General features: G+C 42.0%; 3 protein-coding genes across 4 annotated transcripts; 1 reads left to right on the forward strand and 2 right to left on the reverse strand.

Moving 5' to 3' along the window:
- Positions 1-28,001: 28,001 nt before the first annotated feature.
- lrguk (leucine-rich repeats and guanylate kinase domain containing) lies at positions 28,002-40,474 on the reverse strand (the record flags this gene model as incomplete). The annotated part of the gene is made up of 20 exons (XM_083999401.1): positions 28,002-28,216; positions 28,530-28,648; positions 29,897-29,965; positions 30,375-30,463; positions 30,778-30,941; positions 31,342-31,458; positions 32,184-32,385; positions 32,474-32,587; positions 34,351-34,447; positions 35,592-35,714; positions 36,229-36,335; positions 36,434-36,520; positions 36,796-36,876; positions 37,296-37,439; positions 38,547-38,671; positions 38,836-38,917; positions 39,206-39,306; positions 39,458-39,539; positions 39,704-39,805; positions 40,346-40,474. 20 exons carry the CDS (start codon positions 40,472-40,474, stop codon positions 28,002-28,004), a joined length of 2,349 nt encoding a protein of 782 aa, XP_083855527.1.
- A 1,179-nt stretch (positions 40,475-41,653) lies between these two features.
- On the reverse strand, positions 41,654-154,758 carry exoc4 (exocyst complex component 4). 2 transcript variants are annotated; one of them, XM_083999114.1, is made up of 20 exons: positions 154,653-154,758; positions 153,377-153,566; positions 152,487-152,681; positions 148,383-148,576; positions 146,628-146,731; positions 143,301-143,401; positions 142,984-143,138; positions 138,486-138,666; positions 126,690-126,835; positions 126,430-126,518; positions 110,478-110,574; positions 81,387-81,489; positions 80,238-80,354; positions 68,492-68,628; positions 66,907-67,062; positions 64,991-65,169; positions 56,674-56,797; positions 54,268-54,446; positions 53,889-54,048; positions 41,654-43,708 (listed from the first exon to the last, which is right to left on the reverse strand). In XM_083999114.1, the coding sequence occupies exons 1-20, from the start codon at positions 154,730-154,732 to the stop codon at positions 43,471-43,473; spliced, it is 2,925 nt and encodes a 974-aa protein (XP_083855240.1). In that variant the 5' UTR covers positions 154,733-154,758; the 3' UTR covers positions 41,654-43,470. The 2 variants fall into 2 exon arrangements, with proteins under 2 accessions (XP_083855240.1, XP_083855239.1); XM_083999113.1 differs by having other exon boundaries at positions 56,674-56,818.
- Positions 154,759-159,228: 4,470 nt separating this feature from the next.
- Positions 159,229-222,983, forward strand: chchd3a (coiled-coil-helix-coiled-coil-helix domain containing 3a). Its single transcript, XM_083999220.1, has 9 exons — positions 159,229-159,463; positions 160,360-160,641; positions 161,248-161,341; positions 168,022-168,115; positions 177,659-177,839; positions 197,161-197,244; positions 205,990-206,060; positions 218,199-218,334; positions 222,227-222,983. The coding sequence occupies exons 1-9, from the start codon at positions 159,383-159,385 to the stop codon at positions 222,248-222,250; spliced, it is 1,047 nt and encodes a 348-aa protein (XP_083855346.1). The 5' UTR covers positions 159,229-159,382; the 3' UTR covers positions 222,251-222,983.
- The last annotated feature ends 19,701 nt before the right edge of the window (positions 222,984-242,684 follow it).

Raw genomic sequence — 242,684 nt, forward strand, 5'->3', positions numbered from 1 at the left:
CAGTGTTAAATCAATTATTATGCAAACGCAGTTATCTGCAAAGTTCTGCAGACAGGTTACAGGACCTTGACATATTTGTCCAAATTAGCAACTTTCATAGTGCATGAAACATTATAAAGCTTGCGTGGATGCAACCGAGGCGCATACAGCTGTATCACTTATTATCCACCACAAGTAAATAATAAAGTACATGTTTTTTGTTTTGTAGGTCCATTTGGCCTGATGAAGTTAGTATAATTTTGGATTAGCTTCCATCACAATGGCCCTCATTTATGAAACTTGCGTACACCAAAAAAATGGGTGTACACCAAATTCACCGCAAGGATCGGCATTTATTAATCTGAGCGTGAGCGTACGGTACGCACAAATCTCACGCCAGCTCTGACCAGGTGTACGCACATTTGGAACCAGCGTAGAACATGCAGGAAGGAGTGCTGCTGTGTCAAAATGATTATTAAACCACAGTCTAATAACGCAGCGATGTGGAGCACATGTTGTTGTTGTTTATATTGATAAAAAGATTTTTAAAAAGTAGCCCAAAAAAAATGATACCACCGGTCCGTGTTGAAAATTTAACTCGACTTTTATTTTGAGCAACTGAGATGAATTAAAAACCATGATGTGACAGATGCTCGTTAATCAGCTGTGTCAACAGAAACAGTCAATGACAGACAGACCTGTTATTGTAGATCACACACACAAACTTCCAACATCTCCTGCACCAGAGCATGACCGGACGGCTCCTCAGTCTCTCTCTCTGCTGGACACCGGAGCGGGGGGGGCTCCGCTACCTGTCCAGGTGCAGCTGATCTCCGCGGCGGAGTGTTTTTTTTTTTTCCCCCGTCACCGGGACCTGTCAGCGGGAGATCGAGCCGGTGTTTCACATCCCTCCATCAGCCGAACCATGCCAGCGGTGCTGATGGTCATAAAGTCGCGTTCGCAGCAGTAATATGATATGATTCCTCCTCAATCACTTGTGTTTAGTAAACTGCAGGAGCATTTCATGAGATCGCTGGGTTTCCTGACGTGGTCGGTGACACGTGCGTCTGCAGCCTCTATCCACCGGGATGACGCTTATCAATCACAAAATCTATCAATCTATCAATGTCCAGATATTTAATGTTGCCGCCCTCTCCCTGTTCAACGCGGTAATGTTGGTTTAAGTCCCTCTTCTTGGCCGTCTTCCGTGTCTCCATGTCGTAAAAGGGGCAGGGCGACGCCTCTAAAGCAGGAATATATCGGGGCGTGACATTTAAATTACGCTCGTTTTCAGCCGCCGGATTTATCACCACCACGCCGGTTCTACGCCGAAATCAGCAGCGTACACACTTTTAGTGAATCACACGTGACACTTGGCGTACACTGATATTTACACCAGAATCTACACCAGATCCTGCGCAAGTTTGATAAATGAGGGCCTATATGTGTACACTTGCAGACAGGCGTGCTCCCTGTTAACAGTTTTACAACACATTCCCATGACACCTTGGAAATAAAAGCATCAAAGGGCCTTTAAAACGTCCCACTATGAGCTCAGCTATTAAAAACTGTTATTGGCAAGTGTAAACAAGTATGAGTATTACAGTTACCCCCACGATCTAATGAAGCTCAGAGTTTTGGCTTGTTTTAATTGCGAGGGACATTTGTGCAGTAAAAGGCTGCCTTCAAAGATCGATGAAACTCATGTGTGGGAAAACAAATCCAAGCTTACATAGGCAAGGACGGGATACACTCTGGACAGGTCTCAAGTCTGTCACAGGGAATGCATGCAGAGGAAAACGGCCACACACATTCACCCTTGATAAGAACATGTCCATTTAACAGGGGATCAAACCTGAAGATTTATCTTTCAAATCCCAAGGCCAAAAAGAAACAAACAAACTGCAGCCTTGCTTTTCCAGACACAGCTTAAGTTGTGAATTAAGAAATACCCTTTATAAGTTCAAAGAAGTGCTATGCTTTGATTTAGGCTATATTTAAATGGGTAATTTGTAGTTTTCCCCTGCAAAGAGTGCGGTTTCTTGGGGGAGTCGGTGGCACTGATTATCACTTGACAGAGCTTTGGCCATTGAGGAGTTTATAAGAGGTTATAATACAGCCTCTGAGCAGTGCTACATCTTCAGGGCAGTCGACAGTGAGTCACTATACTGTAGGCCCAGGCTGGCTGTTTAGCATGCTAACTTCAGTAGAAGAAGAGACATGAGAGTAGACATAGACATAACATTCGTGTTCTTCTTTAGCTGTTGCTGATATTGGCACAGCAAGACAAATAGCAACATGGGGGCAAACTTGGTAAACATTATGACAAAAAATGTAAAAAAAAATGACTCACTATGGAGTGAAAATCAAAACAGTAGCTGCTGGAAATCTCTCAGTTGAAGTTAAAAGAGAAGAGAGCCAGTAAAATATTCATTAAATTCAAGAAAAGTGACAGGTACAAAGGAACTCTTGCAGAATTCCACAGGTGCACAGGAGATTTTGGACTGGTCAGACAAACCTGTGAGCCGTGTGCACCTGTCCTCGACTGCAATGTCCTGGAACTCACACAGCAGAGGTGATAATCTACAGAGATAAGGCCAAGACAGCATGGCTAATCGCTTCCGGTGTGTGTGTGTGTGTGTGTGTGTGTGTGTGTGTGTGTGTGTGTGTGTGTGTGTGTGTGTGTGTGTGTGTGTGTGTGTGTGTGTGTGTGTGCGTGCACGCAAATTATGCTGCACTTGGTCAAAGAAAAAAAAAATCTCTAGCACCATGGCAAATTTGCAATAATGGCCACCAAGTGTGTCTAATTACAGCCTCCACCTGTCCTCTGTTATGTTTTGTGTGTGTGTTTGTGCGTTTGTTCTGGTCTGTCTTTGACCATGGATGGGACTATGACAACATTGTGGGGGGAAAAAGCAAATTTCACACCAACTTACACATGGAAACATACTGACACATACAAATACCTAACATTGTTTCATCTCATACTCCACCTAAATAACAACATTTACACCCCCCATCGTTTTGTTTTTACTCTCTCATGCGATAATATGAGTGTTTCCTCAGCACCAGCCATAATGGACCCCGGTTGCCATGGTTACCATACTGAATAACGGTCTAGGCTTCATTACATTTAGGGCACATAAAATACTCCCCGAGGTTCAGGCACAAAAACTGCTGGTTATAGGTTTAGGTAGTAAAGTTACATACTGTAGGGTTACATGATTTAAGTTAATACCCCTGCATAAGTATGACTCGTGTAAGAATTAAACCTTGCATGATGATGTCGCCCTAAAAAAATGAAACTAAGGGACAGAAAATGCTGCTGAACAAACAACTTATGCACTCGATTTTTTTTTTTTACTGGAGGACAGTGCATTTTATCTGTAAAGCAAAAATATAGTGAGTTTGAATTCCTGCTTCACTGATGGATGGTTTCTTTTGTTTCTAAGCTGTACACAAAGCACAAGGCCATAACACTGTAGTTAAGCTGAAAAAAGTCCAGCTGTGGATGTGTAGGAGACAGGTAAATGGAGATAGTCTTTGGCAGTGCTTCTGTGAAATGACAGCAGAATGGGGACATTTAGACAGATGAGCCTCACTATTGTTCTTCACAGCAAATCTAGATGGAAGGAGAGTAATAGCTGTGCATGAGGGTACCTGGGCTGGAGGTACAGTAATGCTTTGTGATGCAGCAAATCCTCTTTTTCCTCCCTCACCTCAACGGACAGAGGAAACTTCAGGTTAGCATGGAAAAGATTAGCCCTGAGGCTGCAGCTTTTTGACTTGGCATAATATGAGTGAAGGCAATTCAGTCCCATTGAGATGTTGCAGTTGCTTTACTGGCACATTATCTGCCCTGAGACATGCACCTGAGAGGGTGCTATTTAAAAGCAAGCATGGAAGTATACTCCAATCATAGTCACATGAATGTATCAAGAGAAAGAGCTGCAGTAACAGTCAGCTAAGTGTGCATAATCAATGTCTAAGTAGAGTAAATCCAACACTTAAATCGGCACACGACGCAGTGGCAAAGGAGTCATGCAGCAGTAAAGGATTATCCCATTTGAAATGAATGAACTTCCATCAGAGAGCAACACGTTCAAGGCATTAACCGTGATCTAGGGAAATGGTTTGTGCTGTTATGTTTTACATTAACTTGCTAACCCCCATGTTTCCACATAAGTGTGCATGCGTGCCTAAGTGTCTGTGTGTAGTGTACTGTATAGGCATGTGCTTTTACAAATTCATACGCATAACATCAAAGACAGATCTGCCTTCACTCAACTCGTCTACATGAGAGGAAAAAACAGCAGATTTCTTTTTGCCCTTCTTGTTCCATTCATCCAGCTATCAACCAATACATCATCTGCAGTCTTTCACCATGAAGTCATAATTCAACTATACATTTAATATTATAATGCCATAAAAATAAATGCAAACCAATCTGACTTCCCGAAAAATTCCTCACTGTGATGTGACCACCTGGTCTGGATAAGTCAGAATGGCTGAAGGCTGACTAGTTTACAGCCTCTGCAGATGGAAGTTAGACCTGGCAGGGCTTGAACTATATTGTAACACTGCCAAAAAATTACATTCTCCTCCTCACATACCAATGCAGATCTAAGATCTGTCTCTGCATGTATCATCTTATTACTGAAGTGCAGGAGAGGAACTCAAAGCGTGTTTTCATGACTGACAGCCAGGGCAGATTATACAGTTTGTATCTTGTATCTATCCTACAGCGGGATTTTCAAATAGGTTTCCATGGGTGTTGAGAGAAGCAGCTGCTATGCAGAACCTAAGAGTTTTTCACTGGCTTGAATTTGATGAAATCACTTAATAAGCCTTTTTTCTTTTCATGTTATCATGACGAAAGGTGAGAGAAGTTTCTCCCAGCAAGCAGGGAATCTTAAGGAGCCCCCCTGGGTCATTTGAGCCTTATGTAAATCTGCACTGTCGGTTTACACAGTGAGTGTGCATTTGTAATCTTTGCTGTCAGATTTGCAATCTGTGCTCGTGGTTTTGTTTTTGCTGGGTAAGGATTACAAATTTGCAAATGACTCTCTTCTGAGGACAAGCAAAGTAACATTTTGATAGTCACAGCGATTTATCAAAATCCCCGGGTAGATTAAGAATATTTAGTGTTTTTGCAATGGATGATTCACAGCTTTCATGATGCAACAGTGAGTTTCTTTCAACTAACCCAAGAGCACTTCACAATTTGTAAACTGAGTTCAAATTTACATGTCACACTTTTTCTTAGATGACCGTTGCATGTGATTCCAACATTCAGCAATGCAAAAAATACATAGCAAAATAACCCGCATGACCCACTTGCAATAAACTTTCATTACTCCATTACAGAGGAGGCTCTGTAAAACAATTCTTCAGTAAAGTAGTGTTTTAAGATAAATGCTAATGTCAGCAATATAAGTGCTACTCAAAGACCAACTAAGGATGATGGAAATGACTTTTGCAATCAATGGACGAATTAAGAAAATGTGACTTGTGATGCTGCTAGTAGCAAAGTCAAATGATTGCTCCAATTCATCCACTGGAGATCATGAATCTGCACATTCTAATTCATGGCAATCCCATCCATCACCTCAAGACATTCGTGTGGCTACAGTACTGTTTGCATCCATGAGGCCAAGTCACATACTCAGATAAAGTGCTTGAGAGTATCCAGTATCAAACAACACTTGCACAAGCCCGCATCCATCACTCACACCACGCTGGGATCATAAACACTTTGTCCAGCCCTCTCCACTGAGAAAGTGTGCGCATTGTGTCCGAGGGCTTTAGTTTATCAGCGCCCCGAGAGGATTAAATAATGCAACAAAATGAAGTTTACTGTCTCTGGCCCTCACATTCCCTCTCTGTTCCCTATCTCCTCTCCTCACACACATTCACACACACTCATTCACACATCTTTTGCCCTCCAAGTCCAGCACGTCAGCTATTTCTACATAAGGGTATTTTCCACCTCACCACTTCATAGGGAGGATTATCCCTATAGGTGGGGAACTGGTAACAGTGAAAAGACGCACAGCTCAGAGCGACAATGTACGATATCTTCATTGACACACATCAAATCTACAGTGAAAACGCACACTGACAAATAAAAGCAAATACGCTAACGCACAGCCCATAAACTGCAGCTTACTGCCTTCATATCACTTTGCATTTGCACTCAACCAACTCAGACAAGTCTATGCATATGAGGGAGAATTCATTATACATAGTTTCATCTCCTGACAATGCTCTCACAAACAACCTGGTATGCTCTTCTTATTATTCATGAATACACTAGAGCTGACATGACTGTAAAATGCATGACAACTTGTTTTTATGCTCCTATTAAGTTTGGAGGTGAAAAAAAATCTTTGCATTGACTCCTACTGGGAAGGCAAGTGCTCACACAAAGATAAACACACACATACTTATGCACAGTGCACACAATGCAATTGCACTGCACTGACTGTGTATTTGGAAGTGCATGGAATTGTACATCTGTAGCAATTATCACACAAAAGCAATCGAGACAACAAGAAAGTAAAGACAGTGCTAATATCAAACGAGTAATGCTGTTTAACCCTCAGATGACCCCTAGACATTTATGTCCACCTGGCACTCTATCCTACCCCCCCACGGTCAAAGGAAAGGTCACTGGGGGCTGATTTTTGGCAAGGAGGTGTATTTTTGGGTCACCTCTGAATGTCCCAAATTTCAGAATGATAGTCAAATTTTTGGGCTCGTAATGAAAAATAAACACGTTAAGGATCCTTCGTTGGACATAAATGTCCACCTCCGCCTATGGGATTTTCAATGTATTTTTGAAAAAAAAATTTAACTAACAGGTATCACCATGTAACGTTCCAATTTTATTACTCACATTTAGACAAACATTTTTTGTATTACAAGTTTTCTGAAATTTTATGTTTAAATATGTAAATGAGGCAATATCTAATGAAATATTCACTGATTTATTTACATTTACATTTACAGAACTGAAATGGATGAAGCTATTTTCAAAATTCTTTTTTTATTTTGTTGACATATTTGTGTCTAAAGTTTTCCCCGAAGGAATTTTGGATATCTCTTTTTATCACTCTGTAAATGAGAAAATACTGTCAATACCGTTCAAAAAATCATATTTCGCCATATGCGTATGAATAAAATGTTGTATGAATGATATATCAACAATCCACTTAGAAAAAAAACCTTCAGAATATAATACAGACTGGAATAAAGAATAAAAAAATTAAAAAAAATTTTTTCTAAAAATAAATGAAAATAGAGAACTCATGTGTTGTTGCTGCAACAACAACAGGCCGGGAAGGGGTTAAAAAAATTTGTAACCCATGTCAAAAGTGGTTTTTATGATAGGTCAAGATCCAGCCTTATATGTATCACAAAAATTTTTGGAGTAACTGATGTCTAAATGTCTCTTACTACAAGTTGAAAATTGTGTCAAGGGGTAAAAATTGAAAAAGGCTGAAGGAGCACCTGAGGGTTAAGGAGAATTTGCACTGTAAAGAGCTGCAGTAAAGGCTCAGTATTTAAAAAAAGTGTTGGCCTTGGTCCAGACACTTAGGCTATAACAAGGGTATCTGGGCAGTTAAGAATTCAAAACTACTCTATAAAGAACCATATTAAAGTGCAGTTAAAGTAATGGGTTTTGACTGTGGCACTAAAATGGGCCCACACATTTTCACTTACCACTGCAGACAAGTGAATCATCATTAACTTCCCAATCCAGGTGATCTTTTGAGTGCAGAGAGAGGAAAAATATCTTCTAAGTTTCACACAAAAAAGTTTCAAGCGTGAGCAAAAAAAAAAAATCATAAAAAAAGTCAGGTTGTTGTCAGAGAGAATAAACTGAGAAGAAAATGAGAATCAATGTGTATATCCAGGTGTCTGCATGTGAGTGAAGGAGGTGGAGGAGGTCGAGTGTGTTTGCATGTGTGTGTAAGAGTGGTTGAATGACATAGACTTTCTTTTCTGGGCTTTGCTTGAAGTGCAGAAACGTTTGAGGGGCGGGGAGGGGTGAGGTAGGGTGGGGTGTGTGTGTGGGGGGGGGGGGGTGAAGCTGCTGTGCTGCAACCTGTTGGAGAGAGACAGACAGAGAAATAGACAACGAGAGAGACAGACAGACACAGAGGTGGGGGTGACGCGTGAGCTTTGACCATGCAAAGGAATGCACTACTACTGTGCTACAGTGTAGAGTGTGTATGTGTGTGTGTGTGTGTGTGTGTGTATAGGTGGAGATACAGTACAAAAAGCCACCAAACAATGACTTGGCTGCAGACACTTGAAGACATGAGTCAAGGGGAGCGACCTCTGCATGTTGGTGCAAATGATATTTAAGATGTGACATGTTGCTGGCCCAGTCTTTTACAGCTTGTATCATTTTTCTTTCACATGCTCGTAAAGCATTTGATTATAGAAAATGATCCCTGATGTGATGTAAACTGCATTTCCAAATCTGACTGCGTCTCAATATTCCCATTCATGCAGCTGCAGATTACGTAACATACATACAAAGAAAAATAGAACACGATAAAAGCACCAAACGCAGCCAAGGTCAATTTGTTGAAACACGAGCTGTTGTATTCCCCACATACCTTTGTATTCAGGGTTTGTATACACACACGTAAACCCGGCTAAAACAGCTTGTAGAGCAAACATCCTCTCAAAACAGAACGGCGAGGAAAGAGGATAAATCTGTCACCTTTTACAAGCCCCTCTCAGTTGGTGTGTGTGCACTGGGTCACCTTTTCATGGTGGACCCCAGGAATGTGGTGACCAGTTTAATAGGGTTTAGCCAGCTGTCAGTCTTGACATGCTGTAATTCAACACACACACACACACACACACACACACACACGCACACACACAAAATGTAGTAGGACCTTGCTGATTCAGATGATAGTGTAGTAGAAACTGCAGAGGGTACAACAATATACAGTATACATGTAATTATGCCATAGTAACACATCTGAAACCATTCATTACTGCCTCACACACACACAATTACAGCTAAAGCAGTCTTTTATATCTGTTGTCTACACACACCTTGTGCATCAGCGCTGCTATTGAACATTCAGGCAAATCCTCTTGGAATTGGTTGTGACAGAGTAGCAGAAAGTCTGCAAACAGCTACATAATGAGCCATCTGATGTGACTGCATCTGTATCTGCATCTGCATCAGCATCTGTATACACCTATTTGCATATTTGGAGCGTACGAGTCGAGTGCACCGAGGAAATTACAAAAAATTAAAGCTTACACAGACCTCTGCAGTACCAACACACATGGAAACTAATGTGTAAGAGATTTACAGATACGGTGAAACATAATAAGAGCATCACCCAGTACAGTACATCATTCAAGGGATACTTGCGTTTTCAAAAGGTGCTGGTCAAATGGTCTTTATATGAAATGCACACTTTATTTCCCTTATCTGTCCAGTTTTATACTTTGATAATTGTCTGTGAACATGAGTGAGTGCAGAACAGCTCAAAAGCACAAGGTTGTTAATTCAGACTACAAGTCACTACAGTGTGAGTGAGTGGCAGATATCATTGTGGAGCACCTCCGCAGTAAAACGAAGGATCTCTATGGAGAATCCATCAGTGTGAGGGATGTACTCCAACCTGTGGAGTAAAAAAAAAAAAAAAAAAAAGGTGGTACAGTATATTCCAGTTTGGCCTGAGGGCTGTCTGAGCTACATGCTGCCCCGCAACTGACCCGTAGCACATGCTAAGGAAGTTCAGGACGGCGCATCAATCAGGACCACTCTCACTAGACGGTCAAAGGTCAGTGCATATATCGCTGTACATCACTGTGTTCTCCCGCTGCTGTAAAATGGGCCTCAATGTCAAGAGAACCCTCCACTACTGGTGTCAAAGCTGATTTCACCTCACAGATTGCGAGGAACGTAACCTTAACTAACATTCACCTCTTTGCACTATCAAGCCCAACTGTCTTGCAGCAATAGCAGCAGTAGCAGCAGCAGCAGGTGTGATTAGATATAAAAGGTGTTGTGGATCTGTTGGGGGTATTCAGATGGGGAATATTAACTAGCCTTGTCTCAGCTAATTGCACTCCAATTCCAAGTGGGGCCTAATTCCCCCTTAGTCACAAGAGGTGCCGGCTCGAAAGTGAGCTTTGATTAAATTCACGCTGTAGGCTAACCAGAAAAGAATTGTGTGCTTTGGGAGCCGAGAGAAGAAGATGAAGAAGGAAGAGGAGGAGGAGGCAGGCAAAACTAGCAAAAGTGAAGTAAATTAGCAATGCTGTTAAAATTTTAGAGGGAAGGTGTCTGTCTTTGGTTATTATGGCTGAACTGGGAGTAAATAGGAGAAGTGGGAGTAAAGCAAAAAAAAGTGTTAGTAATTATGTGCGTGTCATTCATTAGGAATCCAACGGGCTGGCGAGCTTCACTGAGAGCCCAATAAAAATATCAATCACAGGTAATAACATCCTTAGTTATACAATGGCTTCACTTAAGTGGGAGTTCAAGTCTTCTCCTTATCTTTTCTCCTCCCACAATGCACATGCCAAAAAAATGAGAAAAAAAAAAAAAACCTGTGCAGACTGTTCCTGCTTCTTAAAAGCCGTATCAGTTCCATAACTACTGTGTTAAGCACAGAGGCCACTGATGATTTATAAAATGGAGGTACAAGTGAACATAATTACCTATTAATATTCTGTTTGGAACAGCCTTGGTCATTCACCATTCATGCCTCGTGGCAGCTTTTCAAGGAGCTTCTACTTCTAATTTGATGAAATACAGATTTAATGCATTTCTGAAATCTTCATTTCTCCACCTCCTTTTTTCGCTCCACTGGCTCCATCACGGAGGTTATGAGAATCAAACATTACTTTAGCCGCCGGTTCCACGGCACTCCGTTAATTGTGCGATTTCTCACATGGCACTTTAATTATGTAAAGTTGAGTACGAGTTGAAATTCTGAAGTGATTATTTCTTTATACAGTGTCCCATATAATTGGTGGGTATATTGGTGTAATGTCATTAGCTCGAGCTCAAAATGGAGGAGGTAGAGTGTGTGTGTGTGTGTGTGCGTGTGTGTTTTTTCAAAAAATGTGTTGGCAACTCATCGCTGAACTTTGACCACCTACAATTTGGAACATTTTACAATTAAATTTTCAGAATCAAGACACGTCACCTGCTGCTGTGGTGTGAAATCAGCCTTGCGGGCTTGTTTTTTCTTCCCCCCCCATGCTGCTATTTCATTTGCCCGTCCTGCCTCCTTTTGTGTGGAGTTAATGTAACTATTGATGGACCGACAGCATGAGATACGTGTCAGACAGATTTGATGCTTGTATCAGTTTCAGTTTAATGCTGTCAGCTCTGGCACATTTGTTGCTTTCACACCAGGAAGATGGGCAGTCTTTCTCTGGCCTGAGGCTAATGCAATCCTGACTCACATCCATAAACCATACAAGCTGGGCAGAGTGCCCATTGCTGCCAAGTACAAAAGGTCTGCTCTGTGCCAAGCCTTTTAGCCAAACAAACATACGTACAAACACACACACACACACACAGCAATGATGCACATAGACAGGATAAGCCACAGTGTGTACAAGACGAGCAGAAACACATCTATACCCTTGATGTATACACACTGGGCGCTCACTTCTTGCAGACAATTTTTTTGTCACGTGAAATTAATTTCATAAACCATGCGACTTCCTGTCTTCCGACTGAGATATGAGCTGTCATGGCAACAGAGGAAAACAGCGGTGGCAACATGAGGGCTGGTTTGTCGGGACAAGCTGTACCAGAGCGGAGAATTGAGATGCAGCAGAAGTCTGGGGCTTGTAAAAAAATTAGTCATGAGCGTGTGTCCAATTACCGCTCTGAAGGCGACAAAGGATATCAAAACAATGAACAAAACCAGTTCTCTTCACTTATGTTTAAGAAGACACGGTGTCACAGTAAATCCAATATTCGGCACGAGCAGAAAACCAGAGATACCAGTGTAGGAATGTGAGTCAGAGGCATCACAGACATGACCGGCTTTTGGTAGCAGAGCTGGTTTCAGCCTCTAATCGAGTCCTCCCTGTTTGCAAATTGAAGAGCAGAGATTAAAATCGGTGGATGATTACAAGCATCAGATTGTACAGATTGCGTTATTTAGCCACGGTACAAGATGCCATGATTATACAGATTAGACTTAAATTTAAAGCCACAATTACGTTCATTAGAATCACATAAAATTATGACTGCATGACTTAAAAACACATCCAGCCAGTTAAGATGCTGTGACTGTACATAATATAGCTCTACAGTATAAACTATGTTAACACACAGACTGATCTAAGAGATTCGGTTCATCGTTGACAGCCCATCATATCGCAGGATTGATGAGAGTGTGTCTGACCTGGAGAGATGGCTTACAAGCACGTGGGACTTTTAGGAACTAGACAAGGCCAGAAGGTCAAAGGTCAGCAGCTGTCCACACTTAACTTTTGAACCTTTAAGAGACAGAGCTAGAAGGAGATTTGGAACGGGGTGTGTAATCTGTCAAAAAAAAAAAAAAACTGAGACAAGGCAGTAAGCTATGTTTTTTTTTTCTCAATGCATCAGCGGTAGACACGTGTTTCCGCCTGTTTACTACTGATGGAAATGTTGTAATCACCTTCTGTATCACAGCCCAGTGCGGAGCAGGAATCCTCACTTCCAAATATCCCTTCTCTCTCTCTCTCTCTCTGTTTGTGTCTATGTTACTCACTCGCTCACTCTCACACAGGATTTGACTGAACTTGTTTAAACAGAGTCTACAGAGAATTTTAACTGTGCATATATGATGATGATGCTTTGCTCAAGGGGGGTAAAGAAAAAAAAACTTCAGTAGTTCAAAAAAGACAGATTAGTTGTGCGTGTGTGTGTGCACGCTCATTTATCTGAGTGTTTAGTTATTTTTGCATGATTTATCAGGGAGCCAGGGGTCCCTGCCTGCCTGCTACACTTCATCCTACAGAGTCTGCAGGCTCCTCTCACTTGGCAGCCCAAGCGTTTGGCTGCGGAGCACAAACAACAGCGAGGTTAAGCTACTGATGTGTAAATCCAGGTGTTCTGTGAAATCACACTGCTTTACAAAAAGCATGGGAATTTGGACTAAAACTTTCGCTAATTAAACTTGACCTCATCTCAGAGAGTTGACTAGAGAAGGTAGGCAACGCTGACAGTCTGTTGAGGGGAGCGCACTTCAACACAAGCCACCTCTGTACCACCCATCTGGAAGTGATGAGCACAAAATGATTTTATGGTAATTGTTGAATACTCAGTGTTTAAATTTGGCATTTATGTTTACGTTGATGAGGATGGTGTAACGGTTTAGGAAGCTGTTGCACATCAACTAGTGTGCCACAATTTTGCACTGATTCCATGTTGAAAAAACACAGTAGCTATCTATTGAAACCAAAAAGAGTCCAGGTATATGTGCTATTTTGTTGAAGGAGTTATGATTTTCTACTTTTTCTGCACAGCTAAACCTAATCCAGCTTTAGTGAGTGGAGCAGAACTGACTTTCACTGAGCTCACAGAGCAGGACTGTGAAGGACAGTCTACTCAGGTATGCAGTAACGGTACAATGTTACGATGAAATAATCAACAGTGAAGCATTTAGAGTGTGTTTTTGTTGACTGGCAAGAAAAGCAACATTGTTTTATACATTAAAAACGGAATAATAATAATAACAGCGTGGTGGTGGTAGTGCTGGAGAATGTTCTTTGTTCAAACCCTGAAGAGCTGGGACTGGCTCCAACACATACAGTAGACAAGATAAGTGGATGTGCTGGGGACTGTTTTCAGCTGGGGATTACTGTAATACACATTCGGTAGATTCAAATATACAGCACATACAGTATGTGACCGTATCAAGATAAACAGTGTCCGTGTTGATTATATTAAAGGCTATTTGAAGGTCCAGTAGTTCACAGAGTAACAAGCTCACTGACCTCTAACAGCGTTCCACCTAATCCCATCTTTGTTGACATGAGCCATCATTGTGTGTTGTGTTATTTTTTCGGTCTGTTATTGAGAATATTCTGTTACTTCATGGCTGTGACTTTCCATTACGCTCATCCAATCCTGACTTTGACCTTAACCGGGGGAAATGAGCTCATACCTGAGAACTCTGTGCAACCAGTATAAATATAAATACACTCCCTCCACTAGTCAGTCGGTGAACTCAGTGGAATGTGTCTTCTTGTTTTGTACAATATTGCATGTTGGCTACGGCTGAGAGATGACACACTCACCAACAACAGGCAGAAACAAGTCTGCTGTACGTCTGTTGAGAGGAGGTCACTGGAGCTTTGTGGCAGCACTCGGCAAAACGGAAAATGTCCGGGGGGAAGGTGATCGCTGCTGCTTTGTGTGCATTATACAAAAGTAAGTTGTTTGCATAAAAATTCAGGAGAGTCTGTTTTTGCATATAAACATGACAACCAACGGAGACATGGAGAGGTAGCAAGAAGATAGGAGCATAAATCCCTGAATTATCTATGACCTCGTGTGTTGCAGCCGTTTGGTGACTTTCGAATTAATCTGATTTTATAAATGCAAAAACAAATGCACACACAGCAACGTGGATACACAAAAGTCGTGCTCTCAAACACAAACTCTCACTAGCAGGGAGTAAATAGATCACAAAGTCGTTAAGGCCTGAGTGAGCATATGGCGGTGTGAAGGGGATTTCAAAGTGGGGACACCTGGGGGATTTTCACAACCGTCACATAACCTTTGTCCTCGTAATACACCTCTGCCTCTCCTCTCTCCTCTGTGATCGTCCCTCTTGACTCCTCTCCCTTGTCGCATGCCCTTTGAAATGCCCCTCTTTGGTCTAATTCAGCATGCATGGCACAGTAATTTGTTGGATGTAGTTGGGAGTCTTTTCCTCCTCAGGATGCTATGTTGAGCAAATATTCAGCAAATCACTCGATTTCATGGGAAGTGGACTGTGGGCGTACAAGGCAACAACTTTTTAGGGGAAAATGAGAAGCTGGGAAAAAGAGGCAGGAACAGTGACAGACAGCGAGGAGAAAGTAATGAGAATACCTTCAGAGGCTGCAGTGATACAGAAATGGAAGAGGCTTGAGTGAAACAGCTGAAAAGTAATGATTTCTGACTGACAGCATGAAATGCAAAGCTCCTGAACGGAGAGGAAAAGGAGCATGAAAGACTGAAAAAAAAGGGAAAAAAAGAAGGTTATTGCGAACACATGGTGCATTTGTGGCAGAGGTCCATCCTTTCTGGCTGTTACAGTATGGTTCAGCACTTTTCTCAGGAGAGGAAAGAGTGGGAAACGGAGAGATGGAAGTGATGGAGACAACATGTAAGAGGAGGTGGAGAGGCAGACTGAGGAGAGGAACATCTGCAGAAGGAGAGAAACACATGGAGGTGGAGAGAGAAAGAGGTGAGACAGATGGAGAGATGACAGGAAAAGGCAAAGAGAGAGAGAGAAAATGGGGGGGATGTGGCGGAGAGGAGATAAAAGGTTTATGAAAACTGCTGTTGTCATCCCTTGGAGAGCCGCTGTCGAAGCAAAGGTCAACACCGTGATCAAAGGTCAAAACCCTTAAAAATCAAAGAAAAGATTGGATAAGTGAGCATGGAGTCTCACACATCCACACATCCACACACACTCTCAGACTGTGAAATCTCACCTGACTATCATAGAAACCCACCGATGCAATCACACCATCCCATTTTTTTTTTCCTTCCACCGCTCGGCACAGCTGGAGCCTCGCTCCCCTCAGGCTGCCATTCTCTGGATCCCATCTGAGGTCAGCCCACCCTGGAGGGGGCAGTGTTGTTCCAGTAAGGGTATTTGTCTGGGCATGTCCACCTCCACCTACTGAGATCTCCCTCCACCTGACCCACAGCCTGAGGGGCGCAGCCAGATGGGGATGAGATAGAGAAAGATAGACAGTGGTGTATGTGTGTGTGTGTGTGTGTGTGTGTATATGTTTTCTTCCTCTGTCGAGTTTAGTCTTCTGTCCGTTGACTTTTTTGACATTATTGCTGCGCTAGCTTGTCACCTCTTATGTTTGCAAGCTAGCTGAAAGAAGTTTAACGTTTTACAACAAATGCTGTTACATAATTTTGCTGAACAACGGTATCTTACATAAGAACCAGTCTGGAAAGTTTGCTTTATATTCTTAGCCAAAATAAACACAGTACACATCAGGCCAGGTCATTTTAGATTGGATTAGGAGAGATACAGTACGTCAATCAAGAGATGCCAATCAAGACAGAGATGAACCAGCATAATAATAATACACAAACATCTGTAACAGAATAGAGTCGCACCAGTGCATTACATAAGAGACTATTTGAAATGCTTTGTTAGAATGAAATGTATGGGTTGGATGTATAAAATGATGGACAGATAAGGTTATGAGAGAACAAGGTGATATGATTCATCAGAACAGCAATTGAGAGTAACTAAATGAAGATGACAGCTGTTTATGTGGGTGTATGTAATATATATATATGAATGTAAGTATAGAAGAAAAAGACACAAAATGAAAAGTGGCAAGCAAGAATGAAGTCAACTCACATAGGCTACTGGATGTGCATGCGTCTGTCAAAACACGCAACCGCAAATAAATACATACAAAACATTAATTGTCTACAGTTTGCTCATCACGATGGCACCCAGGAGGAAGCTTCAGCCCAACAATGTCAGACATTTACAAAGCAACATGCAAATCAAATGAACAGCCTGAGATGACAATGTGCCACTTTAAACCTGCAGTCAAACAATCTGCCTACCTGCATCTACTGTATAAGGCTGATGCAGGCTAGCTGTTTCCCTCTCTTTCCAGTCTTTATGCTAAGCTAAGCTAACTGGCTTCTGGCTGTTGCCTTATATGCACCATACAGTCATATCAATCCTCTCAGCTAACACTAGTAAAGCACGGAGAAAAAAAACCTATAATGTTTGTATGTGTGTATGGATTAGCAGGGTGAGACATCCTCCCACCTCAGCCTCCCACTGCGTGTATGTGTATTGATGAATGGTGACTTCCTTAGTATGCACTCTGTATTGATTATTGCAATTACACACTATTACGGTTCTATTATCCGCGCTGACTGTCTTTAATTACACAAGAGAGCAAGAGGAAGAGTGAAGGAGGAGAGAGAGGGGAGGAGAGAGAGAGAGACTACAGATAGATAGATGAAGCGAGACACTGCACCGAACTAATTAAAACAGAAACTTTTTGTTTCAGCAAGTTGACAGGGAATGAATCTGGCAGGGAATTAATCTGTCCGCAGGGAACACAGTGAGGAGTTATACACACACACACACACACACACAGACACACAGGGAGGTGCAGTGCAGAGTGCCGTTGCCATAGTTACTGAGTGTGGCGCCACATCATGCGGCAGAGTTAATGCAGAGGTGTGTGTTGTGTGTATGTGTGTGTGTGTGTCTTATTTAGGCTTTCATTATATCACCACTCTGACCTATTCCAGCATCCTCTACACAAGCACACAAAGGTTGCAGCGATAAATCGACACTGTTCCTGTTAAAATAACTACAGCTTCACCAGTGGTAACAACCTCCTAACTGTGGCTCTTACCCCTGAAGTAAAGCATCATTTATGCTTATTTAGTCGGTGAGCACACACTGGAAGAAAATATTCAGCCAGTGAGATAAGCACTTTAAAATTGAAGCTGTAAGGAAGACTGTTGTGTATTAGCTGGTTTAAATGAGAACATACAGTATGTATATGCGGTATTCTTTTAGATGCTGTTAGCCTGGTGTGTGTGTACAGTATGTGATTAATAATGTGTGTGATGTGAGAGCTGTGGTTGTGAAGGATTGAGATCCTTTACTTAAGCAGAGGCGGTAATAACACCATGCTACACTCAAGCCCTGCAGTCCCCATTAACTTAAGTGAATGTGCAGACGCATCATCAGCAGAATTTACAGAGGTATCAAATGTAAAAGTTTTCATTACAGAGTGGTCTCTGTTCTGTTGTGTTACTGAAAGACACATTTTTCTCGTTTGATCTTTGTAACAAATTGTATTGTCGGAGACAGAGCTGACTACGACGGTGGCACTGAGAGCTTGACGCACTGGAGCAACTGGAGAAAACACATGCAAAGACGCAAACGTGCTACAAATTCAAAAAAACAACTTCATCAATTTGACAATATGTGCAGCAGAAACCTTTCAACATCCAATGCACTGCAAAAACTTGTACGTTAAAAGTGACATAATCGCCTCTCGCAGGCCAAAGGCGGCCAAAGGGGCGGGACTTTCAATCAGTGTCGCAGCTCATTTGCATAAAGTTGAGCCTCTCTCAACTTTAACTCGCCACTGAAGTCTCTCATATCGTGCTGCTCACCGCCCTGGTCGCCCATCAACGCCAACGTTCGTTGAAAATTAATGGCAGCTGGTCGCCGAGGTCACCTTTGGTGTGAACTAGCCGAGTCCGTCCCTTCCCTCTTGTGTCTTTGCATGTGTTATGTTACTATAAGTTGCAGTGATTACATTACTACAATCTTGATTTGTAGAGCAACCAGTAAGTGAAATCAATTTGGAGTTCATAATATTTTACTATTCTGGAAGTGAATGTGCTGCTGGAAGAATGAAACAGAGGGGTAAAGTTCAGTACGAGCAGGATGGCGAGTATATCGCATGTCAGTGGTCAGCGCTACAGTAAGTCTTTCCTGCTGTTCCAACATACGGTACAGTGCTTCCAGCAGTAATCAAAACAGCAAGTTCAGCAGAAATCCAAAACACGTGGGACCTGTCCGTCCTCATCCTCCTTCACCTTCACCAATCTCTCATTTCAAGAAACTGTCAAGTGCGATCTATACGAAAAAGAATTACCGATGCAAGTGTACAAATAATACCAGCTCTCAGTGTCAAGCGCTATCAATTCACCGTCCGATCTTCAAACCACCTGCGCTTTCTTCAAACACACAAAAAAAGAGGTTTTCAAACGAAGACACAAAGAAAGCAGAAGAGTAATGATATGAGCACTGGAGATGGAGAATATGAATTCATCTCTGAAGGTAGGACGTGGGTGTCTGAGCTTGAAATGAGCAGGTGGGACCCTGCGTCACTCCGTGCACTCTCCATGCATGAGGGGAGTGACCATGTTAACAGCTGCGCCTGTAACATATTATTGCACTTTCACAGACTATTTTCCAAGTCCATTCTCAGCCTCATAACCCTCCCTCTCTCCTCCTGTCTTTTCACAAGATACTGTAAAAAAGGAAAACCCACAGGAAAACTAGCTGCCCCTTCTCTAATAACAAATCACTGTCACTGTAAAAACAGGGTATAATTGAAAGCCGTGCTGTGGCAGCTCGTGATGGTCGGGTCCACCTGGTCGGAGAGCCAGGTATCTGAGAAAGACTGAGGGAACGGGAAACAGGGATCTCATCTGTCATTGGATGAATGGACAAGTGAAGCTCTAAGTTTGACTAAGACAGTACTATATTTGAACAGCACACCTGTGAGCGCAGTGTGGTTTAGCCCCAGCCTTGACTATTCTGATTAGGTTAACAAGAAAAAAAAAATCAACAATCCAACATCATTTCTTGAACTGTCTAAAAATGATGGCAGGTTGAGCCAGAGCTTTATCCTGTGTTGGCACAGTGAAATAGAGTGTGGAAATAACTCTGACAATGCGAGACAATCATTCTATTAAACTAAAGTTGATGACTGAACAAAACTGAATACATGACTGAATAGCTGTCTAAAGACCATCGCTTTCAGTGCACACTGGTAACATGATGGAACAGCTCATTTAATCTACATTACTAAAATTTAAGGGCACTATTGGTATAGCTCACTGTATAGTCCACAGAATTCACACACTGAATTTGGACATATAAGCTGAACAGAAACATACTAAAATTGTATAATACAGAACAGTCCATAGTATAATGTAATAGTAGTATGACAAGGTATAGTCTGGTATACCACAAAGAGCTGGTGTTGCTGCAGGTATTCTTTCCAACCAAGCAGCAGCACACCAGACTTGACTCTTCTAATCAATTGATGATCTCAGTCTTCAGGCAGTTGATTGGTCAAACTGTGTGCTCTTGGTTGGTTGGAACAAAAACATGCAGCCCGTACCTGCTATAGTACATCATAGTACAGTCTAGCACGGTGTTGTACAGAACTGCAGAAAAATAGTGCAGTCTAGTCAAGTATTATAGTATAGCGCAGTACCATTTGTATAGTATAGTAGTACAGTACAGTGCAGTGCAGCATAGCATAACACAGCTGGACATAGCATAGCATACAGTACACAGCATAGTTATAGGCCGGGAGCCAGGTCCACCCCTCAGGATGTTTTTTGCTACCTTTTTTTCACTATTATTTATTGTTATCCCATACATTGGGCCATCACAAGTTGATAACCTCCACCCCCAGCGAGGGGCCGTTTGGCCCCAGGGGCCAAAAAACCCCCTTTTGGGGAAAAGCTTCTGGCGAAATGATGTAATGGCATATATTAGGGTACAGCAACTGCATACATGGTCAGATAACTCTGAAATTTTGCATGGTGTATCCTGACACATAGGGGAAACTATCAGAATAATATTCTGGGGCTTACTGCCTTTCTATTTTCAAATATAACCCTCAGTTTATCCCAAAAGACAAAAAAATGTGTTTCCGCCTGACAAATTGTCATCAAATGTGATCATTTTCAAGCATTTTATTATACATATCGCTGCCTTAGATGGATATGAAAAACTTCCCACATTTGTAAGCCTCAATTTAAGCCCAAGATGACCTTTCTATCTAGAAGATTACACCTGCTATGACCAAATCTTCTTCCAGTGTCCTACCTCAAATCAGAGAAAACGGAACTTTCAGCATTACCATTCCAAATGGGATTAAGCATGATTTCTTGCACATAAACTGTATCTTAAACAAGATTGGAGGCTTTAGTTATAGGCTACTACTATACTATCTTAAGTTAATTACATGAAAAGTGAATAATGTTACACCCCCAGGTGGACCAGGGTATCAGGGTACAATATAAAAATAAATGCTAACCGATTTACACACACCAACACACTTACCAACCAACACACTTGAACCAAACAACTAGTCTATGGGCCAGACCAGATTTTGGTACCACTCAGGGTGGCAAAATCTAGTAACATTTTTGAAAAGGTACATGTCCATAGATTATATTTTGGTATGATAACCCATCCTAAGTGGTAGCTTTATGACAGTTATCAGCTCATAAAGTTATCAACCCCATGCAATAAATAGGCCTCTAAACGCAGGGGGCATATCTTGTTTTGTGCTCATTTTCAGACCTTTACTCATGTTATGAGGGCATGTTTGGTAGCATTTTAAAGTGTACAATCCTAGCTTTCATTTAGACCTAGTTTTGAGCCTATCTAAAAAAAATATATAAAGGTCACATGGTCAAAGGTCAATCTATCTCAACAACTATTTTTCCACTATTTTCGCCTAAACTGTAGTCTTTTTTATATAGCACTGTGAAATGTAGGAACAGCACTGACACAAATAACAAAAACTGAAATACTCACAGGACTGTAACAATTCAGGAAATGTATAATCTTCCCATAATTTCCTACTATAAGGGATGATTGTGGGTCTTAAAGTGGAACATGGGCCCAGGCGAGAATTGTCAATAACTGCTTATTCCTCTGTATTTCTCAAAGAGTTTTTAAGTTTTCTATATATCTTTGCCCCAATTATCATCATAATCATGATTATAGTCCAGAGTTAAGGCAACTTCTTCATCCTCCTCCAACCTCTGATTTGTGCATGTTTGCATATTTCTGCATCTACTCCTCCCAATATTTTGCACGTTCTGGCAGAAACGCCCATATTTGCATATTCATTAAGGCAAACACGCTAAATGGATTGCACGTGCAATTTTGACCGTTTGAGTGATGCAATCCTCGGTGCACCCGATTAGTAGATCAGCTTCAGCATCTGTTTGCGCGTGTAATCAAGTTTGCACGCACAAACATGTTTTTATACACACAAACCTTTAGTAGATCCGGCCCATAGTCAGAAGTTAGTGCTTATACAGTAGCTCTGTACACTGAACATAGGAGTGGTTAAGAGCTTTTCACAGTGATTGACCACAGGTCATTGACCATTGGGGGGGGCACACAGGGTGGCCAATCAGATTTTAGGGGGGGCAGGTGCCCCTCCATGCCACCATGGCAGACCCGCCCCTGGGTGAGGCAGGGGAAGTCTGGAAGCCTACAGGTCTTTGTATGTGGTTGAAGGGTCTGACGACGCTGAGTCCAGGCCAAATTTACCCCCAGGGGACAGTAAAGTATATAGTATCTATCTAACTATCTATCTATCAACCAGGAGTTGTTGAAGGTCAACCAGTTTGGTTGTGTCACTGTAGCATGTACAGCAACTCCCAAGCTGATCCCACAAGAGTTCAATGGGCTCTTTGCACAACTCCACTACTTCCTGAACTTAATGCTGCTCCTTCATTTCCTGTCTTACATTATTGGATTCATCCAGGTGTGTCTGACCATTGTGACTCCTCAGACACACCTGGATTAATCCGTTTGTCCAATAATGTAAGACAGGAAATGAAGGAGCAGCATTAAGTTCAGGAAGTAGTGGAGTTGTGCAAAGAGCCCATTGGGTTGAGGTCTGGACGCCAATCAGGTACCAGTCATACACCTGTGACTGACACACACATGGCATCACTTGGAGCTCAGTACAAGAGTGAATACCCACAGGAGGATATTGCAGGGGATTTTGGCGTTTTTGGGGGGCGCTACCCACTCATCCTGACATCCCAACTCTTCTTAAAGAATTAACCTCAACCTGCGTGCTTGATCCCATCCCAACTGTCTCTCCATCATCACTCCTCTCATCACTTCAGTTATCAACACCTCCCTCACCTCAGGCTTTGTCCCTCCTTCAATGAAGCTGTTGTCACCCCCATCCTGAAGAAACCTTGCCTCAGTCCCAACATCATGAACAATTTCAATTTCAAACCCATCTCAGCTAACAACCTATTTGAACCATTTCAATTTGGATTCCATAGACAACATACAGGTAGCTCTTAAATCACCAATGACATCCTCCTCGCCTCAGACTCCGACCACCTCACCATCCTCATCCTTCTAGACCTCACTGCAGCCTTCGACACCATCAGTCACTCCATCCTCCTCTCCAATCTTTCCTCCACCCTAAACATCACTGGAACTGCACTCTCTTGAATTCCTCCCCAGGTGTCCCAAGGTGTCCCCCAGAGTTCAGGGCTTGGTCCCCTCCTCTTCATCCTGTACTTGCTAACATCATCCATCGTCAAGGTCTCCAGTTTCACTGTTGCGCCAATGACATCCAGCTTTACATTTCTACAAAATCCATCACTACTACCAGCCACACCACTCCTATCTCCTGCCTCAACAATATGAAATCATGGATGCAACACAACTTTCTGAAACTTAACTATGACAAATCAGATATTCTTCATTGATCCCAAATCTCTCACTAAATGTACGAACAACTTCACCCTTTCCATTGTCAACATCAAAACCTTCACTGGCTTCCTGTTTCTTAACGTACTGTATACAGTTTAAAATCCTTCTTCTCACATTGAAAGCACTCCATAACCTGGCCTCCTCGACCCCCACTCTCCTAACCGCTGCCTCCACTCTTTCGATGCCAACCTCCTGTACTACCCCCCATGACCAAGTGTAGCCAATGTCAATCTGGCCCTCTGCGTTGTGTTTCTCGGTATCCGCTTCGAATCCTGGTCTCCTGCACGGCAGGCGACGATGCAAACCGTTTTACCGAGAGCTCAATGAGCACTTGGCAGTTGGGTCTGTGGGAGGAAGCCGGAGTACCCGGAGAGAACCCACGCATGCACGGGGAGAACATGCAAACTTCACACAGAAGGGCCGCAGCTGGCCGGCAGGTTCGAACCCAGAACCCTCTTGCTGTGAGGCGACAGTGCTAACCACTGCACCACCGTGCCGCTATATAACTAATTTATCAATTATTATTTAAAGAGCTAGGACACTCAAACCTACAAAGCTACATTCTTTGGACTGATGATGATTATGATTCGGGTAAAGATGTAAAGAGAGTGCACGGAAATGTGCAAACTGCAAACATGCACAAATCAGATGGTGGAGGAGGATGAAGAAGTTGCCTTAACTCTGGACTATAATCATGATTATGATGATAATTGGGGCAAAGATATATAGAAAACGTAAAAACTCTTTGAGAAATACAGAGGAATAAGCAGTTATTGACAATTCTCGCCTGGGCCCATGTTCCACTTTAAGACCCACAATCATCCCTTATAGTAGGAAATTATGGGAAGATTATACATTTCCTGAATGTTACAGTCCTGTGAGTATTTCAGTTTTTGTTATTTGTGTCAGTGCTGTTCCTACATTTCACAGTGCTATAAAAAAGACTACAGTTTAGGCGAAAATAGTGGAAAAATAGTTGTTGAGATAGATTGACCTTTGACCATGTGACCTTTATATTTTTTTAGATAGGCTCAAAACTAGGTCTAAATGAAAGCTAGGATTGTACACTTTAAAATGCTACCAAACATGCCCTCATAACATGAGTAAAGGTCTGAAAATGAGCACAAAACAAGATATGCCCCCTGCGTTTAGAGGCCTATTTATTGCAGGGGGTTGATAACTTTATGAGCTGATAACTGTCATAAAGCTACCACTTAGGATGGGTTATCATACCAAAATATAATCTATGGACATGTACCTTTTCAAAAATGTTACTAGATTTTGCCACCCTGAGTGGTACCAAAATCTGGTCTGGCCCATAGACTAGTTGTTTGGTTCAAGTGTGTTGGTTGGTAAGTGTGTTGGTGTGTGTAAATCGGTTAGCATTTATTTTTATATTGTACCCTGATACCCTGGTCCACCTGGGGGTGTAACATTATTCACTTTTCATGTAATTAACTTAAGATAGTATAGTAGTAGCCTATAACTAAAGCCTCCAATCTTGTTTAAGATACAGTTTATGTGCAAGAAATCATGCTTAATCCCATTTGGAATGGTAATGCTGAAAGTTCCGTTTTCTCTGATTTGAGGTAGGACACTGGAAGAAGATTTGGTCATAGCAGGTGTAATCTTCTAGATAGAAAGGTCATCTTGGGCTTAAATTGAGGCTTACAAATGTGGGAAGTTTTTCATATCCATCTAAGGCAGCGATATGTATAATAAAATGCTTGAAAATGATCACATTTGATGACAATTTGTCAGGCGGAAACACATTTTTTTGTCTTTTGGGATAAACTGAGGGTTAAATTTGAAAATAGAAAGGCAGTAAGCCCCAGAATATTATTCTGATAGTTTCCCCTATGTGTCAGGATACACCATGCAAAATTTCAGAGTTATCTGACCATGTATGCAGTTGCTGTACCCTAATATATGCCATTACATCATTTCGCCAGAAGCTTTTCCCCAAAAGGGGGTTTTTTGGCCCCTGGGGCCAAACGGCCCCTCGCTGGGGGTGGAGGTTATCAACTTGTGATGGCCCAATGTATGGGATAACAATAAATAATAGTGAAAAAAAGGTAGCAAAAAACATCCTGAGGGGTGGACCTGGCTCCCGGCCTATTAGAGTAGTCTTAAAATCACACACTAATTGTTGATACAGACTGACAGATGATTTAGTCCTGCATTTCCTTAATGGGAATTGAACCTCAGACTAATGTATTGTTCTCTCTATCAAACACATTCACACAGGAGCATTACAGTTGAAGACAGTTGTGCAGTATTAGACCTAAGGATGATATGTAGGCTACTCAGTCAAACTGATGTACTACATCCCCTGACTCCTGTTATTTCTTACCATTTCAATTTTATCACAACGCCCTCTCAAGAATGAAACTATAGATTAATTTTCTTTCCTTCAGCTGTTCAAGTCATAGAAACATCATAAAAAATGAATGAATTTGTAACATCAGGCACTTCAGCTACGCGGAAATTGATAATGTGCGTCTGCATATCTATGCTGTAACAACAACAATGTCCTGCAGACATAAATCTCAGATGCAAGCAACTCTTTTGTTTCTCCCAGAAACTGCCTCCTTCTCTCTGTAGTGAAAAGTGTCGCTGTCTTCAGGAGTTATGTCTAGATGAAAGTGTGTGACATGTTTATTTTTCAGTAGCTGGTGAAGTGAGGGGAGACAAGTGGTTCAGTAGACAGAGTGGTGCATAATACACACAAAAACACACACACTATGCTGTTTCAAGTTTTGGTTGTTGCTGTTGTGGACAATGTTTTGAAGAGGGTTCATGATGCAGAGACTCCAGCAGAGAGAAACACTTACAAATATCTACCTTTACCTCTGCCAGATGAAAAGTCTTTGCATGCGTTACCTCACAAGCAGAAAGCCCCAAAATAATGAACTATGAATGTCACTACATACATTTTTTATCTAGAGCACCTGTGAGCTAATATGCTGCAGTAGCTTCTGTAGTTAGGTTTACATGCAGTAAAAACTTAACTACATGCGGTAAACCTGAATACAGATAAGCACAAAGATGGACAGGTTGGAACAGATGCTGTGAAAAAGAGATTGACAATCAAAGACAAAGGGTAAATATGATTACACATCCAAAACGACAAGAAGCAAAGTTCTTTTCTTCTAATTTCAATGTAATATCTCTGCATCTCTTTAAATTGAAGGCTTGAGGACTGCACATAGCTCCAATCAATCTAATTCACACTCCAAATACGGCGTGTTGGTAGATGGGGAGCTATAGAAAGGATTGAAGACTGTGGTGTAAGTAGGTTAGACCCCAGGGGCCCTAAAGACACTGTCTGGTTTCAAACTGCAAAAGAATTATGACAGGGTTGCAACATCTGCTGCCTGAAAGACAAGACAGTGATGGATGGCCAGGTGTGTTTTGTGTGTGTGTGTCGCAGTGTTGCACACACAGACACACACACGTACAGTCCAGGAGACAGATCATGCATACTGTATGTGCACAGTCACACACGCCCACGAGCAGACTGTGCTGAGGCACCGGTTAAATAAGCAATGCACACATTTGTGACAGATGGCAATTTCAATTTACTATGAACCCACCCAATGAACGGTGTTTGCCAAACATACGGATGCACATGCGTGGTTGTGCACAACACACACACAAAAATACACACACATGCACAAAGTGACAAAAACAGGCAAACTTTGTGATGGCTCACTGTTTAATACCTGTCAACAACTTCCATATGAATGCATTTCCAGTTGAATAAATAATCCCATCAGAGGAGATAGAGATTAATGATGTATTTATCATCCAATGACAAGAGCTCTATGCTACACATAAAGGATCACTATATACATGTCAATGACAAAGTCTGTTTGATGAGATTACTGAACAGTAGGAAGCATAATACCACTTCAGTGCCAGGAAAACGAAGGCTACATTCACAGAACATGACGTGAACCACATACTTTGTTGACATGAACTTTCCCAAGATGAAAGATACTGTACTTCCTAGAGCCATGAATCTGTACATATTAATGTAAAAAGACAGAAAGACCAGTTTTCATCAACACACTACTTAACATACTTGTCAGTCCTAGTGTGAGCAAGAATCATAATGTTATGTCAACACTGTGTACCTTAAGGCCTATAAACCAGTAACCCTACGAGGAGGAATAGCATAACTATGCCTGTAATTATACTGTAGTTACCTTATGCATCATTACAGGCATCACTTATCATGTATTCAGTATATAGCAAGTGCAAAAGCTCCTGACATGTTGTGGCACGAGAGACGGAGCACAGGAAAAGACAAGTGCTGACAGTGAAACCTAATCTCAAGTATCACCTGGGTGTAACACGTCAGTGTTTGTGTACTAATGTGTGGTTTTGTGGTTCACTGTCAATTTCATTTCATTTTCTTCCAGTGTACAAATTTTATTCTTACAAAAAGCTGTTCAATATTTACAACTTTCTTAGATGTCAGATACCCCAAAAACCTAAAAGCTATTGCTCCGTGTTTGCATCACCCCCCTCTGTGACTGCTGCATTTGGGCCAGGTCTTGGAGAAGGAGCCGGGCTGGGGGCTGCGGGAGTCTTGCGTCCAGCGGGGATCGGTGGCAGGATGGGTTTGATGTTGGATCCAGGACGTCTATCAGAAGACGGGGACACGACTGCAGCTAGTCCGTCTGTGTCTGGATGGGAGACATCATGGTTTTGGTCTGAGGAGGAAAGGATTTCTTTAATATAGGACAGGAAACACTGCAACAAATCTTTAGAACCTCACAGTCAGCTCCATTATCTGCACCATTTTGGGGATTTACAGCGTTTCTTATGAATGACTAGTACACATGAAAAATTCAAAACTTAAAAAGATTTTAGTGTTAAGCATAAGCATTAAACTTTTTTTCCTTGTGTCCTTTTACAGATCAAAAATCTTCCCTCTCTTTGATTTCATACATATACACACATATTATATATATCAATGCAGAATTGCCATAAATGATAAAAAGCAAACAAACAAGCAATAATAACCTCTGAGTGTTTCCAAGGCCTGTCCCAGGACAGAGATATCTAATGGTTCCACTATGCCAGACAAGGCCCCAGCTGAACTGGGAAGAGACAGTGCGGAGCTGGCGCGAGACTCATCCGAGCTGCTTGTCAAAAGAGGACAAAGAAGAGGATGAAGGGAGAGATAAACCACATATACAAAGTGGAGCAAAAAAGAGGGATGAAGAGAGAAAAGGGAGGAAGACTTTGACACGATGAGAGGTGTAACGCTGTCCAGGTAAATGTTGACATGATGGTACAAACCAGACCGGGAGATACAGTAATGACAGAGCATTTTGCGTGAATGCCACAATATCAGTTTTGTTTTTATAATTCGGTTATGATCATTGGTGCTCGATATAAAAACTGTTCATTTTGATTTTTTTTTCTCAACAACAACACACATAAGACTACACAAAGGTCCCATCACACAAACAGGATCTTATGTGATGAGATAGAGGCACGCAAGTAAAGACACATTCCTGTTGAGTAGACAGGTGTCTGGAATCCTCTAGAGAAATACTGAAGTGCTGAGTAATGCTACAGTAACTGTAAACACTGGGGGCATGTATCGCTCAAACTGCGTTGACAGAACTTGAAGATTTCTAACAAGTTTAGTGAAACTCGCCCTCTCCGAACATGATCCCACAGGCAACAAATTAATTTGAGTGAATGCTCACAGTATCTCCGCGTGTATCTTCAATGTCTCCTTTTGAGGGAAAGCACTGGAGTAAAGTGTTGCTAATTTGTGCAGGCGAGAGAAATCTGTGTGCTGCTGCATGCACCACACACCCACATGACCACATACATTATGTCCATGTAAAACTAATTCAATATACTGTATATTTGTGCAGAAAGCCTGTTTTACTGAGTGGAAGTGTACAGCAAAAGATGGAAAATCTGAAAGCTTGGGTTGGCGTCTTTTTGCGTAGGCAAGTGTGTGTCCTGTGCAGGTGTGTAGGATGTGTGCTCAAATGTGTTCCCCCATGGCGTGTACCAGTAAAAGGCACTAAAAGTGAACATATGTTGGAAAAATGCTACCACGAAGCAGTTTTCTGCTTCTACATTTTCAGCATGAGATTATGTATTATAGAAACCACAAGACTTCCACTGGATTCTCAGCCCTCATCATAAATCAAAAAAGCTATTATTACGGATTTAGAAACCATGTAGTATGTGAAATCTCACACAGCTTTGAAGTTCATCTATATGCATCTGTTTTTCTTGTACAGTGACATCTGGCTTTAAATGTGAATTTTAACTGCATTGGGTTGAATGTATGAGCACCTGCAAGGTGTAAAGGGTATATACATCACACATTTGTGTTTGTGTGTATGTGTATGTGTTCTTACCTGCTGTCCTCACTAAAATGTGTCCCAGGATCATGATGCTGCTGTAATGATGGTGCTGTTTGAGGAGAGCTGTGATAAACAAAAAAATAAGACTAAATTCAATAATTCTTCTTCAGCAGTATAAATCATAGGGAAAAGCAATTTCACACACATTAAAACACAGTCCGCTGGAATAAAATATGCAATCATTCACTCTTGTTTTCATGCATATTCGGCGTAGCTCGGAGAGGTAAGAGGTACATTTTAGGACAACTGAGTGGAGAGCAGGACTAAATGAGCCCATCATATTAAAAAACGGTTAGATTCAAATTATTTGGGCACCTGCCACTTCACCCTCAAGGTCAAACACTAACCCAAAACAAACCATCAAAACGCAGTTAGGACAAGTGCTGCAATTAAACCAATTTGGCCCAACTCAGAGTGCCCACTCGAAATTAAGCACTGGAGTGCAGTGAAGTGCGCGCTACTTATACTGAACCTTTTGAAGAGCTGGCTGTAGACCCCTGGACTCTTCCCCACTATAGCCTCTCTCACCAGCTGCTCACGCCTCCTGATGGAAGCTAGCTCCTGCAGAGAGGAGAGGAAGAGAGGAAGAAGTTTAGATGAAGTGGAAGGTGAGATGAAGGAGAGACAAACAAAGATTGCAGATGAGGAAGAGGAGAGAAAAGTTGATGTGGAGGGTGATTGAAAAAGGGGTGGAAAATAGGAAGCAGGAGTGATGATAGACAGCAGCAGGATGAGGAGGAAAAGGAAAGGCAGCATCCTGTCAGAGGACTGCAGATTATTTTTTCCATAAACTCGATAAAGTCTAGATGTCTGTTTAGCATTCAGTTACTGGCTTCATTACCAATACATTTTTCATCAGGCATGTTGTAACTCACAGTGAGACTCTTTTCAGGGCTGAGCTCTGCCTGGATCTTGGTGAAATAGTTTCTGTAGGATGGATCTGAGGGGTCTAGAGCTGTGGCAGAGTGGGACGCGAGTGTCCCTGATCCTGACCTCGATGGAGGTGAAGGTGGCTTCTCTTCTGGCTCATGACTTGAGGCTGAGAGAGAGACGGATATTATACTATATCAGAATCAATACAGTGTGTGTAGGATGGTTTGCACAACATACCACCATATGCAACTTGTAGTCACCCTAATAATTATAAGTCACACACCAGTTACTTTGAGGGACACATTAAAACTGCTCAAGTAAAATAACTCCAGAAATGTCACTTAGTAAGTTTTTCAGACTTCATAAAGCTTCTCAGAGCCAAAGGATACATAGTACAACTGTTCCCATGGGCTGAATTATACTTCTTATGACTAGTAAATTGATTTTGACATGAAAAATTGATGGTGTAAAAACACTGGAAATGCTCCTGACTGTATTTTACATCCTGAGCCTTTAGGATCTGAGTGTCCTGATGCTTTAAGTGTAAGAAACAAACACAAACACACCTGTGGAGATGTTGTTAGGTGATGCTCTGTTGCTGTGGGCTTCTCCTTCCTGCTCCTCTAGCAACAGGTACTCCCTCACCACTTGCTTCAGTGTCTGGAAGGCTTCTTCCCAGTCATCTGCTCACACACGCAGCAAAAACACACCCCCAAGAGACAAAAAAAGAAGAAGAAAAGTGCTCGTGAACGGAGCCAATGTATCTCCCATCAACAGTAATGACTCAGAGATATGGGAACGATGACCTTAGTGTAATGAGGTGCGAGCGAGCAGTGCATAAAAGTGATGAGTGTCCCGCACTCCCTGTATGTTGATCTCATTAATAGAACAGCTAACATGTCTGAGTGCTTTCATGAGGGAATGATAAACACAGCTATTCTGCGCCTACATGCCCTTAATACAAGTGGTAATTGGATTGAAAGTGTAGTGTATGGATTTTACTGAGGTGTGTTAATTTATCTAAGGCTGTACATGTGACGCCTGGGTGAGGCAGGGTATCTTTAGCTTTGCAACACTTCGATGACAAAGAGCAATCAGAGCAAGACCTCCCAATTCTTTTCTTACAAACATGACATCAGAGGGTTGAACGTGGGTAAAGAAAATGTCTCTCCCCTGGGTATCAATTAAGTGCTTCCGTAGCTTAGAGTTGATGTTTGTTATATATGAATTGTAAATATTTATACCACTGTACTGCAATTAAACATTAATTAAATGATTAGCAAAATGAATCAAATTAGCTACTGGGGAATATTAAATTACCGTTAACGTCCTCTGAAATGTAGATGAGTGAATACACTTAATGTTCGTAGTAACAATAATTCAGTGACAAAGTGCTTCCTCGCCGTACCACAGGGGATGACGTTATCGAAGAACCCCGGCCGCTGTCTGTTGGTGTTCGCGTACAGCTCTATGCGTGACACCGCCATGTCAATCTGTGCCTCCGTGTACAGACCGCGGCTTTGTAGGTGGCCCGTGTACTTCTCCACTTGGGTGGGGATGAGCAGGATGTAGCGAGGCTCGAAGTAGCTGTTCTTCAGACTGAACACACCCTGCGGGGGGAGAGACGAGCTCTTTGCTTTTCTGGAACAAAGCAGGTTCGATATTCTTTTCATCGTGAGTTTTTACATAATGCATTACCTCCAGCTCCATGTGCACACAGCAGGCCAGTCCTTCTCTAGCCACGTCCTCTATGGCGTCTCTGGTCAGACCGTAGCTGTGACCCCCATAATGCATGGTCTGGATAAACTTACCCTGAGAGGGGAGGGGAGGGGGGGGGGTTCCAGTTATGAGGGGAAAAGAATGAAAGAAGATTTTAGTGCACCTCTTTATTGCCCCACCACTCATCCATAATGATGAATAGACCAGTTATGAGGCTCCTTTATCAGCTAAAGAGGACATAATACCAGGCCCACATACACAACTCCAGCGTGCTTCATCAAGATTAACTACCTGACGTCGTTAGCCCACCTGTGAACTGAACTTTCAACCTCGTGGTCAGGTCAAAAATCCCCCTTTTTTGTTACTTCTCATACATGACCTCTGGCCTTTCCTGTGCTGACCTCTGGGGCAGTTTTCTTAAACAGCGTAGTATATGGCTCTCAGCAAGCTTAGGAACAAGTCCAAGAATTCTTGGTGTTTCGTTTGTGTAAGTTTAAGTCAGTACAGATGTATTAATAAAACTTAAACTATTTGTTATGATTCCAAAATGTTTTCTTGTTTGAAATCTATTACAGCAATTTAGCTGTTGTTTGTGCAAATGTCAGTTTTGAGTAGGTTTTTAAAGTACTGATTTGTCTTTTATTGTTTTACCGAAGCCTATTTTTACTCCACTGCTGTGGTTCGCTACAATTAAAATCACAGCTACTGGAGAGCACACAGACTTTGTAAAAAGTCAACACAGAAAATTGGCCTGTCAATTAAATGGCCACATGTGGAGCCAGTAAACAGTGTGCTAACAGGAGACTGGTAATTTCACTTGTCAAAGTTTTACCCCAGTAAAAATAGTTTCAAGACTCCAAACTGCTTACATTATGAAAGATCACTTTGAGTAAAAAAAATAATACAATATAAAATACAGTGTGTCACAGTTAATGAGTTTCCCCTACACTCTTTTTATATAGAGTTTGTATAAGATACCCTGTGCCTTCTAAGGAGAAAGTCACATATTTGTTTGTGTGCTTTAACCTTTCTAAGTAGATCATTAAAAAGGCACAATTACAAATCTGATCCTTGTGATTCCATCTTACCAAATAGTAGCTATTCAGATGTAATTACACAGCAGGCTTCATTTTGTTTACAACACAATAAAGACTATAATAAGTTCTCGGAGCGGCTGATTGGGGTTAATTTTGTTTAACAACAGCCCCCTAGAAGTGGGTTCAAGAGGTCATGATTGCGTAGTTACTGATGAATAAATCTGAGGGGGAACGGTTTGAAGAAGAGCAGCGGGACAGCTGACACATGAAAGGTGAGAGCATGAAGAAGAAGGGGAGGACAGGAAGGCAATAAATGGAGTAGCTTGCAGCAGAAAAATGGAGAGTGAGAGTGAAAGATGGACAAAGAGGGAGGGGCAGGCTGTCAACTTAACCTGATCCACTTCCTCTGCTGAAGTAGACAAAAGGCATCAATACCAGCCCGGTCCTTGCTGTGAAAATGACTTTGTGACCCCGACCTCTATCCATCATCCCCCGCCACTCTTACATAACAGGTTGCTTGACAGGAGGGATGAGATCAAAAGCAAATGTGTCCAAACCCCGGGAGACATTTTTCTAAAGCCCCTTTCAAATAAATGTAACATTTTCAAATCAGCCACCTAACGTAAAATCAGTTCACCCAGGAAAATCTTACTATCTCATCTACCCAGATCATTATGGGGACTGAGTGAAGAAACCTGCTGAAGAGTTGTTGCATTTAATTATATTTTGGGCATGTGTAAATACACTATTCTGTGTGCTGTGCATAAGATTATTTTGAGTGCAAAACTCAAAATAACCTGCTATGTCAGGTGAACAAACCATATGAATCAAGCTCTGAAAGTCTTCCTCACTGACAAAATGGTAATCGACTCCATTCTCCTCTCCAAAGTATGGCCCCCTTGTGGTGTGACAGGTTCTGTGGAAATACACACAGGCAGGAAAACACTCAGGACTCAGGCTTTGCCATACCCAGACATATAATTTACGAGCTCTTAGTATGTGCGAATCCTAGATCTGCAACCACTAAAGAGGACCAGAGAGGGGCAAAAATTCAGGACAAGACCCCTGGGTTTCTGGAATGCTCCAGACAGTAAAGCCAACCCACCAGCTGAAAACCAGGGATATGTCATTTCCTTAAGACAGAGATTGGACTCACTTGTGTTTCACCCCTGCATTTAAAGGGTGAGTTTAGATTTGACTGTATCTGATACACACTACATGACATTGGCAGGTTCTTTTTCTTAACTTGTGCAAAGCCTCACAATATAAGCACTCCATAAATAACATGTTAGTATCATTATTACTGTTGAGTTGAGTTTTTGGTTGGTTTAATCATTTCCCCTCTCCATGTTGGCCATGAAGTGATCCTCTTGTGCAGGGACTACATAATATCAAATGAGGGACAAAACCTGCACTCCTTATTCCATTCAAGATATTATTCTGAAGGTTAGCATGCATGAACTAAAATCAAACTTTAACAGTCTAAGTTTTAATACAGACTAGGTAATAATGTGGGTGTTTTAGTGTGAAATTCTCTTTTTCGTGTATCAGTGAAAGTGTTTCCCTGCTGATGTGTGGTGGAGGGATAAGTTCTGTTATTTACAGTGCTGGGATACAGCACTAACTGTACAAATATGAATACTTGTTTTGGCTACTTCTAAAGCTGCGGAAATCCAAATATGAGCTCTGGCTACACTTAATGATGCAAAGTGGCAGAAAATGAGGATTGTGAATTTTGTCCTCCATTGCTGACTGTATTATTGTGCAACAAAGAAATCACAAAAAGAAAAGGAGAGATGATTATAGAAAACAATAATTCTCAATGTATATATGGAATAATATGAGTAATAAATTGACTGAATTAAAATTGAATTAAATCCAGACCAATCCTTTAATGTTTATTTCATCATGTAATATGTAAATGATATATTTGCTTACATTAACTGTTACCATTAGCAGCTTACCTTGCATATCACTGTGTGACTTGTCCTGTTAACCAAACCATGTACTGACAATGTCTGGACGTGTGATCATGTGTGTGTAAATACTCAGGGACTGACCCGTATGCAAAGTATTCACTTAACTCCTGACACAGTCTGTGGGCCAGCTCTCTCTTCCCACAGCCCTGAGGACCTGTCAGCACCAGCATTGGATAGGGAGAGTCTGCATTGGGCAAAGTACTGCTTGAAGACAGACACACACACAAACTCAAACTCAGTTACCTGCCTTGGCAAAGGTAAACATGGCTTACTGTAACTAGAATAAACCATGAAGTCAGAGCACAAACTTCTGTGTTCTTTAAAGCCACACCTTCAGTCAATACAAACAGGAATCTTGTGGGCAGTATTGGATGTGCTCTTTCTCAAAGCACGGAGGAGAATGTTAAATTGACTCTAGCTGCAGCATTTTATTTGCTGATGATGGATGTTTTCAAAAAAGTGCTGATGCGTGAACTCATTTTTTTTTCTTTTAGAGAGTAGATAATATGAGCAATACAGGAACACTGCAGATAAAATCCTGCTGAATCCTGATTGAAAACAACTTTTGTGATGGTTGATTTTACAAGATATGTACGATTACGACTAATCATCATGATCGTATTTAAACCTTCACATTCAGGACGCACTTCCAAAATACTGCTTAGGGCTTAAATATCTTATCTGCTTGTGATAATATTGTTCAATTATTTGTACCAACCTGTCATAGAGCATCTGGGGCTGCATCAGCTGATACAGTAGGTGGGTCATGTGATTTCTGGCTGCCACCACATCCATAGGAGGATCATATTTGTTCACTGATGACACCTGGGATTTAGAGTTAATGACCATTATCTTAAACTAGTCTACAAACAAGAAATTTACACATATGAACCTGTTACAGTGGTTATGATGTGTATTCATACCTTCTCTTCAGCACTGACTTTCTCTTGGTCCAGCACCGTAAGATGTTGAAGGAGAAAAACAACTGACAGTCTGTAGTCCTGTTGCTCCTACCAGTCACATTCACATGGTACATATTACACAAAAACATATGGTGGAGCTGAAAGCATGTTCATTTTCTGTGATGTATCATCAAACTGAATACACCCAACAGAGGTTACCTGGGTAAAATACCACCAACTTTAAGAGGCAATACACAGATGGAAGTCATCACAGAAGTTCAAACGCAGACAGGCGGGTACTGAATGCATGACAGTGGATGCAGGAAAGTAAAGTTGACCCCTGCCATGCATAGGACTGCACTCATGGTAGTAGTTTGTGTTACCTGCACAGGGTTTCCCAGAAGATTGAGGTCCCTCAATAGGAGAAGATCATGAATGTGCTTGCACTCCTGAATTTCAGTAATCTGAGAAAAAAAAAAAAAAAAAAGGTAAAGTTAATTTGTAGTTATTGACTTTGGAAACTGGCTGAGGCTGCAAGTTCATTCATCAACTTGTTTACAAAGACTATTATGGTGTCATTACAGCTCTCTAATTGGGCTTGTTTTACTTTTGTGTGTTTTTGGAGCTCCAGCTTGAAATGTCCTCAAAGAACCCTGAATATCTACCTTCTCACACACTGTGACAAATTATGTGCTAATATGAATGCATTTTTTATTTCAATTCTCCAGAATGAAAACTGAAAATTCCATCTATGATGCTTTGCTTTCAATTCATAGTATGTTTCAGTACATTTATGTTGTAAATTTTTTTTTTTTTTTTTTTTTTGTGAATTCATATCCTGCCAGATTTAGTCTAAGCTGCTGTATTTCAAAAGGTTCAGTACCAGGTTTTTCTCCAGGTTGATGGAGCCCAGTAGGTGGAGGTTCTGGAGACCAGACAGACTGGTGATGCGGTTAAGAGACAAGTCAAGAACCTGCAGACTCCTCTGATTCTCAAACCCCTCAATCCTCTCCAGCTGGTTGCCCCTCTGGATGGACAGAGAAGAGGACAAATAGAAGGCAAGTACATGATATTCATGCATATTTTTTGCATACATAAACCACTTCATATCCCACCAATACATTTTTAAGGATGTGTGATGGTTGCTCAGCATGGTGCCTGAACTTTGTTTCCCCTCAGTACTGAGTTGAGTGGCAGGCCTGCCTCTCTCTGCTAAATCCTGATAGGTGAGGACTGACAGCCAAACAGCTGGCGAGGTGCTAGCGCAGCACGCTAACCAACTAAAGGACCAGACGTGGGATCTCCTCCCTTGTCAGGGTCCCCAGACTGATTCTCACTAAAGTTGTTATCTATCTGGCCACACCTCGCCCTGCTCTTGCCAAGTATGTTGCCTGGCAGAGGGATGCTGTCAGTGGGGTTGGGTGACTGTGCTGGTCCCTTGAAGCTCTGGGTCGGTGTTGTGATGAGCCGGGAAACAGGCTGGCTGACAGGGCCGTGCTGTTTAGGGAGGCAGCGTGTGAGGAAACGGGGTCAGGGATGGGATTAGATGGATGCTGGATGGACAAGGTACGTGTGAGTGTGTATGTGTGTGTGTGAGAGTCTGTGTGTGTGTGTCTGTGTCCTGAACTTGGTCCAGGCTCACTCAAACACCAGCAGCTGGTCCCAAAGCAAAGCTGCAGACAGGGGCAGACACAGCCAGACCGATGGCTGCTGACAATGAGGAAACACTGATAAAGGACAGACAGAACATGCATGTGCACACAAAAAGAGGGAGGGAGAGGGAGAGGGAGAGAGAGAGGGAGGGAGAGAGAGAGAGAGAGAGATAGGCCTGCTGTTGGACCATATGTTGATTCTTGAACGGGGGGCCAGGGTTTTACTGAATGTGAAAATGGATCCAAAAAACAGAGACATAAAGAAAAGACAGAGGGGACAGAAAAGAAAGATGAACAGGATCAGGTGAATTTGGGTGCACATGGGGTACAATACACACAACAAGGAAGTACAACTCAAGCAGTGTTTGTGTGCAGTTCACAACAGAGGGAAACAACCTCCTGAAAATGATGCCATGAAAAATCAAATGCCATTTCTGTACCTACTGCACGTATGAACCTCTATGTGTGAGAGAGGAACCTACAAGGCAGAGATGTGTGAGTGGCAGCTTGTCCAAGCCACCGATCCTTGAGATCTTGTTGTTTGCCAGGCTGAGATGAGTGAGCTTACAGCATTGCTCAAGACCAGTGATTTCCCTGAAGCTGTTGTCTGAGACATGGCGATATTAAGAATAAAACAGGAGAAAATACAGGTGAATAGCATGTGTTTGATAACAGACATTTTGGCATGTGTAGCCAAAGTACAATAGAGGCTAAGCTGATGAGTGTGCAACATAAGTGAATGTAGAGTAAAGGTTGCTTTTTTGAGGATACAGTCCAGATCCAGCTTAGTAAGAGATGAATAGGCTGATAAATCCTTCATTTTTGTCAGACGATTATGGGAGAAATTGACCTCCTGGAAAAAACAAAACAAAACAAAACAAAACAGCACATGATTAACAAAAGTCTTTAGTGCAGTACATCTCACTTTCTTTGGCTAAATCCAGAGATTGTGTTAAAGAATTTTCAATTCAGTAAAGTTCACTGTCATTCAAGGGCAGTTAATGCTTTGTAAGCATATTCAAAGTGACTACAGATGGGCTATGGAAATCTAGGCCCATCTTGGGGGAATAAGACGAGAGAGTGAAGCCCAAGCCACCAATCAAATGTTGTCTTATCCTGTCAGCTCAAGGTCCTGTGTTACCTTTAGGTTCTTGGGTGGCTGGAATCCAAAGAAGTTGGAAATTTCATTGTGAGAAGCATCCAAGATGACGAGGTAGGGCATGTTGTTCACACAGGATAAATCTAGCAGGTAGAAAAGTTGGAGTAACCATTAAAAAGCATACAGAGAATCTAAAGGACATTCACTGTAAATAAATCAGGTCTTAACTACATCGTATTATATCATTTTGCAAAAGGCTTATAAAAGACTATAATAGGAACAGAGAGACAATACCTTTAATTTTGTTGTGTGGCAGCTCCAACTTTTGAAGATGGACATATTTGCACAAAACAGAGATGTCACTGAGACTGTGACTCTATGGTAAGAGACAAATATAAATCAAAATTAGTCTAGAAATAAACTGCAAAGAGACACAATGAGAATGTAAATAGACTACATGTTGGTAAATGAAACAGTTAACACACTTGTAAGCCACATAATGCTATTTATGACTACTGTCTGTGCAGGGATGTGTCTTACAGGCAGAGACAGCTGATGGTAGGAGTGCTGCAGTCCAGTGCCAATACGTCCAAGGTGGGTTACACAGCTGGAAACCAGCTCAGCTGTTAAAACGCCGTGCTTCTGTAGACATAAACGTAAAACATACTATTTTATTAGGACAGTGGAGCTAGCACAGGGAGGCTTTGCAGCATTTGCATAGCATAGCATAGCACAAGGGCACTATAAGCATCATCTATAGAGCTTATAGCTTCCTGCAGCTAAAAGCACACGTACACATATTCATGCAGGACACACACACACAGACACATTACTTAAAGAGGCACAACACTAATTGATGGTAATGCCGCTATTACAAAATGCAAATAATCAACCATTTGACCTTGCTGTGTTGTTTTAATTCCTCAGACCTCTTGAATAAGGTTACCTGCTTTACCTGTTGCATAATGGAACAAATATGGAGGTTTATTCAAACTGCTTCACTAATATGCAGCCTGTTTAAAGAAACGGATAAAAAGTTTGGTAACGTTACAGCGACATTTTAGCTTGTATATTTTGCCAAGTTGAAAATAAAACATGGAAGAGACTGAAAGTAAAAAGTTTTTTAAGATGAGACACGAAGCTTACAAAGTTTTACCGGCTGAGATCTCCCACTCTGCTTACCTCCATGTCTCTGCTCTCTTCTAGCTCACCGCAGCTGGGAGCCTCTGCTGCGGGAGCCTCAGTGAGGGTCCCCGGGGGACAGCAGCTAGGCGACGGTGGGGAAAACTGTGGAGCCGCTGTTTCCTTCATTATATCACGATGACAACTCGGCGACGAGGGACTAAACACTGACTGACAAGCAAAGTCGGAACTTCATGATGGGGAAAAAATGTCTAAAGTAACGGCGTTTCATCTAGCTAACAAGCAGACTTCCACTGTCTTCCAGCGTCCTCTGATGTCGCTTAGCAACAAAAGCGAGGTGAATGGGATTGTGGGTGGTGTAGTTTTTCTGTGAGCACCTCGATATTTTACTTGAACTTCTCGGGTATTTTAATGAAATGGTTACATTTGCCAGGCAGGAACGTGAAAAATGTACAAATCTAGATCTTGGCATGGCAAGTGGGTCTTTAAAGACTTACTTCAGAGAATCAGGGGGTTATAAATAGGTCCAGGTTTTGTCATACAACGTTGCAGTGTGTTTGAACGGCGGCAGCAGGCTAATCACCATGGTGTACAACACCTGTGTAATTTAATGTTGTTTAGCTACCAGCAGCATGTGTCCTCCTCCTCATCCCTAATTCTGCACCATAGGACACATGGGTAATACTATTAACAGCTCACATTGACACTTGCATTTTTCCTTTACATCCTCAAAAGTAACAAAACACGCAAAACCTGAGCAACACAGTTGGAGCAGCTTGAAAAAGTTCAAATCAAGCTGTGATCATTTCTAACTTGTTTCCATTTCCAAGAGCAGATGGATAATAAGAAGTTTGCAAAAAACCAACATTTTAAAATAAAAGTGTTTACCCTTCTGTGCATATATTCGGATTGTGCTTTAGGCCACAACCGTGCTTGGAAAAGACTGCAGGCGTGGACTTATGTGTATGCACAACCACACAGGCCCGCAGATGGTATGTTGTCTGTGTTTATTTTTCCCACTCCAGTATGCCACACTCAAACACGTCATGCTTCAAACCATGTCACATAACACATCACACCTGTCAGGTAAAGTACATCCTCAAGTGTTGGTTTTGGATCGTCCTCATTCATATGATGCATGGCGGGCACATCTCGACTATCATGCAGCACAACAGTGATGGACTGTGCTGTCATGTGTGGCAGAGGGTTATTGTGTGCATGAGGTACTGTCAGATGTACTTCCCCCACTGGAAAATATGACTGTTTTGCAATAAGACAAGGAAAAAAACACAGTGTACAAAATACACAAGACAAGATTGGGATTTGATGGTTTATTTATTCAGTATATTAGTGTATGCATTGGCAGATCCTGTGTGCTTAATTTAGGGTAGACAAACATTTCAGAGCATTTATGAGATGACACGCAACAATCAGATGAACAAGAAAGATGTTTCAACTTGTTCAAGACAGATTTCATACATTCTGAGCTTAAACAAAAAAAATCACTAACATAGAATAAATGTGCAAAATAAAGGTACATTAGAAAGAAGACACAAATAGAACCTTTATTGCATTTACCATAACTCACTCTTGAATAAAAAGCATGGGCTGCAGGAGTGGTTCTCGCACTACAAATATAGAGTATGGCCAGTACATACGTAAGCCTTCTGGACATTTGTGGCATGTGTGTGGTAATAGCATAATAGTATCTGTGTGTGACATGACACACTCGGTTAACATTGTATTAAAGTTCCCCATGTATAACATTACAGTGAATGTACTGCAGTGAATGGCTGAATGAGCAGATTTTAGATTTCACAGTGGCGTAGTGGCAGACAAACCCCTCAGCAGCTCCACTGTTGTTTTCCCATCAATCCCAGCCGATGTGTCATTATGATGGATTGCTTTGTGGGCTTCGGGGCCCACTGTATTGACAAGGCTCCCATTCCCCTCTCCTCCTCTCGTTAAGTACTTCTCTCCCAAGTTAATGAACTAAAAACAAGGAGGGGAATGATTTGTGATGGTCTCTGGAGTTCATGTGTTTAGTTCACTTTAAAAGACAAAATCAAGATTAAAAATTGCATCGCTTCATTTCATAGAACTCGTATGACTGATGAAATGTATTCCCGCACACATGCCTTGATGCAAAAAAAAATGTGCAAGTCATTTCACTGTGGTGTGTTGGACTTGAAATATTACATCTGAAAACGAACCTTGTTCCAGTTTAACAAAGGGATGAATTTGTAATCAGCCGAAACATCATCATTACTGGATCCGTCTCTTATGTCCTCTTTGCAAAAAAACTGTGAAGTGTCTAACAACTTTCCACAGTAGCCGCAAAAGTTTACTGCACAAGCCATGAGAAAAAAAAACAGACAGATAAACAGATTTTTAACAGCCACAGATATGATACGATTCTCAGCGAGGGAATTCTTTGGGGACCAACCCAAATTGGCAGCAGGCGGAAGATGTGGCCTCATTCAGACAGTCTAATCTGGCATCTGTTATTGCAGACAGAATCAGTGGGCCCATGGGGCTGCCAGGAGAGGAGAGATAGAGGTGTAATTGAGAGCAGCAGTTTAGATCTAATAGGAAAATGAGATGAGATTGGACCTAAGTTCGGGTGAGTGTCCAAGACAATCGCCTTTTATCAGGAGTTGGAGTCGTGGCGAGTGGGGGGCTGTTAAAGTCGAGTCCTACAGCATTTGGGTCTTTTAAAAAGTGGAAATTGACAATATAGGTTACCTTATGGCATCGATACGGAGGGAAACTAGACTTCCCAAGTTTCTATTTGTGTTGGTTGTCACCTCACTTCCCAATTAGAGTGAGTCACTGCTACACAGACCCACTGTATTCATTATAATAGAGTTTGAAAGAGGTTTATTTGTGTCAGCCCTCTACTACAGTGTGTTTCATCAGGCAAGATGACACTTATTCCATCAGTGGAGTTCACACAAATTAGGATCTAGGTCTAAAGAAAATATGTAAGTGTTTTCCAAGCAAATATCTTCGGTCCTGTACGGTTTTCTCCGTTATTCTCCATGTGTTTGTGCTCAAAAAGGCTCAAGGATTGAAGAAAACCATATAGAACACTATAATTTGATTGGAAATGCACTGTTATGTTGCAGCTCACCACCACCTCTTCTAAACCCTGTCCTGACCTGTTACACCGTAGTGATCTTCTTGTCCTTGGTGGCCTGCTTGATGGCGGCTTGTTCACAGATGATCTCCTTCAGCCGCTGCAGCCGGATGTTTTGGGTGCTCAGGTCCCCGACGCCCGTCTGGCTGCGATGCAGTAAGGACAGGGCGTTGATGTACTCCAGCTCCGTGTAGCGGACGCCCTGGTCCACCACCAGGTTCAGGAGCTCGTCTGCAGTGTTGTACAGCATCTCATAGTACTGCCTGCATGAAGAGAGGGAGAAAATGACAAGAGGTTACGCACGAGGACACGACCAGAGAGAAAGGATAGAAAACAGAGGAGGAAGAAAGAGAGAGAGAAGTTGATATTTCTCCGTTTTGCATTTTTCCGGTGCATAATGAAAACAAGGCACAACAACAAAGGGAAACACAAAAGTCAAACTAACTGCTGTTGCTGTCAAGCTCAATTTTCTTAAAAAGGACTTCAAGGACCTCGGCCTGCTGCTGCCGGGCGCCGTCGGCAGAGGGAAAACACTCGCTGGCTATAAACCACTGAGACCGGCTTAATGAGAAACTGTTGACAGGGCCCAAAGAGGGAAGAGGTGTGTGAAATTAAGAGGTCTTTAACAAGGACCTAATGCCACAATGGGCCATTTGACAAAGACCGTGAAGTACATACTGATAGAGCAGCGGCACAAAAGGGAGAGTGAGCGTTGTTGGACTACACACACTTCCTCCTGCTGACTAACACCTCAGATGTACAGTAAAGGTCGGATATGTCTGACTGAGGTGAGGGGATTAGATTTTCATAAAACCTGCCCCTCCTGTGTTTAACTCATTGGCATTAACTCACTGAGGAGAACACAATGTTTTGGCCATAAACACAATTTACACATGCTGGTGCTAAAAGGAGGAGAAGGTGATAGGGAAGGTAATGCACGGGGGCTGTTGGGATGCAGGGCTGACCATTATTCTTAGCTTGGGGGCAAAACAGGTCAAATACCTTGGAGAGCGTGTGTGTGTGCATATGAGTGTGTGTCAGCGTGACAGCTACACTCTCAAACACACACCAAAATGTGGGCACTCATTAGAATAGACTTCACCGCTGTCTGCCCCAGGCTATGGGGAAGAATCCTGTTCTCTAAAGACACACCACATGTTACACTTCTGTGCAGTAGTTATAGATACACTCAGCAAGTATAGTACATATAATACATGTGTGTTTAATATTATAATAGAAATTTTACTGCCAGATGAGACCTGACCCACAAATTGTGCTATTGCATCTACAAACATGAATAATTTTGTCAACACTGAAGCTTTTTGTCACGGCTAGTTTTTCTTCTGATCATTTCCAAACACATGCTGCACAGATGATTAGATATGTAGATGTATTTTTCTTTCTGTCATAAACAGCTATTGGTTTCCATTAATTTTTTTGCGTATGAATCAATGAGATGACAGTTGAAACCTGCTTGATTTGTGCCATCGATCACAGAGAACTGATGGTCACATTTATTGAAATGAATGGAAACCAATGAAGACATGGATCGGCTGCCTATGTAACAAGAGAAGAAACATATTGAGCTAGTGTCTCGGTGTGAGCCTGAATATATTCGCTTTGGATTGCGGCTGCTGGAACAGCTCCAGGTCTACTTTTTTTTTTCCTCCTCGCAGGCGAGAGACGCTTCCTTTACAAGCATAAAAGTGGCCACCTTGGACAAGGGCAGATGCCAGTCACTCAGCAGCGGTGGCTCCTGCTGCTTTGTGAGGGCGGCAGTTCAGCGAAGAGAGATAATTGTAGCACTGACATTGTTGGGCAAAAGAAAGGCCTTGGAGGTGCGGTGACTGTGGGGGGAAAAAAAATGCTAGGTCCACCTGTTTTCAATTTTTTCTCTGTGTGACAGCTGAGAAAAAGACATCTATTAAAGGATCTGGAGAGAGAGGGTTAAGGTGTCCGCTGTGCCAGTGGAAGTTGAATGTAAATGGATTCAAATCTACCCTGATGTAGCGCGGTAAAAAGACAATTTGGTAAGAAAAGATATTTTTATCTCATTTGTTTAGCTCCACCACCCATCCAAGACCCATTCCCTTCTTGAGATGATCATTGTCGATGCTAACGAGGCCTTAATGAGCACTCAGGGAGCTTCTGTTCCAAGGTGTTTTATGTGCTGTCATTCTGGAGGTTCAACAGTGGAAAAAGACCTGGAGAGAGTAATGAAGGGGTAGAGTGAATGAGATGGAGAAAGAGCGACAGAAATAGAGAAAAGAAGAGTGATGGCAAAAGAGAGGAGTGAGGGATGGAGGTGTATCATCTCTTGTTTTTTGGCCTTCCCCTGACAAGTAATGCCCTTGGTCATCGGAGCATTTGCATTCTGCTCATCCTGCTCTCAATTTCTCTCCAAGGTCTTGTTCATTTTTCCATCCCTGAGCTCATTTCATGGAAAAGCTTGTCAATATTGATGAGGGTCACATTGGTTTACTCCTTGACTGCGAGGGGAAAAGGATAGAAGAGAAGCAAAAGAAGCGATGGGTCCCACTTGTGGTTTTATCCTATAATGAAATGCACCATTTATTTGTGTTTGTCTTTCTAGATGATAAATGTCTGAAATGCGAGTGGCTTTGAATGGGTCTCTGCTTTATATGTTGCTGAAATGTTTTCCTCAGAAACACAGCAAAAAAAAGGAGCTCCAAAAAAAGGAGAAATAAAAAAAAAATTACCATTTCATTCCCTAGACTCAGTGATTGACTGCACGCTTGAGGCAAATCACCTTGTCATATGATCTAAAGGAGGAAACACATATAACAACAAAAATCACACATTTCTTTTATTGAGGGAAGAAGCTTTGAACAGATGGCAAATACTCATCCTCAGCTCTTAGTGGAAAGCACTTCAGAGGAGAGAAACTGTTGAACTGAACAATAAACAAGAGTGGAAATTTAATGGAAAATGCACGTATCTATGTAGATTATATGTTTAAAGTACTTGTGTATACAATGTAGGTTATTTCTTACTATTTGACATTTATGTGTATGCTAAGTGTGGGTGTATCCAAAAACATGCAGGTTAGGTTGGCTAGAGAGTAAATTGCCTGTTTGGATATTATGTATATTTACACACAGAGCCTAAACTGTTATCAGCATGAAACTATCTGTGAGTTCTCATCGCCGAATTTGTGTAGGCTGGTTTAAGTGACAGGTTTTTAGGCTCAGCTCCCTCTCTCACTTAATAAAGGCCTTCTGGTGGTAAGTTATGCACACAGTGGGATATGCCTGCTGAAAACTAAAATTATAACTGTGGCCACTCTGACAGAAAGCGAGCGACATTTTCCTCCCGTCGAAAGAACAATTTGTCTGATAAAGTAGTAAAAAGTCGCTGGAAAGCTTCGGAACCCATCTGTTGATGCAGCAGCCAGCAGGAGGAAATTAAAAAAATACCTCATCAGCGCTATAAAACATGGCTTAACTACAGTATAATAGCAACTATAATTCATTTGCCAGTGATGCATTTAGGAAGAAATCCCACGCAGCATTTGTTAAAAGCAGATTGAGTGACGCTCGTGTATAACTCATGACAGTTTTCGCTTCCTATAGAGTCGCATATCACAACAGAGAAGCCGCATCCACAGGAAGACGGTGTGGGAGACTGTCAGCTGGTTGTTAGTGTGTGTGTTTGTGTCTGAGTCGTGAGGACAGCTGGCAATCTTTCCTCTGTTTAGCACATACGGGTGGGGGCTGGCTGAGAAGGAGAAAGTGTAAGGTGTGTTTAGTGTAACCGTGTGTGTGTGTGTGTGTCTGTCTGAGTGATGTATGTTAGTGTGGACTGAAAACACTTTCAAACAGCTCATTACACAAGCAGTTGGAAAGCCATTTGCCAAACAGGGTAAGGGCTGTTAATAAGATTAAAATCTCTCAGCACCCCACCATCAAGAAAGAACCCCCGGTGACACACACACACACACACACACACACCCTTGCGCACAAAAACACATGCACACAATCCCTGTGCTTGCATGTTAGGGATACAGCTAGTTAATGAAACCAGCATTTTTTTTTTCTTACAATACTTAAGTGAATTGTTGTTTTGATTGCCCCCTCCCTTAAGTCTTTCTCTATTTATGGCTCTCAGCTTCCCTCTGTCTACTTCAGCACACACACACACACTAATTTTCCCAATTTCCACCTGCTTCCTCCAGAAGTCTCGTCTATAACCGCACTGCTTTAGTAATCATCAGCCAGTGTGTGTGTGGTGTGTGTGTGTGTGTCAGCATGCCTCCATGGTGCGCTTTCTATTAAATTTTAATTAGCCGCCCCCTCCCTTTCCCTCGTATACAAAGAATATTAAGTAAATTTATGATGCGTGGATGCAGCAGAGGACAGACAGATATGTATGTCAATGGTACGAGTGAGAGAGAGAGGAAGAGGAAGAAAAGATGAAGAGAGGACGAGGGGGGGGGAAGACGAAGACACAAAGAGAGAAGAAAAGCGAGAGAAAGACAAGAATCAGCACAATTAATTTCCCCTCATTTCCACTGTGTACAATATTAAGGCCATTACAGGCTGCTTCTGTCAGCACGTTTGGAACAGCACATTAGTTAGTGCGGGGAGAGATGAGATGAGGAAGGAAGGGGAGAAGAGGGGATGAAGGAGGAGAGGAGGAGGTGGGGGGGTGTGGGGTCTGTGGACGACCCTCTACAGCATATCAGCTAGGACCAGCCCTGTGTTAATGACACCTACAACACAACAAGGCAACATGTCTCCTTCTCTGTCCCTTCTCGTCTCAGTCTCGTTGGTATATCAGCTCTGCCTTCAAACAAAACTCCCAACTGCAGATTTACGAGTGGATGTGAGGTCCTGGACAAAAGGCCGGACGGCTGTAAAGTTTAAAAGAAAACTTTGTTGCTGCTGCTCCTTTTTGTGATTCCTAATTTTAAATGAAAATTTTATGACTTAGCAGCCATAAAACAGTGATTTGACTGCTGTCTCAGATAACAGCCAGGATTTATGACCGATCATAAAAGATTTGATGTCTCTCGTAGCACGTCTCAAGATGAAGCAGCCAGGTGAGGGGCGTCTTGCTTCCCTCCTTCTCAGCTGAAAAGCAGCGAGCCCCCAGCCCTCCACTGGTTTGATTTGACTTCGTTAGCATTTCTTTGTTTACGGTGGAAAATCTTTCTCTGACTGCTGCCACACTTGCTGTACATCCAGAACGCATGTCACATTAGTATGACCACTGGCGGCCATGAACTGGCGTGACCAGCCTTGGCTGCAGGATAACTGCATTTTTAACAGGGTTTTACATATGGAAAGATATTGTGGGAAAATAATTGAAATAAATCTTGCAGCATCCTTGGCCTGTAGTCGACCTGAAAATGTTAGCATGGATGCATGCCATTCACATATACAGTATAAATTGTGTTTTAGCTGTATGTGTGTGCAGTCTCCTCCTACTGCCTGTTTCAATCTTCCATTAAAGTCTTTCTCCATCCCTTCTTTCTAACTCTCTCTCCCTCCGGAGCAGAGCATTTGTCTCTCCTCTGGTAATGAGGAAAGGTCTGCAGAGACTCTGAGACTGGAGCTTCATCAGCAAAGACCAGTCCCATCATGCTGTGCCATGCACAACAAACGCACACACATACACACACTCGTACCGGCTTGATCAGCAAAGTCCGGCGTCATCATGATCAGAGGCGCACGGCACGGTCGGCACGCACATAAACACATACACACACAGACAGGCTTCATCAGCAAAGCTCTGGTCTCATCATACTGCATCTCGCACATGCATGCCTGGAAAACACGAGCAGAGGGAAAGAAGTGAAAGAAGGAGAGAAGAGAGGGAATAACAGTTTAACAGAGTTGGTGGAAGCAAAGGAAGAAAAAAAAAGACAGGCAGAAAAAAATGAAGAAAAGGGGGACAGAGAGGAGGAAGAGAAAGATAAAGAGAGACACAAGGTGACAGGAAGGGAGACAGAAGGCAAGCGAAGTGACAGTGTACTGAAGCCAGGCCTAAATACAAACACTTTTATCTGTTGACACCCACTACCTCCTGACACGGCCGTCAACTGTACTTATTACAACATTCTCTGTAGACACACCAGCCTGTCACCTCGACACACACTCTGGGATTTACACACATACACAAACCAAGACAGGTTTTTTTTGCGCACACGCCTGATCTCAGAGAGACACACAGAAGCTGGGGTATAGCACACACCAGGACAATACACAGCACACCAGAATCTCTTACATTTCACACATGCAGACCTGTGCGCTGTAGTAATTTCCAGGTGGATGCGACGTGGGGCTGAACTGTGGGGGCATCTCCACTCTGAGCCTGTCAGACGGGTGTTTAGCCTAGCCGCGGCTAAAGGGGATGGTAAATTTGCTAGGGGAGGGGGTGTTATGACAGCCCTGCAACCTGCCTACACGGGTCAGCGGGCAGTCCACAGCTCCACCATATGCGTGTTTGCGCTACTCTGTGCATGTGTCTCTGGAGAAATGCCCCTTTAATTCTGCTGCTGTGTCAGATGCTGAAACAGGTACACGTTTCATCATGTTTTTCCTTTCTGTAGGTGTATACACTGCATAAAATATGTCAAATGGTGCTCAGCAGGAAAGACAATAACTCTAATAGAGCAGTAGTTTGAAGCTGAGTTGACCTGTGTGTATTTGAATGAAGTCACGCAGACGGTTTCTAATGATCCTTAGCTTTGGCAATCAGTGCTGAAACTATTAGCTGATCAAATTAGAACAACTTTGCATCAGGAACAAATGTAAAAAGTTGAATAGAGCTGCAATAATAAAGCAATTGACAAAGATTAGGTTGTAAGGTCACTCGCTAACCAAGCTGCGCCACAAACAACAATGTGCTTTAATGCACCAATCTCAGTGATGGCTAATTATTTTTTCATTTCTGTTTAAGGTTATTAAATCTGTTGCCGAGCAAAACAAGTCCAAAATTTTTCTCCATAGGCCAGAGGACTGTTGCCATGCAACACTTACGTCTCTGAAAGTTTTTTGTTGTTGTGTTTTGGTGGGAACTAATGTGGCCTCTAGTCTTTTCAAGGTAAAAGACTCACAAACAGCCTCATCTGTTTATCTTATCTGTGCCTCTGTCAAGAAAGCAGAAATCAGCGTGAAGCGGGAGAGAGAGGGAGAGCTGCAGAGAGAGAGAGAGAGAGAGAGAGAGAGAGGTAGATACAGGACAGTGAGAGATGATCAATGGAGTGACAAGGCTGTCAAATACACACACACATTCACACACACACTCACACACACAAATGTGACATTGCGGTGACATTGCAGTAACACACAGGTCTGCAGAATAGGGCCGAGCCCCCGAACTGTTTCTGAGCAGATGGCCGGTGTGTGTCCACCTGTGTGCCGGTGTTTAGGTGTGCGTGTGTGTGTGTTTGACCCTGACCCACGTGCTGATACCGCTGCCAAACGTCTGACTGAGAGACAAGAGACGACCGTAGGACGCAGCAGCCGTACAAACACACATTCTCTCACACGCATGTGTTTGAATTTTAACACCTTGTGCGACATTTACACTTCACATTTACTGTAAACACACATGGATTCAGTCACAAGGTGGCACTGTTTCCCCACGCTTCTTCATTGTCTATGAGCTGGAGGAGTGAAGGAGTGAGAGAGAGAGAGAGAGAGGGGGGGGGGGGGGGGGGGGAGTGTGTGTGTGTGAGAAAGAGAGATTGTGTGTGTGTCTTCATGAGTTCTGCAGTGCCGGTTACCGGGCCTCTCCGTAGTTTTAACTCAGATCAATGGTTATTACTGTGCCCTTGTCCGGCTCTCTCTCGGCCTCTCTTTCCCATATAAGCACACACACACACAGACACACACTCACACTCTATCACACACTCTCATACACACACGAGATAAGAACATAAAAGTACATGGGCACACCACACAGGCAAGCATCTGTTGCCTTTCTCCAAAGCAAAGCAAGCTTCCTGCTGTGATCACTTCCTTTTTTCATTTCACTCTTGTTTCTCCAGAGGTGGTAATAAAACACTGATGAATGTTCTGCTTTTAGTCCCTTTTCCTCACGCTGCTTTTTCCCTGCTGATCCTCATCAGCCGGTGTTAGTTTTATTTACAACAAAACTGTTGTATGTTTGAAATTGCTATGTACATCTCTCTTCTTTTTACAACTCTCCATTCAATGAGGTCGTGGAACCTCAGAGTGAATAAGCACAAAGTGTAAAGCCTTGTGTGAGCCTACGCACATGCAATATACATTACATGTTATGATGTATGGCATATATACTGTATGCCAAACAATGTTAGAAATCGTTGCGTAACAGAACGTACATCTATAGAATAAAAAATAACCTGGGTTTAAATATAGCTAGTAAGCCTATTAGCTAATTCTCATCACCACATTTTCTCATAGAGGCTGTGTGGTCAGTTGGCAGTAGCAGGTGTGAGGAATGTACTGTAGCATAGTTTATGAATATTCATGTCCTAAACATAAATATGGTGATTTTAAAATGCTGATTGGCTTGGCTGAGTGTCTGTGCATGGGGTGAGACCGAGGAATACATATTACATGTGTGCGTGTGTGTGTGTTTGTGTGTGTGCGTCTGCGGGAGTTGGTGTGTCTCGGAGCCGGAGGCCGGCCAATCCAAAAAGCCATGAATGTGTAAACAATGTGCTCTGCAATTCCCAATCAACACCTCCACACCACCCACGCTCCGTAATCAGAGGCAGTGGGAGACGGAGAGAAAAGACCGAAAAGCCATCACTGGCATTTCTCCATAATCAAAGTTGACAGAGGGTAGAAATAACATACTAATCAATGGTCCTCCATATCCAGTACAGTTCGGGTCAGTTCAGTTTTCCTCTTTGTATTTTTTTTTCCTCGAGGGGGGAAACTTGCCTACTTGGCAGGACCAGTACATTACAAGATATAGTCATGTCCAAACATGGCGAGCACATAGAAACCCATCCACTCAAACATATGACAAAACTCACAGAGATGCCAAGAACTGTGAAAAGAAGCTAATTAACCCCACAACACAACATAACAACAGGGCAGACTTGGGTAAACACATTTTACAACAAATATGAGATGCAGAAAGACTGAGGAGGTTGGAGAAAGATTTTAAATGGACCGGTGTGGGCTGCCTAGAAAATTAAAAAGAAAAATGCAAAAATAAAAATGAATAATAAGAAAAGGTCGATCTAAGCTGTTGTTATTCTTCTTAATATCCAAATGTTGGCCAGCAGGAGGCTAAGGTTTTTAGAATAATTAAAAGCATATATGGGTTTTTCTAGCAAAGCAAGTGCTCTGCTTCTTCTTCTTCCTTTAATCGAGCTATGAAAGTTTTATCTTTCCTCTCATCCTTTGCTCATTTTATCCACCTCCCTTTACATTTCTTGCTTTCATCTCTTACGCCGCTGTATGCTATCTTCTATCCATGCCACCTTCTCCAAGTCCATTCTGTGCCTCTCCTGTGAAAGACGTCTTTTCTATGACTTCCTTTCACTTATTTTTTTCAATTTTCCTCCGCTCCAAGCCCTCCCCTTCTTCCCTCCATCTTTTCCATCACCCTTCCTCACACATACTCAATCCTGTCAAGGACACAAGCTTCTGAAAGAGAGAATAATAAAAAAAAATCATATGAATACTATGAATCACCCTTTTTCTTTTCTGTCTTTTTCTCTCTTCCCACCCTCGTGCTCTCTCCCTCTCTTCCTCGCTCCTTCCATCTTGTTCACAAAGATATCTGAGCGCTGATTTCCCCCATGGCTGTCAGGGCTGGACAGCACTGGGCAACAGCAGGTAGACTCACAAAATATAAATGTATGAATAAGAAATAAACACCAACAACAACCGCCTGCACACAGACACACAGTGTGGTTGACAATCTGTTTGGCCATCTGTCTGCCTCATGCATTGACATAGTTGATGTCTGAACTTGAGGACGTTGTGTAGATCTGTTTGTGTGTCTAGGCAGGTGTGTAGAAGTGTTGGTGCCAGTTTATTTTAAGTGAAAACCTGAGTAATAATAAGTAAATATTGTTCATTTCTCATTTGACGGCTTAATAGTATTGTTCATTTAAACCTATTAGAAATGTTAGACTGATTATCCAATTAGGGATTAAAATACTGTAATTAATTAATATTATTATTCGTAATATCAATATAAAAACCCTGATCACGATGACAGCAGCAAAACTCAAGGGGAAACGAGTAAGAAAGTAGCCATAAAGTGTTGGCAAGAAAATGTACAAAATATCTTTGGTCCAAGGTTATCAGCCTTCACTGGGAGTGTGTGTATACACAGTGGTACAAAGGTTTCTGGTTGAAGTGTGTTCTTCTTGTGAGCCAAAAAAAACTGAACAAGGATTGAAGGGAAGCTGCTCCAGGTGAGCTGCATTTCTGTCTAATCCTGTGAAGCTGTGAAAAAGACACTGACCTTGCGAAGTCGAGGTCGGCCTCCCTGGACATGGTGATGTTGGTGAGATTCTGCTGGAGAACAAAGATGTTCCTGCACATCTTCTTGATACCAGACTCGCTGATCCTCTTAAAGTACTGGGCCCCATTGATTAGAATACAGGATATCAGATGACCCAGACCTGGTGGGAGAGCGAAGAGAAAGAAAGGAAGACGAGAAGGAGAGAGTGAGGAATAAAAAACGGCAGAGATGAATAGAAAGAAGGAGGAAAATCTGGGAGCAACGTGATCATTGCTGGAGTCTGCAAATCCACATGACAAACTGCTTTAAAAAAGGTAAGTGAATCATATTTCCCAGGCAGCTGTATATACTTTATACTTCACCCCAGGTCTGTGCTGACCTTCGAAAATGTACTGGAACTTGTGCTGCTGGAGGGCAGCCCCCATGGCCTCCTCTATGGCGGAGATATCCTTGTTCAGCTTGACCACCAGTGGGTCATAGTCCATGCTTTCCACATTGGCCACAATGGCATAATTTCCTTGCTTGGTGAGGGGGATCAGGTAATGGAAACAATGCACCCTGGATAGGAAAAAAGAATGACGCGTAAATGATTTTCCAATGTTTCATTCTCTTCTCTATCTATTTCTGACGTGTTATCATTAAATGTACACTTATTCATCTGTTTATAATAATAGTGCAACCCCAATTCTCTCAGAGTTCACTGTTGATATGTCAAAAAGCTGGTTTTAAAAACATGGGGATGATAAGGAGAAGGAAGTAAAGTGCTCAATATAAAAAAGGTATGTATAATGGTTCTCTGCCCTTAGAGCACAACACAGTTAGGAGTTACACTTTAGTGGCACTGAGTGTTCACTCAAACACTCTAACACCTATAATTACTACAGAAGTTATTATGTTTAGAGTATTTATAATGCATCCACTTATTCAGCTACCATGACATAAATCTGATTAGTTAAGGGCAACCTGTAGAGCACACTGGTAAATATGCTGGGGAGTGTATAACGAGGATTGAAAAGTTGAGTAAATTTACAAGCTGCTACTTGAAAAAGAAAGAAGGAAAAAAAAAGCTTCATTTCAAGTCTTGTATTGAAATGCTACAGCCTGAGGATGTCTTTGAGCCTCCTTCACACTATGAACAACAGTGAATTGTGCCTTGAAAAATCTTTTAATTACATTTATAGAAAGAATGCTTGAGAAGCTCATCTCGATTTTATCCAGATTTATTTATTTTTTTCAGGAAGAGGTGGTGAGCTTGTGACCAGCGAGCCGCTCCAGTGCAGTAATTACAGGTTAAGAACCTGGTTAAATGGTTTTTCCATTGACTTCTCGGATCCATTTTGTTGGCTGTTAAAATGAATGTAGTTATTTGTGAAAGGTTCATCACCAACTACCATGAACAAGACTGATTTAACTTGGGAGAGGCTTAGATTGCCAAAAACAACATTTTATTGCTTGAATACTAATCTTAATCCTTCTTTTATGACTGCAATAAGTAGAGCGGCTATCATTTCACAATATGCTTCTTCTCAATTCATTTTAACACCTACATCTCAGTCTGAGGTCCTCTACGTCCATTGACGCCTCATTTCTGTCTAGACTTGAGGAGTCGATACACTCATACATGTAAGGCCATAATCGCAGCACCCTCAGCAGAAAGGTATAAGACGATATGGGTGAATGTCTATTCTCCTTAAGGCGAAGCCAGCAACAACATCACACTTTCAATGCCTCCATCTGACTTGCTTCCCTCTCTATTCAATCATTTCTCTCACTTAAGATACTGTATCTCCCTTCTTTTAACCCCCACTGCCACTTTAACCTCCGCACTTATCTCTCCCCCATCTCTCCCACCCCCTCCCCTCCTGCTTTCTTCCTCATGGCTTCATTTAGCTGGTAGCACTATCAGGGGAAATTCGCTAGATGGGGAGAGTCAATGGAGTGTAGCATATAGCTAGACATCAGCCTCAGGGAGGGTTTTCTACTGAAATCATAAACAATATTGCATAAACTACACAACAGTCTGTGGGGAAATAGTGGCACACTGAGGGATAGAAAAAAGAAACGGTAGAGGGATGATGGAGGACTATTAGTGGTTGCGGGGGTGGGGGGAAGTATATGATGTGGTAAATTAACTTAGATATTGACACTGAGAACATATAGTCAAGGTATGGTGAAAAATTCTTGAATTTCCTCAGCATTCAGGATGTAATGTTTGGCCATATGACTCCATCACATGTCCAGTGAGCTTATATAGTATGATCATGGCATTGGGGAGTACTGTAAATGATTTAAAGTCATATCATTTGTAGCATCTGAGGTTGAAGCTAAGATATATCTAGGAAAATGTAACAGCCTCTTAAAGGGATAGTTCAACATTTTGGCAAGTTGGCCCAACTATAATCCCTATAGTTTTAGCAGTAGGTTCATTACCTTTAATTGTTGGTGCAAGCTATTTTTAGAACGGCGGAGCAGAGCCGCGAGCTGCTCAGAGCTACGCTACGGAGGCTAACAGGATTTCTTGGTTTCCTCATCAAACTCATCAAATACACAATCCAACAACTTTGTATTTGATGAATTTGATGAGGGAAACCAAGAAATCCCATTAGCCTCCGTAGCGTAGCTCTGAGCAGCTCACAGCTCTGCTCTGCCGTTCTAAAAATAGCTTGCACCAACAATTAAAGGTAACATACCTACTCCTAAGTCTATAAGGATTATGGCAATTGGCCAATTTGCCAAAATGTTGAACTATCCCTTTAATGCTTGTTAGTGTGTTTCTCATGCCTACCTGACTTCCAGGTGCAAGACCAGGAGACAGCGGTCAGCGATGTCCTGAAAGCTCCTGGACAGGTCACTCAGGGTCTGGAGAATCTGCTCCCTGCTGCGTTCACTCTCGCCAACCACCTGACTGTCTGTTGAGCATGGGGACACGTCTGAATGGACAGGAAGACACACACATAGGCACTATCACTAACAAACTTTATTTGACTAAATAAAGACATTAGCAGTGATTAGAGGGATCAATATTAAACTAAAGGATTCAGGACCAGGTTTTAATGCCTGCTACAACTGCTCAACCTCTACCGGTTCACCCTGACCTCTAACGCACCACATACCATACCATTATAAGATCATTACTGTAACCTGTCTACACGCACACGCACACACAGAGCACTGTGCCCCATGGCAATACACACAAATACGTTAATACGGACATAATCAGCGACTGTGAATGACACCGTCTCATAATGTACACACACAAAAAAGCCATTAGTTCAACTTCACACACTTCCTGAGTCCTTCAGCATGTTCTTGCACTTTCTTCTCAACACTTGTGCTGAGACAGCAGGAGCATGTGTCAGTGCACTGCATTGTAAACCATACAAAAGACCCAAGTGTGTGTGTGTGTGTGTGAGAGTGTGTGAAAAGAGAGAGAGAGAGAGCCAGAGAGCCAGAGAGCATGATGAGTGTATATAAATTCAGCCCAGTGTAGATCAATGGCCATAAATTAGCAAGGGGAGGAAAGGGAGAGAAATTGGCCCCGTCACTCATATGTAAGTCTATTTGGTCAATGAGGCGAGTGTGTGTGTGTGTGTGTGTGCGTGTGCGTGTGTGTGTGTGTACACAAAGAGTGACTCTTGAGCACGAGAATGCAGGGGTCCACGATCGATGTGCTGCAGTCAAAGCCAGCTCCCCAGTTACTCTTCCTGCCCTTCCGAAGGTCACACATGCAGGGGCGCATGCACGCACACAGTCACACACACACACACACACACGTGCGCCCGGAGAGCTAAAGACAGTGCACTGAGGCTAAACTGAGGCCAAAAAAACCTGGTTACGTAGCTCCTGTCTTTCTGTGATATAATACTTCTTATGATATCCCCCAAAACAGGCAGAAGGTAGAACTTAGCTCCAAATGTCGTACAGTCACTTAACACTCCTATAGCCATGGAAACTGAATTTGTCTTTGCTAAGACATTTTTAATATTTTTGTATTACTTATTTATTCATTTCAAAACTTTGCGGAATGTCAGTGTATTATTTTCCTATATGTAAGTTATACTGTAAGTTAGCTGAGCTTAGAGCCAGCGCTCGCCAGCTAACAGGGAAACAGAACCACATCTGTTAGAGCAGGAAACCAAGGGATTCACTGATATTAAAAACACAGACACAGCATTAAACTTAGAGTTGATGTCCTTCAGATCTGAATTCAGATAAACCTTCAGAAGTCCAAAAAGTAGAAAAAGACTTACTGTAACACTCTGATAAACTTAATATGTTATATCCACGAAGGTTCCCAATCATAACATATTTAAATGAATGGTTGTATAAAACATCAAACGTCAACAACAAGGAGAAAGACAACTCAAACACACAGGATTTAACATCACATTATGAGTTAAATCCCCTCATTGATATGGTGAAACCTCCTTGACAATCACACCTCACACTTGACTGACACCAATTTTAATATCGAGACTTCTACTGTTTAAAAAACATTAGCAGATATACATCTTGCTTTAATACAGTTTCTGTTTGACTTCAAAGAAGTTCTTTGAGGTAAAACTGAATAGATTAACCGCTCTGACACCTCTGTCCTTTCCTGGAGTAGTAATGTTTACTATAAAAGAAGAAGAGCTTTGCAGATACACCCCATATTAAGAGGTTACTGTGTGCACATATTCATAATAACTGTTTTGAAATCATGGAGCTAATTAAAACAGTTATTCTTTGCTGCATTGCATGGTGAGTGCTTCTCTGGGTTCATTTTGTATGTGCCGGTGAATATGCGCTTCTGTCCCCATTACACTTACTTTAAATTAACCTGATAAGACGAGAGAGACCACTGGTCCGGGCAAACAGCAGCGAGGTGTGTGCAGCGGCCATCCAATTAACAAAGCAAACACAGCTCGGGTCGTGATGTGACAGCAGTGACAGCTGCTTTTACTGGTCTGTGTGCCTTACAATATAGAGATAAATACTAGATAGTATTTCCCATTAAAGGTGTGCATGTGATGCGTAGAGCTGTGTGTTTAAAAGTGTTAAATGCATCTCGTGTATGAATGAACTTACTTGCTAATTAACTGTCTCCTTGAGTACACCTCTTGATAGTGTGTGTGTGTGTGTGGGAGGACACTGCAGTGCAGCGTTACAGAGCATCTGCAGCAGTGTAGTAAGTGGGCACATCAAGTCAAAGGCCTGCAGCACAAAGACCTGTATAGACTTCAACCAAGCTGAAGTTCTGACAAATTGTCAAGTTTATTGTTTGCAGTAAACTATCTAGTTATTGATGAAGCCACTTTTCTCACTGCTGCTGACTCCACTAAACTTGTTATTTGTTGTTCCACAGTAAAAAAAACAACCCATTCTGAGTTTGGAGATAATAAATGGGTGGGGTGCCTATCATTTTAGGATTATTTCACTCGGCTATTTCACAGGGAACCAGTCCAAGAGCAAAACTAAGACTTGTTAAAAAATCAATAGACTAGTCTAACATATTACATACTCTGTCTATGTTACTGGTTGTATGTTGAAGACAATTCCAATTAACAGAAGTGCTACTGTAAAAAATCCATATATCTTCACTGGGGACGGCCCCCTCTGCAGGCAGACAACAAACTGCCACGGATTAGATCTTTAGGTTGGCAATATTAATATTAATCCTACTAAATGAGCCACAGAAATAAATAAACAAGATTGGCATTAACGTAAAAAAAAAATAAAAAATCCACAATGATTTCTCAAGGGAGCGTCGCATAATGATGTTAATTGATTTCATTTGATTGGATTTAGCTGAAGATGTTTATTCTCCCTGGTCACCTTATCGGATCATTAATAAATACCAGAACCCAGCTCTGGTGCACAACACTGACAAGTCAAATATTCAGAGAGAAACCAGAGAGCAGTGATCTGTGGCATTATTGATGTGTATTGGCACAGCAAAGGAAATCATAGCAACAGTATCAACAAGTGTGCGGTGCAGGTAGCTGTGTGCACTGTACAGTATATACAGACACAAACCTGTCATTTGTGCTGACATTGAGTTTCACTTAAAGCACCTGAGAAAAGATACATGTAAATTTGTCAGATGTAGACTCTGGGTGTGTGTCTTTCCTTCACTTAGCTTGTGTGAGAGAGCAAAAGCATTTTACTCGCTCTGCCTGTGGGATTGTTCTCACCCCAAGTGTGTGTGTGTGTGTGCGTGCGTACGTGCAAGGGCGTGCGTGAATGTGACTCGAAGGCTTCTGTTTCCTCTCATGTGCATTACACTCACTCACTTTGGCAGCAGAGAAGCACGAAAAAAATAAAAAAAAGGGCTCGCTGTGGTACACACTGCTGGAGGTCTCTCCAGGGGGTGTCCATGAAACACACACACATACACACACGGAAACACACAGAAACACACAGAAATACTGATACACACAGATTCCTCAAGACCCCCCGCCCAAGCCTGTGCTGCTTTGATGATGCGAGGGAGGTGTCACAGCATGGGGGGCGCCATTAGAGTCAGGGACAGACGGGCAAAAGGAGACGACTCATTGGTCCTGACTGACAACTTTCTTTCTTTTTTCTTTTCCTGCTTTTCTGTTGCTCTTTTCTTTCCTCAAACCAAATCACTCCCATCTCTTATTTATAAGTCCTTTGTGTATGCATGATTAAATGTGAGGATATGTATGTGCATGTTGTGTATCTATTTATGCGCCCATGTGTAGGCATGGATGTGTGTGCGCGCACGGTGTGCTTATCCAATTATTTTTGAATCTCATCTAAGAGAAACGTCTGTTGCTTGCCATCTGCAGAGGATGAGGGTGGCAGACATTAAGAGAGAAGATCAGTGATGGAATTCACACATAACACATGCGGATGCATAAATACAGCGACGGTTCGTATTAACACACGGACACACACATAATCTTGCACCAGTTGCCCTTTCTGACATTAGGGGCGTACGCAATACATTAAGAGTCAAGGAAACAATATGACTTGACATTTTCTGTGGCAGAGACAAATACAGATGCTGAAAATTTGATAAAAATCATCTGCGGCGTTTAGAAAGTACAACATGCCCTCCCTCTCAGCAGAAAAGAGGAGTGGAAGGGAAAATGGAGAGAGATAAGCAAAGGACAGTATCCTGCAGGGGTGCAATGATGAATGATTCATAAATGACTGACTGAGTGAGAGAGGCGAGGAGTTATTAATTATTTTGCTGCCTCTGGTAGAGGATGAACATCTGCACACGGGGATCTGAACTTCTGTCCAGAGAGAAAGGGGGAAAATGAGAGAGGAGAGGGATGGGGAAAAAATGAGGATTAGATTTTGATATCTGAAAATCCCAAACTACTTAAATGGTGTCTTATAATGAGAGAATATAAAAATATCCCAGACATTTTGGACAGAGGCAAATATATGTAATATATATGTAATAGTATGGATGATTGAAAAGACAATATTTTCATTCAAGTGAAAAAACAACAGCATCTCCATCTCCCACTGCAATCTCTCCCTGCGGCCTCTGCAGTGAATAAGAATCTTTTCCTCGTCAACTTGCCTCGTTAAATAGAGTCAAGAAAAAGACAACAGTGCCAAAGGGGAAAGACCTACGCTCGCTCTAGTCAAGGTAAGAAAAGTGTTTGCCCAAACACATGCAGCAGAGCAGCAACTCAAGAGAGAGGGAAACGACTCCCATGAGGAGATCACGTGATTATTGTCTAGGTCTAAGAAGCCTGCAGCAGAGAATACAGGCCGGTTTCTACGCAGCTAATGATGGCCAGGCCTCTGACATGCACACACACATACACACTGTACACACACATACATGCACATACCAGTACACAAAGTTTTGGGACACAGAAAAAAAAAAGTTTGCAGGGAAAAGACTGCTCACTAAGATGATCTTAACCACTGTTCATGATCTCGGGTTTGCAGGTCGTTGTTCAGCACAGAAAGATCTAATGAAGCTGCCAGACATGCTGGCAAATATTACTTTAAAAAATCATGTCATGTCACATCCTCCCTCAGGCAATGTGTGTATGTGTGTATGTGTGTATGTGTGTGTGTGTGTGTGTGTGTGTGTGTGTGTGTGTGTGTGTGTGTGTGTGTGTGTGTGTGTGTGTGTGTGTGAGCGATGTCTGGTAAATATTGTCAGAGTGGATTAGAAGTTCAGTGCTGCGACCAGATGGATGATAAGACCTTTTCTCCAGCCACCTTCACGGCCAATCACCATCAGTGGTCTGTCTGCATACACACACACACAGTCCTCTTTACAAGTATATACACACACTTGCTCTTCAGACTGACACACACACATCTCCATGCAGAGATATACAAAACTGAAAGCGAACAAACTTGAACTGAATCACAAGGACGCTGATTGGATTTAATGTCCATATTATTGTCTATACCTTATCAATAAATCAATGTGTGCAACTACACATCCAGTTCAATCACACAAGAAGGTGATCAAACCCAACGGTCACTGCAGGGATCAACCAGCCATGGACTAAACCTCCCAATAATCTTAGTAGTCAAAGAAAAAGAAAAACAGAAAGGAAAATATTCACACCACCAGAATGAGGAAAGAAAGAAAGAAAAGGAAAGAAAGAAAGAAAGAAAGAAAGAAAGAAAGAAAGAAAGAAAGAAAGAAAGAAAGAAAAGGCAAAAAGAGGGAGAGGAAAATGAGTTGTTCATACCTGACTGCGTCTGTAATATAAAATCCAATTTGGAGAGGCATAGACGTGAGGCGGGGGGGTTGGAGGATGAGATAAGGTGGGGTCCTTTTTCCCTGCCGTACCCTTGTCCCATCTTACACAGTGCATGCTTATGTACACACACACACACACATGCGCGCGCACGTGCACACTTACACCCATACTAACACACACGTAGTCCGTCATCAGCTCAGCAAACACTAAATAATGAACAATACGGAGGCTGTCCCAGCATGATAAGTGACTGCCCTATCCTTCCCATTAATGCCACCCGCCAGAATTAATGATAATTATGTCACGTCCATTCCCGTACTTTTATTGAATTTTTATCTATGAATAGACGAAGAAAGCTAGCGCCGGAGTGAGAGGGAAGGGGAGAGTTTAAAAAGAGATAGTAACAAAGTCAAGCCCAAATAAGAATATCTGGAAATTTCTCATTTAATTATTTTATGTCTAAAAGAAAAGTTGCGATATGGAACGGCAAAACAGCACAAGTTCAGTGGCTGATAAAGTTTGAAGCTCGCTCTCTATCCACAGACGTTAGAAGAGACTTTGCTCTATCCCTGTAGGAAAGGTGCATAATTTACCAGAGCCCTGCCAAGAGGACCAAGATACCGCTGCAAACATGGCCAAGTTTCCCTGTAGTGCTGTAACACAATCACTACAAAGGTGAATGAAAAGCTGTACGAAAAAGTGACAAGACGTCTACACACCTTTCATATGAGAAAATGGTGATTACAGTGTTGTGTGTTGTATTTGTAAGGCGTATTGGTTCAAAAATAAACACAATATAAAGGTCACACATTTAAATGGTTACTGTCACAGCCGCACTTTGGCATTTTGGCCTTTTTCCAGGCAAAACTGATGCTCTACGATCCCACTCTAGAAAACCAACCTGACAACATTTTAAAATACGTTAAATATTGAAAGAGCTTATTAAAAAGACACAAACAACAGTTTACATAAACATGACTTTTGCATTAGACTGAAAATGTGAAGTCTCACATCTGTTCATGTTGTAAGAACGTGGAGAAAGATTTTAATACTGCGCATTTACTCCATAGTTAGAGACTGCTACTACGAATTACTTCACAAAAACAAACCTGACGCTACAGGAAGAGTCATTAATGGGAGTAATAACTCCCTGATTGCTATCATACGATGCTAATAAAAAGATATGGACTTGGAAGAAGTATATTACAAGATGGTGGAATCTTTATAGGACGATTAAACGTGTTCTCAATGTGATAATGAGGGTAAAAACATTACTATGATGATAAACGACTCACAAGGTCTACATACGACTACACACACACACACACACACACACACACACACACACACACACACCTCATTTTGATTAGTGATAAATGATGCAAAAGTGATGACTGAGCAGCGAATCTATGAAATGCTTTTAAGAGTCCTGATTAGGGCAGGCATTTATGCACACACACACACACTTGCAGAGGTAGAACCAACCATAATGAGTGTGTGTGAAAAAGTGTTCTTTGACAACTCCAGTGGAGAAGGTAATGAGTGTGTGATAATACACTCAAACAAGAACTTAATGAGGCACAGGTAAGAAGTGTTGCTACAAAAGCAGTGCAGCTAAGGATGAGCAAACTTCATGTACCCCCGATTGTGATCCTGCATAAAGCATGCGTCCACACAATGCTTTTAATCTGCAGCGAATTCTGATCAATACCTGCTTAATGACCGGAGAGACTGCTAGCAACATTGCCGGGAAAACATATGCGTGATGCAATATTGCACTACACTAAAATATGCCCGCCAGTAGAAGATGTATGTTCCTGGAAAGGCTTCTCCCCAGGTGCTAAAGCTTTCCTCAACCAGTGCACTCTTGCAATCTGCTGGATGTCACGTGAGCTCTCACACACACACACACACACATACACACACACCTCACTCAAGTTCATACTCAGGATTTTTTTTAAATATGGCAGCCATGCAGGCATTTTTGTCTGCGCCAAACTGGAGGGGAAAAAAACACTTCCCGGGGGAAGTAAAATGACAGAAAGAATAATCAGATTTTTGGTGCAATGCTAACAAATGATGAGTAGAAATCATATATCAAACACAATATTCAGCATGCAGAATAAACAGCAACAGATGTCTGTGTCTGCGTCAGTGTAACAGTCGTGGGCATGAAATCCGCTGCAGTGTTTGTGTTAAAAATATTACAACGATTTGTTCAATTTAATTCATCAGGATATGACCTTCAGAGATATCCTGTTACCAGGAATAAGGATAATTGTTATAGATTTGCCTGTATTTACAGTATATACGTATATGAGATAGATGGAAGATGTATGGGGCATCATTAATACATGTTTCCAGGAGATACCCCACATCCCAAATGACGCTTCCTTTACTTACTGGAGGAATGAGGCAGGTTGGCGAAGAACATCTTGAGGCGACCAGCGAGCCACTCCATGCTCTCCTGAAGGTTGGCCAGGGCCTTCAGGTCACTGACGTCACGGAGGATCTCATTCTGGGGGATTAACTTGTCTCCAAGGTTCCCGGTCAACACCTCTGACTCCTTAGCAAAAGCCGCCCTGAATAAAGCAGAAGTCGAGGGAGGGATGTAAGAGTATGTCTGGTTAGAAGAACATATACTGTAGTAGGCAAAGACAAAACATCAGTCGCCCAGTGAACACCCGTTCACAAAAATGACTGCTGTCCAGGACAAATATGTGTAATTACTACAAGGCATGACTACGAAAGAGCCTGCAGCCATTCAACAGTATTAAGTTCTTTGAGGGAAATTACTGGTTTGCTGATTGGACTCAAAATGCCTGGTCTGCAGTGTAGTGGCAGTGCGTGTATGACATAAATGCTATAATGGAGGTCAATTTCCAAAAGTTAAGACATAATGGACTGCTGAATGAAATGTGTGAGCGTACTTGTACGAGGATTTGAATTTTCATAGTAACATTTTTACGATGTTTATGTGCACAATGGTTTATGAGATGTGGGCCCTGACCTTTACAGTGATGTGCAAATGTCCAAGCTGGGTAAACAGAATGAAATGAGTCATTGGGTTGATTACTAGATGGATACATAAATGCACACTTTAACAGGGAAAATGGTAGAGACGGGAACATAAAGTTGGACATAGTATTAAGAGAATTTTACAGGCGCAGTCGCTTTAAAAGGAGAAAGCTCCACAGTGGAGAAAAACAGCAGGTGATGGAGGATATTTGGAAGTAGAAAACAAACAGAAGGCTGAGATTTACAAGGTGGGAAAACAAAGCCAAAAAGATCAAAACCTCTTTTGTATTATAGGATAATTAACTTTGGAGACTGGTGAGAAGGATGTGGATGGAGCGAGTTGGAAGTTTTAAAACTAATTCTCAACACCACGGTTGCTGCAGAACTCATGGCATGTGGATCGGCCTCCGGATTCACTGGGTTGCCCCGCACGATCAAGATCCTTTGAACAACAGATGGGTAAAAGCAGACACTAGACACACAAACACACACACAGTCACTCTCTCATTCACACGAAGGCATGTGTGGCTTATTAATGAGGCTTTATTAAAGCACCGGGTTGCCAGTCGTGCAGAAGCTAATCCCCCTTTCATAGTGATGAAAACATCTACTGCTCTCAAATCAAACAGCCTTATGGTCTGCCTCTTGCTATCTCTGTGCTCTCGCAGTGTGTGCGTGTGCGTGCGCGCGTGTGTGTCTCAGTCGGAAAGGGAGTGTTAGAGAGGGAGAGAGTGCACACAACAGATTGACTTTCTCTGGCCACATAACCAATTTATTTATTTACTTTACTATTCCGCTTCGACGAGCTTCAGTGTTCCCTGAAGAGTGCGCACATTCAAAGGCAATTTCGATAAGACTGACCCCCTCCCTCCCACCCCCCCCCCCCCCCCCCCCCCCCCCCGCTTCCTTTGCTGCCTCCGTCTGCTCCCCTTATATTTTCCTATTTTGTTCTTCCCTCGTTTCCTCGCTTCCTTCAGATAGAGGGTGTTTAAAAGAGCAATCGTGACTTCTTTTATGGGTGCGTCTTTGTCAACAAGAGAGGGTTCAATAATATGTGAATAAGGGAGCGGAGACGGGAGGGAGGGATTATTTGCGTGATTGCTCAAGTGTGATTGTGTGTGTCTACCTCTGCTTGTTTGTGTGTGTGTGTACAGTGCACAGTATTATCGGTTCCTGTTACCCTGCCTGTTTTACTATACAGTCGGTTCTTTATATCTTCAGTGTTAAATGTGAACACAAATACATATGTTCATTTTTATGAACAAGTACATTATGTGCTCCGTGGGTGATTGTGCGTTTACCGAGTAAAGTCCTCCTCGTCCTCTCTCTTCTGTCGGGTCTGTCTGGGTTGGGCCATATTAGCCCAGTTAGGGAGGGACTGGAGCAAACGGCTGATGTCCTCGTCTTTAGACCAGGAAGCGCTGATGGTCAGTTTCTCCTCACACTGGACAATACCCCTGGGAACACAGACACACAACGTGAGACGGGAATAAAACACAAAACACACATATGCAAATAGCATGCTACTTTGACTTGATAGCATTTTAAATTAGAATTGCTAATAGTATAAAGTCTAACTGCAGCTGAAGTGGATTCGGTCTTTAATTACAGAGGAATCCTGTCAGTAACTGAGGTGATGGAGGAATGGTTATTATCTGCTGGTGGCTCTGGATAATAAGTCAGGGGAAAACGATAGTTAATTGTATTAATCCCCTACAGACCTAGAAAGTCTGTGCTCACTTCAACACCAACCCATCTACAGGTTGTTAAGATTATTCACTCAAAAGAGTTGATTCAGACAGAGTATGCTGGACCACTACCTTCAATCTATGTAGCAGGTATAGCGGGAAATCACTTAAATGCATAAAACTCATATTCATACAGAGATTACAGGCATTAATATTCATCTGATTCTGTACTGACAAACACAATAGAATCACAGCAGCTCTACTTGGTGTTAAGACAAACCGGGGCAGACAGCCAACATGTATTTGTTTTGTTTGCACGTGTCTGGGTTGGAGAAAACTGCTTGGTTCTGCAATTAACATCATAATATTACTTCAGACAGGAGACACAAGCACTCCATGGTTTTACATCCACACACACACACACACAAATAAAGGGAGAAGTGGGGGTGGGGGGAGGTGAGAGAGACTGAGACTTGTTCATGTGAAAATACACACGGTGACAGACGTGCACCCGCGACCACAACACAAACACACACACATACACTTTGGCAGTCTCTGCTGGGCTTGTCTTTATCACTCGGAGGCTCCAGTGAGACTGAGGCTGACCCGTGACAGAGTCCAGATGGACTCCCAGCAGTCTGTCAGTCCTTTCCTGTGCCTCCTGGCACGTTCATCACTCCCTCTCTTACCCCCCTCTCCAATATTCTCTAGCCCTCCCTTTACCTGGCCAGGTGTTACATGGACCCAGGGGAGCACAGATGGATGGCCTTTCACCAATGTGTGTGATTGTGTGTGTGAAGAAATAAATAAGAACAACAAAATATTCAGAAAATGCACTTTAGCATTTTCCTATATTTTTCTTTTTCGCTTAGTTGTTTATAAATACTTCACTAAGGAAAGCTTCCATATTAGCTTCACTTTTATCCACTGCAAGCTAACCTAGATTTATTCCCAAAACAACTTACCATGCAACATCCAAAAACACACTAAGCCTGTTTCTAAAATTGTAATTAATGATGATCTTTGATTACATTTCTATTAATGTTATTCGGTTTAGCAGATTTTAAGAGCTCAGTGATCATAACCGCAACTCAACTATAGACTTCAAACGATAAAAACAATAAAGCAGCAGTCATTCTCTAAGATTAAAAGGATCCCATCTCCTGTAACAGGTGAGCTCATCTCTGCCCTCTTTTACCTGTAGGCTGTGTTGCAGATTTCCTTGTACTCTTTCAGCTTGTCGCAGACCATTTCGAGGAACTGGTTGGAGTAGGCACTCAAGTCCTGCATCAGGCTCATTAGATCCTGGATGGACTTCTCCACCACCACCGTGCTCTAGAGGGCAGAGAGAGGAGCAGAGCAATCAGTGTTTGGTTGGGCTGAGCTTTCAACTGTAAAAAAAAAAAGGGGAAAAACAGACAAAGAGAGGGAAACAGAAAAATAAAAGGGGACTGGATTTTATGCAAGTGTCAGGTCAAATCCAGTCTGCCGTAGTGCCAGTGTAATAGGATGGCTCTGACTTCACTTATCTAACTGTCACCTGCGGCTGGACTGATGAGTGGCGCTGGAGAGCTTGTCGAAAGTCGTAACACCGTATTGGTGGAATGGATGATTCTTTGTGTGTAAGTGAATCAGCGTGAGCGCACATATTGGTGTGTGTTTTTTGAACTTCTTGTGTTGTGTGTGTGTTCTCGGGCTGAAAGCGAGTGTGCGTGCATTTGTCACAGCGCACCCATCACCAGGAGCCACGGCAGGGCTGTGACAGCAGCCATTACAGATTAGCCACTCCTGTGTGACTAATAGCTGGCCCGGGAACAGCAGAGCAGTTTCATATCCCCAGACACACTCACACATACACACGGAGAGCAAACTTTTCAAAACACGCACCTTTGAGCAATTCCAGAGCTGTTAAATGAGATTACAACTCAGTACGTTCCAGTTTGCCTGCTCCTAGCACTTAACCAATCTCTCCTCCATCTCCAATAATAGTGATAACTTGCTATTAGTCTGGCAATAGCCCTGCTGCACCCACTCGGAAACTACGAAAGCAGCGCTGGGTCTGTTAAAGATACACAGAGAATATTAAACATATGATTTCCATTCATCATTTGTAGATGATCACTATTCAGCTCACTGTTCTGCCTTGGTAAACTTCAGTCCCATTGTTTAGGAGTGAAATGGAAAAATTAAGCAAGCTTGATCAAGCAAGCAAGATTGATAAATCAGGAGTAGAAAGTGTTGCTTGCTGCCACTTGAAATAAGACAGAAAATATAGACAATCTACTCCTGAGTCAATACCTTGTTTACTCCAATGCATGGATAAGAGATAATATAGGGACTCAGGTGCGATATCAATAAATACATCTAGACTTCTAGAAAGGTGGATTCAATATGTACAAGTCTCTGTGCTGTGCGGATAAGTATTATCCCATTAGTTTATCATTAATAATACATTTCTTCAAAATAATTCCATTATATTCAAGGCCGGTAGCCAGCTGCCAAAGTGGCTGCAGTGACTGTAGGGGGCAGTAGTGACTGTAATTGATCTTCAAAAAAAGATGGAGACCCCTGATGTGATAGAATGATATTAATATTAATAGCTCTTTCTGTGTTGCAGTTTCCCTCTAACTCACTCTGTCTCAAGCAGGCAAGCATGCACACACACACACGCACACATACATATACACATACACACATGCCCACACACACAAAAACAGCAGCCACTCCACTGAGGGGAGTAATGATCCGTAGCAGTGCCCATGCCCATGGAGTGCTAACCAAGGCCCTGTCTCTGCCAAGGGAGCACCCTTTACTGTCCATGCCTGACTCCCTGTCAGCTTGCCAGTGTATCAGGAAGAAATATACACAGCCTGCAGGAGGGCTGGCTGCTGCAGCTCGGGCAGCAGCTACCTCCACTTCCTGGTGTGGGCTGGTGCTACTGTAAACAGCTTTATATAACACAGTAAAAAAAAAATGACACTGCTGCCAATTTCTGTTACCGTGACTACAGTGATAATGCAGTGATAATAATATGCTACTTTTGTGATCCCTGAAGGGAAATTCTTTTCATTTTTTTTTTATTTTCCTGGCCTCCTCCTGGGGGGTCAGGTTGTGGAGTCAGCAGCGTTGAGGCTGCGAGGGATTCAGTGGGTGGCTCAGGGAAACTTCAGCAGAGTGCATGGCTGACTTTCTCAGACAGAAAGTCCATATCAATGGAGTGCATTAGGCTACAGTATTTATGACCCATTTGACTTAGCAAAAATTAGATTATTGAGATAAATCAAACTGGACTGATTTAGTACATTCGCAGCAACAATGCTTTTGAAGAAATTGAAATGCTGCAACAGAAAAAACTCTTAGGATACATTAAGAGAAAACACACTGCTGTATTTACAAAGTAAACACACTTAAAAGACAAGTGGGGAATTGAGAAAGAGCTGGTAGCTCGCTCCTATTCTATTTTATTAGGTGGTAATGAATCAACACAAAAGTGCAACAGCTTGTATTCCCATTATTGCCTGGATGTGCTAAATACTGTAGCTGTATTAGCACTTTGCAGTATTTGCAAAGCAGTTAATGTAGTAGGAGCTGGATTTTTTTTTCCACATTAGAGAATGAAATGCTTTATTTAAAACGTGTGCAAATTTGAGTAATCTGCATTTATAGTACACAGAATTCAAGAAAACCATGTAAAAAATATATGGATAAAGTGAAAATTAAAGAACGGCAAGATGTTGAGATTCAGAGACAATAACAACGAGCTGTTGCCAAAAAGTTGATGTGTACTCAGAATCATAACAGCGTCCTCCCTGCTCTTGTTGTGCCCACTTTGAGGACACAGAGCTCGATAGGCAGCCAAGTCAGTGAATGGAGAAGAGTAAACAATGGATGCCCGATCCATTACTCCTGCTCTAACAAATGCTCTCGCACTCGGCTCCCTTGTCTAATTCTGCTCATTTAACACAGCCATTTGTCTTAGGCAGCAGAAATCATTAAAAAGTAATCAAGGGACAGATTGAGAAAGGGAGGGCTGAGAGAGCAAGTGAGTGAGAACGGTGGGGAGAGCGTGTTCTGCTACATCTCCTCTATCTTACTTGAGAGTTACATAGGACACAACATGCACTGTGGGGGCTTTTCTATCTATGTCTATCTTACTCTCTCTTCCTCTCTTTCTAATGTTTCAAGCTTAAAGGTCAACACGCTGTGCTATCATGTGAAAAACACCCATATTTCTCTTGCAATTCTGCTCCCTAGTATAGTACTGTATAACCCCTGAAACTGTGTTTGGTTGCATTTTGCCTCCATTTCTTTATATCATTATCACAACTACGTAAAAGCATAGTCGTCGAGGAAATTACACTTGGATCTCTGAAATGGATCGTAGAATTTGCTGGGGTAAACTGCAGTCGTTAAGAGAGGAATGAAGGCTACGGCCATAGTGGTTTAATGATGGCAACAAGGCAGAGTTAGCACTCAGACTGGCGCCTCAGCAGAAATAGCTGTTAATGCACGGTCATCACTACAGAAACCACCCTGAGCCAGCGCTAAAAGAAGTTTCTTCCTTTGGTCGAGTGAGTAAAAAGCAAAACACGGAGGATGACGTTAATACAGTAGAAGAGTGCATGGATGTAATCACTGAAATCCTGAATTGTCTTGAAATGAGAACTATTCTGAGAGAGGAAGATAAAAAGAGGTGTATTGTATTTATGCTGACCTACTATATACATGTGATGTACATGCTGTGTGAATGGGAAATGGCTCATGGATTTCCCCATTAAAATAGTGGGAGACCCCTCATGGCTGTGGTGGGGGGTCAGAGTGTTTAACCCCGTGGCTCCTGTCATTTCACTCACACCCCGACCCCGAACCGCTGACTCGTGTAATGCCTCCGCCGTGCCATTCACATGTGTGATCAAGGGGTTGCCAAAATAATACACACTCAGCAGTGTGTATGCGCAGCTGCACGCCCACGCACATCAACGAGAACACATGCAACGATAACCTCTGTCTCCCCCTCTTTCCCCACACACACACACACACACACACACACACACACACACACACACACACACACACACACACACACACACACACACACACACACACACACACACACACACACACACACACACACACACACACACACACACACACACACACACACACACACACACACACACACACACACACACACACACACACACACACACACACACTCAGAGAGAGAGAGAGAGAGGCCGTCCCTCTCCTGGGTACAGGGGAGCTGGGCGTGAGTGGGACATTGTCTTGACAGATCATTCATCAACGTCAGCGCAGAGCCACACTTGGAAGACTCCCCTGACACTCACCGGATGGCCCTCATGCTTGTGCCAACTCAACCAGAACACATGCTTCTTCATATGTGTGCGCATGAGAGTGGGTTTGTATTAAAGTTTGTTTAAGCTCTGACAACTACAGCAGTGTGCGTTTATCTTCTCGTGTCACCAAAAAAAAAGAAAAAAAAAAGGGACCACACACAGTAAAGGCCCCCCTGCTCCTCATGGGAATTCATTCAATAAGATCAGGGCTACAATCTAAAATTTAGATTCATCTCAAAAATACCACTTCCTTATTTTGTTTTTAATTGGCTGAATGTGCAGCTCTCAAGGACTGAACTTCCTATAATTCATCTGCATGCTTATTTACCTTCTCACATGTGCACACAGAAGCACACTCACACAACTCAGCTTTCCCTATATGAGCTGGAAGTCACCAATCAAGAGCTGTCACCTCTAATCAAGTACAAGTAATCATCCCTCTGATGGACTGCCGTGTATATTACAGCTTTATGCATTTGCATAACAAGCTAATCATTTATGCGTGTTTTGGGGTAAAATCTCAGGTAGGTAAATTGAATCCCACACAGTGTCAGTGTCGTGATCATTTAATAATTCATTCTCTGCTGAACGTGAGTTGATGAAAGTGAGAAGTGAGATAATGAAAAGCAAATAATGATGTACATGTGGACTTAGCTGCGCTGCACAGAGGATTACATAAGTAACATGTTACTATGGGATAAGAACAAGTAGCTTCAGGGTGGAGCAAACTGATCTAATAAAAGAACATATCCTCTACTTGATCACTTCATTAATACAGTGTTTTTAAATGTTCTCACTGGAGCTACATCACATGTCCATATAGACCGATTAATCAAATTCACTATTTACTTCCCTATGATCAGAAATCCATTTTACTGCTCATCCCATAATCCTCCTCTACACTTGACACCATAACGCTCTCTTCTGCTGGATCTGAGTAGGATATATTTCATAAAATGTCACTGACAAATTACCAATTATGAATTATTATGTTATTAAAGTACTGGGTTAGACCCTAAGTGTTGTGTATATGTGTGTGTGTGTGCGTGTGAGTAAAAGTTCGGATGAGAGAGTGAAAGAGAAATTATAATGCAGTTTAATGCATTCTGTGGGGGGTGTATGTTCCTCTCTGTGCCCCATTAGGCCCATCTGGAGCCATTGTATTGGCGTACTCGCACACGCGCGCAGGCACATGCACACGCACGGCGATATACATGCGTGCGAAACAATGCGCGCACTCGCAGCAACACAAAAGCCCTGCTATTTGCAAATTCAGAGCATTAACTTGCTTCTAGAAAAATTCAAGCTGTAACTTTTATCAGGCGCCCACAGCCAAAACCTTCCTTCCTTCAAACCAACGGGCATGTTTGCGGTGGAGCTGACATTTCAACTTCTCTCTCGCTCTAACTCACTCACTCCAAAGGCAAAGATTATGTCTTGTTACACACAGAGACTCTGTCAGTGGCAGCGCTGCATGGTGTGAACCTGTACTACCTTAAGCTGCAGCTGCTCAGGCTGTTTTCCTCACTCATGTAGATGCTCCCTCTGTCACTACACACAGAGACAGGCAAACTGACACATGTGAATGTGTGTACGACGTGTGTGTATACATACATATATATATATATTTATATATTACATTGATAGAAGTATATAAACAAGTATAAACAAAGTACAGCTGTGTCACATTGGTGAGAAAGGAGCATCTCCACAGTGGAGGCAGGTTGGAGGCTCAGGGCAGCTGGGCGCGAGCCTCAGGAGTACATGTGTTTGGTGTGAGATAACCAGACGAAGGTGGGTGGTGGGGATTGTTACACCTCGAGCAATGAGGAGGGAGGCAGCACAGAAATAAGGTTTTGAGGTGAGCGAGACTAAAAAAAAAAAACAGTCATAGAATTTCTAAGGATTTAAGTTGATGTAGTAGAAAAATAAAGAAAAAAAACAAAACAAAACACACTTCTTCTTCCAGCACCGGAGTGAATGGCTGACAAAACAACAAGTTATTAGATACATAAAGATGCTAAATATAATGTGAGAAGATTATTATTCTAATGCCAGATTTGCTCTTGTAAACCCCCTGCAGATGGAAATATAGGCTACTGCATGTTTGAAACTACACAAATCCACTGGTCAATGATCCAAATAAAACTAAGTGCTTGGGTGCTTTTCATTTGCAAGTGTATAAATGCGAGCTATAATGATAATAATTAATCAAATATAATAAGACATTTAAGGCAGTGGAGGATTGGTGACTGCAACACACTTGAGAAAAGGGCATGAGGGCGGAACAACCAAGAGAGACAAGTCAAGGAAACTCTTATTCTTTTCATGCTTTGACCCGTTGTTGACCTTTTCAGTGCTTTAAAGTGAATCTGACCAGTCTGAGATACTGCACCGTCATTTCAGCTTAAGTAAGAGCATAAAATCAAATAACCTCTGGAAACCATCGTGTTGTCTTTGTGATTACAACTTGGTAGTGGAGGCGAAAGGAGATTGGAGGAACTCATTTCAAGTGCAGCCAAAACTGCTGCGAGTAAGAGCGGTACACTGAGGTGCCTCCTTCCTTGATAATTCTTAACAGCTGTAAAATTGTCAATGAGATGCTTAGGCGCAATCCATTTCATGACAGATAATGCGGTAGAGGGCTCCGGAAAACATTTGGAGTAAATGAGAAAGCATTTAGATTATTTCTTTTACTGTGAAAGGGCCTATTTTGGCAGAATTAAAATGGGCTCTGTGCGGTTTCTTTCTGGCTTTTGGTATTGTTTCTGGTAATGTTAGTGGCGTGCGTCTCTCTTTCTGAGGGGAAGTGTGTATATATATGTGTGCGTGTGTGTAAACAAACTGCCCTAATATCCTCTTTCCTCCCCCCCCCTCGCACTTGTGTCCCAATCACAGGGGCACGGCTGAGGCAGCTAACAGGTGTATTGTGTTGTGATTGCTGTGTCTGTTGATGGGAGCTGGGAGTCGAGAGTGTCCTCAATAAAGACAAGCTGCCCCCCCCCTAAGCACGCTGTAATCCACTGTGTGATGGTAGGGGGGAGTTTGTGGTGGAGGGTGGGGAGCCAATCAACAGGAAGCGATCAGCAACCCCCCACCCACACACCCACACACAAACACAAACAAACATTGCCTACACATCATCACAAATAAAAAGGTCAGTGTCATTACAGTTACTGGAGGTGGATGTGTGTGTGTGTGTGTGTGTGTGAGTGAGACGCCCTCCTCTCTCACAAAGCTACATGTGAATATGGAATTAAAAGGTCAACATCATTAGCAGGCCATTGGCAGCTGAAGGGATCCGCAATACGGCGAGCATTGTGGCGGCTGACAGTGAGTGAAGGAAATCAGTCTTTATCAGGCTCCGGGACAAGTTCAAATAGGTGCACGTATGAATAACAAGTGCAAGGGACACTTACCGCACAAACACACACACAAAAGGACTAGTTAGCGCCTATTGTTTGAAGACACCGTGGACAAAGCTGAATGATACTTAGCTGAAAAGAGAGGGCCTATGTGAAATGTAATTATGTCTCTGGCGTGGTTCTTGGCTGATGAAGTAAACAAGCCCAACACAAACACTTCATCCGCACTCCGACTCTCTCTCTCAGAGGATGACTAAACCGCAGGTGATTGGACGGCGCTGTCTTCAGGCCAGAGAAATGCGGTCACCCATTTGTCCCTTTGTCTCGCCGCGTCCGTGCGCCACCGCGTGTGCATAATGCGTGTATGTTAGTGTGTCACAAAGTGAGCGTGTAAAGGGGACATGAGGGGGGTTCTACCAAGATTAATGGAGCCAATCTCCAGAGCTATCCAGCGGAGTGACCATACCCTCCCTATCCTGCTTTCTCCCTCCGTCCTCCACCTCTCTCTCCCCCTCTACCTCCCTTTTCCCTCGATCTAACTCTAATTAAATGAATCAATCAGTGGCAACGCCGAAGCTGGACAGATAGCATCGCACCGCCAGGGCTAACAGCGTGTATGTTTGTGTTTTGGTACGCCGTTGGACTCTAGCCCGCCAAGAAAAAAGGGGAAAAGAAAAGCAAGAATGGGAGCGAGAACAACAATGGCCACAAGAGATGAAAGGTGGAGAACAACAAAGGCATCAATCGAGCGAGGAAGAAAGCCAGATATCAAATAAGAAAAACTAGGGAGAAACATTAAGACGTCTTCGATTCGTGCCTTCCTCTTCTCTTTAACACCACGGCTCCTCCAGAGACTTATCAGCTCAGCCTATGCTATCACACAGACACATGGATGGACGTTAACCTTTCCCACTGAACTATATACTGTCCCAGTCAGGCCTTATCTCCTGCTCCTAGTGGACAATATATAGCCAGTGTCAGACTCATAATCATATCATTATTATGTAATATATGTACATGAAATATATAACTGCAGTATCTGACACTGCTGGTGCCTGGTGATAGGAAAATCATTGCCTGTATCAATATTAGTTATTAACCTAAGCCCAGACTGCATGTGTATTGCTTATTATGGGCTGTTTAAGCAAACCTAAGGCGTGATATTCACCTTGACTCCTGCACATTGTCCCCACAAAGTCATTTGGTCTATTTCTACTGGTGAGATATCATGGACAGAGGGTCAAATAATTCATACAACATATATGTATTTAATAACATTGGTCCACTTTAAAAGTTAATGCTATGGAAACACATTCATAAATATTCTGTCTCCACTTCAGAATAAATGGACCAGGGGGTAACTCGATGAAATATCACATAGCTGAAGGTCAGTAAATAATAGAAATATTATGTTGATATAGATATGTAAATACTTTTATAAACAGATAGAGCCATGCTTCACTGTTGTGTACATGAGCCTTGAAAGAGTGGAACTGTGCACTGGCATATGCATGCGTGTGCTATTACATTTCTATTTGGCTCCGAACTCCTCAGCTCCATCCCAGAACAGAGCAAACTGCACATGCTAAACGCTAATGTCTTCCTCCAGTTCGAACTATTGCGCACATTAACGTGTGCTCCAGTGGTTGCAGAGAGCAGATGAGTCTATAAAATGTGCTCCCCTATGGTTTCCCGTATGGGGCTGCAGCCAAGGTGTATGAGAGAGGGTGTTTAATGTGGTGTAGCAATATTGAGCTCTCTCCCTCCTGTCAGCCACGATGGTTCTGATGCCAGCGGTGTGTGTCTCTCTCTGATAACACCTGGCACAGAAAGTATTGTAGCACTTCAAGGGGAGCACATGCGTGTGCATGGACATGTTTGCGCTTGAATCTGTGGATAGATATGTAGACACACATGCACACACACAAGCACATCTGCTCCATTATTAGAAAGACTAGGAACCATTATATAGCACTGCCACTATAATCTTTAATTATCCATTGCAGTCACAGCGTTGGATAGATTCACCACCTGGCTGCCGAGACGCTCCTGACATAAAGCACTTTGTGCGAACCCGGTTCAAAAACCTACTTTAGTTTATGCTCCCTGGATAAAAAGGTGTCAAGCCCCTTTATCAAAAGCTCTCATGACAACTAAGTGAATAAAACTACACACCGAGGAAGAGAGCGGTCTGTCAGAACAGTAACACTGTTGGGTGAAGGCCATCAAAGAAAACAGTGGGAAGGCTCTCAAATTGGGAACCGAAAGTACGACCACACACACAGGTGGCAAAAGAGACACACATAACTACAAATACACACATTAAAAAAAAAGCAGCACAAATGCCATCATGACCCTTGAATATGAATGGCAGGAGAAGAAGACGGCAAGGCTCTTTTATTTAGCCCAATTAAAAAAAAGGCAAAAAGCCCAAACAAAAGGAGTGTTTTATTGCACTCCCCACTATCAGCAGAAAAGCTCATTAGCCACAGCAGCATAATTAGCAAGATGCTGCATTCCTCGTTAAGGAGGGGCCTGAGCTGTAAACAAACCCTGCTGAACTCCGAACGCCCACGGTCTCTCTCTCTGTAATGAACTGCCACCGCTGTTCCCTCCCTGTGAGAGAACCAGGCGCACAGACAGGAAGGCTCTGACAGAAACAAACACACCGCAAAACACACACAAAAAGAAAACCACCACGCACACACACTGTGACTAACACATATCTATGGTCTGCTACAATGCAACCAAACTACTTATCTGTGGCATTGTTTTGTATGATCAAAAACATATATACATGTTGTGCAGTGTACATCTGTAGCCTACTACATTGTAGACTCGGGGGGTTGCACTCTATCAAAGATCAGGAATATCTGACAGCTGAGACATACAAGAATCTTGCCAATAGCCTGGATCTTGACTTTGGCACTGTTGTAATCCTCAACCTGCCATGAGCTTGTTTTGAACACGACAGGCTGCCAAAATCAGTGAGATGAGCCTGTGGTTAAATGTGGCTCAGTCAATGAGGCAGGCCATATCAGTTCATTTTTGTTTCTAGCTCGTAGTTACATCTAGCGGTTTTCATTTACGCCGTTCTTTGAATAAAAAATAAAAAAAATGTAATTTCGAGCAGCACAGATGAAATTTTATTCAATTCCTTTCAGCATACTTTTCAAAACATCAGCACACACACAAACGCCAAAAAACCTGCGTTTTTCAAAACACCACTACAGATAAGGCACGAAATATGTTTCATCTGTGATCTTAGTTAACTGATCGTTTTCAAGGGATGAATGATGAACGTAGAAAAACGTACTTGCACATCACAGACACACAACTTGCAGCAATTGGGAAGACATCCCTACCGACACACACAAGCACCTGTATTCATCGATTGCCAGAGTTTGTTGTCATATGTGGCTTGAGAGTGAACTTCTCTGGGTAGATCAGCAATCACAGACTTACCATCAATACAAAATGGCCCTGAGAGAGAGAGAATGGTGGATACTTGTGTGTGTGTGTGTGTGTGTGTGTGTGTGTGTGTGTGTGTGTGTGTGTGTGTGTGTGTGTGTGTGTGTGTGTGTGTGTGTGTGTGTGTGTGTGTGTGTGCGGTTACAAATATAACCACCAGTTAGTAACAGCTACAAACTCAAGCACTATTTCAGCCACAATTATGATCCTGTGGAATAGGTGGCAGTATGGGAATAATGATCCGAAAGAGAAACAGAGAAGGTGAGAGTGTGTGTGTGAATGTGGGAGTTTAAGAGTGTGTGTGTGTGTGTGTGTGTGTGTGTGTGTGTGTGTGTGTGTGTGTGTGTGTGTGTGTGTGTGTGTGTGTGTGTGTGTGCCTGCCCCTGAACCAACAGAGATCACAGCAAACTGCAAGGTGAGTGTACTCCAGAGAGCCGTCCTCCACTGAACAGGGGCAGAAAGGGGAAACGCTGAGAAACAAACAGGTCGTGTGGCTGTGTGTACGCCTCTCTAGCTGCTCGTACGTGGACATGCTACACACACTCTCCGCATGCATGGACGCTGCGTCGTCGTTAACACCTGCACGTTAAACAGCCGTTCCCTAAACCAGGCCGGTGATTCAACTCTGTGGTCACTTCTGAGGGCCATAGTTTGTGTGCCCTGCTTTATATTGGACAGGTGTTCATTAAAATTCATTCCCTGCATGCAGGTATATATAATTTGTGTTTTGAATATTTTGTGTATTCCTCACCTGCAGCAGGGGTCTCTGGACACCCACAACCTTCATGGTATCAGCGCTGGCGAGGATCTTCAAGGGATCTGCTGCCTTACTCACTGCCTCAATTTCCTTGTTGATCTCTGTTCGCACCTAATGGGTTAGAGAAAAAATAAAGTTTGCATTCAATGGGTAAGAGACGGCGGGACCACACGCACCACTCTGTTTGTCCACTGGGACTCAAGCGACAGTAATCCAGCCTTCTCTGAAAAAACAACTCATTTGTTTATCGTCTGTATTCTTTTTTTCTTTTTACCCATTTTCTGTGTATTTGTCTTAGTTTGGATTTGACACTTCCTGTAGGTGAAAATATTCCCATCAGTCACTGTAATGCAAAACAGTTCCTTGTATTTCATGTTAAAAAAAAAAAAAAAACATTGCTTGGTTCCAGATGGCTGCCTGGGTAGAACAAGCTGCTTAAACAACTTTAAGTAAAAAGTTTGCATTAACACTTGAGGGTCAAACATTGGCAGAATCACAATTATATTTCTACCAAGGCTTTATATTTATTTGAAAAACTGTTAAAAACCAAACAAGACACAAAAAGAAACTGCTCTTACAGTACAGGGTTTTATTTTATAAAGAAATGCACCAGCAGAGAGGAAGATATCTGTCTTCTGGCCATTCAGGATGGCCGCATGGGGGGGTTACTTGGAAATTAAAGTGTAGTGGGTATTCTATTAAGGTAATATTGAGAAGATTAAATAATACAATGGTCTCCAGCACTATTATCACTGTGTTATTCAGTTCTATCAGTTTGGAGAAACCCCGAGGGGCTACAAAAGAACATTCAGGTCAATTGATTTTCACAAAAAGGAGCTCGACAATTGCGTCAGCGATTTTTTTTTTCTCCATATCTAATATTGTACAAAAGGGTTCTGGCGATTAAGTAACAAGAAGCGACTGTAATATTCAATAACACACAAGATATTTTTTTAACATTAAACGAGATCCAGTTTGTTATTTCCAGTTACCATTGTCCCATGGCTGAGGCTTTTTAATATGGGAATTTTTACTCTCTGGCAAATCTCCCATGGTCTACGACTGCAATGCTTTAATTGCTGGTACCTCACCCTGTCAGACACATAGATACAGTAGATATATAGATATATAGATTTAACTAACCTGGTTGAGAAAGAGGTCGTTGATGTAGTAGGTGAGGAAAGCTCGGAGCTGGCACTGCTTGGCCTGGCCTGGCCCCATGTTCATCTCTATTTCCTGAATGAACCTGCATGGGCACAACAGTCAAGACAAACACACATTAGGACGGCGAGGACGCACAACACCAGCTGTGAGTGGAGGCTAATTCACTACTAATGTATTTGAATGTTATCACAGGAGCAATGAGACACAGGCCTGTGACCAGCGACATGGCAACTTTTGCATCAATGGGTCCAGCGTGGCCAGGAAGTGTAAGATCTGCTGTGGGAAGTCATTTAGGAAAGCTTAGCGTGTCTCTCATGGTGCCTTTGAGCAGATGAAAGTACCCCAGTGGAGCTGCTCACTGCCATTAGTGCAGGCTTTAGTTATACTAGTCAACTCTTGGACCTGAGTGTGTCCAGCAGTAGTCAATGACGTGTAGAGCAAAACTCGTCTGTAAAGAAAAGTCATACAATTCCATACAGCGGAATAACTGCAGCGTTAATGATAGAAAATGATCCGAGCCCACTGTATGCATGCTCTGTGAATTCTCCCAGGAAGCTGGCGTCTGGTTGGTCAGATAGGGTCAGACAGTTATGTATGGGTTGGTGGAGGCACATGCACACCTCGTTTGTCAGAGAATCATTGGTCACTGGCCTTGTCTCACACACACCGCTGGGCAAACCATGCAACAGCGAGTGCCTCCTCAAGCGCTCAGCACATATAAATGCACAAATAAATCAAACTCCTCACAAAAGAATTCTTTGACCTAAAGGACCCGTAATATATATATGACCTAAACTTATAGAAGAGAGAGACAGACAGAGAGAGTACAAAGGAAAGGGAATAAAGAAAAATGCTTTAGGTGGGAAAATTGTGGAAAAACCGAGGACAGGAACTGAGAGTAATACAAGAGTGAAGCTACAAAGATGACTGGAGATGGAAATCTAATTGGACATGGCCATCTGTAAAAAGCAGGAGAAAGACTCCATTGCTTGGAAACGGTGTTTGTGCTTGAGTAATGTGAAGTGGAAGTTAGAACCAGGACACTGCAGCACTGCAGAGAACCAGGGACACAGTCTATGCAGGAACTATAGATCAGTGGAGGTGGATGATTGATTAAGTTCAGCTTGCACGTGCACACACACACACACACACAAAGACACGTTCAGACAAACACAAGGAGCACAAGCTGTGCAATCGCACTACTCAGCATTTGTACCCAATTAGTCTGCAAGACCAGAGACAGACGTGTGTGCTTTTGCCTCAGCTTGTGTGTGTGTGTGTGTGTGTGTGTGTGTGTGTGTGTGTGTGTGTGTGTGTGTGTGCGTGTGTGTGTGTGTGTGTGTGTGTGTGTGGATACGTGCATCCTTGTGTCAGAATGGGCAAGAGAGACAGAGTGAGCGAGGAACCTAAACCTTTTCTAAATCCTTCATTGATTCCCACTGAAACGCTACGACAATAGAAAGTTAAGTAGGAGAAACTCTTCTGTGGCCTCATTAAAACCCTCAAGCTTGCAAAACAATGGGGGGGCAGATATACAGCTCGTCTGTATGAATATGTAGAAAGTACAACTTAAACAACCCTTCTTTACCAAAAAAAAAAAACACAAAAAAAAACAATTTCTGCTGACAACTTCATTTCCAGAAATCGATCTTCGGACAAAACTTGCCAGTTTAAACGTGTGCCGTGTTGTTCTGAGATCCATCTCACGCTGTCATTATTGTCATTGTTTCAATACAAGTGTCAGGATGATGGATCTTCAAGTTAGTGTGTGAGCACAGATGGATTTTTGTAGGCAGGGGTGATAACGTTTGAGTAATGTAGCAGGGACGAGGCAGTAAAACGGCTTTGTCTATCCAGACGGCCATCTGGAGCCGAGCCGCAGGCCCCTTCATGGGGATATTGAGCCCGTGGGTGTTGCAAGGAGGTTTAGCCAAGGTAACTGGGCTAAAAGCACTGCTGGGGCTCACCATGCCGAGAAAGCCCCAAGAGCACATGTCAGCGAATTTACATTTTAAGGGGCGCAAGTTTAGTGACAACAAACATTAACCAGAATGTTCTGTGAGAGGATTCAGAGAAATCATTTGGAATATAGAGAGACGGGGCTAGTTAAAATGCAAATGGATAAATAACACGGGCGCAAAGCACGGCGGAGCTTAAAGATTTCCAAACGGATTTTGAAAGAAAATCTCCCCCAGCTCATTATCATTACGACCACATCTTCCCAAATGTCTGCCCCGCTGACGGCATGACATACTGTATGGAGAATAACAGCTTCTGGTGACGATGATGGCGTTGATAACAAATGACACCCAACAAGTTAACTCGCACAAACACCCCGAGCGCAGACAACATATTGAAAAGCCATCAACTTGTCTCAAATCCAAATGAATCACAAACCAGCGAAAACTCAAGAAAGAGCAGAATCTTAACAGGCTGCGCCGTTACAAGGCCATTTGCAGAAAAAATTGTACTCTTGAGCAAAACCTCCCACACAAATACACGGTGAGTCGGCCTGACCTCTCGCCCGAGAATGACAGCTAGCCTCGTTTCATCTCTCAAGGCTACAACTGAGCTTGACTTTACACTGGTCTAAATTGACATTCTCACCAGTTACCATGAGCTCCTGCACGATACATCACAAAAAGGACCTGCCTCCATAGCTTCTCAGCTTGTCTGACTGGAGTTCTTTTTTATATTAGTGATAGAAAAAGGGTTTTTTTTATTCATACAAGTCTGAAGTATTGTATGTTAAATAGTTATAGGATATTTCATACATGATTAAAAGAAATGTAACACCTTTTTTATCAGAGCACGTACGTAACATCCTTCAAGACCTATTATTCTTAATGGAACACATGTCCCTGTAAAGTTGTATGGTAAAGGCCGACGCTTTACAGGCATACCATATTACATAACAGGCAATTTAATGCCAGACGAATCCATAAATGACACTGCTTCCTTAAATACTCATTTATGTGAAAGGCCATTATCCATTCAGACCCACTCAAAAAAAACCCCACAAGAATTCAGTAATGGCGTCCCCTTCATCTTATGAGGCTGTGATAATTGGACCCGATGTGATGTTAACAATGTCGGTTTCGTTTTCCAGGTGACAACAGAACACGCCAGTCAAGCATATGGCAGCTGTACACAGCGGAGGTGTCAGCCAAGTCGCAGAGGAGACGCTGTGCAACCGCTACAGAGGCACAGCGGCGAACAGCACAGTGTGGACTCGGCCCTGCGTGTGAAATCTTACTGGCCTTAAATAATCTGCTTATCTACCCTTTCGCACGCTATTTCCAACTGGCCTTGAAAATAACCTGGCAGACATTAACACACGGCAAAGGTTGTGGTGGCTGGCATCGATTACAAGTCGCGGATTGAATTAAATCATTAAAAAGGACAACAAGATCAAGCTAAGTGATTTGCTGATTGTAAAAATGATTGCCACCGATCATGGGAACAATGAATACATAAATAATGTGCTAACAATCAAACCGTTCACTCAGTGGGACTAAAGCAGCACAGATGCTTAACAATATGGAGTTTTAGTGTAGGCCCTCCAGCTAAAGGACGAATCTGTCCAACAGGTTACTCTACTGCCATAACACACTAACATGCAGTATACATAGATATGTATATCTGCATGTATCATGGGTTAATGTTGTGACTGAGCTGTGCTTTTTTTCTTTTCTTTTTTGGACCGAGTCGAGTCATGAAGCTGTGGGAAATAATTGAAACTGCAAATTGAGTCTCAAATCAAATTACTAATGATTCATAATGAACTTCTAAACTTTTAAAACAAGCCACAGGTATAAACCAATTAGCCACAGTAATAAAAAGTTACCTATTAATGTTGTGGCTGATTGGTGTATATCATATTGCATTAACCAAATTAGTAATACAATATATGTGTGGAGGAGACAAGGATGGCAGCAGCAGCAGCCCTGTTGCATGTGGAAACTACCCATAATCAAAAGCAGTAAAGGATCTGTTGTCCATCAGAGCTGAACTGGAACATGAAGAAAACCGACTCCTCTTTCCAATGAACTCACAATGTAAATGACAAATAACATTCAGTCCCTTTTTACTGTTAATTCACTTTAGTCATATTGTAAATACTGCCAAAAGAGAAGAAGCAAACACATGCACACACATAGACACAAACACTCAGACTGATAATCAGATTCAACAGGAGTGTGTTGTTACATCCCCCCACACCCCTTTAGGTCGTGTTGTCCCCCCCTGGAACCAACATGGCTGCACCAGTCACTCTCCAAACCCAGTTTCTTAGCAGCAACTGCCAATGATTGCACTTGACAGCATGTAATTATCTGTCATTAGGAAACAGATGTCAGAGCCTAGGGTCTGGAGCTGGATAATTGTAGATGCCATGCCCTATGTGTATGTACGTCGAGAAATAACACTCCTGAATGGCATTAAATGTATTTATACCAACAGGGATTTGGCTAATGAGCAAACGTGCTGCATCCTAAATGGCTCTCTGATTATTCAGAAAAAGACAAAGTTGGATTTTTTTAAGATGGCTAAAACAAATGAGAACAGACAGGGACAAAGATGTTTTATAGCAGCGGCTCTGAATTCATTTCCCACTGGAAACTAAACCTAAGGTAACAAATGCTTCTTTAAATGGAAAGGGCTGGGATCCCATCATCCATCTTTATCTGCAGCTGCGGCGTAATGATGCCGAAAGAGAAATGGGATAAAGACAAAGATTTAAGAAAGACAGCAGAATAAGAGTGTGCTAAGATCGATTAGAGACTCAGCATTTTTAAATCTCCCAGAATTCCCTTCAGGCACGAATCTATCAGCTATGGTGCATTCTGATTTCGTTGCCCAGGGAGGAAAGGCTTGATCTGTAAAGACCTGTCACACACCAAGGACAGGACACGCTGAACCTCTACCAACTGAGAGAGGAGGAGGAGGAGGAGGAGGAGTGAGTGCTTGGTGTGTGTGTACTGTACATACTAAAGCAGTCTGTCTTTGTCACACTAACACACACAGTCAGACACACACTCATAGACTAACATATACATGTACAGCACACATGCCAATACATCAATACACCACTCCCAGTGACACTTTAGGGGACTTATCTACATGCAATTATTCTTCCTCTCAGCTCTACGCCGTGCTGTCACATCAGGAAGATTTTGAAGTCGTAAAAAGAATGATAATGGATGGGGGACACTGTGTGGGTTTAATTGCACAACCAACATTAGCTTTCATTCCAGCGTATCAGACAATAAATGCCAGAATAGCAGCTTTTAATTGTTATCCAACTGCTCATTCGATATTGATTCTCTGGGAATATTACACACTCCAATACACACCACTCACTCCTTTCTACGGCGGTGTTAAATTAATGAAGTCTCGCCCCAGAATATAAAGACCTACTCATGGAAATTTCAAAGCACATAGTAGTTGTAGCACCAGCATTAAAGAGTGGGGAAATTGAAGAGATGGTTGAGGAAAAAACACATTCTGAGTGGTTACTGGCTCAATCCACCACACTTTTTTTTTTTTTTATCCACAAGATGTATTGCCTAAAAATCTATATGTACTTTTTGGCTGAATGTTCCAAGACCTCAGAGGAGGCAATTTTCAACACTACCACTGGATGGCACTGTGTCAGCTTCCTCTACAAGCACCGGCTGCATGACCAGTCGACTTGACTTACTTTTTTTTTCTTTCTTTCTTTTTTTTATAACAAATGGTTTTGAGGAAGAATTAAGATTCCAGTTGGTGTGTATTATTTGAAACCTGTACAGGATTTGCGGTTCGGGTGGGTGTATGTGAGTAAGTACGAGAAAGGGTGTGTGTTTTGATGCGACAGTGCTGGGTGTGATTAAGTGTGTTCTTTCATCAGAGCCTGGTGAAATGCATATGGTCTTCCCACACATCGCCCACGCCTCCACCACACTCCCTGCTGTTTACACCCTGTTCCTGCCCCTGCTGCTGCATCACATACGCTGCAGCCTCTCTGTGCGATTGCACATGTGTGAGATTGGTGTGTGTGTGTTTGTGCAGGAGAACAAAAGAGGGAGAGAAAGAGAAAGAGAGAGGGGAGTGCGATGGGAAGGTGCAAAGATGCATTATGTAAATGGGAGGCCACATGCATGCATACAGCAGCAGGCATGAATGGGATTCAGAGTCAGGACTTTCTTTGGGAGAGTGAGACTAATAGGATGTAAGAGAGCTCCATCCTCCTCTGACATGACTGTACATGGACTAGACAGACAGGATGGACTGTCACTGTGGATAATCCATCAATGTTATCTGTTCCTCGTTATTTCAACATGACCCTGCCACACCTAAAAACAAAAGATGTCCATTTAAACTAACAAGACACAGTGTTACAACTGGTAACTGGCCAAACCAAAACCCTGAGACCACTTTCCTCATGGGAAACCACTGCCACACACACATCTTGTGGTGCTACATGTACTTAATATATATATACAGAATTCACAACATTAAAACTGGTAACTCGTCCTTTTGTGGCAGATCAGTGTATATAAAGGCTTGGATTTGGCTACTATGTGCATGGAGCATTAGAAGAATTTAAGTTAAGTTAAGTTTTGTGTTGGGCTTTTCCAATCAGTTTGAAAAATCTCATAAATATCTACAATCATCCAACTGTTGACTATTCAATAGATATGTGACATCGTGTGACATCTTTTTGGAGTCGGTGCATGTGATTTATATGTCACAGTAGGAGAGCACAGGTGTAAATATCCTAATTAGTTATGGCTGAATTCCACATAACTGCTCACTTTTAGGGTCCTGGCTGTGCATGCTGGCTCACACATTACAGAGACACGTTAATAGGATGGAGCCATTGCTATGCTAATCTTATCAATTACACCTGTGCTTTTCCTACTGTGACAAAGTCAAAGATTTGAAAAATGTATCTACCCACTGTCGTTACTACTGCCTCTGCCAGACTGTAAAAAAAAAATGGAAAGAATTCATAAAAATAGACACGGAGACTGGGAAATGATATCAAGGAAGCTGTGCCCCCCTTTAGCAACCCAACAAGCGGTGTGCATCGAAACTCAAGGGATTTGACTCAAGGGAGCATTTAGCGAACATGCAAGTTTATCAGGAACACTATGCACTGCAAGCACTGTAAATCTGCCGAACATACAGAAATGCTACAGTGTAAAACAAGAGCAAACACAGGAGAATCAGTGCAATGTTCATTAGAGGTTATCTGGGCTTAATGTAGAGGTAAGCAGGTGTATTATACTGTATGTGTATATTTGCAACAGATGTTCGTTCTCTGTGTGAGTGTGTGTACATCCACACATAGATTGCTTTTGCATGCACATTTATGTCTCTGCACCTATTTCTGTCAATGTGTGTGTGTGTGTGTACTGGCCCGTCACAGTGTGGTGCAGACCAATTAAAACGGGGGAGATTGATGACCAGGGGCTCTGAGTAGCAGCAGCAGCAGTAGCGGTAGCAGACAGCTGCTTCCTGCAGACAACAGGAAATGAGATGGCCTTGTTTAGCTGACGCTGCCAACACCAACACCGCAGAGCCTCAAAGACAAATCACCACCTCACTGCTGCTACTTGCCTACTCCTCCATCTTCCTACAGCGTGCTCTCCAACCTCCATCTCTTTATCTCTCTTTAATTCCACCCAGGACTATCTCTCTCATTAGTCTTCTCTCTAAGAGTAATGTAGTCGAGGTATATCCGGTTAATACAGTGTGGATGCTAAGTATAGATGCTCACAGATAGGTGCTGCCTCTATTCTTTGATCTCACGCTGCCATGTAAAGCCTTTAGTCATCAATAACTTGACTTATAGCATGTGAGTCAACGCCAGTTCAGGAGTAATATGAGGTAATGTGGATCAATGATGTAGTCGGCCCTGTAAAGTAGAAAGAATGTATTATTACTAAAGTGAATTCACGTTTAGCTGACTTGCTCAATGACATCAGGATGCCAGGGAATATATTCAATAATTCATTTATATAATTTCAAATATTAGATTCACAGTTGTGTGTTTGATGGGCGTATCCAAGACCGCAGGAATCCCCCACTCCAATGAAACTTACTTTCACATACACACACTTTCCCTGTTGCGCTGCCTAAGGCAAGAAAATCATAGCAGTGGGGGTACAAACCTGTCCACAGCTGGTTCATTCCCATTCACAACAGCCTCCCAAATTTTCACTGGACCGGATCTTTTTATTTCTGAAGGTTTGTCACCAAAGTATGAATTTTATATAATGGCCTGTCTCTGCTGTCAACTGAGTGGTAAGTACGAAGATTTCTGGAATAATAATGCACTCACAACTATACCACAGGGGCTGTAAATGGGTGGTGAAGATCAGTTATTATGACACAAAGTAGCAGATTATCAAAAAGTGGAGACAATTATATGCCATTTCATATCATATTAAGTCTTACTAAGATTTTTGTCTTGTCCCCTCAGTTTAGAATCAATCAATCTCCTATTCTGTAATATAGAACGCATCTGTCATATGTGTATTTCTAATAAGAGCAAATAATTGCTTTTTTTTTTACTATGCGGTGAACAGAGGTGGGCCGAGAGCTGCCAGCAGAGGTTCAGCTCTCTCACGTGCTACATTGAGCTATTAAAACCACAAAGAGGCAAAGATGCCTCAATGTCACAATGGGTAAATGGGAGGCTACCAGGCCTAAATTACTGCCTTTGTGACCACTGTACAATGTCATTCAATACAGATAGAGAGGCAGGTGACAGCACTGTTCATGGCTGGTCCCATAGTGTGCAAGTGTGTGTGTGCGTCCATGCGTGCGCGCCCTCCAAACTCCTGTTTTCTTAATGGCAGCCACTAAATTGCTTCGTTCAGACACACACATACACACACAAGCACACACACATTATTCCCTAGCCAGATAGGCAGGTGCAGACAAAAAGTGTATCCGGTTTGATTGTCCTCTGCTCAATGCTTAAGTATTTAAGTGTTCATCTCCTTCTTATAAAACAAGTCTGATTAATAAGCTGAGCTCTAAGTGGCGTCCCACAGGTGACATTTACAGAAACAAGGGGAAAGGGACTACTTTATTAAAGTAAGGCAGGAAGTAAATAAAAAAGGTGATCAGGGTACAGTACAGAAACAAACAATGACTATTTACAATATAAAGTGCAGAAAAATTACAGAGTCATGCTAACTTTTTTGATACTGTACAAGATAGTTCCAATATGATACAGCATTGACTCATGCTAAACAGTAACCACATCTCACAGTACCTTGACCTTGACATTCACCACCAACAAAATCTACTTATTAGAGAAGTCTAAAACCAGATCTCAGGTCTGGACTTAAACAAACCTAGTGTGAAAAAACGGCCTTATTATTCTTGAATGGGCACAGTCTTTTAAATCTGCTATCCGTCCATAAGTAGGCTGTATCAAAGTGACTTCTCTTGGTATTACTCTGGGTGAGTGAGGCTTCAGTTGCTTTAACAGCTGAGAGATTTCGGGTGAACGTATGACGACAGAGAGGGAGGCTTTGGATGCTATTAAAGGACTACGATTAACAGTCTTAGAGCCAGAGGAAAGACGCAAGAAAGCAAAAATACATACTGAACGTCAGCACTGAGCACATACAACACGGCAAGTTTGTCTGCACCGGTAAGGAAACAACAGATAAAGCTTGGGGTGTTGGATTGAGCGCATCTCTACTCACCTTCACCAACACTGACATATCCATATACACACACACACATGATGCTCCTCTCTAATCAGAGTTGATGGTGGCGATAGAGACTTTTTGAGCCACCGAAGGACGTTCATGGTTCAGTGAATGACTCAGCAAGACTGAAATAGCAACTATCCCTGGGAGAGCAAAGTGCGAAGGCGCTTTTCAGTTTCTCTGAAAACTACTGAGAAAAACACTTAACCTGAACACAACACACAAAGGGCTGGTGGCAAAGATGGACATGAAGAGTCTATTTTAGCCCAAAGGGAGAAGTGAATGGAAAGTTGCCCTGAAGAAACTAGGCGAGTTGAGGTCGAAGGGATTGTTGTGTGAAAATGGCAAATGGTTTTGATATTTTCTCAAAGTTGCAATCGCCACAGGTGAAGGAATGCAATTCTGCTGATTTATATATATATTTATATCTATAAATGACTTTGCACCGACTGCAGACTGGTTTCATCTTAGATATCTATTTCAGTGTGTCTCAGTGTTACGGATTTTCTCCGAACCCCCCCAAGCCAGCACAGACCAGCACTGTATACTAACGCTGCATAGTATCATGGATGTCTACAGGTTGATGAATTCCTTTAAACAGGTTGCAGGGTGAGTCGTTTCACATCACATTCTCCGCTGATTAAAAAAAACACTTTATATTTATCACCCTCTCTCCTTACTGTAGGCCCTTATCTCCTCCACTGTATTTCCCACCCTTCATTTCACTCCTTTTTCTCTCCCTTGCTGTCATCTCTGGTCTCTTATCCCCTGTAACGCTTCCCTCCCCCTCATCTTTCTCCCTCACCTTCTTTCCCCTAATTCCCCTACCTCTCTCTATTTTTACCACTCCATTGCTGTTATCTCTCCCTGGCACCCTTTCAATACACCCCCCTCCCCTCTTTGCCATACCTTTTCCTCCATCTCTCCTCTCTCTCTCTCTCTTAGCCTTTCCATTCCATTTAGACCCTTATGTTAGCGTAGGACTTTCCATCCTGTGGCGTCCAGGTAGTAAATTGAAATGGTTCTGGGGGCTCCATTGAAGCCTGATTGAATTTAAAAAGAGAAAGTGCCATAAAGAGAACTAGTGGTGAGAGGTCTGTAATACACTGAAGGGCTCCCCAAGCTATGACAGTGTTGACAGGGAGAGGGGAAGAAGCACAGAAGGTGAAGACGGGTGGGAAGGAGAGGGGTAAGGAAAGGACGGAGGGAGGGAAGGAGGGAGGGGGAGGCGTGAGGACAAAGTGAAGGTGGAAGGAGGCTGTGACATGGGGGAAAAAAATGAAGGAAGAAAGGAGTAAAAAAATTGTGAAGTGTAAAGGATTGAGGGAGAGAAAAGGGAGAGGCGAAATGATTGAAAATGCATAAAAGTCTTAATCGGAGTGAAAACCAGCCTATTACCTGTCGCACACTTGCAGATAGACAGAAACACAAAAAAACCCCTCACAAGTGCGCACCCTTGATAGTGACACCTCACAGAAATGCCTCAATCACGGTTTGCATGGCCTGGAGGGAGCGAGGTGACAGGTCTCATATTGGAGAGGGCCAACAAAATGCAATTCCAGGAAGTCAGCTCTAGGGCTGGGTGTCTGTCATACCTACAGCTCTGATAATACTCCCACACATCACATTACGCTGCTCAAAGAGCCACCTCTCTCAGCGTATAGGGCACACACGAAGGGAAGACAGGAAACACGCCACAAAAGCACCTGCACACACACAAACATACATACATACACGGACGGACAGACGCGCACACATCATATGCACATGCAGCCCATTCTGTATACATTACTGCCATAGGAAATATGATGTTAGGGGTTAAATTATTCATTGATTCTTTCATAGCCTGTCCAAACCCGGGTTGTTGTAGTGTCATGGCTCGGTTTCTGTGCGAGTGTGTAAGTGTGTGTGTCCACTTGAAAGGGCCCTCAGGGGAAAGGGACAACCTTGAGCTGGTGTTGACCTTTAACTTTGTGTGTTTCACTTTAAGAAAAAGTGACAGGAGTGCGTGGGCGATGTGTGTGAGAGGTGTGTTTTCATGTACATAGCCATATGGGTGACTGGAGAATCTGAAAATAGTTGAGTTTTAAGGATGACCAAAGGGACCGCGGAGCACGGAGAGGGGAGACAGAGGGACGGCAGCGGGGGAGGAGAGGACGCATGGATCCAAACAAACTCCAGATGAAGGAACCTCTCACCACAGAGTGATTTGCAGATCAAATCCATTAACAAGGCAATTAACTAGAATTGAGAAAAACAAGCATCAAAATGTCATTTCCAAATTATTTTTTTACTAAGCAGCCAATAATTACACAATGGACTAATAAAGGGATAAATTGCAGGCTATTGTATAAACTGAATTTTTGGACCATATTCAGTTTAATGAGCCCGAGTGCGTGTGGTGCAACAGCCTGTGATCAAAGTGGCAGCTCGCTGGATCTGGATCTGATAGAAACTGTCCTGTCAACAAGTTGTTCAGAATTGATGTGACAAATGCAGGGTCGCCTCAGAATCTAAATAAGGGCCGATGCAGAGAGGAAACACATAGCGAAGTTTCAATTTGCTAACAGAATGGGGTGATGGCGTACAGGGGGGCTTGTCTATAGCTGCTGGTGCCAGGGGATGAGTCTAATTAGTGGTGACAATGTCAGCGCTTGCACTCTGTTTGCCCAGATAGCCATGATTGAGATGATGAAGTTAGTTTGTGGTGTTTGCGTGCCCAATGCCTGCCCAGTGCCCAGAGCATGGCATGATGAGGTGGACAGACGGGGGTTTAGTGACCCAAGTTCTTGCCTCAACACTTTAATCTTATTATTATTATTTCGCAACAGCCCTTTACCATCAATGCTGTTGTGTTACTTTATAACCCTAAGTCAAAAGGAGAGTGTTTGAGGTGTGTTTGGCTAACCTATGCAAACCTGGGATGCCTACATTGGACGGTCATACAGCTTTTTATTTCATTCTAGGTCTAATTTATTAGCTATTACTTCCAAAATAAGTGTTTAAATTGTGAATATTTATCTGCTCTGACATTTCAAAACCCCAAAACAACAACAACCGATCTAAAGGCCGAACATATTGGTGATGCGCTGACTCATTGTGGGTTTGTCTGAATTAGAATGAACTGAACTGAAGCTGATACATTGCAGTATCTCTGGACACAATAACTCACTTGGCCCATGACTGTTTGGCATGAAATATAGAAAACAGCAAACAGCTACGGGTAATTTGCATGTGTTGCTTCCCCACACACCACACAGCTTTCCATACATCTACTGCGGTGGTTGTTACATGACACCCGGGAGAGTGCAGGGTGTGCTATCTCCCCTTTGGCTCTTTAACAAATGTGTCGGAGTTACATGCTGCCATTTTAGATTAGTTACCCTGAACTATACCCTAGTGCATCCTGTCTGCAGTGTACTATATGTAAAGAGCTTATGAAGATTTCTGAAAGGTCAGCTGAGATGTTGTATTGTCTAGGCTGAACTGGTCAAAAACAATTTGAATACTTCCATACTTGTGTTTTAGATGACATACTTACTTACCTATGATTCTTTTGAAGCAAATTCACATAAAACTTGAAGGCTAGATCAAAACATCCAGGGGCTTTTGTTCATACAAAGTGACATTCATATTTAATAAAGTAGGTTTTATATTTGCTCAGGCTTTAAACCAGAGGATTCTTTCTTTGTAGGTCACTTGCTTTGAAAATGTAAACCAGAATGAAGACACATCCATTTAAAACATGACATTACGTGACGTTTCTACGATTTTCCTTGTTCCGTGTTAGATCTATTATTAAACTAATAGTTGTAGTCTGAGGTTTTAGTAATAACAGGAATATTTTATCTTTCTGTCTTCCTTCGAGGGAGAATAGGGACAGCAGTAAAAAATGAGCCAGAGTAAGAGGGACAGTACAAAGAGGGGAGTCAGACAAACACGGAGAGATGAAGAGACAAGAAAAGAGGATTAGGCATGAGGAGTGGTAATAATCAGAGCACAGCCTACAGCTAGAGAAGAAGAGATAAACAGAGAGAAATAAATTGAGAGACAGCAGAGATGTATTCAACCAATGTTTGACAACTGCTGGGCCAAAGTTCTGTGGCATTTATACACATTTACACGACTCAATTTCAAAGCAATATAGAAACTTTTGAGATTGTTAATGAATTTATTTAAATAAAAACTGATGACACTTTAGCTGAATGTCTTTGAGATAACGCAGGTATAGGTTAAACATCTTTGATACTAGTGGACACAAGGATGGCAACTTACAATTTACTTGACAGCAGTATAATCGTGATGCTGTGAATCAATCACTAACCAACACCTGTTGATGCATAATCACCTCAACCTGCTGCCCGTCTTCTGTCTTATTTCCGGTTATAAGAGGTTAGAATATGATGCTGCTATAAACTGCAGCTGTTTTTTGTTGTCTTTGCAATACGGCATTGGTTTATCTGTGGCAACATAAACTAAATACCAACAAGGCTGTGGGCCACAACCTTGCCTATTCACACTAATCATAAATAAGGCAAATAGTGGCATTATGTACTCTTTTCAATGGTCTGACTCTTAGCAATTTTTTTTATTTTCCCTCTGCTGTCTCTCTGTGTGACGAAGGCTTTTGCCAGCCTACGTCCTGGAATGCTCTCATTACCTTGGTGCAGTTGCCAAGGGAGCCAGTGTGATATTCAATACTTCTGTTTCCCATCCTTCCAATCTCATTTACACTTGACACCTGACATTTGCATAATGGCCTCGCTCCATCTCCTATCTAGTGAAATACAGGGTGGGGGGCGGCGAGGGGGAAGAACAGGGGGGGTGAGTGAGGCGGTTAGAGTGTGTGCGTACGTGTGGGCTCATGCTTGTTTGGTTGTGATGAGTACATATGTCTATCTAGACTGTGTGTCTGTGTGTGTCACAGGCGGGGGTTAAATGACTTCCTTCTTAATCTAGCTCATTAAGCCTGCAGAGGGCTCCGAGTGCCCCACATTGGCTGATTTGGGACAATTTGCGGAAATGCTGGCAGGAACACGTAAATGTGCATGCTAATCAGGGGTGTCGTGACCCCAATCAGTCACAGACAGATATTAGGGTGTCAGGAAAATTGAAGATGAACATGAGTCTTTGTCTTTTTCTATATATATATAATGCAAGCAGTGTGAGATAGTGATGGAGAGCCATGCAAAACGACACTTTGTCAGAACTTTGGAGTCGTGCACCAGCCTGCTCTGCTCATTCATAATGAGGGATGGGGGAGATGTGAGATCTGAGAGGGCAGCAGGAAATCTGATCAGAACAATCAGCAAATGTGTAAATCGGACTGACTGAACAAATCACATCCGCCGATTTGACTCACCAACAGGTGTCAGATAAGCATTACTTTTTTTTTAATGAATAAAAATAATTTCACATAATTTAACTTTTAACATAACAAACATAGCACTGACACTGAGTTACAATTAATTGATTTCTATTACATCTATTCATTTCCTTATTCATTTAACTTTTCTATGCACTTTTAAAGGTCCAATGTGTAAAATAGGGGGAAACTGTGACATCTAGTGTTCAGATTCTTTATCGCAGCGTTCGCTCACTCGCACTCACCCTCCCGTCGGCAAAGTGGCGGTGGCCTCCGAGGACAAAAAAAGAACTTGTTTACCACGACTGGGACGACTGGGAGTATTTCAGGAGCATGGAGCGATATGGGGAAGATCAAAACCATTTTACAATATGTCTGTTGTTTCCTACTCCGTCTCCTTCTTTCTGTTGGTTTATTTATGAACGCGAAACTCGCAAAACGTGCTCTCTGGCTGGCTGGATTTTCCGCTCCCGCTGCAAGATGGCGGTGCAAGATGGCGACACTCTCTAAAGCAAGAGCCTTGCTATACGTATATATAAAAGAATAATTATAAGGCTACGAAAACCAAACAAATTGTATTTTATAGCGATTAAAGCAGATATCAGTGGAATGTTTTTGTTAATATAAGTCCTAAATAGTCCTATTTTCCGTCAGCAATCACTTACATGAAGTATTTCAGCCTAAACACGAGTCTCTCCGTCACTCTGCTCTGCTGTAACCCGAGGAGAAAATTTTCCTTGTGGGATACAAGTGTTATCCAATGAGGAGAGAGAACGGCATGAAGGGCTGTGTGTGCAGCCAAGGGATGCGCGTGAATGTGGTGACGTAGCACGAGGACCAATTGATGCCTGACAAGGGCGGGGGCTGCTAACTCATGGTGCGTTCAAAGAAACTCGTACTTTGTGTTTTTCCTTCCTGTGAAGTCATACCAGTTCGATCTGGTACGAGTTCACGGGTCGGAAGTTACGAGTGGCCGTTATAGGGAACTTTCACAGACAACAGGATGGTAAAAACACGAGCTACGGGTTACCTGGAACGCTACCAAGTCGTAGTTGTGACTTGAAGCTGTAACTTCAAAAGCCTGCCTTGAACGCAGCATTAGCCGAAACGGCCGTGAAGCTGATATCTGCTTTAAACACTTGTAAAAATATATTCATGGGTAGTATATTCAGATTTTGCCAATAAACTTTGCCAATTATCACACACTGGACCTTTAGTCCTTAGAAGCAACATTTTTCTTTTCTTTTCAGTATTTAGGTGCTTTGCTGAAAACCATGGCCAAACGTGAACTCACTGGACTGACTGACAAAAGGCACACACACAAACACACAAACACACAAACACACATACGCTCACACAGAATCCCACCCCTGATGAAACTATTCTCCCCTGCACACCTCGGCACATATTATAGAAACAATCTCTCTTTCTCATAATATACCAATTTGTCACAAATGATGGGCCTCGAATATTTATCATGATATCTTTATGCAGCGCCACCCACAAAAAAAAGAAAAATAATATAATCCTCCCCCACATCCCTTCTAGCCAGAAAGCTAGTGAGCTAGAGCAGAGTGAAACATTGTACTTAGCAAATTGCATTTGAAACCAGAGGGGAATAAATACTACAGATAAAGACTGCTCTAATGTGCTCAAATCCATTAGAAATCTCATATTCACACATAGCAGAAATCACATTACAAGACACCCTAATGTCATTTCACAGGGTTTTTCCACCAGCATTTGCTGCCAGGGTGAGACTCTAACACCAAACATAATGGATTTTCACCTTTTCCTTTCACTACACGCCTCCCTTGTCTTGTCCCCCCCCACCTCTTTGTGTCTGTTCTGTCCTATTCTGGTTGAAACTCCCGTCAGATTTTCATTGTTGTGGATGTGAGGTCTATTTTGGGTGGATGTAATGAATTTAGCCAAACAGGTTTAGAGAGAAGAGCCCACTTACAGGAATACAGGAGGGGGGGATGTGGTGAATGTGTTTACGCTTTTGCTGCTCATCAACCCTGGAGGAAAGCTTGGCAGTTCTGTGTTGTTGCACTTTATTGCAGAAGTGTTTCCATCCCTTCACTTCCCATGCTTCACTTATTCCAGTGACAAAACAGGAGAACAGATGGGGCCGAGTGGAGAAATCACGTGTTCTTCATGCTGGGTGGAGGAACTTTTAAAGGCAAGTGATGAACATATGAATCGATTTTCCTTCTTCTCAACTAGAATTTAGAGACATGGAGGGGAATGAGACCGCTGTTTCACTTGTGTGAATTTAACCTCATAACTTTGGACTTGGAATGACCTTGCAGAGGAGAGGAGAGGTTTTGGGTTTAAAAAAGTCCCTTTATTGACCACTTCAGGAGAAGACCACATCACTTTCACATCACACACACACACATTACTTCAGGGCAAGACTGAAAAAAGAGAAAAAACAATCCTAAATCACAACCAACCCAACACTGATCAGAAATCCACAACCAATTCTCCATCCCCCTCAACAGAGCCTTGGAGAGGAGAGGAGAGGAGAGGAGAGGAGAGGAGAGGAGAGGAGAGGAGAGGAGAGGAGAGGAGAGGAGAGGAGAGGAGAGGAGAGGAGAGGAGAGGAATACAGACTCAGTCAATCTGCCAGTTTGGCTTTTCTACTGGTTGCACATTCAATAGGCTCACCGTGACTCCAGCTGCACTGGTCAGAGATCAAACCATAACAGATAGGGGAGGAAGGACGAAAGAGGAGAAATATCCATCTCCTTGAAAAACAGACAAACTGTCCTTCTCTGACACAGTTTGATTTCTCTTCGCCCTCACAGTTCAGGCTTTGGATGATTCAATTTGGACATAGGGGCGTTATATTTGGTTACTTTTATATCAAGAGTTAGAAACCCTTACCCTATCTGAGAGAAATCATATGTACAGAGTCAGACTCAATAAGTCTGTGGAAAATAAATACAAAGGAATCACTAAAATGATCTCTCAAATGAGAAGCCCCAAATACACAATTACCCAAAACATACAAATCAAAAACAAAAAGCTGCAAATGAACTCTTTGTCCAACGACTGACCTGTTTTGCTGCTGTTCACACATGAGTCAAGCACGGCCAGTATGTGAATTGTCCATAAATAAAACCAAGCAAATTGTTCGAGAGGAAGGGAAAGTGACAACATAATGCGACACAAAAACACAAACCATAACATTAGTTAACCTTTAGACCTCGATACTACCCACACATCCCCACTAAAGGACAAACATCCTCTGACTCTAATTATGAACTGTGTCTTGGAGAACTGCCTGGAGTCTGTTTAGCCACTATTGGATTAGACGCTGCATTGAGTTGAGACCATCTATCTTTGAGAATAATTAACTATCTAGAAAGATGGACTAACTTATGTAACCACCAATTAGGAGATCACAAACAATGCTTTCCGAGGGAGATGGAGAATTTTAATGAGGTTTAATGACTTGTTTATTGGTTGGTGGGGTTTGTTTAGAGAGGTACGCAGGGCAGATGTGCAGGGAAGAGTTTAAAAAACAAACTCCCTCATCTGTACACCTCTGGTGCCCACTGCAAATTACTATACAATAACACAAGTGAGGGCATATGAACATGTGTGTGTGTTTTTTGATCTGTGCAGCGAGTTGAGGTTTGTCTTTGCATGTATGCTTATCTAGAACTCCCCTCAACAATCAACCGAGCCCCCCTTCACTTCTGCACACACATGCACGCACGCACACACATACATGTGAGGCTACTTCAGAAGCCGAGCCCCAGACAGGGTGAGCAGATCAATCAATTACATCTCTGCTCCAGCAATCAAACAAGGTTATTATCAGGCAGCAGCTCACCGACCTGGAAAGGCCCGGCCAATCAAAGGCTGCTGTGATGTGGGGGCTGGAGCTCGCTCATGTGACAGTAACACAGAGTGGCAGCTCATGTTGTCAAGGGATAGAAAGATGGAAAGAGGAAAGACGGATGACTGAGGCTGAATTCAAAGGAGAAAACAGAAGAAAGCGTGATGGGACAGGAACAAGAGAATATCTGTAAATCACCCATCTCCGGCACTCTGTCTGTCCTCACCTTGACATTTCTCTCAGAAGGGCAGGAGAACATAGGACACGGGGAATACGGTTCTTTACAAATGCTATACAGTATGTAATTTTGTCAGGATGAGGATGATGGTTTTCTGTGGCCAGTAAAACTCTCCATCTTTGAGTAGCTGATTACATCCCTGAAAAAATGCAGCACAGGACAGAAAAAAAAGAGACAAATACAAGACCGAGAGATGTGGCAGAAAGCAACACATGGTGAAAACATCTCTTCATTGTGGTTCACTAATTCTCTTCTTGGCAGCGGCTCCCTCTGGCATTCATTCGATGAGCATTAAGGGCATTCAGTCCTCCTACTTCTGTCCTTTCATAGCAACAGGTCTGAAGAACCATATTAGGCCTAATTAAATTATCGTACACTCAAAAAAACAGAGACTTTCATTTCATTAAATTATTTTGTTGGTAACACAATATACCAGGACACACACACACACACACACACACACACACACACACACACACACACACACACACACAGGGGACCTACAAATCTCTCTAGAATACAATCTAATCTCTTTCTGAAAGCAGCCAATCAGAGACAATCAGGCACTGCGGGGGGGCAACATCGACAGGGACAGCATGACTGTGTGAACATCTGTGTGATTATGACCTGGTCATCTGGACAAGCTTCAAAGACCTCTCCATGTGGGTGTTTCTATATATACTAGGCCTATATACTATAAATAAATGTGTGTCTTTGTGTCCTGGCAGAGTCTCTGTCTCTAATCTGACCGGGCAACAATTCCCAGAATCCACTATTTTTCCCCGCGTAGACCAAAAACCTCAGGGACCTTCAAAGCCGACTTCATAAGAAGTCTACTGCTGAGCGTTCAGACAAACTAGACCCCCTTAAGCTCCGACTGACGACTGTCTGCTTCGCGAGTCTCGTGGACAGGTTGCCCTGGGAACCGAGTCTGATTCCATTATGGGATGGATAAACACAATCAAAGAGTTTATCCACCTTCTATAGCGAGAGAAAAGACCCCCACAATGATGGATCTAATCTCCTGCACAATATCTGGTGTGTGCGTGTGCATGTGTATGTGTGTGTGTGTGTGTGTGTGTGTGTGTGCGCAGTGTTCATGCCCACACTGCCTACATTGGTCTTTGTGCATGCGTGTGCTTGTAAGACATGAGGAGATTGAAAACTCTGCACCTCACTAGAAAGTGGCTGAAGTTGCACTTTTGGGAAGCGATAAAAACCAGCAGTATTATTTACAACGTGTGTGTATGTGGAGTGAGTGTGTATGTGTGAGTGTGAGTGTGTGTGTTGTCCTGTGGGGAGGGCATCAGAGAGATAAAAGAATAAAGACACAGTGGTGCTGCAGCCAGTGACAGGTGGGAGCACCTGACAGATTCATGGCAACATCCAGCAGCTTTTTCCTTTTCCATCCACATTCTTTCACTCTCCCTCCAACGTGTGTGAGCTTGTTTCTTTCTCTACGTCGCCATTTTGGTTCGTTTGGTTCTGGTTTCCATAAATGACGTCATTTAATATGAGTGCACCTTTTTATTGAATCCTTCTTAGGAAATATGAGAATATAAGCACATAAATTGTACATTAACTTTTGAATGGCAGTAGCTAATTAAAAAGGCACTTATATTATTATTTTAAAACATATTTAATCAAAGAGCTGATACCTCTAAAATGCCATGCCATGCCACATATCTAAATGAATAGGTAAGTTTATATTTGAATATTTGATGGTACCACAGTATAGTTTGCACACTGACAGTTACTCAGACAACAGGCTATTGGTTCTACACTGTGGGATTTGTGATGAGGATGTTAACCAGATGAAATTGGGAAAATAACAGAACACACAAACAGAGACCACACACGCGCCACCAGAGTGCATCAAGTGTGTACTCTGGTGGAAAAGAAATTTGCTAAATTCTCGAAACTGTACAAACTTTTGAGAGATTTTCCAAAAACTTCTGCCAAATCTTTGATCAATTTTCCAATACACATCTGTTGCACTTCGCTGTTTATTGGTCCTGCCATCCTCTCTTTTCATTCTTAACCCCCCCCCCCGCGTAAACCACACAGTCGCTGTGTGAGCGATGTGCATATGAGTATATAAACAACTTGAATTCAAAGCGAGCTAACTTGCCACCCAGCATAAATGCAATCTAAGACTCGTTCTATTCCTCAGGATTTTCTTTCTTCCTCTCCAGTGTTATCTCATTCCACCTGTCTGTTTGTTTCTTTTTATCATCTTTTTTTTCTTTCTTTCACTGCTTCCAATCTTCTCTCCTCTCTCTGTTGTTGGTTTCTTTCTTCTACGTTCTTTATCTCTCTCTCTAAATGACCTTTTTAATGGGTGCGGGTGAGCGAGACAGAATAAAGAGAGTCGGAGAGAGAGGTAGGATGCTATTTACTGAGGAAAATCCTCCTGAACGAGTGAGAAAAGATTAGAAAAGAGAGCAAGGGCTGGCAGAGCAAAGCAGTGCGTGCATGTATGTGTGAGTAAGACTTAAGACAAGACGTCCATGCTGCATTTTAATAGCCTACGTGGAGACACAACTTTGAGGTTGACTACAGATGTTACTGTTGAAGGAAAACTGTGTTCTTCACCAGTTATTATCAAGCTGATGCCTGACTAAATGAAGGTTAAGGTTCAACCACAAATTATTTTTGCCATTTTCAGTTGTGTCGCAGTGGGAATTCGTACGTTAGAAAAAAGGTCACACATGGGGCAAACTCGGTGAGCGACTACAAACATTAGTCATGTCCTGAAATGATCGCAACTATGAGTTTTTGATCAAACAAATCTGGTTGCCAGGGTGTGTTGTAAAAGAGTTTTGATGTTGTGCTTTAGTTCGTCGTCTCTTACGGGGACTGTGTGACCGTTCCTGCTGCTCAACAAACAGCCTTATGGATCAACATCATAAAAGACTGTGTGTAATTGCAGAATTTATATTGATCATAAAAGGCTAAGTAATGGCTGCCATTTTCCATGTGGCGGTGAGAGCATATGGACAGTCACTACTGCAGCACTATTTTGTCACAGAACTTGTTTTTCTGTCTGCTCATCATTAGTAACAATAAACCTATCATAACAACTTACTGCTTCTGTGGCTTGGCAAACCATGTATCCACTAGCTTTTACAATCCATTTGCTTAGGACACTTTAGTAGTGCAGGAAGTATTTAAGTCCACTGGTCTATGCTGAAGATGAGATATTTGTCTCATATGGATGGCTTGCACATCAAACAAAATGTGCAGTCAGTGCATCATATCTCTGCACAAAGAAATACAAACAAACACCCTACGCTTATTGTATAAACCTCCTCCAACCGGTCGAGTTGTTGTTTACATCCAGGTCTGTCATGTTTCATATACATATGTAGTGAGCATTAACACACAATCTGCCAACACAGAAGATCTAATCAATCACCACAGCTTCAAAGTGGAAATATAGTATATACATCACTCTCTCCTCATTTGTCTCTGAGATACAGCTTTAAATTGTGGCTAATCACTTCATTACTTTATCCTAGGGGACATAGATTCTTTTTTTAAGTGTCATAATTAGTGTATGGACTCTAAAAGCATGTTATGTGAGGTCAAAGTGACCTTCGTTATTGACCTTTGACCACCAAATTCTAAACAATTCATCCTTAACTCCAAATTTTATGCCAAATTTCAAGAGGTTTCCTCAAGATGTCCCAAATATCTCATTGATCAGGCAGAGATGATGTCACAGATGTGTGTGATGTTTTGTCATGATAAGTATATATCTGTATTCTTGAACCGTGGCCAAAAATAGAGTTTTGTGAGGCCACAGTGACCTTGACCAAGCTAAGTTTGAAGAAAGTCTATCGACGCCTTGCTGAGATATCACTTTCACAAGACTGGTCAGAGCAGACTCCCTGTAAATGTGACTGCCTACGGACAAAGCTGTCACCAGCGCAGAGGCATAAAAAAGAAATCATACCACCACATCATGCACTCAACTCTGCAGTGGTTACTGTGGCTTTTAACAGTAGATATATTCCCTTATTTAATTACTGTCTGGATTTCTTCACAGGTAATAATTAGAATTCTCAATAAGCTCAAACATATTATACCCAATTTTCTGAAATTAATAAAATCCGGCAAAGGATGTTATTATTCTTCAAGAATGTCAGTGTGAATGTGGAAACCAAAATTTAACACTTTGGATCTAACACTCTGGAACACTTCTTTGGATGTCATTCTTGATAATTCAACGTTTGAGAAACCTCAAAAACACTAAAAACTTGTTGAAGGAGGGTTGATTTCACCTCTAACGAGGTCTTTCTGTTTGTTGTAGTTTGTGGCTGCAGCTCAGGAGGGGAGTTAATGAGAGTGAGAAATTAGTGCAGAGTCGCGGTGTGTGTCGTTTTCACCACGGGCTACAGTGGTGGGAGGCAGAGCCCTTCTGTCCTTTTCCTGTCATCCATCTCTCCATCCGCTTCTTAGTCCTTTCATCCCTTGTTCCGTTGTCCTTCCCTCTCTTCTTCCCCCGAGCGCTCTCTGTCAATCTCTGACCTTCTGACTCTACTTTGTCTCATGCATTTTTTTTCACTCAACCATGGACACCTACAGCAAAACCAACTTCAAGTAGACTTTGTATGGATTCAAGTATCTGCACGTCGACAGAAGAATTTTTAATAAGCGTATGCTGCGTGTGCACGCGGTGAGCTCTGCACTCAATCGACGGTTAAACACAGTTGAAGTGTTCATTCCAGCTCACCCACCAATCTGACGCTATCTAAAGACCAGTGGGATAACTCCAAGCCTCCTTTATGTTTTTGTACACATATGCACAGACAAATAACAACACGCGCTCACATGCACATACGAAACTGCTTTGAGTAAAATTCAGATAAGACACAGTTAACGGTTTTGTAAGATAACAAGAGTGTTCAAACGAAACAGCTCTACAGTTAACTCTAAAGTCCCAGCCAAAGAATCTATTTGGAGTCAGGACTAGTAATTAAAAAGCAGCTAGATTAAAGGCAAAATGTATTCAGTCTGAATGGAAAATAGTCTGCTGCTATTACACTAAACCCTTCAGCAAACAAGTTGATGACTTTAAGTTATTGAAGAAAAAAGTGGTTTCCTTAAAATCTGTTATTTTCCATATCTGCCATCATTCCTATTGGTTAGGGTAATAATTTACACTCCAACTGAACACAGCACCTTTTCTGGGCTTGAACACAATCACAAATACACTCTCCTGAATGACACTTTTACCTAAAGTAGCAGCTATTTGGCAGTCAAAGCAGGGCAAATTAAATTGTCCAGGTGACCTTCAGGAAATACTTCCTGATTCCACTTGATTCAACCATTTGGTTAATACCATACAAGCCACATTTCTGCCTCTGGTAAAAAAAATTTAAACCAAAAGTTTGGTAATGAACATTTAAGAGCTGAGAGAGGCGCAGGCAAAACATCATAACATGTTTTCAGTTTTTCAGATTTAAATTTAAGATTCTGGAGCTTTAACTGGGGGAAGAGCTTTCTGTGGGCATTTCAATATTATTTAGAAAAAAAAAACATTTTATTTTTCACAAAAGATATTTTCAGCTGAGAGGGAAATAAAACAAAATAAATTAGAAAAATTCAAAAAGTGTAATCATAAGAAAAATGCAACTCCTAAGAGTTTATCTGGGCTTTGAGTCTGGGTTTATTTTACTGTATTGGTAAGGTCCAAAAAACTCACTTGTGCTTGTTCCCACTATAATTGCGCTTTATGGAGTCTAATGTGTTAGAACCCACAAGTTTAAATGACTGTTTGAGGGATAAGACTTGCTTTGAACTGTGTGTGTGTTTGTGTTTGTGTGTGGGTGTGAGAGAGAGTGAGTGACTGCGTGTATCCATGCTTTGGCTCTAATTAAACAGTGATCATATGGTGTGAACTGCATGTGTAAATGTACCAAGGCACAAACACACACACACACACACACACTCAGCTGCACAGCGACAAATATAGCAGACATCCAGAGGCACGGCCACGTCTGGTCATTCTGTGCATGGTGAACGGGGAAGAGATTAGGGGCCTGTTGAAGCTTTTCAAAATGCCAACCTCATCCGGAGCAAGGGGTGTAAATATCACCCAAATGTCAGCGGGAGACCCCACAAGTCAAACTAAATTGGCTGCTACATGCACAAACACTCCCCTGTGTCTGCCCCATATTTGTGTGAGCATCTTTTAAGACATACACTCTACACCCTGACACATCTGGTTATATTACCACAAAAAACCAAAGTCCCTATCTCACAATATGATGTGTAAGGCAGTGCAACTACAGGACCTCTGAATGGCATGTATATGAGGGCATTATCAATATAAACAGCAATGTAAATACTGAAGTAACTATATTATCTGCTCCTCATCCTCTTCTCATCATGATTATCCATTTTCTAGTATTTGGCCAAGTGTAAGTGATAGTCAAAGATCTCCTCCTCCAGTCTGAGGCCTTCTGAGACCAACATCTTCTGGATCGGAGATATGGAATATTGACACATGGTCGTTTCTTGATTTTCTTTCCCAAACAAAATAGGTAACAAGCCAAAGATTTGGTTACACTTTATTGCCCAATGAACTTACTGGGCAGTGGATAGACACAGCTGTCATTTGGGCTACACAAAGACTGGACAACTCATGGGATAAGCACTGGCATCCCATATTCCAACACTAGACTGGGCCTTCTCCAAGTTAACATAAGCAAATGTTACAGCGTGAGGCAACTTTCCCTAAAGTGCCTCTGCGTGGTGTTCCCTATTTTGCAAGCCAATCACACGCACACATCATCATCTGAACCAGAAGCGAAAAGAGAGTTCTTAATATGACATAAGGAGGAATGGTGATGACTTTGTGATACAGGCCCCAGACTCGCAAAAACAATATAAAGCACTCTTGATTTAGAGGGAGAAAAAGAAATATACCACAACAGGCAAAAGCCATTTGCAATCAAACATTAAAAACCCTGTTGTCTCATACGCCTACACATCCCCACACACACACACACACAGATTTCCTGCGCTGCAACCCCCAACTGCTTCTGTCATTAAAGCTGCCATGAGTTGCATGGCTGGCTGCTGGAGGTGTAGTGATCCATCAGCGGAGTGCCAGAGCTTTGCCATTAGAAAACCATCTGCAAGCAACAGTGCTCCATTGGCACTGGAAGTCTGGAGAGGGCAGGTCGGAGGGAGGGAGAGAGAGAGAAGAGGGCCCCGTGTGCGAGGCAGTTTGGTGTGATTGATACGAACCATTACAGACGACATGGGAGAGGTAGGCTGAGAGCTAGTCACCGTTTTATTTTTGGTCATTTGTTCAGACAGACGCTTTGGCCAGGCACACGGCGAACAGGGGTTGAACGTCAACATGTGTGTGTCAGAAAGACAAGGAAAGGGTGCTAGAGGGAGGACAGAGAAAGACAAGAGACTGAGAGGAAGGCCAAAACGCTGGTAAAGGGACATTAACACAGTCAACCATCAGCATGGAGAGGCATAAAAATGCCTACACACACGCACTTCAGCACATACTGCAGACAGTCTTCACTCTCTGAAACCAGTCATTCGCTTTCGAAGAGCATCAATCAGTCACACAAAAGGCAAAATGACAACTGACAATACATCTTAGATTAGCCGGGATGTGATGAAGAGCAGAAACGGATCTGATAGACGAAGCGCAATCTAGCTTGAGTGCAAACTAATTCAATCGGCTTCGTCGTCTTCTGCGATTCCATATTGTTCAGTCGTCCATAATGTCTAGTGGTCACTGGGTGTTCACATCATCTTAGTTGCCGGCACAGATAGAGTCGGACAGCGATGCAGTCAGCTACGCCGTAATGCAGGTCATTCCCAGGCGACCTCTGCACACAGGTTACTCTACACTGGCTGAATACTCAAGATACTTTAACAGTCAAAACATTTGTTCACCAGGGATGGAAGGAATCAACTGTAGTTATGTAAGTATGGATGTACTGTTATTTAAGATAAAATCGACTCAAGTAGAAGCGCTTACGTAATACATGTAGTCAGATAAGTCAGTTAAAATGTACCCTGAGGAACTGTTGCTGCATTACATTTAAAGGGGTACAAATGTTATTTGATTACAATAATAACAGATGATAAAAGTATTCAATGAAAGTACATATTTATTCTACCAGGCGATGGTATTTGAATGCATCTACGCCAATCCCAGGTGGAACCGCACTGAAAGCAACCAATAAATTCCAGTCAGGCACTTTGCAGCCTGTGCATACAACTGATAATTACACATGACGACGGGAGTCCATAGACTTTATGTAGCAATATTAAGCTACATAAATCAAACAGCTGCCACTTTTATAGCAGAATAAAGCAGCAGAAAAGGAAAAGATGTATAAACAACATAAACTCCACAGCGGCTGCAGCCCGACAAACACACTAGACAAAAATGCTACGTTGCTAAGCGACACAGTATTGGTTGATGTTCTCCTCTGTGCAGTGACTTACAGCGATCGGTCATTTGCTGCACTGACCTGTCCGAATGTCACTCTGTGGGACTTGTCCACCACCACACACTCCTCCACAATCTGTTCTACAGTACATCCATCTTGTCTGCTAGTGTAAGTGCAGAGCACAACCAGACCACTCTGGTGTCACTGTGCTCCTCCAAGAAACAAGAGAAAGGTGGAAGTCAGAGCTGAAGGGACCACCACCAGCAGCATTTTAGCTTTTAGTGTTAAGCCACACACAGCATGCAACAGAGGCTTTTGTTTTTGTAACCATTTATGACTGTAGATGTAGCAAAATTAGTGAAATACACAAGTTAAAACACACTTACGTAAGTTGAAATACAGCCAAAGTTCAAACAACTTTGTTACTCTCATTGAAGTAAATGTAACTTATTGTTATTTTCACTTCTGCTGTTAACTTAACAACTTTAATCGAAGTGCTTACTAAAGTAAAACTCTTATCCAGTACCTATACATTACAAATATGCACCATCATGTTAAAACTGTAGAAATGTATGCCATGCACCATAGTGTGGAAATAGGAAACATCTCTGTTTAATGGGTCCTAGGAGGTAATGTATCACTGCATGGAGGCCAATTCAATTAAATTGCTTCACAATTAGATTTACACTACTCTACTGGGACCACAGCGCTGTATAGAAAACTAGCGCACATACAGAACATTACCACAAAGACAAGCCTTCAGAATACTAAAATTTAATGGGAAATAAAAGCGAGGGTGGCAGTCGAACCCAATTCCTGGAGGCTATCAACAAAACATTTGGAACTGCGGGTACAGTCTATTACGTCATGTTTGATTTATGATATCCCTCTAAACATTAAAAAGGGTGAAATCAATAGATAGTCACTAAGAGGCTCTGTAATATAATTAGTTTACATTTTACTGGTATTGAGTCATGTTCCCCGACTTCATGTGTCTTGTGGCCTGGCCATCCATGTCTGATAAATGAGGATGACACAAGAGGCCATTTAACACATACTTCTTGTTAAGTTTACAAAATCGTTAAAAAAATTTTTTTTAAGTGTTCATATACAGTCAATGTATTTATTTTTGCTTTTGCAGTATTGAATTGGTATATTATAACATATTTGGTAGTCATAATGACTTGCTGTGACTTATTTACTTGCATTATATAATTTAATTCAATACAATTTGCAATTGTGTCCATCTCTATTCATAGTCATCACACTGGTACTTAAATAGTAACTCGCACAATAGGAGGCAGCATACCAACAACTGAGAACATCAAAAAGCAGATGAGTGATGCACGTCCTCCCGCTTTGGGTCGCTGATCACGTTTCTATTAACCTACAAACGCATCCTGAAACCCCATTCAAGTCTGTGGTTGTATGTGTGTTGAAGTGTGTGTCACCCAGTGTTGTACCTGAGAAGAGGCTGGAAGATGACGGTGATGTTCCTCGCGCCCGGTTTGCACACAAACTTCAACGCGCCTCCTTCGATCAAGTTGTCATCTGCACCACCTAAAGCACAGGAAACAGGACAAAACATGGTCAAATGTGTCAGAAATGGATATGTGCGGTGCGGATCATATGACATTAAGACTTTTTTTCTCTCCACCGGCCCACACAGACTCAAAATTTAAGCAATCATATCCACACTGTCTTTAACAATGTGGCGAGTCCCAACCAACCCCTAGGGTGCTCATCTGTAGGTGACCCTGAACTCTCATTTCCCTAGAGAGGCCATGTAACAATGATGTTTCCTCTATTAATTAACTTTTAATTTTTTTTTTTTAATCTTATCCCATATTACTGTATTTTTCTGCGCCTACACATTCAGCTATAAACACATCACTCGGTCAGCGTAGCTTTCCATCACACATCTAAATGCATCCCACGTTCTCATGCTCATCCGTACCCTTGCGTCGCTGCGTGGGTAAACCCCACAGCTAACAGGGTTAATCAGAAAATCATTGCCATGTAACAAAAAAAGGGGAGGGGTGCTGGGGCTCAGACGGGGGAAAGAGGGGAGATCATAGGGGAAAGAAAGAACACCGAAGCTCATTACCTCTACTCATCCTGAAGTAATCAATATAATTGATGGAGAAGAAATTGCGGCTTGTTGTCGATACGGGAAACTGCAGAGCAACGGAATTGTCTGGGTGCATGTGTGTGTGTGTGTGTGTGTGTGTGTGTGTGTGTGTGTGTGTGTGTGTGTGTGTGTGTGTGGGTGCATGTATAAAAGTTTTGAAAGAGCACAACGCATTGATGCATGCACACGTGTTTACAATAGGCTCAGCGTTCACAAGCAATTTGTGATAGGTTGATGAATAAGAATGGGAGGAGGAGAGCAGCAAGGTGGAGGCATTTCTGTCTTTAAGCAGCCGAGACGCTGTAATTCATTAGAATTTTTTTTTTCGTTTGATGGTTCACTCACCTCAACTAAATATTTGTTTCCTTCCCCAAAAAATCCATGTATTTATTGTATATATACACTTTGTGTTCATTTTCCCTTCTTTCGTTTTTATTTTATGAAAATGGAAAATTGTATTAATAACTATATGACTAAATTGATTTTTGTCATATCAGGCCTGTATCATCTGTGACTCTGGCTGAATTTAAAAGTTTAAATGACAAAAAAAGAAAAAAATGGAATTCAAATAGAAGTTTAAAAAAAGAAAAAGAAAATGCAATGAATAACTTTGTTAGGAGAAGGGAGGCTAGGATATAAAGAATTCATCTCTTGTGTTTGGTAAAACCTTTGAAAAAGTTTGATTCCAAGACTGTGTAATAATAATACCCTCAACATACAGACCTCCTGCTCCGGTCTGATCAGGTGAATTGTAGAATAGACGAATAGAGAGTAGAAAGTAAAGTGGAAACACTAGGCAGAAATCAAACAAGATGGTGACCCAAGCTACGTACGTTAATAGATTTTGAAATAGCTAAGGGTGCGTGTGTGGATCTTGGTGCGTATGTTCAGAAATGGAGAGAGATTTCAGTTGGACACAAAGCCTCACCACGCTGTTTCCCTTGTGTTTCATTTCCATGCGCTATACAGTCCTGCAAAGCTACTGTGATACAACACAAAGAACAGCCCTCCATGGTGTGAAAGCCTGTTCCGCATTACCTGCGCAGCCCGCCGCAGCCTTGCATTCAAATGTATATCAACCCCATTGTTCCCGGTGCTGGGCTCCATAACACGTTTCTAATGGAACAAGTTTCATTTGAAACGTACGGAGGTATAGGCAACACACTCTCTCAGTATTTTCATTAAAATGAAGAAGGGGACGCGTTCATTCCATCCCAAAACTTTCAAATCAAGGTTTTCTGATTGTGATCTGTTGCCATGAAATTCTCCTGCGCAGTAGACCCACGTTCCCGTTGCTAAGTGGAGACAGAGATGAGGTCCAATTCACTGCGACTTTCTCTTTCTCGCTCTCTCTCTCTCTCCATCCATTCATCCCTCCTTTGGTGCCAATTCAATTAAGACTCAATTACAGGCTCCTAAACAAAGCTGCCGCCGACGCACTCTCTTGCTCATCCTCCCTCATGTTTTCTATCTCTCTAAATCTCCCTCTCTTTATCCATCTCTCTCCTTCTCTCTCTCAGTCATCATCAGCATTGAGAGAGCTGGCTAAACTTTTGTTTCCTTGTCATCAACTTGCAAACACTCAAGTTCCCATGAATAACATCAATGTAACAGACTCTGGGGAAAGTTAGCATTACTTGTTAGCTCCGACAACACACACATACACACACACAAACTAACTAGCATGTATGTATTCCCAATGACAGTGACCAATTTAATTTCATGCTCTAAACATCTGCATCCGTGTCAAACAAAGGAGCGAGGAAGAGACCCCATTGATCCATGGGGTCTGGGACCAGCTGCCAACGGGTTATAGTACTGATGAATATTAAATAGCATGTCATTAATATGCATGTGATTCTTCAGAGTTGTCTAGACGTGACAGGGTGGCTCCGGTTTCAGGTCAGGATGCCACCAAACCGCTGCCAGCCCCTCTCTCTCACCACAGTGCGTAAAAAGTGCGACTTTGTTTGCGAGTGCCTCTGTGTTCGCATGTGTGCTTGAGTATTCGTTAGCGTTATTTGGATGAGCGTCTCGGTGCATTTGTGTTCCTTGATGTGTGGTCTGATCCAGGATTACCGGGGAGGAGGTGTGTGTGTGTGTGTGTGTGTGTGTGTGTGTGTGTGTGTGTGTGTGTGTGTGTGTGTGTGTGTGTGTGTGTGTGTGTGTGTGTGTGTGTGTGTGTGTGTGTGTGTGTGTGTGTGTGTGTGTGTGTGTGTGTGTGTGTGGAGGTGTGGTGCTCACTGGAACGGCAACTGAAGGGCTGAGGAGGGAAAAGTGACACATTCTAATGTGGCCAAATCTCCCAGAAATCCCCCGTGAGGACCATTGCTTCGTCTGCAGCACACACACACACCTGAGACACACAACTTCTATCCATAAAATCACCTGCGTATTAAAGAAGCTCAAACACACAGGTGTGAGTATATATATGCACTTACACACAAACTTGTGACTTGCGTAGTGACACAGAAGGACTAAAACAAATAGATCAACCAAAACCACAAAAATACCATATGCTCCCATATACACTCGCACAGTGACATCCATCCAGCCCCCAGTGGTGCTTTAGCATGCTGCTCCCAGCCCACATGCAATCAAGTCAAGCAGTGACTTAGTGAAATTGCATTAGCTACACTTTCTTGGGTTTGATGAGAAACAGGTTTGATCCTGTGATGAATTCCGGCCCTGCCCAGATTTAGGCAGGGAGAGAGTGAACGTGCGATGCCTTCTTTAACACACTTCCACGTCTCCCGGGACCAGTGTGTTTCTGTATGCGTCCGCGATTGTGTGAGGAGAGGACGAGATGAGGAAATCCAGACAGACGAGCAAAAAGGAACAGTCATAATCCCTAATTTACAAGCGGTTTGTGTCTGTTTCGTGTTCACAAGTGTAAATGTGTGTGCCAGTATGGAAAAAAAGCACAAGGGGTAAACACACGTTATTCTCGAGTCGACACTCTGATTTCCCTGTTTAATGGCTTATGCATGAATATGTACTACGAGATAGAGAGGAATCATATCTTTGTGGCTTCAGTCTGCATGCAGCTAAAAGACACCTTCAACCTCTGACAATTATGATTCATTTGAGTGGTTAAAACCTACATAACTTATAATTTACCGACCTTGTTGAACAAATTTAGGTACGTATAATTTCACTGCCTGAATATCCAGACTTTCTTGATGGGAAATTTTAATATTCCTTCATGTCACTGTGTGTGAAGCGAACATTATGTCCTAAATGATGTATCCTGGGAAGAGAATCACCGCAAGCAAAATGCACCATGGCTAAATCCCAGGGACCAATTGCAAGACCAAGTGTACAAGTTTGACTTTCTTGTCAATCAAACTGCTTCACCTTTAAAAGGCTTACACTTATGATTAAGGGTAAATGTCAATATTATATTTATACTATAGAGTTTTCAGTCATTTTTAGAGGGGGAGGAAGTCAAAGATCCCTACTTGCCTTGATTGTACCTGTTGGACCTGTATCATTTACATATTTCATCTCTTCAGTCGTTTGTTTTTTTGGGACATGCTGATACCTGTTGGACCTTTAATTGGAACTCAATGTTAATCTCCATCACAGAAACACAATGGAAGAAGCCTTGCTGTTCTGGCAACTTACTAGTTAGCATCAATTAATAAATATGTTTGAAGAAAGATTATCACATTTGGATAATTACATAAATATATCCATATTCCTTACCTTGTCATCTATGGCAAAAATATGGTTTCATTATTACTGTAGAGTTCATATGGTATTAGTGGTCTTTTAAAGACTCTGAAAATGTAAATTTCCTTATGCTTTTTTTGGTCAAACTGCAGTAAAATGGCCATATACACCTTGTTATCTCTCCTCTATTAGTCCAGGCAATTTAGCTCATTTTGGACCCAAAAATAGAACTAATTGTCACAGAAGGTTTTTCACCATACATCATTTCTATGAGGTGCCTAGAACAACATACTAAAAGTCCTAAGAAATCCTAGTTGGGGAAATATGTTTAATTTGCATCATTATTTACTGTATAAAGTCTATGGTGCCGACAAAAATACACCCCAATGCGGCTATTTTATTCCTTTACTCCTATCATAATGAAACTTTACATGATGAAAGTATCCATGAAATGTAACATTTTTTGTATTACAAGTTTCTTAGAAAATGTATTTGAATATGCAAATGAGCCTTACACTAATCAAATATGCCCAAAATATACCCGAATAGGCTTCTTTTTTTCCTTTACTCCTACCACAATGAAACTTTACACAATGAAAGTATCCGTGAAATGTAACATTTTTTGTATTACAAGTTTCTTGGAAAATGAATTTGAATATGCAAATGAGCAATACACTAATGGAATATGCCCAAAATACACCCGAATAGGCTTATTTTCTTCCTTTACTCCTACCACAATCACACTTCACACAATAAAAGTAAACATGAAAAGTAACATTTCTGTATTTCAAGTTTCTTGGAAAATTAATTTTAAATATGTAAATGAGCTCAACACTAATTGACTTATGGTCAAGAAGCCATAAAGCCACAAGCAGCAACAGGGGCCAAATAACTTAGTTCTTAGTCCCGCTCATATGTTGTTGAACATAACAGCATATTTAATATAACATCACACACAGTCGTTGAAACGACTTTGATGAATTCTGACTTTCTTCTGATGTTCTCTGCAAACTGGGAGGAAAGTCGTTAGGTAAGGCTTGTTCGCTAATAAAATAAAAAAAGAATTTAGAAAGCAACTGGAGACAAAACTGTGCAATTAATTCTTAAAGCAGAAGTAAGTGATATATTTGTGTTAATATAAGTCTTAAATAGTTATATCTTCCGACAGCAATCACTTACATAGAGTGTTTGGTCTGAAACACGGGTCTGTCAGTCCCTCTGCTCTGCTCTGAGTCGAGGAGAAAACATTTATCGTATCCTACAGTTTTTATCCAATGAGGAGAGAGAACGGCATGCAGGGCTGTGTGTGCAGCCAAGGAACGCTGTGAATGTGGCGACGTAGGGACGAGGACTGTTATGGTGCGTTCAAGGAAACTCGTATTTTTCCGACCGTGAAGTCGTACCAGTTCGATCTGGTACGAGTTCACCGGTCGGAAGTTATGAGTGGCCGTTATAGTGACTTTCACCGGTAAAACAGGTCGGAAAAACACGAGTGGGTTGCCTGGAACGCTACAAAGTCGTAAGTTGTGACTTGAAGCTGTAATTTACGATTTCAAAAGCCTGCCTGGAACGCAGCATTAGCGAAAACGACCGGATCACTCACTTCTGCTTTAAGGTCAATATGTAGGTCTTTTAAGTGTGGCAAGTGACATGTGTGTATGCATAAGTCAAGTGTGGCAAGTGACAGCACTCAGTGCATAGGTTAACTTATTGAATGGACATGAATGTGTTAGTTATTTGGCCCCTGTTGCTGCTTGTGGCTTTATGGCTTCTTGACCATAAGTCAATTAGTGTTGAGCTCATTTACATATTTAAATTAATTTTCCAAGAAACTTGAAATACAGAAATGTTACTTTTCATGTATACTTTTATTGTGTGAAGTGTGATTGTGGTAGGAGTAAAGGAAGAAAATAAGCCTATTCGGGTATATTTTGGGCATATTCCATTAGTGTATTGCTCATTTGCATATTCAAATACATTTTCAAAGAAACTTGTAATACAAAAAATGTTACATTTCATGGATACTTTCATTGTGTAAAGTTTCATTGTGATAGGAGTAAAGGGAAAAAATAGCCCCATTGGGGTGTATTGTTGTCAGCACCATATTTATACAGTAAATAATGATGCGAATTAAACATATTTCCCCAACTAGGATTTCTTAGGACTTTTAGTATGTTGTTCTAGACACCTCATAGAAATGATGTATGGTGAAAAACCTTCTGTGACAATTAGTCTGTCGTAAAACGCTATTTTGCCTGGACTATATAGCCTGTGTGCCATGCTGCGTTTGTGTCCGCATGTTATCGGAGAGATCAACTCGAGAGGACCAAAGACACCTGTGGTCGCTCTCGCTGGATTCTGATTGGGACTGTCAGGAACGCGACAGGGTGATTGGTGTAATTGACTCACAATCATGTCCCTCACACAGACACACACGGTGTAGTATCACAAAGCTGAGAACAAATAGCTGTGCTGGGGAAAGACAGCACGAGCAGAATTTAACATCAAACACACTCAAAGAAATACACTTGGACATCGTCTCAACACCCGTAACTATTCAAGCTGAAATTTACCCGGGGAGATTCTACAACATCTGCACCTTTTCCATAGCATGTATGGCAATTGTATTTTGCCTATAAATGAGTGGAGTGAGGCGATGCACCTTGTTTGATTGAGGCACCTAATCTGTGCCGTAAAGCCAGCTCTGCACATTTCAAGGTAACTTGTGCAAATAGAAAGCAACATATAGAATAATCCAATTTTCACCCTCAATGGTCTCATTTGTCTGTAGCTGTTATGCTATGAAAATTAGTTTGTGAGTGATCAATTCAGGTAATATTCTCCAAGTACGTATCAGATCTATTTAAGTGCGTGTGTGTGTGTGTGTGTGTGTGAAAATACGTGCTCGCAAAGAAATCAGTCCGTCATACTCACGGAGTTGAAACCTGCTGATCTAATAAGATCGGTTTCTGTGTCAATAATGTATGAATCTCAGGTCAATTCCGGGCATCCCGTTCCACTCAGACTGTCTTCATGTCTGATTGGGTCTTAATGAGAGCCTTCTATTATTAAAATTAATTTGATGGGATGGTATCGGCTGCTCCACCAGCCAGGAGACCGACTCCACTCCTCAGATGAGAATAAACGGCATAAATAAATGATAGTATAAATAAATTCAGGTGTAAATTGAGTCGGATTAATTATTTAAAGTGTCACTGTGGCATACAATGTGTGTCTCTGTGGTCTTGAGTTTAATGAATGCACATCTGTCAGTGATGGTATGACAACAATGCACTCCGGTAGCAGGATGAATATTAATTGCGCGGAATGCGTCTTTTGAGACATGAAGGAGTGTCATCCTAAACATGGGACACTTTTTTGTGAGGTGGTGAGATTTATGAGCAGCTGGAAATGTACGGCGTTTGTCTTTCAAAACTTCAGCAATGTCAGTACAGTACCCATCTGCCAATGAGCGGGGGCTCTGCGTTTGAAAACTAAGTTCCTAAAAAAGCATTCGCAAAACTGTTTGTATGGCACGTTGAAAAAAAATGTAGCCTCTTATTTTTGATGCTAAAATGAATCTGTTACTATGACTCACACACCATATTGATATTCATTTCATCTCACACAATAAATCCTCGGAGATTCAAATGAGATCTGCTGCCAATTTTTCATAAGCTGAGAAGGTAGAACCCACGAATATAATGATGATAAAAAATGTTCAAAACATGTAACTACAACCTGAAGATGAGATCTGAACAGAATAAGATATGAAATGAGATAAAACATTTATCTAACACACGTTGAAACACTGACTGTTTGACTCGACGTTTCATGCTGACAGATGTCTGGAATCCAGTGAACACCCACAGACAAAAAACATGACAGCCTGGTGAAGCAGAAACTCAAAACGCCATTTGGTGTGAATGTGTTTGTTGCTTTATATGTATTAGCCCAGTTTTAGGGCCACACCCATAATAAAACAGAAAAAAATTCAAGTGGAAGCAGTCAGTATATCGTTAAACTTGAAGCACGACTTAGACTTGTAACCTCTTGAACGTGTAGCACATCAATAATTTTGTTGCATTATGAGGAAACCCAGCATCACTCCAGTCATGAAGGGTATAAAACGCTTTTTTTTTTTACGGCCATGAACACTTAAATCTGTCAGCCATAACAAAGATTTACATGTGAGTGATTGAGTGCATGTGTGTTTAAGAGTGTGTATTTAGACAGGAAGAACTAATCGTCCATAAGACCAGTGTCATCACATGTTTGATTGGGCTCAGCAGGGAATCAGCCGGCGCCACTGCACCCCCCTCTTCTTTACAGGAAGAACCACGCTGCATGCTGGGAAAGCAAGAGGCGCGTGTTCATCTGCCAGGCTACTGATGTAGCTGCTGCGGCACAGGTGCCAGCGTCTCTACAGCCTCGAGTCCCACATGCCCTTCCTCCACCCTTCCTTTCTTCCTTCCTTTCTTCCTTCCTTCCCTGCCTCCCTCCCGCCCTCCCTTTTCAATTTGTTCATCCCCCCATCTCCTCCCCAATCAGCAGGTCTGAGATTAAAAGTAAACACAGAGGTAACAGTCAAAGCCGCCAATAATGACAAGACCAATGCTGATTAAAATTAGCCCCAGACTGGAAAAATACACGAGGCTCGTTCCCTCTGATTAAATGTCTGCGCTGTGTAAACTATATTCCAACTGTATTCTCCTTCTATTGTCCTCTACATCCCTCCTATCATTTCTTTTCTCCGTGCGTATACGTTTTCTCACTGCATTTAATGTCGGACTTATCTGTATGTCACCTCGCCAAGGTCTGCTCATAACTATCTCATCTAATCTCATAACTATTCATTTTGGCCAAGTTTGTAATGGTAGGAAAAAGTTTGTGAACTAACTTCTGAATTAACTCGTCATAAACTACTCAGGGGGGCCGCATTGTTTTCTACATTACATTTCTACATTCAGCTTAGACATATTCTTAGCATGTCTGCGGTGGTGTCTCTTGGGTAGGTTTTTTCCATTCGACTTTATCTTCAACTGTTCATCAAACCAAACTAGTCACAACTAAATCATCTCCATTTGTACAAGTTGTCTGACAACTCTGAGATGACTTTGTGGCCTTTTCAGCTTAATGAAAGCCAACCTTTCTTAATCTTCTTTGTTAAAGTCATCCCAGATCTCTTTTTCTCGAGGCATGGTTCACATCAGTAGATTTTTTTGTTAATAACAAACTCAAAATGTTTGTGATTTTTAGAAGTCAAAACAACTCTAACCCAAACCCTCAACCTGATTTCATTGATTGGTCTTCAGATGTTTTAACTCCCGACTCTAGTTAGCTTTTATCAATGCCATTAGCAGAGAGGTCCAAATACTCGGCACATACATACGTACCAAACTGCACTACGAATATCACTATGAATGTGTTAAATACAACACAACCAATGCAATAATTTGAGTGTTATTGGATAAAACAGGTTGTTTGTTCATTATTGTACCTTGGATGAAGCTCTCACCGTTTTTGTGCCTAATTTAGATATAAACACGGATAATTCCAGCAGGTACACTTAAATAATATTCACCATGAATAAGACATGCATGCAGTGTTTCATTTGGAAATGCTTCACTGCTGAGCTCGTACCAAGATTTATTCCAGCAGCTGCTGTTGGCTAGTATTTGGATAATCATCTCTGATTCAAGTTGTATCTAATCGTGGACAGCCAAAACAATGAAATGAATTAAAACAACATGGGGCAACGAGCGATGTAGTATCAGTTCTGCAAAGACTCAGTAAAATGCTTTGTTTTTTTAGTAGGTCCACAAACGTATGACATAACAAGCAACTCCAACATTAGTCCTGGAATAAATGTGCACAATGTCCTTCCCATTATAATGCTTCTTTCAATTAGTTTCCTAACCAGGGGTTTGGTGGGGGAACACAAAAGTAAAGACGTGTTATCATCATTATTATTATTATTATCATCATTATGGGCCACAGTGCATTTTCTACACTGTCTCAATGCTCCACTTTAATTTCAGCACCAGAGCTACTGTAATTCAATCAGTGGCCCCACAGCAGATGAGAATCTAACACTGCGTGTTTATCAGTGTGAACATGTTGGAGGAGGGGGTGGGGGTCATATCTGTAATGTTGTTTTAAACACGATCATCAACTTTGCTGAAATCTATGTGCAAATTGAACAAGATGAGTCAAAGATAACACTCAGAAATAACTACTGAGAGCCGGGACATCTGCAGGAGGGTGTGTATGTGTTATGTGTGCCTGTTCTCCACAATATGCAGAGCTGCTCCATATTTGTGTTCATGCTGAATAACAAATACAGGCTTCTCACAGTAATAGCCTGTCAAGTACCAGAGGTACCTTGCATTTTATCTACAAACCCAGTTATGTCGCGGCTGGAACAAAGCAATACATAAAGGTCTGCCTCTGGAACAAGAGTGGAAACGTCATTCTCTCTTGACATCCCTGTGGTGTGCAGAGCTCCAAGCACAGACCTGGTTACAACATGTCACTCAATTACAGCATGTTGTACATGTCATTAATGACACAACTTGTCATACATACGCACGCATGTACACCCACACCTGACCAGTCTGAAAACTTCTCACCACTCAGCTTTGTGGAGAACGTTCTACAATGGTTCCTGTACTGTAACATATTTATCTAAATGTCATTTCTAAGAATGCTGCAACAAAGTAATGAATTATTCATTAAAATATAACATAATGAAACATAATTGATGCCCATTAAATTTAATCAGTTGCGCAATGATAAAGACTTTTTATTTATTATTTTACAGCATAAAAGAGGCAATTTAAAGTTTAGAATAACCTCAGTCCTTATAGTTAATAACTCACTTCAGATTCAACTCTATGGTCAGGTAAAATTACTTGCCCATACAAAGGGTCATAGACATAGTGGTGCTAGTCTTTGGGGATTTATCATGACAAGTACTTTCTTATAAATCCTGGATTTATTTAAATCATGTGAATGGCATTTTCTTTAGGTGATTTAATATGAACATAAGCACATGACCTATCATTTGTTGACTAAGAGGCTGTTGAGGTGCATTTACTGGCAAATCTATTAAAATGTCAGTCTTCAAGTGCTCAAGAGTTAAAGAAATTAAACATCAAAACAGAAAGTTGGTCATGAAAGATCAAACCATAAATGAACGAGAAAAAAAAATGGCTGGGGTATCAATCGCCGCTAAGCAGGTGTCTGACATTCCAGAGTCATAATCCTATAATAATTATTGACTTTTCTACCGCCAAAGTTCAATTCCATCTAAGGTTCTTGCTGCGAATATGATAAATCATAATTGCAAGGTCAGTGGAAGTCAGATATTGACGCACAAGACGAGAGTGAACAACCATTATCCTTGAAAAACAAATGAAGCGAATGAATAATAATTGGAAAGGCTGGTCAGTGATTTTACAGTAAAAATGGATTGAAGGTTCTTCTGGAGTGTGATCAAGGGGCGAGGACTGAACTCTGATTCTGAGAGTGGTCGTTTACACGGAAAATATGAGTTAGTTTTCCCATCAAAATGAAAGTGGTGGGCTTTGAGAGCATGTTGCTTTTTGGAGGGGCAGTGGAAACCTCCTCTAATAACCCCAAACATTCCTTAAAACTGACTTTCCCCCAAAAAACATGATACATTCCACCGACTGCAATCACAATCCCAGTTTGCCAAAGTGCGCAACGCCGCATATCACTTGGCAGGAACATGCTGTTTCTGCTACTTCACCTTAGAAACACATACACTTCTGAGAACACTTGGCTATTAACATCTGCCAGACCCACCCTTGATATCTTACCTACCATTACCTCCGCCCCCTCGTCTCCCTGCTAGACATTTTTCCATTTGCACCTCTTCTCCCTCGCCTCCCTATTGGGGTGTACAAATCAGCTTGACAAGGAACACCACTTCTGGTCGCTCCCTTTCCCTGTTCCTCACTCTCTCATGGGAACATGATGCTATTATACATAAACAAGAAGCCCCTAAAACAACATAGCTTTTATTTTCTCCACCTCACTCCGAGCGTTAGCTATTAAGGGGCAGAGGAGGAGCTGTTTATAATTAGATTGCTTGCATACAGGACTCAGTCAGGCTGTTCTTTTTGTTTGCTGGACACCCTGTGAAGACGTCTATTTGAATATCAAAGGGAAAACATGGAACGTGTGAAATAGATTTGGAGCCGAGTTGATAATAAATACATCTCAGGAGTGGTGGGAGGTCAGAGGTGGGAGAAATAGAAGTATATATACGTACCTGCAGGCGAAGGGGGGATGTTTGAAATGTGTATGTTTGTTTACGTGAATGTCGGGGTGAGAGCGTGGTGATGGGCAGGCTTTGTGTACGGCTGTCGAGGATGGGAGGCAGGGGTGTCACTTCAAACGTGCCCCGGGGCAAGGCAATATCGCACGGAACACAATGAACAGCCACGACACAAAGGGAAATAAAAAAAAAAAAAAATGCTGTTAATGCATTACTGGTTCGGTGTGGTGCAAGACTGCAGTAGTTATTGAGATATATTCACACTTCACCTCCCAGATGACCACTGGGGCACTCAGAGTCATCTGCTGCCACACACAACAGACAGGCAATAAAAAATAAAAAAGCAGAGGGCGTGGATGTAAAAAGTCTAGTGGTAGGGGGACATGCAGAGGAATACAGGGTCTGGTAACACATCTATAGCTGGTGGAAAAAAAATGTTGTTTTCATCATTTATTCATAGGGAATGTGATTGAATCTGGATTAGGTTCTGTGATTTTAAAGTAGTGGTTTGCCTTGGATGCAAACACACCCACAAACGGTAAGTACACATTTAGACACACAGCTGAGGATCCGTTGGATATGTGGACACAATATCCTGCACACATTGTAGCCGGGAGTCTCGCTACAGTACATGCATTGAAAAACACACAGCCCAGATGTGGCTACATATGGAGCCGTAATAAAGTCTTTAGATGAAGTATTGGATTAATTGAAGCATACGAGACATGCTTCAGCGGAGAAGGCAAGCAATTAAGTCCCCCCCTGCGTGTTTGCATGTGTATGTGAGCGATGTGAATATGGGCACCATGCAGCCGCCGCGCATGTGTGTAATGATATATGGCGGGTCCCTACAACACTCGGGAGACATAAATTACAGATATTACAGATTAATTTCTAACCCATTAGAGATCTGCGAGTGTGGATGAGCTACAAAATCATTACACATTCTATACAAATACCGCTGCTGTGATCTTTACTTATAGAAGATCTGGGAAGTCAATTTCACAGATATGCGCAATACTGAAACCTGTCACAGCTAAGAATGCATTTCATGTCGCACAGCTGGCGCGGCTCGAAGAAAGTAAAAAAAAAAAAAGCAGCAAAAATAGTAGCAGCTTCTGCACAAAAGTACGACTTTGTACTTTATTTAGTGCATGACCATTCCTATGCATTTGTAAACTGTGCGCAGCTGGATTTAAAACGAACAATCAAACTCTTATTTCCAAGGCTGTGTCTGGTGAGCGTTTGAGTTAATAACTATATTGACTTGAAGCAGAACGTTGAGGGGAAAAAAAAGAGTTTAGGAAACTCCAAGTAGAGAGACTAAGAGACACACATGACTAAGCTTTAAGTGTTGAGTAATCCTGGAGCCAGAAGAACTCATCAAGTCAATCTTTCATTTCTAACTCTTTCCCTCTCCCTCCCTCCCTACAGTAAGTTTAATTTGAAGAGAGAGAAAAAGTCCCTTTCCACACTGTCCGTCTCAATACAGATTTTTCTAATTTCTTCCTTCAGAAATCTCTTAATGGCTTCTTTGCTGGACCCTGATGAAAACAATGACTTTTAACCTTCCTCTCCCTCCTTCCTTCCCTCCATCCATCTTTCCCCTCCCTCCATCACAGTCGACTTATTTCACTTTCTAAATGATTTCTTACTCCTTCAATCTCTTTGCAGCCATTCAGGCCCCGGCTTGGGCTTGTGGCCGGTGCTGCGCATTGTGACAGGTGAAATGAAAGCCCAGAGAAATCTCATCTTCTTATAAACGCTCCGAGGCATTCAGCCAGTCAAAAAAAATATTTTTTTCCCCCCTTCTTTCTGAGGCGCCGACAGAAGGAAGAAGAAAAAAAAAAGTGAGCTGTTATTTGAAGACCTTTTTCCTTTATCCACAGTTAATCAATGCTGTTCTTTTTGTGGCGGGGGTGGGGGTGTGTGTGGGGGGGTGAGGTAGTAGATTTTGCATACATTTACAGACTTCCTACTGTATGAGTGGCATTTCCTGTCAAAAAAAGAATAAGAAAACTACTACACCCTACATTGAAATATCTTCTGCAATTGTTATTTGAGGAGCCATTCTCTGGTTGTTTTTCAGGTTAAATATCTCCAGAAGCCTTATTAACACCACATTATTTCAATCATTTACCCTCAATAGTCATAATTACATATTACAAAAGGTCCTTTTTGCATGTGTTATGGCATAGTCTTCACAAATCAAAAGCAATTTACTGTTATTGTTTCACTCGCCTACCTTTTCTATTTTATCCAAACAATGCCAACAAGGAGCTTGCAGTTAAAAAAGGAATAGTATCAGACAAACAGCGCTGTCAGGGACTGCTGATTAAAACCTCAAGGTCATATATGCGGAGAAACAGAGCGAGCCAGAGCGAGACAGAAGAAGTAGGAGCAGTAGAAGAGCAGAGACTCTCCAGGGTCTGGCTGTGCAGCTCGCTCTCCGTGCTATGTTGTGCCTGTGTGTGTGTGTGTGTGTGTGTGTGTGTGTGTGTGTGTGTGTGTGTGTGTGTGTGTGTGTGTGTGTGTGTGTGTGTGTGTGTGTGTGTGTGTGTGCATGTGTGTGTGGATATGCGAGCGAGAGGTTTTCAAGGCCTCTCCCTCTTGGTGGATTCTGCAAAGTCACCCTGCTCTCTGCCTCTCGTCAATCTCTCTCCATCACAGCATCCCTCTCCACATTGCTGTTATCTGCCTTTCTTTTGCCGAGGGTAACTTCTCCATCTGCAACATGCCCTTCGTATCTCCGCCGTGCCTTTTGTTACTCCTCTCTCATGCTCTCCATTCCAGCATCTCCATCACCCAAACGTGACCAAATCAACCTCATCTCCCTGCACCTTCGCCTGCATCCTGTTCCCACTCAAGGCAATATATGCACCTGTTTTGCTATCTCTACATAATCTCTGCAACCGAGGATCTATGTGCATGAACCCATTATTGCTGCCTGCTGAGTAAGGTTGTAGGTGCTTTCTACTCACTTCTTTTCTTCGCAAACCCATACAGCTTCTAACCTCCTCCCTCTTTTCAGCCATCCAACCAACCCCTAACCTTTGCTCAGTGTCTGTGCTGCTCTTTTCTCTCCTCCTTTATCCTACACTCTGCAAACCCTGTCCAATTTATTCTTCTATCTCTGCCACATTTTCCCCTTTTCCCACATTTCTGTCAATACTTTTCACACCTTCTGCTCTGTCATCCCCCCCCCTTCCCCTCCCTTCATCTCACATCTCTGTCCACCCTCCTCTATTCCAGCTGCTAGGGACACCACTTTACGCCCCAACTCTCTCCGTCCCCCCTTCCTCACCTTGTAATTCTCCACTCTTGCTGTAGAGCTCTCGCCTCTGCTCTCTCAGGTACGCACTCATGCTGATGGCATGTGAAGATGATTCAAACCTTAGAAAAAAGAAAAAAAAAACACACCAAAAGGTTCAACAAGTGGCCACACAACACAACAATGCAGCACATCATGCAACATGAAGCTCCAAGAAGGAAAGAGAAGTAGAGTTATGACCTTGCGGATGAGAGGTTAGACAGAATATGAGGTACATGAGGAGTGATCCTTACTTGAAGAGCGACTGCTTGGCACGCTGAGGTTTCTTCTTTGCAAAGAAAGCTGCAAACTCACTGCCGGTGCTGGCATATGAAAGTTGAGCCGATGGCTCCGAGGCGCTCCGGCTGTTCTTCACATCAAGATACTCCATGAGCAGAACCTGAACAGCACACAAAGCACGAGGTTAAAAGAGAAGCAAAAGAGCCACAGCAGAGGAAATAACTTTGAAAAGATGAACTTGAAGTAATTTCCCCATCAAGATAATGCAGTCACATACTGACTGCCTAGCCCAGGGCTGTCAAACTCGTTTTAGTTCAGCGGCCACAAACAGCGCAATTTAATCTCAAGTGGGCCAAACCAGTAAAATAATAGCATGATAACCTATAAATAAAAAGAACTTTGAATTTTTCCCTTTGTTTTAGTACATTATTACAATTAATGAACTATCCTTTTACAAAATATATTATTAACAACCTGAAATTTCTCGATAAAAATATGTGCAATTTCAACAATATTATGCCTCTTGTGTCTTCTAAGTAATTTTCACACTTGGCAAATTCATCCTGAGGGCCGGATTGGACCGTCTGCTGGGCCGGTTTTGGCCCACGGACCGCACATTTGACACCCCTGGCCTAGACTTTTTAGGGGCACAGTAGAAACGCTAATTTCTTTTTAATGACAATGAAAATGTATACACCACTTCTATAGTAGATGATCGGTGATTATAACTCACTTAAATGTGAGTGAAAACACATCAGGGTCCATAAAACAGAGAGATAAATTTAAAACAGAGAAACCATGATCACGTTTTGGAATATCGCATAATAGGTCCTTTAAGGTCCTTCTGTGATCTTTTAAAGCTCAATCCTAACTGAGCATTAATCTTAACTGTCGAACGGTGTACAGTTACTCACTGATGCCACTTTATTATCATTCCCAAATTTATCATATCCACACACACGGTTCCTCCTAGTATTACTACACCTCAGATACTGTAACATGGAGTGCTCGAGCTTATTAATGACTTCAAAGCGCCCACTCATAATTGTATCCTGTCAGACTGGCCGGTCTGCTCTGTTCGCCTAATGCATGAGTATATATTTTTTTATCCATGGAGCCCTTTGTATAGCACCTAACCATGGTGAAAATATTTACATACATTTACCATGAGGTTATGGTCTGTTTCTCACTGCAGTATGACGCTGAAACTAAGACTGATTGGAGCGTGGTACTGCAAAAACTTTCCTGTTACCCTTCTGGTTTCTCTCTATACAGTAAGCACTTTGATTGTGTTTGCATTTCCCTTTTGCATTGTTTTCATTTTCTCCACATTTATTTTGCCATCTGTCGCCACACAAACAATGCTCCCCCAACGTTACCTTTGCAAGAGTATTTTGCTGCATTATAGGACGTAAATGCAAAACTTTTAATGAAAAACTGCAATTACATATTCCTTGTTCAACAGAGATACTTATCTATCATATCAGCAGGAGACATCCCACGCAGCGGGACTTGTATTTATCGCTTGTTGTGTTACAGTGTGCTGCCTTTTATCACAACATATTAATATCTACCTAGCCCATTGTGGAAAACAGAAGAAACCCCATGCTCTGGAGCCAGAAAAAGGCCGGTGACACGACCGGCTCTTTTGATGACCACCGTTTAAATTGCTGTCTTCCATTTTTCGGTCTGTCTACATGATCCATGGTGAAATCCATCAACGTCTTATCATGCTTCATAAAAATCTTATCAACTTCTAACAATAGCCGAGGACAAGCACATTGAAACTCTGGCCAGATAGAGAAAGTTAACTTCCTCTACTCTATCATTATATCTACACATTCCCTCTGTTGCTTTCACTGGCTCTCATTTTTCAAAATCTCTTAGTGCCTCATCTCTCATTTCTCACATTTCTATTTTCTCTCTCTCTCTTGCTCTGTCTACCTCAGTTCATCGTTTCCTTTCTCTCTCTCGCCCCTTCTTCATTCTTCTCTCTGTGTGAATACATATGTTCTAAAATAGCCTCCCATATCTAATAGCTTCATAATTTAGCAGGGCCATTTAGCCTGTGTGTGTCTAATTCTGAGGCGCAGTGTGGGTCAGCCCGGAATGGGACAGGAGTAATGGTAGAGCAGATGGAGATCCATCCCGATCATAATGATGTAATTAACACTGCGGAGAGCACCCCCCGTCATGCATGGGAAAGCCTTCCTGTGCTAGCGCTGGTACTAATTCAAGTGCACACACATGTGCATATTAGTTAGCAAGTGCAGATCCATGGAAAACTGATGCAAAAGCAAGTAACTAGTGGAAAATCTTATGTTGATTAGTGCATTCAGGTCTAAATGGAACATTACAAAAGATATATATTGTTGTTGAAGACAGCTCAAAAGAGATACTTTGTCTCTTCCATCTTTATTGTTTCATTTACATCTATATGAGCTGTGTGATATCAGAAAATATGCATCAAACAATCACCCTGTTATAGTTTAAGTGGATTTCAGTTGGAATTAAATATTTAGGTATTAGGCTGTGTTCAGGCTCACAATTAGAAAATATCATTTCTATTAGCATGGTCCCACTATTTCAAAGCATAATGGCAAATATGGATAAATGGATATTGATAAACCTCACTTTGTGGGAGAATTAATACTATTAAGTCGGTTGTTGCTCCACAATTTAATTACATTTCTATGATGATACCAATAACCATATCTGAGGCAATCTATGAGCAATACAACTGTCTGATTAAGGCACGGCACTGGAACATTAAAAAAAAACGAGAATCGGTCTGAACACACAGTTTGCCTCAAGAGCTAATGGAGGACTGGCTCTCTGAAATCACTATTACTGCAGCAGGAACAAGGCGCAGATCCTATTACTGTCACCTGTGAACGACCAGCAGCATTTGAAATGAATAAACTTGCAAGACACTGGGCAAATTATGATTGTAACCCCTGGGTGGGTAAAGGTGGAAAACACACTTGAAGTTCAATCTGACATATAGAACTATTATCAGAGAGGAATACAGCAAAATAGAGAGCAGACAAAACCTAGTTTTACAAAACTCCCAGTGGGCGTGGGCAAGAGAACACAAAATCCTGGGGATATTGCAGCAGTATCTCTGGTTATATTGCAATATAAACAGAGATACTCTTACATATGGAATAACCTCCCGATCTGTATGGAGGGAAGATCCTTTCGATGGGGCACAGCTTCAGCTAAAGAGCAGAGTCGGCTCTATATTTAAGTAGTATTTTATAAAACAAAAAATTATTCTCTCTTCAGAATTTCCAAAAGCCTGAGATTAATATGGCAAATGGATCTTGATGGGGAGATTAGGGAAGATTTATTGCAGGATGTGATTTCAAATGTATGGTGTGCTACAGGGGATGCAAGAAGTAAGCTCATCCATTATAAAATGGTACAGCGATATTATTTTACATCCCTGAGACTATTTGAAATGGGCTTAACCCAAGATAATAAATGCTGGAAACGAAACAGGAACATGGGCACATGTTCGTTTAGATTGTTCCAGATATTGCCTTTTTAGAAAGTGGTACTAAAACACTTGAGAAATAACTCAACCAACAAACTCGACCATGAATCCCCTAAAGAAAGCTGTTACTTCAGGGGATAAATCATTCATGCCAGCAGGGATTCTTAATCTGGCATCTACGCAAACAGGAATAGGTTTTATTGTGTTTCATTGTAGAATCCAGGGCAATTTTATTAATACAGAAGGCCTGTTATAATATTTTTAATTACATCATATTTGTACTAGTATGCATTTTTTAATATATATTATAATTGACAAAAACTTAAATGATGAGAAATTATAGAAGAGTTATGTTGGTGGAAAATGGTTCTCCTGTTTAGTTAAACGAGTGTGAGGTCACAGCACTCGGTGACAAATCTTCATGTAAATATGCAAGTTAAACACACGCACACAATCTCCCACCACACACGTAATTACTCTCTAACACACTTCACACATCGCAGGCGGTGCTGGAGGCCATATCACACACGCCCTCTCCAACCAGCAACACCACAGCTTCCACTTGCCACTAGCCTCATGCTGCAACTAATCCTATCAGTGTATTAATTACTAATGATGAGCTGGTGGAGCGAAACCCCCACTTGCTTGCAAGCAAACGCCCAAGTAGACTTAATGAAATGCCAGCACTGGGCTGATGAAGGGGCTCCGACCCTACTTAAATTGCATTAGCCCAGAGACAGAGTGAACTTTGGAGGCAATTAACTGGGCTGCTAGGACAGAGAGAAAGATGGAGGGATGGGAGGCAGGAAGTTAACGCAGAAGAAGAGAAGGAAAGGAGGCGAGATAAAGATGGGACAGAGTTGTGCAGAAGAGAAAGAGTAGAGGATTATAGGTAGAGAATGAGCACTGAATGGAATGCTAAGGAGAAAATGGGCACTGAAAGCGAGAGTGGAGGGAAAAGTGAGGGGAGAAATTGCAAGGGACCAAGTTAAATAACCATAGTTGTTGCTGATTTAACACCTCTAGGTGAAGCTAAAAGAGGATGGCTGGTTTCTTCACCTCTACTTAGAGGACCTCCTACTAATTCTGGCGAGGGCAGGAGCCTTTAGCAGACAAGTCTCTCTAATCTCCTTCCAGTCAGCAGCCAGCCACATTACAGAGCTAATAAGTCACTAAAGTAAAGGGTTTTTTTTTGTTGTTTTTTTAGCGAATGTCACCTCGAATTTTCCCAATTACCCCTTCAACCATTACAAAGCTAATTCAATAACGAGTGCTAAATTGGTCCAAACAAAGATACTTTGTTGCAGAGCCAAACTACTGCAATTTTGTGTTTTCTCTTACAAGCAGATAGGATGACATGAGTCTAAATATATCTCAGTCTCATTCTGCAGCGTGTAAACTAATTATCAAGAATAACAGAACAATTTCAGAGGCTGAACACTTTATACTTGTTTGTTCAGAAGTTTATCAAGAGAGTGGCTCTGTTTCTTTTTTATAAGAAAGGATAAAGAACAGCAGCTGCAAATGGTATGAGGACAGCAATTAAATCTATCTTATTATAGAAATATATTAGTTTTAATATGAACTCAAGAGTGAAATCATCAGAAAACAACCTACACATGATAAAAGTAAACAAAAATCGCACTCAGCAGTTATGTGCTCCACAACAACAGGGCTTGCATTGTGTCTCCACCCACTCAAGCGAAGTACAATAATATTCTGCTGTAATGTGCTAATGTGCTGTGACTGCATTTTGATTGACACAACCTCGAAGGTCGATATGTATAGACTTTCATGTTGTTTGATACAAAATGTGTTTCTCCCCCCTGAAAGATAGGTGCTAGTCAGTTAATGACTCAAACCGTGGAGAAGTCTCTGGCAACTTTCCATGACTAATACGACCTGGAGGCGCTGTAACTGTCTTCATAAAATGAACAAAAGGATATTGTCTTCCTTCCTCTGTACTCCTCATACCAATTAAGTCAAGCAGGTTAAATCCTAAAATCGCCATTATTCCAGCAAGAACAGGGCAAAACTCACTTTACTGTTACCTGTGTATGACCAGAGTGACAAATAAAAAATAAAGGCAATGAAAATCAGGAAATGGTATTTTAAATTACAAACAGGAAAATGACTGAGCTTGCGGATGATGAACTGCAGCATCACTGCAGTTGCCAACGCAGAAAGCCACCCCAGCGACGGCTCCCGGAGCCACACAGCGATGTAAAAATACACAGACCCACAAGAGACGAATTCAGTGGTCTACTATATTAATTGTAGATCGATTCCAAATGGGAGCCAGGTCTAATTCAGTAAGATCCTGGAGCATACATAACATCTGATGTAACTGGCGCTACTAGCTGTGGAAGAGAAATGGGATTTCATGGAAATTAGGCAAATATAATGTTAACACACTCTCTCCCCTCTCAACGCCTTTAAAATTGGCAACAGGCGGCACCAGATGGAAACAAACTCATGTCTTTTTGAAAATCTGGCATTTAAACATTAAAGCATCGTCTCAGCTGCTTCGACTTCGGTATAGATAGCTCTTAATAAGTTAGCCAAAGCAGTACCTCCACTCTAAATTAGTTCATTGGACTTCCACTTAAAGGTTACAGAGAGTTGATGAAGAAAACAGGAGAGAAAGAAAGGAGCCGCCTGGACTCACTCAAAATCAATATTCATGGGTGAATCTGTGAAACAGTGGCTGGTATGTAAAAATGTGAGACATGGCAAATGGCTCTTCACACCGGATAATAAGACGAAAGCTCGAGAGTTCATATAAACTCAAGTGTGTGCGCGTGTTTGCCTGCACATGCGTTTGAGTGGGTACACATGCAAACCACATCTCTCTCAAGGGCTCCCCTGACAAAGACAATCATTTCCACCACAACTATTCAATGTAATTCTATCAACCAGCCAACCTCGTTCGGCACTTGAGTGGCTCAGGTCTCGCCCCCGAGCTTAAATCAGTCCAGTGGGCTGATTGCGAAGTTTTAATAAAAAGTGGAGAAAAGCTTCACGGAAGTGTGCCTTTGTAATTCATTACCGGCACTCTCGTTTATTTCCTGTGAACAAAATGTCCCGATGTCACCCTTTTGTGCTCGGAGAAAGTGTATACTCATCTTCTAGTCCGTCCATTAGGGCCCTAACATCAACAAATCACAGCAATTAAGAGAGCGTCACTCAAGCCTTTGCAGGTGAGCACTTGATTGACTTGGGAGCAATTAATTGACTAAAATTAAAGAAATAAATATCCCTTCATTTTCCTTCCTTGTTCAAATCCTCTCCTTCTTATTAAGTCATCTTAAAAGCAGCCGAGAGAACAATCTCAACACTTTCATCCTTTCTCAAGGCTTATTGAAATCGGCTGTTTTCCCACTAAATCCCCCGGCTGGTGTCTTGTCACAAAACATATTGACTGATATCCCTCGCTGCTAGTTTGAAGTTAAAGCCCAAAGTGTCCTTGGCCGTCAGAGAGAGGTTTCTGTATACACCCTGTATTGATTGTGTTCCAGAAACTTCAATAACCTTCACAAGTTTGGACAGCGCTTCAGCCACAGCTACTCCCGCTGCACTGAACTACTGCTAACCAGTGGGGGTTCCCACCTGGAGTGGGCCGCGTCAAGTCAATCTTCTGAAGGCTATCTTGTTGACGGAGGAGGAGAGGAAGATGTGCCTGTGTGCTCACTCAAACCTATTTTGTTTCTCTGTGTGTCCTTGCTGTGTCTCCACCACTTATTCATTGTTGTTTCAAATGAAAAAGAAAGGGAAACAATACAATAGTGTTTCTATGGACACAGTGCTGTAAAAAGACGTGTTCTAATTTTTGTTTTTATACATATGCCAAATTAGCACATTATTGCATATTTTATCCAAACGACAAAAGAGATGACAAACGTTATTACTATTTCTATTCACAGTAATTGGTTTAAATTATGGGTGAACTTTACAGTAAACAAAGTTAAGCATTATTTAATTTTGCATTAACCTTTTAAATTTCTATTACGTATGTATGCGAGAATGCTGTGTGCACTTAATCGGTCAGATTTAATATTGTACATATACCCTACACATTCAGAAAATTATCTGGCTAGTGCAGTCGCATTAAAATATCCATCTCCACAGCTATACTGTACATGCTTATGATCATCCAAGTTGTACAACTGCATAGAACTCATCTGAGGTGCTTTTTATTTAAAAGTTAAGTCACGGTAGCGTTTATAGCACGGGATCAAATATACTGCGCCCTCATTTGCAGCACAGTCATATACTGTATCAACACGTCAAGGAAACTATTGCAGAAGTACGCATCAGGATTTGATTAAGTCTGGTGATTTTGATGTAGTAGATGTAAAGTGGGGGGGTTGGGGTGGGGAGAGATGAGACTTTGCGACACCAAGGAGATGGTAGACTTCAACGCGCTCCAGCGATATGTAAATATGACAGCGCTTTGGAGGGCAGAATAAATGTGACACATTGATTAAAATGTTGGGCGAGAACAACGTAGCGATGTCTGTGCTTCATATCTAATTAAAAGAGATCATTGTCTTCTGGCTACTCTCTGGCAGTTCAATTCGCCTCGTTTTCACTCTGTTGATGAGCTGAGAGAAGGCGGTGCATCTATAAGCCACTTGTATATTTAAATATATTTGGCACGAACATAAACTGCTTCTGTCTTGGTTAATCTTCAGCAATAAAATGAAGCAGATTTAGACTAAGATATAGACTCTCTTCTGAATCAAAAAGAAGTGGGTGGCAGTCATGTGATCAAGATGCTGTTAAAAATGGCCATTTAAGTATCTATGATCTTCTTCAGTTCTTTCAGAAGACAGATAATAAACATCCGTCCATATTGTTGAATGCTAGCCTCGGAGTTTCTTGTGTGCAGAGGGGAAGTCACTCATTAAAAGTGTGATTTGCACTCGGGTCACACACTTGCAGCAGACAACGGACATGGCAAGCAGTCACAGCCACAAATCCACGCGGAATGTGCAAATGGTGAGCTAATTAACAAACTCGTACGCCTCAAACTGAACGGCCGACAAGGTCAAAGGGTGATGGACGTCAGTAGCCAGAGGCACAAATATACATTAAATAACACTCCCACTAGAGGTTCTTAATGAAGAAAGCATGGAAAGGTTTATGAACTGTGATCTTTTACGAACTATGTTACCCAATTACCTGAAGTATTGTGACTTCTGTCTTATTAAAGATTCAAAGGAAACTTGTGGATATTCTGGCTTGGCACATAATGTTTGTTTAGACTAACATTTTAACTCGGAGAACATCATTTTACTCGCCAGGCTGACAGGCTGTCTTAATTGTTTGATGATGCTATACTGTATTTTCTGAGGAGGAGAGAGAGGCGCATTAAACATTTATGGACACATACAAATTCCAGTCACTCTATGATTTCCTGGAAGAAAAAAACATATTGCTTTGAAGAGGAAGATGGAAAAAAGAAGAAAGGCAGTCACACATGGAGAGTAGTGAAGGAATGTGGTCGTGCACACTTAGAAATGTAAATTCAATAATGGTGTGAATAATCAATAGATATGTTCACACATTCTACAGAAAGCCACTGGAAAAATTGTGAAGTGACATTAAAACACCTCCTTCCAGCATCAATACCACTGATTACCATTCAGTCCTTTTATGGCTTGAATCAATACTTCTGCAATGAAATAAACAACAAGCAGGAGCATCTCCAGCATTTCGGAACAGGGATTAAAACCAATACATGAATCCTGACTTTTAAAAGCTTGTTTACCTACTCCCGTTCACTCAGTCACACATTGATGAACGCCGTTTCTCAACCGAGGACTTGTTACTGGCTGCATCCTGAGTTTATGTCGACTCTTGCATCTGTCTGCTGGTATGTCATGTGGAAAGGTCAATCTGGTTTCTCCAGCGCTCAAAGTGGGGGGAAAAAATAACACCTACCAAGAGGTTTCAGCACATGTCAAAAAGTGCAATAAGTAAGACAGAGAGGGGTTCAGATGATTTAACTGTAAAGGTGGCAGAAGATACTAAAAAGGAACTGGCAAAAAAAAAAGGTAGAGCCGTTTTAACATATTTCAAAAAGCTCCAAAATGATTAAATGCCTTATACATAGACACATTGCAGTTGCTACAAAAAACGACTTGCCTCTGTCAAAACTGAATCAACCATGCCCAAATTAGCCAGAAGTTGTGGCAGACAGTTATTCTGTTCAAGCTTTTCAGAAGAATGACTTTCAAATAGAATCTGTCTCTGGCAATGGTGAGCTATTGTTTTGAAATATAAAATTAAAACAAGAAGACCGGTTACAGTAGTTTTTGTGGAACTGAAGAAAATTGAGCTTGAGAGAGAAAACAAGATGAGGGAAGTAACAAAGATCATAACCAAATTCTGACCAATGCTGAGTAGGATCCTGCCCCTTTGTGGATGTTAAGACGTGAGATAAGACCTGGCTCAGCATCCAATAATATTCAACAGAGCCACTGTGGGAGCGGTAGGAATTTAATTTCTCGCATTGCTGATATGTGACTCTCTAAGACAGAGAGAGCTAAACGAAGGGGGTGAAAGGGAGTGTGGGAGTTGAGAGAGAAAAAGAAAGCAAGATAATAAGATTAAGAAGGAAATTACAAGGAGTAAGAGGGCTATGCACAAGGTATTGGGACACTGAGAGACTGAAGCAGCAGGAATGATGCTGAAGAAGGAAGGAAGGAACAAGGGAAATGGAAATACAGAGTGAGAGAGCAATGAAACAACAACAACAAGCACGAGACATGAGAGAGATGGTGGCAGGGTGGCGGGTGGGGGGGTGGACGGACGAGGAGCCTTCATATTGATACAATCGGTCAGGAAATAATAACACGAGTGAGTGAATAAGAAAACCTCATTTCACGTAATGAGTATTCTAATCAAGAGATTACATTATCTCACATCGCAGAGACGACAGAGTGGAGTCCCTGGCAACTGGGTGCTGGCAGTGGTCACATGCTGGGGAATGGCTTAATGCCACTGGTACAGCAGAGCTATTACAGTACATGCCTATGCACATTCACACCCTTGGAGACGCACACACACATACATCTAAACACTTGCGTATTTGTTCGTTCATGCATGCCAGCTGAAAAAAAAATTTATTAAGTTATTGGAAGAGTCGCTACAAGCCATAGTGCCTGATCTAGAAATAGATAAGCTTTCAATTTAACTAGGCTACAGAGTTCTGTCTCTTTATTTATTCTTACACGTTTATGATCTGTAAAAACACTGGCGTGTGCTAAACAAAACAAAACAAAACAAAACAGCAACAAAGCTCTAAAAAGTTAACTTCTTATGTATACTGTAAGTTTATATACTGTAAATCAAAGTCATGGTTTCATAAGAAAACTTTAAGAAAATTGAGAAAGAAGAGAGAACCGGGCTCTCAAACAATTTAAACTGGAGTTATGCACATCATCACGCTTCAGGAAAATGACATAAATTTAAATTGCACAACCCCCAGTGAGGGAGCGTCAGGGAGAACGCTTGTTTTCTTGGGTGTGAACACACAGAGAGACAGACACACACACACACACACACACACACACACACACACACACACCGATCGCTTTGAGAGCAACGACTGCCATAGATTTCCCTCTGAGATTCGCCATAGGTCAGCTCAACAGCTGCTCATCCCCTCCGCCAATCAAACAGGAGCAGGGAGCAAGAACCCAGCATAAATACACGCCAATTAAAGAACCTAAAATTAATCCAAGCAATCAAGCTTCCCCTGTCTTTTTCCCTTGCCGCTCCTTGCTTCACCACATTGACTGCCATCCATCACATCGCTGCCAGTTTCTCCACTGATTAATTTACTGTAAGAGAAGGTGAATTAAATCGAGTGTTTTGAGGAAAGGATGGAAGATAAATCAGGGAGGAACAAATCTCTGTGACAGTGAATAAAAAATAAAAGCCTGGGGGTATGCCTGCGAGGGAGGACAAAACAAACAATCCTGTGTTCACCATAAAAACATCTTGTCACCAGGTGTAAAGCTACAATATGGCCCCATAAAATAAGTATCAATGGTAAACACAATGAAGACTATAAAAAGAATAGTGCTTGTTTGTAGATTGTAGAAGTTTTTGCTCATGCTCATTATAATCCTCTTGATTGACAGATATGGCAGATGTGTTCATCAAATTTCTTATTTAATATGTACAGTAGGTGTGAGGATGTTTACAACTGCATTTCCATTTGATGGCTAAGGTTTGAGAGTTTGTTGTTTGTGCCCCTCTTTTCACATGGTCTATATCACTGTTGTTCAAAAAAACTGACCTGCAGCACCGTCTGGATCTTGGCAGAGACGTCCGCCTGCTCGTAGAGCTTGATGCCCTCTTCGTGGGCCCCGCCCGGGCACTGCACCGCAATCTGCTGCAGGTGGGCCAGCACCACGCTGTGAGCCTGAGCCACGGCTTTGAATTTATCAAACAAAAGCTCCAGCAGCTCCAGCAGCAGCCTGCAGAGGGAGCCAGAGGGAGAAGAAAGGGAGGGAGAGAATATGAATCATGGAGGGGGCAGAGAGCAGGGGAGTGGGTAGTGAAGACATGGAGAGGGAAAAGGAGGGAGATCAAGACAAGTTATGAGAAATGATTCATGATACTTACACACTTAACAGTATTTAAACAAGTTTTATACATTTTTCACCCACTATATTCACCCAACCCTTTATTAATGAGGGAAATCAACTAGCCTTGAGCATCCAATGAACTCGGCTTCTGTTTGCAAATTAGAGGGAAGGAAAATTAGTTTTAGCATGTGGTGATATTTCTGGGGCCAGCCAGAACATTAGCTACAAAGTCTACACACTCCAGAGTATTGCAACAGCTGACAGCTCCTTTCTGTGCTTCACTTTACTTCCAAATTCACAGTATCCATTAAAACAGTTGAGCAATACTGATGCCTTTGATAATCCATTGTGTGCAAAATGTAACAACACAGTTCTGGAGCTGTGTATCTCAGCTTCTGCTTGGCCTTAGATGCTCTATTACCATCCCAGCAGGATGTACATGAATAGGAATGATGATGATGATGATGCTTCCTATTACAATGTATTTATTTCCACTACAGAGTGCACATCACATTATCGAAGAGGTGCTGCAGTTCCCTCTTTTCAGTCACAGTTCTGTTGTTCCTTCAGTCACAACCCAGCACCTGGACTATATATTGTATGAGTGGCGAGGTGACTGGACTCCAACGAGGACCTACTCTCATTAGCTGTAAATGGCTCTGGCTGAAGAAGAGAGTGCAGCCAAAACCACGCTGACCTTCCACTTGATCTGAGTGCTACACTGTGGATTGGAAACCCACAGTTGCCTCATCTACACTAATGCTTTCATACAGACTTTACTATAGCTGCTTTCTGCGCAAGGACAAAGCTTTCAGAGTGAAGAGGGAACACAGGTTACATTAGTTGAGTCTGGATGAGTACCCAGTGCACCAAAGCCAGTGAGTGCCCACTTTATTTTAGTGGAGTTACAGTTTATATAAATACAGTCACACTGTTTATCTAACGCTGGCCTTTTAGGACCTTCCTCTGTCAATTCATTTGGGTTTTATTTAATTGGGAGTAAGCGATACCTTTGTTTTGTACAAGAATACAGCAGCAGTAAAAATGACTGGCAATTCAAAGTCTCTAATGGGATATATATCTAGACAGACTGAAATTCTTGAACTTATCCTGATAGAGACTGTGTCAATGCTCCCCACCCTGGGACCTATCTTTTCCAGCTGAGCTCGGATCTAACTGAATCTTTCTTTCACCTTCCTGATCAGCTTTCCGTCTGATTAAATTGAGGGTTAGAAAGAAAATCTGAGGCAAGATGGGTGCTTAACTATTAGATGACTCAAGAAAGGCCTGTTGTAATAGCCTGAAATACAACTAACCAGGGTAAAAATGTAGGCTCCAAACCAGGGAGGCTGGAACTGCTTCTATTACGTGTACTGAAAAGCACCTGAGCCCGCACCTCAGTAGTGCCAAATGAATACAAATTACCACCAATTTGAATGCTGCAATAAAAGAAAGCATGCTAAAAGTTTTGGGAAGCAGCCAAGGTTTCCTGGGAAGGTATAAGGATAAAGTAGAGGCAAGATGGATGTTTCACTAGGGGGCATTTTGGTTGGCTGTCTGTCACTACACTGGCAGTAGCAGCAAGTAAATGTTATTAATGGAGAGGAAAGCAGGCACAAATCACTATGAGCTATAACTCAGTGAATGGGAGATGTTCGTGAGACGACGAGAGGAGCTGTGAAATGCCAACAACGAGTGAGGGAATTTTTTCTCTCCCCCGTCTCTCTAATGTATAAACATAAAGGACCGACTCCTAGAGCGAGGATACAACAGCAGCCCTCAGAAACCGGACAAACAATATATGGCCGTGTCCACCTGCACAGAGGTGGACATGCAAGATTTACAGCTCTGACCTTGTCACCTCTCCTTTTGCTCAATCTCTAAGTGCACGGCAACAACACCCCAACACCCCACCAGCTCACGAACACACACAGACACACGAATACAAAGAGTAGACAGCCCGGTCCTTCTCATTATCTCCCAGTGGAGGCCATCCTAATCCATATTGTCTGTTCTTTGAGACCTCACTTCTCATTTCCCCTCAGGATCGAAGCTGACGCACACAAGGCTGATGAACAGCCAGGAGCAGCAGCAGGGAGCACACACACACACACGGACCACGTACTTTCCTTTACTAAACGACAGACAGCGCATCTCACAGTGTATGTGTGTGTGTTTCAGTTTCGAAGAATGATGATTGATTATCGTTAAGCTGGTTGTCAGTCACAGATAATTAAATTACAATAAGTAGGAGTGTTTCAAGAGTTGTTTAAGTATTACATGTGCCAGGTCATTGTGTTGTCACGTGCAAAAGGACATAGGACGGAAACACATTACAAACATCTGCCTCTTGGACTTTTCCAGTGACCACTGTATTGAACAGGCCGAGGAAAACAGTACGTTAGCGACAAGCAATCAGTCTTGTGATCAATGAGTTTTTCTGTTTTTAAATTGGATCTAAAATACTTAGCCTTTCATTTTAATGTTCTTTGGGCATTCGAGCATTTCTTCACTTTAAATCAGCTCTCTCTTTCTGGGGGGTTCAGATTAGACTCAGACTCAAAGTCGCCTATAGACCAACAACAAAGAAAAAGAGAAACCACTCTTGTTTTTGTAATGCAAAATGAAAAAGGAATATGAGTTCAAGAAGTCTGATTTGATGTAAATTAAGCTGAACTACTCACAGATCAGTGGTGCGTGCTAATAACTTTGGTGCATGGAGAGAGGGAACCTGTGTGGAGTTATCTTTATGAAAGCAGAATCTAGTGAAAGGAGCCGAGAGTGGAAATGCACTCTCAATGTGGCTGATCACAGAGGAGCTGAATGAGAACATAACCCTCCAACAGCAAACCACAGACCACTGTATACGCTGTAAAGTGCTTAAGTGTTGCTGCTAGTCTGCAGTGCTATAAAATATAGTGTGCAATAATGCAAGACCATTGTTCCCTACAAGTGGTACATTGGTGGAGTTTCCATAGCAACAAACCTTGACTTTAAATTGAAGTGAACATAGGCAGAACTATGTGTGTACGCATCTGAATTCAAACACACACACAAACCCCTAAGTGTTCATCCAAATGCAATTCAGCACGCTCCGAGACAAATACCGCGTTAAGCGTTCACATACATTCGTGCACGCGGGCAAACTTAAAACAATCTGTAAGCGCTGGATCTGGGAATGAGCTACACGGTGGCCTATTACATTGAGGTCAGATGAGATTCAGCAGGCAACAGGAGAAGGAAGGCAGACGAGGCCAGAGAGAACATCCCTGACAGAAAACAAGACGTTCCTCTTAAATGGTTCGGGATCAGTGGACTGAGACCTGTGCTTCCCCAAGTCTACTCACTGTATGTGTATGTCTGCGGGGCGCTGACGTGACTGCTTTCAAAATGTAGCAGTCCTCTATGGCAGGTGTGAAATTGTTTGTGTGTGTGTATGGGTGTGCTTAACCATGACTTGTCTAGGTTTAAAGCAGCAGAGTATCTGTTTTCATGGTCTGAGGCAGGTGCGTCTTCCACTCCTGGCCTTGACTGTGTTTCATACCTGGTTGACTGTCTGACTATGAACACCCCGGGAATGCATTCAAAACATGTTCTCTACAGCCTTTACTGTCAACTCTTAATATACCTAAAAAAGCCCACTGCATGCAACAGCAAATATGACTGGTGACTAATCCGGTTGATATTAGTATTTTGTAAACAGCTGTCAGGTATCCAGCCAGAGAGTGACCACCTTTTACATAATGCCACAGGGGAATTGAATCTAATGGGAATATACACCTACAGAAGAATACGCAAGCAGGGTGCTTTAATAAAATTGCTTTGTATAGATATAACACTGCTGGGATTATAAATGACAGCTTTATTAAGGTCTTTTATCAGTGGTAACAGCCGTAGCTGCGTGTTGCTGTTTACACTGATCATTTTTGGAAACAATGCTAGTGCTACTTATTATCTTCTGTCACGCAAATATGATAATTTTAAAAAGATTGCTTTCATCTTTCCACAGTAGTGATTACAGTTTCCCCTTCATGACTATCTATTTAGTGTGTTTGCATCCTCATTTGCCATTTATTATTAACCTTCAGTTTTCTCTATTTATTTTACTGATCTGAAGCACCTCACACCTCAGGGGATTGTTCGTCTCCCTAAGGAAACCATGCTGTTTTCAGTGTCTTCCTCATCCTCCCCATCAGCATACGGTACCTTGGCTGGCTCTCCTGGGCCAGGTTTTCTCCTCTCTGGTAAGCATGGTCTGCAATCTGAGTGGTGGACCTCTTAACGATCTGTTTCAATTCAGGTTCCAAACGCTCCATTATGGCTTTAATGGTCTCTGGGATTTTCTTCAGTTTGGCCAGAGCCTGAAGAAAAAAAAGGAACAATATTAAATTTTACTTGAAAAAACAGAAACACCACAGAGACATTGAAATAACAAAGAACATAAAAGTGGCTCTATCATCAGAGGGGAATTTAAATTCACAATTAATACTGTGCAGTATTAAGCAATGCTGCGCGGTATGTACCTTAATGAGGATGCCCATGAACTCAGCACTGTTCTCCTCTGGATCCACTTCAGAGAGGTCAGTTTGGTTGAGCTCCCGTGTATCCTGCTGCAGCTCACGCACTAAAGACGGTAAACAGATACACTCAGGTTAACACATACCAGAAGTGCTTATAGAATATTTCACAACAACATGCATACAAATATTTCAATACTCGACAAATGTAAAATGATAAGAACTCCCCACACTCCTTCGCCTCTATTTGCACCTTTGTAAACAATTTGCTGTTTATGTCACTTGCCCTTCAGAAACAAGAGCAAAATCCTTTGGAAGAGTCATGTGACCAACAAAGCAGCATATATAAAATGCACATCCTGTTTATCTGACATACTGTCGTATTCTGAAATTGTTTATTACCTATTCAGCAAACCGGGACATAGCACACCCACGTACAGAGCACAAACCTCATCCGCTTTTTAATAATGTGGCACAGTAAAACAAATAAAATGACAGTTTTTACTGCATTAATATACATCATTCTATTTTAAAACGCACGCACCTCCACCTATCCTATTACCCCCCCTCCCCACTATGCTCTCACCATATGACTTAGCCATATTAGCAGCTAAATTGAGAGTGGCAGCATGGAGTGATGCTCTAATTTCCATTAGATGGGGCCTCCCAATTCCCCATCAAAGCACGTTAAGAGAGTTAATGTTTATGGCAAGTTAATGGACTTTGGGTATATTTCCTCTTTTTCCCATTCCAACTGTAGTTTGTGTAATAATTATGACAATTACTAGCTACAAATGAGGTACTCTAATGCTATTAGACAAAATGGCACGCTAGGCCACTGATGGAAGCTGGCTGCTGTGTCGTGACCACGGTTGTTAGCATGACAGTGTATAGGCACTTACCACCTGCTGATAGCTAATTGTCACGATTTTTTTTTTTTTTTGCATAATGTGTGAGAAATGTGATTTCGCTTTTAACTTTCAGGTTACAGGGTGAATTGAATGGACATTTAGTATGTGTTTTGGGTCACGGCACGAATATAGAGGCTGATGTGCTGAGCCAAGCAAATAAAAAGAGGTGGAGTAAAAGATAAACAAGCTAAATTACACAATAGATTACAGAAACAATTCCTGGGTGGCATAGAAATGTTCAACCTTTGTCACCAGGAGCCAGCCACATACTTAGGTTGCTGATGTGTCACCACCACCACACTAGTGAGGTTGCTGCAGCAATAAGCCTGCGACTACTGAGTGGCGCATGTACATTATGGTCTACCGCTGCCTGGTATCCGAAGAGCTAAAAACGACTTGGTGAGTCACTAATTTTGAGTGCCAAGAGTGGGTGGTGAAAAAAGTGCCAGGTTTAATATAAAAACTCAGAATCACCAAGGGAACACCAAGTTATTGCAGGATTAACTTTTTTCATTATCTTCTTGTTTGCGCTGCTCTGTGCTCTGCCTGGAAGGAATGCTGTGGTGACTCGACGCCCCTACAACCAAGAGAGAATTCATACATTCCCGAACACAGTTATAGCCTGCATTATCAGTCTCTGTTAAAAGAGCTGGTTACCGGTTTGAGTGTAACAAATGCTGATCCCCTGCTGTGATGACAGAGGCGCTGGGTGACTAATGGTACAGATAGGAGGGGACAAGATGATTATAATTATAGCGAGGGAAATGTATACTATGATAAAAAGTTGAAGATGTTATGACATGATGTACTGCAAGGAAAGGCATGCAAGTGTGGAAAGCTGATGTGTGTATGTGCAATGAATGTGTTTATTAGTGGTGTTTTTCGCCCTTTGTGTAAGAGTTTGGATCAGCCATTTACGTGTGTTATTCTGTGTGTGTGTGTGTGTGTGTGTGTGTGTGTGTGTGTGTGTGTGTGTGTGTGTGTGTGTGTGTGTGTGTGTGTGTGTGTGTGTGTGTGTGTGTGTGTGTGTGTGTGTAATGCACACCCATAATGACATGCAAATGGATGTAAGCCAGAGTGGTGCTAATGACTTCATTATCACTAAGAATATCGGCACAGTGAAAATAAAATTGCCAGCTGAAATCCACACGCTTTGTTATCCATAGAGACCAACAAGACTACTTTGTTGATATGTTTATCTCTATAGCTCTCCTAATGTATGCTGTTTTAATGGAGCGCAAACTATGTAATCTGTTGTTTTTCATGAAATGCCTTCTTTGAATTTCTGTTTCTTTCTGCATCTCTTTTCTTTCACCATTACTCTCTTTTCACCAAGTCCACCACCCATCTTTTGTGCATCAAGACTAGGGCCCGACCGATTTATCGGCGAGCCGATTAAATCGGCCGATTATAGCCCGTTTGAAACTAATCGGTAATCGGCCAAAACTCGGCGATTGTCGCCGATATTTTCAGGAATAAAATGCAGGGAATAAAACTTGGTTTTACTTTGAAAAGATTCCCCCGCACCGGCGCCGACCTCATGACAAACTCCATCCACTACCACCTCAGTCACAGCACACAGCAGAGTGACTGATCTGTCTCAAACCCAGTGTTGCCACTGGCTTTCTGTTTCCCTTTTTTTTTTTTTTTTTTTTTACCGCGGTCGGGTTGTGAATTAATTAATTAATGCTCGTCTCCGGCCGTGTTGGGTCCGAGATTCAACAAGCCGGTCGGGGTCGGGTTTTACCGTTATATACCGGCACGGCAGTATGCTCATTTATCACCAATAAACACAGTAGATGAGGGTGAGTGACTGAGCTGAGGCTGTGTGACGGGTGGGGCGGGGGTCCGCGGCGTGGAGCGGTGCGGGACTCTGACTGCAGCGGGGACTATCATGTCTCTGCTCCGTGACACTGCTGTGAGACTGACCGCCGGTGAGCGCTTTGACACGGTGCCGGGCACGGCAGCAACAGCTGATCGCTTTTAATTGAAAAGAGAGAGAGAGAGGGAGAGAGAGAGACGCCGTGCCGTGTAAAAAAAACAACAACAAAAAAGTATCACGTGTCATGACTTCCTGTATTTGGCCCTTCAAAATAAAAGCCCATATTGATTTTGACTTCATTTTGACAAGACAGGGCTTCAAATGTTGTTTTTTTTTCATGCAACCAATCGACCAATGAAATTTTAGTCGGCTAATGATTTTTTGGTCGACCAGGCAGCCCTAATTTATATAATATATATAGATATATTAATATAGTAATACAATTTTAAAACTTAATTAAAAAAATAATAATAATCGGCCGATTAATCGGTTATCGGGTTTTTTTCCCCCTAATAATCGTAATCGGCATCGGCCCCAAAAAATCCATATCGGTCGGGCCCTAATCAAGACCCCAATCTAATAAGATCCAAAACATCCTACCACCGCTGGATCCAGGTGTGCTGAACTGGGATGAATCCAAAAGTTTGCGTGGGGTGGACAGGCTGCTGACATCCAACACAGGCATTGGAGATGTGTCTTTGGCACTGGAGTTGTGAGGGGAATAAAATTCAGGGATTATTAAAGTAACATGTATCATTTCAATACACGACATGATTTCTGTCTCATATGCATCATGATATTGCAATTGCATGAGAGGACAGTAACTCCTAAATTCTGGGGTAATCGCTTCTTACACACATATGAAACTAAACAGAAGCGTACCCACTAACCTTCCCTTTCCTAACGAAAACAATCTACTGTTATAACGAAAAAAGCCTTGCATCTCTGGGTGGGATTGGTGCTGCTTTCCAATGAGCCATTTATCAAGCCTTAAGCCGGAGGTGGAAGCAATCCAGGTCCTTTAAGTTGGGCGGTATAAACACAGTGTGCCTGCTAAGTGAGTGGGGTGTATGGAGGCTGGCTTGTTGTTAGAGGCGACCCAATACAGGGAGGCCAGGACCTGTCACTGGCTGACCCTCGGTAATAAATCACTCTACCTCACCAACCCACCGCCACCATAATTACTGCACCCCACGCACAGGCACACATACGCACACGTGTAAAAGTGCAAACAACATTTAAGCTGAATGTCTTACACAGCATCAACAGTGTGTTTGAAGCCACTGTGCCACATTATCACCGATAAGTTATACAGCTGCTTCATGAAACTAAGAGAGCGGCCCCCGGGGTCACGGAGGCAATGGCTTATGTTATTCTCACTGGTACAAGAGAAAACATGAACATACTGTATTGTTTATTTACTGCTAGTAATTGATTTCCGACACTTTTTTTTATGCTTTCTTCCTTAAAAAAAACAAACCACAACACAGAATGTGTGTATTTTGGTTTGTTTGATGTCCATACTGTAGAACCTATCATGATGCTTCTTTATTCCCTAAGAATGAATTAGTGCCGTTTGCCTCTTTACAGCAAATGATGTGGGCTGTTTTTTTTGTCTGTTTCTCTGGCTTCAGAGCACAAAGTACAAACATAAAGAAGCAGAGCAACAAGTTATGGTCTAATTGTTTTTTGTCAGTAATTGGCTTTGGTTTCCATACAGTAAATAATTGGCAAGTCACACTTAGTTGTCCCAGCAATGAAATAACTTATAATGAAGGCAGATCCATACAGTCTAAACTTTTCAAAGCAGAAAACACTTTGATGGCTATATTTATGTTGACTGCATAATAGCTGAACAATAACAACTTTTGATACCTCGAACCCAAACAAGCTGACTAAAAGATGGATTTGTGTAACAGGCGATGACTTTACATCCTCGCTGTCTTTCAGTCATGCATATTTTATACTTCTGATGAGCCGATAAGGAAATAAAATAAAATGTATTTTATGTACTATGTGGACCCATAAAAGAACAGATATAGCTTTGCTGAAGCTATTAAGCATGTTTGTAAAAAAGAAGAAAAAACTGAAATGTGATTCCTTATCCCTAAAAGTACCTTATAGTTTGACTGTATAGTGTATAAATACTGTAATTTCCTGCACAAACACAAAAGCAATAATAAAGCACTAATCACAATTCTTTTCAAGCATGCACAGTCAAGTGAAAGAACATGCTCCCCTTGATGACAATGAAGAACAATTTTCAACTTTCTATTCCTGTGAAAACATTTGAAGCCCCCTAGTTGGTAACAACATATTCCATAAAATGTATTTATTTTAAAAAACACTCCTTACCCTGGAAGGCGAGCAGCATTTTTGTCCTTGTTCTTGAGTCCCAGGCGACTCGTGGACTTGATGTAGAGATGTCGGTGCAGCTCGTCGATGAGTACGAGGTGGATGTTGAGCTTCTTGCTGTGGAGCTCCAACCGCAGATCTCCAAGCCCCTCCACCTGCAGCAGGGGGCCTTCCAAGGACTCCACAGCTGACACCTGCATGTGACGACAAACCAGCCAAGCGCAGCTTACAGGCATCTGAATGGAACTCACATAGCAAGTCTACATAAAGTCTTCATAGCAGTAAAAAGAAACATCTAACAGACAACTAATATTTGCTTATGGTAAAAATAGCTGATAGGAAGGGAAGATTTAATGTTGCTTGATACTACTCCAATTTTCCACACTACACATATAGAGCAGTCTTCTACAAGAAAAACACTCTTGTAAACTGCTGTAAGGTTATATTAATTACTGCCTCTCACCCTGTACAAGGCGAGATTTCACCAGAATATAAATCTCTCAAGTTCATACTATTCTAAATTAAATCTTCTACTTCCAATGTAAAACTATAGAGGCCCAGAGATTAACTTTTTATTTCCTTCAACCACAACAAACATAATTCAGACAAAGACTCTCACATCAATAGCCTTTATTTCATCGTTAGACAGTCCTTAAGTCTCTTCAGTTATTGACACCTGCATAAAGCTCCTTCTATGTCTATCGTCAACTCCAAGAAAGTGAGTAACAGTGAGGTTTCACTCCATGTGTTTACACCAACAACCACAGTGACATTCTCTACTACAACCCATCCATCCATCCATCCATTAGCTATATCACTTAACCACGCAAGGTCACGGGGGGCCGCTGGAGTCAGTCCCAGGTGACAACTAGTGAGGGTCAGCAGTCTTTCACAGCCGACATATAGAGACAAACAACCTCACATGCTCACATTTACACCTATGGGTAATTTAGAGTGACCAATCAAGCTAGTAGTGTGCATGAGGTGTATGGACTGTGGGAGGAAGCTAGAAAACCTGGAATGAACCCACACAGGCACAGGGAGAGTATGCAAACTCCACACAGAAAGGCTCCAAACCCAGGGATCAAATCCAAAACCTTCTTGCTGTGAGGCAGCATTACTAACCACTGCAGCACCATGCCACCTATTCAATACAATGATGTCTGACCCAGAGATATACAAAGCATGATGTAGAATATTTGAAGGATATAATCCATTCAAAAACACTGATTCATGCTTTCCTGAGTCTGCCTCCCTCCCTGCCTCCCTCCTTCCTCAGTTATCATAAGCAGGAGCAGCGGTGGTTGTGGTGGCATGTTTACAATTAATAAATCTACATGCCATTAAACAAAATGTGCCAGCCCGTACAGTAGGCGAGTATTTATGTGCATGCATGTGGTTTTCTGCGTCTGTTTCAAGGACACTAATGGCCTGATGGTAGCTCTGCAAAGAATATTTGCATGACCAGGGCAGGCCAGGAGGGAATGGGTAGCAGTGGGAGGCGGGAGGGGCATGGGTCAAGTGTGTGTTGATGCAAATGAGAGCCACATTAGTGACAAGATGAGCTAATGCGCTGCATGATCAGCCCCCTTTGGCTTAATAGAATAACTCGGCATGCATGCGAGGCTTTGCATGTTCTGTGTCTGTGTGTCTACACACACCTCCAAAATGTGTCTGTCTCTGATTATATGTGTGTGATTGTATGACTGTAAATCATTTAACGCTTATGTGTCTGTGTGTGGGGAGATATCTCATTACCATTGGGCCGGGATGACAGAGGAAGGCTGGTTAACATCATTAGGGGGCCAGCACTGTCAGTGTAATGAGGGATATGAAGCCTCTAGTGAATTTGCTTGGGAGAGAAAGACAAAGAAGGGGAGAATGGAGGAGAGGAAGAGAAGAGAAGAGAAGAGAAGAGAAGAGAAGAGAAGAGAAGAGAAGAGAAGAGAAGAGAAGAGAAGAGAAGAGAAGAGAAGAGAAGAGAAGAGAAGAGAAGAGTTGTATGTAGGTGCACCTTGCTTTTAACAGAAAAGAGGGGAGAGGCGAGGAGAGGCAAGGAGAGGAGATGCGAGGAGAGGAGAGGAGATGCGAGGAGAGGAGATGCGAAGAGAGGAGAGGAGAGGAGAGGAGAGGAGAGGAGAGGAGAGGAGAGGAGAGGAGAGGAGAGGAGAGGAGAGGAGTTTTTCTTAAACCAAAGCCAGTCTTGTTTTTAACCAACCCCATGGGGTTTAAGACTGCCATTCAATAGCAGACAGAGAGCATAGTCTGAATTCTAATTGTCAACCCTTAGAGATAAGCCTCACATAAACACAAGGCTGGGAAGTTTATCCCTGGCTAATCTACTCCTGCTACAGTACCAGGCAAAAATAATAAAGAAGGATGCATCTGCAAGCATGTGTCAGTAAGCACATAACAACTTTTGTTATGGATAGGGGAAAGAAAGACAGTAAGAAAAAAAGTAAGAAAGAAAGAAAGAAAGAAAGAAAGAAAGAAAGAAAGAAAGAAAGAAAGAAAGAAAGAAAGAAAGAAGTTGAGGCCTGTGAGACATTAATCTGACAGATGAGTGCCATAATGAATGACAGCATGATGGGAATGAAACACATCGGGGACTCTCTGAGAAGTGACACAGACAGTATGATGTTACAGCAGAGACACAGTGTGCCCTGAGAGTTTACAATACTGAAGCAAACATATTCAAGAAAAACATATAAATCTCATATAAATAAATCAAATTTTCATATTCTGTCTGTAAATATCTGTTCCAAAAATATAATGGAATTTTATTTCGGTGGGGTGTAATTTTATTCCACTTGGCCATTTTCAAGTGTAACTTAAGTTTGTGCAGATAAAAGTTGATATTCACTTGTAACAAGCATCTTGTTTTAAAAAATAATGAAGGAAATGAAATGACAATTGCTGAGTTAACAATGCATTAAGCTTTTCCACACTTAAATTCAGTGCATGCTATTACTTTTAGTTGACAGGGAGGGTTTATTCCTGCTTGTTAAAAGTATTAGAAAAATAAATTTAGAAATCATTCATGGATAAAACAGGCTATGTTGTTATTAGGATCTTATTTTGACATTTTATAATCTCAACTAACATCCTCCTCTTTGGCTGAAGTGGACTTTTAACACATTATTTATTCATGAGCTGCATAAATATGTCTCCAAAGCAAAAAGTGCAACAAATGCATCCAATACCATTTTGATAGTTAAAGTCTGCTTTTCACATACCAATAAAAATGCACCATCCTGATCAAGCAAAGCATATTTGAAGTTCTAAAAGACAGAGGCGAAGAGTCCAACTGACTTTGAACTCTGCGCAACCTTTCAAAACACGCTGAACTGACTGAGCACAGGTTGAATGAAGTTCCACTTCTTTTCCACCCCCACAAAGAGGATTTTTCATGGTCCTTTGGGCGCACCATCATCCCTCTTTTTTCCTCCTCCTCAGATAACCCCATTCTAGCAAACTAATTATTACCAAAGTCTGAAGGAAGATGTGTGGGAGTGACAGAGGAAGAGAGAGAGGAAAGAGGAGGGAAGGAAAGAAACAGAGAGAGAGATCACAGAGCCTGGTCGTTTAGTCCTCAACGCCATCCTCCAGCTCCCCTGCCTAGCATACTGCAAAACACACATCAAAAGAACAAGAGCACACGCATACGTACACACCTGCAGTGCCCTCACTGCACTGAGATGATGTCTGCTTGAAGTAAAAGAGTTGCACCCAATGGACTGTTCAAGGCTAGAAAAGACTTCTTTAAAAGGATGAGACGCACCAGGAAATCAATCTTAACAACAACACCTCATAAACACCCCATCAGTATTGCCTTGTATGCATTTACACTGTCAATTGGTTTTCCCACAACTTCAGCAACGAGACAATCTGTTTCTTTTTCCACTTCTCACTTTCTTCACCTTGCATACCACCCAAACAAACTGGGCACAACATTCTTGGAAGACCAGATCTATGATGCAGTCCATGCCTTTCTTACCCTCCGGCTGCCTGCCTCTCTAACTGAATCTGTGCAGCTCAGACATTCAAAACAATCAAAGATGCTGCTTCCATACAACTAACCCCTCCGTCCAGCAGTTTACTCACCAGCATATCTGTGGCGTGAAGGTAGTGCTTGCTCGCCATATAGGCTTCCAGCCGCTGAGGCACCTGCTTGATGCTTTCAATTTCATCCAGCAGCTGGAGGACATGTTTGTGTTCAATGCCCTCTATCCACAGTTTCCTCAGCTCATCCCTTTTGCAGTGAAGAAGCATCTTACAGGACAGGAGGTTCTCCTTCACCTGCAGGAAAGAACACATTGAAATCATACAAAAGAGACACAACACAAAGTTTTGCCACTAGGTACAATGCAGTTCATAGAGAATCATTGAAAATACTCTGAGTGCAACTATTAAAACGTCAATACAAGTCACATGCATTCTTTAATCTCACAAACTAACATTCACCTTTATCAGATGATGTGGAAATAGAGGGGTGCTACTTACAGACTAATGAAATCCAACAAAAATTCATGGAGGATATTGCATACAGCCTTAATATTGACTTTCACATGTTTTGTTCAGGGGTAAATTAATGGCTGAATTTCATTTAGAAATGTTGGTTTCATGGGCCAGATATGATGCCTCCTGATTCGCTGTCACACTGGGACACTTGTACAGATATGAATCATAATTAATGATATTGGTAACACCTGTGTTTTTTCTACAATGACTCGTCAAAATGTCTGGTGTCAAACAGAAGCCCCATGGAAAGGTGAAAAGTTGGTTTGCTAATGAGGAGGTAATCTCAAAATTTTGACTTATTTTAATGAATTTGATAGAGAAAACCCCTTCTAACAAATGAACAGACAAATGGAAATTACAAAACTGTATCTGTTTTGTTTTTAATTAGAGACCTTAGAGCAGCTGCTCTGAAATCCAACTGACTAACTGATGTACAGTAGGCAACATTTTTCACAACCTTTCACATTTCATACCTGTTTGATCTTGTTGCGGGAGCTGGTGATGCGCTCTGTGATGCTCTGGTAGGTCCGGATGGCGGTGGTGAGTTCAGCATAATGCTGAACAATCAGCTCATCTAAATCTCTGTCACATGTCTCAAAGGCCTCTTCCAGTCGACCCTTCTCCGTCTCCCTGTCCTGCACATCATCACTGCTGGACAGAGTCCTGCATCAGGGGAAGAAGGAAGGGATAAGTGAGATTCAATCTAATAACTAAATTCTCATCATAAATCTGAGAGAGGCATCAGTGTTATCTCTTCAAAGTGGAGCGCAGAGACCCTCAGGAAATGTCATTTGGAAGCTGAGTTTGAGATAAGTGGGAGCTTACATTAAGCACTTGACAGCTGTATAAGGTAAAGATGAGGGGGAAAATAGGTAGGAAAGGAGCACATATATCTTCCAACTCCTCTCTCAGTTTAAAAAAGTAGCCTAATCATATATTTACATTATTTAAATCAAACCACCCTTTGTATCACATGCTGAGAAACCCACTGGATATTAGTATGGTATGGGTTAATGGATATGCATGACCTCTTTGAAAACCCTGTTACTGTTTTCTTTGCATGATCTACACTTTCCTCTCTCCAAAAGAAAATGGACACAATGTTGTTGTTGGTAACTTTTGGTGATTGTGGTTACACCGTGTGTCTCCTAAGTAGGTTTTGCATCTTTTGCTAAACTTTCCCAGTGATAAAGAAATGCATGTCCATGTACATACCACAGTGCTCCAAAGCAAAGACAAGTTTTTTCCTAGCACTTAGCAACTGTTGCCAAAAGACATCTGCTCAATCATTAACGTTGCTCGTGGATATAAAAAAAAGAAATTACATTACTGGCCATCAAGCAAAAGTACCGTCTAGCTGCTTCGTTCTTTATTTATGCTCGGGTTTTATTATTATTATTTTATTGTGAAAATAGTGCCGTTGGATAATGAGTGAGCTTCAAATAGTTAAAGGCATGCACATGCCACCGGGCACTAAGTCATATCTGACACTAATATTTTGTTTCAGGAAGAAAGAAACTGCTGTTATCTATTACCGACATCTAATATTAGACATACAAATACTAAACGCGTGTGCTTTCATTTATTTCATACATTTAACAGTCCAGGAAGGATGTGACTGACATAGCTAACTTAGCTTCAGAGCTAGCTGCCAGACCGTTTCCGAGTCCAAATACAAGCACAGTTGTGGGACTGTCGACATCCTGTACGCGCTATTTATTGCAGTTAAAGAACGAGAAATAACCTCACCTTATGACGGAGATGAGAAGACCAGAGGGGTCTTTGTTTTTGCTAACAGCACTCCTGTATCTCCCTGTATCAGCTGCCATTTTTCCAGCTGCTGCACCCAAACAGGAAGAACGAAGCGCGAGGTTACACGATGGAATTCTGGGAGTTGTAGTTTTATAGGCGAAAGAAACAGTTGAATGGAAATTGGTTGCTCAAAGCTTACAACATGATACAATATGAGTTCTGTAGGCTATATATATTTTGTATCTTATAAAAACACTAATTCAAATGATCACTTTTGATTTCGGGTTTATTTTATTTTACTTTTATATTCCAGATCCACATTATTTGTATGCTAAACCGTTTCATGACATCGGCATGTTGTGCACCCACATAGACAAATATTGTAGTTGCAATAGCCTATATACATTTTAAGTCATTTTTATGTACAACGCAAACATCACAATGGAAAAATGGTTCCATTGTAACACTTTCAGTCCAGCCCTCTTGAGACTGATAAAGGAAAGGTTGAACAGAGGAGAAAGGAGGTAGACAGTGTGTGTCAGTGAGTTAATAGCCTCCCCCATTTAGAACATATAGTGCTGAATTTGACGGGGCTCTCCTGTGCTGTATCTCTGACAATCTCTGCTGTACCAATGAGAATGAGGGAGGGCATTGATTCTGGAGCAAAAGAGGTCGATTCCCAGCAGCCTGGGTCCTGATTGATGCACTGGTGGACTGGCAAGATAACATTGTGGGTGATCTTTGTGTCTCTCCTCCCCTCCAAAAAAGAAAAAAAGAAACAATTGCTGTGTCATGCAGGAGCCACTGTTTTTCTTTTGAAGGCGCCTAGCTTCCCAGGTCCAAGTTTAATTTTGAAGTTCTTATCACCTTACCCTGCAGCCCATGTCCCATCAGTCCAACTAATCTACTGGGCTTCTTTTTTCCAATAACACAGCACCAAGGTTATTTATTTCAGCTTGATTTGAGTTTGGACACTAAATGATTGCTTTGACTGACTGACCTGTGTGTGGATTAAATGCAAGGGCAATTAGGTCTTTGTAGGACATGTCTTCATGCTATGGATCTTAAATACAGATCATGTAAGTCAGGTGCTCTATACGTCCTTTGTCTAAATAGTGTTCAGAAAAGAAAATATGGATTCTGTAAGCAGTGACTTTTGTAGCTCTTTGGATAATGGTGCAGCCACTTTAACAAGTCAACTGAATTTGTTTTACTGCATAATAACAGTGAGATACTGCATGAGGCCCCTAAAGAAACGAGCATGATCTGAATTAAGATGAGAGAAAGAAAAAACAAAATGCATTTAAGCAGGTGCTTTGAGAACAGGCTTTTGTGCAATCAATCTTTTTTTCTTTTTTCTTTTTGGATCTTAGTCATATATTGTCATGTCATTTTTGGGCTGCAATAATGGGACACTGATAATACATGCTAATAGCTTTAATGATCATGGTGAGAGATAAACAACAGAAAGATAACAAGGTTGTATAAATACAGTATTTTCACCTCTCCAATTACACTCCCTGGAAACTTGTATCGTAGTGTCATTCCTTGGTGATTAAGAGGATACTTCTGTACTTGTTTCCATGGAAATATGGTTGAGGGGAAACAGCAAAACACTGCATCTATTATATGCCTTGTGGATTTTTCACTTAATCTTGAACTGGATCAAACAAAACATGTGTCTCATAACTCTAGCTCACTACTGCATTAGTATACAGCAGCACCTCATACTGATTTTATATTCTATGTTTCATCCTATTCCTTTTTCCGGACATACTTGACTTGATTCAACTGATATATTTATTGAGTTGAGCACTTAATTTTGCAGATATGATAAAGAAAGGGGATTAGATTAGATTAAGATTTATAGATTCTTAATCAGTTCAAATATCACAAGGCAAAGTTAAGAGACATTGCCAAAAAGATAAGGATTAAGTGGACAGAGCAAGATGAAAAGGTATATATCGTTATACACTTTCTTGAACTACATGATGGACTAGTGTTCAATTCAACTACTTCTTGTTTTTGAGAACTTAATACAGCAGGAGAAGATGTGATGAGTTGCTTTGAGGTAGCAGTTTTTTCAGCCAATAAAAGCAATTTTCTTTTTGTGCTGCAGGGAATATTGAAGCAGTAAATGTCAACGGATTCACATAATTGTATAAATGGAAGCATGGAGGATATGCAAGGTGTGAAAAACAAGATGATGCTAGGCAATGATACAAATTATATTCACATCATAGGTGGTAGTAATACAAGAGAAACATTTTAAACACTGAGCATGCAGGAAAACTATATGACTCTCCTGTTCATAGTTACTGCAGGAAATATTACCAGAAAATTCACCAGTTCACCCACCCAGCAGCATAATTGCTTCATGTCAAAGTCAGTTTTAATAATTATCTTGTTTACTATAATAATACTGTCATAAACAACAAGAAAAGGCCCTTTACACGCTCTATAATTCAATTATGTCTCTGTACTATAAGCACTGTATTCAATACAGCCTGAGGCTTTTCAGAGACTGCCCTCAGGGCATCACTGCACATTCTTCTGCTTTATTACGTAATCTGTTCATAATATACTCAGCGCAGAGGTGAATGAGAGCCCTTGGGGGAAATTGTCCATGATAATATGGCAAAACTTAAAACATCTGAATACCCATTATCTCAGAGTCCAACAGAAAAGGAAAACTAATTAAAACTCAAGATCTGAGAAACTACTGCATGGATTTTTACTGTGTAATTAAATTTGCATGTATGTATCTAATATGTATCTAGGCCTATAGTCACAGTCCGTGACTGACATCCTCAAATCTTTATTCTTACTTCTTCATCCTGTTTCTATTTGGTAACTACTCCTTCATAGTTTATGATATACAAAAACCATTCGACTATAATATTATATCATTGTGTTTATAATATATGCACGTACACCTATACGTGTAGACTATGCGGAGATTCTGTTCTTCGTACCTTAAACTCTGCCTCTATTTTCCAATTTGCTCATATATGAAGGTTATGTGTTTCATTTTGAACAAACTGTATGATCAGCCTTTCTATGGTATATGTGGTTTTATATTAGAAAAAAATATGTATTTGATCAAGGTTTATATTGAGTAAAAGATCCCAATGCGAGTCCTTCGTGTATATGGAATTTCTCAATAATATTCCAGTATACACAGGCACAGTGAATTCTTAAAAAGGTTTTTATTGATTTATTTTTGCACACTATCTGAAACATTTACAGTGCAGAAACATAAAAACAACAGAAAAGAGCATTATAAAACTATATTGGGTTATTGTTTGCGTATCATATATCAAGTTTAGAGGGTGATTTTTATGAACTGTCATTCCTTATAATATCCTCTCTCCTCCAGTCCAGGCATATCAAATTTCCAGATGCTGTATGAGGCTGTGTGAGTTTCTGGAATGTATATTGTATAAGGTACTATTGTATCAAAAAGAAAGTTGCAATTATGCAGAAAATCTGAACGCTCTCAACACACATAGAATTGAACTTTGAATCTATTGCTAAATCATAAAACATTAACAACAGATTTATTGACTATTTGATTAAATTAAATATTAATAAAAGTACATTTGGTCTTTTCTTCATACAATATTGAATCTTGTGAACATGCTTTTTGTTTTTCCTTGTACCGGATATTCCACATATGGTTTGTAATAGCCCTCTCCCTCTTTTCTCTTTGCAGCTCTATTTCCATTTCAGGGGCTGTCTTTGTTTCCTCTGATGGGTCTTGCAACTCGACAACAACCATTAAAATCAATCTAATGATAATGTTGTACCATTAAAGCCATATATACATCTCTCATAATGTTGCAATGGTTTTCCTTTCCGCATTTTGTCTTTATGTCAGCTCAAGATGAGCAACAAGACAAACAACTTGAAGATGTAATTTCGGAGGATGTTGCAGTGGGGTTGCTTGCATCTGCATAAACTCTAAACTGAACTTTGTTGCTGGCTTGAATGTGTGTATCCCACCCCTATTCCACCCTCCAACATCTCCCAGTCCGTATGGGAAACTGTTTTTATGTGAAGTATACTCAGATTCAGTCCTTACCATTCAAAAAACATACAGACTACTGAGCAGGTGTAAACAATTCAAGAATTATTATAATAAAACAAAATATAAATTAACAATAGTAGAATTACAAATATTGTATCCAGTATTTATGACCAGGGTTCGTTTTTGTGGTGCCATATTGTGAGAAATAACGAAATTCTTTAAAATGCTTTTGGTGTGCAGACCTAAGCTTACCAATACTGCATTCAAAGCTTATGGTTGCAGTTATTTATCAGTTTATTGATATCAGGAAGAAAGACAGTAACAGTAATGTCACAATGTCCTCAACAATATGTCAATTTCTGGTAATATTATGTTATGGCATCGTTGTATCATACTAGTGATGCCACACACCACACATAACAACCCTGGCAAGCAGAGCCGAGCAGAGCTGTCAGACGTCAAATGAAAACCAATGAAAATCGCCGGTGCAGGAACGCGCTCGCCCTTCTGTCCAATCACCTCCCACGTTCTTCAAACACGTCATGCTAAGGAAGTGAGGAGGACTCTCTGAAGTAGAGGCGTGTGGGCCCTGTAGCCAGCTCTAACTGGCGCTAGAACAAGTTAATAAATTGAAAACAAAAGTGGATGTAAGTATTGCGTGTAGATAGGCGACACTGTGACAAGCTGCGGTTTGACAATGGGAGCGAACAACAGTACCCGCCGCGTGTCATTTGAAGCAGACGAGAACGAGAATATAACGGTGGTGAAGGGCATACGGGTAAGTGACATTTTACTAACTTGTCTCCGGTAAAAGGCTGATACGTGACTGTTTTAATCCAGTTTGGACTGATACAACGGCTGAAAAACGGTGAATTATTATAGTATTTATCAAGAGGAGTGCTAAAATATGGCTAGTCTGAAAGCAGCTATGCTACATTGCAAATATACACTGTAAACTCATTCATTCATTCATTCATTATAAAGCTACGACGCAGGTTAATACAAAGTGGTTTACAGTTTAATCACAGGTTAGTTAGTTAATACCCACTGCGGTAGTTACGTGTGAGACTCGGACGTGATAAACTTTTAATTGTCATTTTTTGGAAATGTTGACAATGACGTCACTAGCCACGTGTTGTGTTGTCTGTCACTCAGCAAATGAATAAAAGTGGCTCCCACCACCTGCAGAGGCTGGTGCATCCATGCTTATTAGGTGAAGGTTATCTGTAGGGCTTTTTGTGTTGTAAAGGTGGATGGTTATGGAGTCACAATAGCAGCTGCTATTATGAGGTAGGAGCTGCCACAGGTTCTCTCCTGCCATTATCAGCTGCTGGTAAGAATAGATTGAGAGGCTTTAGCTGATCAGATAAGACTTTAGTTGGCATGACAGAGTCTATTATTACTCACTTTACAAGCCAGCCAAGCAAGGCTAATGTTAACTTTCGATGAGGTGTAATCCAGTCTGTACCAGTCCTGAGGTGTTTATGTAAACGGATTGAGAATGAAGCGTTTTCTTCCACAGGATCAACAACTTAAATTGTAGTTTAACACTTCACTTCCTTTGTTTAATGAGTCTGTTTGTTTACAGATAAACAAATGAGATACTATTATGTTTCATCATGTCTTACGATTTAAAAAAATAAATAAATTGTTTTATTATTTCTTTTCTTGCAGCTCTCTGAGAATGTCATCAACCGCATGAGGGACCAGCCAGTTTCTCCCAAACACCAACATGCTCCCTCTCCGCCACCTCCCATGGCGCCGATGCTCACTCCTCCTCCTCCTCTCCTCCGGCCAATACCTCCCCTCTTTGACCCGATCACCTCCATGCCTCCCCCTTCTCCTTTTGTAGAACCTGTTGCACCTCCTGCTCCTCCTCCACCAGCCCCATTCGCCACAGAGTCTGTGGCTGCACCTCCTCCACCTCCTCCTCCTCCTCAACCTCCTACAGAACAGGTAGTAGCCCCCACCATTGTTGACATGGTGCTCCCATCCTCACCACCCTCCCCCATTGCTGCTACTGCTGTTGCTGCTCCAGCTTTTGAGCATGAAGCAGCAATTGCTCCTCCTCCGCCTCCTCCTCCTCTTACTGCTGCTGTTGAGCCGGTAATTTTGCCTACCCCTCTCCCTGCTCCCCCTGCCCCTGCTCCCCTTGCCCCTGCTCCAGCTATGGAAGAGATCACTCCGCTTGCTCCTCCTACCCTTGTAATTGAACCATTTCCCCCTCCCTTAAATCAATCCATTGCTTCTTCAACCCCAGTAATCGAACCTGTTGCTCCTCCACTTGTGATTGAATCCATTGCTCCTGCATCTGCGGCTGAACCCATACCATGTTCCCTTCCGGTCGTGATTGAATCCTTTGCTGCTCCCCCACCACCTCCCAAATCAGAACCACTCACTTCCCTTGCTGATCTCGAGTCTGTCACCATCCTGCCACCGCCACCGCCGCCCCTGCTGCATCCCTCTGGGGAGGTTTCTTCTCCCCAGCCTGCTGAGCCATTCGCTGCACCTCCCCTTCCAGAGTTTACTGCTCCTTGTGAACCAGTTGCTGCTCCTCCTCAGCCCCCACTGGAGCCAGTATCTCTTGCTCCAGTCCCTGAGCCAGTGGCGGTGCCCGAGTCCAGCCCAGTCCCACCATCTCCCACTGCCCCAGCCGGTGAGTTTTATATTTCAGGATGCTGAGAGAGTTTTATTTCACAAACAAAAGGCGATGAAGGTCAAGGGTAGCTGACACACTGTGAAGGATTAGACCGGATCCGAGCAAGCTATGCTTAGTTTTAACTGGATTTTTGCAGTAGTGAATCCTGACCTTGAATGCACCTAGACAAACTTTTGTCTGGTACCTTCTGACCAGCGACAGGCATTAATTCTGCTAAAAAAAAAAACCTGAAGAAATGAATTGTATCTAATGGTTCATTTTATCCTGAATGTGGGGCACGGTTAATTAGAAATCAGAGGTTACGAGGAAATGAACTGACCAAGGGTTTAAGTCCAGCTACATTAAGTTTTGAAATGATTGTATGGGTGTTTACTTTAAGCAACCTTAAGCTTTTTGTCTCAAGCTTTTCATGCAGATTGTAATTAGTCTTCATTTTAAAAATGGGCCTCGCTGTAGCTTTGGTCATATGGTGATTCATTGCCAACCCCAAACTGTTAATGAAATGATGAATTCTTTCTTGTAATAATGTTAATAGATTGATGCTGTAATTAGTAGCCCTCCATTCTGCAATGTCACTGTAGAGCTCAAGTTGTCACCATAATCCCCTCTCCTTCCTGTGGTTTCAGACATCACTCTCTCAGCAGTAGCCTCTGTGTTTGTTGTATCCGGGGATGTTTTTCTTTTCCTCAGCATCTGATCATTTCCCACTGTGAAAAGCAGCTGAATATCAGTATTTTCGCTTTAACAATACTTATATGCGATGGGCCCAACTTTACAGAACTTGACAGCATACTTTAGCTCATTGTTTTGTTTTTTTGGCCCGCATCTTTACTGTTTAGTGTCACTCTCAGCAGTGTTTTCAGCTGCAACAGGGAAAGACTCAGGCAGCTGAGTCTTTCCCTGATTCAGCATAGAAAGCCTTCAAATCCCACTGTACACGACCATGAAAAGTTATTTAATATAGGGTGTTTTCACACTTATAAACGTATCCAGACATTAACCACATGAGCTGTGAGAATAGAAATGTCTGAAAAGGTCCAGTTCAGCTGCTGAAGAGTCTGGTATTTCCCCACAGGACTTGGTGGAGACCAAAAACGGTGCTAAAAGGAGAGTGAATATGACAGTTTCATTAAGTAGGAAACCAGATCTGTGGCTGCAAACGAATGCTAATTTTACTCCATATCCTCTTGACGTGTAAAGCAGAAATTATTTGCTAACTCACCTCAACTTTATGTGGAGATAAAAATGTCAGTATCATGTAATTAACTTGCCAAAGTTCAGTTACCCCAGGTTTCATTGCAGTATGCAGTGTTTAGTAGCATAAATGGAAAGATTTTTAACCTTTTCATAAAAGGTTAAGTCTTGGGAGTCTCTAATTGCTACTGAGAAGTGAAGATTTTTATTAGATCTAATCACATATGGAGTTTAATCACATTTTTCTCACATGAAAGAAGATTTAGCAAAGTTGATCCTGTTACTACAGATAATACATTTTCAAACCACACTCATATTGTGGGGTTAATTGAGTTACATTGTTTAAGTGTGTATGTAAGGAGTCAAACACACAGACAAACACTCTCATCATTGATTTCTCAAGGCAAACTTTGAGCTTCAGTGTCTCTTCAGTGTGGGTGCACGTCCCTTATCACTTGACATATCCGGCAGAGGACATTTGAATGTTACCTGTTCATTACAGAGTGCAGAATGGGGCGTAGGTGGAAGTTCTTCAGTAGGTGGCATCCAGGATGTGGGCAGGCTTCCCCATCCTTGACTGTGCTCAATCAGTGAGGTAATTAAAAAAAGGCCAACTTATGCCACGCCACACTGACTCCAGTGATTAAAACGACACCTCCGCGCTTTCACACAACAAAACACCAGGCCTCATTAAGGGAAGGAGGCGGTGGGTGGGTGTGTGTATTGTGTATAAAATTTTTATTTGGCCGTTGGGCTTTTGTGAAATGACACTGAATTTCGCGTGTGTCACTCGCCTTTTTGTTCAAGCACATTAGCACAATTGATCAATTAACAGAAGTTATTCATGTTCATTCAACAATTTTTTTTTTTCACTTCTGTTTTCCATTAGTTAAAATTTTCTCCACATTGAACCAAATTATTGCTTCATTGTTTGCACTAATTGGTTTTCAGATTAAAAGATAAATACAACGGTATCTCACTTAATCTTGGTTAAAAGTGCCGGGGTGTGTGGAGTGGAGCCATTATGAAAAGCTTCCTGCTGCTGTCAGGGCACAACACGACAAATCCACTCATCTGTTTCCTCTCTGAGTGGTCAGTTATGGATGCAAGTCCTCTCTTCTCTGTCGGGGGACTTGTAGTTGTCATTGCTGCAGTGTCTTTCCATTTCTTTCCCTCTCTCTCTCAGTCTTGAAACACTAATGGGAAGTTTGAGAGGGGGCAAAGGTCTCTCAGGACCAACTCAACTGTCCATCTTCTTGAGGGCTCAGTCTATCTGCAGTATTCAGGGTGGTGAAAATATGTTGTTAGTAAGTATATGAGTATGTGGCTGACTCTGACTCTTCCCTGCCAGGCTTGGGCCCATGTATTTATCTCACAACAATTATGTGAGTTGACATTTACTGAGGTATTTTGAATATGCCTTCCTTGCAAGGTCACCGCACAGCTTAATGTGTACCAAGCTCACCAAGTGCTATAACGCAGAGGAAAAATAAAAGTCAACTTTGAGGATTGATCAAACACGCTATTTTTAAAGAACAACAACAAAAAAAAGGTACGATGAATGTGAATGTGAATCTTGTTAAAAAGTTGCAAAGTTCAGCCCAATTCTGAAAGGCTACGACCTTAATGAGGCCGACATTGATTATGTGTGTCCACGAGTGTTGGGTATCGAGTGAGGCTCTCAGCAGGTCGGCTGTCTCTAAATCATGGCCAGAGTCAGTGTGTGTGCTGATTACGCCATAGTCAAGGTTGAGCCTCCTACACCTTCTCCAGTGTGCTATAAATATTCATATGCCAGAACCCACACACTGTGCTGGACTAATAGTCTGCTTAAAGATGTCTCCCAGATGCAGCATAAAAGAATGTGGAGAATGGGAGAGACAAACACACACAGTGGGAGATATGGGTGACTTGGTGTGTGTGTGTGTGTGTGTGTGTGCGCATAAATGTGAGTGTGAAACTTGTGAAATATATCACTTTGCTTTTGAAACAGACTTTTCTTGTTATCTTGTGAAAATGTGAAAATATCATTCAAGTTTTATTCCATAACATGAGATTAAATTAACAGGAAAGACTGTGAATAAAAGAAAATCAGAAATGGCACCTGCCTGCCAGGCCTGGAATCTAGCTATTGGCGCTTCTTTTTTTTCTTTCCGCCTCCTTTCATATTTGAACATAGCGAAAGGTGTGCGGTGACTCGACTAAGCGCAAGCTAGAAACGTGAGGAAGTGGTAATGTTACAGATTATGCCCTCCACGCGGGTCCCGGGGTTAATGAAACTTCTGATGAGAAACGCAATTTGCCTTCGTCTATTATCTCCACTGCCAATAGCCTGTGCTCCACCGCCTCTCCTCTTCTTCCTCTATGGGTTTTTTTCCAGAGGGTTTAGTGATTGGCGCAAAAAAGGAAAGGAGGGGGACACGTCTAAAAAGATGATGAGTTTTTAATCTTTTTAACATTTACATGTCCTACTCAGGATTGACACGGGCTCTGTCGATCTCGAATTGTCTCTGACCCTAACCAGCCTCCCTCAAGGACCCCAGACAGTGTTTATCATATCAGAACCTGTTCTCCGGCTGACCCCGTGGGCCTGCTAGCTATCTGAATTCTCTCTCTGCAGGGCTGGAGAGGATGAGGTGATAAATGAGGAGTTGCTTAGGCTCGCCTGAATTTTAAAATTTTACTTCTCGTATAGCGCACTGCTGTAGGGTATATATTTTTGAACGTAAGTCTGGGAGATTTTAAAGGGCAGATGATGCTGAAATGCCACTCTAAGCTGATAGAAAAAAAGTTTATAATGACAGGATTTGACCCCTGAAGTGGCACTTGAGTTTGGTGTCCAGTCCATCTACTTTGGAGATCTATTGGGGGGGATGGTAAGTAACTGAGATTTCATCAACCGGCGCTCTGAACTGTTGCACAGCTGCTTGTTTCATAGTGGCCCAAAGCTTAAGTACTCTTTCCAGTAATAATCTCAAATTTTAATTGTGGCAAGATGACATTAGCCCGTCCATTCTGTACAGCACCAGTTGGTTATGTTTTGGCCAAGGGCAGCAGAGCAAGCTTTAAGCACAACATTAACTTGTATTGTCACCTAATAAAGTTTTTATATCAAACCTAACATGGAGGAACATGAGCATAACTGATGATGATGATGATGATGACTCATTCAATATTAACCATCAAATGTATGTTATGGTATTATGGTTTATTTGATGAGGACAGATGCAATATACATAGACACACTTCATAGCTGCCTAATGCAAGTACAGCTGTATACAATTTATTTCACATTTAATAGTATTACATTTAAGAATCAAACATGATTACAGGTTTGTTGCTCAATCAACCAAGATTTGGTTGCCCTTTTGATATGGTAATCATAAACAACACACCAGTGCTGATATTATGGTGGTACAGAATATTGCTTAGATTATTATCTCACATATAAATTGCACATTTCTGCACATAACACATTCACAACATTATTATTAACATTTATAAGTTGCAAAGTGTCGTTGTTGTGACTTGTAGAACCTTTGCTCAGTCCTACAGGTTGTCCTCCTGCTGCACTTCTAAACAGAGTAGTAATTAGACTCTCCACTGCAGTGAGATCAATGGTGCTTCTTGGTGCTGTCAAACATGATGGATATTATTTTCTCAAACTCTGGACAGTAGGTGACAGCAGTCTCTGTCTTTGAGGGCACACTATGCAGCAAAAAGTTGTCAACCGTCAATCACCAGCTGTGTTGGTGCCAGTGTTTCCTCTGAAGCCCTGTCATACTAAACCTCCCTCCTACCTGGTGCTGTTTTTCATTCTCTTTCGTGTGGCAAATAGTTGTCATACTGCGAGCTCTTGTTATGTGCCGCCTGCCGCAGAGAAGAAAAAAGGGGCTTTGGAGCGTGGAAATCAGAAAAGGGATTAAGTTAACTGTATTTTTGTTTAGCGTGTTCAAGCAGGACGTCACTTTCATGGCACCTAGGGAGTAATTTATTAGCAGCGGTTGTGCCAAAGCTCCTGAAAGAGGTGAAGACTAAAATGACAGAAGCTGGAGGGAGAGATACTTGTTAATGAGCACCACTGAATGCATCCATGACACCACTTCCATTAAATGTAGCAAGGAGGACCTTTAGTTCAACGGTGTCAGTAGCTTGTTTTTATTATTATAATCTTAAAGATTCAAAGAACTTTCTGTAATATTTTACTGTTTATTTTAAATTGTATCTATTCAGTTAGTTCCATTACAAGTGGATCCTTTATTAATTCTTCACAATAAGAAATCATTGAGGTTGAGGCCACTAGAAGCACTATAACAGCTGTGTTAAAAGGATACTACCACCACTGCTGGAAAATATCAATTTGAAGCCAAGAATGGTGGTCCTAATTGTTTTGGTTCTTTTTTAACCTTTCCCTCAGAGAGGTTTTATAGTTTGTTATTCTGTCAATGCATCCACAAGGTATCTCAAAAGGCTTTAAATAGGTTTCCAAGACAACTAGTTGGCAGGCTCTCTGCAGAGTAACATTTAAAACATTTAATTAGACTATGATATTGATCTGGAAGTTGGGCTTCTGCTGTCAGGCTGTTACTTCTTTCTTTTTTTTCTTCTTTTTCAGTCAAAACAATGAAAGTGAAGTAGATGGACTCAATTTTTAAATCCTTGGGGAATGTTATCACGAAATTAATTTAACTTCACATTGAAGTGAGCGAGGCAAGTCGGGGGAATTGTCTTCTAATGCTTCCAGTTGCGACTTTACTGAAAGAACATAATTAAGAAAGCAGCCAACACTAACACCACATGTTGGACTTAAAGAGGCACAGATGTGAAATCATGACTGTAATAACCCCTAAGCACTGCAGTGTTTTAAAACCACAGAATAAACACTGTAACTAAAAAACCTGCAGCAGCCTTATACTGTAGGTTTTTTTTTTTTTTCATTTACCTGTGTTTTTTTTCACAGCACAGAGCCTTTAAGAAAATAATGGCTTTTCACATTTTAAGTCCCATATTGTTAATCTGATTTAGCTAGAATTAAGGTTTTATGTGTGTGCGAGTGTGTGTGTTTTATTTCCTTTCAGCTGGCCTGCTGTTAACCACATATTACCAGGTAATAATAGACTCTGACAATAGGGATTATCCCATCTAACTAATGCAGTGGGAGAGTAATCTTGACACACTCAGACACTCCCCCACTCACTGCAGTGTCGCAGCACACCGCATGGCACTTCTGTCTTCAGAGCACGTTTTGGCCCGGTCGCCGGCTGGCATCTTTACTTTCATGCTTAATTACCTGCCAAGATAGAGCCGTGGAGACATGGAATCATACATGTATGATGCCCCTGACATGAATATATGGAGACAGAGGGCGATGTGCTGCAGTGATATTTGCAGTAAGGCTCTGTGTGTGTGTTAAAGCAATAAAGGCATGTTTTTTAATTTGTGTGTTTAAATTAATTGCAATGTTTTCTCCTTCTGATCCCCAGTTGATGAGGAGGCCTTGAGGAGGAAGATCACTGACGAGGTGTATAAAGGCATGGAGCAGGAGAGGGCCAAGGCAGAGCAGGAGCTGCAAGCCTGGTGAGACGCACACGAGCAAATACACACAGCGTTTTTAGCCGAGAACGGAGCGCCAGCTTTTGTTTATGACCTTGCACAGTTAGATTGTTAGACTTCATGTTCTGGAGTTTGAATTAAAATATTTGGCTCTGGTCTCTCTGCCCCTGTTCCCTACTTTAGATCATGACGGATTGAATCAGGGTACTTCACTATAGTGTCAGTTCCTGTTCCGGGATTTCATTAGAACCTGAAGACGTTTTCAGATTTGACCATTTTCCGCTTTCATTAATAGTCATAAAGGTCAGCAGCAGTCTTTCCGATCCCCACTGTTTCCAATCTACCTCTCTTCCGAAGCACATCAGCACTTTTCCCTCCCTCTATTTCTGCTTCTCCTCTCCTTCTCTCCTCCACTCCGGATCAATTAATCATGCCTGAGAAAGAAGGGTGCTATCCTGAGGTAATTTCCTGGGTGTTGAGTGGGTGATCCATTAGCCCTGCCTGATGAAGAAACACACTCTTCATGTGAGGAGCGTATACAAGTCTCTCCTCTCTCCCCTTTTTCCTATCATCTCATGTGCTCCCCCTCTTCTCTCTCCACTTCTTCTGTTTTTTCCAACCCCAAAGAAGCAGGTGCACGTGCCATAATGTCCGATAATTGTGTTGCTCCCCCTCTTAAATAGACCTGGATGATCTCCAGCAGACCGCGCTGAATGAACGACTGATTAGCTACTAAATGCACCCTTGTACTGTATGGGGATAAAAACACAACCTTTCTACATCCAGGAGGAGGTAGTGTTAGCCTAGCCATTAGCCTCGTTTTTGAGGCTCATTCAAGAAGAGAGAAATTAACAAGAGGTGTTGAGAAATCATTTGTCTATTGATTTTTTTCCCCCCGGCTATTTATTTATTTATTTTTTTGATGTAACTGCTTTTTGCAGCTCGTTTATTGATGTCTGTTCAGAGAAGTAAGCACTTCAAAACTACGCCCTTCTTGCAATTAATAGAAATCATAGTGGCTTTCAAGCCCTCAATTTTTGTCTGTGCTTGGCATGGGCTGCATTTTCACTTAAGAACTTAGCATGGAACGATAAATAAGCAATCATCAGTTAACACTTGTGTGTGTGTGTGTGTGTATATGTGTGTGTGTGTATGCACATATTAATATCAGTTTTGAACATTGTTTTCTTTTTCTTTTGCCAATTTTGAGGCATTATTTTGTCCGGTTTGTTTGTGTTTGTGGCAGTGTGTTCATGCATGTGTGTCCATTTTTTTCCTCACTAATGGTTTGCTAAGCAGTAATCATGGGACAGCCATCAAGGTGCATTCTGGGAATTGAGGAGAACCTAAAAAGTGCGGCTAAGTGATGGGTTTTATCTGGACTGAGTAAATCAGAAAATAAATCACAATGTAATGACGCTGAGATAGAAAACACACAGAGAATTTACTAAAGTGCAATTTGACTGTTTGTTTAGATGGTGCAGAGACTGCTGTCCACACTTAATCCAACATCCGATAACAGATGAAGTGTGGTTTATGTTAAAATGATTATATTATGGAGTTCGATCTGGCTCATAATTCTTCTAATGTAATCACATTATGCAAACACACCTCTATGCTTTCACTCCCTTTTTTTTTTTTAACACCGCTACAGTTTTCTATTAATTTGTGCTTACTGGGAGATAAAGGTGACTGGGTTTTCTTAAAATTGAAATAGATGAGAAGCAAAGTGGCTTTTTTTCCTCATCTGGGTTGTCAAGCTCTAATTAAATTGTGGTGGTGTTTCATCCTCCCACAGTGCAGATAGTAACTTTTGAGAGTTTTTGGTTGTTGAGGGCAAACAAGGCACAGTGATGATGGCCTTCGCTGTGTTGGAAGACTCAATGAGGAGGCTGGATGGCTTTTGCTGCAAAATTGGAATAAGATGTAAAATATCTTTTTTGTGTGTGAGTGTATTAAAGTTCAGCTAACAAGACTGCACTTAAAGAACCCTGCAGTGAAACAGCTGCACAGCTTAGAAATGAAGGAATACTTGAAGTCCCAGGTCATTGAAAAGAGCACACACACATAGAGACAGATCAAAATCTCAAGGTCATATTTCACCTCAACAATTAATCCTGTAGTTTACTGTTTTTTTTTTTCTATTAGAAATTTGGGAGCTGACAGGATGTGATGAATGTGAGAGACAAGTGATTTGTAACTCTTTCCTATGCAGCATTTCTGTGTTGGGTACACAGATCTGGGGAATTTTGAGGAACAGTGGTGTTTAGATTAGGCAAGTATTTCTTCTGTTTGGCTTTAGGGCCATAAATGAACTCCAGAGATCTGGCTTTGCATGTTTTTCCTCTGGTACGAGTGAAGTAAGGGCTCTGTGAAGAGTTCATTTGGGTGCAGCCTATACTCATTTGTAGCAAGGAGCGGCTGCAGGGAGCAGATTTGCCTCTGCCGCTTCTCTGTGAAGCACCAGAGCAGAACGACTCGGAGAAAAGGATGAGAGAGAAGGACGGATGAGGGAGGAGAGAACTCTCACACCATTCTCTCTCTCTCTCTCTCCTCTTGCTGCCTAACTCATCCTGTGTCACCGTTGGATCCAGTTCTTCTGGGTTATGCTTGCAGATTTTTCCTCCACCTTTCCTCCCCTTCTTTTCTCTCTTTCTTCCTTATCACCTTTCATTCTGTTTCTCCATATTTCCTCTATTTCTCAACCCCCCGTCTATTTCTTTCAATTTCCTCCCCGCGTTCATGTCCTCTTCCCCGCACCCTCTCTCTCAGTCTCCGATGTTTGTGTCCGTGCAGTGTTCACTTTAAAGGTTAGTTATTGTTGTGAAACTTCTGCCCATTATTTCAGCATGTATTCAAGCAGCTTGTGTTGACTTGTTTGATATAATTGCATGTCAGACTTTTGAGTGAAAACACTGACCTTCCTTCAGAGCCTCTGTTTGCCTGCCTGTTTTAACCAGCCAGCCCATTAAATTCTTTATTCCACACAGATCAGACAAAGACAGACAGTGTAGCCTATATACTATATATGTTTTTTTTTACATATAGTTTATTCTATCGTTTAGCTCAGAAGTACATACGGTACACTAACACATACACACACACATACACAAAACCTACAACTTAGTTTAACAGCGCTAGAAAGTTAGGATCATAAAACATAAAGTTTCTTAATCCAACTGATTTAGCCAAGATTGTCTCCGGGGAAAAACTGAATTGGTGGCATTACTGGTCTTGGATCCGATTCTCTTATCCCACTTGCCTTCACTTTTTCTTCATGATATTCTCAGTATACTGTGAAAACATGGCACAACCCAGGAACTTTCCACCACACTCACACAGGGAATAATAATAGTAATCATAATCAAACTGTCAAGTTGAGTGAAAACACTGTACTACTATGTAGTGACAGTGACAGTTATCATAAAACACTTTAAACTAAAGTTATGACATTATAGACACGTGCAACCATATGCAGTTTGGGGGTTTCAACATTTAGCACATTTCATATTCTATACATTTAAATTTTCTTTCTGGGAAAATACTGTATGTACATGAGTGATGCAACTAGTTTTTCTTCACTTCATTCCAGTCGATGGTTCTTTCCTGGTAACTGATACATAAACTCAGTCATATTGTAGAATGCTCCCTTCCCCAGACTAAGAGGCTGTTTTGATCTCTAAATACAGTTTTGAAAACTAAGTACTGTAACCTGCTGTTGAACTATGTAGTTGAACAGTTATGGTTATTGACTCTGTCCAATCTCCTCGCAAATCTGCTCTCTGTGGTTTGCGCATTACCCAAGGTAGTCTTGTATGAGCAGATAGAATCAGTTGGAGGCAGCTCAATACAAGCTTTAGGTAATTTCTAATATCTTCCCAGTGTTTAAGTCTCCATAAGACATCCTGGTAGCTACACTGAATGATAACCATCAGGCCCTGATCTTATTCCACACTTCTAAGTACGTGGGCCGTTTGCTCTGGCTCTTTTACTGTGTTAAATATTGCAATATAAAGAGACAATAGCAGAGGAGAAAGAGCCAATGATATCCACGTTTGACACTTTGCTGCAGCTGAAGCATTGCGTTGCACCAATGTTGTGGTTATTTCTAATTGTGGGTGAAGTCGAGAGATAGTAGAAAACAGCTTTTATGTTTTTTCTGCAGTGTAGAGGCCATATAAATTAATCTTCCCACTGTCCTTTGTTTCCCATACGCTTAATTTAAACTCTGTCCCGGCATTTCGCCGCAGCCACAGCCAGGTGTGGTGTTTGTGGGTGTTTATGTGCGACGGTGTCAGGGAGAGTGCATAGCTCCATAAAATATTCATAGGCAGCATTCAGCGACATTATTCCTAACATCAATATTGCATTGGGGCTTTAAATGCCTTTGTTTCAAGGCGCTTGGGTCGAGCCTGCACCCTCATGCAGGTCCGACAGAATCTTACCTATGGCAGGCAGACTGTATCGAGACACACCTCGCTTAGACCACAGATCAACAACTGGAAGCATTAATGGTAGAAGAGCTGAGAGAGGATGCAGGAGGTGAATGGATGGAGAGGTAAACAGGAAAGGTAGGAGAGATGAATTTTGATATTTGTGCAAGGGTGGTAATATTTGAAGTAATTCACCGTTGAGTACCTGGGTGACCGCATTTACAGTTGTTATTGGACCGTTAAAGTGTAGAGGTGCATATGCTGGACTATTGGCACTTAGGGATGCCAAGCCGCACCGCCTGTAGTACTTTACCGATACATTTTTCATATGGACTTCTACAGATCTGATAGTGTCCTAAAAAAGAACTCAAGTATTCTCAAGTACTTCTGTTCAAGGTCATCTCTTTAAAATAGTGAGTTACTTCTCTAGAAAGTCCAGCACAGTCCACCCCACTTGCACCCCACTCATCTTCAAATTAATGATACATCACTGGTTCCGCCTCTCCATCTTTCTGTTTTCAGGACTCAATCCACTGAGCCATCAAAACACAGGTTACTGGGCCAAGCTTATCCTCTATTTCTACCCAGTACAGGTCCAAACATCATCCACTTGCCCTCAGAAGACATGATATTTTTTTCTTTGCCCATTCGTAGGTGATGTGTTTTCCCCTCTCACTCTCTGTCTAACTCAACCATTCTCGATCTCAAAACTGCCCTTTTTTTTTTTTTACCCACTGCCAATCTTCTAGAGTCGAATGAAAAATGCATCCAATATCCCACAGACAGGGCAGTAATGAGTGGAAACCAATAGAGGTGGAGCAGACAGATAGCGCCCAGTTAGTGATAGCAGCCTTTGCTTTTGCTTGGGTTAGCACTTGTGAGGAAGTCGGTAGACAGACTTCTGTTGTGCTAGGTGGTCTGTTTTCTTGCCCTTATTTCTCTCACTCATTCAGATTGTAGTGTTTGGTCACCTCTAGGTTATTTTTGATATTTCCCTCTGCCTTCATTTGAGTAAATGTCCAACCTCATGGAGTAGAACTTTTTGTCAGTGTGCTTTGATCCTGCCTTGTTCAGTTCTGGTTGGCTCTTGAGTGTCAGTGTTACTGATAAGTGCAAAGGGCAAGGTAGGGTGTCCTCAACAAAGCATCTACACTCCAGCACAAGGGACATTTTATGGAAATATCACTTTTTGAAGGCTCTTTAACATATATTTGGGTGTTGCCTTCAGGCCCTCAATGTGAGAATTGACCCAAAAATATGTAATGTTCAGGCTCCCTAGGTTAAAATCCACGTGGTTTTATGAGCTGTTCCCTCAGTTGTCTTCCAGTGATGTAAATAGGATTCAAATTTGCACAATATCAACCCTACCTGGGACCAGTAGAAGGGGCGGGGCGGGGCGGGGCGAGCAGTAGTTAATTTGCATTTAAAGGGACAGGCACTAAAAATTGTGTGTGTGATTTCGTCCTGTCTACGTACCTGCCGTGTGTTTGGTTTATGTTATGTCTTGTCTCCATAAACTGGAAAAACTTTGAAAAAAGAAAAAAAAAGAAAAAAAAGGGACAGGCACTGAAATCAGCCGTTCTGAGGGCTATTTTGAGAGTATGAAAAGAGCTGTGATGTTTGATCCTTGAGGTATTTTGACCAAAGCATGTCACAGATATGTCTTTAAGACAAATGGAAACTATTTTAATTTGTGGAAATGGGGTATAATATGTCTCCTTTAAAGAGTGTTGGCAAAGTTTCTGTAACAAATGGAACTGGTTTATTTAATTCAACATATTTCTCTTGCATTTTTTGTTAGGCTGGCTGTGGTCATTCCCCCTGATAGTTTGGTTAAGTTAAGTGACAAAGGTCCAAGTTCATATCATAGAAGGCCACAAAGCCTTTACTACAAACTCTGTAAAACATCCCTCCTCCAAGCCGGAGCTTGTGGAGTAAAGGTAGCTTAGATGCATTAGCAGTACAGGCAGGGAGGCGTGGATCGCGGGGAAATGGTGAATGTAAAAGGCCATTAGAAAGCTCCCCGTATCGGTGTGTGTGTGTGAGTTGGAGCACAATGATGGATGGAGTGTGCTGACGTGTGCAGCCCAGTGGACTGTGAGACTGGACATGGCTGGTCTCTCTCCGTCTCCCTCCATCTCTTTCTCCCACTCTCTGCCTCACTCCCTCTTTGCTTCACTTCCTCAGGGCCAAACATGTCATGTCGCCACTACTCACGCTCGCTCTTTCCTCCCTCTCCTTTCTGTCTCTTTCCCTCTGTCTTTCCCCCCCGTCTCTCGTCTGGCTCTCCCCTGCTCTCTGACATTTAGTGGTGTTGCAGGGCAAATGGCAGCTTTAAGACATTAGACATATTTTCATTTGACCTACCTGTCATCAGCTCAAAGCCCAAGGCATACGCTGGTGATCAGTTAGGCCGGTCCTGTCCGTCATGATTCATCACCGTCTTCATTTTACGTATATTCACAGGTGAGTGGGGAGTTAAATTAGTTTTTTTTTGAGATGCAATAACAAATGAAAACCCTTCAGATTGACGGATCAGTCGATAATATGTAAAAAACAGATCTCCAAGGTGAAAAAGGCTCAAACTGCATCTATGCCTGTTACCACCACACACTTGACAACCAGGGATGATTCATTTAAATTATCATAATGAGCGGTGCACAAACCTGATGAGGCTGTAAATGAGTCATGCATTTAACTTAAGTATTCATGAAAATCAAAACAAGAATTTCACACCTTTTTTTTGGAGCACAACTTGAAAAATGAGGCAAATGAAACAAAATGTGTTATCCTAATGAACTCACGTTTAAAAACAGCTGTTGTTTGACAAGTGTTTCCACGACAGGCATCAGGCAATAATCAATCAATTAGACGTTTGACAGGTGATGGATCATAGATAGCTCCATTTTGAATGTGGAGGAATTTTGACTGGAACTATTCAATCACTTTCATACATCCTCCTCCTCCTCCTCATCAAGGTTAGCCTACCTTTAGGGGAGTTTGTTAAAGACCTCACCATCTCCACTCATAATCGCAATTCACTCAGGCACACGCTCCGTCTGTTCTGTGTTTATTTTACCTTGCCGCGGCTAATGTTTTGATTCCTAGCAGAGGAAGACTTTCAGGGTTTTCAGGGACGTTCCTTCTCTTCTCCAATCAAGCACACTGTCGCCGAGTAGGGAGTGCGTTGCTAGGCAACTATGAGAACCCAGTGACAGGGTTCAAATGTTGGTCTCGTGTCTGCAGAGAGTGTAGTGCCTCTGTCTATATCACCGCTTCATTGGACTGATGATTCTTGTTTTTGGGGGAAGTGGTAGTGTTGTTGCCTCTTACATGTTGACGGTGAAATCTCTCTTCAGTGTCCATCATTTGGAAATAATGTAAATTGATTTGTTCTTTAATAGATGATAACTGACCAGTAGCTACATCAGGGGAGAACTAAACCAAACAGTTAGAGTTGAACTTATGTTTTTTTTTTCAGTCTTGAATCAGTATGACCACTGCCTGTTTGACTACTCAATGTCGCCCCCTCTTTGCAAGCCATGGAAGAGCAGGGGAATGTGAATGGATGAATCTGACATTAGGATTGAAAATCAATACACAAGTATATTGGCTTATACCTATGCTTCATTAGCACTATAATTGCATTTGTGACCTTTTTAATTCTATTGGGAGACGCTGCAGCGGTGCAGGTTGCAGTGCAGCAAGGATTGTGAACGTGGGGAAAATAATAGTAACGGTAGTAAAAAAAAATACTCAGGTTACAAAAAACTGTTTGCTGCATGGAAAAATAACTATATCAAATTTCCATGAGGTCATTCACAGGTTCAGGTTAGGGTCAACACAGACAGTAATGAAATGTGCATAATGAGCAACAGATACATGTAAGGCAGTGTTTTTCAACCTTGGGGTCGGGACCCCATGTGGGGTCACCTGAAATTCAAATGGGGTCGCCTAAAATGTCTGGTATTTGATAGGTACTCAAAAAAATTACAAATATTTTTTTTAACCAATTATTATTCTTTTTAAAATTATGATTTAAAACACCACACACAATCTTAAACAACTGTAATCTATACTTTCACTTTCTCAAATATAAATCGAGTTCAAATAAAATGCAGCATGAAAATGTCTGAGCGGGCGGCGCATCTTGATTGAGGGCGTGGGGTTGCCAGAAATTTGTGATATCAAAATGGGGTCACAAGCCAAAAAAGGTTGGGAACCACTGCTGTAAGGTTTTCTAGTCAGAAATGTTTAGTTTTAGAGTTGCTTGGCTTGGCTTTATAATTAGAATACACCACGGAGAACAACTCACATGGTCAAGATGATCTACTGAAGCTTAAACCAAGCATCAGAATTGGGGAGACAAAGGATTTAAGTGACTTTGAAAGTGTGGCTTGGTTGTTGGTGCCCGACAGGCTGCTCTGAGTACTATAGACACAGCTGATGTACTGGGAATTTCCTGGACAACCATCTCTAGGGTTTACAGAAAATGATCCAAAATGCAGTTCTCTGGAAGAAAATGCCTCATTGATGCCAAAGGTCAGAGGAAAATGGCTTCCCTTTAATATTGTTGCTGACCATCTCCTCTCCTTTATGGCCACAGTGTACCAATCTTCTGATGGGCTGCTACTTCCAGTAGTTTCAGAAACTGGTTTCTTGAACATGGCAATTAGGTCTCTGTGCTGAAATGGCCTCCACAGACACCAGATCTCAATCCAGTACATCTGGGATGTGGTGGAACAAATCTTCAGCAGCTGTGTGATGCTGTCATCACAATATGAACCTAAACCTCAGAGGAATGTTTCCATCACTTTGTGCAGTTGTCCCTAATCAAGTGGCGTTTCAGTGTGTACACAGGCATGCTGCACCAAAGCAACACAAAAAGCACCTTGGTGTGCAGTGGTGTGGACAGCCCTGACTTTGTTCATTGAAGTTTTGAGTAGCCAGTCATGCATTATAGAGATACCTATAGGGGAAAGAATATTGAGCAGTGTGTGTGTGCTGTAGAGCTGTAGCAGGAGCCGCCCTGTTCTGCAATTCTCTGCAGCCTTCACAACATTGTGCTGTCATAAGCATACAGCGTTTCGTAAGGGGTGTATCAATAATGTAAATTGTTGCTAATGCTCCACAGGTTGGCGTCGGAGAAAGCCCGGGCAGCGGCGCAGGCCGACGCCGACGCCCAGTTTGAGGCCCAGGGCGAAGTGTCCAGGATCCTGTCTGCGGAGCGGGCCGTGGCCCAGGACAGCCTCCAGCAGGCCATCATCAGGGAGAGGATCGCCACCGAGGACGAGAGGCTCCGTGCTCAGATCTTTGTAAGTACTGTAGTTGCATGAACTTTCCCCGTTCACATTTTATCTCGCCAAACAGTTTTACAGCAGTTTAACGTTCACTCGGTTCAAATCTGTGCCACGGTGTCGAAAAGATACTCAGCATTTTAGCTTTATGACCTTGCGAGCGCAGGCACACTGATGAGCGCCATTTTTACATGAAGACAGGTCCCATTTTATGCTCACACATTCCTGTTCTATCACACAGACACACAGACGTGAACTCTATTTGCTGTAATCGACAGGTCATGCCTGGTAAAGTGACAAATGTCAGAGCTGTGAGTGTGTGAGCGTCGCTGCGAGCGGTAATTCATAGAAGTGTCTTGACTGGGTCAGCACTCAACCCCAGAAACTCACACAACCACAAATCACTTTGAAGGTTTTTTTTTTCCCATGGTTATTTTCAAGATGGTTTCTGCATCATAGCTTTATCTACATACTAGAGAGTCAGAGGAATCTCAATTCACTTTAATCAACACACTGTACTGTAAGTAAACCTATCTTCACTGCAGCCACATCTCCCCGTTTCGATATTTTTGCCCTCTTCCATATCTCAGCCTGTTCATCCCGCTGCGTTATGAAAGCTACCTTCATTTTAGGGCGGCCCGTGTCTTTATTTCCTGTAAATTGCCCTTGTAAACATTGTCAGATGAGCATTCCTTACCACACACACAGGCAGCAGCATTGTTTTTCTAAAAAAAAAAAGAAAACACATTTTCCCTGGAGTGCGGCTGCTGTTTACAAACCTATGCTATTGATTATATAGCTCATTTCACACGCTCATCGCCGTAATAGAAAAATGAATCATTTCGTTGAGAGAGAGGGAGAGGGAGAGAGGGTGCTGAGAGGAGAGGAGCGTCGACGTGATTCCACGCCGCAGGACAAGTGTATGAGTGATCCCTCGTTTGGAACGGCGATCAAATCGAAAAGAGAGAGGGGAGATAGCGAGGGAGCCAGACACATGATGTGACATGTTTTTTGTTGTTGTTGTTTTTTTGCCCCCCTTTAGCATCTGTGAACAAAACCGTTTCAGTCATAGGTTTTACTCTTATTAAATTTCTGTTATTTTTCATAGGGAGGGAGAGACAGGACAAATGAGGGGAAGGAAGGGCAAGAACGTAACACCTGCTTTGTATCTGTTATGTATGAAGCAGCGTGCTGGGTGGTGGGTCTTAACAGAACCGTCACACAGAGGGGGGTGGGGGGGGGGGACTCTGTGTGTGTGTGTCATTGCCTGCATCCTCCTCAAGTACAAACTGCCTGTACTTGAGAGAACTTCTGCCTCCTATAGGCTATGAAGATTTTTCCTTGTAGCCTCAGGGCTAACCCAGGGACATTAGCAGCCTTTGAAACTGCATTTAGCAAGCACTGCTGTCTGTGGCTCTGCATCCAGAATCATATATACAGTGAGTCCTTCATTTGATTGTGTCTATTCTCCCTCCACTTTGTCTCAACTTCCTCAAAGCACAAATATTGCAGCAGACGCATCACTGTCAGAGGGTTTTAGTGTTTTTTAAAATCGTGTGTGTGTGTGTGTCTGTGTGTGTGCGTGCGCCCGTGTGATAATTCCCTCTGTTTGAGCATTCTTTTGGAGTGCCGGAGTTTTAATAGAATCCGACGGGTTATCAGCGGAGGCACAGTGCCGTTCTTACCACTCATGTAATTGTCAAGTCAGACGCTTCCACACAGCCACTGTTCTTTTCAACTGTAAATGGACTTTTCCGTTTTAAAAGGCAGCCTCTCGCCCAAGACGTCTCCCGCCCATTGTCATCTCACTCTGTGTTTGTCAAACTCCAGGATTGTCCGCTACCCACAGTGAACCCAACTTTGATGAAACATAAAACGTCGTTTTAAGGTTCTGTGTGTGAATGTGTAAATGTGTGTGTCCCATCTTCTGACTGTCTGTCTTTCTTCCCTTTTGCATCTTAGCATGAGACTTTATTTCTTTTTACTCAAAAAGAGGAAAATAGCAGAAAGACCAACCACCAATATTCAACTTGAAATATCTGCATAAATATATAGACATTCTTTTATACCTAATCAAATAACAACCCCCTCTTCCATAGATAGCCAATAAATTAAATGAACGCTGTTGTAACGCACGTGAAGATCAGTAATTTGGAGGTGAAATTGGGTCTGATTGCTGGACAGATCCAATAAGGTGATGGAGAAGGAGCTCCAGGGGAGGTTGTGGTTATACAAAGCACATAATGTGGTGGCTGGTGAAGCTTTAAGTGTTGATTTGTTCAGTCCTTTTTCAGAGTGAAACTCTTAACACCTCACGTATTATCGTATATGCTTCGCTGTTGAACAATCAGGTCATTAGATTAACTCAAGTACTTGTGTTGAGACTCCCTCTTTGTACTTTGATACAGTGTTTAGCTTACTGACAAATCTCACTACAATATGTGTTGTACTTTAGAGCTGCAACCATATAACAATAACTGCACTTAATATACTGTATGTCATTGCATGTCTACACCAATATAGCTAAAAATATATGTTCTGGGCTGGCCTTTATAACAACATAGTGTTGGATTAGAAAAACTTTTGAGTGAGTGATCTGCTATGTTCCCAGAAAATTACCTTTTCCTTTTCTTTTTCTTTTTCTTTTTCACAGAAAATTACTGAAACAAGTGAGAGTGTTTTGAAAAGGGCTAGATTTATCTCAGCCCTCTGGCAGTTTTGGTGTCAAGAGAAATTGCATTGGTTTTTTTTCCTGTACTGTGGAAAGTGAAGAAGTTTGGATAGTGTCGACTACATGGGTAAACATCACATCTGTCAGCAATCAATCTCTCTGTCGAGGATCGCTTTTTGGTTTGAATATTGGCAGAGTAATGAAGCATTAAACATGAGGGAAGATATGGAGATGTGATGCAATAACCTGTCTTGAACCAGAGACGATGTGTCTTGTCTGTTTTTGAAATGGCAGCAGGAGGAAAAGGCTTTAAAAACATAAACTACAGGATGGTGTAGAATATAATAACACCACTGCTTTTATTGTAAGAAAGGAGGAACTGCCACTGTTGTTCAAAACTGAATATTTTTCTACTATAGCAAGAAAAGAGATATGGAGTCTGAATTTAGATGGTGTTGTTGCATCAGTGATTTTTATTGGACTTCAAACAGTTCAAATTGAACGGGGATTGACCTGAACCCCTGATCCTCATGTTCATTGCTGCTGAAAAAACATTTGTGCATGGCAGCTGCAGTTCTTGTGTTCTTTGTCCAGCGCTGTATTGATTTGTCCCCCCTCATTAAGATACAGGTCACGGTGAGCAGCAGGACCCACATACATTCCCTCCTCGACTTCACGCACAATGAGAGCAATGCTATGAGCACTTATTCCTCCCCATGCTCACCTATAATGGCCATAACCTCCGCAACCATAGCTGCGCCAATTACAGTGACACCCATTCTGGAGAATTGCCCCGAGACACGGGGTGAGACTAGAGTTGGGTACCGTTTAGATTTTATTGATTTAGACTCGGCTTATAGATCCTGGTTCTTATTTTACCTCGGTGCAGATTCCTGTCATATTAATGCTGAATTTTGTGAAAAGCTAAAACTACATGTTTAATATTGGCATATTTTAGGAAGCAATTAAAAGTAATTTGTCATTACTATGTGCATTTCCTAAATAGATTTGGTCAAACTAGCCAAATAAAAGAAGAGAAATTTAATTATTCTCTTTCCTCTTCATGTAAAAGTGAATGTCCACTGTTTTACATGGATTTTAACTTGTTTACCTGAGTTGAATGTCACTTATCACTCTTTTTATATAGTTTAGGTTATTTCCTTCTTTAATAGGATATATTCTGACAGCAAACAGTTCCAGGCATCTGTACTTGGTGCATCAGATATATCAGATAAATTGTAGTGTAAAGTGTAGTTTAGTTTATTGAGTTTATTAAGGGATAGTGGTCAATGACATGTGCAGAAAATGAAGAGATGGTTGCACCAGATTTAGCTCACAGCTAACTACCATCTACAGTCTGTCCCAACATATAACATATAAAATACACAGAAAACACATACCAAAAGGGAAAGCCTGGTACATAGAATGACACAAATAGACAATAGACAACACAGAGACAATACAAAAACATAGTTTCCACATCTAAAAAGACCAGGTCAAGTGCAATACATTTAAAAAAAAGGTGTACCCTATCCTATATGGTCAATGGAAAGAAAAGCTAAGTCATACATGATACAAAATACGATAAAACATTTAAAAATTCCCAAGTTCCTATTTCAAAAGATTTTAAAATAATCCCATAGATGAATGCATTCAGGGCCCTGGATGGTTCCTAGCACCCTGGTGGGAGAGCTTGTCCTTCAGGCCTTTCCCTCCACCAGTCACTCCCCTCCTTGTCAGGCTGACAAGCGGTAGCCAAGCCAGCAAGTCCTCCCAGTAATTGAAACTTCACAGCGTGTGTAGGCATGGGTGTGAATTGTCATTGTTGTCGTGGTTGTTGGGTTCCTGGGGTGCTGTTGTCTGGGTGTAACATGTTCAATGTCAGTGCTCACACGTGTTCTGCCACTCAGGGGGAACCACAGTAGAAGAACGTGGGTGTATGGTAGTTAGACGTACAGCGGTATGTTGGATGTTCCTGCAGGTTGCATGTGGGTTTTGTTTTGAATTATTCACATTTAAATGAGCAGTAATTGTATCAGTCGTTTTTTTAATTTCACTCTTATGCCTGCTTGTCCTGAGCGGGAGCATTTGCTGGATCACAGCGGCTTCAAATAACAAAAGGGTCAAACTGGTCGAAATTGACGGCGGAAAGAAAATTGTCGTAACATTTACCACTGTGTTGTTTTGTCTTCAAAATGCTTGGCAACCTAATGAAGATTGCGTCTGCTGCTCCTCATGTGGTCATTCTGAGTAATTTCTCGATGAGTGGGATTTAATGAGTAGACTGCCTGGTGTGAAAGAGCTGATTGGTGGCTGTATTTGGTCAACATAGACTCATCAAGATGTTACTTAGAATCATTACACACAAATAAACCCTTAATTAGATAACGGGTCAATTAGTGAATAATTACCCAGCAGGATCAATTAGGAACATAAGTCTGTTTAGTGGAGACCAGCTGAAGACAAAGCAGAAAGGGGACCAGTGTGCGAATGAGCTCGACAAATATAATCTTGTCTTTATGTCCTGACAAATGAGCAGATTTGAGATATACGAGCGCGGGGCACGGGCCAGTCATGTAACTCTCTTATTCACAGTCTACATCCATCTGTCAGTCCACACATCTGTGTTTTAATGAAATCATAGACTTCCGCCTGTCCCCTCGTTTTGATTTTCAGCGGCTCTGCTCCCCGCGGAGGCAAACTGGCCCAGTGGCCAATCAATCACCGGCCACAGCGTCGCAACCCAGACACAGGCGCTAAACCCCGAGGCAGACTTTTCAATCAAACCCAGCGTCATCAATCTTTCCGCAGCTCCAAACACTGGCCTGGGTGGGGTCTACCTGGTGGCAATGGTTTTGTTGTCAAGCTGGTCCAAAACACTCAGATCTCACACTTTTTGAGATCTTAAGCTGACACTGTGATTAACGGAAAGCTATACAAAATGTCGATTAAGGTGATACAGAGGTGTTTCTGTTTTTTTAACCCACCCCTAGTGATCCAAAACTGTTCAAAGTGCAGCCTCCAAAATAGTTATATAAAGTTAAATAAACACCTCTAGACTCTGTTGCTGTTTAAATAACATCATGTTTTATTCCTGGGCTGTTGCATTAGATTGCATTATTGGCTAGTTAAAGTCTAGTAGTGTATGTATATGTCAGTTTTTCTCTTGTGTTCAAAGTTGTTTCCACGGCTACTTGAATGTAAAAGTGAAGGGAAAGAATCAGCTTTTGTTGCTCCTTCTGTCTGCATCTTTATCTCTCACTGTCACACACACACACCGACACGCACATCCCAGTCGCTAACGTGATGTTCCGTGATTTTTTTCCGCCATATCTGCAATCACAGCAAGGGATAATATGGCGTACCATGAATGTTTGTTTGCTCCCTCCCTATACACACACACACAGACACACAGACACACACTCACACCGTGTCCATCCTGTGAGAGCTCCCGGAGAAAATCAGTACCTACTCTTTCCTTAAACTGTGTTCCATTTGATGCTTGGCTGGCTTGAAAATGACTTTGGGTAAAGCTTAACATTTTTAACGCAACAAGCCCCCCCTACTCCCCCTCCCATCTCACCCCCACCTCCTCTGTTCACCCTGGTACTCCTCTCGCTTCCACACCTCTTAAAAACTGCAGTCTCCAGCAAATGTCCTGTTTTTCTTATTCTTTTTCTCTCTTTTCTTTTTTTTTTGTAAATCGTGTGTACTTCAGTTGTGCACGGTTGCATTTTAGATACAGATGACTGGACCTGGCTGATAATGGGCTGACAATTTAATTTCCCAGGTATTAAAGGAGACTTGCTGGGTTTTGAATTGGTGCCCGTTGGTGGTATTTAAAAAAAAAAATAGTTAAAGAAAAAAAACAACACTTTTTTTTTCTCTCTCTCAACTTATTATTATTTTTTCTCTCCACATCACAGAGTACAAGGGAGATTGGGGGGAGAGAAGGTCCTCGTTTCTTTTACTTTTGAATGAGATAAAGAGAGGTAGCGCTACACTGTGATTTACATATATTTCTGATTTGCTCTGCTCACCAAGGACAAATTGCATCCTATCTCAGACTACAGTTCTCTTAGCCGTTGTAAGAGTAACCCCTGCCAGGCTTGATGTAGCTGGATTTAAGAGAGCTGTCTGTCCTTTTGAGTAATACGAGGTTAAAAATGATTCTCAGTCTGCAGATGGATTCAGGAAGAAATGGTTAGGGAGATGTGGCATAGATTACAGGTTGATTTTAGACCCAGAGATGACAGACGGCACCAGAGAAATAAGATCAGTGGCACGTCGGAGAAGCTGAATGAGGCTGTTGGTCTAGTCTGTGAGGAACAACATTTTAAACCTGGCATTGTATTGCCGGTTCCCTGTCAGACACTTAATTGTTTTCGGTACTTTTCAAAGATCTATATAAATGTATTGTGTTATTTTTGTATTTTTTCACCTACACAATATTTCAGACTGTGTTCGGTGGATTTTGACAAGACTTTAAAAAAAAAAAAAAAAAGCACGACTGCACTTCAGCGTCTTCAGAATTTCATTGACTGGCCCAGAGAGGGAGAGAGGGAGCTACAATTACACATCCAGCAAGCAGACACGCACTAACAGGCCTGGAGGGGGAAATGCAAGTCATTGTTCATATATTAATGTGTTTACAAGGAACATTTTAAATAATAATAAAAAAAAAAAAACCCTCTACAGCCAAGACTCTAAAGCCGCTGTAGACGTACGGTACATACCTCCTGCATAAAAATCAGCTGTTTAACCTGAAAGCAGCTTTTTGCCAATGCAAAGCCTTTCATGAGGTGAAGGAGGTGTGTTTTTGTGTTTGTGTGAATGTCAGTTTGCTCCATGGATGCAGCATAATTAAATGTCTGTGTTCTGTATGAGGTCAACTTAAATGAGCAGAAATTCTGTCTGCACCACTGCCTTTTTGATTCTTTCTTACTGACAGTATACTCTAGTCTACATAGATGTGTTTTTCCTCCCCGTCTCTCTGCCTCTCTCTCTCTCCTGTCTTTGTAATTCTCTGTCTCATCTTGGAGGGTGTCCATTCAACCGTCCTTTTACATATTGGTCACTGTACCTCTTCCCTGCCCAGGGTGTGGTTGCCCACACACCGTGCCAGTATTAAGGTTAGACGGGAGGTCAGGCTGTAATTGGCAGGACCTGTGGCTGGCACTCTGCGGCAGGCCCTCACCCTGTCGGCTAATTGGCACTGCGAGCGGCCGGCGGTGGGGCCCGGATACAGCGGCGCTTCGATTGATGGATGGATAGCGGTGTCAGGAAAGCTTTCTTTCTGACAAGATAGCTTGTACAGTCAATTTACCGCCTCAGCCTCACCGGGCTGTGTGTGTGTTTATGTATATGTTCATCCTCATTTGTTCTAAACACTCTGGAAAGCCAACTAGAATTTACTTATTGTGCCGTGTGCTTTTTTTTTTCACGTTTTGTCTGAGCAGCGAATTGATTTCACTTGTGTAAACAGCAACTAATTACCCAGAAACACTTTCAGTACACGCTACGCATTACTGAAAATTTGCAACTTGTATACATTTTCAGCCAAGCTAGAAAAACAAGAGAACAAGTTATAGCTTCCTATTACTTTTAAACAGTTGTTACAGTTAATGGCATAAACAGCAAGTGTATAACTGTCATTTTGTGAACACTCAAAACAGATTAGAACAGAATCCGATGGATTTAAAGGTTCTCAGGGTGAGACGGAAAGAAGGAGTACATATGCAGTAACAGCGTGTGACAGCATGTTTTTTTGATGCTGTATATTTAGGGTGGCATACCCTGTTATTTGCCACGGTGTTCATTTTCATGGCTGCAAATCCTCCCATTTGAAATGAATACTTGAGTTCTTTGCATAATGGTTCGCATAATGGTCTGACTAATTTCTATCATCAAGAAAATCAAGAAAGACAAGGTTTCACCAAGAGATTGACAGTTAAAAAGGTACATACCTCAAAGCTGACACTTAGGCCCTTTTCACTGGTAAATATAATGTCTGTGGTAGCGTAGCTGGGGATTTAATAGTCACAACTGAAAATAGCTCTGTGGTATTTTCTTGTCCTCTTTCACTTCACCATATGAAAGTAGCATTTCAAGTCCAAAGGTTAGAAAAGTAAAAGTCATGAGTTAACTTTGATGCTGGATTGTATGTATGTGTGTGGCACGGTACAGTAGATATGTGGGATGTGTAATATGACAGGTATTTTCTTTTGCACTTGTCCTTTTTTCCTTTTCTTGGTCTTTCTCTGTGTTTTCCCTCATGGCTCTGACAGGAGAGTGGTATTAATGAGGTTCTATGGAAGTGAACAGCCGGCTCAGCTAATGGCGCTAGAGGGAGAGATTTTGATTGAACGATAGAAAGAACTTAAACATATAGGGGGAACAAAGGCAGGAAGGCTGTGAACAGCAGAAAATCTGGATGAGATATATAAGTAGCGGGGAAAAAAATGGGGGATGAAAGATGGGAGGAGAATCCACCGAGGCATATGGAAAGAGAAGCCGAGATATATTGATCCACAGAGCAGTTTTCCAAACAAGTTACGAACTCCATTTAGGGCACGAACCAATTGAAAACAGGAATAGGGTGTGTATTTACTCCTTGGAGAGTTTTGTAAAGGTTAACAGGTCAAAAAGAATAAAAATAAACATGCTAACTTGTGAATTAAGAGAAGAAAACAACATCAGGATGGCTCCACTCTGTCCATCCATTTTAAAAGTGAAGAGGAGGTAAGTATAGGGCAGTAAGGAAAGGGGCGATGGTATGCATTCATCTAAGGAGGAGAGTGGATTAGAGGTGACCCTGAGTCTGCAGACATGGACTTGATAGACAGAAGCTGAAGGTGGACTGTGTCCCCCCCCCACCCCTCCCTTACAGCTTCATCAGGTCTGGGAAGACCACCTGCTGCTGGGTGGAATGAATATGCATTAATGCACAGCATGAGCATGTGTGTGCTCTGAGGAATGTACAGTGTGCCCCCCCAGCACATCCATACCACACACACACAGAGAAAGGCTCAGTGGCTTCCACATACACCAGGCTGTGCTCTTGAACTCCAGCACAGATCTGGGTTCAGCCTGGCATGCTGCAGGGATGAGTCCAATGTCAGCAACATATCTGGAGGTTGTCCACTTTTTCCCCCCCTGCACGTCTTCTCCTATTGTCTTCCCCTCCACAGTCCTCTCACCTTCTCTGCTATAGGTTGTCCGTGCTCTCGTCTCGTTCTCTCTCTCTTTTCTCTCTCTCACTCTCTCACTCACACACACACAGAACATTCATTTTCCTCCCAAGGGACATCTGTTGTCCAAAGGCAATATGCCTCTCTCCTCTCTCGGGTCATTCACTGTGTCCTTTTCCGTCAAGTAAAGGAATTTTCTGCCTTTTATTTTATGTGTGTGAGCGAATGCATACTAGCATTCTCCACACTTGTTTTCATCTGCCACCTTCTTCTCCCTGTATCCCATTACTCTCACTGCTCGCTTTTTAAGCAGAGATGTGGTCAGGAATTATAAATGACTGCAGGAAGAAAAACACATTTTTGGTACGAGTCTCTTCCATATGAAAAAAGATGTATTTTTGCTGTCTATTTGTGTTTTGTATTAGCATAACTTTTTGTTGCTTTTTGTTGAGGGTATTAGAATTGTGGTTTTCTATTTTGTTTTCATGGTTGTGACCATGTTGCTGCTGTTCTTGGCTTAGTCTCACTCCCTCGTCCCCTGCCTGCGTATATACGTATATCCGTCTGTCTGTGTATGCACCAGAGCATCTTCTCCCTTCTTTTCATCCTCAGTCTCTTTGTCCTTATGTTCCTATTGTTCTCTTGGCATGCCCGGTTCCCATCCTGACGGAGACTTCTTCCATACATGCCCCCCGTGTCTCGGTAATGAACCCACAGCTCTTCATCTCTCCCTTCGTCTTCCCCTGTGTGTTGGACATGACAGATGACTGGGGACCTCCAGAGGTTCGCTCCCCAGGGCCCCAGATAAAGGCAGCTCCAACCGCAAGATGATCAATCAATCAGTTTACACCGCGGGCGCCTGATCAGCCAATTAATCAATCTCCGAGCCAGCAGATGTTGTTGCTGTCCCTTAGTGAAGGAGCTGGCGGTGGAGTGGTGGAGGTGGTGTCTCCAACAAAGGCTGAGGGGGCTTGAAGTGTCTGGGAGCAGAAAGGAAAGCGATTTTTCATGTTTCTACCAGGATTTTAACCTTTGTGGGCTCTGTTTGCCCATTTGTTTTCACTGGAAGATCATTTCACTCCAAAGTTTTCCCATCTTATTCCCAGCAGGGAATCCTTAGAGCATACAGTGCAGGAAGCATGATCTTGGTTATCTTTATTCAAACTAAAGTTCCTGTGAATCTACTCACCTAAAATAAATTATATTTTTGAAGCATCTTCAAATGTGCGTGAGGTGCAAAAGAGATGTAAATATGTGTGTGGGTTGACACCCTTGTCTCAGCATCATTAATGCCAGCTGGTTAAGATCAAGCCCCCTGTTGACCCCTGTTCCCGGTCAATGAGCTACAGACTCTTCACGGACACTTCATTTCAATGCCCCCCTTAAACAGCCAGCAGTTAAGATACACGCACAAACATTGAGACACCCACACTCACCACCTACACCTCTTGGCCTTTGGACCCTGTCCTGGCCCCTTAGTCCCTGTCCTGGGCAGGTCAGCCCTTCTGACCCACCAGGTCGTGGCATCATTACTCACTGTGCTAAAAGATCCCCAGGGAGGGTAACTCAGTCTGCTGCCTGTGGCACTCATGTCTTTCTTGACCTGGAGGATCCACGCTTCAGTTGTCTGTTCGTCGAAGAGGAAGTCAAGTTAACAGTGTTTCCAAATCAGACCGTCATTGCTGACAAGTGCTTCTGCAGGATTTTACATTGGGCCCAGTTGGCCCTCAGAAGTGATTTCAATTGATTGGATGATACAATGACAATCGGACACAAACATGAAAACTCAAAACAGGCCACAGACTGACAGGGTAGCTACTTTATTCGACAGTTACAGGACTGTCAAATTCTCTGCCAGCACCTGCACTCTGCTGTCATAACTGGCATATACTGTACACTGGATTACATTCAGCACTTCAGCACTTCCACAGCTCAAGTGACATACCCCATGCCCATTGCCCAATAGAGTAAGGGCAAAAAAACAATGAAGGAACACAGGAAGGAAATAGGGTAATTCTTACAGCATGGTGGTCAGACGGTAATTGCTTTTGTCAGAGCTTCTTGACCACCACTAGCTTGTTCCCTGTGATTAATGATACCACTGCTTCTTTTGACTTTTACTGTTCCCGGCTGGGCTGAAATAAATTTCCCCAAAAGTGGTTGCTTCCTGATTATGTTGTGACATGGTGGCCATGTTGTCAAATTTCTTTTGCGGCTTGTCCTTGTGGCCCGGCAGTATAAGACACATGTAACTGATTTGGAAACAGTCTGTGGTCTTTGTTACAAGTTAAACTCCCACAAACTGCCCAATTTCCTGGTGTCTTTACTGAGATCTTGTCGAACAAAAGCTAACTTGGCTGACCTCATTCATGATCTGTGGTGGTCTTAACATCAAAGAGTCGACACTGTAACCAAAGTTCATTGATCGCAGATAACGATTTTCCTCATAATTAGAAGAGACAAAGCTTACCGCTTTAAGGCCTCTGTATGTTTCAGACACTGTGTTTGTTTGATCACTGTACATTTTCTTGCCACATTTCTCTGATAGGGAGTTAAGTGGATTGCTTCTGACAGTTTTTGTAACTTTGTAAAATCGACAATCTGACAAGCATGCTACCTTAAAGCACCGACAGTTGTGTAGGAAAGATTTGAACTTCTCTAAGTTATCTTTTGCTACTTGATTTGCTCCTTCAGTCAGATTTGCGTGTACAAACAAGTGCAGCAACGTGCCTTCAAGGAAAGACTGTCCAAAAGTATACACAGTTATATTCCTCTGTATGTTTGGTGCCCAGGCCTTTCACGCCCTCTTCGAGTGTGGCTGCTCTGAAGATCTATTTATAAAGACTTTTTGCCTTTAGACATATTCAGAAGACAAGTAGTAGGAACCAATTCATTCAAGCAGATCTGGCCTTTACAGAACAAGCCAGAGGCCAGTGGCTTTCTGCAGACTTCTGCTAAAATGAATTGAACTTAAGGAGACGTAACCAGCCAACATCCAACTTGGGTTTAAAAATTCAATGGCATGCATTATGTTTTGATAATCATCCAAAAAACTAAAACTATTTATTCATTTTGAATACAGAACTTCCAATAACATTGAGTAAATACACATTAAGGTTTAGAAATTCAGCCGGGAGGGGGAAAAAATCTCAATACCAAACCAGTCAGCATGTGAGTAAGTGTTTACAGTGCATTTGTCCTTTAGTGTTATCAGTCAAGGTTAAGCCCATTAACTGACCGCACTATATCTGACATGATTACATCTCCCATAACCCTACCACCTCCTGTGGAAACTAATAGCTAGCCCTGAACCTAAGCGTTATTGCCACTCAGTAAAACCCTATGATGCTAATTAACCAGTCAAAGGGAATGGTTTTCAATGGAGTTTTACAGCTACTGCTCCCAGGACTTATGTTTTATTAGTGACTCTAAGGGTAATGCGTAATACTGCCAGTAAGGTCTGTGTAGGGTAATATCATTTTACACTCCATCACTTAGATTTGATCTGCCAATGATAGCTTTCAAAGATAGAGTTGCACTGGCTTTAAAGGCAGTAACGGGCTGTGCCAAGAAGAAACTGAGTTTTAAAGGAATGTTTAAAGGCTTTACACACTCATATATACTGTATATATTCGCCTGTGGCTGCAAAAAAGTAAAACTGTGTGTTTTTCATCAAACCTCCCCTTTTAAAATATTCGCCTACCTCGAGCTTGATATGACAGTTCACCCAAGAACTGTCAAAAAACCCAATTCTCCTTCCAACTACCTTGTCATCCATATTCCATCCACACATTGACCTAGCTCTCACTCCTTTTCATCTTCTCTACCCCATGAACTTCCCCTCCCTTCCCTCCATCCATCTCTAACCTCCCACACGCCACCTACACCTCCGCCGTGCCAATTAACACCAGAGCACGGTCACATTGTGCCGCCCTTTGACCCCCTCCCTTCCCTGCCTTGTCGGAGCACACAGGACCAGAGACCCACAGCTTCAGTATTAGTTTGTCACAGGGCCCTGTCGTGTGGGTCTGTGATAGATGGGCCCTAGCCAGCAGCTCTGACCCGCCGTGCTGCAGCGCTCGCATGGATGGCGTGAGGGAGCATTGATTATGATGCTACTTGTGACAGGGGTGAATCAGGTCTGAGCTGATGGAGGCAGGGGAAAGACAAAAGAGACCAAGGTTATGGATGAGGCGCTATTACCAAATGTGATGAGATTTGATTTGTGCTCTATCGATCATGGCATCTCGCAAGATTATTTTAATCAAGCATGATTTAAAAGCATGTAGTGAGCATACAGTGTAACAGTGAGTCACCTCATTAAACTAAAATACACAGATTTTCATCACTGAGGTGTGAAATGAAAAATGTAATATGTACAGATTTGCTACAGTACTCAGATGTTTTGTCTTCTTAAGCAGGAGGAAATATTATTGTACCTAGCCTGAATCTAAACTATAGACAAATTGCGTTGCGGATCAATCATTCATTGAGTTTTATAATAAGAGGATCCAGTTTCAACTTGGGCATCAGGAAGTGTTTGCAATACATATCTCAGTTGTAACAAGATGATGAATGGTAGAACAAGGAATCAAAAACCACAGTCCACTGGTTTTCCATTGGACTGTGAAAGGCTCTAAATGTATTACAGTTTTATTAATTTATTATTTGATGTCAAAATGTATAGTTTTAATGTTCCTTCTTGAGGCTTTCTCTGATCTGGTGTATATCTACCTTCCAAAACATGCTGAGGAATAAATCTGTTTTATGCACTATGGTGAACACTTCTGGTATGTTGTAGGTAATTTAGGTTGCTTAGTTCGGTGCAAACATCCCCAAGCGACTTCGGTTTGACATATAGTTAATTGCGGTAGGGAAGACATTAAATTAGTCTGTTGCAAAGCTTTAGGGACCTTCGTCGTCATGGTTACAGCATTATCCAAGTGGTTAATGACTATTTCCTGTGATAAAGTTAAGTGTTTTGGTGACCCATCAATCCATCCCGACCTCTTTTCCTCTCTGTCACTACAGTATATAATAATGTCATTTAACTTCCTCCTTTTCATTGCTAATGGAAACAACTGATGCTGTCACTCCTTAAGGGAGGACTGTCTCCGTTCATGTACTGCAGTGTCTACAGTATTTTATAATATTTTGTTTGAGTTAAGTGCAGGTATGGAAAAAAAGGCATGGACATATGATGTAACGGTGTTATCATATCCACCATATGTTTTTATTATAGGATGTCCCATATGTATACCCACACATGCAGGTGGTGCCGAACACTGCAGTCAGGAGTCATTTGTTATTTCAGTCCCTTGGAAAGCTTTAAAAGAAAAAACGCCAGTGTCGGAGAACGCTTTAAAGGAAAAAAGCAGGTGTGAAAGAAACGGAGTGTACGGGAGCAAATCAGTGAGAGAGCAGGCCGTGGGTGGGGGAGGCCTGACGCAGCAAAATCCACCTGTTTTCATCCCTCTGCATCCTCCTCCTCCTCCTCTTCCTCCTCTCCCCACCCCTCGCTCCCAGCTCAAACTGCGGCAGTCGGCTAATTAAAAAACATGGCTGTCCTTAATTATTCAGCGGCTGGCTAATTGATATTCACGGAGGCGTTTGCCTCGCCTAAACGATCCGTTTAATCTGACCACCGCGGTCTCACTCTCAGCCGCCTGTCACCCTCAGCTATTGTGCTACTGTACTTAATAATATACCAGGGGGAGATGGATACGGGAAGGGGAATGCATAAGTTTTGCTGTTGATGTTAATGTGGGTTCCTGGGCTACAAATTGCAGTGTGTGGACTCGGTGAGGTGGAGAGTGGGCCGAGGTATTGTCTTGGGTATTTGTATTTTTACCGGGGTATTTCATATCCCCATGTCAAGGGTTGCTGCACAGGGAAATTAGACAGAGGAAGAGGCTGCATGAGAATTAGTGAATTAACCGAAATGAATGACATCATCCTCTGGACTTGCAAAGTTTGACAATTACTCACATGTGCTCATCTCGCTCACTAAAGTAATCATAGTCTTGAATCTCAAAGCTGGAAACTAAGAGCGCCACTGTTCTTCCTTTCTTTCCTAATTCCTTTACTCAGCTTCTCCCTTCCTTTCCATACTTTGCGATAATTTTCCCTCTTTTAACTTTTTCTCTAAAGTTACAGAGAGACACTCCAGCCCCCATGTCTCGGCCACTTCTCCATTCTTGACACCTCCAATGATAAATCACCTTTTATTGTCCACTCCTCTTTGTTTCTTATCTCTCTGTTCTTTCCACTCTCAAGTTCACTTCCATTTTCTTGTCTCATTCTACCCTTCCTCTGCCCCCCCCACCCACCCACCCACCCCTACGCCATGCAGCTCTCCCTCCTCCACCCACGACCGCCTCTTCATTAGGGGAACAAAAGGTGTACGGGCAGTGGTGAAGCCTGTGCTATTGTTTGGCCTTTAGTATGATTAGATTATCTTAAAAGTCCGCTGAATGGGGTTAATCAGTCGGAAGTAATCCTGACATAGTGTGTGTGTCTGGGCCTGTGTGTCTGTGTCGCCAAGGAGGAGGGCCCAACCCGCTTGCATGGAAATTGAACTCAAGCACGGGTGCATGTACGCATAGACAGACACACACACACACAAAAACACAAAAGTGAGCAAAAAGAGAAAATCCCTGGGTACACATTTCTGTCACAACCTCTCTTCTTTTAATGACCCCTTTAGTCTCGCCTTCAGCACACATTTATCTCCCCACCGGCTCTCTGTGGGTACAGCTGCTCCGGCTGGTGCGATACGTGTGTTGCAGTGTGTGCGTGTGTGTGCTTTTCAGATCACCGTCTGAGCCGTGTGTGTTTGTGACTCGGCGTCTGCGTGCATCTTTTGTCTTTTCCTCTGCAAAGCTTAAACTCTTTGGTCGCCACCTATCAGCGTATCATAGAGTTTGGACACACTTGTGACAGCAACACAACCCTCCGCTCCCTGCCGATCCCTCCCTCTGCGGTTCCCTCCATCCCATCATCCCTCTTGTCTTCCTGCTAAATTGAGCTGTTGATGGGAGACACTTTTTTGGCACCTCAGCCGACATAATCCAGTCTTTCAAAAAAACTTTGCCGCAGCCTGTCCTCAAACCTCTGATTGCACGCTCAATAACACATTTAAGACTTTTAAGAACAATCGATATCACATTTAAAGGTTGTTATAATGCTACTTGTGGTGTACTTGTGGCACACTTCAGACTGTGGACAACCAGCACCGTCTTTTATGTCACTTTAAGTCCAACTCGAACCATCATGAAGTGCAGATAGCGTTAGCTTTTGTGTAACGTTGGCTACACAATGGCACTTGAGACTTGTAAGGGGACACAAAGGAGCCAATCACCCGACTGCATCATGAGGCTAATGTTAGGTTCTGCTAAGGACAGCAGCAACGTAACCATGGTGTAGGAGATATACATATATGTATATGTGTGTGTCAGTTGGTAGGTCTCTGTCTTGTGTGCGGCAGATAAGCTTAGAGCCCCTTGACTTTGAAACTTCCCCCCCAATTATGTCACGCGCGGACAGCCACTCCTGTAACACTCACTCGCCACTCATCACAATGCATAGAGCATGCAGCTCCGCCCGCAGAGCGCAGTGCAGCCCAACACAGATGGTTATCAGCGTTGTAGAGATTGGACTGGGTAATGCATTTTTTTTTCTCGCCCCCACTCTATACTATATACGTTGTATTTTGTCTCCTTCAATATCCTATAGTGCTTAAAGCAAAGGCGTCAAGGTTCAATCTGCATGGCTGCTTTCCATACACCACTCCTCAGCAGTATGGCGCTCTGTGTATGTGTCTGTGTGTGTGAGGGAGTTTATATTTATGTAGCTGCGTCTGAGCAGAGCACCTGCTTTATGATTATATACCTTTATATATATATTGTATGTATGCACTGCTGTGTGTCTATGTATGTATGTATGTATGTATGTATGCCAGGGACTGAGGAAACTGAGGGGATGAAGTGTGAGTATTCAAGCAGAACAGTGTGGCAGCCAGTCACCCCGACCCTCTGAATACTAAACCTTTCCAAATGTCACTTTGAAGAAGTTCATGGATGAATCAGTGCCTCTTTACACTTATTCTCTCTCTCTCTCTTGTTTTTTCTTTTTTTCCTCAATGCTTCCTCTTATTCAGGAGATAGGACAGAAGGTAAGTCTAGAGGCCTTTGCTTTCTCCCCAAATCCACAGTTTCTGCATGATGGAGTCAAGGAATTTCTTTTCAGCTCCAACTTCTTTGACAAGTTACATTTTTCTTTTCAGCAGGTATTTTCAGCCGCTCTGTATTTTGATGATCCTTTTTCTTCCAGCTCTCCAGCTCCAAATGCTTTGTAGAATTATAGATGAGCTGGCGACTTCAGCTTCTTTCTGAAGACTTATTAACAGAACAATAACACAAAATGTTCCTGGTTGGGTGCTGAGGTTCACTGCGGCTTTGAATAACACCACTCAGTCTCTTGTTTAAACGTTTTCCATCTCCTTTTTATTGTACACTACACACTGCTTATATTCTCTGCAGCTCTTCTGCTAGTATATGTCAACCACATGTGACGTAAAGAAAACTTCTCCAAGCCAGTAAATTTCTCTTCAATTTAACATTAGAAAAGTGAGTAAATGTTCAATGTCAACGACTGAACTCCAGTACTACTATTTTTTAAACTCTGTTTTATTATAGTAGGCATCATTTCATTATAACAAGTAATTGGTGAGAGGTTATTTCACAATGAAGAATAAGCAGTCTTGAAAACTGGTCTGTATTCTGTACAGAAAGTGAAACTTTTAACACTATTATTGAAATTTCCATGCGTAATTTCATTTGGATTTGCCTCACTGACCGTCTATTGAGGTGTAAAGGTGTTTTTTCCCCCTCTCTCTCCGGAAGCAGATACATCCAGGTCTTATCTGTCCTGTATATCACCCAGAGAGTCAGCCGTACATCTAGTGAAGGTCATAGTAGAGTGGAGGACGGTGGAGATAGGTAGGCTGGCTAAATATATATGCCAGGCCGCGGTGCTAGTTCGCGCTGAGAACTGATGTTATCCTCTTGGCCTGATAGCGGTTTGGCCCGAAGATTGAACACAAGAGGACAAAGAAGCTCACACCGTAGCTGCCAAGACACGATCGGTCTCACACACACACACACACACAGGTGCATATGAGCACGGTCCAATACATGCAGACCCTCTCTGGGTGTATGTACATGCTTGCACATTCACACAGTGTATCACAGTTTGGTGAGCCAACAAATAAAAGCCCTCTATCTTTGTAGCGTTGTAATGTGGCTCAGCTTTATACACACTTATTTGAGTCTCCATTGTCGGCCTCTCTGTTGCGTATCTATACTTGTGTACGAGTGTATTTTTTGATTGGTTTGTTCAAATTGGCAACGCTCCGCTGGGCACGTAAGTAATGGTTTTTCTTCTCTCTTGTGTGCATGTGTGTGTTTTGTGTGTTTAGGCCAAGCAGCTGGAGGCCAGAGAAGCCGACTTACAGAAGCAGGATGCTTTCTACAGAGAGCAGGTGGCCCGGCTGGAGGAGAGGGTGAGAAAATGTTCATACCACACATCAAACGGACACAGGTGTCATAAATATATGACCCAACACACAACCAGGCTCTACCGGTCAAAAATCAAAACCAAAAACCCAAGTGACGATATGCGATTTATCTTACAATAATGATTTGTTTTCATAGCATCACTTTTAATCGATACGGCTTTGAGCTCCCTTCATTTAGCTTAATTGAGAAACAAACTGAACAGATTTTTTGAAACTCCTCTCAGATGTCTTGAGATAAATCAGAAATCTATACCACCTGACAGGCTGGTGATCTTAGCTTTGGTAGGGATGCAGATACAAGTTAGCATACCTTTTATTTCTGTAAGTTATAATCACACAGTATGCCCAAACCCAAGAGAAGAAGACCTAGAGGTAATTCAGCCTTTATATTCATCCCACTGCTTCACTCTCATCGCTGTCATCCCTCAATATCAACTCTACATTTTCCTCAGTGTGCACACTCGCTCTCTCTCTCTGCTCCTCTTTGTTCCTTTTTTTCTTTTAATTTTCACCTTTAAATTCTTCCACCTAGAGGATAAGGGGTTAAATCTCATTCATCTCTGTGTGTGTCCTCCTGTCCCTGAAAATGACACTACCATGATGTTCATTGTCAAACCAGTGTCCTGTGGAGGAGGGACCAGGGTCAGCTGCCGTGCCTCGCCCCCTTCAAATGGCAGCTCCACGCTGGTCCCAGTGCGAGATGCCTGCAAGGCAGGAGACCAGGGTCAAACGCCCCGTTTTAAGTGTGTTAAAAAGGACGCCCTCATGCTGCTCTCAAATCATAAGTGTGTCTTAGGACTGGTGCCGTGCCCTTATTTAATGTGCTTGAAATGACACCTTCATGCTGGGAAGGAGTTTTCTCCCCTTTGGAGGGTGCAAAAAGTCAAATGGCCTTTATAGTGGAAGCCAAAATCGAAATTTCACACCGTTGTGGGGTCAGATTTTCATTGTGGAAGACGGAGGCACTCACTCCACATATTTTTTATTCTTAGAAGCTCACAGGAGTATAAGGGTGACAGAAGTATCACATACTCAATGGGTGCTTTGTCCTCTAAAGGACCTCGGTGTGAAATGATTTTGTGTTTATCCATATGGCTCCAATGTGATTTCTGGATGAAAAGATGTTCTCTTATCTTGTGTAAGCTTACCCATGCATGTGCACACATCATTATTATTAATGAATTTGCTTTAAATATACTTATCTTATTCGCCATTTTCTTTGCTGATATAACAAGCGGCACATGTTATGTCTTTGTTTAATATTTCTTGTGTGGTTTTGTTCCTATTATGCGCAAGACATTTTCCTCCCGTTGGTCAATAAAGCTTGCAAAATTTCCTTCCTTCACTGAGGATGAACTCTTAAGCCAGAGCGTGGATATTGAGTGGCAGTGGACTTCTGTCAATAATTGGAAGTGCATTGGTCTGTGCAATTTTGGTTGGGCAGCGGAGAGTGGAGGATTTACTGACAACAGGGGAAGAAGGTGTAAATGAATCGATGGATTTGCGAAGAAAGCAACTATCACTTTCTTTCAAAATTGCTTTAGTAGGCTGATGGCTCGGCAAAAGACCCAACAAAGTTGAAATAGTATGCGTTGCAGGTATATGCCCCCTTGTTGCACTGAAGCTCCAGAGACTCCATCTGCACAGTGTTTCTCTTTGTGTAGCTCTACTGTATCGTACAGTATGGGAGGGATGAGCCCCAACTAACACCGGCATTATCGACCCAAGGTGCTGGCCATCCATCAGCCATGTTGGCCTCTGGTCAATATTCCTTAGATCAAAGTGTCAACAAATCACCTTCACACCTCAGAGAGACAGAAAGATTGAGATAGACAGAGGAGGGAGAGAGAGAGAGGGAGGGAGTTGAACAGACAAGAAGGAGAGAGATACTAAGGCGGAGGGAGAAAAAAATCACAAGAAAAACAGCAACAGAAAGAGAAATTATGATAAAGTGACATTTGTGAATGAGTGATACGGGATAAGAGCTAGAAAAAGAAAGAAGGCAGAAGAGCTGTAAGAAGATAAAATGTCAACTGATTGACACAGAGAGCATGGTAAAGAAAAGGTTGAAGGACCGCCACAGTGCCACACTGAATAGTACGTTTTCTACTACTCAAGGTGACTGCAAGAAGCCGGGTTTGTGAAAATGTGTACTACATGGTATGTATTGATTTATGCACAAGAATGAATGCATGAATTAATCACATTTCCAAACCACTGTATCCACAAAATCTGCACACAAGCCACAACATTTCCATTGGTAAACGATTCCATCAGGATTCATGGCCCGCGGAGACAAAACAGCAGCAGAAGTGGCGACCAATGTGTGGCAATATTTGATCCTGTGTGTAACCGAGGATCAATGGTGGGCATATTGCATGTTGCCTGTCTGACTGTGCGGAAAGCGGCTTGGGACTCTATAGGGGGTGCAGTTTGTTTGCACTGTGTTAATAACACTCCTTTTTCTTGCTCAGGCCACAGCGCCCCATTTGGCTCCACACAGTCCCTGTTCTCCTCACCCAGCAGAATAGCAAACAAGATTACTTTTAGCATTGCTCTGATCTCGTGTATTCACCATAACTCCTGCCTGGTTAAAAGCATCGAGAGCAGATGACGGTGTTCAATAGTAGAGACGGCGCAGAGAGCACATTTACAGGAAGATACAAATACAAACAATAATGACCGTAGAGCCTGCACACAGCCAGGTAGGTATGAATAGAGGTATAAAACAAACAATACCCATAGCCAGCTCAAATTGCTACTATATAGTGAATATAAAGAGCTTTGGTCCTGTGCTCCGGCTATACAATCAGTCCGATGCTGGGACAACTGCTGTTTGGTTAATTTATGGTTTTCTACTCCAAACAAAGGCGGCTCGTGTGCATCTATTGATAGAGACGGTGTAATCACGGTGCAGACAGTCTGCTCAGATTCGATAAGAACAAATAGCTCTCAAGTTCCAGATTCTCAGATGTGAGGATTTGCTTGCTTTTATTGGTTTAGATCGATGTAAATTGAATATCATGGGGATGTAGACTGTCGGTTGGACTAAACAAGGCGTTTGAAGTCGGTGCAGTGGGATCTGAGCGGTTGTCACGGGCATTCGTTTGCCTATCTACTGGCACAGACAAATTGAATAAGCAAGTGGCAGGAAGATAATTAGGATTGATCAATAATGAGAATTGTTAGTTGTGGCGTTGTTATGTTGATGCTTTTCCATGCATGTTCCGTGTAAATTCAAGAAGATGATTTGGTATTGTAGAGGATATATATATATATATATAAGTTGTCTCATTTCTCATGAGAGTGATGGTGTGCGAAGAGAAGCAGCTCTTGTTGTGGCGTGATGCACTGTGGAGTTGAAGTAAGGTGCGGCTTTGTAACAAACTTCAGAACATGTGATCCAGGACTCTTGTTGACCATTAACAAGCGATGGTTTATCGGTGGGTCACGTTGGAAGCCGCGGTTCCACTCACCGGTCTGCAAACACCGTGGCAGTTGCACCTCAGAGCTGTGCTGCCTTTTTTTTTTTTTTTTTTTTTCCTTGGCTGCATTTTTCCAAGTGAGAAGGCACCAAATTTGATTTCAGTCGGAGTGTACGGCCAGCTTAATATTATCTACCATGCCCTCCCGCCCTCCCTCCATCTGCCCCTGCGTTCCTCCCCCTTTACTTCAGGATTCCCCTCAGCATCTTGCTCCCCATGCACCAGAAAGAGGCAGAGGGAACCGAAAGAGGGCGAAAGAGAGAGAGAGAGAGGGAGAGAATATAAGTCTGATATATATTACACGTCTGTTCCAATCCAACATGGCCATTCATCAGAGGGGCTTCCAGTGACAGGCCATCACCAGGCTCCCAGACAGCTCAGCCTGCTGCCTCTGCTGCTGCCGCTCATTGGGGCCACAGCTACCAAATAGCCCCTGAAAACAATATCTATATATTTATTACATTTTCACTCAATACCTGCCCCGCTGTAAAACAATCTCATATTTAACAATCAAGTTGCCCATGATTTTTTTTTCGACCATGTCTCTTTCCAAAACCCCTCCACCCCGCCCCACCCACCCCCCACTCCCTGCCACATCTGTCTCTATATCGCCCCTTTTTCAGCTTTTCTTTTTCAAGTGTTGTTTTTTTTTCTTCTCCCTGCCTCAATTTCATTTTTCTTTTCTTTTTTTTCTGAAGGGATTTTTCTTCCTTTTTTTTCTATCTTTCTTTTCGCCTTGTATATCGATGAAATTGGATTTTTCTGCTCTCCCATGGAGGACAATCACGGCAGCAATTGCCATCTCATAGCAAAGTTCCACAGCACTGTGAAAGGAAGAAATATGGGGGAAAGAGCATTAAAAAAAACAGTAATGGCTTCTATCTCTATCTCTGTCTCTGCCTCTGACTTGCTATCTTCATCTATCCCCCTGTCTGTCTTTTCAGTATCCCTCTTATTTATCTTCTTGCCCTCTCTCTCTTTCTCTGGAGACTGGAGCTACTATTTTGAGTGCGTTTTGGCTTGTTAGCCTATGTGATAAAATTAAAATTTAAGAAACGAGAACAGGTGTTTCTCGCTCGTCCTGTTGCTGCACCATAGCAGTAAAGACCCTTAAGAATTTCTGTTTCACCATGAAGCAATCAATGTAGTCTCTCTGGGTTCTGCCGGGTGCATAACCGGAGACACGGTAATCCAAAGTGAAGACATGACATTGTGCTGCAGTGCTGAATTATTGTGTCTCAGACTGTTTGCTGTTACAGCCGCATGATGGGATTCACAGGGATTTAACGGGAAGTGTTTTCAAGGAATGGTGATTTCACAACAACAGTGCAGCACGTTCATTTATGTAAAAAATAAATAAAGATTTCTGTCGAAGTAACGCTCCACAGGCTAAAAAAATGAATGTTCAGACACAACTTTATGTTCACTTGTGGGGCTCAGCTTTTTTTTTCCAAACTAAGTCAGATGTTGATTCAAGAAATGATCATTACTGTATTGGGTCCCAGTATATAAAAAATCTTTTTCCTCAGGAATGACAATGAGGGTAGACACATTTCACTCACTAAGAGAAGCCAGCTTTGCTATCTTAAGTTTTGATGTGCAGAATTACTAAAAGAAAAGTAATTTAAGAACCAAATTGCTTTGATGAGCAGAAAGAATAGTTTGACATTTTAGGAAGTAGGCTATACAACTTTCATGTTTGTGTGCTAAATGCATGGCTAAAACCAGCAGCTAGTTAGCATAGCCCAAGGACTGGAAAAAGAAGGAAATGACTCTTGGCTCTTTAAAAAGAAAAAAAAGACTACGTACACAGTCTTTTTTTTGTATACATACAACCATCATGTTGGTATGCTAAATATATGGCAAAAGTCAGCAACTAATTAGCATAGTTCAGCACAGAGACGAGAAACGGAGAGAAACTGCTAACTCGGCTCTTTGTGCTTTTCAGTCAGTTAAATGTGACCTTGCATGTTATTTTTTGCACGGATTCAACTAACAACTTTTAATGTGTGAATCTCTGACCTTCTTAAGAGTGCCCTTTTTTTGCCCCAAACAGCCACTGTAGCAACTGTACAGCTGTTAGCTGTAGCTACACCAGGAACACACTGAGAATGGGAGCGTGTCTGTGTTTTAACTGTGTTGTATTGGTGCGTCTCCATCCGGGGAAGTTGTCACGCCCCTTCAGACAAAGCTTGAAATGCTTAGTCAATTCTGTGTGGGCAATGATAGGCTCAATAAAAATTACCCATCTCTTTGGTCTCCTTATGAGCAAGTTGCCCTGAGTCTCATTGCAGATGCCTCATTTTCTCTAGCTCTGCAGAACAGCAATGTCAGCCGTGGTGGGGTGTCTCCCTATTTCGGCCCTCCTGCTCAGCAGCAGATAAGAGAAAGGAGCCATCAGAATGAGGAGTTATTTGTTTTATTCATTAAAAATTGGAGGCTTTTTCCTCTAAATTGAGCTGGAGCCTGCGTTTGGGTGCAGCGTCTATCTTCTCCATATCGCTGCGGTGCATTAGCAGTAATGACTTAATTTGTCTGTGACACCCCCAACCAGCATTTTGTTTGGCTTCAGATGAGCTAAAAACCTAGAGGAAAGCAAATAGAGTAAATAGGATGAGAATAAACAGACACAGTTTTATTCAAGAGATGGTAAATACTTGATTACACATGGGGATATACACAGCACCAGGTCTCTGTAGCTTCACAGTTGTTTACCCATTGACAAAGAATTGCTCGACTGATAAAAAAAAAAAAAAAAACATCTTTCTCTGAGACTTACATCAAGGTTATGTTTTGCAGCTTCTAAAAAATCTTTTATTTTGGCCAAGGGAGGAATGTTTTCAACCAAACCAAGCGTGGTCTCGCTTCTCAGGGCTAATAAAAGGTCAGAGCGACTCTCAAAATCAGTCGGGGCACAGCAGGAAATCACAATTTGAGACCACTCAGTAATCACTCAAATTACACTATTCTCTGTCTGGTGGTGAACGTCTTCTTTTTTTTTCTTCCTTTTTTGTGTGGCACTGTTTATATGAAGATATCAAGCCACCGCGGTCTGTGTGTGTAGAGCCTTTTGGCAGAACCATCCACACATGCTGAGGATGTTAGTACCTTGTGGTGTAGGTGTGTGCGCAAATAGAGATGCATTTGTTTGTGTGTGTGTGGGTGTGTACGTGTGTTGTAAGTGGTCCTGCAATCATTGTCACACATGGCCTTTTGTCCTCCCAGGTGGATTAGTGCGCTGATTAGTGCCAGCTCTGCCATTTAGGCAGGTATTATTACCTAATACTTAGTATTCCAGACAGAGACCTAAATCCAGCCCTCTCTGTCTCCCACTTTCTCTTCCAATGGCTCAATCTCGGCACTCAGGAGAAGTCTTATTCTTGCCTTTTTAGCAGCTCCCAAAATCTCTTTTTAGTCTTTTTGTTATCTGTGAATAAGCTTCTCTTTTAAATCCATTTCCTTAGCTCTGACAGTTTCTTTGTCTACATGGAAAAACCACTTGATTCAAGGCCAAGAGGGCACAGATACAGCATGAGCTTACAAGTTAAATCTTAAACTAAGGGAATGCTCTTTCACTGTTTTGTTTTTCTTTACGCACAAACTAATATCTGCCTTCTTCCGGCCGCAGTGAGTCTGCAAAGTATTACATTTCGTTGCCTTATACGTTTCATGCAGGATGTTTTTTTTTTTCGTCTCACCTGATGTTTCGCAAGGTCTGCTCTCTCCTTGATGATGTTTATTCAATATTCAAAATCAACAAAGTCATAGAAAATGAAAGGAGGACACTTACTCATGGGACTTTGCATGAATAATCATTAAGTCCATTACATCTGACACATTTGCTCATTTTATAAAAGCATACAAAATGTATCTAAAAGTGTCAAAATAAATCTACCCAATTATATGAGGTAACTGCACATCTAGAAATGTGATCTTCTAATGTTATGGAGAATAATGTTATGCGTGTGTCAAAAAAGACATTTTTTAATTAAGTCTATAAATGCAGAATGTGAAAAAGCTAGGCTTTGAATCCAGCAGCTCCTCTGCGGTGACTGTCCGTCCAAATGAAGAGGAGTCGAATCTGTATCAGACCTTTTGTCAGCGTTGTCATGTCCCATCTTCTTTCAGCTCTACAACACATCACTATTGATCTTTTCAGCAGCGCAGTTCATTCCTATTGATCTTTTCTGAACTATGATGAATGCCTTCCCTGCAAGGAGGTTAACTTCGGGCAGACAGGACCAAGAGGCTGGGATTTATCATATTTCTAATGTAGCTATAATTCATGTAAAATCATTGAAGCTTTTGGTTTCCAGTAGATAAGATATGCTGTGCATTGCATTACACAGTCTTGAGTTGATTGTGGCTCTTAACAACCCAACTGGGAATGATATAAAACTTCCAATTTGACTGATGCCGCAGAAATACAATCATATTTGGGGAATTATTGTATTCTATGTGCAAGTATGGGTGCTAGTAATGTCTTCTTAATATGAAGACACAGGCAGCAGAAGACATGGATCAAACGTCACACGACTCCATCAAGCCATCCATCACACTTTACTAGCTCTCACCATTCGATCATAAATGTACATAACAGCCACCGAGGGCAGACAAAACAGATCTTCCTAGAGTAGTATAAATGGTGTAGGAGCCGGGTTATATGGTTGTGTTTGAGGAGGTAATTCAGGTTGAGTGGTGCCGCCATGGGTTCATTTGCTATGGGTCACCAGGGGATTATGACCGGTGGTCTGCACGGTGTTGACTAGCGACCCTCTGACCTTACAGGATTGCTGCCTGTTATTACGGCAGTCTTTTTGTGAAAGGATAAGCACAAACGCACACAAAAATACCTGTAATTCACGCACTCACACAAAGGGGAAAGCATGTAGTGTGCACACACACACAACATAATATAAAAATAGAAAAATCCTACTGAGCCATATTACAGTGCAGACTTCGCCTTCATTTTGTGGACCATAAACCTAGCTGGTAATAGACTTCTTCCCCTAATTTCCCTCTCAGTCAGTTTTTAATGAAGTTTGAGTGATGGCAGATGAGGCAGAGCTGTAGAGGTGGAACTATATCATCAGAAATGTTTTTTTTTCTTCTGGACTAAATGGCTCCAACTGGAGAGGAGGGACAATGTGAATAAATTGGATGGACTTTATATAAATAAAGAGATCACAATCACATTTTCATTTATTTCTTTCACTCACTGCTCTCTCTGTCTGTCTCTTTGCAGAGTGCTCAGTTCTACAAGGTCACCACAGACAACTACCATAAAGCTGCAGACCAAGTGAACGCCAAGTTCAAGTAAGTGTGATTTTTTGATCTAAAGCATATCAAAGGCTTTAGATTGTCTATCAGCATGTTATACCCTGTTTCTTTGTGTTACCTTAGTAAATATGATTTTCTCTGTTGCTCTCATGCAGCAAACCTCTTTTTCTTGTCACGATCAAGATCTCGGATCATGATAATCTTCATGTGCACCGACTGTCACATGAAGAAAAATTACGCTTTCACAAAAGATTAGAGGTCCATGTTGACCGACCAGTGAATTCACTATTGAATTATCCTAGCCACATTCTAACCTACGTCTTTCAATCAGAACCACATTAGCCCGGCCCATTAGCTGATGTTGATGATGCGGTTCACTGATAAACCTGATTGCATTTGGACAATAGCTGACAGGGCTTTTCTTGTCTCTCTTTTAATATTCTGGTGTAAGGAGAATAACATTTATTGTATAGAACTTTATCTTCTACCATACTTGGGTCAAGACAGGATTATCAAATAATTTGCAGCGTTGCAGTGTTGTAAGTTAACATAGCTAATGTTCACCATATTTAGAGATAAAAGATAACCTCTGTGAGGCAGGCAAGATTTTAACATTCAATTGCTACAGTTGTTGCTTTTTGTTTTTGTTTTATATCTTGAGTAACACCAATCTGAATTGAAAAGAATGATTACTTCATTGAGGCTGTTAGCACAGGCGGTAATATTAAAGCGGTCATGGATGTAGCACATATCCGACACATAGATGTAACTCAAGACCATGCTGAATCCCTCCCCATCCGTGTTCCATCTGTCTTCTTAATAAGAGGCCATTAGGCTCCATAGTAATGTAGGGAAAGTGGATGAGGAGCCCACAGGAGGTGGGGCAAGAATGGGCCTTGGCTCTGAGCTCTCCTCCAGGGAGGCTAGGCTAATTGTGTTAGCTTGTCATTAGCCAGCGCTAACACTGGGATCATTGTCTCCCTCAGAAATGCTGGAAAGTGATTAGCCCAGTCCACCGGGGGTTTAGCGCTAGACTGGTGGAAGCCGGAGCTGAGACTTTCCAAATTACATTAAAGAAAAAAAAAAAAAAAGGAATAACATTAGTGCCAAATGACAGCGCTAACCGCGGGCGAACGTTGAGCTAGCGCGCGGGTAGTCATGTGACGCGGGCATTTGCACGGAGAGCAGTGATTGGAGGATTGGATTATAGGAGGTGCATTAGCAGGGCTGTGACTGGATTACAATGGAGGAAAGGTAGAGGAAGGGGGGATCTGTGCGTGTGTATGTGTGTGTGTGTGCTAATGAAATGGCGGGAAGGTCTGGTCTTACAAGACAGGGGCAGGGATGCATTGAGGGGATCAGAGCACGGGGCTAATTGGATTTAACAGGGCGTGTTTGGCCCATCTTTGTTTATGTGTGCGAGTTCATGCGTGATGGTGTTTGTATGCTCTCCTATCTTGAACATCTTTTGCGAACATAATATGTGTGCCTTCGCTCAAAGCGCTCTCTCATGGCAGAGGCCTCTGTAGAATAATGGGAGGAAATATATTTTAGTCTCACACGCAGGCGTTTGATTTCCTCAAAGTTAAAAATGTCCTCCAGAGATTAAAAAAAAAGAAAAGAATAGAACGAAAAGCCGGGGTCGTATCCACACTTGATAGAATTAACATTTGATATGTTAATGTGAGGATGTTATAAAGTGTGGGAGATGACATCTTTCTTATCAGAATGTCTTCATTTCCCCACTCTGGTTCATGTCAGCTGTAACGAGAGTGATAGCGCTCCAGGGATTGATTAGTGTTGGAGCTGATATTAGTGCATGTGGTTTATTGTGGCAAAGGAGAAGATGTATGGGACCAGTAGGAGTTTGACTGTCAGGGGTAATAAGATCAGTATATGTGCTTTTGGAAGATTTAATTGGGACTTTTGGTTGGTGCATGTGGTATTAGATCAGCAGGGAATTTAATGGATATCTGTAGGATGAAGCTGTTATTACTTTGTGACACTGGGATCCGGACAAGATGGAAAAAATATATAAGGTCTCGAGGGTGGAGGGGGATTCAGGGGGAGTGTACGTATGTGCCACAGTTATATGAAGCATAGTAACTGGTGTGGTAAAAGTGATCGGGTCAGGATGCTGAAATGATGATGATGATGTAATAGTGTCAGTCATGCAGTCTATGGATCAGTTTCAGCTGGTAGACAGTGAGCTTGTTCCATTCACAGAGCAGCAGCAGCAGCAGCAGCAGTGGTGGTGGTGGAGTGTGGTCACTTTCCCCGGTGATGTTGAAAGAAATAAATTAAAGGGAAAGAGCAGGTACTCAAGAGAGGGAGCAGTGTGCACGTGTGTCTTTGAGCAATATGAGGTGTGTGTGTGTGTGTGTGTGTGTGTTGTTTTGCGTAGGTGTGCTGTACAGCTGTTCCCTGCCGTTCTCTCGCTGTATTCCCACCAGAGCTCTCCGAGAGTGATGGAGCTCTCCCAACTGGAACAGTACTGCATCACCGTGACCTCATTACATCCACACACATACAATCATACATTCTCACATTCACAAAAATACACACACAGACACACACACATTGATAATATAAGTGATCGGGTGTGAGAAAGCTGTGAGAAATCTGTACGGGAATACGGATACACTTTCTCACAGCTATAATTGGACACAAATAAAAAATGCATAAGGAATTTCTACATCATGATATGTGCACACAACAATGTTGTCTGAAGTGAGCGTGAACAAACTCGGCTAAACTCTTAATAGGTTCCTCAAGTGTCTAAAATTGTTGAATTACAAACAACAGGGGATCAACACGCTCTAAAAGACCTCGACAAAAGTCATTTCTCGCACAGGTTTTCTCGTAAATATACACAACATGTAACAGATAATGCAATAACACAGTATGTTAGACACACAAACACACACGTGTGTGCACATACTGTAAGACCAAAGCTTTTCCCCGTGACACAGACTGTAGATAAGAGTTCCCAGTTGTCTGTGGAGAGCAGACTATCTCTCCCCACACCTGATTTATATGCTGCCGCGTTCACCACTTGTTGTTTATCCAAGTCTGATGCATTATCACACTGTCCACCTCTGAATGCGTGACCTTTACTGCACTACATGTATGTATGCATGCCTGGCTGTGAGTGTTTTTTTTTTTTTTTTGTATGTGAGGATGAATGCATTTGAGCGTGCTCACGTAGACGAGAGTGTGTGCACAGCGTGGATAACCGCATCGGAGTGTGTGAGAGTGTGTGTGTGTGTGTGTGTGTGTAGGCGTTCCGACAGGCTGCAGTGACCCAACGGGGCTTTAGTTTGAAATGCGAGCTGACAGGCCGGGAGGAAAATGATAGATGTGAGATTATGCGAAAAGATGGAACGGGGAATGAAAGATCGGTGGCGTAGTCCTAAGCCCTCCTGTCACTGCTAACCTTTGCTGGGGTTTTTTCTTTTTTTGAGGAGGGGGGCTTCTTTCTCCAAGCCGGTCACTCCGTGTTTGTCCAGGGTCCCTGAAGAATTGAGACGGGGACTGGGACGTCACATAGTGGCGAATTTGTGTCCCTGACAAGCCTGTGTAATAGTGAGGGATGGAGACCATCATCTGTAGTGTCTGTGCCCCCCCCCCCCCCCCCCCTCTCTGAACTCTGAAAACTTGGACTCCTGCAGGTTTGCTGCCTTGATGGTGACATTTGTCATACGATCAGAAAAAGCAGTGTCTGCGTGTGCGTCTATAAGCTTCTCCCCTCCTATACAGTCAGCCACACAGAATAAAATCTCTTCTTGTCTGTCACTTCGCTGTCAGTCCTCTCTTCCCTCAGGCTACACATCCACTCCCTTTGTCTGTTTTTTTTTTTTTTATTTATTTTTTTTAGCTCTTTTGAATAAATCTTTTTTTAATTTAATCCAGTTGACAATAACAACAGTCACTGTCCTCGCTCCGTCTCTCCGCACGCCCACGTAAAGGTGGATTGAGGAGGCGTGGAGCGAAACTTGTTGAATGTAAAACGGCTCATTGTTTTTTTTTTCTGTGAGTGTATGTGTGTGTTTTTTCCTCTCTTTTTTCTTTTTTTTTTGCCTTAGCGAGAGGAGACCACACCTGAGAGTCTGTCTTCTCCTCCGTACCATGTGGGAGACAGCAGAGCCCACACGTTGCCTCGTTCAGCCCCTTAGAACCACAAACAATTCAGAAATAAACAACTTCAGCAACCCTTCATCTGCTGGGTTTATTTCTTTATTTTTCCGCATTAATACATCGTGCGGTATCACCAGCAAACTCCTTATTATGAAGTTGCTGCTTGTTAAAAGTTTTTTCCCTGTAGCACTTTTTTTTTTTTTTTTTTTCAAAAACATTGTCAAGTTAATTGTGATGCTGTGTAACAGTAAACAAAGACCGGTCAGGTTTGTTGCCAACAGTATCACTTAACTTCCAGACCTCATTTCCTCAATTTCTTAATTTCCCACAAACCATTGCCTCTTGTCATAAGGTTTGTGGACACAATTGGGCAATCCCATGCAACCTAATGCAATCAAACACAATAGCCCTGCAACAAAAGCATTGCAGGACTATTGCGTTGTGCATTTGTCATATCTTTCATGTTAGTGGGGAGGATAAATGGACTGGAGTGAATCCAGCAGGTTTCCTGCAAAAAAAAAAATCCACCCCGCTGCTACAAAATGTAAATAAGGTATAGAGGCAGGTAGAGGCTCTCCACTTTCCTGGCACTGCTCCTGGTTCCTGAAAGGAATAATACGGATGTCCCTAAATTAATTAAGTAATGATTTATTGATGTTTAATTCTGCCAGGCAGCACTTTTAATTACTAAAATAACAGAAATTAATTTAGTAGGTGAGTCCCTGCCAAGCGCTTAAGTTTTGGTTTTTTTTTTGTTCTGTGAAGTTGTCAGTGAGGTAGGACAGACTGAGCAGCGCTTTGACCCCTAGTAGCTAGGCAACCGGGTCGCAGGGACGAGATGGTGGTCAGCTGAGGAGATAGAAGTCAATAACGGCTTTAAAAGCGCTTCTTTTCGGCCTTAAGAGCTCGGCGGTGGCGGCGGTAAAAGGCACACACAATTCCAGAGACCTGCGTGGGCGTATACGCGGACACAATGCGCACACACGCACGCACACCTTTTAGTGGATGAATTAGTGACTCTGTGAAACCCACTCAGCTTTTATTGCCTGTCTGCGTGATGCGTGATGCTTCGTATAGGGGAACATGAGAGTGGGATGAGTGATGGAAGGGAAAATCACTGACATGTAGCAGTTTGTGGAGCTGCACAGGATGCGTATACGGTGTATTTACCCTTCACAGAGAACTGCCACTCACTGTTTTGGATGAACCGTGTAATGCTAAGGTATCTCTGTCGCTGTCTGAGGTCAAAAAGGTCAGAAATGACACGTCCTCCCTTTCATTCTCCTCTCGCTCGCCCATCCTCCTCTGTCTCCATCACGGCTCACTTAGGACCAGTGTCTTTACTCACTCCGTCTTTGTTATCATCTGCATTTGCTTCCCTCACTCACTCATACGCTCTCTCTCCGTTCTTTGGCGGTCCTTTGTCTGTCACACTTTTCTTGATTTTTGTCTCTTTCTGCGTCCCTTCCTCCCTCCCTCTCTCTCTCTCTTTTCCATCTCTTATCCATGCTGATGGATTTCACCGCAGGAGGGAGGGAGGGTCACCTAGGTCTGCTTTTAAAAAGCAGCGTGAGCAGAATGTGTGTCATTTTTCTCCTTAACTGGATCATTTGTATTTATTTACCCCCCTCAGTACTGACGCTTGCCTTAACTAGAGAGAACACGAGGGCTTTTTAAGGGGGAACTGGCACCCCACCCCTTAACCCTATTAACCCCTAAGTGGACCTAAATGATGATAAATAGACAATGTGGTGATTGGGAACTCAATCTGGTGGCAGGCTGGGGTAATCCATACTGTCGATGGAGCTACACTGTGTGTGTGTGTGTGTGTCGGGGAGAGATGAGGTAAGGCAATTTCTAGCAACATGTGTGAAACTTGACTAAATCAGACCATGAAATGGTTTCCTCCTCTTTCTGGTCAAGCACTTTGTAATTGTAAACAGAAGTATAGGCACTCTCTTCCTCCTCTACTATAGAATTGCTTTTAAAGCCTGAAAAATACTATAAAACACAAAAGCAGCAGCAGCGTGTAGAAGTTGTCTTTTATTACCAAAAACCAAAGCCACAGACAGTTATGTGTGTGAGTTTTAGAGAATCGTAGTGTAACTCAACAGTGTCGGCTTCTGTCCTGCTATGACAACTCTTCATTTTTACGCAGGCATCAATACCCCCCACCCCCACTCCTTATTCTCCGTTCTGTGTTTGTACCTCTAAGACAGAACGGTAAGGTGGAATAAAGGTGCTATAGTAAGGTGTTATAAGAAGTGATACCAAGAGTTATAGCAAAGAAAGACACATTCTGCTCCTTAGCACTTCAACATAACACTGCTCCAAACACACATATGTTGAGTTCACTTGTTATTTTGGGCCCAACTGATTAATCTCAGACATATCGGTTCCCTGTGCAGGCGTAAACTTGAACTGCAAACTGCAAACTGGTTGGTTTTAATTCAGAAATGATTATGTCCTTGCATTAGCTGCCCAGTCAAGAGGAATGATGTTTGTGTTGTGTTGATTCAATATTTGGTTCTCTCATTTATATAGCATATTTTCATTCACTTCATTTACATTTTCCAAGAGTTTCCTGCAGTGCTGCACTGAGGCCAATTTGAATATCAAGTAATTTATTGTTGTACAGTAAAATGTTGAGCCTCCTATACAATACACATTTATCATACGTTTTTGAAAACCATATTTGAGGGATTGTTGAGGAATACAATCAGTTATTGAATTTTTTTTACCCCCTGATATTGGTTGTCCGCATTGGCCCCAGAAATCCCATATCAGTCGGACTGCAGGTATTTTATGTTCTTGCTTTATCCACTGCTGTTTTTTTTTACTAAAAGCAGCAGGCAGTTCAACCTCTTTATAGAGTTGGAATAAAAACATTTCCAACATTGCCCTCCAGTGATTTAACGAATCAATCAATCAATACTTCTTTTTTTCAGGGGACAAAAAGAAGCCCTCTTGGCCCCTTTGTTGAATTTCTCTGTGTTTGTGCTTCTCTATCTTTTTTTTTAACCAAAGTTGTAACGCGTTTCAAATTATGACAGATGAACGTACATGTTTCCAGATGTGTCTCACACTTTGTTGGCCTATTGAAGCATGTTGTATCCATAACAGAGATCTATGAATGTCGTTTTAGTGCACAGCTCTGCGTTGTCGCGGCAGATGGTAGTCATGGTCAATCTGAGCTGGTTTGAAAAATGGACCCACGCCGTTACTCGCACCCTCTCTTGGCATAACGCATGCATAGTTAAAAACCCCAACATCGATCTCAATACACCTCCTCCTCCATCCCCCTTGCTTGCAGTCAATATGTTCTTTTAAGACTGAAGCCGTGGCCATAAAGCCATCAGAATATGCCCCCCCCCCCTCTCCATCCATGGAAATGTGCTGACTTGTGCAGCAGGGGGGCTTGAAAGAAGGGATTGTATTAAATGATATAGGGACACCTTGAGGAGAGAGATGGACAGTGAGAGGAAGTGAGCAGGTAATCTGTTCTGCTTTATTACATGTTAAATGGGACACGCTCACCCTCTCATATCAATTCCTGCCCCTCCCCTCAACCTCCTTTTTCTCTTCTCTCTGTAAGGAAAACTTTACAAAGGAAGTGAGAGGAGAGCTTTAAAGAGTTCCCTCCGACACCTCTCTTCTCCAATATTCTTCACAGGCGCCCCTCGTCTTTTCCACGCTTTCTTTTCTTTCCTCTTGTCTCACAAACACACACACACATTGGCCGTCTCTCTCTTTCTCTAAAAAAAAAAAAAAAAAAGAACACCCCCTTCTCAGTCTATCTGTCGGCTGTTTTCCCCCCTCTCTCTACTCTGTGCTTTATGATTTATGATGTAGAGCTGAGAAACTGTAATGTCGGTATCTAAACCAACCTCCTCCATTTTATTCCTCCCTCAATCAGTGAATCAAGGCAGGAAGGACTTGTGTGTGTATGTGTGTGTGTTAGGTGGGATAAGGTGATGTTATAGAGACCTTTACTGCTACTGATAGCACAAGGCGAGACCCCTATATGACTGTTTAGATTTACTGTCGCTGTGGTACAGCACACACACACACACACACACACACACACACACTCAGTGCAAATAATAACCCAGAGTATGTGGCTGGATGTCTCTGTTTCAGATTCCCCCTCTCCACATGGTGTTTTATTAAATATCCCATGAACCACTGGGGATTGAGAGAGGGAATAAAGGAGAGAGGAATAAATGGCAGATAGAGATAGTGAGACAGAGGGAGAAGGGAGAAGCGGGACATTTATTGACCATGTCTGCTTCTTATAACCTGTAAAATAAGCTTTTGATTTGTGCGCGTAGACATTTATATTGTAGCATTATAATATTTTTTATCTGTGCGCAAGCCTGTATAGTATGCAGGTAACTGACAATTGCTGTGTGTGTGTGTCTCTGTCTGGATTGAGTAATGTGTGTGTAATGGCTGCACGAGTGAGGAGCAGCAGTGTCGCTAAGATCCTAGACGGGGTCATAAGGGGTGAGGAGATAAGAAAAAACCAAAGTGATGCTGTGGTTTTGTTAAATTCTCTAGTTTTATATCATCTTGTGTCACAACTCACGGACATGAACGTGATGAGTGGCTGTAAATAGACATCGCCTCATTAAAAAAAAAGTAAAAGTTTGGAAACCACAGGGCGATACAAAGAGCACTGTGTCCTCTTCTGCTGATAACTTCCCCTAAAGCAACAGAACCTGTTAATAAAAACTCTAATTCTGCACTAGACCCAAACCAAGGCTGGAAAAAATGTCCAAAAGCCTCCGGCTGTCACTCTGTTTTTTATCATTTCCTGTCATTTAAACGGAGTTTTCAAATAAGCTTTGGGAATGTGACACGATGCCCCTGTTTATGAATGCCTCCCCACTCAGGTTACATGGGAACTGGATGATTCATTGTTGTTTTCAAGTACATCTATAATTATACCCTCAGATTCCCACAGTGGGAGCACCATTGAAGTTTACATTGAACTGTTGGATGCGGGGTATTTGATGTAGTTATGTGCTGGTGATAAATGGACATAACCCGAGACTAGTAATAAATGGCTTAGAAAAACAAAAGGCTTCTCTCTTAAGGTGGTATTGATAATCTCTGAAATGAGCACATACATTAATGTATTTCATGGCGTTTCATTGTCAAGTGAAACAATGCGAGCTTGTGTAACTCACAACAGGTAAAAATGGAAATCATCTTCATGGATTAAAGCCTTTTCATGATGTGACATGTCTGTCATATTTGCATCTGCTCACCCTGCTGCGTAACGCTACAGAGGGCACCTAATGCAAAACGGAGGAGGAGGGAGGGAGGGAGGGAGGGAGGAGGTGGAAGTCTCTCCCTACCGGCTCCGTGTGGTTGGCATCATGAACTTAATGTTAATCTTAATGATAGATGATAGAGGATGCAGCGCGCCGCCGCGGAGTGTGTGTGACAGTGTTATTGTCTCCATGATTAACTCAGCCGCCGTCTCAGCCCCGTCCTCACAGAGAGCACCAGAGAGCTAGCAAAAAAAAAAAAAATGGAAACACCACCGTCTAGTTCCTCATCAAGAACTGCTCTTCATTCCCCTCTGCACCCCCCTTCCTCCTCTCTCCCTCCCTTTCTCTGTACTCCTGCCTCTCTCTCTCTCTCTCTCTCTCAGAGGCCATTACTGGTGATAAACACTGCGGTGTGTATCAGCAGGATGCACCTGGCATTAACGCAAATGCTTAAGAAAGTAATTAGTGGGTGTATGTGGCTGCTCTCGTCCCTGTAGATGCCCATAGGCGGTATAATAAACGAGCGCCGGGATCCATAGGAATAGGATGGCAAGCGATTTCAGCTCGCGCCGCTTGTCATCGTTCAATACCTCCGACGCAGAGCAATGGCCTTGTTATGCCTCCTAGCAAATGACTAGAATCTCCTCTCTCCTCCCCGATGGATCCACAATCGCAGAAGCTTCTCCACAACCCAACAATCCTGACGTCCCAGGCTGCACTCGAGGAGTTGGACCAAACCGGGAATCAAGCAATGTTGACGTTTTGGGGAATATACTAATTAATTTTCCTGCAGAGAGTGAGACGATCAATACAACTGTCATGTCTGTTCAGTAAGTTTATGAAAAAAAGTTACAGAGGTTAGTGTAAGGAAAAGGAAGTAGATCCAAAATGTCAACTTATTCCTCCAAGTGTCCAAATTGCCTGTTTTTATTCTCTCAAGTAGCTTCCTATTGAATGTTTCTTGGCAACTGAATGATGGAGTGTATTGATTATTCTCACTACAGTTGTGAGTACCTCTCATGTTGCCACAAATTGTCACTGACCTGTACTCCCAAGGACTATAGATTTTTTCCGGCCCTCCTCCTCCTCTTCCTCCTCCTCCTCCTCCTTAACAAACATGGCCATACATACACATATGTACACATCCTCGCTGCGCCATCTTCCTGCTGCATTGCACCCTGGCTAATGACCCATGCCACCATGCTGTATCCAGCAGGGGGGTAATTCCTCACCCCACGGGGCAAATCAAACATCTGATTGTGACTACAGGGGCTCGGCTTCAGCTTCATATACCCCCGCCCTCAACCCAATATTCCTTTGAGATTTTTCAGAGTTGCTGATGGGCAAAATCCCTTTTCTCTTTCACACCCATGCAAGGCGTGTTTAGTGAGGCAGATGGAGTGTCCTGAGCACTGGTGTGAACAAAACGATGACACCACCATTAGCATAATAGCCCGTGCGCGTGTGCACGCGTGTTGTCATTATGGGGTTTTTTTTATGGGGTGTGCGAAGAGACAGACAAAAGCAGTTAACATCGGGCACCGGCGGTACGTTCCACTGCTTTGATTGGCTGAGGCCTCCAACTCTTGCATCTAACAGAAAGTCCCATTTAAAGGCACTGAAGTTTAGCGTAGCATCCATCATTAGAAGCGCTAGCATCTGGATCACGGCAGCTAGCAGTAACGCTGGAGCAGAACCTCAAGGACAGATTGCAGCGTGCTAAGCTAGTGAAGTGAAGCCAATAACCAGAGCATTTGCATTCACAGTCCACAACTTGGATGCAAGAAGATAGAGTTTGACATTTTCAACCTGTCCAAGGTGAGAGCTACCCAGTTTGTAAATGGTTGCCACTTTCAGGGAGCCATTCTGAATCAATGGATGGATTCCTTAGTACCTAGTAGAGTGATCAATACCTCCCCCATGAGGCCTTTTTAGTGGGTTTTTAGTGTTAAGACAGAGGAACAAGGGACTCATTTGCCAGGAAGGTATACTTAGCTTGGCCATCATTTTAACCCCATCATCATTATCATCATCACAACACATAAGCTTGATCACTTTCTGCAGATTAAACTAGATAGAGCTGGTGTTGTTTTGCTCTTCGTTGCACATTGATCCACAGTCTTGGCCTCTCTTCTGCACAGTTCCCACCGCGCTAATGGATCTGCCTTTCCAGGGGCTGAAGCCATTGTTGTTAGCTTCTTATTGTCCGTTTTTCAGGGAGGGGGGAGAAAAAAAAGAAGAAAAAAAAACCCCTCTGGCTCCTCTGTCGATAAGTTGTAATGCACACATCGACACGGTCATCACAGCGCGCTCTGGAGGTTGGACTGACCTTTGACATTCATCCCGGCAGATACAGTAATGCGGATTCTTGCTTCAGGTGTTTTTTTGGGGGGGCTGAATGATGGTGGTAATAGAAAATATCGGGTGTACACACACACACACACACACACACACACACACACACACTGGGGACTGCAGTATAGCTCAGTGGTGTCACTCTCTTGAGAGAAAATGACCATCGATATGCTCATTTTCCAGACCAACAATGTGTCTTTATCCGTCTCTGTATCTCATACTCATTCTGTCTACATTGGCTGTCTTTGTGATTCTCTTTTTTCTCTCACATTTATCACTTTTTTTCCTTTTTTTTACACTTTTATGCCTTTTCCTCATCTCTCACCCCTCACACTCTCTCTACTTCTCTTTATGACACCATATTTTTTCCACCTTTTCACACTTCTCCCCCCTCTCTCCTCAGGCGGTACGAGATGTATCCGGTGTGCGCGGACCTGCAGGGCCAGATCCTCGCGTGCTACAAAGAGAACGTGGGGAAAACCCTCCACTGCTCCAACATAGCAGCCCTCTACCTACAGTGTGTCAACAACGCCAAACAGGTGCGTGTTTACCAAACCCCGCCGCTTATCTTTCATCATTTGATACACTACACACTCGTATCTTTTGCATATGAATGATACGCACGTGCTTGTTAAGTGAAAAGAATGAGCATGAAAGGAAAATGCGTAAAACTTGGAATTTGAATGATTAAAAATAACCCGTCTTTCCCCCTCTGAAGAACGACAAGTACATGCATGCACCTTCATGGACGGATGATATGTAAGTTGTAGCGCTTCTTAATCCTGCAGTGTAGCTTTCAGTTGAATTGATATTTGTATTACAAAGTAGCCCCATGTGTGTGTGTGTATTAGCTCCAGCAAACGTCATAGAGCTCATAGATGTGTATGGTAACTACAGTAGAGCAGTCATTTGCTTAATAGATGCCTGTATGAAACACACCAGACATTACACACACATACACATGTATCTACACACCAGCATCCATTTCCATGCACCAGCTCTTTGCTTTTAGACAGGAGAATATAATTTCCACAGGGCGACTGGCGCCTGAGTAAAGCCCACTCTAAATAGCTAGTTTAAACCCTTCCAGTATATTTCCATAATACCTGCTGACACAGGCGTTCCCCTGACTGTCTCCGTGTGTGTGTTTTAATGTAATAAGACCAAGGGAGTAGCCGCCGCTAGTTGGACACCATCGTCTTCTCCTTTCATTGTCAACTACAAATGTTCTTTTTTCTGCCCTCTGTCTCCCACGGCCGCACACTATATGGTAATAGTAATGTCACTCAGGTTGATATTAACTTGATTCCACCTCTCTCACTTTGCGATATGTAACATCCGTCGCCCCCCAAAAAGGCTCAATTTACATTCATAGAGCTTTTCTATTAGATTTTTTTTTTCACAATTACATTGTTTTGCCGGAAATGAGGAAAACTGAGCATGGTGTCTCTGGCTCACTCTCGTGGGTATTAGTATTAGATCTAAAAGTCAGATGCAGGCAGATTTTTAAGCTATACATCATGTAAATTGCACAATGTTTTATTCATCACATAGATGTGTGTGTGTGTGTGTGTGTATGTGTGCGTTTTTAAGAGAGCTACCTGTAGCCTCGTCAAGATTCAGCAAGGGGTGCGTTCACACTCCGGATGCTGTTATGATCTTGTAAATTGTTTTGGAAGCAAGCCTGAGACGATATGGTAATCCACTTGTGTTTATCACCCCCCGGCAATCACGGCGTACTCCTGTTCATCTGCGCTTATCTGCCTAAGACTTGCTTTTAAAGTCATTAGGTGCAAAAGAAACAGTTCTGTGATAAGGCTTTAAAAAGGGAATAATGTGCAGAATTACACAGCTGACAAAAAAAACCCCAGGATTGATATTTGCTGTTGCAGGTTGATGATTAGGATGTTTACACATAGGTTTATCAGAGGCAAACAGAAAGCTGAGCTCCACGTGTCAAAGGACATGACTTTGACCTCTGGAAGGTCAGCTGACCTCTACAGCCAAATCTCTTCCTCCTTCTTTGCCCTTTTCCTTCAAAACCTTCAAAACTGCAGCTCAGTGGTTGTAGATATGAGAAGTCCAAGGTGCCAGCTCAACGGAGGATGAAAAACAAATCCCCCCCCCCCACCAAATCTCATTTTTACAACACTGACCCTTCAACTGGAGTCAGCTGAGGCGGTGGCGCTGTGATCCGCCCAAGCCTTTGTCACTGATAATTAGCGTTCATATTGCCACGGTGGGTGATAACATTTAGACCCACTCTCGCTCCCTCCTTCACCCCCCCCCCCCCCCCCCCCCCCCCCCCATCCCATCCACCGTCACTTCACCCCCTAGTCACAGCATTTCACAGGTCCAGATAGCGAACAGCGAGGAAGCGCCAGTCGAAGGACAGATTAAGTCTCTCTTTCTCTCTCCCTCTATGAATAAGAGTTTATCACGGAGGCCGATCTCTCCATCCACTGCTCGCCTCCTCATTCCATATTCTCGCTGCATGACCGCCTCTTGCTCCCTATCTTTTCCTTCTCCACTTCATTTTTTAGACTGACCCCTCTATCTCACTTTTACTCTCAAAGGGGCCGAGCCGCAGCCCTATTTGTGTTTTCAAAGGGTGTTACGTTTGCAAGGATTGAAATGAAAAAGGAGCCGGCTCACATAGCTGCACCAACATCATCTTTAATGTACAGTGGTGAGAAAAATGTGAACGCTTGATACACAGCCTCCATTGAGGTGATTAAATTTGTCCTAAACATCAAGCAAACACCATCTATTCCACTAACAACACAAATCATTGATCGTGTCCATGTTAGAATTATCATTTAAACATAAAGACAGTCTAGGTGGGAAAAAGTATTTAACCTCTTGACTAACATTAGAAAAAGCTAATTACTCAGGAGGTATCAAGCCTGGAGGAGTGGGTTATAGCCACTGTCCTTTACCTGATATGAACGAACCATCCATCCATCCATTGGCTGGAGCCAATCCATTCATCACATCCTGGACCAGTTGTGAGTCACTAACTTAACACACTCACATTCACAACTACATGAAATTTAGAATTGCCATGGGACTGTGGGAGGAAGTCAGAGAACCTGGAAAGAAACCCATGCAGGCACATGGAGATCATGCATATTCTACCCAGAACGTTCTTGCAGAGAGACAGCGCTAATCAGCTAACCCTGATAGGAACCATGCATCACCTAAAAGATCTCAGTACACTAACAAGAAGTAAGAAGAACTGCTGATCTGCAAAAAGCTGAAAGTCATCTCAAAGACTTTAGACATTTATCAGCCAGCAGATTCAGATTCAGTTCTGAGTCTTGCTTTATTTCTTATTTCTTACATGTTCCCTCTGTGTTGCTACTCTTTGTGCTGCCATGTTAGTTTTAATTTCCTCTATGGGGGATAGACAATCATAAAACTTAAGATCACAAATACAGTTCAAACTATTTGGAACCACTACTGAACTGGGACCAGTCCTTTATTCCCATCTCTAGCAATTCACATCCCTGCAGTTACCTTAAGCAAATGATGAAATGATAGACCTTCAGCATACACACAATACATCTCCATGAGAATGTAAACATAAGTTTGTTAGTTAACAAGAATCCCCAACAGGGCCCCTCTAATAAGCTCAGTATCAGCACAGACATTTATTGGATTGGTGCAGCCTATTGGTATTCATTATAGTGATGCTGCCATGTTCCCAGGTCTAGCAGCTACCCCCGGTGCAGCAGCTCATGTTATAGAAACGACGGCAGCCAGAACAATAACAACAACAAAAAAGAAACAGACCCAAGTTGTAATAAACTGAAATCATCCTTTAAGTGTTTTCTTCAGTCTACTTTTTTGTCTTAACTTGCACTTCACAATGTGCCAGGCTGCGCTGCGAGCAGCTGTTTTTTTATTGATAATCATTTCACGGTCAGATCGATCGTGCGGAAAATAAGCTTGGTAGGTAACTGACATGGACTGCATCCGATTCCCAACACCGTTATTAAGTTGGTCAGAGAGGAAGATGGTGTTTTTCTTTCTTACTTTCTTACCTTATTTTCCTTCCTCGTGTCCCCGTTTGATCTGCTTTTTCTTTTTCTTTCTTTTTTTTTCCCTCTCTCCCTTCACTCATCTTCTCCCAGGCAGTTTTCATCCACAGGCATCAGCTGCAATAGGCCGGTTCAAATGGTTATTGACAGGGAGTGCTGGGGATTTGTGGTCGCATTTAACAGCTAACATGGAATCCACTGCCCTCTAGTCCTTTCTCAACTTCACTCCAACTCACTGCATCCTCTTCCTCTTTTATCGTCCTCTCAGGCCTCCGTCCTCCATTTGACATAATGTCTCTCTCCTCTGTTTGTTCCTTCACTTTGATTTCATTTTATTCGCCATTCTCTGTTTATCTAATGCACTTCCTTCTCTTGTTGTTGTCCGCAGAACAAGCTGAGGACTGGGGGTTAAGGAGGACACAGGGAGAACGAGAGAGCAATGAAGAGTTTATTGTGTGGGATTACTGATTATCGACCGACTGACAGACAGAACCAAACTGGAGCTGGAGGAGCAGAGTGAATGAATCAGCACCGACACACACAAACACACACCTCCTCAGAAACCCTGTGACCTGAACCCGACCAGAGGCACCGAACACTCGAAGCACCTTGAGAAATAGACACCCTCTTCTCCCTCGAGTCTCACCTCCTCCCCCCGTCCTCTCTTAACCCTTCGTCTATCTCTCCTGCGAGAATGGCAAGAAAGGCGGGCGATGATGCCGTCCGCCATATTGAGGGGGGGACACACAGCGGTGAGCTACGGCGAACCCAGCGGGCCAGAGCGGGGCACGCTTTAAAGGACAGAGACGAACCATGGAAACCACCTCAAGAAACACCAGCCACCTGTGTCACAAGCCACTTGTACCTTTCCTCACTCACTCACTCACTCACTTCGACACCCTTAGGAAAATAAAAGTCTATTTTTTTCCATTTAAAGTCAATCCTACATTGTTGTCATTGTTTCAGGCTCCTAGTGCACTATCCTCTTACACAGATACTCATGTACGCATCTGTTTCTTCTTTGCATCTGTTTGTGTGCGATTGTGTTATGTTAATAATGTAACAATCTTGCTTGTTGAGTGTTCATCCAGACCAACACTTGTGACGATGTCTGATCAGAGGAAAATAAAAAAGACGAAACGATGCAGAAACTGTTGTTGAACTTTTCTCCATAAATATTCAGCTGGCTGCATCTCTCCAGCGTGAGTGTGTGTGTGAGTATGTGTGTGTGTGTGTTTTATGCTAATTGCAAGAAGCGTTGTACATCTTTGATGGATACGCAGCCTTCGTGTTGTCACGGTGACATTTTTTCCAAGCAGAGTGAATGAGCCCAAGAGAGGGGAGGACTGAAGCGGGGGGGTATTCTTCCCAGATGTTCTGGTTCATCATCTTTCTCTCTCTCTCTCTATCTCTTCTCTATCTGTCTATCTGTCTGTCTGTCTGTCTGTCCTCTTACAGCTCTGTTGTGTGAATCCTCAGCTGTTCAGTGAAAGGAGCGGGGATCTCTACCTCTTCCTTATCCGCTCATTGTCCCTCTTTCCTTTCACTTATCTACTTCCTCCTTGCCTTTCTCTCCCCGCTCTTCCTTTCTTTCCTTATTTCTTTCTTTCTTTCTTTTATGGAGTGTGTTTCTTCTCTGCTCAGCCTCCCAGGCTAATGTTGCCTTGGAGGAGACGGCTTCTCCACGCTGTCTGCACTCTGCCAGACTCTCTGGGCTGGGGCATAACAGGATAGACAGACGCTGGATGTATATGTGTGTTTTGGTTTGACAGTGTGTATGTGTGGGTGGGGTAGTAATGCAGCCATCCACGCACTTTTTATAGATGCAGTAACTCTTAAGTGTGTGTGTGGATATTTGACGCCCCCACACCCCTCCACCTCTGAGTCCTGGGGACACCATCTGGGTTTGATGTGGAGGCAGGTGATGGCAGACAAACATTATCTTAATTCTGCATCAGAGGAAGAAGTATGTGAGATGGACAGGGCACGAGAGCGTGTGTGTGTGTGTGTGTGTGAGAGAGTGTGTGTGTGTGTGTGTGCTTGCAAGCATGAGATTCATTGTGACTAATCCCCCTCTGTCTGTCAGTCAGCTGTCCTTTTGCTTTCTGACTCCTGGAGTCTCCGAGGGGTTAGGGGCTGACTTCTATTATACAGCGGCTGTGTGTGTTTGTGTGTTGGAGGGGTTTTCTAAAGGTTGGGGGATAATGGGTATTGGAGTTCATGGCAGGTGTTTCTCCACAGAGCAGACTAAGCCCCATTTTTTTACAACTCTCTTGCCACTTGTTTTTCCCTGTGAGCCTGACACCAGCACAGACTCCTCCTGTCTGACCCGCAGCCTCTCAGCCCAGATAAGTGATTTAACGGTGTATTCTGTCTGTAATGAGATTACGTCCCCTCTGATATAATTAAAAAACATGATTATAAAATCATGAGATCCAAACACGGGGCTAACCTTGTCAGTTCAAAGGCCTCGGCCACGACCTCAAGATCCTGTTTTAAGTTGTAAAAGCCAATATAAAAACACGAAGTCACAAAGGAGGAGCACTTTTGCTTCTTCAGTTTGATGTATTGCCTGGGAAACAGTCTATTAGAGAGGGACATAATGCAGAGTTGGGATAATTCAAAATTAATGTAGTGCTGTATTAGCTGTAATTTATACACACACCTTCTGAAGTCACCGTTAAAATCTCATTTATCAGGTCGCACAAGTAATGAGATTTGGATGTAAAGAAACAGTGTTTGAGGGGGAATAACTAATGGAATAAGTGCTGGATAATAACAGAGTGAGTTGGGCAGACAAGAATTGCTTTTTTCCATTTCATTACGACTTCTGTGAGTGAGGAGGAGATTGTCCTTGAGCAATGAGCAGCTCCTAAATACTGAGGCGAGGCTGCCCGGTGGCATCGGACGGTGTTCAGATTGTGGCAGAGGTCTTGAGGGTTCCCCAAGGCTCCTGGCCTCTGGCGGGGGCTGAAGTGATGGAGGAGAGGAACTGAAATACAGTCGTCTCGCTCCCCAGACCTTTCTCCAGAGAAAAAAGAAATAGAAATACAGTAAAAAGTACTTCAGGTAAGGTGAATCAAATTTGGCTTTTATTTAAGTTTATTTTCTCATTTTTATAGTTTTACAGGTAACACCCTGTTTTATAATACCTAAACCGTACTATGATAAGTAATCATTTATACAGCATTACAAATTGTATGTACTGTAATAATAAATGCTATCATAAATGTTAAACCCTTGATTTATAGGTTCATCAGTAATTTATTTAATTAATTAGATTCAGCATTTATAAATCAACTAAACTAATTATGTACCAGTTATTTAGGAGATATTGTCATTTACTAAGTGCAATTGTAAGCAAATGATTAACAAATTAATAAAATGTAGGCTACATTTGTGCTAAACGTATACATACATACAATGATTTTGACGTGTACTAATGGTTAGTGAGTTTGTTAATGGATATTAATAGATGAGCTTATAAATTACATACTAATTAGTGTCAAACGGGCAAAACACTAATCTGAATCACCTTTCCATTGTTCTGCATGTTACTCAGTTTGATTTCACTGTCACTCAGTAGTCCAAGAATCAATCTAAATATGACTATAATTATAAATCAAGTGTTTCCATGTGATCCAAGATTTTGTACAACCAATATTTGTTTGGCACAACTCATGTAACACATTACAAATTTACTGCTGCAGCACAAACAACAATCCATAACATCTTATGGATGTAAATATAGCACAGAGTAACATGACAGGTAACTGTAGAGTGTTGCATCTCATCCCAAGAGCCATGACGAAACCACTTCCCTTAAACAGGAAGGAGGAGTGTGGTTAAAGTCCAGTCGGCTAATCTAATCAGCCAATCATCAGGGCGGTATCGGTGTCAAATCTCAGTGCCTAGCATGAGCCGGAGAGGGATGGTAACATGGTTAATGTCTCATACCTGGGACTTTGTTGTTTTTACAGCAGCACATAGCTACTCATGACTTAAACAACACACAGCACACACACTTACTGTAACATGCTTTGTTTGTAGTGAGGTCCCAGAAAGGAAATGTATATAATAACCTTATTCAATAAAAATAACCTTTTAACCCACTCTGGATAGATTTGGCGTCAAACTTTCCACCTTCTCCACTGATTTTAATCCAAAGCTTCAAACCTCCACCAATTCCCTATTTACTCCCTGTAGCTTCAGAGTTTTATTTTTTTTTTACATATACAATCCAACTTGTCAATTACGTCCCTCCACTCTCTCCATTTTGAAGCCTGTGGAAATAAATAGTAGTCAGTGTTCTCTGATGCTTATAATTATTTCATGCTAATCATTCTGTTCATAATAACTACCTCACATTGTACCCTTAATGTACTTGGAGACATTTCGCTCTGCACTCCCACCCATACTGCATGCCACTTTGACTGTTATTTATATGGGCCTTTAAGTGCTCTGTGCCATCTGTCTGCGTATGAACAGAGGAATTTTGTCAGCACCAGCTTCCTGTGTTGGACCGTATAAAGCGATTAGGATAAAGCTACAATTTCATTTTGATGCTTTTATGATATTTCTGTCCTATATTGCTGCTCTCTAAAGAAGTCGACTTGGAATAAAAAGAAAAGAAAAGAAAGAAAAGAAATGCCAGAATGCACTCAACCCTGCAATACAAAAGACAACGTCCTCCACCATGATGACTAATCACATTTGGTTTAATGACCTTCTCTTTAAAGTTTTCTCCACTCTCCCTCCCTGGCTCTTATCCGTCTGTGCGTCTCTTTGTGTCTTTCTATCCCTTTTCTTCTGTTTGCATTTACTGTTTTTTTTTGAGGGGGTGTCTTTTGTGGCATCTCACTCTTTCTCTGCTCTTTTTCCGTACTTTTCTTTCTTTCCTCTCTCTCTTAACTCATCCAGGACGCTAAAGAATAGGACGGCAGCCTGAGGGGCGGATCTGCTGGCGGTGATTGGCTCGCCTCGCTTGCCAATGAGGTGTGAATTCGTCTGCCACGCTGCTGTTACTCTTCTCTGAGGGCCACCCTCGCCTCCATACACACACACATACTCACACACAGTTTCGTACTATGCCTCATGTAGATACAAGCGCCTAGCAAATTCATTTACCCGCACAAATTAAAACAAAAGAAGACACTAGAAAAATGCAGTGATGGTTATGTATAGACAATGACAGCTTGTCCTGTCTGGATTTGAGTGATCGCACACCGGCGCACACGCACACACACATACAGAAATGGTCTTGGTTGCCAGCGATGCCAGTGGGGCCTGCAGATGAGAGAAGACCATCATACACTCCATTCTAGTAATGGGCAGGCAGATGGCAGGCTGCTCTGTAGCCTCTGCTTAGGCTGATGGCTCTATTCATCAGGCTGCTACGCCCTTCCTGCAGCCCTGCACCGGGCCGCAATTTATGGAGTTCTCTTTCTCCCTCACACTTCCCTCTGCTATTCTCACCCACTTTTATTTATTTGTACTTTCTTTTTTCTTTTTTTTTCTTCTTCCAGTCTGCACCTCTTCTCCTATTCTCTCTGAGTCTGTGCTGGGGTCTGTGTGCTTGGCGCGATCAACAGCCGTTTCATTCCAGCTCGAACTTCTGCTGCTGGGGGAGTGAATTATTGGCTCAGTCTTAGAAAGTGTTGCTACCTTCCGTTTTTTTTAATTCTCTCTCTCTCTGTCTTTCTTTCTGGCAGACCGAACTTTTGGTCATGCAAAGACTTTTCAGTGGCAGAGAAAGTCTCATTGGACTGAATCAAACTTTAATGGCATTTGAGGCAGAGCCAGTTTACTGCTGTGCAATCTAACTTTGGGTTGAAAAACAAGGAATTCAACATTTGGGGGAGGTATGCTTAATTACTTTCTCACCCAGAGTTAGATGAGAACCGCATTCATCTGTTCACTGAACACAAATCTGCAGCCAGCAGCTGGTTAGCTTAGCTAGCTTAGCATAAAGTCTGGAGACAGGTGTCTTTCTAGGAAGGTAAGTAAATCTGCCCAGCAGCAGCACCACTGATCTGTTTCTTTGTCACACAGGAACAGCAATTTTCTGAAATTCTTAATACTCCCACATTGTGGAAATTCTTCTTGTGCTTTATAAATACTATGAAAGACAGGAAATGGACTTCTACAACTTTGTGATGTCACAACCTTTATCCAGAATAAAAGCAAACCACTAACCCCATCCCTGAGACAAACACACACATCTAGACAAGTTTTGTGTGAAAACTTCACATAAAAACCAGCAAAACATATGGGACCTTTTACTGTAGGGTTTAAAGTAAGATTCATGTTGCTTGTCAGGTTCTGAAATGTCAGATGATCAAAAATACACTCTAAAAAGTGATTCATGGGGTTAGTTTGTATAGCTCAAAATCAAGAGCTTTTTCTGCTTAAAAAATTAAGTTTGTTATGCATATACATTATAATGAGTTGATAACTTAATTTGATAAGTTGGTCTAAATGAAAATAAATAAAATTGTCGTAACTCAATAATACATGAATTTTGAACAGATATTTCTGCCTTAACTTAACATAGAGGTGTATTCAGTTAGCACAACTTAAAAATCTGTGTCTGTATTTTGTTAGAAGTTGAGTACAGGCTAACTGCTACATGTTTAGTGCGAACCATGCGGCATGCCTGTTGGAAGCACAGGATTGGAAAGACACCAGTGACCAGAGCACAGAGTTGGAGACACCCATTTGCAAACTTTACAGCTTGGTGAGTACAATCTTGACTCGTTTTATTCACAGCTAACAGCTATCAGTACAGTTAGTAGGCTACAAGAAATTGTTTTTCACCACTAGATGCTGTTTCTCTATCAGCAGTTGTCAACTGTGTTGACAAATATTGTTGAGATGCCACAGGACTAGTTATAAGCTAGTTGTTAGAATAGCATGAGTGTGCACTGCCATTTCTTTGCAGTAGTTTGTGTGCAAATTGTATAAATTAGCATGTTGTACTTATTTGTGCCTTTTCTTTTTATTCAGATAAACCAAGAATTAAGACAGATCACCACTGTCAGCCTGCCCTGGAGTCAACATTCATGGGAAAATCAGTCTCAAGAGTATGACTGTCAAAATGTTCAGACTGTGTTCAAAAGACTGTTTTAAAGGGCTATTTTATATTGTAAGTTTCCTAATTTATTGTATGCTGTGTTCAAAAGACTGTTTTAAAGGGATATTTTATATTGTAAGTTTCTTAATTTATTTTATGAATGCTACTTTTAAAAAATATATATCATATACACTCAGTCCTGTTGCTGTAGAGTGAGATGCTGACTTGTCTTTGAATAAACAGTTAGATCAAACTGAAAGTTCAATGTGTGATATATTCTGACTTAGATAAATAAATTCTTACTACTAAAAGAAATTGAGGTAAGAATTTCCATGGACATTTCTGAGTAGAATGAAATGAAAATAAATAAGTTAGAATAACTAAAAGGGGTAATTTTAACACAATTAAAATTAAGTTGGTTTGACTTAAATAAGCTTGTAAAGGACAAGGGAAATCATGTTGCTTGTACTTAAGTAATTAAGTTGGCCTAACTAGAGAAGTCTTGTGGCATGTAGTTAATACTAGCTAAGTTGAAATAACTTAAAAATATCCATGGAAATTCTTACCTCAATTTTTTTACGTTGAGCCAGCACATCATTTGTTAGAGTGTACATGAATCATCACCTCTGGTGTTTTGAGGGTCAGCAGGAGTCAGTACTGTAGATACAGGATCAAAATATAGACAGAGAATGGATTTAAAAACCTCTATGTCTCCTTTATAAACTATAGGCCACAGTATCTGTCGATTTTACAGCATAACAGACAAATACAACAACAATAACAACTTACCAGATTGGATAGATTTACAGTAAGTGTCTGTCTTGTCTTGTGACAGCTCAGTTTGACCCCACAAGAGCCTTTAAAAAAAAAAAATTGGTAGCAGTTTTGTTATGAGGACAAGAAGTACAGCGAGTCAGTTAAATGAGCTTTAATTATGTATAAATGACAGGCTTGGTTTTGTGGTGTGGAAAGCTGCAGAGATAAATAACTATCTGTTGAATAAGTGATGGACTGGAGGCAAAAGAGAACGGGAAGATAAAAAACAATGTGAAGAAAAGAATGTAACAAATACATGGTCGTTCTCTGTCATGAAAGCTGCGTAAAAGACTTGACATTATTTGTGGTGATGGTGGGGTGGACAGCTGTGTGTGTGTGTGGCTGTGTGTGTTCGTGTATGAAGTGAAGACTGAGGCAGTGAGTGAGAGCTCGGCTTTGACTCTCAGTTTCCCTCCAGAGATAAAGTGAGCAGTAATGAGGCCCTGAGCTGCTGTGCAGAAGAGAAAGTAGGACCGTCAGGGGAGGAGGATGACCTTGAAGACCGCATACACCCGCAGACACACATGCAGACACACATGTACACCCACAAACTTAAAGCAATTAAACAATTTCTTCATACAAAACTGCAGATGTGCGAGCTGACAGTTCCCTATAGTGTATATTATTATCATATAAGTGTAAAAAATACATCTCTACATAAATGCTCTGTTTGTGAATGAGACAGTGGTGATTTAACCGGGTGCTAATTTCCAAGCCCATGGCTTGTGGCAGTGTTGCATTACAAATAGTCAATAATTAATGTTCACATTAGCCAGGCAGTCAAAGGTAATTTCACTGCGCAAGGAGAGATAGCTTCTCACGGAGGACTTTAACGGCTCTGTCTTTGTTTTTAATGTCAGGAAAGCAACAGATTGCAGGTTTAAAGTATGTCTGCTTTCTTCAGAGTGACAATACTCAGTATATCCCACCAAATCCATCTCTTGCTCTTTTATGGGATGCAGGACTTTAAAAAAAACAAAAGCAGCTTGTTGGGAGGCAGTGAGACAGAAGTTTGGTAATGAGAAAAAAAAAACTCCACAGCTGACAAAGAAAACTTTGAATTTGTTTCTATTTGACACATTTTAGTGTAGGGAAATTTGTTTTTCCATTGGTTCATTTTCAAAGTTGGGTTCATGTTCTGATATGCAGTAGTTTGATTTCCTGTGGGGATCATACAGTAATAAACTCAGATTTGATTTCCTCTATACCTCATGTTCCCACTCGTGTTGGCTGCATGTTGTTGCATTGACAGTTGTAACAGTAGCACAATGTACATCTCAGTGGATATGTGGCCTGAGGCATTGGAATTTGAAGTATGTTATAGTGAAGAATTAAAGTACTGATGAAGCAAATCACCACACTATTGAATTCTTGAGATATTTGGATGAAATTACCTTTCAGCTATTTATATCAGATAGAGATGGCAAGCAGATGTGGTGGTAAGCATTGTCACCTCACAGTAAGAAGGCACTGGGTTTGATCTCTGGGCCTGAGTCGGCATGTTCTCCCTGTGCCTGTCTGGGTTCTCTGCAGGTTCTCGGGGCCCTAAATTGGGCCCATAGGTGAATGTGAATGTGTGAGATTGTTTCTAACGATATGTCAGCCCTGTTATACAGTAGACTGATGACCTGTCCAGGCTGTAAACCCCCCTTGCCGGCCTATGTCAGCTATAGGACTGGCTCCAGCCCCATGTGACCCTGCCCGCAGGTAAGTGGCAGAGCTGGTTGCAGCATTATACACTCTACCTCTATTCTTTATCCTCTATACAAGCTGATATCTGTTGCCTCACGGTTCACAGTATATTGTATTGCTGAATGGATCAAATCCTACAACAAAGTGGTGAGCAAACAACCATGTCATTCTTTGTGCTTCTACCCTTGTATCCTTGGTATTGTGAAAAGAAACCACTGAAAGAAAAAAAAAGAAAAAGGTTTAGCCATGAGTTTTTGATCAGCTGATATGGAGCGAATAGGTGACAGATCTAACCAAGACGTCAGGAGGCAGCGATTCAGTGACACATGAAGGTTGGATACTCCCTCCATGTTAGAAAAGCATATGACTATGCCACAAGCCAGTGGCTACTAAACCTGTTACATGGCCCCGCATAAGCCTATTCATCCGTGACCTGCGAGAAGCCAGTTTAGACTAATCCCCACAACTGTAAAAAATGTTTTCTCACCCTTCAGAAGAGGATTTAAATTACTTTACACTTACAACTTGTGCTGTGCGGCTTGCCTGCTGTGGTGTGCAGCTGCCGCCTGAAGCATTTCTCTTGTTAATTTTCATCCACAAACCCAGTGCACTCAGACCGACCGGGCCCATTTATATACAGTACGCTCACATTGTCCCCTCTCTGATAAGAACTACACATGCACACACACTGAAATGTACTTTGTGGTAACCTTTGCATTGTCATGTGAGGCGCCTCAATACATAAACACATACTGTTGTGATTCAACACACACATACACACACCTGTTCATACAAATGCAGGACAGAAGGTGAAAACAGAGACTCACATGGCCTAGATATTTATTATTTACAATATGGCTGCAGCTCATGCACATGCACGCTCATATTGTAAGCAAGGGGCCGGAGGGCAAACAGGAGATATTACAGATTAAAACACACACACACATACACACACACATTGTATTTTAACCTCATTGTCTCCAATGGGTTGTGTAAGATGCTTCGAGGCATTCACAACACAGACACACTCAAATATGATTATCCCTATTCCATGTCTGTCTCAGGGTCTAACAGGGACACTGACATCATCATCATCATCACTAACACTAACACATACACACACACACACACTCAATCCAAATGGGTGGCATTGTAATTTGGCATTGAGCTTGTGTGTGTGCCCTATTGATTGTTGTGTGTGTTAGTGTGCGTGTGTCAATTAGTAGTGATGCCGTACATTTTCAAGATTGCTTCTTACCTCCTGTATTGATCCCTCCCCTGCTCAATCTTTTCTGGAGTTTCCACTTCCCTTGACCTGCGTGACTTTGGGCCAGGAGAGAAAGTGTAAAACTGTAAACGTACAAATTTCACACAGAGCAAGTCTGAGGCCCAGATTTGATCCGCTGGCTCCGTGCTGCGAGGTAACAGTGTCAACCACTGAGCCCTGTGGTGTCCACAGACCAACATCTGTTAATATGATGGTAAATATGGGCTCAGCTCACTGTACAAAGCAATTTGGCAGGTGTTTCGAGGTATGACATTCTCCCCACTGCACTATACAGGAATGCATCACTCAAGCCCTGAAACCCAAACTCTGTCGTGCAGAAAATGATATTTTCCACCATTTTTAAAACATTATTTTTCTTTTTTTTTGCCTTCGACATGTGCTATGGTTATTTAAAAGATATAATCTCTTATTTCCCTATTATCATTTCATTTATTTATCACATTTAATAGAAAAAGAAATGTTCCTGAATATGTTTGGGCTGATGTTTATGCACATGGTGGCATGACATATATTATTTTAAGCTCAATCTACTGGCAAGAAGATTGATCATATCCATTAGTTCACAAAAACAAACAAACAATACCAATCATCCTATCTTCCACACATGCACCCTCTCCTCAACAGCTTTCCCATCAGGCCCTGCAGAGCTGCTCTTCATTGGAGTGAGGCATCCTGAGTGTTGACTAATCAAAGGCCCTTTCACAGGGGCAAAGACTGATGGCTTAATTAGGACCGCCAATGTTAATCACACTTAAATATTTATAAGGAGGAATTCTTTTGTTTAGCCTTGACCTTTCTCTCCAGCTAATTAACATGGTTATTATTACTGCTGGTGTTTTGCTGTTGCTTTTAAACATGGCCGCGACACTCGCCCTCGGGGGCCATTATTGATTTTGATGGAGCAGACATGGTGCTATGTTAACGCTTTGTTGTGAATGACATTGGCTTATCAGTGTTTTAACCCTAAGTGTGTCTATGTGTGTGTGTATATATGTGTGTGTGTGTGTGTGTGTGTGTGTGTGTGTGTGTGTGTGTGTGTGTGTGTGTGTGTGTGTGTGTGTGTGTGTGTGTGTGTGTGTGTGTGTGTGTGTGTGTGTGTGTGTGTGTTTGGGCAGCCCGAAGTAGTATCTTATCAATAAATGGAGCTCATTGTGTTTTAAGTGGCAGTGAAGGTAATTGAAACAGTTTCATATACCAAAGGATGTTTCTTGGCTTGTGTCAGCTCAGCACTTTCTCTCACACACAACACAATAGCTGACCATCATTTTTAAATTGTTTCTTATCCACAGTCACACAGAGCCTGAGGCAAAAGGTTTCATTACTATAGGATATACCGTGGATGGCACAGCACCGTTGTGGGTTAATTGTAGAGGACACGGGATAACAGCTTCCCCTCCTATCCAGAGGTGCGCCAGTATTATCTGTAGAATCAGCCGCAGCACAGATATGACTCCTTACTGCTACTTGTGTTCAGCATCACTAAATGAATTGGTCTCTATATGATACCAGAACCTTACACTAATGACATGTGCTTTGGGGTAATAAACATCTCCTGCTCTGAGGGAAAAATTATTGTGGTGTGTCGTTTTAATGAAAACCATTAATCATTCATTGTTATTCTCTCAATTTAATATGTTCGGAGAGTTTTTGCATTGGTTTTCTTTCTTTTTTTCCCTTCTTTTTGTTCCATTTAAATTACCACCCAGCCTCCTCCATCCCCAATTTACATCGGCACCGGTACACTGCCCAAGGTACTCCACTGTTTTCATCAGATCTAATTATTTCATTGGTAAAGGAATAACCTCTTGTAAACTATAGATATGATTCTAAAGTATAACCTGCTGCAAGCAACTTACTGTTCCCATGTGTTGGGCTGATAAGAAAAGCTCAAATATATCAGGATTCACAGCCAAAAATGTCTCATGCTCGATTTCACAAGTTTGATTTTATGGTATACTAATGCTGACGTGAATAGGTCATTTCATACGCAGGTACACCACTTACTGAGGCAGATAGTGCTTGGATTGGTTTTTGAAAAAAAAAAAAGATATAAAATTGAAGCACTATTTTCTCTCTTCTGACCACTTCTACATTTCTATTCTTGTTCCTTTTGATCCTCTTATATTTCATTGGTGCGCTATCTATTTGTGAGAATCACATTCTTCCTCCAGGATTAAACTTGGTGTTGCAACATATGTGTAAAGCCACACACAAACACATTTCATAGATTGTCCCCTGAAGCTTCCTTTGACCCTTTTCCCAGCTTTCTAGGTGTCTTTACACATAAATAATAGAAGCTCCAACTTAAACAGGGAATGTATTTGAACTGCGGATGCCCAGAGTTAATATAGGAAGCCTTGAAGTTACCATGACAACATATTGTACTGTAGGAAAGCAATCTTCCATTTATGGCCTGTAATGTGATACTGCTGGTGATGATGAGTGCCATATTCTGTGAATGTGAAGCATGTGTATGTTTATGAATTTAATTAAGAAGAAATCTATTTAGTTTTAAACATTGAGGCAACATTTCAAAGCCATTTATGTCACAAAGTGCGTATTTTTGTGTTTACAGGAATGCAACTGAGGAAGAGAGAGATGAATATGATTGTATGTGAGTGTGTGTGACTGTAAAAGACAAAGAGAGAGGGGTTTCACATTAGCATTCAAACATAAGGAATGTATTATATGCATGTATGAGGGTGGGGAAAAGCAGATGCAACATTGAATTTTATCCTACCATTCACAAGATTTGTGTATATGTTTGTTGTACATTGGAGACACGTCCTAAGTGTTGAATGTGTGTGCTAGCACTAGTGTGTGTGTGTGTGAGGGAGAGAGCTGGAGTTATTGAATAACCATGCAACCAGATTGAAAACAGCCACTCTGTCTCCCAGCTCTGTAATCACTAAATGCCGTTTGGGAAGTGACCGTAAGCACTTCAAACCACCTCCGTATTTCACAATCAGACCAATGAATAAAAGATTTGAGTTTTAAGTGCCCACATTTGGAATTTAAAATAAGTGGAAAGATGTGGGAACGTGGAACAAAGCCAAATAGAGGACCAAATAGAGTTTATGGCGATTCCTACTGCCCCTCCTCCTGCTCCATCCCACTTGTGGAGGTGGAATTTGAAAAGCTGCCGTCAGTGTACACTGTGTCTGTCTTTAAGAGTGAGACAGAGGGAGCAGGTGCAAAGATTTTCAATCTCAAGTTGTCTACTTGATGTTTTAGTCATTGTTTCAGATGCCCTTTTTTCAAACCATTTGATCCCACTGTATATTTCTGCTATCGAAAGATATGACACAGTCAGCTCTTCAGCAGTTTATCAAGCTACCTTTTTGAAAATGTGAGCTAGAAGTATTTAACAGCTTCATAGGGGAAAAAAGAAACACCCTCAACGTGAGGCAGTAGGAGCTAATAGTGCAGAAAAACATTATGGATTGTGGTCTGGTTTTTCTGATTTACATTTATGTCCTTTCCCATAGCAACAGATCCCAAACCAGATGCAGGAATGTCAAACGCCATAACAGCATTAGTGTCAGTGTTTACAGAGCAGGTTATTTCAGGGGTGGCTGTGTTTAATGTCACTGAGGATTTAATGAAATTTATTTTATCGACTATACAACCAGCTTTTAAAGAGAACATTAAAGTGAAAGACTGCAGAGAAACAAATAACAGAGTCAGCAAGAGAACAGGAGAAACAAGCAAAAGTTAAACATTTTGTGTTGTATGCAGTTTCTTGAAAGGTACTAGATTCATATTAAGACCCATTGATAAAATTCTTTATTGGGCCACAGCCCATTCAAAGTGGAGGACGAAACCATAAGGCTTGGAAAGCCATTGAACTCAGTCTCCCAACATCCTTCACCTTTCTGATTAACATCTATAACTCCAACTCCCATTGGTCTGCATGAGCCATTGGACTGCATGGCAACACCAAGACTTAGCAAAGCAGCAGGACTTTGTTGTTTTCCCTGTGGACTTGGTAACATAACTGGGCCCAGTTAGCTTACCTATGTTCCGAATGTGATTGTAAATGCCTGCCTTGGGAAGAAGAAGAAGTCATTTTTATCGCCCTCGCCTGGTCCCTGCCTCCCAAGAAAGCTGTAAGCAGGTGGCCTTTGGCTGGGCCATGTGCCAAATCCATTCATTTTTATTTTTTCACATTCAGTATTCACATTTCAGACATGCAGTATAAATGATCGTCCCGCTCTTTGACCATAAAGTCGGTGATAAACCCTACAAACATCCTAGATTTTACCTATAATCTTCAAGCTTCGGACTGGGATCTTGTGGCCCTTCTGAGAGAGAGTGGAGCAAACTTAGAGATCGATTGCCATGTCGTAACTTCACATGAGAACTTACGATTTGATAGTACTTCTTAAACCAAATGAAAAAATAAGGAAAATCAGGTCGCAGGTACAGAACAGATGACAGGTTTGATCGCAGGTCAGCGGGGGTCTCATGGCTCCAGAAGCAGTGGATTACATTAGATCTCTGGCAACTACAGTCCCTCCTCTGTTGTCTCTCATTTTGTTCTTTTTATTCTGTTCTATCTTTAAGCGCTAATCTCCCAGATTTTCCTCCACTCTTTTATCATGTCCCTATGGGCATGATTTACATTTCCTAAAGCAACGGCCACCTGTGAAGGTAGCCTACATGAAAGTAAAGGAGATGTAGATTCATTGCCTTCACATTTGAGACCATTATGCTCCCTATATAGGTTGTGTGTGTGTGCGTGTGTGGCTGCAGTTCCTCATGGGGTGAAGCACTGAAACAAAAACTATGCAGCTGCCACTACACCAAATATATAGGCCAGAGAAAGAGAGTGTGAGTGTGTATATAGTATGTGAGCATCTTTCTGTACTGTAAGGGCATCATTTCCAATAGAGATTGGAGGACATCCCCTCCTTATTTTTAATTTTTCCTAAAGCAAAAGGTATGGAACTGTCCAGTATGAACATAATTCATCTGAATACAAGACCTGCAAGGCTAGACTGCTCTAACCCTCTAATTGGCATAGTTTGTTGAGGCTGCCTTGCAGGAAATTTTGCATATGAGCTCCTTAAAAGGTTCATATTTTGACTGCCAGCAGGATATGCCATTTTATTATACTCCATAAAAAACAATTGAATAAAACATTGCAAAATCTAAATTAATGTAGGCCTATATATTTCAGTCTTCGTAATCATTGTGTCATTTTATTTTGTTTTCATTACATAGCCTATACTGTATTTTGCAATTAGAAGAGCTTTTTGTAAGTTTTGCTGTCACTATAGCTAATTACGTAACTGGAGCTTTATTGGGAATGGATTGAGTTCAGCATCAAAGTTTTTCATCTCTAGCATTCACCTTTAGATATTATAGTCTACTGTGTTCATTTTGAACACAATAACAACATTTACATCTACAAAAGAAAGAAAACTCTCATCTAGAAATGATATTGTGGCTTCATGGGAAGCTACAGTATGTGTGCAGGACTGTTTCTCCCTGGAATCTCAACTGGTTGTCTGGCAACCTCACCATGAAAGCATGACTCCAATCAGTTTCTGTGTCCGGCCAAGTAACCATGTTGTTCGACTTTTGTTTGGATTGAACAAATGACATTTATCTCTGCTGGATGTATCACTAATTGCTGCTTGTAGGCATCACTACATTGGCTCCATCTCTGAAACATAACATGAATGTGCATGAGAGAGAATAGTGCATTGTGGGTTTTTTTTTTTTTACAGTCATGAAATGTGTTTGTGTGTGAGTGTTTTATTTTACAGAGTGAGATCAGTTGTGTAGTGGTTCTGTGCATAAAACTTCATTTGTGTGCATCTGCATGATCTTGTGCGTGTCCTCGCAGCAGTTTCACTATCTTAGCTGGTGACATGGAGTGGCTTGAAAGGAAAGAGAGGACTGTGCAAAAGAGGGAGAGAGATTAAGGATTGATTATTGATCGCTGTGGAGTTGTCAGGAGGCTGAGGAAAGATGGAGGAACACAGCCTATTTCCCTTTTGTTTGTGTTTTTTTCTTCCCCCCACTCTCTCGTTCATCGACTGAGAGGAAGATTGGTGGAGAAAGACAGCCACGAAAAAAAGATTCACGTCATTTCTCCTTCATTTACCCTCTCTCTTTCACCGTCTCTTGTGTTGTTAGGATCTCATTTTCTCCTTTGTGTTTAGAAGTATTGAATTAAGAATGAAGGTAAGACAAAAGAAAACAACACAAGGCTGGAGGTAGGACAAAATAATAGAAAGTGGAGGGGGGGGGAATAGAAGCGAAGGAAACACATAGGCTACACATACGTATGTACATAAACTGTATTTACCTTATAACTGAACGAATCAGCATTGAGAAAATACCTTGCAGTTTCCAATTCCCAAATCAAACAAGCACTCATTAAAATCTCACTGTCCCCAGTTGTCTCACAAATCACTTCCATAAATTCCATTTCATGGAAAAACACACATTTCACCCCAAGACAGTAACCAAACATAATCTTATGGTTCATTTCCATTCAAATAACAAAAAAGTCCAAGGGATTCTTATCAATAATCATAGCGAATGTCGACTTCCCTGTCCATTATCAGCATGTGTGTGTTTCTTTTAACATGTCTGCATATGTCAACACAAGTCCCAGAGTTAATTATTCCATTAAGAAGACAGTGTGCAGTAGCATGCGGCGGCTAAACCAGAGACCATGTTGAGATGGGATCACACCAGCCAACATGTTGACAGCCCGACACCATCTTCAAACCCGGCCTCCATTTTGATCAACTCCCCACCTGTCAAGTTGTGCGACTGTAGTTTGTGTGGTTATGATGCTATTGCAGTGATCAAATCTGTCCACAGACGTATAAACGCCTGCCAAACTGCCTCTGTGGTAGCTCCCGCTACAGCAGGTGTCTACAGGACCACATTGTGCCACAACGACACAAGGTGAAAAAACAATACCACCCACACACACTGTCGCAGCTGGAAGTCATCAGCCTCTCACACATATACTGCTTTAAACACAGCACAGTCTATAAGCCATTTCCTGTTAAGGATGAGTGTGTGTTCTTATCTGTGTGTGCGTGTGTGTGTTTTTATTTCTCTGAACAATGGGTGTTCCTATTCTTTGGCTGAATTTGTGCCTTTTCCTGAGGCTTGTCTCCTTGAGCCATGGGCACCATAAATCCATGTCACCCTGTGTAAGTTTTGTGTGTGTTTTAGGTGTGTGTGTGAGGGAGGATGTGAGGGAGAAAGTGTGATTTGGACACACACACACACACACACACACACACACACACACACACACACACACACACACACACACACACACACACACACACACACACACACACACACTGGTTTGACTGGCGTGCTGAGTGCAGACTGCAGCACAGTGTCCTGCTCTCCTTATTCTTTTACAGAAGGACTACACACTTAATGAGTTGTCCTGGGACTTCAGGCTGTTTCACACACACACACACACACACACACACACACACACACACACACACACACACACACACACACACGCATGCACGTGCACACGCACACACACACACACACACACAAGTGCAAATACACACATATTGTCCTACCTCTGTAATTCTGTGCAGTGACATAGCACATTCCCTTGCCTCATATTTTAACCCTAACCCAACTACCTCATAATCCTCAACCTTTATCCTAATCCTAACCTGAATTAATCTTAAAACTAAAACCAAGTCTTAACCCTTAAAGAGAAAAATCTTGATTTTTAACACTTGTTCTGTATTTATGTTGCATGCAGTGAATGTGACACCTTTAATAAAACTAGTATCTTCTGAATAGGATCTTCATCTGATCAAAAATAATTATATAAATAAGGTTAATGGGAAATTGGCTCTTCTACACTCAAATGTGATCGAAGTGGCCCTGAGCAAATGTACTGAATCTTATCAACTCAGCTGCACTGCCTTTGAGTGTAATCTGACCTTTGACCTGCCCAAAGGAAAACAAGAGAGAAGGAAAATAGCTTGCAATAAATTATTCCTCCGGATCTGTGTTGAGTTGCTTCGCAGACAAACTATTAATTTCCTTTTATTGATAAAGTCTATTTTTCTCTCTCTCAAATCAAAAAAGCTTTGCTGACATTAATGCTGCTCTCTTTAGCGAAAAGCTGAAGCCTTAAACTCTTCCAATTAACTACGGTTAACCTCAGGAGCATTTTAATCAGTCCACATGACGGCAGACAATGGAGGGTATTGAACCAGAGACTTTTTTCCATTATGAGGGAACATTGCTAACTACTGACCACATCTGCCCAGGCACATACAGTACTTTCTTAAGGAGAGGTCAAACGATTCAAACACCTCACCCCTCTGTGAGCTGAATGGTGAAAACTAGAGGAAGTGACATCACCTGTAACCTCCCCAACCAAAAAAAACAACAAAGAAAACAGCAACAAAACAATCAGACATTGAAATAAAATTCAAAACTACTGCATACACTACTGCACATTTACAGGAATGAAGTTAATTTGAAAGCATCTGGGACTAATATGTGTACATAGCTGTGATGAGAGCATTAATAATGTGAGGGAAAATATACAGTACAAAACAAAAGAGTTATAGGGCATGGTATAAAGAATCTTACCCTTGTCTCAAACTACACACACACACACACACACACACACACACACACACATATACACACGCGCCCTTCCTGATATATAGCTATAGTAAGGCTAGGTGACGTTTCAGAAGCAGGTGATAAACAGCAGTTAAAGGAGCCATACCCTCAGTGTGTGAAACTGTCTCCTAAATGTCACCTTGTGGAAACACTGCACAGACCCTGGGTGACAGGGACTGCTGTATGCAAACACACACACACATACACACTATAAATACACACACAAAGAACTGTACAGGCCTAGTGCTATGTACTATAAGAGATCCATGGAAGAGCACAAAAAGCAGGAATTCCCTGATCCTCATCAATAGTTTATAGTTTTTCTTCACAGTCTGTGTTTCATCTTGTAGTACAAACACACAGGTTTGCTCCGCCTGTCAAACACATAACATCAACATTTCCTTGAACTTAGTCAGAGTAAATGGAAACAGCAGTTTGTGTGAGAGGAACAGGCTGGCTCATTGTTCAAAAAATCATTCCTTGCAGTTTAGGGTAAATTGATGAGGACCCAACATGACAAAATGCCTCCAAAGACCTCCAAAAACATCCAACAAAATCCTACTTTATATAAAATGAATGACAAATATCCTTAAATGTGTAACAGCTATTTGAGATGTAGAGATAACTTGTGTGTGACCTCATGGGTACGTTACGCCTTTTTAAAATCTGTGTTTACTCTGATTTTAATTCCCCTTTTGATATTTGCTCCCTCCCTTTTATGCTCTTAGGGGAAGATATTGTCAAGTTGCTGCCAGTGAAGCACCAGCCCTGTGCAGACAGCTGGATTCCAGCTTTGGAAGTATGTAAATCTGTGTACAAATGTGCGTAAGGAAGAAAGAGAGAGAGGGGAAGAAAATGGGAGAGATTGCTCACACACCATCTCTCCTCTTTCAATCAATAACTCTCTGATTCTAATAGACATTGATTGCATCTGAATCCCAGATCCCAAGTCACAAATGTGATTATAAAATGGCCAGTCTTGACACTTTATTGAAAACAATGAGGCTGGAAGGAAGAAACCGGGGGAGGAGGGAGGGAGTGGGAGTGACTGGTTGGGAAGGATGGATTAATCTTCTGCTTGTCAGCTCGCCGAAGTCTTCTCCCTCATTCACTTCTTCTTTTGTGTTTGTGTGCGCACGAAGAAATGTGCACTTTTTTTCTCCCGGCAAGATGTCAGGAGTGGTGTGTGCACTGTGGAGTGTTGAACTATTGAAAGAGCAACAATACTCAGGAGTTATGAATATTTTCTCTGCAGCATGGCTGTACTGTAAACCCTATCTAATCTCAGCTCCTCTATTGTGGGCCTGTGAGGGCTGTGGTGGATGT

Source organism: Trachurus trachurus, assembly GCF_905171665.1.
Source record: "Trachurus trachurus genome assembly, chromosome: 23".
Taxonomy (NCBI): domain Eukaryota; kingdom Metazoa; phylum Chordata; class Actinopteri; order Carangiformes; family Carangidae; genus Trachurus; species Trachurus trachurus.

Excerpts from the sequence above, each read along its gene's own strand:
- exoc4 (XM_083999113.1), bottom strand. The coding sequence starts at position 154,732 with ATGGCAGCTGATACAGGGAGATACAGGAGTGCTGTTAGCAAAAACAAA. Across the intron at positions 81,490-110,477 it reads ATCTTCCAGCCTCTTCTCAG|GTTCATTCAGGAAATAGAGA; the intron begins GTACAACACTGG and ends GTGCCCATGCAG. Across the intron at positions 68,629-80,237 it reads TCCAGAGACCCCTGCTGCAG|AGCACGGTGGTGGTGGAGAA; the intron begins GTGAGGAATACA and ends TCTGCCCTCTAG.
- chchd3a (XM_083999220.1), top strand. The coding sequence starts at position 159,383 with ATGGGAGCGAACAACAGTACCCGCCGCGTGTCATTTGAAGCAGACGAG. Across the intron at positions 161,342-168,021 it reads ATCTCCCACTGCCCCAGCCG|TTGATGAGGAGGCCTTGAGG; the intron begins GTGAGTTTTATA and ends TCTGATCCCCAG. Across the intron at positions 206,061-218,198 it reads CAAGTGAACGCCAAGTTCAA|GCGGTACGAGATGTATCCGG; the intron begins GTAAGTGTGATT and ends CTCTCTCCTCAG.